The sequence below is a fragment of the Oncorhynchus tshawytscha genome, linkage group LG07 (genome assembly GCF_018296145.1).
Source record: "Oncorhynchus tshawytscha isolate Ot180627B linkage group LG07, Otsh_v2.0, whole genome shotgun sequence".
In the NCBI taxonomy this organism is placed as follows: domain Eukaryota; kingdom Metazoa; phylum Chordata; class Actinopteri; order Salmoniformes; family Salmonidae; genus Oncorhynchus; species Oncorhynchus tshawytscha.
In genome coordinates this window covers 31,240,653-31,529,010 of record NC_056435.1, presented here as the reverse complement: position 1 = coordinate 31,529,010, position 288,358 = coordinate 31,240,653, and the positions used below count along the sequence as shown (strand labels likewise).

The window sequence follows — 288,358 nt, the reverse complement described above, 5'->3', positions numbered from 1 at the left end:
CTGAGAGACCCCTGGATGTTTTCAATGACGCCCTCATTCCCTGCAATAAACACACATGGCTGCTGCGCAATGCCAGGACTTAGCAAATGTAAACCCTCTGTTTGTGGTGCTATTAGGAGCGCTTAATGTATCTGCTGACCTGGTGATGAATTACCATCTCTCCCTGAGGAGGGTTCAGTAATGAGATTGCTGAATCCTTTCTGTGGTTTAAACACTAATTCCAGTGAAATCAAGAACATGTCTGACGCAATAAATGATTCACATACCTACAGTACTCAGCATCGAATAGACATGATGGGCGACTAGAGATGACCAGACCCAACTGCCTTCCCCTATATGCCACTGGCTCCTATGTATTGTTACACTGCAAGTGAAGGTGGATTTGACAGAAACAGCCAGCGGAGCATGTTCTCTTCCACAGGATGAAATCTGTGAGTAAAGACTCTCCTCAGTAAATTACAGGCATGGCAAACCTCTTGATCAGGTTGAGAGGTCATCCTGTGATCTTCTGTAGGGGACATAGCTGATCAAGGATGGCTTGGAACTGTGGTGCCTCTAAACCCCACTGGTGGAAAACACATCCAGCTCAAATGTCATCCCACACAGACAGACAGAGATCCCAAGAGGGTCTGGATCCCAGGGGGGGTCTTCCCAGCCCAGCTCACCCAGTAGAGGTGTTAAACCACAGGTTCTATCTAGGGTTCCTGGGCTATAGGCTCCAGGTGAAAAACGAGTTAACCTACTAATGACTGGCAGTGCTGTGTGCCATAGCCAACACCATTGAACGCAGTTTAGTTATGAACTGTTTAATAAAGTATAGATGCTTCCCAATGGGACTACCTACAATTCCCCTGAGACTGTCACTTAAGTTCATTGATATGTTTGAAGTAAGTATCAATTCAGCTACCACCCAGTTATTAAGACATACATCACAGCTTGATTTTAGATCCAGATGGATTTCTGGTCTACCCTGAACCCCCATGCTTACTCCCTATATGCCCTATTGGCATTGTTATATCTTTATTTTATTTATTTATTTCACCTTTATTTAACCAGGTAGGAAAGTTGAGAAGTTCTCATTTGCAATTGCGACCTGGCCAAGATAAAGCAAAGCAGTTCGACACATACAACGACACAGAGTTACACATGGAGTAAAACAAACATACAGTCAATAATACAGTATAAACAAGTCTATATACGATGTGAGCAAATGAGGTGAGATAAGGGAGGTAAAGACAAAAAAAAGGTCATGGTGGCGAAGTAAATACAATATAGCAAGTAAAACACTGGAATGGTAGATTTGCAGTGGAAGAATGTGCAAAGAATAGAAATAAAATATATATATACACAAGAGGTTTTACAAGGCAGTTCTGCCCTCAGCATCAAACATGCCTAATGCACCAGAATTACTACATCTTCGGACAAATGAACATAAATCACTCTCCACTTACAAAAGCCGTGTTCATCCACAATTATAAAAATACTTTCCTTGTAACATCAATGTGCCCTCATTTGTAAAACATATTCCAACTATTGTCTTGTGAAAAAACTATGCAACCACAGTATAGTGTGAGGTAGTTCTGAGGACAATGTATGTACTGTATATATCACAGTTGTGCACATGTCAAATCATTAAATAGGCCACAGAAGGAATGCACCCAGAAACACGACTCACTTACTTCCAAGGGCGGATCCATTTCTATCTGTTCTCCTCGGGTCTATATTTACAGTGTGGATGGAGCAACTCTGCATGACAGGAGAAAAACGCCTCTCATTGGAAAAAACACAGCCTTTTCTCTAGAGAGAGATGTGTCCTCCTCCCAGGCTTGAGTAATTGTGTCTGATGTAGAGTAGGCCTATCCAGTGCTGACCGGAGCCAATAGTTAAGCATTCTGGCCTGGTTTTCATAAGTAGAGGTTCAGATTTGTTTTCTGCTTTGTGCTCCATGGCTGAAGGATTGGTCGTTCCACAGAGAACACCTCTCCCAGAACTCGACTCATGGCATCATCCCAGGACTGTGATGTCACTGGGGCACCATCATAGTTTAACTCATTGGCCAATCATTGGTCGCCAAACACAGACATTAGAGCACTCTGTGTTGGTTTTCTGGTCTAATTAAAATAAACAGGAGCCGATTCTCTGGGGTTTAAACTTCCAACATGCTTTATCTTTCTACAGCTTAGAGGAATCACACACAAGTGTCCAACCAACACAGACAGGTCATTTGGATGTGATTTATGCTGGAGTTCATCATTTTTTTCTGGCAAGCACTGGCTATGCCTCTGCCAAACCCAGAGAACCCAGTGTGACAATAACTAAACTATGTAGTAAACTGAAACCTTTTTATAATTCACACGATCTTGTTCTTTCATCCCCCTGTGATTTATTTAAAATGTTTTATTTGGCAGTGGTGTGTACATATTGCACGTCGTTTGACTTCACCAGTGAGACTCCAGTGAAACAGGGGACTCCGACACTGTGAGTGTCCTACAGCAACAGTAACTACAGTCACCTGAACTTGCAACTCTCTGCATAGAACCCACCTGAGTTTATTGGTTGGCTTGTAAACGTGCGGCGATAGGAAAATGACTCGGTGTGTGTGGGGGTAGGTAAGCACCAGCACACCAAGTAGAAAAGATGACAGGGCCATTTGCCATAATGATAAACATATGTAACAAATCTGATTGTCTAGTTACTCTTTAGCCCTGATAAATTAGTAATACAAAGTCTTTCCGCAGAACTTTCTGCAGAACTGTTGAAGTCTTAATTAATATTGACTATCACGCTTCAGGTAAGACCCAGATGCAGACAACGTCGAAGTAACAACAGTTGAATAATCGAACGGGAGCAGGAAAAAGACAGGTGAAGGACAGGCAGAGGTCGGTAATCCAGATAGGTGTGGCAACGGTACAGGACGGCAGGCAGGCTTAGGGTCAGGGCAGGTAGAATGGTCAACACCGGGTTTAACTCTGGACACATGAAAGGTAGGATGTATACGAAGGGTCCAGGACAACAGAAGATGAACAGCAGAGGGGTTCATGACTTTGGAGATGGGAAATGGGCCGATAAACTGAGGGATCTACCCAGAGGGGCGGATCCCGGGAGGACAAACATCTGGGCAGAACGTATGCCGACCTCTTCTTCCTGCTTAGGGAAGAGCTGGGAACACTCAAAGGGGGTAGACCTGTAGCAGAGCAGAGAAGGGTGTTGCGGGTGTATTCGACCAATACAAGCTGCTGGTGGGTTTGGCGGAGACCAGGCAGAGCTGAGTAGTCTCTATGGCCTGTTTGACTCGCTCCGACTGGCCGTTGGTGTCAGATCTCCCCAAGGAGATGTGGGTGTGGAGTCAGGCGCAGGAGAAACAAGTTCTGAAGAAAAGGGTGTTTTATTCAACCAGCTCAAAAAATAACAGGACACCTTGACTATAGCAGTAGCCACGAAATCCCACTCAGACACAGTCCAGAGAAAAACACCTGTTAAACATGAACTAATGAAAAGGAAACCCAAACTCACTGACAGTCAAACGAGAACAATCCTGCACAAAACCCCAAAGGAAATGTCAAGATAATACCTCCCCTAATTAACCAAAATGAAACCAGGTGAAAAACAAAACAGACATAACCAAAAGAAAAGGAAAAAGGATCCGTGGCAGCTAGTAGACCGGCGCCGACGACCGCTGAGCGCCGCCCGAACAGGGAGAGGAGCCACCTTCGGTGGAAGTCATGACAGTTGGACTGGGGGTGGAACCTGGAGGACGCAATGAGGGTGCAGAAAGCCTTCCAGAACTGGGACAAGAACTGAGGACCACCGGTCGGAGACCATGACCACTAGTAGTCCATGGATCTGCTGCAGACGTGCTGCACCATGAGATGGGCTGCCTCTTTGACAGAGGGTAGTTTGGGGAGAAGAATGAAGTGGGCGGCTTTGGAAAACAGATCCACCACGGACAGGGTGGCGGTGTTACCATCAGACGGGGGAAGACCCGTGACAAAGTCCAGGGAGATGTGAAACCAGGGATGGTGAGGGACAGGCAGAGGTTGAAGGAGACCAGCCGGAGCTTGACAAGAATGGCCTCAAGTTATGGGGTAGTAGTCGTGGGGCTATAGCAGCGTGACAGCGCATCCGGCTTGACATTCTTGGATTAGAAGTTGAACCATATGAACAGCAGGGCCCATCTAGCTTTCCTGGAATTGAGGCGCTTGGCGGTGCGGAGATACTCCAGGTTCTTGTGGTCGTTCCACATGATGAACGGGATGTTCCACCCCCTTCAGTCAGTGCCTCCATTCCTCCAACGCCATCTTCACTGCGAGAAGCTCACAATTCCCCACGTCATAGTTCTTCTTCGTGGCGTTGAGGCGATGGGAGAAGAAGGCACAGGGATGTAGCTTGAGGTTCAGGGCAGAACCCTGGGACAGGACAGTCCCCACTCTGACATCCGAAGCATCGGCCTCCACCACGAACTGACGGGATGGGTCAGGATGAACCAAGCTGGGAGCTATGGTGAAGTGATGATTGAGGTCCCGGAAAGCCCGGTCAGCAGCTGGAGACCACGTGAACGGAACCTTAGGTGAGGTGAGTGCTGACAGGGTAATGGGGAAGATGGGCGACACCTGGAGGGGGGTGGAGACAATCACAAAGACAGGTGAAACAGATCAGGGTGTGACAATTGAATAACACTGGAACCAAATTACCTTCAACAGCCTGGGAATTGGGGGTGACATCTCAATTAGGAGGTGAGAAAGAATGATTTTATTCCACACAGCAGCCTTACAGCCAAGGGCCCAGCACTCAGGCATTAGAAGACAGAGGTCTGGATAGTGACACAGAGCCCAGTACTCAGGCATTAGAAGATGGAGGTTTGGATAGTGACACAGAGCCCAATACTCAGGTTTAGAAGATGGAGGTCAGGATACTGACACAGAGCCCAGTACTCAGGTTTAGAAGACGGAAGTCTGGATAGTGACACAGAGCCCAGTACTAAGGCATTAGAAGACGGAGGTCAAGATAGTGACACAGAGCCCAGGACTCAGGTTTAGAAGACAGAGGTCTGGATAGTGACACAGAGCCCAGTACTGAGGCATTAGAAGACGGAGATCAAGATAGTGACAGAGAGCCCAGTACTCAGGTTTAGAACACGGAGGTCTGGATAGTGACACAGAGCCCAGTACTCAGGTTTAGAAGATGGAGGTCTGGATAGTGGCACAGAGCCCAGGACTCAGGTTTAGAAGACAGAGGTCTGGATAGTGACACAGAGCCCAGTACTGAGGCATTAGAAGACGGAGGTCAAGATAGTGACAGAGAGCCCAGTACTCAGGTTTAGAACACGGAGGTCTGGATAGTGACACAGAGCCCAGTACTCAGGTTTAGAAGATGGAGGTCTGGATAGTGGCACAGAGCCCAGGACTCAGGTTTAGAAGACAGAGGTCTGGATAGTGACACAGAGCCCAGTACTGAGGCATTAGAAGACAGAGGTCAGAATAGTGACACAGAGTCCACTCAGAGCAGATAAGGGAGCCGGAGATAACACAGAGAGAAACGATAATATCTCATAACAAAAGACTAAGAGAGAGATGGCCTTAGTTTGGTATGTTAAGCATGCTTTGCATTGTTATTCTCCACATTGGTACTGTGAAAGGGAGAGGCATGGTAACTGGATAATTTGGTATTTGGTAGACTCCCCCAACAGTGGCAGTCGGTGCCGTTTAAGATGAGGGAGGACAATATATATTTTTTCATGAGCATGGCCTTATTTCTATTACATCATATTGGATGACTGATATTTATATATTTTTTTAACCCAGCTCAATGTATCAATAGGTTTAGCCTACTACATGATACTCAAATTTGCCCAATACTCATCATGAAGTTGGTACAACCTAAACTATGAATGAAAACATAGAAGCACAAATGTTGAGTGAAAATGTTTAGGTGACCTACAGTGACACATGGACAAACAGTGACACATTCTTGCCTGCATCTGGTTGATCTAGGGTGTAATCATTAGTCCAACAATTGCAAACGAGAGTAGGTTATATAATATTTTTCAACAGAATCGGCGGAATGAATACTCCCTGATCACACGTAAACACAGTTCACTTCATAGCAGCCACATTGTATTCCTACTCGCATCTATGCACTCTCCTACTCTCACCTTTTCCCATCACTTCTGGACAATGCAAAACACATCAGCTGTATGTGACCAGGTGACAAAAAAACATATCATAACCGCTGCACACAGCCTACATCGTTGTCACCATATTAGCTCAACTAACGTCACATTCAATGTAGTTAATATAACTAACGCGTTAGGAAATATGTTGCAATCATGAAGTACAGTGTACAGTCAGTAAGCAGTTTAGCAGTTACACCGGCGGGCCCCGGCAATACATTTGTAAAACCAAATGCTTACCTTCACTTGGAAGAGTTTCAGTGTTGTGTTGGATAGTCATTGCCAGCTAGCTAACATAGCATCCCTCTGTTTGAGCTGGGTGTTTGAGTAGGCTAAACTAGTTAGCTGCATTTGCTAGCTAAGTAAGTGAAAGTGAAAGTAAAATATATATTTATGTATATTTGTATATATATATCTTGCTTTTCCTTGATTTTTGAAGAAATGAATTTGTTAAAAAATGTCAACTATTGTCTTTCTCTTGCTTTGAGTCAACTACTCACCACATGTTAGCTTCAACCTCTCACCACATGTTAGCTGCAGCTTTTGCTTTCAGTACTAGATTCATTCTCTGATCCTTTGATTGGGTTGAAAACATGTCAGTTCATGCTGCAAGAGCTCTGATAGGTTGGAGGACATCCTCTGGAGTGGGTGAGAACCATGAACCTCCTAGGTTTTGTACTGAGGTCAATATAACTAGAGGAGGATGGAAGCTAGCTGTCCTCTGGCTACACCATGGTGCTACCCTACAGAGTGCTGTTGAGGCTACTGTAGACCTTCATTGCAAAACAGTGTGTTTTAATACATTATTTGGTGATGTGAATATAGTTATAATAGTTTTATTTAAAACTGATAACTTTTTAAATGTTTCACAATTTACATTTGTATAGAACTCACTAAGGATGGTCCTCCCCTTCCTTATCAGAGTAACATCCACTGCACCACAACCATGAGAAACTAACTAGGCTGGTGTATCGGTCTCTCCTCCCCATACCCACCCACAAACACTAGCCTACCATCATCATGCCTGCATCTATTATTGCGTGCTTCTTGGTATGATGCCAGAAAAACAAACTGTCGGTACAGCTTACAGTTAGTTATGTGCAGTGAAGCAGGATAAGCAACATCAATACATTTATAGGAATCCTTCTATAAGGTGATATAAAAAACAAACATATTTTGATACAGTGCAGTGCTGCCAAACCCTATCTGGTAAAACATGTAATCACCTCAGTAACCACGACTACAATCCCTCTGCCTTCCTGTCTGGCAGTACATTTAAACTTTCACTTAAACTGACCCATCAGTCATCGTTCAACATTACCACAACAACATCCATTCTCAATCAGTGCCATAGGAGTGGACATGACAACTCTGACCTCGAGTGACGTGAGTAGCATAACCCATCAACTGAATGATTGGTGTGACTTCTGTTTTCACTGTTGTCCTTCTCTCTTCCACACTCACATACTAACTCACTGATTGACTCACAAACTCTCTTGGACACCTGTGCGTACACACACGCACGTGTGTGCGCACACACATGCATACATTCGTGCGCACACACACATGCATACACAGACGCACGCACGCACGCAAGCACACACACACACACACACACACACACACACACACACACAGCTTAGTCATCACACACACAGTCATGCTTAGCATAAAAGAGTGGGCGACTATAGACCCATAAGAGAGTAAAAGGTATATATTCCTGTGGTTTCCTGCTGTTGGTATTTGCATCACAAGCACCTTGACAACACAGGTGGTCTATTGACTGGGAAATGTAGGTAACACAAGACATCAGGAGATGATGTATAACTGACACCTTCACACAGAGATCTTTTCAAGTTTCTCTATGAGGAGATGCTAAGTGTAGCATTATATTCTTCAGTCAGCCTGCCCTGAGGGCAGGTCATCCAGGAGAGCTCTGGGGATCTGTCCGCTTACACTAAGAATGGAATGTAGTGTTTCTCCACATCTGATCTATTGTGTTGTCTACAGTGACCCTGCGACCTACTGACAAAGGGACTGCCCCTCTGTGTTGCCATCACTCTGGGCCAACTACTCTACTTACCCTTATGGAACATCATAGAGAGTCCACTTCTCCTTTGCCCTCGTGACACAACGTTTTATTTTTGGAAAGAAATTGTGTTTATGAGTAGGGTAATGAAAATAGTGTTGGCTATTTGTACAGATTAGCTCAATCGGCAAGTATTATTTGCATACATATGTCAGTTTGATCCCTGAATCTGAATGTAAACACCTGACATATCTTCAAAGTCCAAGCTAGAATCTTACTTCCCATACTTTCTAAAAGGAATCACGAACTTCTTGAAGTACTTGAAAACTTTGGACATGCCAGGCTTTGAGAGTGTGAGCTGAGGAGAAGCCATCGTTTGATCCGAACTGACAAGGAGCTTGGGGGGGAGAAAATGAATAAAGCACAATAAGATTCTCAAGTCTTTCCCTGTCTCTCTCTTGAGAATATGGGATAGCAAAAGGAATATCTAATCAAATGTTAAAACGGAGAGAAACAGATTGAACTTTAGGTTGTAAATTATTAAGGCATCAGTGTAATTTGAGTCTGTATCGGCTTGTGCGTATGGTGTCTGTGTGTCTGTGTGCGTGCGTGTGTGTTAAATGTGAATCTTGAATGCTGCTTCTCTCCAAAATGCTAGTTCACATGAAAGATGCTCCTAGAGTGTTGTGAAAACGAACACACCAGTGATGATCCCTTCAACTTCCTTAACGCCGTCGGTCAAAATATCACTCCTGCTAACAACACACGGTAAGAAGAAACAAAACCCAGTGGAAGATCAAACCAGTAAAAGACCTCATCTTGGTTTAACAGTACTACTGGGAATGGAGAACTGGCTAGTGGACTCTCATAAGGCATGACAGACAAAATGATGGGGAAAGGCAGGGCGTAGGGGTGTGTCTCAATGGAGACCATACCATGTGGGTGAGAGGGGACCCCAGTGAGAATTGTTTGTCTCGAATAAGTAAGTAAGCATCTACAGTAGTTCTGGGTGAAGCCAAAGGCAAGGCAGGGGGGTGTCCATTTCATGTGCTTGCTAACATTTCTTATACCTTGTATTAGCACTGCTGAGCTTAGCCCAGCTCTAACTCTGAAGTGTCCATAGCAACCGGTGATACTGTACACCACTGTTGGCTATCTACCACGACAACAGAGAATGGTGCCGCATGGAGCAGAGCCATAAACCTGCTTACGTTTTCATTTTTCATTTTAGAAGGACCATAATTACAGAAGCAAATTAGGGAATGATTGATTTGGAATGCTTGCTCTGCGTGGCCAAACTATTAGACTGCTGAGCTCTATTAGAAAGCAAATTTGAATTATTACCTGCCACCAAAATGGGAGACATGCTGTCCCTAAGGACCTTGGGATGCCGAGTCACTACAGAAGCCACTACATTCAGAGCCCAGAGTCCATCACATGATGCCAGAACGCACAGCAGTAAAATGTCTGGAGAGTCAATGTAATGATTGACATGGGAATTACATTCCTATTTTGGAACCTCTGGACTGACAAGCTACAATACACATGTAATCATAGCTGGCATCTCTCACTGAAGGTTAAGGGCTACTGTTAGAGAGAGTATTCATATTGTATGAATAAATCTGTTCATTGCAGATGCTCTCAAATAAATCATCTACACACAATTGAACTTTATATAAAAAGGTTAATGGTTTGTTATTAACATTACATGATATGTTCACTTACTGAATTGTGTTTTACTAGTCCAAAAAGAGCAATAACAAAAAACTACAAATTCACAGCAGAGGTAACCGATACAAAAAGAAAATCACACTTTTAGTACCTCAGCACAGCTCAGTGGAACTGTGGCTATACTCACTTCCTAATGGGAGATAATTCACGGTCTCTTGAGTTAAAGAGGTGATCTTTCTCTGCCTCAAACTGCCATTATTCATGGCCTGTCATCTTAGGAGCTGCCTAACACTCCCCTGACCATGAGCAGACATGTCTCAAAGGAGCCTGACTTTGTGTGTCTGTGTGTGTGTGTGTGTGTGTGTGTGTGTGTGTGTGTGTGTGTGTGTGTGTGTGTGTGTGTGTGTGTGTGTGTGTGTGTGTGTGTGTGTGTGTGTGTGTGTGTGTGAGAGAGAGAGATTAGGCACCTTAGATGGGTGCTGACTTGGATTCCGTTACAGCTTAGAAAACCTGTTGATATTAGAATGTACATAGTGCTGAACGTACTGTATGTGAAGTCCATTGAGTGTGGAGTACAGTTCATAGCAGTTGGGCCATTTTAAATGTTTGCCCTGAGTCACATCATTACATAAGAATGAATTACATAACGTTTGTTTTGGTGAATCATTAGCTCGGAAGACATTTTAAAATGCTAAGAAAGAGCTGAATGGATAATGAACATTCTTTCCTGAAGCCAAGTGCAAGTTTGGCATTAAAGATGAACAATGTTGTCTGGAAGAAAGGATAAAATGTGAACGTCAAAGCGAGTATCTACAGATCTACAGAATCGGAAACATCAGTAGACTATATAAAGGACGGGGCGCAGGGACCTCTGGCCACTCATTAGAATGTAGCACCTGTTCCCCAGAGCCATCGAGAATGGCAGTAGATGAGGGGTCAATCAACAACACAGCATTTGGCAGCATTAGAGGGTGACAGATAATCCCATCATTGTCCTGTATCAATGACCTGGCCACTGCTCCACGACAGAAAAGCACAGAGAGCTAGGGCCTGGAGATAGACCTGGTTGAGGTACTGTATTTCTGTGTCCCTTAGCAACTTTTAATCTACTCTGATATGACATCTCATTAGCTATCTGGTTAGAAGGTATTCAGGGCAGGTACAGGTGGGCAGGCTTGTTGGGTACGCTGAGTGACGTCCCCTTTCATCTCAGGCCAGACCTGCAGCCGTTCCCTTTTATGTGACCAGGTTACTGGCGAAAAGGGGCTCCCATTCTGGGGGATTGAACAGCAAGGCTCCAGTGACACCATATATTGTCTTTCTGTCTTGCCTGCCTCGCCCAGTCTGAGATTATAGGTGTTCTTCTACCACAGGGTATCATTGGCGAGGCTGTGGGAGAGAAATACGGAATTGATGTAGATTCCTAGTGTGTTTGCAATGCTTTCTGATGATATCAGTTATCTGAGCTGTGTGGCAACCTGGATTAAAAAGTATCAGTCACCTTTTCACTTTTCTTAAGTAATTATTTGTTGATAGGCATGATATCACCTCCGCTTGTCCCTGAAGGGACATAGCTGTGAAATCAGTGCGAAAGGTAATCTGTGCTAATTAATCGAATCATCTGATGGGTGACGACTCCATTAATTAAGGAAGTCCCTGCCAGGAATATGTCTCTATTAATAATAGGCTGTTTTTCCATATTGGTAAAATAAGTTTCCACAGAATTTCCCACCTCTCAGTGTCCAGTATCACATTTATTCTCTTACCTGGCAGAGATGCAGTACATTAAACCAGAGCTATGAGTTCCAAGACAGCTGTGGAAGGCTAAAAAAGATAAACCCTTTGTTTCCTCACATGCCTTGTGGCTTTGCCCAAAACAGAGGCATGGCCTCCAGCTCTATTGTGCTGCTCTATGGAAAGTAGCAGCACGCGGGCCCCGCCCACCTGAGGATCTCTCCTTTTCATCCATCTATTCCCTGTGTTTGAGGGGGGGAAAATCCACTTATTACTTAAAACCTTGCTGGATTGCTTGCTTTCATTTTACTATGGTGACTCTCGCGGCATTCGTTTTTTCCCCGTTAACGTTACGACCACGGAAACATTTGTAATGGTCTGTCAAACACACTCTGGTATTGGCTGAAATGGGCTTGATGGAATACAATGGCTTTCCATTGCCCCTATAAGAACGTCAACGCTTGGTTGCAGATCACACTTAGATCACATGAAAGAGAGGAAAAATAACTTTATTTTGGTGGGTGTTGATATTTTGTGCAATTAAAAAAACTAATAATTTAATACAGTTGAAATGTTTACAAAATAGAAATGAAAGCAATTTCCGAAAAGGGAACACTCGGATTATTATGTCTGATCTTGCAAACAATGTAAATTATATATAGATAGGTGTAATCTCGAGCCAAACATTTAGATTTTAAATCGCATAGGTATCCTTCTCTTGACACACTTGTTGAAGTATGCAAGAGAAGGTGAAAACAACATTTATGAATAATTCATGAGGCAGTCTAGACAGCACCGTTTTGATTGGAGGTTTTTGGTGATTGCAGCCCTGTTCCACCCCTTTATATTTATTTATTCATGTATGCAAATACACCTATACGCAAATGAGGTACATATACAGTCATTTTATTTATTTTATCACAAAGTATTAAAACAATAGCTGACACACAAATATACACTACCGTTCAAAAGTTTGTGGTCACTTAGAAATGTCCTTGTTTTCCATGAAAACATACATGAAATTAGTTGCAAAATGAATAGGAAATATAGACGTTGACAAGTTTATAATAATGATTTTTAATTGACCAAATTGAATTGTGTCCTTCAAACTTTGCTTTCGTCAAAGAATCCTTCATTTGCAGCAATTACAGCCTTGCTGCCCATTGGCATTCTAGTTGTCAATTTGCTGAGGTAATCTGAAGACATTTCACCCCATGCTTCCTGAAGCACCTCCCACAAGTTGGATTGGCCTGATGGGTACTTTTTATGTACCATACGGTCAAGCTGCTCCCACAACAGCTCAATAGGGTTGAGATCCGGTGACTATAATGGAGTGACAAGCACAGACATAATACCAGCTGACTGCTTCTTCCCTAAATAGTTCTTGCATAGTTTATAGCTGTGATTTGGGTCATTGTCCTGTTGTAGGAGGAAATTGGCTCCAATTAAGCTCCGTCCACAGGGTATGGCATGGCGTTGCAAAATGGAGTGACAGCCTTCCTTCTTCAATATCCCTTTACCCTGTATAGATCTCCCACTTTACCACCACCAAGGGACCCCCAGACCATCACATTGCCTCCACCATGCTTGACAGATGGCGTCAAGCATTTCTCCAGCATCTTTTCATTTTTTCTGCTTCTCACGAATGTTCTTCTTTGTGATCCGAACACCTTGAACTCAGATTCGTCTGTCCATAACACTTTTTTCCAATCTTCCTCTGTCCAGTGTCTGTGTTATTTTGTCCATCTTAATCTATTATTTTTATTGGCCAGTCTGAGATATGGCTTTTTCTTTGCAACCCTGCCTAGAAGGCCAGCATCCCAAAGTTGCCGCTTCACAGTTGACGTTGAGACTGGTGTTTTGCGGGTACTATTTAATGAAGCTGCCAGTTGAGGACTTGTGAGGCATCTGTTTCTCAAACTAGACACTCTAATGTACTTTTCATTTGCTCAGTTGTGCACCCGGGCCTTCCACTTCTGTTTCTATTCTGGTTAGAGCCAGTTTGCGCTAAGGGAGTAGTAGTACACAGCATTGTACGAGATCTTCAGTTTCTTGGCAATTTCTCTCATGGAATAGCCTTCATTTCTCAGAACAAGAATAGACTGACGAGTTTCAGAAGAAAGGTCTTTTCTGGCCATTTTGAGCCTGTAATTGAACCCAGAAATGCTGACGCTCCAGATACTCAACTAGCTTAAAGAAGGACCGTTTTATTACTTCTTTAATCAGAACAACACTTTTTAGCTGTGCTAGCATAATTGCAAAATGATTTTCGAATGATCAATTAGCCTTCTAAAATGATAGACTTGGATTAGCTAACACAAAGTGCCATTGGAACACAGGAGTGATGGTTGCTGATAATGGGCCTCTGTAGGCCTATGTAGATCTTTTTTTAATCAGCCGTTTCCAGCTACAAGAGTCATTTACAACATGAACAATTTCTACACTGTATTTCTGATCAATTTGATGTTATTTTAATGGACAAAAAAATTTGCTTTTCTTTCAAAAAGGACATTTCTAAGTGACCCCAAACGTAGTAATGGTGGTGTATGTAATAATTAAATCAGACCTTCTTGTTGAGTTTCCGATAACCTACCATTTATATAGGAGTGGTTAAAACATGCAAATAATGGTCCTCTGAGTATATCAAAAAATGTTTGCGTTAACTTTGACCGCCTTAATATACTGTATATTGAAACAGGATCCAAGTGCTGTATATAAAAATCCAAAAAAGTGGAGGCCTCTTAGACTTCAGTGTTGTGATGCAAATATTCGATCTAAATGCTTAGCACATAGATTTAAAAAGGTTTTGTCAGATCATTTTCATCCTAATCAGACAGTTTTTTTTACATGGACCGATACATTGGAGATAATATAAGACAAGTACTGGAAACAATAGAACACTATGAAAAATTGGGGAAACCTGGCCTGGTTTTCATAGCTGACTTTGAAAAGGCTTTTGATAAAGAACGACTGGGGTTTATAGAGTTGAAGTCGTAACTTTACGTACAACATAGCCAAATACATTTAAACTCAGTTTTCAATATTCCTGACATTTAATCCTAGTAAAAATCCCCTGTCTTTGGTCAGTTAGGATCACCACTTTACTTTAAGCATGTATAGTAGAGATAATGATTTAGTCCAGCTTTTATTTCTTCCATCACATTCCCAGTGGGTCAGAAGTTTACATACTGTACACTCAATTAGTATTTGGTAGCATTGCCTTTAAATTGTTTAACTTGGGTCAAACGTTTTGGGTAGCCTTCCACAAGCTTCCCACAATAAGTTGGGTGAATTTTGGCCCATTCCTCCTGACAGAGCTGGTGTAACTGAGTCAGGGTATTAGGCCTCCTTACTCGCACACACTTTTTCAGTTCTATAGGATTGAGGTCAGAGTTTGTGATGGCCACTCCAATACCTTGACTTGTTGCCCTTAGGCCATTTTGCCACAACTTTGGAAGTATGCTTGGGGTCATTGTCCATTTGGAAGACCCATTTGCGACCAAGCTTTAACTTCCTGACTGATGTTTTGAGATGTTGCTTCAATATATCCACGTAATTTTCCTCCCTCATGACGCCATCTATTTTGTAAAGTGCACCAGTCACCCTGCAGCAAAGCACCCCCACAACGTGATGCTGCCACCCCCGTGCTTCAAGGTTGGGATGGTGTTCTTCGACTTGCAAGCCTCCCCCTTTTTCCTCCTAACATTCCAATGATGGTCATTATGGCCAAACAGTTCTATTTTTGTTTCATCAGACCAGAGGACACTTCTCCAAAAAGTACGATCTTTGTCTCCATGTGCAATTGAAAACCGTAGTCTGGCTTTTTATGGCGGTTTTGGAACAGTAGCTTCTTCCTTGCTGAGCAGCCTTTCAGGTTATGTCGAGATAGGACTCGTTTTACTGTGGATATAGATACTTTTGTACCTGTTTCCTCCAGCATCTTCACAAGGTCCTTTGCTGTTGTTCTGGGATTGATTTTCCCTTTTCGCACCAAAGTACGTTCATCTCTAGGAGACAGAACGCATCTCCTTCCTGAGCAGTAGGACAGCCGCGTGGTCCCATGGTGTTTATACTGGTGTACTATTGTTTGTACAGATGAACGTGGTACCTTCAGGAGTTTGGAAATTGCTCTCAAGGATACACCAGACTTGTGGAGGTCTACAATTTGTCTTGGATGATTTGTTTTGATTTTCCCATGATGTCAAGCAAAGAGGCACTGAGTTGAAGGTAGGCCTTGAAATACATCCACATGTACACCTCCAATTGACTCAAATGATGTCAATTATCCTATCAGAAGCTTCTAAAGCCATGACATAATTTTCTGGAATTTTCCAAGCTGTTTAAAGGCACAGTCAACTTAGTGTATGTAAACTTCTGACCCACTGGAATTGTGATACAGTGAATTATAAATGAAATATTCTTTCTGTAAACAATTGTTGGAAAAAGCACTAGTGTCATGCACAAAGTAGATGTCCTAACCGACTTGCCAAAACTATAGTTTGTTTACAAGAAATTTGTGGAGTGGTTGAAAAACAAGTGTCTGTAAACTTCTGACTTCAACTGTATATATATTGGAGTGATTATAAGAAAATACTCCATTATTTGTCCGTGCCAATACAATGTTTTTTGTGATATACTATAATTCTCTCAATATATGATCGATAAAAAAATAGAAAACCTTTGGAGTATCTTCATCAATTGTCCAACTGTTGCATTTATCAGACTTGTAATTAGAACCTTTTAACAATTTAGAAGGCTGTTGCTAATAAAGGAGCACACGCATAGCCATCATGGAACAGGGGTTAGCCACGGCTGCTAAGTATGGTCGCTCTGGTGCCATGCCACACACACACACACACACACACACACACACACACACACACACACACACACACACACACACACACACACACACACACACACACACACACACACACACACACACACACACACACACACACACACACACACACACACACACACACACACACACACACACACATACCCTCACACCCACTGTGACATGCTTTCCCACGCCCTGGGACCACACTGGGCAGGCTCATTACAGTGCTTTGTCAGTCACTTAAAGCCAGAGGACAGCTGTGGGCCAGCAGCTCAGTCACACTCATGGCCGAGCCATATCCCAGCTACATGACTAATCACCAGGCCCCACACACCAACGAGGTGGCTATAAATAATGCCAGGGCCAGGCGTAAATGAAGTTACACCTCCACCTGTCAATTGGATGTGCAGATATTGATTGCTGTGCTTGTGTTTCCCCCTGTCAGCCACTGGATCCAAGGTCCCTGAGCCCAAACACTCTGGCCAGCCAGGCAGGCAGGCAGGCATTATTAGTAGAGCATCAGTCTCGCTCTGTCAGTCAGGGGCGTCAAACCAAACCACCAGAGAAGATGTGACCTCGCCACCCCTAGCTGTCTTGAGTGCTCCACATTAATGAACTGCTCTTAACAACGGCCTTGAGCTGTCCGTTGACCTGAGTGCCATCTTTTCAACCTCGAGAGTGATTCTAGCATTGACTAGATGACATTGATCAATGCAAATATGGGATATTCATTCAAACATTCATAAATACATTAATACGCCTGTGGGCACCAAATCATTATCATGCATAACATGCACTGATAAACAAAGTATATTACATCAGGTGCTTTTTAAAGAGGTATACCTCCTCATGACCCATTTTCAAGTTGACATTGACCCAGATGTGTCCCATTCTGAATGACTGACTCTGACAATGTGATACAAATAGGCAAAATACTTCACACATCCTTGTCACGCATCACCCAAGGGGCAGCAAGATTTTCAAAACAGTCTAAATGGAAACTCATTATTTGAATCATGTTATCACTAGCTGGCTTGCTTGGGCCTCCAGATATTGTAGCCCTTATTTGACATTGAAACGTTCCTGATTATTTTGCATACCTGAAGGATATGTTTTCCTGGAGCGCAGGACAACTTGTCTATTTTGGTTACTGTAGGACATTCTAAATAATAATGGACATCTTATATTAATAATGTCAGAGCCTTGGAAAGTTATGTGGAAGAGTCTATTCAACTGTAGAGGTCAACTCAAAGTGTGTCGCAAGTGTACACAATCCTTTGGACCATGGTTTGAGAATATTCCTCAATGTCTTGAAGACACACAGCTCGCCCCTCCCTGCTCCATCCCCTCTGGCCTTGTAATTACTTAGTCCTCCACATATTGATTGACTGGCCCTGCCCTTCAGACTTCAAAGGAGCGCATCTTTCACAAGTTACAACAATTATCCTAACAAGAAAGTGAAGTACAGCTGTTGCAATATCATTTGAACTAAATCCCTCGAAAAAAGGGTCAACTTCCTGAAGGACCGAAGGTTCACGGGGACGTAACCTGTTTCTCACGTTTTTTTTTTCTTTTGATATATCCAGTTGTTCACTTTTGACATGAGACCTATTGGAGGATAAAGGGACAGTTTAACAGTCAGTCAATTAAATCCAAACAGCCATTTAATCAAATGATCATCATCCTAATAATCTCTTTATTGAAAGCAGTAAAGATATACCACTAAACAGTGCTTTTCAAGTGGCTCCCCTGTAGCAGTGGAGCGAATAGCTGAATCCACATTCTAAGTTGTAAGCCCTCTGGTGAATGTGCCCTAGTCAAATCAAATCAAATTTATTTGTCACATACACATGGTTAGAAGATGTTAATGCGAGTGTAGCGAAATGCTTGTGCTTCTAGTTCCGACAATGCAGTAATAACCAACGAGTAATCTAGCTAACAATTCCAAAACTACTACCTTATACACATAAGTGTAAAGAGATAAAGAATATGTACATAAAGATATATGAATGAGTGATGGTACAGAGCGGCATAGGCAATATGCAGTAGATGGTATCGAGTACAGTATATACATATGAGATGAGTATGTAAACAAAGTGGCATAGTTTAAAGTGGCTAGTGATACATGTATTACATAAAGATGCAGTAGATGATATAGAGTACAGTATATATGTATACATATGAGATAAATAATGTAGGGTATGTAAACATTATATTAAGTAGCATTGTTTAAAGTGGCTAGTGATATATTTTACATCAATTTCCATCAATTCCCATTATTAAAGTGGCTGGAGTTGAGTCAGTGTGTTGGCAGCAGCCACTCAATGTTAGTGGTGGCTGTTTAACAGTCTGATGGCCTTGAGATAGAAGCTGTTTTTCAGTCTCTGCTTTGATGCACCTGTACTGACCTCGCCTTCTGGACGGTAGCGGGGTGAACAGGCAGTGGCTCGGGTGGTTGTTGTCCTTGATGATCTTTATGGCCTTCCTGTGACATCGGGTGGTGTAGGTGTCCTGGAGGGCAGGTAGTTTGCCCCCGGTGATGCGTTGTGCAGACCTCACTACCCTCTGGAGAGCCTTACGGTTGTGGGCGGAGCAGTTGCCGCACTGTACGAGGCGGTGATACAGCCCGACAGGATGCTCTCGATTGTGCATTTGTAGAAGTTTGGGAGTGCTTTTGGTGACAAGCCGAATTTCTTCAGCCTCCTGAAGTTGAAGAGGCGCTGCTGCGCCTTCTTCACGATGCTGTCTGTGTGGGTGGACCAATTCAGTTGAGATCCATTTCTGTTTTCAGACAGCACTATGGCCAATGCAGTTTAGAGTATAGAGGTGTTGTGACTGGTCAAAACATTCCTCACAGATTTTACTATGGGGACAGATTGGATAATGGGAAAGTGGAGTTTTTAAATAGTAGAGGGTTCATACATACAGTGCATGGTGGTAAGTGTAGGCCCATTGGCATGTATGACTATATATGGTCTTTATCCAAGAATATTATACCCCTGCATGTTTATGTTAGTGAAAATGAAGTGTGTCAGGCCCCATGCCCCACTGGAAACTGTGGTCACTACAAGGCCCTATAAATTCTCCTTCATTAAAGTTGCATTACCACCACCGTAACCGATATGGTCACACTAAGATATACTTCCATCGTCAGCCTCTCACACACAACTGTAGTAAAATGGTACTACAGCACAATGAATGTGAGGTAGTAAAACACGACTTGTGATATATTTGAGGAGGAAGCGTTCTGAGTGCACGCAGAGTGGAGGTCATGCCCTGTGACATCGCTCCAAAAACTCTCATCCAGAATTAGGCACTATGTGTTGAAAAGGACAGGAAACCACTTACTGCTTTCCCCAAATAGTTCAGAAATATTTAGCAATTCATCAGATCGTTGTTTATCTAAAACAATCCTAAACCTACTGTGCTTTCACTTATGACAGGCACATTACAGCACGGCTTAGTGAGGAGCTCATTCAAGTAGGGATGGTTACAGGATAATTAAAGGGACATTTCACTGCTGCTCCATTTCCCTATATACTGTACTCTATGTCCATTAATGTGTTATGAACATATCATAGGTGTCGTAAAAATGTTGAATTTCCTCACTACAGGCAATTATGAGCGTTTCTGCATCTGTCCTTTAGAAACGGGCCAGCAGAATGTTCTGGTTGTAAGCAAACCACAATATTCAGAATCCAGTGATTTCAGGACGTGGAGGACTTCCCCATGGAGGTATATTCAACAGATGTGAGAAATATCAAAATGTCTGTGTTTGTAGCCAGCACATTCAGCCAGAGGATTTTGAAACGGAAATGAAGTCTCAACTGATGGGGTTGCCATGTCATCGAATGTTGAAAAGTGATGCTATTCCATACATTTTTTCCCCTTCACTTCAAAGAGAAAGGCATCCAATCACTGCAGCAGAAAAGAGGACAAGCTGAGGTAAGGTAGCTAACATTTCCTAGCTAACAAGCTAGACAAAGGTCCCCCATGGAATGTTTCCTTGGGAACATCACACAACATTTCTTAGAACGTTCTCAGAACGCCAGTGGGGTAACATCGCACCGGGACCCTTAAGGGACCTAATGGGAACATCACCGAATGTCCCCAGGACGTCCCCTGTTTGCTGGGTATGTTGGTCATAAGTAGTAAAAAATCTTTCAAAGTCTTGGTTGTAAATTCACCTCCAACGCTTGTATTAGTGTCAAGCCCAATTCACACAGCATCATATAAAAACAAAGGGGATAGCATCTGTGGTAAAAACTCTGGCCTCGACAGAGCCAACTTAGGTGAAAGTCAGAGTATACTCACGCATTTAGCTCAAAGCTGGATTGATTTGTGAGTGTGCATTTGGGGGAATTTGGGGTTGTTCCTATAATCAAGTAGTTTCACAATTGTTGCCATGATGTTCTCATGCATGTAATTGATGTCGCTGATGTGTTGACAAAGGGAATTTACACCTTAGAAGATGTGAAATATGTTTATGGGTAGAGACTTACAGGGACAGTATGCTGTCCCACTGAAATCCCAATCATCAAGCACAGAAATTGCAAAATAGATATGATCCAAAGCGAGACACTCAAGTATCAACACTACAGTTATTGAGGAGAGGAGGACAACATCAAAACAGTGCTGGAGGAATGTATTTCTGCCTTAGCTTAGCACTCAGTGCTGTGTTTATTCTGCTTCTCTGTGTGACAGCATTCAGCATCAGTTTAGATGATGCAGAGCAGTGTCCACTGGCGCTCTCTTTAAAGCCAGCTTTAAGCAGAGTGAGAAGCTCCGTTATGTTTCACATTATCAGTGTATAATTTGACAAGGCTTTTAGTGGAGACATATGGTATCGGCCTATGCTGACAAAATAAATATATTGTCAGCTGACAATGATATGCTATTACGATAAATGTAGTTATTAACAAAATTTAATGAGTTAAATAAAGATTACTATGAGTTGGAATGACAGGACTTATCCACTAAAAGCCCTAGTAGCATATGGTCTTGAGGAGGACAGTGCGATAAATAATGAGACAGTAGATTACAGAGAAAAAGAATGATGGTAGATAGTGAGATAATTACAGGAAAGAGGCCACTGAATCAAAATGATACATAGGCAAGGAGACTTGATAACCCCTTGTTTCCCCAGAGGGCAGATGAGAGAAGTTACTTGGAATCGGGAGCACTATTATGTGCCTGTGTCTTCTCTTTTCTGTTTCAAGTAGAAGAAGTTCAGTTGTTTTACATTGTTTTACAAGAGTAATTTGATACTTGTAGTAAAACTCAGAATCGCAATTACACTTCCCGTCTAAATCCGGTTGATAGGAACGCATTTTATCCCTGCTTCCTAGAGGAATCAGAAACAGATGTACTGTATGAAAGTAGTCCTGTGGTGAAAAAAAACATGGATGAGTGACGATGTAATGCCTAAAACCCATAAATAAATACTTTGCGTTCAGATTCACCGAGGGTTGAACTGAAGAGGTACGGGACACTCAACAGGACAGGACTGACAACATTGTGTGATCAAGTGCAGAGGCCCAATCCCTCCAAGGCAACAGAAACTCAAAGGACCTTTATACAGTGAACTGCCAGGTCACGACGAGAGTTTAATGGAAAAACAAGCCAGCGGTACTACGGGTCTTGGGTTTGTATCCACAAAACGTCAGAACATTTGTTGTGAGTGAATAGAGACACTTCACTTCACTTCAAAATAAAAACGATACATCTTTTTAGGCATTAGAGTCCAAGCTAGTCAGATATTTAGAAGACCTCATGAGCTGTCCTAACCAGGTGTCTTGATAACCGAAAAATGCAGTGAATCAGTGGTTCCTGCGCCACGTGCAATTGCTTTGGAGTTGTTAAAATACTGTTTTGATATATATGATCAATGCAACAGACCCATGCAACAGTAGGCTCTCTTGTGCTTTTGACAAGGATTTCACATGAAACCTATTTCACATGATATGCCTAAATACTAGGCTAAAAAATGAACACGTTCTTCTTTCGATTATTAAATGACCTACATCATGTTATTTCAAGTTATCCCTTTGTGCGCAACATCACTTTGTTAAACAATGTGCCTACATTCGCATGCCTATAAGTTGGGCAATTGAAGGCATCTAGGACTTTGATTGTGTTAGATGAAAATGATAGACCTTTTAATCGTTGCATGCAAAGTTGTGTGCAACATTATTGGCAAGTGACTTAATGCCAACTGTGGCAAAGCGATTTAGAGTTGTTAAATGGGAGTGACGAGAGTGTAGATAAAATAGTAACATTGTAAAAAGTCCGCTTTTAAAAACCGTCAGAATTGGTTAATTTGGCATTCCTAACATGACACAAGGCAAGATCCAGATGCAGACACAGGAGGCAGATGGTTTGAGCTCTGGTATTAATGATAATCCAAGGGATAGACAAAAGACAGGTCAGGGACAGGCAAGCGTTCATAGCCAGTGCAGAGTCCAAAACAGTACAGGGCAGGCAGAGTGGTCAGGCAGGCGGGCTCAGAGTCAGGTCAAGCAAGGGTCAAAACCAGGAGGACGAGAAAAAAGAGAGACTGACGAAAAACAGGAGCCGAGAGAAAACCGCTGGGTGACTTGGCAAACAAGACGAACTGGCACAGACAGAAAACATAGGTATAAATACCCAGGGGATAAGTGGGGAAGATGGAACAGGTGAAGGACAGGTGAAACAGATCAGGGTGTGACAATTCGAACATATCAGGCGATAGTTAAAAGTAGGCAAAGTGATCGTGTCAGGTGAAAATGATATCAAATGTTGTACTCTTGCAAGATTTGATAAAGTCACATTAACCGTGGTTGTCTGAAACGTGCTATAGAGTTCACAGCTGGGTGATGCCTCATCGCAATTGGTTATTCCCCATAATTTGCAACAATTCCTTTGCGATACCTCAAACTGTCGTGATTACCAGATGAGATTAACTTTTATAAATTGATTTTACTCCTGGCCAGAGTTTGTATGGGCATTGTCTTAACATCATCCTAAAACCTACTCTGAGCTGGGAGTTTTGTTATTTTATTTTTTAAACAGGGTTTAACAGGATTCCTTTGAACTTTTCTGAGATGCTTTGTGGTTACGGGCCCCGATCTGGCATTTAGATGAGAGTGTTTTTGTCAACCTAGTTTCACTGGGGAATAACCATACATTCAGCACAGCAGGAGTTGAAAGGCCAGCATTTAACACTAGAGGCTGTTTCTGGTTTACATTCCCTCAAAATGGGGCGGCATATACTGGATATCACCATTTAAAACCCATTGACCTTTGACTCCAGTCCTTAGTGTTAACCCCATAGACCAGAGCTTGGCTGCTGTTAGTGTAAGCCATGGGAGTCAGAATGCACCATGACAGGGATTGGTCTCTGTTCCCCCGCCCCTCTAGTCCTGCTGCCTGCCTCCACTGGAGAGCTGTCATGCCCCAGGGTCTGGTTAATGCACACGCACACAGCCTGGCCTGCAAGCACCACACTGCACCTGCTCTTCACTTAAGTCTAAAGCAGGTTAATCAGACACATTCACATTAATTTCCTCAGAAAAACATCAGAGAGAGGGAGAGAGGGAGAGAGAGAGACCTACTGTAATGGTCTGGGCCTAAAACACACGAAAACAACACTAGAACACAAAGCTTTTATTATCTCATCCTGGAATATACAACGTCTGAGGTCATCTGCCGTTGCTCTAAAGAACAGGAACCCAGTCTTCATTAAATAAATTGGAAATACAGACATTGTCATCCTACAAGAAACATGATATAGAGCAGACCTTACCCACGCTATTAAATTTGTTAAAACAGGAACATTTTACATCTGCTTAGAAATGAATAAGGAATAAGGAACTTATCTCAGAGAAATATGTCCTCATGTGTGCTACCTAAATCCCCCCAATAGAATCCCCATACTTTTCTCTCCCAAATATGCCCACCTAGACACAACTATGACAAAAGAACCAACAGAAAAGGGTCACAACTCCTGCAGCTTTGTCGCACGCTGGGTCCGTACGTAGTCAATGGTAGGCTTCGAGGGGACTCCTATAGGAGGTACACCTACAGCTCATCCCTTGGCAGCAGTACTGTAGATTACTTTATCACTGACCTCAACCCAGAGTCTCTCAGAGCGTTCACAGTCATCCCACTAACATCCCTATCAAATCACAGGAAAATTACAGTCTACCTGAACAGAGCAATACTCAATGAGTGGCTTTTTACCAAATTACCGTACAACAGACCATGTAGTCACCCTGTACACCCTAATTGACAAACAAACACACCAAAACAAAGGCAAAGTCTTCTCATGCTTTGTTGACTTCAAAACATTTTTGGACTCAATTTGGCATGAGGGTCTGCTTTACAAATGAATGGAAAGTGGTGTTGGGGGAAAAACATTATAAAATCCATGTACACAAACAAAAAGTATGAGGTTAAAATGAGCAAAAAACACACTAATTTCATTCCACAGGGCCGTGGAGCGAGACAGGGATGCAGCTTAAGCCCCACTCTCTTCAACAGATATAGCAACGATTTGGCGAGGGCACCCGGCCTCACCCTACTAGAATCTAAAGTCAAAAATCTACTGATTGCTGATGATCTGGTGCTTCTGTCCCAAACCAAGGAGGGCCTACAGCAACACCTAGATGTTCTGCACAGATTCTGTTTGACCTGGGCCTTGACAGTAAATCTCGGTAAGACAAAAATAATGGTTTTCCAAAAAAGGTCCAGTTGCCAGGATTACAAATATAAATTCCATCTAGACACAGTTTCCCTAGAGCACACAAAAACCAATAGATACCTCAGCCTAAACATCAGTGCCACAGGTAACCTCCACAAAGCTGTGAACGATCTGAGAGACAAACCAAGAAGGGCCTTCTATGCCTTCAAAAGGAACATAAAATTTAACATACCAATTAGGATCTTGCAAAAATACTTCAATCAGTTATAGAACCCATTGCCCTTTATGGTTGTGAGGTCTGGGGTCTGCTCACCAACCAAGAATTCACAAAAAGGGAAAACACCAAATTGAGACTCTGCATGCAGAATTCTGCAAAAAAATATCCTCTGTGTACAATGTAAAACACCAAATAATGCATGCAGAGCTAATTATCAAAATCCAGAAAGAGATGATAAATTCTACAGTACAACCACCTAAAAGGGAACGATTCCCAAACCTTCCATAACAAACCAATCACCTACAGAGAGATGAACTTGTAGAAGAGTGCCCTAGGCAAGCTGGTCCTGGGGCTCTGTTCACAAACACAAAAAGACCCCCCAGAGCCCCAGGACAGCAACACAATTAGAGCCAACCAAATCATGAGAAAACAAAAATATAATTAACAAAAAAACTGAGCAAACCACAATGCTATGTGGCCCTAAACAGAGAGTACACAGTGGCAGAATACCTGACCACTGTGACTGACCCAAAATGAAAGAAAGCTTTGACTATGTACAGACTCAGTGAGCATAGCCTTGCTACTGATAAAGGTTGCCGTAGGCAGACCAGGCTCTCAAGAGAAGACTGGCTATATACACACTGCCCATAAAATGAGGTGGGAACTGAGCTGCACTTCCTAACCTTCTGCCCAATGTATGACCATATTAGAGACACATATTTCCCTCAGATTACACAGACACACAAATCATTTGAAAACAAATCCAATTTTGATAAACTCCCATGTATATTGGGTGAAATACCACAGTGTGCAATCACAGCAGCAAAATGTGTGACCTGTTTTGTTTATCCATTTCACTTGTATCACAATGTAAACAATGTTTCCCATGCCAATAAAGCCCCTTGAATTTAACTGAATTTAATTAAGAGAGAGAGAGAGAGAGAGAGAGAGAGAGAGAGAATTGAATGACAGCGAGAAGGAAAGAGAGGGACAGTGTGATGAAAGTTACACCCTCATTTTGCCCTCAGATATAAATACATAGGATTTCGTATGAGCCACCACTAAATAATGGATATTGCAATTATATAAGAATAAATCAATTGCAGTTCTCAAACAAATGGCAAAACTGGTGTGAAAAGCATGATGTCCTCTCTCGTTATTTGACCAAAGCGAGTGAGAAACTGGAAGGTCTAAGCGTTACCACTCAAACACTCAACAGGTTTCATCATGGTGGCCGTCTTAGCCCAACTCTACTTTCTTGTTAAATGGTGACTAACAGATCACCAGTCAGAGAGATGCTCGTGTTCTTTTTTTCTTCACTTCTAGGGGATTTCCCATAGTGCTTCCTTCCCTTCCTTTGGAGTCAGTCTGCCATGTAGAAATGTGAGCGGTGGGCGTTTTGGGGTACAGTCTCTTTAGAAGTGTCTTGATAAATGAGCTAAACTGTAGTCGCCCATCTTTAAACTGAAAAGACGGGAGATCCTATCTGAACCCAAACCTCCCTGCTTATCTCACAGGCGTGCACAGAAGGAAAAACAACAGCAAGCTTCAGCCGAGGCATGCAAGATCAACATATTTGTGAACTCTCCGCGTGCAATGTTCCGCTTCACACACTGTATGCTGTGGATAGGGGTTATGGTTTAAAATGCAGATGGTGGAGTTCACTAACGCTTTCCTCATGCTTCCCTGGTTTGGCTGTAATTCAACACAATCCTGTCTTTTATCGCAATGCTTTCAGTTCCATTTGACAAATAAGATAAAGATGTTAGAAATGGGACCTGCATTGGAGGACCAACAAGATTTCCAGCCCAATACAGAGTCTGGCAACAGCAGGTCCCTCTGCCTCTATTGCAATTCCTCTATGTTCTTCACGTGCTCTGAAGTCACATGGCCAGCAACGACTAGTCTCTATGTTCTTCACGTGCTCTGAAGTCACATGGCCAGCAACGACTAGTCTCTATGTTCTTCACGTGCTCTGAAATCACATGGCCAGCAACGACTAGTCTCTATGTTCTTCACATGCTCTGAAGTCACATGGCCAGCAACGACTAGTCTCTATGTTCTTCACGTGCTCTGAAGTCACATGGCCAGCAACGACTAGTCTCTATGTTCTTCACGTGCTCTGAAGTCACATGGCCAGCAACGACTAGTCTCTATGTTCTTCACGTGCTCTGAAGTCACATGGCCAGCAACGACTAGTCTCTATGTTCTTCACGTGCTCTGAAGTCACATGGCCAGCAACGACTAGTCTCTATGTTCTTCACGTGCTCTGAAGTCACATGGCCAGCAACGACTAGTCTCTATGTTCTTCACGTGCTCTGAAGTCACATGGCCAGCAACGACTAGTCTCTATGTTCTTCTATTTATTGGTTGTGATTTTTTATTTTTTATGAATTATGTCACCATGTGTGGCCATGAGAGAAGCCAACGGTACCGCAGGCCAAGCTGCGTTCTCCCTCAGAACCTCAGAATGACACCCAAATGAAACATAAGGGGAAAGATGACAGGTTGACTTGGCCAGTGTTGAGTCCAAAAACCTCACCACCCCTGACATCAAACATTAACCATGTACCAACCTCAGTAGAATAACAGAATCATTACTGCAATGCTGACAATCAAATTGGAGAGATGGATTAGCTTTAATGTCTTGTTGTATACTGTAATTACTAATATCATTATTAAAACTACAAAAACGTATGGTGCACATTTATGTTTTATAAGGATTTATAGTATATTAATAATGTTTTATTAATTTGGACATACATTCATTGTGACATTGCATTCTAGGCAATAAGTGAAGTTTCATGATTTATTTATTGGTACTGTTTGGCAAAGCAAAAAGCACAGGAAGCAATGCCAACAGTAAAACATTTCTAACATTCTCTACTTTCAGAAATATATAAATATCTACACATGACTGACACGTTAGTAATAATTTTAGATTTGTATGTATGCCAACTTCTATTTTTCAAACGAATCAATCACTTATTGATATTGGCAGCTAGAAGGGTCTTTATGGTAAGGCTTAATCAAAACATGCCCGTAACATGCCAGTTACAATTTTACTATGAAGTAGAGATGAAACAACTAGCCAAAGGTTAGTCATGACTATGTAGAATGCCAACAGACTGATACTTATGCAAAGGCACACTGAGTAACACAGACAGTTCTCTGATATACGTAAATTCAAGTTGAGGAACGGGTCTTTGCTAAGTCCAACACAAGTAACTATACTGAATCCACACTGAATGTCTTCGCTCTGTATCCCAGTTTATAAGCTAACTTCTCTGAAGGGCCTTCTTAGGATAGCATAGAGTGAGCCAATGCCATAATAAAACAAGCCAACTGTGGTCGACCTCAGTAACTGCTCAATATTACGAGCCAATGTAAAGTCATTTTGAATGTGTCTAATTGGCTAGGTGACATACAGTTATTCGGAAAGTATTCAGACCCCTTCACTTTTACCACATGTTATTACTTTACAGCCTTATTCTAAAATATATTAAATCATTCCCCCCCCATCAACAATCTACACACAATACCCCATAATGACAAAGCAAAAATAGGTTTTTAGACATTTTTGCAAATGTATTACAATTGTTTTTTATATATCACATTTACACAAGTATTCAGACCCTTTACTCAGTAGTTTTTTGAAGCACCTCTGGCAGCGATTCCAGCCACAAGTCTTCTTGGGTATGACACTACAAGCTTGGCACACATGTATTTGGGGAGTTTATCCCATTCCTCTCTGCAGATCCTCTCAAGCTCTGTCAGGTTGGATGGGGAGCATCGCTGCACAGCTATTTTCAGGTCTCTCCAGAGATGTTTGATCAGGTTCAAGTCAGGGCTCTGACTCGGCCACTCAATGACATTCAGAGACTTGTCCTGTTGGAAGGTGAACCTTCACCCCAGTGTGAGGTCTTGAGTGCTCTGGAGCAGGTTTTCATCAAGGATCTCTTTGTACTTTGCTATGTTAATCTTTCCCTTGATCCTGACTAGTCTCCCAGTTCCTGCCGCTGAAAAACATCCCCACAGCATGATGCTGCCACCACCATGCTTCACTCTAAGGGAATGTCCCAGGTTTCCTCCAGACATGACGCTTGGCATTCAGGCCACATAGTTCAGTCTTGGTTTCATCAGACCAGAGAATATTGTTTCTCAACTCTAAGCGGGAATTCATGTGCCTTTTACTGAGGAGAGGCTTCCGTCTGGCCAATCTACCATAAAGGCCTGATTGGTGGAGTTCTGCAGAGATGGTTGTCCTTCTGGAAGGTTCTCCCATCTCCACCGAGGAACTGGAGCTCTGTCATAGTGACCATTGGGTTCTTGGTCACCTCTCGTACCAAGGCCCTTCTCCCCTGATTGCTCAAGTTGGCCTAGCGGCAGGCACTAGGAAGAGTCTTGGTGGTTCCAAACTTTTTCCATTTAAGAATGATGGAGGCCACTGTGTTCTTGGGAACCTTGAATGATGCAGTCATTTGTTGGTACCCTTCCCCAGATCTGTGCCTTGACACAATCCTGTCTAGGAGCTCCTTTGATCTCATGGCTTGGTTTTTGCTCTGACGTGCACTGTCAACTGTGGGACCTTATATAAACAGGTGTGTGCCTTTCCAAATCATGTCCAATCAATTGAATTTACCACAGGTGGAATCCAATCAAGTTGTAGAAACATCTTAAGGATGATCAACGGAAACTGGATGCACCTGAGCTCAATTTCAAGTCTCATAGCAAAAGGTCTGAATACTTACGTAACTAAGAATTTCTGTTTTCTACTTTTAATAGATTTGCAAAAATGTCTAAAAACCTGTTTTTGCATTGTCATCATGGGGTATTGTGTGTAGATTAGTGAGGGGAAAAAATGATGTAATCAATTTTAGAATAAGGCTGTAACGTAACAAAATGTGGAAAGTCAAGGGGCCAGAATACTTTCCAAATGCACTGCACAAACACCTGGATCCATGGAGACACTGAGGTGTATGGGTAGGAGCAGTGGTAGACGTCCCTACAGTGAGTGATTATACAATGTGTCTGGAGCTGACCACCCCCAACCCTGGCTGGTGTCACACAGCTGTACATGGACCCAGGAGGATTGAGGCAGGAGCAGCAGTGCTGTATTTGGAGTGCTGTACTAACACAATGACCAGCTGTTTTGCGTCCCACTGCACATTGACTACCAGACATGCCGTGTCTGAGTTCCCAGCCCTTTCATGACCTCATAGGGAATCCGTCTTATATTTATCGTCCTTAATGTGTCATTACACACCCCTCATCTCACAAGAATGATGCTATGTCCGGGCCGAGGTGCTGAACTGGCTCAATGTACGGTGTGGGATCATTCGTAATATGACAGCTATTACATGGAATGGGATTCATGTGCATAATAAAACAACTTTGAATGTAACCTAGTAAAAACGTTCAGATCGTATGCTGTTAGTGTACTTGTGTGAGTGTCAAATCAAATCAAATCAAAGTTTATTTGTCACGGGCGCCGAATACAACAGGCCTTACAGTGAAATGCTTACGTACAGGCTCTAACTAATAGTGCAAAAAAGGTGTTAGGTGAACAATAGCTAAGTAAAGAAATAAAATAACAGTAAAAATACAGGCTGTGTGTGTGTGTGTGTGTGTGTGTGTGTGTGTGTGTGTGTGTGTGTGTGTGTGTGTGTGTGTGTGTGTGTGTGTGTGTGTGTGACAACGCTGCTCAGCTCCAGGATGCATCCCTTTGGTCTGTATTGCTCCTCCTATAAGTCTGTGTTGTAAGACAGCAGGGAAGGGCTCATCCCCAGTGCGTTGCGTGTCCCCAGGGTGGGAGGTATTTACACCCATCATGCCCTGCTTATTACCTGCATGTCTACTCTGTGGAGGGCTCTCAGACAGCCTTTTCATCCCTGCTGATAGCCTGCATTAGAAAGCGACAGCACTTCCATAATTTAAGCTTATCGCAATCATGCTACTAATTTTATAGTTGTCTCTCTTTGAGGGTAACCCGGCTCTCCATTTGTAAAGCCTTATCTCTCCATTTCAAAACAAAAGCTAGACATTTGTAAAACAATGCCTGGCAGAAGCAGGGAGAGGCTGCCCGTGGCTGTGGGTCGAGCTATCAGTTCTCTGCTCAAGTTCTCTGCACGGAATACCAAGTGGCTGTTGGGAAAGTCTGTTGTCCCATGGAGGGGAATAGGGGTATTTGAGTTAGATCTGCTTGATTGCTTGTGGGCTATGTCTACACTTCTTATGGCATTTTGGTCCAAGGGGCTTTGATGACTCTATGACGTTCTTCTGAAAGTATTTGTTATGCATGGACTCGTCTCACTATACATTGGCATGTCAATAAGCAATAAGACTGAAATGTATGATGTCTCACGTATTAGATCCTGATCTAATATCCTGATCCTGACCAAATATCCTGGAAATATACATTTCCTCTATTTTCAAAAGGTGATTGAAAACAGTGACATGTTCAGGGCTGGGATAATCTCTGGTTGTCCTCTGGAAAAAGAAACCTGCTTAGGCAGGGATCCATGTATGATCCTGCAACTATAAATGTCCTCTATTTTATTACCATGGAAATACCAAATTATATTTTCTAGATTATTCCTGGGTTCTCATTTTCTTTGCGATAGTGGACCAGTGAAGTGTGTAGTCCGTGTGGACCCCAGGCCTGTACATCCAGATCCAGGCAGACAGCAACACCCTGCATGTGTCTGGTGAGGGGACTGGAGCTTATCACCACTGTGGGAAAGCTGGGAGTCGGAGTCCTCAAAGAGATCCCATCTCATCTGCCTTTTGTTTAAATGGCTTTACAGCTTTATCGGTGCATGGGTTGGGTGGAGTGCCCCAACCACACAGACCTTCTGTCCAGATGGGTCACGCACAAGGTTTAGGCTTCACATGACCTTTGTTGGAAGTTCTGAATGTATAGCCGTCTTGTCCTTTGTGTCCCAGTGATTCTAACCACATTGCTGACCAGGACTGACAGGAGGTATGGCCAGACTTCAGCCTGGTTGCTGAAATGCAAACTTTTTTGCTCATATAGAGGAGCCCTCGGACTTGATTTGATCAACTGAAGATTGACTTAAGTCACATGCTTTTCTATAGACAGTATGCAAATCACCGGGTTCATAAAATCACACTTAACATGACTAATACATTTCCAACATGACTGTTAACTTTCTATCTGTTCTAATCTGGGCATCCTAGATGCCTGTTGCTTCTCCACACTCAAATGGATGTACATCATCTGTTAAAAGCCTGAATTGGATCAGGTATCCATGCAAAATCTGTGGGTTGTTTAACTGTGACTGGACCATGAGGTGAAAATAGAACCAGTAAATGTGATATAAGCTCTATCATGCGTTGTGGAGACATCACTCCTCACAGTAAGATTACTGATGAGGCGAAGGTTCTCTGCAGGGGAATATCACAGTGCTGACATGACTCTATGACCAAGTTTGCTAGCTGGGTGGCTATCAGCCTCTTGAGTTGCTGAAAAGAATCTGAAGCTTGATCCTGGAGATTACAACATAGCACAGCAACACATTTTTTTGTAGTTTTAAATGCCGTAGATCTACAAACACACAAAAGGGACTGAAAAAAAAACATACAGACTAATAAAGCAATGCAAATAAGTCTGTTTGGATGAATGTATCCACATTAATTCTTGCTAATCAAGTTATGGTTTATGGATCTGGAAGGGAGGTACTGTAGGAGGCCCTTCTTTTATTAACCACCCACATAAATAAAGCAAGTGTGTCTCACACTCATGACCCTGTCATAGATCACACCCTACCCGGACACACCGGTCTTAGAACAACAGGTCACACACACTGTTCTTCTGGGTCAATCCGTTTCATTTCTAAAGCCCAGTTGGGCAAAAACACTTGGGTCCACTTCATTGATCATTTGACTTACGACGGGCAGCTGCGATAACCCTGACCTGATAAATCTGGTTGTTCTCTGGAAAAAGCAACCCAGGGAAATTGTTTAGCTGCCCGTTCCCATCATTAATCAATGTGCTTAGGCAGGGCTCTGTGTATGATCTGACATGACATACCAAACACTCTCCCAGAGTTTACCCTCCCTATACTCGGCAGATCATTTCTAATCAATGTCAGTTTCCTAATAGACTGTCTCAGCACACTCCAGATGTGGGCACTGTCCTTTCTCCAACTGACAGCTAGCCAAGCTAACACCAGCTTTGTGGTAACCACTTCCTGGTTCGCAAAATAATCACAAAGTCAATGAGTTTAAAGGTATGACCTGTCACTGTGCATAATATAGGAGGTTTTTGTATGTTTCTCCCTCTTTGGTTCAATGAGAGATATTAACAGGTCATATGAAAGTTTCAAGAAAGCATTCCATGAACAGCCACAGAAAAATAGACTGACCTAGATCAGTTTCTGTTTTTAATTGCTAAACTATGCTTTGCCAGCCTCCCCCAGTTTGGCTTCAGTCAGTGCCACCCCAGTTATGTGCACAGTTATGAAACAGATTCCAAAGATCAGAAGTCAAGCTCTCAGTCACTTGTTTTAGTCTCCCATCCAATAAGGAGTAAAGAGGACAGACTTACTCATATGTATTTTCTTAATCAACTTACTGGTGTGCAACTCGGAGGCTCCTCCTGTATCTGGTTGCGCTAGATGTAATATATCCCTTATATCCCCATTTTCAACCCGCCATACTGAGAAAGAAACCGATGATCCCTTTACAACTTAACGCAGTGCTCCGCATCTGCCCGTAGGCCGTTACTGACAGGGTACCGCTCGTCCGGTGTACTGTAATGTGAGAGCTGGCGACTTGGCTCTGCTTGAAGTGCATCAGTGGCTGGCTATAACGGGCACTATCGCATCACTCCACAGAGGAGTACGTACAGGGAGAGACTGGGGAGACGCCGTGGAGGCCAGGGCGGCCGTGTGTGAAGGAGCAGCGGCCCACTGTCTGAAAGGCGATCAGGTTTCCCTACAACTTGTTGCCTGGTGCGAAATAAACGCTGGCATGTTGCGTGGAGACACCCGACACTCTGGCAGAAAGGGTCGCTCACCCAGAGTTCACTCTTAACCCTCCCTCTGAACCATAACTCCCCCCACCTTCAGAAGCTAGGCTTGTCCTGTGTGACCAGTCACTAGGGTACCTCATGCCCTCGTCAGCACCCTCCATCAGTAGAAAGACACATGGGGATGGTGGTACATCACTGCCCTGCTAACAAGTTTGTGAGAGCAGCATGGAAAAAAGGAATCGCTATCTGAAGCACAGTTGGGAGCGAAAGCAGTCAAAAAGCGAAGCAGTCAAAAAATATTCAACAAGTCCGTAAACAATTTCTAAGGAATATCTTCCTGCAGACGGTGAACACTAGTCAAACTATTGACTCTGCCCCCCTACAGTGCAGCTCAAGGCCTAAGCCAGACTGCACGCGGAGGGCCCCTATTCTGTCTTCATTCATAATCCCAAGGTTACTGGTTCCCCAATGTTTGCCTCCGCTTGATCAATACAGTCTCAGGGAGATCCCTGCACAGGGCAGCCAGCAACAACCTTAGAAACTGCCTGCTGAACAGCACAAAGGGAATTTATCAATAAAGAAGCACAACCGCAATCAATATCTCCAACCCCCTGCATGGTAAAGCAAAGGCAAGGCCTCGTAGTGAAGGCTATCATTGGGCACGCAGAGGGAAGAGTGGTACCAGCGGAGCTAATTAGAGAGATTCGTCGGCCATCTTGTTAGCCCACATCCAGCTGTGGGAATAGCACTAATGAGACATACCGTACCAACAAAGACAGGTTTTTACTGCAACAAAGAGGAGCACTACTACTCGCCCACATTTTATGTGTTCATATAATCATTCTCAGATGCATAATTAACGTGATTATTCCCCTCTGGTGCTGCGTATCGAACTACAAAAGCTGAAGCTGATCTGCTAGCAAGACTCAACATGCAAACACATGTTAAACATGTAGACGCCAAAACATTGCAGAGACTCGAGACTCCTCACATACAGTTGTGATGTACATGCATGTACCATAAATCTAGTTCTGATATAGTGCTCACTGAGGAACGGCTTGGAATAGTTCAGTCCCTTACTATGTAAGAGGCAATAGTGTTCGATATTTAAAAAAAAAAACTCCCCTGGAGTAGCTAGCTCCCTATAACTTCTCTCCCTTCCGTATTAGTTTCAGTAATGACGGTTGTCAGGGCAGATGGCGCTCATAGCATGTCTGTTTTATCTTCATTAGAGGCAAAGGGCTGCAAGCTCCGAGGCACACTTTGACCCTTCTCTCTAGGGGCACATCGCTCGACAGCGGGGCAGACCTAATGTCAAGCTGAGAGTTATTCCTCCTTTCATGCCTTTTTATGCCCCCTCTTCTTTCTCTCTGTCCGTTTGCTTTGCTCTGTTCATGCCCACTTGAGTGAAGTGCGATTCATTGAATTTTTTAGCAAAATTGTCAATGTTATTCCAGTCATATTGTTTTAAAATACCGTACATTTTATTCCTTGGATCAAATTGAATTAAGTCTGAGGAAGTTGTGTTTCCTGTAAAGACACAGAGCTCAGTGTAGTAAAAAGGGAGAACTCAGATGATAAAACATGACAGTATAAAACTGTCAGCTAGAGCCCGAAGCTTACAAGCACTCTCTACAAGTCCTGAGGTAGTGGACAAGCATTTTCTAACCACAAACCTTTTACTATTTTGTTCTAAGACTTGAACTATACGACCACCTTCTTCAGTGCTCTCTAAGCCACCTCCTCTAGTCCTCGCTTGTAGATTAAGATCGCCATGACTGTGCTTTCTAACTGAGGCCTCTGCGATTGAAAACACCAGCCTCCCTGGGTTTCATAGGCTCAGCCGGGTAAACATTTACAAATGTGCACTCAATAACATCTGCTGGGGTTGGTGCTCCGCAGCAATCTGTTCAGCGGGGAGATTAAGCACATCATGAACTCCTGGGAACATGTAAAGCGCTCAGGTTCCACTGACTCAGTGGGAGGCTTGGAGTGCCATGAGCAACTCGTCCCAGGTGTACGCTCTGGATGACGTAATGTAGCTGAATAAAACTCTGCAGAGCTCTTAAATTGTTTTGCTTAACGGATAGATTAGCGGCGATAGACACTCAAATCCAAGCATAATACAGCACAACCGCAGGAACCCACATGGTTTCCTATAGGGGAAATGGAGACGTGAATACTGTATATTCCCGGACTCACACAGTACAGCATAATGTTCACAAAGTACATGGGCGGTTACATTAAGGAACTACACCAAATCTCTGGCTGTACCAATATCTCAATCCCTTGGGAGGAAATGGGATTAACCAGGAAACTCATTGTGTAACAAAAGTGTTTTTATTGTACCACTGCTGATTTCTTAAAGGTGAAGAGACATGCAAATGGGAATCTGTCAAACCTGTCGAAATGATGGACGACCAATAGAAATATGTGGGCAGTAAATTCAGAGGAAATGGGGCATCTGTCAAACTTGTCAAATCAAATTCTAGTCAAATTGATCAAATCAAATGTTATTGGTCGCATACACATATTTGGCAGACGTTTTTGCAGGTGTCGCGAAATACTTGTAATTGTGGGTGTAGTAAAATGCTTGTTTAAATGATGTGTGACCAATAGAAAATATCTGGGCATATCTGGGCAGTAAGGTAAGAGCACTGGGCTTGGTTTGGACAGAAAAGGCAGGTTGACGTTTATTGTCACGAGTATTGTCCTGGAAAGATGTTCTCTTAGATAGGCCAACTGCAAAGTCAAAATTGGCTATATTGTAAAAATTAATGAAAACAAAAAATGTGCTTCTTGGTCATAATTTAAGGTTAGGGTTAGGCATTCGTGTTAGCACTGTGGTTAAGGTTTAAGGACTTTGTGGCTGTGCCAGCTAGGGATCACTCTGCAGAGCTGCTTCCAGAACAAAATCCATCACAAAAAACACTAACCCGCGCAGAAAAGGCTTCCACTCTCCACTGTGAGATATTTCGGTACAAGTAATCTACGCTTTTAATCATTGGATAATATGCCTTTAATAGATGTAAATATGTAAATGCAATGAAGTACATGAAGAACAAACAGTTATTTAATAACTATTTCACCACACGGTGATGCCACTGTATCAGGATACCGATAAATGCTGCCAAGGAGTCTCTAATCATACACAACTGCACGCAACTCAACATTTATTCCAGACATTTAAAAAAAATATATAATCTTCTATTTTGGCATTAACACGAGACAGGTGCACACTTCTCAAATGTAGGTTGCTGTTAGACTTGTTATACAAAGGCGAGGGACCAGAGCAGGTGTTGCAATGTTCATATCCAGAACCAAATGTCTCAGAACATCAGTGTCCTCAACGAGTAGTAAGAGATCCATGCACATCTGCCGTTCAGCATATCACCGTGCACGGCCCGGTCCCCCGACAGGTGTCAGTGCATGAATGGGAACGCCAACCCCTGCTAAACTTTCACACTAAAACCTCTTTCATACGCTTCCCTGGGAATCCCACTGTGTCCGTGTAAGGACTTATGTGAGCACAGCAGTGTCTGGTCCCTTGTTATGCCTTGATGGAGTGAACATATGGAAATGTTGAGAGGAAGAGAAGCAGTTAATCCTGACAACAGCCAGCCAAGACACCTGCCAGGACATAAGATGTGCCCGCCTTAACCGCCTTAACTCCTGCATGACCAGTCCCTTCCCAGTAGAATCTCTGGCTTGCGTGAGAGGACGTCAAAAAGCAACAAGCAGCTGTGCTATCCTCTTCTAAAGATCACATCCTCTCTTGGAACAAGCTTGCTATCAGTCAATCAATCAATCAATAAAACAAACGTGTTTCACCTGAACATTTTACATCAATAGTTGTCACAAAGTGCTTTACGGTAACCCGGCCTAGACCCTTCCACCCCAGACACATGCCTTCTACACATACTTTCGAGGATGCCGTCAGTTCTTTTGATTTATTTATCATTCTCATTTCCCCCCATAATCAAATTGGTTACGTTACATGTAAGGACACATGGCCTCTAAATACTTAGGTTCTAATACCCACCCTGTCCCAGAGGCCTGCAGAGGAATCGCCGTGTCCATAACAATGTTTGACAATCTGCCAGTGTGTTAAACTGAAACGGCCAAGGAGCTGTGCTGGAGTCAAGGAGTGTTACTGTGAGGACAATGGGTTATGTCATTATGTTACACCAAAACTCCAAAGCTGCGTGAACAACACACAGCAGAGACTGAGTCATTACTGAGCCCTAGCTGTGTGAGAGACAGGAAGAGAGAGACAGATTCATCTGGGAGTTCGGAGACTTCTCTCTGGGGGAGAGGAGAGATTCAGAGGGTAAACATCCCAGATGTTGCTGTCACTACATCCCACCCCCAAGTGGCCCCACCACTACCAAAATACACCATTGATTTGGTAATATAATATTATGGTGACTTGATTTGAAACGTTGATTTGTTGGTGAAAGGGAAAGGCTGTGCCTGAAAGAAAATGTGACGTACCTCAACTTAACATGTTAATAAGACAATACTGATATTTATAGTGCTCAGTTTCCGCTTTCTTCATCATTAGCATCATCATCATTGCGAAACAACAAGAAAGTTCCTCCTAGTCTAAACAACAAGGAGAGTGGATAGTAAGGAATGGTGAACAGGACTGATGGGATCAGTGCACAACCACACACTACAAGACATCATTATCATCCCGACTAACTCATAGGTCACATCAGGGAACCACACACTTCCTGCCCCTGGGTCTGTGTAATATCCAGGAGAGTGATGAGCAACACAGGACCAACAAGGAGGAAACCCTACCACTTTAAATACTAATTTCCCCTGGGTTACACATAACAGGGGGGATACAAGGGGAGAATAGGGGCAACTAATTCCAAGGTCTCCAACTCACCTCTACTCCTGGACAATGCACAGTAAAAACCTCCACACGACCTGATGGTTGAGCTCCTTTCCCACGGTGTAGAATCGGGGGCCCCTGCCCCAAAACCAAATAAAACAATGTGCAGGCCGGAGGTGTCCAGTGCGTTGCCCTCCATAAATAATGCCACTGTAAGTGAGCTGTGTGCCCTCCTGCAGCTGCTGCAGCCAGGGTTTATGAGATGTGGTGTGACATTGTACCCCAATTGAGCCATAATGAGCGCTCCCCCCTCTCCTTTTTTAATGGATCAGGTAAGGGTGGGAACACTTTGTCTTTATCGGGAAGCGATAAAGTGTTAAGTTACAGTGCCATTAAACTGATAGATGGGGATACCAACATGGACCACACCACTGCTGCCCAGCAAAAGAGTTTCAGTCAACCAACCTAAACTTGGACAGAGGGGAAAATATGATCATCAATACAGATGGTTCAGATTGAAGGGTTTGTACACTGGCTGGGGTAGGAAGGGCCTTCCAAGGAGATTCTCCATCTCAGGAGGCCACCACACAAAGTAGATGCAAGTGAACAGAAAATTATATAGTGTACATATATATATATATATATATACTTTTAAAAATGTTTTATTGTCACATACACTGGACAGGTGCAATGAAATGTGTTGTTTTACAGGGTCAGCCATAGTAGTACGGTTTACTGACCACAATGTTTACAGTACTGTATTAAACATCAGCTTGCATAAGACTAGAAAGCCTTACAAGCATTACGCATATGATAGAACTGAGTAGACGTAATTCTAAAAAGAATGAATTGCTCAAACAGTGAGTAATCTATAAAAGTCATTGTTAGCAGAGACTCAGGGGTAATGCTTGGGCGTGTGTGAGAGGTGAGGAAATGGTTGTACGGCCTTGTAAGCCAGCACACATTTTTATCAGGGCTGTGAGGTGGAACTTACACTGTCCCTTGGTTCCATAAAATTCACACAAGCAGTCTCCAACTGGGGGTATTGCATTACAGGGAACCCCATGAAAACAGGCTGGCTGTGCATTAACCAATGTCATATGTTTACTGAGCAATGGTCTGCACAGCACAGAGACGCGTTAAAACGCACTTCATGAGCCTGGCCCAGTGTTTTCTGGGTTATAGGGAGGCAGAGAGGACAGATCCTGATGTGGTTCTGAAAAGCCCTGTCTTGTCCCATTCAAAAGATAAAGGAGGCCTGTCAACAAAACGTCTTAATGATGTATTGGCATACTGTTGCTACTTGCAAACATGTTTTTCACAAGTGTTCAGTGTTGCCATGAGCAACCATGTCATTGTAGCATTGCTCATAACATTTATGAGATTCAAGTGCACATGGTTGGGTGGAGGAGGAGGAGGAGGAGGAGGAAATGCCTAATGACTTGCTGTTGACTCTAACAGCCATAGCTTTGTGGGGGGCAAAAGGCCACTGATCTGAATCACCCTCTGCTTTCTGTAGGACACAATGTAGAAATGTCACAGAATGGAAACCGTCCACTAATCATGCCCAAGATACACGATAGCTTTTCAAAAGAAACTGTTCGGCGTCTCGTCAAAGAACAGTAATTGTGCTGTCATTAAATGTTTTACAAATGGGCATGTCAGCAGCATATGGTATACAGGCACGTGTTTATGTGTTTCAAAATTATTGTTAGACCAATACCAGCTTGAATGCTTCATGAACAGTCCTAGATGTTAATGTTGGCTTGCAACGCGGAGGAATTTGTCAACAGAGAAGAGCATGCAGAACATATCAGAAAGGGTCTGTTCTGAATCAAAATGACTTTACAGTGTTGTGTCAAACTGAAAGAGGAAATCTTCACATTGACGAACAACAGACAAACCTTTGCTTTGATTAAGATAATGACATAGCTAAGATTGATTCACACAGTGCATGTTAATGTTGTGGTTTTAAACAGTCAAAGTTATTGGTATGCTATGGTTGCATTTGGAAAATGCAAAAGGGAGGTTTTTCGATGGTCAGAATAAATTGCCATGTTGGAATATGCTTTGTTGATTATAGTAAGGTGGGCTGGAGGTTATTCTGCTCACTTCACCTCTGGACCTTGAGCTCTTTCATTTACTCCTCAGCCCTGTTCCACTCATGCCTCCTCCTCTCAGGCCTGGAGCAGCCTGATGAGACCCAGATAGGAGCCAGTGCTACATCTCAGACAGGGGAACCTCACAACCATGCAGGCCTCTATTTGTCCATCAGCAACTCTGCTCTCTCTCCCCTCCATCAGGTACAGCCTATTTGTGATTCTATAACAAGAAAGTATGAGAGAGAGAGAGAGAGAGAGAGAGAGAGAGAGAGAGAGAGAGAGAGAGAATGAGAATATAGCCTTGCTATTGAGAGAGGCCGCCGTAGGCAGACCTGGCTCTCAAGTGAAGACAGGCTATATGCACACTGCCCATAAAATGAGGTGTAAACTGAGCCGCACTTCCTAACCTCCTGCTAAATGTATAATCATATGAGAGACACATATTTCCCTCAGATTACACAGTCCCACAAAGAATTCGAAAACAAATCCAGTTTTGATAAACTCCCATATCTATTGGGTGAAATACCACAGTGTCCCATCACAGCAGCAATATGTGTGACCTGTAGCCACACGAAAAGGGCAACCAGTGAAGAACAAACACCATTGCAAATACAACCCATATTTATGTTTATTTATTTTCCCTTTGGTACTTTAACTATTTGCACAGAGTTACAACACTGTACACCGCATTCGGAAAGTATTCAGACCCCTTGACTTTCTCCAAATTTAGCTGTTACAGCCTTATTCTAAAATTGATTAAATAGTTTTTTCCCTCATCAATCTACACACAATACCCTATAATGACAAAGCAAAAACAGGTTTTCAATTTGCACATTTAGTACAAATAAAAACGGAAATAATACATTTACATACAGTAAGTATTCAGACCCTTTACTCAGTACTTTGTTGAAGCACCTTTGACAGCGATCTTACGTATGATGGTACAAGCTTGGCACAACTGTATCTGGAGAGTTTCTCCCATTCTAATCTGCAGATCCACTCAAGCTCTGTCAGGTTGAATGGGAAGCATTGCTGCACAGCTATTTTCAGGTCTCTCCAGAGTAGTTCGATCAGGTTCAAGTCTGGGCTCTGGCTGGGCCACTCAAGGACATTAAGAGACGTGTCCCCAAGCCACTCCTACATTGTCTTGGCTGTGTGCTTAGGGTCGTTGTCCTGTTGGAAGCTCTGGATCAGGTTTTCATCAAGAATCTCTCTGTACTTTGCTCCATTCATCTTTCCCTGGATCCTGACTAGTCTCCCAGTCTCTGCCTCTGAAAAACATACCCACAGTATGATGCTGCCAACACCATGCTTCACCATAGGTATGGTGCCAGGTTTCCTCCAGACGTGAAGCTTGGTATTCAGGCCAAAGAGTTCAATCTTGGCTTCATCAGACCAGAGAATCTTGTTTCTCATGGTCTGAGTCTTTAGGTGGCCTCAAGAGGGCTGTCATGTGCTTTTTTACTGAGGAATGACTTCCGTCAGGCCAGTCTGCCATAAAGGCCTGATGTTCATCTGGAAGGTTCTCCCATCTCCACAGAGGAACTATGGAGCTCTGTCAGAGTGACCATCAGGTTCTTGGTCACCTCCCTGACCAAGGCCATTCTCTCCCGAATGCTCAGTTTGGCCAGGTCAGCCAGCTCTAGGAAGAGTCTTGGTGGTTCCAAACTTCTTCCATTTAAGAATGATGGAGGTCACTGTGTTCTTGGGACCTTCAATGATGCAGAAACGTTTTGGTACCCTTCCCCAGATCTGTGCCTCGACACAATCCTGTCTCGGAGCTCTACGGACAATTCCTTCGACCTCATGGCTTGGTTTTTGCTCTGACATGCACTGTCAACTGTGGGACCTTATATAGACAGGTGTGTGCCTTTCCAAATAATGTCCAATCAATTGAATTTACCACAGGTGGACTCCAATCAAGTTGTAGAAACATCTCAAGGATAATGGATGGAAATAGGATGCACCTGAGCTCAATTTCGAGTCTCATAGCAAAGGGTCTGAATACCTATGTAAATAAGGTATTTCTGTTTTTATTTTTAATACATTTGGAAATATTTCTAAAAACCTTTTGTCGCTTGTCATTATGGGGTATTGTGTGTAGATTGAGGAGGATTTTTTATTTATTTAATACATTTTAGAATAAGGCTGTAATGTAACAAAATGTGGAACAAGTCAAGGGGTCTGAAGACTTTCTGAATGAAGTGTGTGCTTCTACACCTGCATTGCTTGCTGTTTGGGGTTTTAGGCTGGGTTTCTGTACAGCACTTTGAGATATCAGCTGATGTACGAAGGGCAATGTAAATAAATTTAATTTGAAATGTCACTATTCCTTTGGATCTGTGTAACGTTTACTGTTCATTTTGTATTGTTTATTTCATTTCTGTTTATTATCTATTTCACTTGCTATGGCAACGTAAACATACAGTATGTTTCCCATGCCAATAATCACTTTGAATTGAATTGAATTGAGAGAGAGACAGAGAGACAGAGAGACAGAGAGACAGAGAGACAGAGAGACAGAGAGACAGACAGACAGACAGACAGACAGACAGACAGACAGACAGACAGACAGACAGACAGACAGACAGACAGACAGACAGAAAAAAAGTATATAGTCAGCATATTTAATAAAGGGATTCCATTCTCTAGTCACTGGAAGTTACCTGTCCTTTCACTGTGACTTCTCTATTCTCTGTATGCATAGTTTGCGCATCCAGTTTGGCAGGAACTGTGCTGCTTAGGTCAGGACTAGAGCGGGACAGCTTTGAAAGCCTCAACATGTAAATGTCCACACTGACAGGCTGGTAATCAAACACAAATTCCTCTCACCAAGTAGACCTCACACTTTGTTTCTTTCCCCTATAAGCATCGTTCTAGAAAAGTATCTGTTCCAGGTCAACCTTACAGAATGTTCTGCTGTGGAAGTGGAATTCTGATCTTCTATTGGACTCTTCTTCCTGTAACAGAATGTTTTGTGATGTTTATCATTGTCAGCAATGACCGTTTTGTTCTCCAGCGGAAAATGTCTCTCCCTCTTCAATTTCCCTCTCCTCTGCTGCGCCTCAGAGAGACGGATAAGTGGGCAGATGAATAAAGGGGTTTGTTCAGGGCAGGTGGTGTCATAAAGAGAGTCTATTTGTGTACCTGGTGGAGTGTGAGTGTGACGAAGTCAGACAGCTGAGATGCATACAGGTGGGGCTGAGGAGATGAAGTGTTCTGAGAACGCGTCCTGGTATTCCGTCGGGCCCAGCGGCCTTACAAGTGTTAACTAGTTTAAAAGTCTTACTCACATCGGCCACGGAGAGCGAGATCACAAAGTCATCCGGGACAGCACTGGCTCTCATACTCAGTTTTGTTTGCCTTGAAGCGAGCATAGAAGGCATTCAGCTCGTCTAGAAGATTTGCATCACTGGGCAACTCACAGCTGGGTTTCCCTTAGTAATCTGTAATAGTCTGCAAACTGTCAAATCCAACGATCGACAGAGCTGGTGTAGTAGGATTTTCTCTTAGTCCTATATTAACCTTTTCCATGTTTGATGGCTTGTCTGCATTAGTAGCAGGCTTACTTGTAAGTGTCCATGTCCGTGCCCCGTTCCTTGAAAGCGATAGCACTAGCCTTTAGCCTGGCACGGATACTGCCTGTAATCCATGGCTTTTGGTCAGGCTATGTACATACGGTCACTGGTATGATTGATGACGACGTCCTCAATGCACTTATTGATGAATCCCATGACTGTTGTAGTAAACTCCTCAATGTTACCAAATGAATCCCTGGAAATGTTCCAGTCTGTGCTAGCGAAGCAGTTTTGTAGCTTAGAATCCGCTCTGTTGGACCACTTTCATATTGAGCGCATCACTGGTACTTCCTATTTGAGTTTTTGCTTGAAAACAAGAAGATGGAGTCATGGTGATACACTCATCGATGTAATGATCGGACCAAGGTGCAGCACGGTAGGCTTACATCATAAACACCAAAAAAACAAGAAAGATAAACGACATGTAAAGTTTTCTAGCGCTAACACAGCATCTGTACAAAAAACAAGATCCCACAAACTAAGATGGAAAAAAGGCTGCCTAAGTATGATCCCCAATCAGAGACAATGATAGACAGCTGCCTCTGATTGGGAACCATACCCGGCCAACAAAGAAATAGACAACATAGATTGCCCACCCTAGTCACACCCTGACCTAACCGAATAGAGAATTAAAAGGATCTCTAAGGTAAGGCGTGACACATGGTCCGATTAGCCGAAGGGAGGGCAAGGGAGGGTCTTGTATGCATTTCTGTAGGCAGAGTAAAAGTGGTCCATAGTGTTAGCGCCTCTTGTGGCGCAGGAGACGTGTTGGAAAAAGTGGGGTAAAACGCATTTCAGTAGAAATGCTGCCTCTAGGTTTGGGTTTTGTTGTTTGTTTATGGTCCTGTACAGCTCATTGTGTGCCTGCATAGAGCCATTCTTGTTTTGTGGCGGGATGTAGACAGCAGTGATGATTACTGATGAAAACTCTCTTGGTAGATAAAAAGGTCTGTAATTTACCATGAGGTATTCTAGTTCAGGTGAGCAAAAGCTCACCAGTTGTCATTTACGAAGAGGCACATACCTCCTAGGTCACAACGAAGCATGGAGAAACCCTTGAGTTTTACATCCATATCCCCCGTCAGCCAAGTTTCTGAAAATAATATTACAGCTTTTCACATCCCGTTGTTAGGAAAATCTCAAACGGAGCTCATCCATCTTGTTCTCAAGTGACTGGACATTTGCCAATGTAACTGAGGGGAGTGCTGGGCGATTTTCTATGCGTCTGAGTCTAACAAGGCTTCCACTTCGTCACTTGTGGAGCTTGGGTAGCCTGAACAGTGGAGTAGGGTCCGGTGTAAATAAGGGAACAGCTGAGTCGGAGTTGAAGTAGGAGCCAAAATCTAGGTCGAATTCGAAGTTAGCAGCTGTCGTAGTTCAAAGGTACTTGGTGGTCTTAGGTGAAAAGGGTGTGAGATTCCAGTATAAAAAAGTAAGGATAAACTTGAAAAAGTCACAGAAAATAGCAAAGTTGGGTTGGATCATGTAAGATGTCGACAATCCCGTCAGCGGCATCTTTTCAAAGCATGTGAGTGGTTACTGACTGAGATGTACAGTCGTGGCCAAAAGTTTGAGAATGACACAAATATACATTTCACAAAGTCTGCTGCCTCAGTTTGTATGATGGCAATTTGCATATACTCCAGAATGTTATGAAGAGTGATCAGATGAATTGCAAAGTCCCTCTTTGCCATGCAAATGAACTGAATACCAAAAAAACATTTCCACTGCATTTCAGCCCTGCCACATAAGGCCAAGCTGACATCATGTCAGTGATTCTCTCGTTAACACAGGTGTGAGTGTTGACGAGGACAAGGTTGGAGATCACTCTGTCATGCTGATTGAGTTCATATAACAGACTGGAAGCTTCAAAAGGAGGGTGGTGCTTGGAATCATTGTTCTTCCTCTGTCAACCATGGTTACCTGCAAGGAAACACATGTGGCCATTATTGCTTTGCACAAAAAGGGCTTCACAGGCAAGGATATTGCAGCCAGTAAGATTGCACCTAAATCAACCATTTATCGGATCATCAAGAACTTAAAGGAGAGAGGTTCAATTGTTGTGAAGAAGGCTTCAGGCGCCCAAGAAAGTCCAGCAAGCGTCAGGACTGTCTCCTAAAGTTGATTCAGCTGCGGGATCGGGGCATCACCAGTACAGAGCTTGCTCAGGAATGGCGCAGTCAGGTGTGAGTGCATCTGCACGCACAGTGAGGCGAAGACTTTTGGAGGATGCGCTGGTGTCAAATAGGGCAGCAAAGAAGCCAATTCTCTCCAGGAAAAACATCAGGGACAGACTAATACTCTGCAAAAGGTTCAGGTATTGGACCGTTTGAGGACTGGGGTAAAGTCATTTTCTCTGATGAAACCCCTTTCCGATTTTTTGGTGCATCCGGAAAAAAGCTTGTCCGGAGAAGACAAGGTGAGCGCTACCATCAGTCCTGTGTCATGCCAACAGTAAAGCATCCTGAGACCATTCATGTGTGGGGTTGCTTCTCAGCCAAGGGAGTGGGCTCACTCAAATGTTTGCCTAAGAGCACAGCCATGAATAAAGAATGGTACCAACACATCCTCCGAGAGTAACTTCTCCCAACCATCCAGGAACAGTTTGGTGACGAACAATGCCTTTTCCAGCATGATTGAGCACCTTGCCATAAGGCCAAAGTGATAACAAAGTGGCTCAGGGAACAAAACATCAATATTTTGGGTCCATGGCCAGGAAACTTCCCAGACCTTAATCCCATTGAGAACTTGTGGTCAATCCTCAACAGGTGAACAAACAAAAACCCACATATTCTGACAAACTCCAAGCATTGATTATGCAAGAATGGGCTGCCATCAGTCAGGCTGTGGCCCAGAAGTTAACTGACAGCATGCCAGGGCGGAATGCAGAGATCTTGAAAAAGAAGGGTCAACACTGCAAATATTGACTCTTTGCATCTTCTTCATGTAATTGTCAATAAAAGCCTTTGACACTTATGAAATGCTTGTAATTATACTTCAGTATTCCATAGTAACATCTGACAAAAATATCTAAAGACACTGAAGCAGCAAACTTTGTGGAAATTAATATTTGTGTCATTCTCAAAACTTTTGGCCACGACTGTAGACTGGCCAGCAGCTCATCCCATCCTACTGATTCAAACCACCTCCCAGAGCCAGCAGAACAGAAAGGTAGTACACTGTTTTGGAGGAGCAGGCTTGCCAATCTGCTTGTTGGGAGCCAGCCATCTATCACCTATTCAGAACCAGGCAGAAAGAGCCTTACTCTCAGCCTCAAGTGAGATGGTCAAACTGAGCATAATAAGTATATTTGTACCGTTACATGCTATCAGACATTGCATTACATACTCACACGTATTGATACCCTCCTGGCTCAATCTCTGTGGTTCAGAGAAGAAGGCAAAGGGACCCTGGTTTGGGACCCCCTTAGAACCAGTAGGTAGATGTACCACATTGACTTGTCCAGGGAGGACTTAAGTGTCTGGGGTCAGGCTTCCCAGGAGCTCCAGCCTACCCATGCTGTACCTCAAGACTGTCAGTAAACCCTTTGTTCTCCCTGATGTCCCCAATGTGCATTGTCCTGCTAGGCAGACACCAACTACTCTGCTCTTCACAAAGTTACTTCTCTCTGGGAAGAGGCAGAAAAACAACAACCTCTGCTTCGTCTGCTGCTCTTTTTTTTCTCACCACATGAAGACACAGCAGCCCATCATGCCATATTGATGAAAGGTTCCACCCAGACGGCATATAGATTTTCTCTGGCTCCTTTGAAGACTATCAGAATCTCTTGTTTTTTCAGAGACCTAGCTATCAGTAATAGAGAAAGATGAAAACATATTTCCCCCCGTGAGATTTCCATAGAGATCAGAGATATGTGCACTATTTTTCTCTGACTGAGTTGTGCTTTATAACCCTGATACGCTTTCACATGGTGAGGATGTCTCTCGGTCTTGCAGAGGAATACTGCATAAAATGATCAAACAGTGCTGTTTCTACTCTGATAGGAGTCTTGCAGTGAGCTGTCCAGTTGTCCAAACTCTGAAGTCTGAGGGAAAGGAAAGAATCGTAATTGTTTTATATTCTCCTACCGAGACTGACTGACAGCATAGTTCTCTCTGTCTCATCCTTCATCTTTGGCCAAGAAGAATATGTCTCAGGTCTCAGACTGGGTTAGAAACACAGAAAGGAATGTGTTGGGAGATGTTATGGAGCAGTGCAGATTCTGTAAAAGTTCTTCAGCTTGCAAACACATTTAACTGTAAAATGTAATAGGCATAGCAACCTTTCCACCGCTTTACAACCTCTACTGTCTTCTCTCCTCTTCTCCTCTCCTCTCTCCCTACTTCTCTCTTGCTCGCTACTTCTCTCTCTCTCTCTCCATTATTCATCTTCTATCCCTTCTATTCTAAACATAAGATGAGGCAGTCACTCTCCAGCTTATAAACGTCACTCTCTGGTTAAGCATCTCTCGTGGCAGACCACATGTTTATACCCTCACAACAGTCCATACTTATCCAATTCAGAGGATTGGTCTCTGGAGTCAATAACTTATCTGCGATTCCCATAGCGGGCTGAGTAAGGAGTGTGGATACTCCCCTCCCTCTTCCCTCTGTGACCACCAGACTTCCAGGTCACTTAACCCCAACCACAGCTACACAAGCACTGGTCCACGCATGCACGCATGCACGCGCACACACACACACACACACACACACACACACACACACACACACACACACACACACACACACACACACACACACACACACACAGACACACAGACTGAGAGGCAGTGCCTCACCAGCAACTTTACCCCATCTTAGAGAGACTAAATGCATCAAGCGGAAAATGGTATTGCAGCCAAATTATTATGCAGGTAAATAAATAGAGACATTTTCACTCTTTCACCAGTACTCTTTTGTGCGTATTTTGTGTACGTCAAGAGGGACTAGAAAGATATTTTGCTTTTTCACAAAAATGTTCATATTGAGGACAACCACAGGGAGGTCAGGGACAAGCCAGAGCTGAATGTATGAATACATGGCACTTTACCAAATGATTATACAGTAAGAAGGCATATCAAAACAACAAAAATGTCCCAATTCCCACTTGCGTGTAAAGGCACAGAGTTATCAATCATTTATACTTTGCTGTCACTCTGGTGACAAGATCACTTGTGCTCCCTGCAGCTTCTGTCCCGGAGCACAGCGATCATAGACAGACACTCAGATATAATACTGCTTATAGTGAGCTCTTTCACAGAACAGTCCCATTAGGGACATACCGTACCGGGCAGGGAAGATGACTGTGTACTTGTCAGGTTGAGTCCCCCCTTAGCATCTATGGTGAAAGCTGAAAGGTTCCCTCACATCGACGTGCCAGACCTCCTCCACCCTGAGGGCTCTCATCTGGCCTCCACATGGGCTCTTAGTTCATCACTCTCTGCATGCTTGAATCCTGTTGTGATGCAACAGTACAGGCCAAGTTAGGCTCCACCCTACTTCGCCCCGTTGTGTGAAAGCTACTATATAAAATATGTGAGTCTTTTATATGATGCCAGTAATTGCTGACCATGCTGCCAAAGTCTGAGAATCCATATGAAACTCCCTATTTAGACAGACAAAGACAATATTCTGTGACCATCTCTGTTTAGTCTAGAACAGTGGTGTACTAAAAAGACATATGAAGGGGTTTGGCGAGGGGACCGACATGCATATTATAGATATTTGGGGGGGAGGAACATGGTGCTCAGTCTTGAATGGGTTTGTTGGCAGACCTGAAAAGCTTTTTCAGCTAGAAGCTTGTTCTCCTAGGGACTGGGGACTTTTATTGCAGATTCCTGTCAGCAGGTAAAGGTCAATACCCTGAACCCCCTGTTGCTGCAGTCTGGAGGCAAGAGACGGAAAGGCAATGAAACAGAGGGGTTTGTGGGTAGGAGACAGAGCACAGGCACGCAACTGTGACACAACACAGACACAGGGGAGAATCAGTGATCAACGAAAGGTATTTTCTCAAAATAAAGTCATACTTCAATCCACAAGGCCAGCAAAACAGTTCCACAACTTCATAGAGTAGGTGGGGCAAAATAACAAAAAAAATCTGATATAATCACCAAATGAAACAGTTTGACAAAGTCATAGATATTATTTTGTATTGTTAATTTGTTAATTTGAAAAGTATTTCACTGGTCTTCATTGACTGCTTGTGCTTTCAACCATCTGTGTGTGTGTGTGTGTGTGTGTGTGTGTGTGTGTGTGTGTGTGTGTGTGTGTGTGTGTGCTGTGTGTGCTTGTGTGTGTGTGTATGTGTATGTGTATGTGTATGTGTATGTGTATGTGTATGTGTATGTGTGTGTGTGTGTGTATGTGTATGTGTATGTGTATGTGTATGTGTGTGTGTGTGTGTGTGTGTGTGTGTGTGTGTGTGTGTGTGTGTGTGTGTGTGTGTGTGTGTGTGTGTGTGTGTGTGTGTGTGTGTGTGTGCGTGCGTGCGTGTGTGTGCGTGTCCTACACACTATGGGATCTTTTTTAATGGGCCCAACTTAATCATGCTTGGCACCAGTTCCTCAGTATGAGAGAAATCCAATATTTTCTCTGCTCTGAGTTTAAGGCTTAATAAAGTAAAATTGCACTGCATGGCCCTCCAGCCTAAAAAAGCCTTACTGAAAACAGTTCCTGTTCAATGCTCCACCCCAGAGTGTAATCACGGGTACAGGGGACAAATAAAGCCACATTTCATACACCAATAGCTACAACTACATCCATATGCTTGGTTCACAGCAGTACAGTGCTTTCAGAGTTGATATGCTCATCGGGCTCACTCCATGGTCCGTGAAAAAAGACTGTCTTCCCATAACAATCATTTAATAACATCATGAAATAGCATGCAAGGTGATGGGAAAACTATATACATGAAACCAAGCCGAGCAGAGTAAGATTTCAATGATAATTGCCTGGCATGGAAATCAGCTCTTACAATCAGTTCATCTCTGTTCCAGGCGAACTTCAGATGTTGCTAAGATGTTGTTTGGTGCCGAGTAGATATAATTATCTAAGCTGATCAAGTAAGAAAATAAGATTGATGTTTGGTCAATAATGTAAACAAATGATAAAATACTAATACATGGAAACAGCTGGTGTGATTGTCTGCAGAACATGGGTCCTTGACCTTTGGTGGTTATGTGACACATACTGAGTAAACAAAGGGAAGAGACAGACAGACACGCACGCACGCATAATTCAGTCAGAAGACACTGTCTTAATAGATCCGGCTCCTCTATCAACCCCACTCTGTAACAGAGTAGACTCCCATAAACCATAACCAAAATCAATACCATGGTTTCAGCTAATCTGGAAGGACGGCAACTCCAGGGAGAACTGACAAAACAAAAGAGGGCAATTCAATTTGATGTTAATAAGGTCATGGGAAGTGCATGCTGATTCATGGCATATCTTGTTCTAGTAAATACACCTTGGGAAATGTAGGCTATACTCCTTGGGAAATGTAGGCTATACTCCTTGGGAAATGTAGGCTATACTCCTTGGGAAATGTAGGCTATACTCCTTGGGAAATGTAGGCTATACTCCTTGGGAAATGTAGGCTATACTCCTTGGGAAATGTAGGCTATACTCCTTGGGAAATGTAGGCTATACTCCTTGGGAAATGTAGGCTATACTCCTTGGGAAATGTAGGCTATACTCCTTGGGAAATGTAGGCTTCAGCCATCCTGACCATGCTGGCGTCAAGAAGGAACCCATGGCTAAACCCACCAGGAGTTAGCTGAGAAATACAGATCAAACTTCAAAACACCCACACAAGGAATCAAGGAATTGGGTGGTCTCTCAAAAATGGGTCTGAAACCTTGAGTTTCCTGAGTTCCCATGTTATCAAGGAGTCCAGAGCACAGAGAGGTGACCAACAGTGCCAGGCTTCCATGAACTCAGGCGGCAGGATATGAGTGAGCATCACTGAGGAGAGGAAAGCCTGCTCCAGTTACTCCTCATGATTTATTTATACCTCGGCAGCTGTCCTGGTGCCTTATAGGGCCCACATGAACCCAGTCACAAACAAAGAGCCAACTACCTCTGTTCTGTAACATTACTCTGTGGTAATGAAAACACCCCATGCATTACCTCCAGATGAACAGGACAAGATGGGAGGGGCAGGTGGGTATCCAACCGGATCACATACTGGAACAGGAACAGGATACAGTATGGTGTATGTGCCCCAAGGTCAGATCACCCACGTTCCAACCACCAAGGTTGAAAACCTGATACAACTATTATTGTATTTATTTATTGGCCCATCTTCTTCTTCGGAGGAGGACAAATATAACTTTTTATAACAGATTTTTCTCTACATTCTACACACATTTCACATACATGGCAAATAAAATGTACACAGTAGTTACATAGCAAGAATATAGCTATTTGATATACTGTACATTACATCTGGATAAATAGTACTTAAACACATTATAGATCATGAGCTTTTAAACCCACCCCTCATCTATTCTCAGTCTATCCCACCTATCTCGGTAACTGTCCTCTTATGATTTCCCTGTACCATATATTTTTCACAACTGTGCTGTGATTTTTCACATACATTCACATGCATTCAATCATACATTCACATACATTCTGAACATAGTACCTACATATTGTAAGTTAAAGACGAATATGAGTTTATTTTTTCAGGGATTTAGCATTGTTATATTGTTGATTGATTGACTATGGCTTTCCAAATCAAATCTTGCTTAGGGCCCAACCAAATCTTGCTTAGGTCCCCCAAAAGGTTAGGTCCTGTTCTGTTATAAATTAATGCTGACCCTCACGACTTAGCTGAGAGTGCAGGTCCCTGTCCATGAGCCTCCCCTCTAACCCCCTGCATACATAGGCAGGCACACACAGGAAAACATGCGCAGGCGCACACGCACACATTACAGAGCCTCACAGCAAAGGGACAAACCGTAAAGGGCAGGCAGCTCTAGTACTCAGCATTATGGATACGCTAGCTAGTCAGGCCCTAGGGTCTACTTACTCTCCATGCTACCCTGTTCTGGTTACATCTCTCCCCATAGTGGCCTGTGGAGACAATAGGCTATTGTTGTCAATGTGCCCCTTGCTGGACCCTCAGCAGTCTCACAGCACCCCCCGTCCCCCGTCCCCCCCGTCTATTACTCATCTCCCTGACAACCCAGCTTCACTCCCAGGGCTGACAGGGCTGACAGGGCTGAGGCCCTGAGATCAACCCCTGGGGAATTTATGGTTAGCTGTATTGTGAGGGCACGTGCCTGTCCGAGTTGTTTATGTGGAAACTTTAGACAAGGGACTGAAGGTGGATCAACACGCAACCGTGTCACAACACCAGCCTTCTGTGAAACAGAAGTTGTTTTTCTGATTCGACAGGACAAAGAAAATCGCTGAAAAACTGACATTTATTCAGAGATCAGGCTGAGATGTGAAGGGTGCTACATAAAGAGATCATTGACAGGGGGAGGTGATGCTACTGACACTAATTAGTTAGGGAAGCTGCAGGATCAGGAGGGGTGGAGTGAAAGTCTACAGGATTTCAAAGGCGTACCTCTGAAAGTGGAGGCAAGGAGGACTGAGGGAAAGCACTGCTCCATTATAACTACTGAAGAGGGGTATTTTTGGAACTAATTCCTTTACTGTCCCACGTATCTCTGTTTTATGTACAATGTGACTTATGGGCATTTCTCTCTCTTTCTCTCTGAAATTGGCTCCATGGCTACTTAACCCTAATAGATCATTTAGAAAAATGCTTCTGTTCTGACACAATTACCTTGATACAGAGAGTAACTCCGAGCCACTTACAGATTCCCTTCCTCTCTCTCCTCTAGTGAGTGGCAGGCTGTGGAGGTTTATGGGATATGCTCCAGTACAGTGAAAATAAAATGAGAGTGTGGTCAACCTTCAATGAAGGATGTCTGGTGGGAGCATGTGAATTTCAGCAGTGGAAAAAAGATGGCTGACTGTACATGCACCTTTGGACTAATTAGACAAGTCCAAACCTTCAAATTTACACATTTCCCTGTTTTGCAATGATGGATTTCTTTCTCATGCAATCATTAGTCTGCTGACATGTTTTCAACTGCAAAGGCCTATCGACACGCTCAATATAGCTCATCGGAGCTCGGCCCTTATGCGAATGCATAAACAGCACTGATATTTTCATAACCCAGCCTCTGTGAGGTAAGAGTCTATAACGGACAGCCTGGGCGGCTTGGCTCAACGGTTCACAGTGATAGCACTCTCGACAGCTGCTGCCAGTACAGTATGACATCGGCCCCAGACCCTGGTATTCTGGCAGAAGGACAGAGCCAAAAATGGACTGAAATACTCTCTTTACTTTCCCCCCTCTAGCCCACCCTAGCTCCACCCTTAAGTGGTTGAGGAGTGCCAACTTGCGAGCATTATGGTAGTGCCAACCTGACCTTTGAACACTTTAGGTTGTCTGACCCTTGAACCCCTGCCAAAGACATGCTGATGGGAGACACAATTGATTGAGAGAGAGAGAGCGAGAGAGAGAGCGAGAGAGAGAGAGAGAGAGAGAGAGAGAGAAGGAAGGAAGGAAGGAAGGAAAATAGAGGGAGAAAGTACAAATAGAAAGAGAGAGGGCGACACACAGAGTATCTCCGTGAGCCCTGAGGCTGTGTAGTAGAATCATAGAGATGCGGCGTGAGTCATCATTCCTGTCATCTTCATCACCACAGCTAATGACATCCAGTCTGAATGAGAGGATGAGGATGATTCTAACGATGATATGAACAAGATCGTCTAGTAGGCTAACGGTTTGAATGATATACTGCTCATTACAGTGGCTCTGCTAAAGGAGAGAGTGTCAACCAACCAGAGCAACATGCCTCAGAATGAACATGCTTCTGTTGCGGTAGAGCGAGACTATAGAGAGAGATTTGCCTTCAATTCAAGCTCTCATTTCTTTCACAAAACAAATTCCGGTAACACCCATACAAAAAAAAACACATGATGACAGAAAGATTAAATGCTACTCTTGCTACTCTTTCAGCAGAAAGTGCAATCAGATGAATTGCTTATTAAAGAGGAGAATCCCTTTGAACTACAGAGGAAAAAGAAAAATATAAATAATCAAAACTGACATGCAGTTTAATGATGCAGTCAATTGCCTCGTTGATAATAAATAACACACACTATCCAGGTATCCTCCTATGGCCTCTAGTTAAGAGAAAAATCACTTTTGTAAACATACATTACTCACTAATATAGTTATAATTAGCTGTTATACAACATGAGAACAAGAGTTCATGAACTAAAAAAACAACAGCATTTATGAAATCATTTAGCTTTGAAAACCCCTGCCTGTACATTCTCCCAACCTGACTCCCTGGTGTGCATGTGTAGGCCTATTCATCACGCAACTGCACATCTTCCAAGGCGAAGGTGCCTGGCCGTCATTCTGCTTGGCTGTGACAGTTATCAGGCTGTCATTGTTGAATGTAAAGTGGATCACCTGTTGTCTCCTGGCCTGGCCTCCCAGTATGGTAATCCCACCCTGTTGCCACTAAAATGACTGAGAGTCCTGGAGGATGGGGCTGCAGAGCCACGGTGGTAGCTAGGGACAGACCGTGAGTGATAGGCCATAGGAACAGGTGGTGGTGACAGTAATCAGGCCCCATGCAGCACACTGTCAGTGTGTCCAGTGGGCACAGTGTTAACACATTTACAGCTTCCCTGGGCAACATTTGGCCCATTTGAGAACCTGTGTAAAAGCTTGTGGTGACAGGTCACCTTGGCAGAGGGTGGCAGTGGCAGTGCATTCTGCCAGGTTACATGAGACAGTTTGTGGACAGACACATGAAGACACGGCCTCAGTCTCAAGATGCCGTCGGGGAGAGAATGGTGACAGGTGGTTTGGTTTTTATTGTTGATGGTAATTATTTCTGCCCTTTGGCAGTGGACACTGTCATCATGGAGGTGTTCCATTATCACAAAACTAATTGTTTTGAATACAGAGCATTCAAATCAAAATCAAATCAAATATTTGTTACATGCGGCGAATACAACAGGTGTAGTAGACCTTAACGTGAAATGCTTTAAAAAATAAAAAAAAACATTATTTAACTAGGGAAGTCAGTTAAGAACAAATTATTATTTACAATGACGGCCTACCCCGGCCAAACCCTAAACCAGACGATGCTGGGCCAATTGTGCGCCGCCCTATGGTGCTTCCAATCATGGCTGGTAGTGATATAGCCTGGAATCTAACCAAGGTCTGTAGTGATGCCTCTAGCACTGAGATGCACTGCCTTAGACAGCTGTGCCACTCGGGAGCTCAAAATGCTTACTTATACTAAATATGTGACACTGAAATGCTACTGGTTTGAGACCAACTTTGTTCATTATGATCATGGCACAATGCTTTGAAAAATCTTTTAATATATGCATAAAACATAAAAGGTTCATTGACAACAAGACAAATGAAAACAGACACCTTCAAGCTCAAACACATAAAAGAGCCTCAGGCAAATGAATGAACCCTTTGATCCATTTCGGCAACATCTTAATAAAGCACATATTTGGGCTGCTTAAAGGGATACCTCCCCAGAGTCAGATGAACACGTGGATGCCATTGTTATGTCTCTGCATCCAGTATGAAGGAAGTTAGAGGTAGTTTTGCGTGCCTAGCGTTAGCACAATGACTGGAAGTCGATGGTATGTGCTAAACTTCCATTAATGCACCAACGCTAGTTAGAAATTGCCCTAGTGCTAGTTAGCAACTTCCTTCAAGCTGCATGCAGAGACATAACAATGGTATCCATGAGTTCATCTGACTCTGGGGAAGTAGATAAAGGGCCTCATTGCCAAAATCCTGAAGTGTCCCTTTAAACGTTGTTTCCCCTGGCAAAACTGTATCTTAGAATAGATCTGTATATGTAACCTATAGTCCTTTCAAAATCTCCAGTATCTATAAACATCTGAGTTTCTAAGATCATTAATTGAAACTCTCACATTACTGAATTCGATTGAGTACTAACACACATAATTCCATCCAGTTGAATTGATCCAGCAAAAATCTGCTAATTCAGGCAAAATAAACTCATCACATTAACATGACACATGATAATTATTTGTGAAGCGTACATAAGACAAGGCAGCAAAGGCAAAACCACCTTATAAAAGCTTCCTCTGCCACGGAAGTTCAACTTGATTCATCATCATCATCATCATCATCATCATCAGGAGGACTTGAGTTTCCATAGACAAAACTATCCAGATGATTTATTATTCTGTTGTGTCACTGGGGAGCCTCCAGCTCTTCGACATAGGAAAAACGACATTTGTGAGATACAAAGAGCTAATGTATAAAAGCTACAGCACTCGCCCTGCTAAAACTACACTGTTCTTTATTGTGCAATTCCTCTCTGGGGCAGAGTGGAGACATTTCTCTGCTGTCAACTCAAAATGGAGGTAATAGCTTTCTGAGCTTAATGGACTGGAGGGAGGGGAAGGTTTGCATTTTGCCCCCTGCCAGACTCCCACCACTGTCATACTACTGAGTGAAGTGATCCTTTCTGAAAGCAAAGAGGCAAATGAACTTTGAATGTCTTTGTAAGAAGTCAAGTACATAGGGCCTCCTGGGTGGCGCAGTGGTTAAAGGCGCTGTACTGCAGCGCAAGCTGTGCCACCAGAGACTCTGGGTTCGCGCCCAGGCTCTGTTGTAACCGGAGGTCTGTGGGGCGACGCACAATTGGTGTATCGTTGTCCGGGTTAGGGAGGGTTTGGCTGATAGGGCAGGCGGCTCTAGTACTCAGCATTATGGATACATACTCAAATACTCAAACTCACACAATAATAATAGTCGTTTATATAATTGTTTATACGATGAGAAAAATAAAGTAATGCACAGTTATATTTATCATAATCACTAAAGTAATATTCTTCTTAAGAAGCCCTTTTCATCGTGACTGGGTTTGGTTTGGTCCTCAACTAACTCTCAGACTTGATATCCATCTACCCCTGGGGCAATTCTCCTCTAATGACAGAGCTGCTTATTGTAGAATGGTCCAGTATATCAAAATGATGTGCAAAATATTGAACTGCCGAAGAGCGATATCATACATCAACAGGAGACATTAGTCTTCATAAGTTCAATTACGGAAACAATTACATGGTCACCCATGGCGCTATACTGCTATTGAAGATGGTTATATAACCAGCAGGCCCATGACCAACTGTCCACGTCTGTTACGGGTTTTCACCTGTACAAAGATACAATGGACTAAACCAGAGCACACAATCACTATTAGCCCAGCAAACAATTCAGACTTCCATACACAGCACAGCCAGAAATTAGAGCATAGTAGATGCATTAACTGTGTATTAACTGTGTATTATAGTGGGCCTATATTATAATAGGTTTAGCAACTGTCATAAGGACGTCAAGTCCCGGATCAGCTCAAAATCTATCAGTAGGAGCAGCAAGCACAGGAGCACAGGGACCCTACGGTCCAGCAGGCATCACTCAACTCTCAGCGAAATTAAAACAGCTATTCTGTTGTTGTTTTTTATGAAGGACCCAATGAACCTAAAAAAAGACAAAGTGTCATTCTTCACACTGTAATAACTCAGAAATAATCTACTCTGCCTGGAAAACAGAGCATCTTTCAAATATGAGCTGCACAGTCTCTCCCAGTGTACATACCTCTGCCCCATATACTTACACTTTCCCACTCTCAATCATCCTAGCTTCACCTCTAGCTTCACCTCTAGCTTCACCTCTACCCTGACATACATTCTCTGCCAAAGCAGAGCAGGAAGTTACAGTACCGGTATATGGAACAGTTTAATTCCCTATGATGTTTTGTGTGACATCTCCACTTTCCCCTTGAGATGATATCAGGATGTGGATAATTCCTTCTCTCTAGATCTTTCAGTGGCCCCAGGACCAGAGAGAGCCCTCATAAATCTCTCCTCTTCAGAGATGACACACTATTGAAAGCACACTGTCTGAATCAGGTTAGATGGGGCAGTAGGGTAGCCTAGTGGTTAGCCTAGTGGTTAGAGTGTTGGACTAGTAACCGGAAGGTTGCAAGTTCAAACCTCCGAGCTGACAAGGTATAAATCTGTTGTTCTGCCCCTGAACAGGCAGTTAACCCACTGTTCCTAGGCTGTCATTGAAAATAAGAATTTGTTCTTAACTGACTTGCCTGGTTAAATAAAGGTTAAAAATAAAAAGGAGGCAATGGTGCAGACGCAAACTCTGTCCTGGACTCAATCTCTCTCACAAATATAGTACATTGACATCCTGACTAACATATCAGTCTGACTGTATGTGAGATAGTGTTTTTGAACATTTACCAGGGTCTGCTTTGTGATGTGTCACAGGGGTACTGTACTGTATCCTCACCAAACTGGGCTGTATCTGGCAGAAGCTTCGTACAAGCAACTGGCAGAGACCAGACAACAATCTGAATCGGACTAATATAAGGAAGTGGGACTAACTCGAGTGTAACCATTCTGCCATAATGATTTAGGTGCCTTCGATGGAAGATGCTATTGCTGGAAAGCAATAACGAAGCATCTAAGAGGTCCACTTCGCAGCGCCTGATTTAACGATGCTCATCCATAATGGATATGTACTGTATGTACTACACAAGCCTTTTGAAGTCACCTGGCACAATGATTAACTGCACAGTGGATGTGTTTAAATGCAGGGATCCTTATGTTTATCTCTGCCAAGCCTGACTCATCCTCATTTACATGCGAGCAAAATTGCCACCTGAGCTTGATGATCTTAAAGGGATACTTCGGTATTTTGGCAATGAGGCCCTTTATTTACTTCCCCAGAGTCAGATGACCTCGTGTATACCATTTTTATGTCTCTGTGGCCAGTATGAAGGAAGTAAGAGGTGCCGCAATGTCTGGAAGTCTATGGGTATCTGCTAGCATGCTAATCCCCATAGACTTCCAGTCATTACTCCAATGCTAGTTAGCATTGGCTCCCAAAACTACCTTTAACTGCCTTCATACTGGAAACAGAGACATAAAAATGGTATCCACTAAGTAGATAAAGGGCCTCATTGACAAAATACTTGAAGTATCCCTTCAAGGCTAAGGTCATCATGGAACCTTCGTAAGAGCATCTTTAAATTTCCGACCCATTTCCCAAAACCGTCTTTATTAAAGTTGCACTTCATAACCTAAACGCCTGCCTCAGACCACTCATTGAACAGCTAAGTGCGGTGCTAGATCACGTTTGCCCTCCCATGTCACTTTACACACAGGAAATCTGTGTGTAAAGTATAAGTCCACCAAAAAAATAAACAAGTGAAGCAAGGATACCTTTCTTTTAAATGAAAACTAGAGATAACCAAATGATATTACAGCTAGATTATTAGGCTAAATATTAACATCACTTTCATGTTGCTACCATCTAGAAGGCGGAGACAGTTCGGCTTTGTCACGACTTCCGTTCAGGCGGCGTTCGGCGGTAGACGTCGCCGGTCTTCTAGCCATCATTGATCCACTTTTTATTTTCCATTTATTTTCCATTTGTTTTGTCCCACACACCTGGTTTCAATCCCAGCATTACATGTTGTGTATTTAACCCTCTGTTCCCCCCATGTCCTTGTCCGGTATTGTTTATTGTAAGTGCTTGTGCACATTATGTCTGGTGTGTGACTGGTTTTGTACCCATTGTATTGATTGTTTTGTTTGCGGTGATTTTTACTATTAAACTGCGCCGTTGTAACACAGTTTTTGCTCTCCTGTGCCTGACTTCTCTGCCGCCAGTACGCACCCCCTTACAGGCTTCATAATGTCTGTACACTCTCCATCGTATACTGTACATGTACAGTATATTTATATTCCAGATTCTGACATTGCTCGTTGTAATATTTATATATATATTTTTTTCATTTATTTTTATTTGTTTGGATTTGCGTTAAAATACTTAAAAGTACTACTTAAATAGTATGTACTTTACTATTGATATTTTTAACTACTTTTACTTTTATTCACTACATTCCTAAAGACAATAATGTACTTTTTACTCCATACATTTTCCCTGGCATCCAAAAGTACTTGTTATATTTATTTTGAATGTTTATCAAGACTGGAAAATGGTCAAATTGACACACTTATCAAGAGAACATCTCTGGTCTTTCCTACTGCCTCTGATCCGGGGGACTCACTAAACACACCTTTTGTTTGTAAATTATGTCTGAGGGTTAGAGTGTGCCCCTGGCTATCCGTAAACATATCAACAACAAAAAACAATTGTGCCATCTGATTGGCTTAATATAAGTCATTTGAAATGATTCATACTTTTACTTTTTATACTTGAGTATATTTTTGCGATTGCATTTACTTTTGATGGTTAAGTATATTTCAGTTCACTTTTACACAAGTAGTATTTTACTGACTCTCACTGTAGTGTCTTAGCTCATAATACTTATTTATAAAAGACTCTGAATACAAGGAATTGAACTGGAGCTTCACATTTACTAAAACGGGTTAGTACCAGAATAACATAGAACAACCTGCACATGACCAAGGGTGCTCCATTCTTAAAGGGGACATCAGTAATTAAGAGAACATAACACTCATTTTCTATTAAGGTATCTTTACTTTTACTCAAGTATGAAATTAGAGTACTTTTTCCAATACTGTTGCTCACAAGATAATTCCTTTTGTGTGCTGCAAATTAAATGGAATAACAAATATATTAGCAATTATGTTTTGTGTATCGCTTGTAATGACACCCTAAAAATAGAAGAGATCGTTTACTCTGGTCCAGTGAACTTTATCCAGTCTACCCCATGCATACCCACTGGGCACAGACGTCAATTCAACGTCTATTCCACATTGGTTCAACGTAATTTAATTAAAATGACGTGGAGACAACATATAGTCAACCAGTGTTTGCACAGTGGGTATGGACTAGGAAACTGAACAGAAAGTGAGACGGCTACAGTTGATAGGTCCTTACATTCCAGAGAACAGGATGTTTATTAATTATTCTGATTGGCAGCAGAACCTGTGGTGAGATCCACCGGTGATTATCTATCCTTATCTGATCCTCCTAAACCTGAATCAGAGACTGAGAGAAAGAGCTGTCCAATCACTTACCTCACTCACATTATTCTACCACATCAAACAAGCAAGGCATTCAGAGCATAAACTCTTCCTTTCTCATTCTCACACACACACACACACACACACACACACACACACACACACACACACACACACACACACACACACACACACACACACACACACAGTTTTTTTTTCTCTCTCTAATTCAGTAGAAATGAGGGAAGAGTACATTAGACCATGCAGTCAGTGTCAGTGTAAAAACAGTGCAACTATTTGTGAACATTAACACAGTTAAATGCAATAGGAAAAAAAAACATGTGCTGACTGTCTGTGGTTACAAAGAAGACAAAACACTTTCAATGTCAATGTCCCTGTCAGACAGTCGCACAAAAGCAAAACACAACAATGTGAAAGACAGAGTCCTCCAGTGGTCAATCATCAAAGTCTGAACAAGAAATTAACTCTGCCGGGGATTCATGGCAAGCTGTTACACGGCTCAGCCTTGGGGGAGACATTTCAAAAACTGCCACCCTCTTCTTCATCCATGAAGGTCTTGGCTCTCTGAAAATCAATCAAAGTTATTCCAAAGTGGTCTGAATAATATGCATGATCTCTGCTGTCATTGTAGCAGTGACTTTTAACTGGCATTTTCCTCTGCAAACACCTACAGTCGTGGCCAAAAGTTTTGAGAATGACACAAATATTAATTTCCACAAAATTTGCTGCTTCAGTGTCTTTAGATATTTTTGTCAGATTTACTATGGAATACTGAAGTATAATTACAAGCTTTTCGTAAGTGTCAAAGGCTTTTATTGACAATTACATGAAGTTGATGCAAAGAGTCAATATTTGCAGTCTCTCGGTCCCAGCTTTGATGCACCTGTACTGACCTCGCCTTCTGGATGGTAGCAGAGTGAACAGGCAGTGGCTTGGGTGATTGTTGACCTTGATGAACTTGTTGGCCTTCCTGTGACATTGAGTGCTGTATGTGTCCTGGAGGGCAGGTAGTTTGCCCCCAGTGATGCGTTGTGCAGACCGCCCCACCCTCTGGAGAGCCCTGTGGTTGTGGGCGGTGCAGTTGCCGTACCAGGCGGTGATACAGACCGACAGGATGCTCTGAATTCTGCATCTGTAAAAGTTTCTTCAGCCTCCTTTACCACACTGTCTGTGTGGGTGGACCATTTCAGTTTGTCCGTGATGTGTATGCCGTGGAACATGAAGCTTTCTACCTTTCCCATCAATGTGGATAGGGGGGTGCTCCCTCTGTTGTTTTCTGAAGTCCACGATCATCTCCTTTGTTTTGTTGACGTTGAGTGATAGGTTGTTTTCCTGACACCACACTCTGAGTGACCTCAACTCCTCCCTATAGCTTGTCTCGTCGTTGTTGGGGATCAAACTTACTACTGTTGTGTCGTCTGCAAACTTGATGATCGAGATGGAGTCGTGCATGGCCCAGCAGTCATGGGTGAACAGGGAGTACAGGAGGGGGCTTAGCACGCACCATTGTGGGGCCCCAGTGTTGAAGATCAGCAAAGTGGAGATGTTGTTTCATACCTTCACCATCTGGGGGCGGCCCGTCAGGAAGTCCAGGACCCAATCGCACAGGGCGGGGTTGAGACCCAGGGCCTCAAGCTTAACGATGAGCTTGGACGGTACTATGGTGTTGAATGCTGAGCTGTAGTCATTGAACAGCATTCCTACATAGGTATTCCTCTTGTCCAGATGGGATAGAGCAGTGTGATGGCGATTGCATCGTCTGTGGATCTATTGGGGCGGTATGCAAATTGCAGTGGGTCTAGGGTGACAGGTAAGGTGCAGGTGATATGATCCTTGACTAGTCTCTCAAAGCACTTCATGATGACAGAAGTGAGTGCTACGGGGCGATAGTCATTCAGAACAGTTACCTTTGCCTTCTTGGGTACATGAACAATGGTGGCCATCTTGAAGCATGTGGGGACAGCAGACTGAGATAGGGAGAGATTGAATATGTCCGTAAACACACCAGCCAGCTGGTCTGCGCATGCTATGAGGACGAAGCTAGGGATGCCATCTGGGCCGGCAGCCTTGCGAGGGTTAACACGTTTAAATGTCTTACTCACGTCGGCCAGGGAGAAGGAGATGGGTGGGGGGCGCAGTCCTTGGTAGCGGGCAGCGTCCTCAAAGCGGGCAAAGAAGGTACTTATTTTGTCTGGAAGCAAGACTTCGGTGTCCGTGACGTGGCTGGTTTTCTTTTTGCAGTTTGTGACTGCCTGTAAGACCCTGCCACATACAGTTGAATTTGGAACTTTACATAAACCTTTGCCAAATACATTTAACCACAATTCCTGACATTTAATCCTAGTAAAAATTCTCTGTTTTAGGTCAGTTAGGATCACCCCTTTATTTTAAGAATGCGAAATCTTAGAATAATGGCGGAGAGAACGATTTATTTCAGCTTTTATTTCTTTCATCACATGCCCAGAGTGTCAGAAGTTTACATACACTCAATTAGTATTTGGTAGCAATGCCTTTAAATGGTTTAACTTGGTTCAAATATTCCGGGTAACCTTCCACAAGCTTCCCAAAATAAGTTGGGTGAATTTTGGCCGATTTCTCCTGGTGAAGCTGAATCCGGTTTGTAGGCCTCCTTGCTCGCACAGGCTTTTTCAGTTCTTCCCACAAATTTTCTATGGGATTGAGGTCAGGGCTTTGGTTTGACCACTCCAATACCTTGACTTTGTTGTCCTTAATTAAGCCATTTTGCCACAACATTGGAAGTATGCTTGGGGCCATTGTCCATTTGGAAGACCCATTTGCGACCAAGCTTTAACTTCCTGCCTGATGTCGCTTCAATATATCCACATAATTTTCCGGCCTCATGAAGCCATCTATTTTGTGAAGTGCACCAGTCCCTCCTGCAGCAAATCCCCCCCCATAACATGATGCTGCTACCCCTGTGCTTCACGGTTGGGAAGGTGTTCTTCGGCTTGCAAGCCTCCCCCTTTTTCCTCCAAACATAACGATGGTCATTATGGCCAAACAGTTCCATTTTTGTTTCATCAGACCAGAGGACATTTCTCCAAAAAGTACGGTCTTTGTCCCCATGTGCAGTTGCAAACCGTAGTCTGTCTTTTTTTTATGGCGGTTTTGGAGCAGTGGCTTCTTCCTTGCTGAGTGGCCTTTCAGGTTATGTCGATATAGGACTCATTTTACTGTGGATATAGATACTTTTGAACCTGTTTCCTCCAGCACATTCACAATGTCCTTTGCTGATGTTCTGGGATTGATTTGTACTTTCGCACCAAAGTACGTTCATCTATAGGAGACGGAACGTGTCTCCTTCCTGAGCGGTAAGACAGCTGCGTGGTCCCATGGTGTTCATACTTGCGTACTATTGTTTGTACAGATTGACGTAGTACCTTCAGGCATTTGAAAACTGCTCCCAAGGATGAACCAGTCTTGTGGAGGTCTACAATTGTTTTCTGATGTCTTGGCTGATTTCTTTTGATTTTCCCATGATGTCAAGCAAAGAGGCACTGAGTTTGAAGGTAGGCCTTGAAATACATCCACAGGTACACCTACAATTGACTCAAATGATATCAATTAGCCTATCCGAAGCAAGTTGTTTAAAGGCACAGTCAACTTAGTGTATGTAACTTCTGACCTACTGGAAATGTGACACAGTGAATTATATGTGAAATAATATGTCTGTAAACGTTTGCTGGAAATATTACGTGTCTCATGCACAAAGTAGATGTCCTAACTGACTTGCCAAAACTATAGTTTGCTAACTTCTTGGTGACTGGGGGGCAGTATTGAGTAGCTTGGATGAATAAGTTGCCCAGAGTAAACTGCCTGCTACTCAGCCATAAAAGCTAGAATATGCATATAGTTAGTATATGTGTATATGTGGATAGAAAACACTCTGAAGTTTCTAAAACTGTTTGAATGATGTCTGTGAGTATAACAGAACTCATATGGCAGGCGAAAACCTGAGAAAAAATCCAACCAGGAAGTGGGAAATGTGAGGTTGGTGTTTTTCAACTTATTCCCTATTGACGATACAGTGAGATATTGGTCATGTTGCACTTCCTAAGGCTTCCACTAGATGTCAACAGTCTTTAGAACCTTGTTTGATGCTTCTACTGTGAGGTGGGGCGAATGAGAGGGGATTGAGCCAGGTGTCTGGCAGATTGCCACGAGCTTGTGACGCGCGATCATGTAAAAGTTAGCTTGCGTTCCATTGCTTTTCTACAGACAAAGGAATTCTCCGGTTGGAACAGTATTGAAGATTTATGTTAAAAACATCCTAAAGATTGATTCTATACTTAGTTTGACATGTTTCTACGACCTGTAATATAACCTTTTGGACTTTTCGTCCGACCTTTCGGCTGGACTTGCACGCACGTTTGGATTTGTTTACCAAACGCCCTAACAAAGGAAGATATTTGCACATAAATTATTAACTTTATCGAACAAATCAAACATTTATTGTGGAACTGGAATTCCTGGGAGTGCATTCTGATGAAGATCATCAAAGGTAAGTGAATATTTATAATGCTATTTCTGACTAATGTTGGCTACACAACATGGCGGATATCTCTTTGGCTGTTTTGGTCTCTGAGTGCCGTACTGCATGGTGTGCTTTTTCCTTAAAGTTGTTTTGAAATCTGACACAGCGGTTGCATTTTAAGGAGAAGTTTATCTAAAGTTCCATGTATAATAGTTGTATTTTTTATCAATGTTTATTACGAGTATTTCTGTCAATTGATGTGCCTCTCTGCAAAATCACTGCATGTTTGGAACTACTGAACATAACACGCCAATGTAAAATGAGATTTTTGGATATAAATATCCACTTTATCGAACAAAACATACATGTATTGTGTAACATGAAGTCCTATGAGTGTCATCTGATGAAGATCCTCAAAGGTTAGTGATTAATTTGTTAAAAATCTATATTTTTGCTTTTTGTGACTCCTCTCTTTGGCTGGAACAATGGCTGTGTTTTTCTATGACTTGGTGGTGACCTAACATAATCATTTTTGAAATTAGACACCGTGGCTGGATTAACGAGAATTTTATCTTTAAAATTGTAACGGCTCTCTTCTATCTCCTCCTCTGACGAAGAGGTAGAACAAGGATCGGACCAAAATGCAGCGTGATGATGATTCATGATATATTTTAATGAAGGAAAACCTATACATACAGAAACTACAAAACTAACGAAATGAAATAATGAAAACCGAAACAGCCTATCTGGTGAAATACAAAACACTAAGACAGGAACAATCACCCACAAACACACAGTGAAACCCAGGCTACCTAAATATGGTTCCCAATCAGAGACAACGAGAATCACCTGACTCTGATTGAGAACCTCAGGCAGCCATAGACTATGCTAGACACCCCTACTCAGCCACAATCCCAATACCTACTAAAACCCCCAATACCACAACACAACACAAAATAACCCCATGTCACACCCTGGCCTGACCAAATAATATATAAACACAAAATACTAAGACCAGGGCGTGACAGAACCTCCCCCCCCCCCAAGGTGCGGACTCCCGGCCGCACACTAAAACCCATAGGGGAGGGTCCGGGTGGGCGTCTGTCGACGGTGGCGGCTCCGGCTCGGGACGTGGACCCCACTCCAACCAAGTCTTAGTCCCCCTGTAACGCGCCCTTTGATTGGCGACCCTCGCCGCCGACCTAGGCCTAATAACCCTCACCAAGGACCCCACTGGATTGAGGGGCAGCTCGGGACTGAGGTAGAAGCTCGGGACTGAGGGGAAGCTCGGGACTGAGGGGCAGCTCGGGACTGAGGTAGAAGCTCGGGACTGAGGGGAAGCTCGGGACTGAGGGGAAGCTCGGGACTGAGGGGAAGCTCGGGACTGAGGGGAAGCTCAGCATAGAGGGGAAGCTCAGCATAGAGGGGAAGCTCAGCACTGAGAGGAAGCTCAGGCAGGTAGTTGGCTTTGGCAGATCCTGGCTGGCTGGCGGATCTGGAAGAGTCTGGTTGACTGGCAGATCTGGAAGAGTCTGGTTGACTGGCAGATCTGGAAGAGTCTGGTTGACTGGCAGATCTGGAAGAGTCTGGTTGACTGGCAGATCTGGAAGAGTCCGGTTGACTGGCAGATCTGGAAGAGTCTGGTTGACTGGCAGATCTGGAAGAGTCTGGTTGACTGGCAGATCTGGAAGAGTCTGGCTGACTGGCGGATCTAGCTGCTCTGGCTGCTCCATGCAGACTGGCAGCTCTGGCTGCTCCATGCAGACTGGCCTGCTCTGGCTGCTCCATGCAGACTGGCAGCTCTGGCTGCTCCATGCAGACTGGCAGCTCTGGCTGCTCTATGCAGACTGACAGCTCTGGCTGCTCTATGCAGACTGGCAGCTCCATGCAGACTGGCAGCTCTGGCTGCTCTATGCAGACTGGCAGCTCTATGCAGACTGGCAGCTCTGGCTGCTCCATGCAACCTGGCAACTCTGGCTGCTCCATGCAGACTGGCAGCTCTGGCTGCTCCATGCAGACTGGCAGCTCTGGCTGCTCCATGCAGACTGACAGCTCTGGCTGCTCCATGCAGACTGGCAGCTCTGGCTGTTCCATGCAGACTGGCAGCTCAGGCTGCGCTGAACAGGCAGGAGACTCCGGCAGCGCTGGAGAGAAGGAAGGCTCTGGCTGCGCTAAACAGGCGGGAGACTCCGGCAGCGCAGGAGAGGAGAAAGGCTCCGACAGCGCTGAACAGGCGGGAGACTCCGGCAGCGCTGGAGAGGCGAGGCGCACTGTAGGCCTGATGCGTGGTGCTGGCACTGGTGGAACTGGATAGAGAACACGCACAGGAAGCCTGGTGCGGGGAGCTGCCACCGGAGGACTGGTGTGTAGAGGTGGCTCTGGATAGACCGGACCGTGCAGGCGCACTGGAGCTCTTGAGCACCAAGCCTGCCCAACCTTACCTGGCTCGATGCCCACTCTAGCCCGGCCAATACGAAGAGCTGGTATGAACCGCACCGGGCTATGCACCCGCACTGGAAACACTGTGCGCTCCATAGCATAACACGGTGCCTGCCCGGTCTCTCTAGCCCCCCGGTAAGCACAGGGAGTTTGCGCAGGTCTCCTACCTGGCATAGCCATACTCCCTGTGAGACCCCCCCCAAGAAATTTTTGGGGCCGACTCTCAGGCTTCCATCCGCGTCGCCGTGCTGCCTCCTCATACCAGCGCCTCTCCGCTTTCGCCGCCTCCAGTTCTTCCTTGGGGCGGCGATATTCTCCAGGCTGAGCCCAGGGTCCTTTACCGTCCAGTTCCTCCTCCCATGTCCATTTCTCCAGGTGGTGCAACCTCTCCCACTGCAGCTGCTGCTGCTCCTGCTGCTGCTGTTGCCTGTTACCACGCCACTTGGTCCGGGTGTGGTGTGTGATTCTGTAACGGCTCTCTTCTATCTCCTCCTCTGACGAAGAGGTAGAACAAGGATCGGACCAAAATGCAGCGTGATGATGATTCATGATATATTTTAATGAAGGAAAACCTATACATACAGAAACTACAAAACTAACGAAATGAAATAATGAAAACCAAAACAGCCTATCTGGTGAAATACAAAACACTAAGACAGGAACAATCACCCACAAACACACAGTGAAACCCAGGCTACCTAAATATGGTTCCCAATCAGAGAACGAGAATCACCTGACTCTGATTGAGAACCTCAGGCAGCCATAGACTATGCTAGACACCCCTACTCAGCCACAATCCCAATACCTACTAAAACCCCCAATACCACAACACAACACAAAATAACCCCATGTCACACCCTGGCCTGACCAAATAATATATAAACACAAAATACTAAGACCAGGGCGTGACAAAAATGGTGTAAAATACTTGTATGCTTGAGGAATTTTAATTATGAGATTTTTGTTGTTTTGAATTTGGCGCCCTGCACTTTCACTGGCTGTTGGCGGGGTGGGACGCAACTGTCCCGAATATCCCAGAGAGGCTAACAAGAAATTTGTGGAGTGGTTGAAAAATTTGTTTTAATGCCTCCAACCCAAGTGTATGTTAACTTCCCGACTTCAACTGTATTTCTTGTGTCTGAGCCATTGAATTGCAACTCTAATGTGTCCCTATACTGACGTTTAGCTTGTTTGATTGCCTAACTACACTGTTTGTGTTCGGCCATATTCCCGGTCATCTTGCCGTGGTTAAATGCAGTGGTTCACACTTTCAGTTTTGCGCGAATACCGCCATCCATCCACGGTTTCTAGTTAGGGTAGGTTTTAATAGTCAGAGTGGGAACAACATCTCCTATGCACTTCCTTAGAAACTCACTCACTGAATCAGCGTATAAATCTAGATTATTCCCTGAACATGTCCCAGTCAGCGTGATCAAAACAATCTTGAAGCGGGGATTCCGATTGGTCAGACCAGCACTGAATGGTCCTAGGTACATCCTGCTTTGAGTTTCTGCCTATTGTAGGGGAGTTGCAAAATGTAGTCATGGTCAGATTTGCCGAAGGGAGAGCGGTGGATGGCCTTGTATGTGTCGCGGAAGATAGATTAGCAGCGATTCAGAGTATTGCCAGCTTGGGTACTACAATCAATACGCTGATAGAATTTAGTCAGCGTTGTTCTCAAATTTGCTTTGTTTAAATCGCCAGCTACAATAAATGCAGCCTCTGGATATATGGTTTCCAGTTGACATAGAATTCAGTGGTGTTCCTTGTTACAATTACACCATGAGTCGTTAATCATGAAACATACACCCCCGCCTTTCTTATTCCCTGAGAGATGTTTATTCCTGTCAGTGCGACACACAAAATCCCGATGGCTGGACCGACACAGAGAGCCATGTTTCCGTGAAGCAGAGTATGTTACAATTCTGGATGTCTCTCTGGAAGGCAACCCTAGCCCTAATTTTGTCTTCCTTGTTTTCTAGAGACTGGACATTAGCGAGTAAAATCCTTTTAAACGGTGGGTGGTGTGCGCACCTCCATCTACCTCTCCTGCAACTACGTTGTTTTGGGGCAGCTTCTGGATACAGTTTGAATGCCTTGGGTGGTTCGAACAAAGGATCCGCTTCGGGAAAGTTGTATTCCTGGTCGTAGTGCTGGTAGGTTGACATCGCTCTGATATCAAATAGTTCTTCCTAGCTGTATGTAATAACACTTACGATTTTCTGGACTAACAATGTAAATCAAATCAAATCAAATCAAATGTATTTATATAGCCCTTCGTACATCAGCTGATATCTCAAAGTGCTGTACAGAAACCCAGCCTAAAACGCCAAACAGCAAGCAATGCAGGTGTAGAAGCACGGTGGCTAGGAAAAACTCCTTGAAAGGCCAAAACCTAGGAAAAAACCTAGAGAGGAACCAGGCTATGTGGGGTGGCCAGTCCTCTTCTGGCTGTGCCGGGTGGAGATTAAAACAGAACATGGCCAAGATGTTCACATGTTCATAAATGACCAGCATGGTCGTATAATAATAAGGCAGAACAGTTGAAACTGGAGCAGCAGCACGGTCAGGTGGACTGGGGACAGCAAGGAGTCATCATGTCAGGTAGTCCCGGGGCATGGTCCCAGGGCCCAGGTCAGTTGAAACTGGAGCAGCAGCATGGTCAGGTGGACTGGGGACAGCAAGGAGTCATCATGTCAGGTAGTCCTGGGGCATGGTCCAAGGGCTCAGGTCCTCCGAGAGAGAGAGAGAGAGAGAGAGAAAGAGAGAATTAGAGAACGCACACTTAGATTCACACAGGACACCGAATAGGACAGGAGAGGTACTCCAGATATAACAAACTAACCCTAGCCCCCCGACACATAAACTACTGCAGCATAAATACTGGAGGCTGAGACAGGAGGGGTCAGGAGACACTGTGGCCCCATCCGAGGACACCCCCGGACAGGGCCAAACAGGAAGGATATAACCCCACCCACTTTGCCAAAGCACAGCCCCCACACCACTAGAGGGATATCTTCAACCATCAACTTACCATCCTGAGACAAGGCCGAGTATATCCCACAAAGATCTCCGCCACGGCACAACCCAAGGGGGGCACCAACCCAGACAGGATGACCACATCAGTGAATCAACCCACTCAGGTGACGCACCCCTTCCAGGGACGGCATGAGAGAGCCCCAGTAAGCCAGTGACTCAGCCCCTGTAATAGGGTTAGAGGCAGAGAATCCCAGTGGAAAGAAGGGAACCGGCCAGGCAGAGACAGCAAGGGTGGTTCGTTGCTCCAGAGCCTTTCCGTTCACCTTCCCACTCCTGGGCCAGACTACACTCAATCATATGACCCACTGAAGAGATGAGTCTTCAGTAAAGACTTAAAGGTTGAGACCGAGTTTGCGTCTCTGACATGGGTAGGCAGACCGTTCCATAAAAATGGAGCTCTATAGGAGAAAGCCCTGCCTCCAGCTGTTTGCTTAGAAATTCTAGGGACAATTAGGAGGCCTGCGTCTTGTGACCGTAGCGTACGTGTAGGTATGTACGCAGGACCAAATCAGAGAGATAGGTAGGAGCAAGCCCATGTAATGCTTTGTAGGTTAGCAGTAAAACCTTGAAATCAGCCCTTGCTTTGACAGGAAGCCAGTGTAGAGAGGCTAGCACTGGAGTAATATGATCAAATTTTTTGGTTCTAGTCAGGATTCTAGCAGCCGTATTTAGCACCAACTGAAGTTTATTTAGTGCTTTATCCGGGTAGCCGGAAAGTATAGCATTGCAGTAGTCTAACCTAGAAGTGACAAAAGCATGGGTTAATTTTTCTGCATCATTTTTGGACAGAAAGTTTCTGATTTTTGCAATATTTTACAATTACGTAGATGGAAAAAAGCTGTCCTTGAAATGGTCTTGATATGTTCTTCAAAAGAGAGATCAGGGTCCTGAGTAACGCCGAGATCCTTCACAGTTTTATTTGAGACGACTGTACAACCATTAAGATTAATTGTCAGATTCAACAGAAGATCTCTTTGTTTCTTGGGACCTAGAACAAGCATCTCTGTTTTGTCCGAGTTTAAAAGTAGAACGTTTGCAGCCATCCACTTCCTTATGTCTGAAACACATGCTTCTAGCAAGGGCAATTTTGGGGCAAAATGTAAGCAATAATACATAAAAAAATGCTGCATAGTTTCCAAAGGACTAGAAGTGAGGCGACCATCTCTGTCGGCGCCATCTTGTAGTATGTTTCAAGCAGACCCCAATAGTCCTTGTACTAAAGAACACCAAGGTAACCTGTATAAATGACTATTGCCGCGTAGCACTCCCATCCGTAGCTCAGATCAACACCATCATCCCAGACACCCTGGACTAGAGGTCGACCGATTAATCGGAATGGCCGATTAATTAGGGCCGATTTCAAGTTTTCATAACAATCGCAAGTCGGTATTTTGGGGCGCTGATTTGCCCTTTTTTTACACCTTTATTTAATCTTTATTTACCTAGGCAAGTCAGTTAAGAACACATTCTTATTTTCAATGACGGCCTTGGAACGGTGGGTTAACTGCCTCGTTCAGGGGCAGAAAGACAGATTTTCACCTTTTCAGCTCTGGGGATCCAATCTTGCAACCTTACAGTTAATTAGTCCAACGCAATAACGACCTGCCTCTCTCTCGTTGCACTCGACAAGGAGACTGCCTGTTACGCAAATGCAGTAAGCCAAGGTAAGTTGCTAGCTAGCATTAAACATATCTTATAAAAAACAATCAATCATAATCACTAGTTAACTACACATGGTTGATGATATTACTAGATATTATCTAGCTTGTCCTGTGTTGCATATAATCTGACTGACCATACAAGCATACAAGTATCTAAGTATCTGACTGAGCGGTGGTAGGCAGAAGCAGACGCGTAAACATTAATTCAAACAGCACTTTCGTGCGTTTTGCCAGCAGCTCTTCCTTGTGTGTCAAGCATTGCGCTGTTTATGACTTTAAACCTATCAACTCCCGAGATGAGGCTGGTGTGACCGAAGTGAAATGGCTGCCTAGTTAGCGCACGCCTAGTTAACTACGCTAACCACGCTAACTAATAGCGTTTCAAACTTCACTCGCTCTGAGCCTTGTGGAGTGGTTGTTTCCCTTGCTCTGAATGGGTAACGCTTCGATGTGGTGGCTGTTGTCGTTGTGTTGCTGGTTCGAGCCCAGGGAGGAGCGAGGAGAGGGACGGAAGCTATACTGTTACACTGGCAATACTAAAGTGCCTATAAGAACATCCAATAGTCCAATAGAAATACAAATGGTATAGAGGAAAATAGTCCTATAATAACTACAACCTAAAACTTCTTACCTGCTTTCATATGTTCTCATGTTCTGAGCAAGGAACTGAAACGTTAGCTTTCTTACATAGCACATATTGCACTTTTACGTTCTTCTCCAACACTTTGTTTTTGCATTATTTAAACCAAATTGAACATGTTTCATTATCTACTTGAGGCTAAATTGATTTTATTGATGTATTATATTAAGTTAAAATAAGTGTTCATTCAATATTGTTGTAATTGTCATTATTACAAATAAAACATGTTTTATTAAACCGGCCGATTAATCGGTATCGGCTTTTTTGGTCCTCCAATAATCGGTATCGGTATCAGGGTTGAAAAATCATAATCGGTCGACCTCTACCCTGGACCCACTCCAATTCGCATGCCCCAACAGATCTACAGATGATGCAGTCTCTATGGCACTCCACACATTCCCATTTGGACAAAAAGAACACCTACGTGAGAATGTTGTTCATTGACTACAGCTCAGCATTCAAAGCCATAGGGTCTTCCAAGCTCATCACTAAGCTAAGGACCCTGGGACTACATACCTCCCTCTGCAACTGGATCCTGGACTTCCTGACGGGACACCCCCATATGGTGACGGTAGAAAACAACACATCCTCCACGCTGACCCTCAACACGTGGGCCCCTCAGGGGTGCGTGCTTAGTCACCACCTGCAATCCCTGTATATCCATGACTGCATGGTCCCTGCATGGTCGCGCACAACACCAACACTATCATTAAATTTGCCAGTGGTAGGCCTAATCCCAGACAACAATTAGACAGCCTATTGGGAGGAGGTCAGAGACCTGGCAGTGCCAGGACAACAACCTCTCCCTCAACATCAGCAAGACAAAGGAGCAGACCATGAACTACAGGAAACGGAGGGCCAAGCATGCTCCCATTCAAGTCGACGGTGAGAGGGTTGAGAGCTTAAAGTTCCTTGGTGTCCACATATCTAAGGATCTATCATGGTCCAAACATACCAACATAGTCATGAAGAGGGCATTATAACACCTCTTCCACATTAGGAGGCTGAAAAGATTTTGCATGGGCCCTCAGATCCTCAAAAAGTTGCACCAGCTGCATCATTAAGAGTATCTTGACTGGCTGCATCACAGCCTGGTATGGCAGCTGCTTGGCGTTTGAACGCAAGGCTCTTCAGAGGGCAGTGTGGACGGCCCAGTACATCACTGGGGCTGAGCTCCCTGCCATCCAGGACCTCTATACCAGGCGGTGTCAGAGGAAGGCCCTAAATAGTTCCCCAAAAAACATTGACTCCAGCCACCCAAGTCACAAACTTTGCTCGCTGCTACCGCACAGCAAGAGGTACCGAGTCTGGAACCAAGAGAACCCTGACCAGATTTTGCCCCCAATAGTTAACCAAAAAGCTACCTGAATGATCTGCTTTGACCCTTTTTGCGCAACATTTTCTTGACTCTTCATTCCTACTGTTTACTATCTGTCACTTTATTCCTAGTTATATGTACATATATACCTCATTGTACCCCTCCCTGCACATCGACTCAGGACTGACACCCCAAGTTATTATTACTCATTGTGTATCTATAATTTCTCCTATTATTATGTGTTTTACTTTTCTATAATTCTATATTTTCTTTCTCTCTGCATTGTTGGTAAAGGCCTGTAAGTAAGCGTTTCACTGTTCGCCCACACCTGTTATATACGAAGCATGTGACAAATAAAACATGTGATTTTGATTGATTAATAAGAAAGACAATTAATCTACAGTCAAAGCTTGTCTGCTGTACCTACATCCACCATGTGTACCCCTACACATAGTCTGGAGCTGGTTACTAACACAACATGGCAACAGAGAGCTCCTAACAACAGGGAATCTAACTCCCCAGAGGTGAAGTAGTTTGAGACAATAAGGGTTCCCCAGGACGACAGGCAGGCAGGCCAAGGCCGTGGGTGGATGGTGTGGTGGAGTGACAGAACAGGACAGGACAGGGGGTGGACGAGGTGCCTGGGAACTCTGCTCCGAGAGGATGACAGCTCTATAAGTAGGCTCCTGATAAACTACTCAGGAGTGACAATCTCCGGGCACCAGCCAGCGCACCGTCCGTCCTGCTCAGATAAACCCAGACAGGCCATCCATCAGCCCAGATGAGAGCTGGACCCAATGGCCTGAATGGACAGCCTCAATGGTCAACCACTCCAGGAATGTATGGAACCTCTCACTCTCAAGAGGCAGTAGCAGGGGGAACAAAAATGGCAGCGCACTTTGAGGAGAATCACCCATGCAGATTAGTGGAGAGTGGGGGTGTGAGATGAACCCTGTTATGTTAAGAGGACAAAGAGGAGGAATGCTGTGTCTCCGGGTGAAGGCTGAGGATGAGGATTGACAATGGCAGAGCCACAACAGGTCTCCTGTGAAAGAGACCACCACCAGCGCAGACAGCAGACAAACCACATGTCGTAATGAGAATGTGATAAGCCCTGATAAAACTGTTATGGTCACACTAAACATTCCACAGGTCAAGCCTACGAAACGACAACAGGCAAAACCAATTTCACACATTTGCCCTGTGTTCATAAACGTATGATACCCTGCAACAGTGCTCATTCTGTAAATACTGTATCTCTGTTGTTGAAATGGGAAAGGCAGTAGGAACTGGTCTTAGGGAAGGGAAATACAACTGCTCTAAACAAATAATAACTTCCTTGTCTAGGTTTACTTAACATTTGCCCATTGGAGGGGCACTAATTTTTCAATAATAATTTTTGATGCTATCACCCTCTGGTTAGTTGGAGAGTGAGGTTCAGAGCAGAGGAGTGAATCATTTCCCTCTGTCAGATGGAGCAGTAGGATTATATCATTTATATTTCTAAGGGGGTAATTCAAATAATTCCTTGGTAAAATATCTCTATGCTTTGCATATTATCTATTGAATAATAGGCCTTCAATGTGCAATGTAAACTATGTATAATTGGAAATTAATTCATTTGTTGACTTTATGTTGTAGTCATATTGATATGTTTACAGTGCTTGGTTAATGTTTCTGACACTGTACAATACGGTGTGTTGGGAACTGCTGGTGCGTACAGTAACACTGTCCATCAGAGGTCCTGTAGCTGGCTTCTGCTCTGTGTCAATAGAGGACAGCACTTGGTTTACCCATTTATCCCCGGGGCTGGGGATAGAGAGCTGGGCCCTGTGTGGCCTGGCACTAGGTTCACACTCCTCCACAGAAATACATGTGTTGCCCTAAGGCTGTGTGTGCTTAATGCCTAGACAATGGAATTCCTGTCATGCTCCATCACGGTTACTGTAGCCATTCTATTGAAAGACACTTAGACCGTGCACACACACACCCGATAAACACTGACATCACCCTTGCTATGACAACCACTGGACAGGTCACATGTCTGCAGTACACAGTTCAGTGCATTCAGAAACTATTCAGACCCCTTGACTTTTCCACATCTTGTTACGTTACAGCCTAATTCTAAAATGAAACGTTTTCCCTCATCAATCTACACACAATACCCCATAATGAAAAAGCAAAAACAGGTTTTTAGAAATCCGAAATACCTTATTTACATACATTTTCAGACCCTATGCTATAAAACTCAAAAATGTGATCATCCTTGAGATGTTTCTACAATTTCATTGGAGTTCATCTGTGGTAAATTCAATTGATTGGACACAATTTGTAAAGGAGCACACCTGTCTATATAAAGATCACACAGTTGACAGTGCATGTCAGAGCAAAAAACAAGATATGAGGTCGAAGGAATTCGTCCTCAGAGCTCTGAAACAGGATTGTGTCTGCACAGATCTGGGAAAGGGTAGAAAAACCTTTTTGCAGCATTGAAGGTCCCCCCAAAAACGGTGGCCTCCATCATTCTTAAATGGAAGACATTTGGAACCACCAAGACTCTTCCTGGAGCTGACTGCCTGGCTAAACTGAACAATCGGGGGAGACGGCATTGGTCATTCTGACAGAACTCCAGAACCTTCCAGAAGGACAACCATCTCTGCAGCACTCCACCAATCAGGCCTTTTTAGTAGAGTGGCCAGACTGAAGCCACTCCTCATTAAAAAGAACATAACAGCCCACTTCGAGTTTGCCAAAAGGAACCTAAAGGACTCTCAGACCATGAGAAACAAGATTCTCTGGTCTGATGAAACCAAGATTGAACTCTTTGGCCTGAATGCCAAGGGTCACGTCTGGAGGAAACCTGGCACGATCCCTAAGGTAAATCATGGTGGTGGCAGTCTCATGCTGTGGGGATGTTTTTCAGAGGAAGGGACTGGGAAACTACTCAGGATTAAGGGAAAGATAAACGGAGCAAAGTACAGACCAATCCTTGATGGAAACCTGCTCTAGGGCGCTCAGGACCACAGACTGACCTCAGCCAAGACAACGCAGGAGTGGCTTCGGGACGAGTCTCTGAATGTCCTAGAGTGGCCCAGCCAGAGCCCGGACATGAACCCGATCAAACATCTCTGGAGAGACCTGAAAATAGCTGTGCAGCGACGCTCCACATCCAACCTGACAGAGTTTGAGAGGATATTAATAATTTTTGAGAGAAATAAGCTTTTTGTGCTTCTGGAACATTTCTGAGATCTCTTATATCAGCTCATGAAACATGGGACCGTCACTTTACATGTTGCATTTTTATTTTTGTTCAAAGAAACCACTACTAAAGGACATCAAAAAGAAGAAGAGACTTGCTTGGGCCAAGAAACACGAGCAATGGACATTAGACCAGTGGAAATCTATCCTTTGGCCTGATGTGCAAGCAACTGTTGAAAAATCATTCCTCATGAAGCTGGTTGAGAGAATGTCAAGAGTGTGCAAAGCTGTCATCAAAGCAAAGGGTGGCTACTTTTAAGAGTCTAAAATGTAAAACATATTTTGATTTGTTTAACACTTTTGTGGTTACTACCTGATTCCATGTGTGCTATTAAATAGTTTTGATGTATGTCTTCACTATTATTCTACAATGTAGAAAATTGTAAAAAATAAAGAAAAACTCTAGAATGAGTAGTGTCCAAACTTCTGACTGTTACTCTATATATACACACATACATACACACACATTTATATTCTGATGTTGCTGGTCCTAATATTTCTTTCCATTCTGTTACTATTTAGATTTGTGTGCATTGTTGTGCATTGTTAGGAAGACAAACCTTTGGCTACAGCTGCAATAACACCTGCTAAATGTGTGCATGCGACCAATATTGTTTTTTATTTATTTTATTTGATGTCAATCTTTACAGGTACAGTTACACAGCAAGACACATGTAAACCTTTGGGATGTAAGTAATCTGCAAAAATTACTTAGATTGTGTGTACAGCACACACTTTCATGTAGTAGAATATAATTTATCCTACATTTCAATTTATCCTACATTTCAATCTTGTTGAGGTAGTACTCTAATTATGCATTAACTGATGGAGGCAGTTGAATAGGCAATCCTTCACACAACACTATGACCACAGAATTAATGACTGGAAAGTGTGCTTTGGAAAAGTCTCAACTTAAACATGCCAAGGAAAAATTGCAGCTTGGAAACCTCTGCCATCACTTAAACGAATGGACCATTTAACCCACCCAAAACACGATGGAAAGCATGAATGTAAGTATGAGGTGAGGGGAAAAGAACACACTCCAGGAAACTCAATATCGGTATGTTTAGAAAAGCTATGAGTTCACTGTCACTGAACACACCTCTCTGCCTTTGGTCAGAGCCAGACACAATATGACAGATTAAACGACCAGTGTGTGTACTCAGCGGGAGACAGGTGCTTGAGACTGTCGCCAAAGTAGTATTTTCCTATGCCGCTGTGGTCTGAGAAATGGAGGACAAAGACATGAAAAACAGTTGTTTCCCATCTGAAAACCTACAACTACTCGTTATTGAAATTCACAGAAAGCACCCCTTGGGGAAAGTGTAGCTCATAGGAGCATCACTACAACAGGTTGGCTGATGCTGTTTCATTGATAGTGTTGCTGAGAATGTATTTTCTCCACTGGGAAATACAGTTTCAATGCCTAATTTCAATCAAGCAACTGCAGGTATCTGTGGTAACAACGACTACATGTGTAGTCAGCAAAGAGAAACATCTCTCTCTCAACATGAGAACACACATGCCTCATGATCGATTAATACATCACTTTTATCTGGATTTGTAATGACTATCTTGGCTAGACACACAATGTGACTTGTGGCTAAGTAGAATATACAGTACAGCATGTGTGTAATTCATGTCTCTTTGGGGGGATTCAGACCCGAGTTATGTGCGCATAAAATTGAATTTTATGCACTTTTCTCTCTACCTGTATTCTGACCTTGAATTTAACATGGGGAAAATGCATGGCGTCAAGCCAGGTATTTGTTTGGGGTGGAGATCACAGAAATGGAAGTATGGCAGATGTGTCTTTTCAATTTTTTATCTAACTAGGCATGTCAGTTAAGAACAAATTCTTATTTACAAATTCTTATCTACCCCTGCCAAACCCTAACCCGGACGATGCTGGGCCAATTGTGCAACCGCCCTATGAAACTCCAAATCACGGCTGGTTGTGATACAGCCTGGAATCAAACCAGGGTCTGTAGTGATGCCTCTAGCACTGAGATGCAGTGCCTTAGACTGCTGCGCCACTCTGGATCCCTACAGTGTCTACAGATACGCTGCATTCTGACCTTAACTTAAGTCCCTCATAATTACACCACCTTTACGCACGAGGAAACCATGAAAAAGCTTGAGCAACCTGTCGGTTCCAAGTGGAAAAACATATATTTTCTTGTTTCCCCCAAGTAACAACACCATTCTCCATGCACTGTCATTTATAAATTGATAAAAGCTAGGGAGTGAGTAAATCTGTTTAGATAAGGGGATTATAAACATAAATTACAATTGCTTTAGATCTATTTTACCTTATGATCGCTGGACACAAGTGTGAAATCAGTCATATGGCACAAAACTGTAAAGCATATCAGCATGACAGGTATTACGCCCCTTTCCCACAGTGAAGTAGGAAATTATATGCAAAATGCAAGGCAAAGCTGAGGAGAACGACAGTCGCACCAAATGTTTAATTATGTACGTTCCCAGACTTTTCCTGTTTCCTACAATTTCCTATTATGTTAAATATCATTAGCCACTAACGTAGCTAACCAATGCTTAATTTAAGCTGCATCCTGCTGGAACAGGATCCGGCACCTCTCCGTTTTGGACTGTTTTGTTCTGGAACCTATTTGGCAAGATCCGATAACTCTTGTGGCATGAAAATTCATTTACACTTTTTGCAATTAAAAAATTTGAAATAAAAGCAATCAAAGTTCATTTTAGTTGCCTCTTTGTAAATTTTTCTGACGCTACAAAAAAAAAGTCAGCCCGGGACAAATATCTTTACTGTGTGTTTATGGTTTGCACAACATTGTAACCTATGTTCGAGACGAACACGTGGCGGTGGCTGTGTGAGTATCTCTCACATAACTAGAATGAGATTCACTTTCTATGATCTCTCTCCCTCTCTGCTCTAATGGACATGAGCCTGCAACTCTCATCTCTCTAACGGTCCACTTCATCATTTATTCCCTTATAGAATCATAGCTGCAGCTGATAAATTTAAATACATTTACCAAAGTTATAGAATTACTGCAGTCTGTTTAAAAATAAATTAAATGATCCAGAATAGCCTACTACACCATGAGAAGCCCCCCTATAAATTAGCCTCAGAGGATCAAAAGCTTAATTTAAAAAAATGCCTAGCTGTGGAATAGCCTACAGTCTGGAACGCTTGGCAAATCTGTCAGGTGAAAAAACAGCATCCAGACAAAACAGGCCTTTCGCAATATTTCAAATATAATCGAGGGAAAACACAGGTTGGAAAGCAATGACTCGAGAAGAAAAGAGAAGACTCTATTCTGTAAGCTACCAAAATATTTGATCAACTTCCAAATATTGTTTTACAAAAGAGAGAGCGATAGGCTTTTGGCACGAGCGCATCGACGATCACCTGCAAATGAGTGAGTCAGTGAAAAAAAAAGCATTTTTTGAACTATAATTTCCTCCTCATATTGCAGCCTACAAGATGTGTCTCCTCACACCTAGGCTTAGGCTATTGATGGATTCAAGACAAGGTCATTTTTATGGACCTCAGATTCTCAGTTTGTCAATGTCAAAGTAGCATGCCATTTTGATCATTTGTGCGGCATTTAAAAAGATTCTGCCAAAGTCTCCAGAAAAATGACGTAGAATTGCATGAAATATTATCCCGGACCCTAGCCTACTAAAAATGTTCCCCATGTGTGCAACCTCTGTAAGTACCTCTACTCTACTGTTGTATGCCACTACAAAAATGTGATGATATGCATGCAATGCTTTATTATTGTTCAAAAATTTGTGGTCACTTAGAAATGTCCTTTTTAGTCCATTAAAATAGCATCAAATTGATCAGAGGCCCATTATCAGCAACCATCACTCCTGTGTTCCAATGGCACATTTTGTTAGCTAGTCCAAGTTAATTAGTTTAAAATCCTAATTGATCATTAGAAAACCCTTTTGCAATTATGTTGGCACAGCTGAAAACTGTGTGCTGATTAAAGAAGCAATAAAACTGGCCTTCTTTAGACTAGTTGAGTATCTGGAGCATCAGCATTGAGGGAGAGTTTGGTGTCCTTGTACCACATGGTCAGGTCTCTGACCTCCCTAATGATGGTATTGGAGTTGTGCCTGGCCGTGCAGTCATGATTGAACAGGGAGTACAGGAGGGACTGAGCACGCACCCATGAGGGGCCCCCGTGTTGAGTGGATGTGTTGTTACCTACCCTTACCACCTGGGAGCGGCCCATCAGGAAGTCCAGGATCCAGTTGAAGAGGGAGGTGTTTAGTCCCAGGGTCCTTAGCTTAGTGATGAGCTTTGAGGGCACTATGGTGTTGAACGCTGCACTGTAGTCAATTAATAGCATTCTCACATAGGTGTTCCTTTTGTCCAGGTGTGAAAGGGCAGTGTGGATTGCAGTACAGATCGCATCATCTGTGTATCTGTTGGGGAGGTATCCATATTGGAGTGGGTCTTGGGTTCCTGGGATAATGGTGTTGATGTGATCCATGACCAGCCTTTCAAACACTTCATGGCTACAGACATGAGTGCTATGGGTCGGTAGTCATTTAGGCAGGTTACCTTAGTGTTCTTGGGCACAGGGACTATGGTGGTCTGCTTGAAACATGTTGGTATTACAGACTCAGACAGGGAGAGGTTGAAAATGTCAGTGAAGGCACTTGCCAGTTGGTCAGCGCATGCTCGGAGTACAGATCCTGGTAATCCGTCTGATCCTGCAGCCTTGTGAATGTTGACCTCTTTAAAGGTCTTTGGCAGTTGAATTACATTGATTCAGTGCGCATATGGGACCCACACCAAGAGTTTGTTGCACACCTGCATATGGTAAAATCTTTATACCAAATACTGAGAAGTGCTTAAATTGAAACGATTAAAAAAGGCATAGATTTCCTAAGTCTGAATCGGACCCTTATAGCAGAGAGCAAGCTCTACAATAGCCAAAGGATGCGACCTGGCATGGAAGGCCATTGAAATAATTGGAATATAAGGTGATTTGGTTGGAGCTCACTAATGTTTACAACCACCTGACTGATGAGGCTGTGGAAAAATACTTGACTTATCGTGCTATAGCGACTCCTTGTGACGGGCCGGACGCCTGTATGCTGACCTCGGTCGTCAGGTGAACGATGTTTCCTCCGACACACTGGTGTGGCTGGCTTCCGGGTTAAGCAGGGGGGTGATAAGAAGCACGGTTTGGCAGGTCATGTTTCGGAGGATGCATGACCTGACCTTCTCCTCTCCCGTTGGGAGTTGCAGCGATGAGATAAGATCATAATATCACGAAATTGTGGAGAAAATGGGGGTAAAATTGCAACAACAACAACAAAAATGTTCATTTGAGAATTAGGCCTAATGAAACATTTACTACAAATGTTGGATTCTTCTGCTAATTGTGTCTAACAAAACAAGGCTTAGACCTAACTGTTTCTGAATGAGACAATAGGCTCTAAAATAATTTTGTGCTAAAGGGATGCATCATTGTTTGCACTACATTATTTTGGCACATCTTCTCACAGGCCTCCCTCTATTGTTAATTATTTTTCAACATTCCAGCCTCATCCCCACCATTTCTCCTGTCAGCTTATCTATTCACCAGCCCATTGTCACCCTGTAGTCACGGCGACTGGCAAAGAAAAAACGCATATGGCCATTTCAGATTCTTCTCACACGCTTACCTGATACAGCACCAAAACAATGACAGAGATTCCACAGCTTCTACAAGGAATGCTCAGAGCAGCAACTACTCTTATTGTAGTGGTCTACAGACATTTTTTTGGAATGTCTTGTCCACTTCAAAGTGGACTCCTTAGAGCCTAATATCAGTAAGAGTGGAAGTGGGAATGGGTCTGAGTGGTCAACTCAGCCAAGACAGAGAGAGATGGTGTGGGAAGGAAGGAGGGTGGAGAGAGCATCCCCAGTAAAGAATGTGGCTGCATTGCCAATGTGTGAATGGAAGATGACCTGAGCCGGGATGACTGACCTAATGGATACTGCTTTGACTAGCTGCACGCAAGCACGTGCTCACATACACACACACACACACACACACACACACACACACACACACACACACACACACACACACACACACACACACACACACACACACACACACACACACACACGATGACTGACTCATTATGTCATCAACATTCTTTATAGCAGGATAATGGAGCCAGTGGTTTATTTCCCCCTCCGGGGTTTCTTTGGACGATCTCCATCAGAAACACATACATCAAACATCTAGGGAAATTGGACGGTGAAATCAGAGCACTGAAGGTGCCTTGGCAGCCAACATAGGAGGAGATAGCAGCTAGGACCTGTAATTCAGGAGGTGTATTATAAAGCAAAACACTTTAAACATGAATTTACTGTGTGTGACTCATGATTTCCTCTGATCAAGAGATGGTCTCCAAGGAGCTCTAGTCAGAGTTGGACAACCTGATATTTGCATTTTTATTTGATAACTCTCTGGGTGGTTAGTTTGTGTTTATTTTCGTTTTCTATATGTGTAGGATGCAGAAAACGGATAACAAAAAAATAAGATTAACTCTCTTGGAATTAAGATTTTAAAAAATCAAATCAGCTATTCCAGAAAGGACACGAAAGTAAGTGTGGCACACATCCAAGATTGACCACATCAGACTTAGCAGACGACCACTCAGATTTCAGCAGTTGAGACATCCGTGACCCTGCATTATTATTCGGTCCAACACACCATGTATACACCAATGTTCAAAGAAGTACACTCCCTACATCACCTTTTCGTTAAATATACATAAATCCATGGTCCAATAAAATGGACTACAGTCAATTTGCTTTAAACGTAGACTCGCTGAGAAATACTCAATCTATATGTAAATATGAGGTACATTGGAGCTATGAAAAAGCAGGAAAATGCATTACCTTTCCCAGAGCCCCTGGAGCTAAAGTTATGAGTTTTAATGGAATTTGAGGGGCAGAGAGTCTCAGAAGCAGAGGAGGTGGAAGAGTAAATGCATGCACATAGGGAGATATCTGAAATAACTCTGGATAACAAAATGGCACTGAAAAGATTACACTTTTCTAAGTCCAAATGGAAGTATTGCATTTGGACATCTCAGCAGCTTTCTCACCATAATTGGTCAAAACAAAAAAAGGAAAATGCCATTCCAATGAAGAAATTCAGAGTCAGCTCTTTTGAATCTCAAACTATGTTTTCAGTTAGTCACTAATAATACATATCCTCCCATGTAAAACTAATGTAAGTCATGTATTAATTAGCCCATGCACTAGTCAGCACAGTGTTTCAAATAGGAACCACATTAGGCCTGTCTGTTGCACGGTGAATGTGCATGCAACCCTATGCCTTTTATGGGGTGTAGAGCAGTAAAGAGGATGTGTGTGTGCCATGCGGCTCCATGTTAATCATGTGGCATTCCTCACATAGCGATTAGCCCCAAATTACGGTCCATGTCGGGACATGAATGAGGTGTTTGCAGATGCCTGTCAGGGTTGGGATTTGAAACCTCTAATACCCCCAAAACTATAATTTAACAACTCTGGAACACATTATTTGCTACTCGTAAAACAGAGGCAATCCCTGCCTTTTGAATCCTGGCACAAATTACCTCATAATTAGAGCAGCCCCAAACAGAGATATAGTGCTTTTGAAAAGTATTCGGACCCCTTTACCTTTTTTAAATTTTGTTAAGTCACAGCCTTATTCTAAAATGGATTAAATACATTTTTTCCCTCATCAATCTACACACAATACCCCATAATGACAAGCTCAGGTGAATCATGTTTCCACGGATCATCCTTAACACAACTTGATTGGAGTCCACCTGTGGTAAATTCAATTGATTGGACATCATTTGGAAAGGCACACACCTGCCTATATAAGGTCCCACAGTTGACAGTGCATGTCAGAGCAAAAAACCAAGCCATGAGATCGAAGGAATTGTCCGTAGAGCACAGAGACAGGATTGTGTCGAAGCACAGATCTGGGGTAGGGTACCAAAAAATGTTTGCAGCATTGAAGGTCCCCAAGAATACAGTGGCCTCCATCATTCTTAAATGGGAGAAGTTTGGAACCACCAAAACTCTTCCTAGAGATGGCCGCCAGACCAAACAGAGCAATCGGGGGAGAAGGGTCTTGGTCAGGGAGGTGACCAAGAACCCAATGGTTACTCTGACAGAGCTCCAGAGTTCCTCTGTGGAGATGGGAGAACCTTCCAGAAGGACAACCATCTCTGCAGCACTCCACCAATCAGGCCTTTTTGGTAGAGTGGCCAGACGGAGGCCGCTCCTTAGTAAAAGGCACATGACAACCCGCTTGGAGTTTGCCAAAAAGCGACTAAAGACTCTCAGACCATGAGAAACAAGATTCCCTGGTCTGATGAAACCAAGTTTGAACTCTTTGGCCTGAATGTCAAGCATCACACCTGGAGGAAACCTGGCACCATCTCTACGGTGAAGCATGGTGGTGGGTGCATCATGCTGTGGGGATGTTTTTTAGCGGCAGGACTTCGAGACTAGTCAGCATTGAGGGAAAGAGGAACGAAACAAAGTACAGAGAGATCCTTGATGAAAAGCTGCTCCAGAGCACTCAGGACCTTAGACTGGGGTGATGGTTCACCTTCCAACAGGACAACAACCCTAAGCACACGGTCAAGACAACGCAGAACTGGCTTCGGAACATGTCTCTGAATGTTCTTGAGTGGCCCAGCCAAAGCCCGGACTTGTACCCAATCAAACATCTTTGGAGAGACCTGAAAATAGTTGTGCAGCAATGCTCCTCATCCAACCTGACAGAGCTTGAGAGGAGAGAAGAATTGGAGAAAATCCTACAAATACAGGTGTTCCAAGCTTCTAGTGTCATACCCAAGAAGACTTGAAGCTTTAATCGCTGCCAGCGGTGCTTCAACACAGTACTGAATAAAGGTCTGAATACTGATGTAAATGTGATATTTTAAAATATATTTTTTTACACATTTGCATAAATCTCTAAAAACCTGTTATTGCTTTGTCATTATGGGTGTATTGTGTGTAGATTGATGAGGGGAAAAGGATTGAATCCATTCTAGAATAAGGCTGTAACGTAACAAAATGTTGAAGGTCAACGGGCCTGAATACTTTCCGAATGCACTGTAGACTGATAACATTTCTGTCAAATGTAGCGAAGGTACGTACAGTGAGTAGCTAGCTAGTAGCTAGTAGCTAACTAGTTTCCCTTTCACAAAAGGAATTGTAGGAAAGAGCCAGCAACGTTTCTGGCCTATACGCTGCAGGGGCGTAGGCACCCAATCAGATTGAGCAAATTATTATTATTATTTCAGTTTTCATGCCCTACTTTTCAGTGTTACAAATGGGACATTTTTTGTCTTTTTACCTAAACACAGTAGGTGACTTGGGCAGGAGCTCACTGGAACTGAGTAACGGCACCTAAAATGTTCTTCGGCTTGATTTCCTGCACCTCCTATAGAACAACACAAAAGTATTGAGGAGTTCCTGCACCTATATATAAACGGTACCAGCACCTAAAATTTGTACTGGGCACTGGCCTAAACATACATACACCATCAGATAGAATTCAGAGCAAGCAGTAGGGAGGGGGTGGAAAAACGAAAAGGATATAGTGTATGTTGACAATAATTATATATTTTATTTGGCAGATGCCTTTCAGGAAACTCAAGGACATCTTACATCAAATCTAAATTAATTTAGGCCAATGTGATGAATTTGAATTATGCTTTATTATTTACTGGGAAATTTAAAAAAACTTTTTTTTTTAAATCAGCTTATCAATTTCTAAATAATGGGGTGTTCTGGCATGTGTCACTTCACACTGAGACCATGTGCAGTAAACAGTTGCTTTCGCTGTGTAGGCTAGACTACACAGTGTAAGCTACTCACCATTAGCTCGCTAGCTAAGACTCACTAGACAATTTGGCAAACAAAAACAATTACAATGGACAAACAAAGCTCAGTTACATTTTTTTAATGTAACTGAGTATAAAATAGGATGTTGGAGCATTTTGCAAGTTATTTGATATCAGTGAATTCACCATGGGCCTCCAGTCCCCCTCTGTATCAATCACTGATTGCATTGATCTAATGGAGGGCCTAAAAGACAGTTTCAGTACATTCAGAGACAACGATCAGCACTGTAATGCTGTTTTTAGTCAACACTTTTAGAACTTATGAAACACATTTCTCCACTTGGACTCAGACTCTTTCCCTCCCTCCGCTGAGACATGACCATCAGTCCAGTGAAATAACACAACAAGTCATTTCAATTTATGCTCCGATGTGCCTTGCAAGAAATAGGCTACAACAAACTGACCTATTACCAGTGTATCATATAGCCTAGCTTGAGACTTGAGTTTTAAAATATAAAGGGTTCAATGTTATAACAAAGGGAAAGCCTACATGGATAAAAAATCGGACCTCTCTTATTATATATAAGAATAGGCACATGCATAAAACAATATTTATTTCAGTCAATGTAAATAGCCTATAATTTTTGGAATTTCATTTAATTGGAAATACGACTTTTCACTGTTCTTCTACGCTCATGTACTATAGTTAGGCCCTATAGGCTATTGATTATTTAATTGATATCACACAATACATGGTAGGCAAACTTGATTTCTGACGCCCATTAGAGAATTGTACTCGGCTTGCATTTTGACTTGAAGTGATCTTGACTAAAAGGTTGATGACCACCGTTCTAGTCTATGTAGTCTGTGGCCTATTTTTATGTGTATAAGCTGTTAGGCTATAATTTAAGCTTCCTTTGATGTTCTTTAATATGCATTGTGTAACCTAATGCAAACCTGATCTACTTTGAATGGCATCCGAGCCAGTGATTAAAGGATCAGAACCTTTTTATTTCAATTTCCGCCTAAAATGACATACCCAAATCTAACTGCCTGTAGCTCAGGACCTGAAGCAAGGATATGCATATTATTGATACCATTTGAAAGGAAACACTTTGAACTTTGTGGAAATTTAAAATGAATGTAGTAGAATATAACACATTCGATCTGGTAAAAGATCATTCAAACAAAAACATTTTTTTTTCATCATCTATGAAATGCAAGAAAAAGGCCATAATGTATTATTGCAGTTTAGGCGCAATTTAGATTTTGGCCACTAGATGGCAGAAGTGTCTACAAAGTTTCAGATTGATCAAGCGAAGCGTTTCAATACTGGACAATATTCTGTATCAAGTCTGCCCAAATCTTCTTAATTGGTGAATTGATACATTTTCAAGTACATAACTACAGAGAACATACAAAATGATATGGTAATACAACATTTAAGTTTACACACTCCCAGGAATGTCATGCATGATGGATTCTTAGCGTATACACTAACTTTCACACATCTAGATGGCCGGGCTGGGTGAGTGTGGAACCAGACACAGCAGGGGATCAAACTGTAGAACCCAGATTTCATCAAACATTACTGAATGTAAGTACATTATTTACCTTCAGAGGTGAATGTATCAAACCAGTTGACGTGATAATAGCTACTGTAAATAGGACAGTGCAGTTAGATTAACAATAATTTAAGCTGTCTGCCCATATAAAACATGTCTATGTCCTGGGCAATATTCTTGTTACTTACATTGTCATGCTAATCACATTCGCGCACGTTAGCCTGGCCTCTTTGGACTCCCCTTCAGGCCAATGATGTGCCTTTTGAAAGTCAACATACTAACAGCCTAATACATTCATTTCACATATGCAATCGGAATAATAGTCATTTGGTCATGTTTATGAAGGTCTTAATTAAGTAACATAAGAAAATATATTTCAAAGAACACAATAGCATTTTCATTAGTTTACCGTATGTACCTGCAGGCTATAAGTACAAAATAAAAACACTAAAACCCCACAATTAAAGTGTTAAAATCCACCACAAAGATCATTCATTATTAGTTTGTTAAGGGCAGGTCTTTCATTCATGCATTTAAGAAAATGCATTTCAAAAGAACAGAATGGCATATTTTGAATTTAATTATATTAATGTATTTTGAGTGTTTTGCAAGTGCACACGGAGGGGGGGGGGGCATGTAATTATAAGAGTTGCTTGGCAAGGATAGATGATTTGGAAACTGCAGGATATGCTCTTTCTGATTCTATATAGACATCAAAACGTCTTACCTGCTTGTGATTGTAGAATAAATAGTTTTTAGGTGAACTTTTATTATATGTGTAACATTTTTTTCAATGTAGTTTAGGTGTAGTTTCGTTGGGTTTATCATCAGCTGCACAAGCCTGACGGGCAGGGGGAAAAAGCACATTTCCTCTTTAAAAAAAACTGCTTATAACACAAATTCTGTTTATTTAGGAAAAGTCAAGGACTGGGGTGGCATAACTTCAAAAATGTAATTAAAAAAGTGAATTAGTTTTGAGTAAATATGAAGCTCTCGGCTCTCCTAGTGTTAAATACAGTAGTTACGATTGTGGTCGCCTAGCCAACTATCTCCTGGTCCCTGAGCCAGTGAGTGGTTGCCACGTCTATTGTAATTATTAATGGTATACCAGGGCATTATGTTCTAGTCTAATAGTCCTATGTTTTATTATGTGTAGGTCTACAATACTATTTTGTCAGTAAAATCAAATCAAATTGTATTTGCAACTTACACGTGTTTAGCAGATGTTATTGTGGGTGTCACAAAATGCTTGTGTTTCTAGCTCCAATAGTGCAGTAATACCTAACAAGTAATATCTAACAATACATACAATCTAATGTAAAGGAATGCAATTAAGAATATATAAATATTTGGATGAGCAATGTCTGAGCGGCATAGACTACAGTTAAATAGGATGGAATACAGTATATGCATGCGATATGTGTAATGCAAAATATGTAAGCATTATTAAAGTGACTAGTGTTCCAATTATTAAAGTGGCCAATGATTTCAAGTCTATGTATATAGGGCAGCAGCCTCTACTGTGCTAGTGATGGCTATTTAACAGTCTGATGGCCTTGAGATAGAAGCTGTTCTTCAGTCTCTCGGTCCCAGCTTTGATGCACCTGTACTGACCTCGCCTTCTGATAGCGGGGGAACAGGCAGTGGCTTGGGTGGTTGTTGTCCTTGATGATCTTTTGGGCAGACCGCACCACTCTCTGGAGAGGCCTGCGTTTGCAAGCGGTGCAGTCACCATAACAGGCGGCGATTCATCCCAACAGTATGCTCCCAATTGTGCATTTGTAAAAGTTTGTGAAGGTTTTAGGTGCCACGCCAAATTTCTTCAGTCTCCTGAGGTTGAAGAGGCGCTGTTGTGCCTTCTTCACCACACTGTCTGTGTGGGTGGTCCATTTCAGTTTTTACGCCGAGGAACTTGAAGCTTTCCACCTTCCCACCTTCTCCACTGCGGTCCCGTCGATGTGGATAATCCGAAATGCGAAATCACATGTCATATGATTTGTTGTATGAGATCGATTACTGTAGGGTATAGGACAGGCTACGTTTTTATAATAATATTATGCCACTGATACACTTTTTTTCACAAAAACAACTATGAATCCTCCAGTCAACCCCCCATAAAATACTATGCCTGCAGGGAAAAACTGAGGGTTTTTCACACTGCGCATCACTTCTTCCAAAAAGTCACATTCTATGAATTTTGAAGATTGATTACTCTTGATCAGTAGTTCATCAGAGGAAAGGTTAACTAATTTTCTTGTTCATTGAACCACCCTCCTCAATGTATTTTCCTTTTAAGAAGTGACCTAAAAATGAACTTGTCATCAATTGTGAAGGTTGTAATGTTCCCCTCCCTAGGGAGGATTCCCTGCTGTCTCAGTGTGTTTTGGCTGTGTCAAACATGAGTCTGATGAAACATCCCACCCCCACTATTTGTCCAAATGAATTAAAAACATGACGAGTAGAGTCACACTGTTTCCATTACAGTGTGACACTGTTTCCATTTCCATTCCAGGTGACAGTGACAGTGAACATAAACCCTCAAACATAGTGTGGGGCCTCAAACTTGTCATTTCATAGAGATTCGATGGACTGCACTATGTAATGTGAGCGTTGTGCAATTTATAGTAAGCTAGATATTTGCAAGTAAGTACCCACAAAAACAGAGAGAGAGAGAGAGAGTAATATGTGTTCATGACAGATAAAGGGGAAAGTGATAGATGGATACTGTTGCTGTAAATGCTTCAGAGGGAAGAAGAGACCGAGAGGGGGAATTGTCTGATGGTTTGTCCTCACAATGGAGAATTCAGGTCCATGTGTTATCAAATTGAGACACCGTGTCTGTCTTGGTAAAATGAAATAAAAGCTTTCTCACTAATAAGACGAAGTGACGATTCACAGGGAATTTGAGCACTTAGGTTCGATTTGTGAGACTGACCTCTCCTTTTCACAGCGTTGCACAGACTTGGAGTGAAATGAATCACAAGGCAAAATAAAAAGCTGTCTCATGTGTCAAATTATATTGTACAGGGTACTTTGGGGAGAGGGAACTAAACTATGTCATGAGACAGCAGACTTAGGCAATAACAATTATTTCTACTGAAAAAGCTGACAATTTACAGACAGTATGTCACACCCTGATCTGTTTCACCTGTCTTTATGCTTGTCTCCACCCCCCACCAAGTGTCTCCCATCTCCCCTCATTATCCCATGGGTATTTATACCTGTGTTCTCTGTTTGTCTGTTGCCAATTTGTTTTGTTCGTCAAGCCTACCAGCGTTTTCCCCTTGCGCCTGTCTTTCTATAGTTCCTGTGTTCTAGTTTTCCCGGTTTTGACCATTCTGCCTGCCCTGACCCTGAGCCTGCCTGCCGTCCTGTACCTTGCCCCACCACACTGGATTATTGACCTCTGCCTGCCCTGACCCTGAGCCTGCCTGCCATCCTGTACCTTGCCCCACCACACTAGATTATTGACCCCTGCCTGCCCTGACCCTGACTGCCTGCCTGCCGTTCTGTACCTTTTGGACTCTGATCTGGATTACTGACCTCTGCCTGCCCTTGACCTGTCGTTTTGCCTGCCCCCTGATCTAGTAATACACTTTAGTTACATCAACACTGTCTGCATCTGGGTCTTCCCTAAAACGAGATACAGTAGACTTAACCCTGACATTCGCTGGTGTATGAATTGACCAAAGCATAAAATAAATAAAAATGTAACCTTTATTTAACCATTGACCAAAGCATCAATTTTTTTTTTTTTTAACCAGGCAAGTCAGTTAAGAACAAAGTCTTATTTTCTATGATGGCCTAGAAACAGTGGGTTAACTGCCTGTTCAGGGGCAGAATGACAGATTTGTATCTTGGGTTTGAACTTGCAACCTTCTGGTTACTAGTCCAACGCTCCAATGCTCTAACCACTAGGCTACCCTGCCGCCCTTGTCTCCTGGTTATGTTCTAAGCTTTTAGGCCAAGTTTACAATTCATAAAGGACAGGAGGTGTGACTCACTTCCCTCTTATCCAAAACATGTAGTGTAGTTAAACAAATATTCGCCTGTCTTATATAGATGAGGTTAAGTGAAAAAGCCTCTTAACCCTGCGTGTCTTCTCATTCAGAAGCATTGCATGATGAATTGCTCATGTTTTCTCATTATGTGGGGACATGAGAGCCATGGCAGGCAGCCCAATGCAGAGCTGATTTATACCAGGTCTGTTCTCTCGTTATAACAGAAGCCATCCGTCAGAGTTCTGCCCAATAACTACTATCTCTCCACTGGAACACATCGCCTGTGATAAAGTACCTGTAAACTCTGCCTGGTTCAGCCCACTTCTAGTCCTTCTAACCTAGAGACTTTTATCAATGGTTCCCTGCAGTTCAGGCGGTTTGTGGGCCTTTGCTGACGAAAAGGAACACATCATTTTCAACTGAACTTACCAATGGACGTCATTCACTGCGTTTGTTATAATCGTAAAGTTCATACACACACGTACCGTCGCAGGGAGTCACACACACACACACACACACACACACACGGACCTCGTCACCAAACACCTGAATCCATCCACACATTAAGTACTGCTCACACGTCCAATAAAACCCAGCAGCTGTTCATTAAAAAGCAGTATTTAAGAAATGAGATTAATTAAGGGAGGTCTGTTAACAGACTGGACTACTCTAGGCTTCTCTCTAAGGGGTCTGTATTTTACAGCTGTGAGAACAGGACTCACTTTATTACCTCCTAGTTTGCCCTGCAACCCATTGCACTTGTCCTCTTATCCCCATTATTAGCTCTGGCAGTTCATGTCATTAATCTACCAGTCAAAAGTGTTGATACACCTACTCATTCAAGGGTTTTTCTTTCAATTGACTATTTTCTACATTGTATAATAACAGTGAAGAGATCAAAACTATGAAATAACACATTTGGACTAATGTAGTTATCAAAAAAGTGTTGAACAAATCAAAATATATTTTATGTTTGAGATTCTTCAAAGTACTGTAGCAACCCTTCGCCTTGATGACAGCTTTGCACACTCTTGGCATTCTGTCAACCAGCTTCATGATGTAGTCACCTGGAATACATTTCAATTAACAGGTGTGCCTTGTTAAAAGTTAATTTGTTGTAACTCTGGAAGACCCAGAGTTTTTTATTTAAACTCCATTTAACTAGGCAAGTCAGTTAAGAAGAAATTCTTAATAGCAATTACGGCCTACCCCGGACGACGCTGGCCCATTGTGCGACGACCTACGGGACTCCCAATCACGGCCGGATGTGATACAGCCTGGAATCAAACCAGGGACTGTAAGTGATGCCTCTTGCACTGAGATGCAGTGCCTTAGACCACTGCGCCACTCAGGAGCCAGAGCCAGGAAATCTAGACAAATTACTCACCCACTGTATGAGTTACCTCTGCTGCAGAGGATACGTTCATTAGAGTTAGCAGCCTCATAAATTGCAGCCCAAATAAATGCTTCACAGAGTTCAAGTAACAGACACATCTTAACATTAACTGTTCATTAGACTGGTAGAAATCTGTCCTTTGGTCTGATGAGTACAAATGAGAGATTTTTGGTTCCAACTGCCGTGTCTTTGTGAGACACAGAGTAGGTGAACGGATGATCTCTGCATGTGTGGTTCCCACCATGAAACATGAAGGAGTGTGGGGTGGTTTGCTGGTGACACTGTCAGTGATAAATTTAGAAGGCACACTTAACCAGCATGGTTACCACAGCATTCTGAAGCAATACGTCATCCCATGTGGTTTGCGCTTAGTGGGACCATTATTTGTTTTTCAACAAGACAATGACCCAAAACATACCTCCAGGCTGTGTAAAGTGCTATTTGACCAAGAAGGAGAATGATGGAGTGCTGCATCAGATGACCTGGCCTCCACAATCCCCCGACCTCAACCCAATTGAGATGGTTAGGGGATGAGTTGGTCTGCAGAGTGAAGGAAAAGCAGCCAACAAGTGATCAGCATATGTGGGAACTCCTTCAAGACTGTTGGAAAAGCCTTCCTCATGAAGCTGGTTGAGAGAATGCCAAGCGTGTGTAAAGCTGTCATCACAGCAACTGTGGCTATTTCGAAGAATCTAAAATACACTTTTTTGGTTACTACATGATTCCATATGTTATTTCATAGTTTAGATGTCTTCACTATTATTCTACAATGTAGAAAATAGTAAAAAATAAAGAAAAATCATTGAATGAGTAGGTTTGTCCAAACTTTTGACTGGTACAATATGACAGTGATTTTCTGCCATGAAAAGCTGAAAGATGTTAACAGTACATTATGAACTCCACAGGTTACTCTAGCCTTTCATTGAAATAGGCAGCCACGTAACTGTCAGCTGAGACATGATGTTTAGCTTGTGTAGAGCCAATATGTGAGATTGCTTCACATTTCTGGGAGATCCTGATTTCAGCTTGTACTCCAAGGATGACTTTTCCACGAAAATTAACTAGGAATGGAGATATTGTACACCAGATATTATAAGCTTGGTGTGACGAGAGGGTCAGATGTTGGAGACATCTTGCCTGCTGTGGTAAGAAGCCACAGCTGGAATGCATTAAAACACTGAACACAAACTCTGCTTAAGACCTATGGAATTCAAGGTAAAACATGTTTTAGTAAGAAACACTTAACCTAAGACACCCAAGCTTCACTCATTGTGAGGTGAAAGCCCATGACATTTCTTTTTTATTTAACTAGGCAAGTCTGTTAAGAACAAGTTCTTATTTATCATGACAACCTACACCAGCCAAACCCAGACAACGGTATGCAAATTGTGCACCGCCCAATCACAGCTGGTTGTGATACATCCTGGAATCGAACCACGGTCTGTAGTGACATCTCTAATACTGAGATGCAGTGCCTTAGACCGCTGTGCCACTCAGGAGCTCTTAAGGCTCACCTTAAAATCAAAATGTGTCTGCTGTACCTACGGGAATAAATTTACCACAGAGCGCCTGTACGGTCTGTCTGACCAAGAAATAAACATTTGGATCTTTAAGAGATGGAGTGTTGAAAATGTAGGGATCATGCTGATAGCCATTAAAGGAATCAGGTTGTGTCGATTATCCAGTGTGATCCAGAGACCACAATACCAAGTTTTTCAACAAAATGTCCACTGTGGGATGAGTGATCATAGCCTTGAGGTTAGAGTGTTGTGCCAGTACCCAAAAGGTTGCTGGATCAAATCCCTGAGCTGACAAGGTAAAAAAAAAAAAAGTTGTTCTGCCCCTGAGCAAGGCAGTTAACCCAATGTTCCCTGGGTGCTGTGGATGTTGATTAAGGCAGCCCCCCGTACCTCTCTGATTCAGAGGGTATGGGTTAAATGCGGAAGACACATTTCAGCTGAAAGCCTTCAGTTGTACAACGGACTAGGTATCCCCCCTGTCATGTCAATCAAGATGGCCCACAGAAAGCATGAGATTCATCCAACAGGCTACTCCAAAACATTGTGCTGGGGGGATCCAAAATGTGTTGTGTGTAAAGAAGTTGAGGACTAAAAATGTTTCTTAGGCTTAAGAAAGAAGTTCAAGAGGAGGAGGAGAAAGTAGGCTATGGTGCCATGACTTGTTCCCTCTCCTGTCAGCGTCCACAGCACTTTGCTTCCATCGTGTGGACAGAAATCAAATGACCATCAACATCAGCAGAGCCTTCTATCTGCTAATGCTTCCACTGTGCAGAGAAGTAAATATAATTGGTATTTTTTTATTCAACAGTGACCGAAAAAGCTGCTTTACAAATCACAACTTCTTATTTACAAATGATGCGGTTGAATCTGTCGGGTTTTGCACACAAATGATGCTGTTGAATCTGTCGGGTTTTGCACACAAATGATGCTGTTGAATCTGTCGGGTTTTGCACACAAATGATGCTGTTGAATCTGTCGGGTTTTGCACACAAATGATGCTGTTGAATCTGTCGGGTTTTGCACACAAATGATGCTGTTGAATCTGTCGGGTTTTGCACACAAATGATGCTGTTGAATCTGTCGGGTTTTGCACACAAATGATGCTTTTGAATCTGTCGGGTTTTGCACACAAATGATGCTGTTGAATCTGTCGGGTTTTGCACACAAATGATGCTGTTGAATCTGTCGGGTTTTGCACACAAATGATGCTGTTGAATCTGTCGGGTTTTGCACACAAATGATGCTGTTGAATCTGTCGGGTTTTGCACACAAATGATGCTGTTGAATCTGTCGGGTTTTGTACACAAATGAAAAATTCACATGTTTGGCAAAGGGCAATGTCCTTCATTCCATACGGTGTCACTCGTCAAATGTCTTGGACAGCAAACAGATGAACAAAGAATGTGAGGTACTGAGGACACCCTCAAGCAAACTAGACGAGGTGCAGAGGACTTAGAACTGTGCAAGCAGAAAAGCAGTGGTTGTTTGGCATTAAGCTCTTCGCATTGATTTGGGTGCAGTGAATCATCTATTCATGTCTATTCAAGGGACAGAATAAAATCTATAGTTTGTCATATGGTCATGATTTGAGAACATTTCCAGAAATGGTTGTCTTTTCGCAGTTAGTAACTGATGATGACTCCTTAATATATCAGCATGTCAAACTAAGACAGGTGACATCTTGAGGCTTGCAGCATTTTCCTTGGATCAATAAGGCTTCACGAAATACATCATTATTCAAGCTAAAGCTTGGAGAAGATAAGGCATCCATATTAAACATTCAGTCTCAGACTACAGATGAGGGAGACTGATAGTGTTATTCTCCTCACAATGTCTATCTGCCATAATCTCCTCAACGAGTAACACTGGCTGGCTTTCTGATTAAATTAGATGACGCTCTGTGTGCTTGATATTCAAGATTAGGCTAACGCATGAGAGTGAGGCCCTCAAAAAAACCACTGAGAATATGTTCCTCCCGAAGAAAATGTTGAGGACTACTGTGTTTCTATCACTGACTAACACTTTCTCTTTCGCAATTTTCAAAATGTAAGCATATTTACAAAAGTGCATTAAATAACATGTGATTCTACAGAGTTCAATGGTGTCCCAAGACTAACACAAGTAAGTACATGACTTGGGTAAAAATCGATGTTTAGCATATCTGTATGTGTGACTATCATCCTCTGACATGGAAAGCTATTATTCTTCAGAAATTAAGAGATTTTGCAGAAGGCAATTAAATCTCTACAGCCCCTCTTAAGTTTGAGCTCATAGACTACAGCATTCCTCCACCGTCTTACTTTCCATTTGTCATGTAAACTGCAAGCCACTTTATGAAATGCATTATCATTTCCATTGACCAGCAAAACAATGAACTTACATAAGGGCATTCACACAAACAATGTGTTTTGGCAAAACCCATAAATTTACAATCAAACCGTATTAAGTTGACATACAATAGGGACAATGAACTGGACTAGATCCTGAATGAAGAGACAGGATTCCAATGCCTACAGGGTCAAACTGACATGATGGACTGTGAGGTCATGAGATTCCCTGAACCCTGTTTGTAGCGTTAAAACCAAAGGATGGACACAAACACGAAGAACGTCTCCACCGGAACAACGGGCATGATTAGCTAGTAGGGACTCCACTGTCCACCCTTACATCAAAGTATTGTGACAACTGAAAGACTAAGGAGTGGTTGGTGTTGTGGTAGTGGTGAACTGAAGACTACTGAAAACGGTGATCAGGGTGCAGAAGGGTTATGCAAGTAATGGTCCTTCTAAACCATGCTAAGATGAAAAGGCATTTAAAGGTCCATTGCAGCCGTTTTTATCTCAATATCAAATCATTTTTTGTGTAGCAATTAAGTACCTTAGTGATTGTTGTTAATTTAAATGGTCAAAAAGAGAAAAAAATAGCTTCTTAGAGAAGAGCAATTTCTCATGCAAGAATTTTGCCAGGACTGTCTGGGAGTGGCGAGGGGAAAACTGAAAACTAGCTGTTTTTTTTGTAAAGAGGTTTGGAACTCTCGTTTCTTATTGGTCTATTAACAAATATTCCACATGGTGATGTCACCAGGCAAGCCAAAACTCCCTCCAAAACAGACAAAAATTTCAATTTCAGACTTTTTCAAACAGCTCTTATACTAAAAGGGTATTATCATTATTTTCACAATTTCACAGTATTGTTCCAACCTCATAGTGTGTTTTTGACTACACTGGGCCTTTAAGGACCGGGCAGAGCATTTCTCTCTTCAACCCCACATCAACCAGCCGTCCCTAAAAGAAGCCCAAGATGAATGGTTAGCAAGTAATAGGCTAAACAAGTTCATTCCTGCAGACTTTATGGCCATTTCTTTCATCTAGGGAAGATTTTAATTACACTGTTAAGATCATCATTATCCAGTTAGTTTAGAGAATATGCTATGTGCAATAAACCTCTCTGCAACATACAAATTAAGGATATATACACTGAGTATACAAAATATTAAGAACACATGCAACTCAATATTAGGAAGGTGATCCTAGTGTTTGGTATACTCAGTGTAGGTTAACATGTCTGTTCTCATCATTTTGACCCATATCCCAAATTTCTCCTGAACTGAGGGAAACGGAGCATCTTACAACTTTTCGCTAAGTTGCTGATTGTCAGGCACACTGGGAAGGTCCCTCTTGTTGCCAAGCACTAGAACCTGAGGAGAGAGAAGAGAAGAGGAGTCAGTGTGTGTGTGTGGAGACTGAAAGCAGGCTTTATGACGATCTCTCTCCGTGACTCAGATTTCTCAGCAGATCCAATCCCACTAGGCTGCATTTCCCTGGTACTGCAGATGCATCACACCTTATGGACAGATAATCTATAATATCGCTATTACATAACCTTCTTTGTTTTGGGAAAAAGACAACCCCTATTTGGCATTCTATCAGAGATGGCAATGGAGGTGGCTTGTCCAAATATTGTCTTGTAAGTTAGCAAGCTGCTGGGTTGTGAACTGAAACGTAATAACATCTTGGCTGGGGTACAAATGAGCACTTAGTCCAATGCCACTCAGCCTGAGTCACTTAAACCATTAGTGGTTGTGATTGCTAATTAGGAGCGATGATTGAGGTGTCTGATTGGAGTAATTGGACCCTCCTGGGGGGGATGTATGGCATGGTTTAAGTTCAACCATGATGCGCTGAACATCAGGTCTTAAGAACTCAAAGAAGATTATAAAAGAGTGACAGTGACTGTCCACAGATTGGGATTGATATACCATATACCAACAGAATTGACTTACAGTGATGCCTTATAGCCAAGGCTTGTCTAACAGATTGTGTAGCTCATTCCTGGAGGCTTCTACCTTCTCGTGGTCTGTGGCGTCCACCATATAATTGGAGAAACAAGACAATGCTCAGACGCCGCTTTTTTCAAAATACTAAATCTAGATCCAACTGGACACAAACAATGTACAGAACTATACAAATCATTAAAGAAGAAAAGGCATTCAATACAATTGCATTTTCTCGATGATCATCAAAGTCATAGGGAATGTATCCTAAAAATAAAACAATATCTCCTGAACCCAGTGGGATTGCTCAAGTAGGTCATGAGGAGATTTACAGAAGGCTCCTTGAAGTGATATAGTTCACTTGCGCATTCACCCTCAATGGCACAATCCATGTCTCAAATGTCTAGAGGCGTAAAATTCCTTCTTTAGCCTGTCTCCTCACGTTCATCTATAGTAATTGAAGTGGATTTAACATGTTACATCAATAAGGGATCAGAGTTTTCAACTGGAATCACCTGGTCAGCCTATGTCATGGAAAGAGTAGGTGTTCTTAATGTTTTGTAGACTCAGTGTACTCATATTTAAAACGAAATCATAGTGCTCATGAGTGAGGTTCTCACTGAGGATATAGTTAAAGAAATAGGATGATCATGGTACACACTGAAGGTCGACGGTACCAAGGATCCTACTGGATGTGAAAAATATATCCATTGTCACTTGTTACATGGATGAAAACAGTAACGTGCACCAATGGCAACTACAAAATACTGTGATCACTTACAAACCTTGTATTTACCGAGTGAACAAAGGTTTGGCCTTGGCACAGAAAACATACTTCGTCAATGTTATGACGGCACTGGTGTCATGTCAGGTAAAAAGGGGAGCATGCAGAAAATATTGCAGGAAGTAAACAGAGAAGTGCCATTTGTTATTATTTAATGCCTGTGACTACCTACAAGTTCTTAAAGAAACCTACAGTGGCTACACTGTACACTGAAGAAACCTTCAAAAGGCTACTGGATCAAGGGTGGACCAGGCACCTGGCTACTGTGCCAGTGGTTGTTAAAAGTTATGACAGCATTGGCAAGTTCCTCTCTGGCATCGAATGCACACGTTCCTACAACACAGAAGTGAGACTAGAGGCTACATAGCTGCTGAAGGTCACCATGGTGCACAGTCTTCTCCATCTCCAAACAAATGACTCCAGGCACAAATAGGCAACAGAAGGCCAGCAGGACGGAAGAGAAGAGACAAGAGTGTAAAAAACTGTTCTTCAGCATGTTGGATGCTGTCATTGGTGAAATGTCAGAACGATTCAGCGAATGCAACACCCAACAAGTGGAGACCCTCTGTGCGTTGACCCAGACAGCCTTGGCTTTCTAAATGGAAAAATGGTGAAACCACTGCTGGGTCTAAGCAAAACAGATTTGGTGGAAGCTGAGTTTAGTGTTGCTCATCATTGTTTGCAGACTGAAATCGCTCGCTCTGACTCCAATGAGGACATATTGACCCCACTTGATATCCTGCAACGATTCTCTGGGCATCTCTCCTCTCTGCCAAACGTAGTTACTGCATTGAAATATGGACTGACTTTTGGGGCATCCACAGCCACATGCAAGAACTCATTTTCCACTTTGACAAACATGTTCAGTCAGCACAGAAGAAGCATGCTACACCCGAACAAAGCTCAACTAATCCAACTGGCATTTGAGGGGGAGCTTAAAATATGATTTGGGGGAGAATGGAATGATCGATTTACCCTGGAAATTCCACAGAACATCAAGGAAGCTGCAACGGTAAGATTGAAACAATCTAGCTGGTTGTTTTTTAAAATCTTTCTTTACTGTGTAGGGTTCTGTCCATGTTGCTGATAGAGGGCAGCAGAGATTTTGTGCCATTGAACCTGTCACTTCTTGGTCAAAAGCATTTGAACTTTTATGTTTATTGTGGTATAGTGTGTTATATGTAGACTTAAATATAATTTCAATGCAAGAACCCAAAGAACGCCCCTAGGTACAGTATAGCTACATATCAGTATGTTTCATCATAACCATAATAGAATGTATCTATTTATTTCTTGGTAGCCTCCTGGGAACTGTACATATTGGAAACATGTTTATGGTAGGCTGGCATTGCTTAATTGATTGTGTGGGTTCACAGAAATGTCATGTATTGTATAGGCGTATTTGTTTGGCAAGACAGCTGTGGCTGGCAGCATCTCACTGTAGTATGCTCTAGGCCATGTTTTGGGTATTTGGGCCTCCGTTCCCCTTTTATTTACTGCGTTAGTTTACTGTTAATGTAAAGAGCCTAAATATATAGTGCACAAAAATATAAACGCAACAACCAACCATTTCAAAGATTTTACAGAGTACCATCATTAGGCTCTAATCTATGGATTTCACATGACTGGGAATACAGACATGTATCTGTTGGTCACAGACACCTTCAAAAAAAGGTAGGGGCGTGGATAAGAAAACCAGTCTATAAAAACTATTGGTCGCAAATCCGGAGAAATTATGGACAATGTAAAAAACAGTTTGTCACTGAATCCTGAGAAGTTACAGACCATGTAAAAAAAACTGCTGGTCACTAAATCCGGCTATAAAGATTATGTAAAAATGGCTGGCTGGTATGCTCTCACCCATCTGAGTGGTGGGCAGTGAATGCCCTCACCCGCTGTATACTTCTAACTGATTGGTTTGGTTCTCTATAGTGCTGTCTGGTTAGAACATGATGTTGAGGCCCACCACTGTACTCTTGATTGTCACCACACACACACACACACACACACACACACACACACACACACACACACACACACACACACACACACACACACACACACACACACACACACACACACACAGACACAGACACAGACACACACACACACGCAGACACAGACACAGCTGTTTCCATTTGAAGCTGTTTATATGATTGTGGTAATCCAAATTACTTGGAATCTTACTGATGTGATTCTATAAGACAAAGATATGCACACATGTAAAACAGTATTAGTTATAACTATACAATATACATACAGTACCAGTCAAAGTTTGGGACACACCCTACTCACTTATTTTCTTTTTACCATTTTCTACATTGTAGTATAATAGTGAAGACATCAAAACTATGAAATAACACATATAGAATCATTTAGTAAGGAAAGAAATGTTAACCATCAAAAATCTATTTTATATTTCAGATTCTTCGAAGTAGCCACCCTTTGCCTTGGTGACAGCTTTGCACACGCTTGGCATTCTCTCAACCAGCTTCACCTGGAATGCTTTTCCAACAGTCTTGAAGGAGTTCCTACATATGCGGAGCACTTGTTGGCTGCTTTTCCTTCACTCTGCGGTCCAACTCATCCCAAACCATCCCAATTGGGTTGAGGTTGGGTGATTGTGGAGGCCAGGTCATCTGATGCAGCACTCCATCACTCTCCTTCTTGGTCAAATAGCTCTTACACAGCCTGGAGGGGTGTTGGGTCATTGTCCTGTTGACAAACAAATGATATTCCCAATAAGCACCCACCAGATTGGATGGCATATCGCTGCAGAATGCTGTGGTAGTCATACCAGTTGTGTGCCTTGAATTATAAATAAATCACAGACAGTGTCACCAGCAGAGCACACCCACCTTCATGCTTCACGGTGGGAACCACACATGCGGAAAGATCATCTGATCACCTACTCTGCCTCTCACAAAGACATGGTGGTTAGAACCAAAAATCTTGTTTATGCATTCATAAATCAAGTCCTTCCTTGAGTTGGGCTCTGGTATGTAACAACTGTTGAGCATCTGAGCTTATGGTTGATTATGGGGGAAAGGGGTTGAGTGTGTGTGTGTGTGTGTGTGTGTGTGTGTGTGTGTGTGTGTGTGTGTGTGTGTGTGTGTGTGTGTGTGTGTGTGTGTGTGTGTGTGTGTGTGTGTGTGTGTGTGTGTGTATCCCACATGTATCCCGCTGCTAGGGGGTAAGGATGTTAAGGACAATATAAGATTAATCACAATAATTGTTTGCTGAAATAATTATTGCTTGACAAAAATGTAATGCAATGGCAATCCTGGTTATAGCTAACAATCCTTTGCATGAACTGTCAACAATATTACACATATTCATTGTTAATGATGGAATTTAAGATCCGTGAGATTTTTGAATATATATCGTTTTTGAATATCTATATATAAAGAAAATTGATTGGAAATGTTTTTCGTTGTTGATCTGCTTCTGTTCTTCTTTTCAAAGGATGTGTCCTGGCCTCTCAGGGGGCCTAGGGATCCGATGGAACAGGGGTTGCCTGCTGGTCACTGGGATGACAACCCAACTTGGGATGGGGAGGGGCTTTAGTGGGTGGAATAGTGGAGAACAATTGGAGGGTCACTTAGTAGCAATGCAAATATCATGGTATATGGCTCAGGTGGTTGTTGTCCTTGATGATATTTTTGGCCTTCCTGTGACATCGGGTGCTGTAGGTGTCATGGAGGGCAGGTAGTTTTCCCCTGGTGATGTGTGGTGTTGTGTTGCAATGTGCTCTCAATTGTGCATCTGTAAAAGTTTGTCAGGGTTTTGGGTGACAAGCCAAATTTCTTCAACCTCCTGAGGTTGAAGAGGCGCTGTTGCACCTTCTTCACCACACTGTCTGTGTGGGTGGACCATTTCAGTTTGTCTGTGATGTGTACGCCGAGGAACATAGAACTTTCCACCTTCTCCACTGCTGTCCCTTCGATGTGGATAGTTGGTTGCTCCTTCTGCTGTTTCCTAGTCCACAATCATCTCTTTTGTTTTGTTGATGTTGAGTGAGAGGTTGTTTTCCTGACACCACACTCCGAGTGCCCTCACCTCCTCCCTGTAGGCTGTCTCGTCATTGTTGGTAATCAAGCCTACTACTGTTGTGTCATTTGCAAACTTGATGATCGAGTTTGAGGCATGCATGGCCCAGCAGTCATGAGTGAACAGGGGGTATAGGAGGGGGCTGAGCACGCACCCTTGTGGGGTTCCAGTGTTGAGGTCAGCGAAGTGGAGATATTGTTTCCTACCTTCACCACCTGGGGGCGGCCCATCAGAAAGTCCAGGACCCAATTGCACAGGGTGGGGTTGAGACCCAGGGCCTCCAACTTGATGATGAGCTTGGAGGGTACTATGGTGTTGAATGCTGAGCAGTAGTCAATGAACAGCATTCTTACATAGGCATTCCTCTTGTCCAGATGGGATAGGGAAGTGTGCAGTGTGATGGTGATTGCATCGTTTGTGGACCTGTTGGGGCGATATGCAAACTGAAGTGGGTCAAGTGTGACCGGCAAGGTGGAGCTGATATGATCATTGACTAGTCTCTCAAAGCACTTCATGATGACAGAAGTGAGTGCTACGGAGCGATAGTCATTTAGTTCAGTTATCTTGGCCTTCTTGGGTACAGGAACAATGGTGGCCATCATGAAGCATGTGGGGACAGCAGACTGGGATAGGGGGCAATTGAATATGTCCATTAAACACACCAGCCATCTGGTCTGCGCATGCTCTGAGGACACGGCTAGGGATGCCGTCTGGACCAGCAGCCTTGCGAGGGTTAACACATTTAAATGTTTCACTCACGTCAGCCACAGAAAAGGAGAGCGGGGTGGGGGGCACAGTCCTTGTTAGAGGGCCATGACAGTGGCACAGTATTATCCTCAAAACGGGCAAAGAAGGTTTTTAGTTTGTCTGGAAGCAATGACCGTGACGTGGCCGGTTTTCTTTTTGTAGTCCTCGATTTCCTGTAGATACTGCCACATACGTCTCATGTTTGAGCCGTTGAATTGTGACACTTTGCCCCTGTACTGGCTTTGCGGAGGGAATAACTACACTGTTAATATTCAGCCATATTCCCAGACATCTTTCCATGGTTGAATGCGGTGGTTCGCGCTTTCAGTTTTGTGTGAATTCTGCCAACCATCCACGGTTTCTGGTTAGGGTAGGTTTTAATAGTCACAGTGGGTACACCATTTTCAATGCACTTCCTTTAAAACTCACTCACCGAGTCAGCATGTAGATCGACGTTGTTCTCTGAGGCTGACTGCGTGATCAAAACAATCTTGAAGCTTGGATTCCAATTGGTCAGACCAGCGTTGAACGGTTCTAGTCACTCGTACATCCTGTTTGAGTTTCTGCCTATAAGACAGTAGGAGCAAGATGGTGTCATGGTCGGATTTGCCAAAGGGAGGGCGGGGGAGGGCTTTGTATGCATCGCGGAAGTTAGAGTAGCAGTGATCGAGTGTTTACCCCCGTGAGTACTGCAATCAATTTGCTGATAGAATTTAGGTAGCCTTGTTCTCAAAATTTGCTTTGTTAAAATCCCAATGCAACCTCAGGATATATGGTTTCCAGTTTACATAGAGTCCAGGGAAGTTCCTTGAGGGCCGTCGTGGTGTCTGCTTGAGGGGGAATGTGCACAGCTGTGATGATAACTGACGAATTCTCTTGGGAGGTAATATGGCGTCATTTGATTGTAAGGAATTCTAGGTCCGGTGATCATGATTACACCATGAGTCATTCATCATGAAGCATACACGTCCGCCCTTCCTCTTCCCAGAGAGGTGTTTATCTCTGTTGTCGCAATGGATGGAAAAGCCCGGTGGCTGAACTGATTCAGACAACATATCCTGAGAGAGCCATGTTTCCATGAAACAGAGGATGGTACAATCTCTGATGTCTCTCTGGAAGGCAACCCTTGCTCGAATTTCATCTACCTTGTTGTCGAAAGACTGGACATTGGCGAGTAGTATACTTGGGAGCAGTGGGCAATGTGCACGTCTATGTAGCCTGACCAGGAGGCCGCTCCGTCTGCCCCTTCTGCTGCGCCTTTGTTTTGGGTCGGCTTCTGGGATTAGATCCATTGTCCTGGGTGGTGGTCCAAACAGAGGATACGCTTCGGGAAAGTCGTAATCCTGGTTGTAATGTTGGTAAATTGACGTCGCTGTTATATCCAATAGTTCTTCCCGGCTGTATGTAATAAGACTTAAGATTTCCTGGGGTAACAATGTAACATGAAAAAACTAAATACTGCATAGATTCCTAAGGACGCGAAGCGAGGCGATCATCTCTGTCGGTGCCATTTTTTGATGTAATATATACTCTTTTAACTATAACCATTTTAAATTTGCATTAATTAACATGGTTTTTAATGAGAACCATAGGAATACAGTGGTAGCTATTCAAAAATGTCCAGCTCCTTGGCCAATTAAGCTGCAATACCAACTTTAAAACTTGAAATTCTCGGACACCTTTATGAATTATTTCAATTTGCATGAATTAGAATAACACCTCATGGATTAAATGCTACTGATAGAATTTAGGTAGCCTTGTTCTCAAATTTGCTTTGTTAAAATCCCAAGCTACTCTTTAACCATTAAACCAGCTACAAACATTAAAACAACTTAAGCATTTTCAAAACTTTATAAACTATAACAATTCAAATTAGCATATAATAACCGACCAACAGTAAAAGTAACTCTTGAACCGTTGTTCAGGCTGTTCAGGCTATCATATCTATCTATTAATCAACCATTCTTTCTATCTCCATAATTTTTCAACTATAACCAGTGACTACCATTACTACCATTACTACTGCAGAAGGGAGTCTGGGTCAATTACAGTTTTTCTCAGTCGCTTTGCAAAATAATAAGTGCATTTCTCAGAACAATTTGTACAAACTGCAATATACAATAGATATGTTTCTAAAGCTAGTCAGTCACTAAAAATCCTTAATACATCTCTCAAAAGTAAATATTCATGCCAATGATCATGTCAGTGTCATCAGAATGATAAGTCATTGAGTCATTGTTCACGAACAAGGTCGTCAAAATGTTTAGGCATGTTGTCAATGTAACTGTGTACTTTGTCAGTATTACCTGATGTAAACTTAGGCTACAGTTTGGATGACAGTTACTGTATTGAAAATGCACAAGGCTGCACTTCTATGGCTTATATCAATTTCAACAGTAATATTTACATATTACTGTATGTGGGTTATTGATTGAAAGAGACTGGACAACCCAAGGGGCACAAAAGAAAAAAAAAACGAAATTAGAAAGAAACACAGGAAACCACCCCTAAGGCACAACTTTGCCCGCAGACGTTCCTGACGTTTCTGTCTGTTGGCCCACATATTCTCATCCACATCACACCGGATATTTTCCCTTCCAACGCAACATGGAAAGAATCTTTTGGAATGCCTTATCCATCCTCTTCAGGCGTCTACTGTGATGTCCTCACATGCTGCATCCATTGCAGCCAGCAGGGTCATCTGTGTGTGTGGCTGACGATCGTACACCTTCCACCTCCATGCTGAAAATAACTCCTCAATTGGGTTAAGGAATGGTGAATAAGGTGGGAGGAATTATATGAGCATCCTCGGGTGGGTCACAAACCATTGCCTTATGATGTTTGATCGATGGAAACTCACATTATCACAAATGACCACATACTTTGGCAAATCCTCTCTAAACAGACCCCTCTCATCATCAGGGATGAGAGCCCTGTAGAGAGTCTCTAAAAAGAGTAGATGCTGGGTGTTGTATGGCCCTATAAGGGGGATATGGGTTAGGACACCATGCTCCGAAATAGCAGCACACATGGTGATATTTCCTCCCCGTTGGCCTGGCAAATCCACAGTAGCTCTGTGACCGATGATATTCCGACCCCGCCTTCTGCATTTGGTCAGGTTGAAGCCAGCCTCATCCACGTATACAAAGTTGTGAGAGGGTTCACTTGATTCCAACTCCATTATACGCTATATCCCAGAACACACAGTTGAATTTGTTTTGGTAAGGAAGAGTGACATTAAATGTACATATATTGCATGTTCCTTCCACAGCAATGGAAATGTGAGCAGTTTATGCTTACTGTACTATGTATCACTATAAAATGTTGCTGTAAAGTAGTTACATAGATATATGTTTTACCTGTACATACTGGTACCGTAGCTCCTTAACTCTGTCCTCATTCCTTTGGAACGGTACACGGTACAGCTGTTTCATACTCTTCTGGTTTCTATGCAGCATCCTGTCGATGGTTGAGATGCTAACCGTATGGATGTTTTCAAAGACATCGTTGTCTTCTATAATGGTCCTCTGTATTTCCCTGAGTCTCATGGCATTGTTTGCTCGTACCATGGTGCAAATATCCTCCTCCTGTTGAGGTGTGAAAAGGCGTCAACCCTGTTCGTTTCCTGGTCCATCCATTATTGGAAAATTGCAACTCTGTGTTGTGGTCTGTCTATATACAGTATGCTTGCCAATTGATTCTTCATGAGATGCACCTTTGAGCAATTTAGACAACTGGTTGATTGTTGGTTGAACTAACACTTTACATTCCTTCATGAGTGAGGGTCAATTTCACCTGCACGATTCATCAATTCACGTTTTTGTACAAAAGGTCTAATAGAAATGTGTAAAACTATGCTTGACAGTTTATGACAAATAGTTCAACAATTTAGCATGTAATGGCTTATGCAAGGAACTAATGCCTAGATGTTTTGAGGGGTAAGACTATTCAACAGAGAACCATCTACTATATTTTGATCAACCTGACATGAACAATTGATAATGTGGAAAAAAGCTGACACTTGTACATTATCAATTGCAATTTGTTCAAAGGAATAAGAAATTGCTTTAATGATGTGCACAAGTGACTAGATGATTTGGAATTTGTACAAGTAGTATCAAGAATTACACTTTTGATCTAAGAAATGCACCAAAACGACTGAGAAAAACTGTAAAGTCTCCAGAACTTCAAGAGAGGATCCTAAAATTCCACACCAATAACCATACAGGTTAGATTATAGGGCAAAGCAGTGGGGTAGTGTACCCTCCCCAGCATGACCTGTATCCCACATAGGGGAGGTATCAGGAAATATCCAATGTAGTTTAGTTTTTGATTTGTAATCTGTGTAAGATCTTGAATTGTATAAGACAATGTCTGGAGTTAATTGAGCAGGTGTGGATATACTGCAAGCTATCTTCCCAATCTGCTTTAGAAACGTCAGTGCCTAGCTCTTCCTCCCATTTTTCCTTAATGGCATCTGAAAAGCGTCATATAGATGGGATATCAGTTTTCCTGAGGTGGCACATTTTTATGCATCTGTCAAACATTGAAGGTTTAGCATTTCCAAATGTAGGAAGATGTTTTCTAACATAGTCTCTAATCTGTAGGTATCTGAAAAAGTTACTTCTGGGAAGATGATACAGTAAGTTTCCCTCAGCAAATCAAAGGAGGCAATGGTCCCTTCTATATAATATCTAGCAGCAAGACCAGTAAATTATATGGTTGCTAGGTAGATAGCTACTGTGTTCTATCTAACTCCAGACAGCTGTTCAGTTCGACATGCACAAGTGCAAAAAGTCTGTCAACGGGAAGTAGGCTACGAGCTGTCATATGACCATAACGTCTGCATCTCAATAATATCTACCTCAGAGGTCTCAATCTACATTTTTACTTCTTATACTATTGAGACTCAGACAATATTACACTTAGGTCTTATTTTTCCCCAGAAGATGGCGCACCATTACAGTGATTTATATATATTTTTTATCTGACTTCAAGGGTCAGGCATGTGAATGCTTTGAAATTCTCAGGGGTAGGCTACTGTCTGACCAGCCAGGGCCAGTGTAGTGTGGATAATTTGTCTTATAATACTTCAACAGAATGAAAACAATCATCCACACTACCCTTAACCTGGTTGGTCAGACAGTAGCCTAATTAAACGAGAGGCTCTAATGCTGTGTTCATAATGTGGTAATTTCAAGTTGTGATGTAGTAAATATCAGTTGGATACATTCAAATGCTTTGAAATAATGTTTTGTTGTTGCATTTAACTGATGAAAATGCTGTTATTGAGGTCATTTGTTTAGTAGGTGACTTCGGCGGTTGAGGAAGTCGGAGCTTGAGGATGATAGATGAGTTTCCCACTAGTAATTCCTAGTTCGAGGGGCTTTCAAGTGGATTTTTCCCAATCCTATGTGGTATTATAAGACAAAAATACTGACATTAGCCTATTAGGCAATATATGCACTTAGACCTACACAGTTTTAAAGCAATTTCTTAATTGCTACATCCATTTTTGGACTTGTAAGTTAAACAGGTAGCCTATTTCACAATTCAGATGGACAACTACAGTATATGTGCACTGTAAGGTCATGCTGCCAATACAGTTCGACAACAATTCTAATAGACAACAGCCTATAATGGGTAAAAACATTCATATAGATCAGGGGTAGGCTTTAAACCTGGGGTTCTGGGGGTACTCGCTATTTACACTCACTTTAGTATCTGACATAAGCTTTAATAAAAGAGAACCTGCCACGAGTCCCAGTGGTGGCAAGTGCCGCAGGCTGCTAGTAAGCTTTCTTGACTTGGACATTCATTTTGTCCAACACATGGGCTAACCTTTGTATAACTAGCTGAATAAGAGTTTAAAAAATATATATATACATTCTACCAAATATTTTCATTTAAAAATGTTGATTACTTCCTGCCATTATCATTCACCCAATGATAAGACAAGATGTGATTTTAAAAAACTGTAGGTTACAGGATTTGTGAGGTAAAGGCCTACAATAAGTATAGGCCTATTGGCTCTGTTGGTTGGCTCTTATTTTCTGATGAATAGGCTATATAAAATGTTATCAGGGAACTTTCACTGTAACTGATAAAACTTACAATCACTCAAAAATATTATTGAATATTAGCCTACAGATGTCTAATATGATGAAGCCCATCAATCCACAATTTTTTCTATCAATCTATCAATCAATCCACATGTTTAAAAAATGTCAGGTAGTCATAATATAATACCCTATGTGTCTGATATTGAATCTCTTAATAAAAAAGTAGTTTGTGTTGTTTGGAACATGATACTGTTTAGTTGTTTACAGCAAACTGCTTGAATTCATGTCCTCTTCATTTAGGTCTATACTGGCACTGCTGCCTTATGGGTGAGCTACTGTTATGTATGGATGTGTTGTTATGTTGAGAACAGTGGAGGCTCCTCAGAGGAGGAAGGGAAGGACCATCCTCCTCAGTGAATTTCATGAAAATAAAAATAGTAGAACATTAAAAAGGTTATCCTTTTTAGATAAAACTACACTAAATATATTCACATCACCAAATAATTTATTAAAATACACTGTTTTGCAATGAAGGTCTACAGTAGCTTCAACAGCACTCTTTAGGGTAGCACCATGTTGTAGCCGGAGGACAGCTAGCTTCCGTACTCTTCTGGGTAAATTGCCTTCAATACAAAATTATGACAACTTCCACATCAAAGAATCAGAGAATGATCTAGTACTGAAAGGATAAGCTACAGCTAGCTAGTATTGCAGTGCATAAAATGTGGTGAGTAGTTGACTCAAAGACAGAGAAAGACAATAGTTTAACAGTTTTTAACAAATTAATTTCTTCAAATATTAAGGAGAAGCAAGAGAGAGAGAGAGAGATATTTAGTATTTTTTTTAAACTTTCACTTACTTAGCTAGCAAATGCAGCTAGCTAGTTTAGCCTACTGAAACACCCGGCTCAAACAGAGGGATGCTATGTTACCTAGCTGCCTATGATGTGATCTTCCTGTCCGGGTTGGCACCCCCTTGGGGTGTCCTGTGGCGGAGATCATTGTGGGCTATACTTTATATGCCTTGTCTCAGGATGGTAATTTGGTGGCTGACGATATCCCTCTAGTGGTGTGGGGGCTGTGCTTTGGCAAAGTGGGTGGGGTTATATCCAGCCTGTTTGGCCCTGTCCGGGGTTATCGTCGGACGGGGCCACAGTGTCTCCCGACCCCTCCTGTCTCAGCCTCCAGTATTTATGCTGCAGTAGTTTATGTGTAGGGGGGCTAGGGTCAGTTTGTTATACCTGGATATCTGGAGTAATATCTGGAGTATTTCTCCTGTCTTATCCGGTGTCCTGTGTGAATTTAAGTATTCTCTCTCTAATTCTCTTTTTCTCTCTTTCTTTCTATCTTTCTTTCTTTCTCTCCCTCGGAGGACATGAGCCCGAGGACCAGGCCTCAGGACTACCTGGGCTGATGACTCCTTGCTGTCCCCAGTCCACCTGGCTGTGCTTCTGCTCCAGTTCCAACTGTTCTGCCTGCGGCTATGGAACCCTGACCTGTTCATGCTACCTGTCCCAGACCTGCTGTTTTCAACTCTCTAGAGACAGCAGGAGCGGGGGAGATACTCTGAATGATCGGTTGAGAAAAGCCAACTGACATTTACTTCTGAGGTGCTGACATGTTGTACCCTCGACAAACACTGTGATTGTTATTATTTGACCCTGCTGGTCATCTATGAACATTTGAACATCTTGGCCATGTTCTGTTATAATCTCCACCCGGGCACAGCCAGAAGACGGCTGGCCACCCCTCATAGCCTGGTTCCTCTCTAGGTTTCTTCCTAGGTTCTGGCCTTTCTAGGGAGTTTTTCCTAGCCACTGTGCTTCTACACCTGCATTGCTTGCTGTTTGGGGTTTTAGGCTGGGTTTCTGTACAGCACTTTGTGACATCAGCTGATGTAAGAAGGGCTTTATACATATACATTTGATTGATTGACTAACCAACACAAAAGCTGGAACTCTTCCAAGTCAAGGTAAGCTTTTGATTTTATTAATTTATTGCCACCGGGGTCCACTGGTGTAACTGCTAAACTGCTTACTGAACTGCTTACTGACTGTACACTAACGTTACTGCATGATTGTATTGGGTTTACTAACGTGTTTGTTCTATTAGCTATGTTGACTATGACGTTACTTTAGCTATTATGGTGACAAGGATGTAGGCTGTGTGTAGTGGTTATGGTTTGCTTTGGAAAGGCTTTTTCACCTGGTCACATACAGCTAATGCATTAAAGTCCACAAGCGAAAGGGAAAAGGTGAGAGGAGGAGAGCGCATAGATGTGAGAAGAAATACAACGTGGCTGCTATGAAAGTGAACATTGTTAACGTGTGATCAGTGGTGTATTCATTCCAACGATTCTATTGAAAAATGTTACTTAAATGGGAGCAAACGGAACGAAATAGGGATAAAAACATACCTGAATTTGTCCAATAGAAACTCTCATTTGCAACTGTTAGACAAATGATTACACCCTAGATGAGCTAAATGCAGGTAAGACTATGCAATGCGGTATTGAATGTGCCACTGTCTATCACCTTACATTTTTATTTCGACCTGTGTGCAACTACGTTGTAAACTTCCATTCATGGGTTAGATAGTAGCAACTTCCTGATGGGTATAGGGAAAATTCTAGTATCATGTAGCCTGGATCTATCAATGTTACATTGAACTGAGTGAATGGAGTATGAATAACAGTTATCCAATATGCTGTAATAGAAAAGGCCACGCTAATTAAAAAATGTTTTAATTGTCCTCCCTCATCTTATTGGCACTGACCGCCACTGGATGAGAAGCCAGTTTGGGTTGCTTTGTTGTGCAACATGCTAAAGTGTTCTACCAAGATTCCGACCCAAACACTTATTTCCACAGGGGAAAAAAACATCTTTATTAATATCTTTAAAAATGTATGTCAACAGTACTAGACAAAATATGTACAACAAGCAACCATCTGTTAGATCCTAAAATACAAATCCAAGTACCTCGTTCTATATAAAACTAACATTTTGCCTTAACGTTACATTCACTCTCCTCTCTTTGCCACAGACTCAATAATTAATACAAATACAGTTAGACATCCGCCATAATTGTTGTCTGCTATGAACAAGTAAAGGCAACAGCATAAACATAGATCAGGACAGAATTTGACCAGACGAGAAATTAATAATGAGCATGATGCAAATCAGGTCTTAGCACAATGCTATGTACACATTCTCTTGGCATACAGCAAAATGGCCAGCTAAAACTCTCTCCGTCTAGTCACAATGAAAATACACTCTGTAGGTCATGTATCAAAAATAGATATGTACAAGTAGTATAAACAAAATAATTACAAGACATCACCTCACAAGAACTACTTGCACGAATGGTAGTGAGTTACAAACTCAAAACTAAAATCACTTCTGTATTTACATCATGAGTGACGCAGATCAGGTCCGGTGACACCATCCTGACTTGTTTAAAGAATAAAAACCAATTTAGCTGCAAGGTACACTTGGTGGGTGAAGAGGGAGCAATGGATTTTGTGACTACCCTGGTCAACATAAACCAGAGACGTATTTGGTAGCATTCTAGTCTAAAGGACGGTCTGTTGCAGTTTCAGTTTCATCCTCCAGTGACAGGTTTACAACACGTAGAAACTCAAGCAGCATCTACAGGGGTTTCGTTACAAATCTTACATTCATTACAGACTGATGTGTGCAAAGGGCAGGTCCGAATGGCTGGGGGCTGTGCTGTCTGCGCATCACATTCTGGGTTTAACTCTGAGATTAAACAGGAGTGCAGAGAGACCATCCCCACGGTAAGTCTCACCTTCAAACCTTCATGTCCTTGTGTAGACCATCTCTTTACAGTTACTCTTTACAGTTGCAACAGGTCATATTTGAGCCTCTAAAGGGACTGAGCTTCAGTGCTGACTGGCTCCAAGGCTCCACTCAGTGTATGGGTGCTAGCTTGGAGGGCGGTGGCTACTGTGTTTGTGTGTAACAGTTGCTGTTTGCTCTCAAAGGGAGAATGTGGGCTGAGGGGTGAAACAGCTGCTTGCTGGTGCTCTTGTCTTTGTTTTCCCATTCCCTGGATGCCTTCCAGCAGGCAATTCATTCAATACCAAATATTCATAGAGCAGGGTGCAAACACAAAAGTGTATCAGTCTTTGGATTCCAAGTTCATGGGGGGGACTTGCTTTAAAGCTTGGAAGAGAGCTGGTGAATCCATAGGTGCCTGGTGGTGTGCCGGGGAACCTGGCCTGGGCGACATTACCAGGTTTTGGGGTAGTTTCTCTGGAGACAAGCTGGCTGCAGAACCACTCATGCCTGGATACAAAAGGGGCATGCCCCCTTGGTACCAGCACTTCTCCAGCATGGGCCATGCTGCAGCCATTTGGGGGATGAGGTAGAAGGGCATGCAGAGTGGGGTCTGGTGTTGGGAGAAGCTCATGTAGCTTCCGTGGCTGCTGACCACCTGTCCAGAGGAAGACTCATCCTCTGAGGAGTCAGCTCTTAACCTCTTGATCTGGGGCTCATCACCCTCCTGCTTGATGCCACCTCCTGCCATCCTCTCAGCCACATCATACTTGAGGTCCCCCTCCTTGCCGTAGCAGCTTGTGTGTTGGCCTTTGGGGTCCCGTTTCTCGTGTTCCCCTCCATAGCCACTGTCAGTGTCTGTGTCACTGCCACTCTGCTCCCCATGTCCGTGGGGGTATGTCCTTTGAATGACAGACACAAAGTTCTTGGCGTTACCCTCGTTGCCCTTAGGCGGATGACCAGCAGGCTTTTCCATGCTCTCGACGGGTTTGTGGGTAGACTCTTCTGGCTGGGGCCTGGGTGGACCCTGGAGCACCTCTGATGCTACTTTCTGGAGATGGCTGATCATGTGGGAGGGGATCAGGTGGTCTTTGCTGCTCTCCTGGTTAGCCAGGTACTGGAGGACCTCCTTAGCACAGACGTGGAAACCAAGGCGGAACATCTCCTCACTGTTCTCTGAGCTAACACTGCTCTGATCACCTGTGAGAAACAAAGTCATATCAGATATATTCAATAATACTACAGTTTTGGCAATGAAACCACCGTCTCGATGGTATGTCACTAACAAATAATACTGTTGATCGGGGGGAATAAGGTGTAGCCCATAATAAAATGAAACAGTGTGTCTCACGGTGTCAAACTTACTGATTTGCATGCCATTCTGTAATGCAATGATTTTCTGCTGCTGCTGATCCAGGAGAGTGCTCAGGGCTTTCACATGCTTCAGGGTGAGTTCCAACACCACAGCTTTCTCCAAATGGCCCAGAGTCTAAAACAGGAAAACCTTCCATAAGCATGTTGATCTTTCTTATGTAACACTTTCAGCAGCTGAACAAAGGACAAATGAAACCACAGAGGGGAAGGCAGGGAATCCGCACACACCAACATTCAAACACAATGCAATAAATATAACTTAAAAGCATAGTTGATCAATGTACTATTTATGTAATATGTATTGTTTTTAAAGGCTTTGTGTCAATATGCGTAGGCAGTTAAATGAATGAATTATAATTAGCCAAACTTTTCAGTATGATAATATGAACAATTATTGATATAATAATAATATGAATAATAATAATAAAACTAATTTACAAAAGACAACAGTAAACACGTCATCCCCCACACATGATGCAGATTTCAGTTAATTACTATAGCTCCCGCCTTGGGCCAATCAATCAGTGTAATTTTGTAAATGACCGAACTCTATGGCAAAGAGCATAATTCACCCACGTTTAGTCAACATCGGCCCCGTGCTGTCTAAGATATCGCGTTTAACGTACGATCGAACGAACGGACGGAGACAGACCCACAGTCCCCTCCCGATTTCACAGTGGGAGATAATTATGAGGGAGGAAAAAATCGAATAATAACTTTCCTTTGTCATATCAGGCTAAATGTTTGAATTAAATGTCAGACTTAATCAAGGCAATGATTTGACCAAACAAAGCAAACGTGAACCAGGTGGCGCTAGACCTTTTGCATTGCTATTACATAGTCAGTACACATGAAAGTCGTACTCACTGCGAGTTTGAGATGTTCTGGCAATAAATCCTTCAGTTGGGCAATGCATTCATTGATTCTGTCACGTCTTTTCTTCTCAATCAATCGGTGGGGTAACTTGTATGACTCCTGCGGGGAAACATGCATACATTTGTAAGTCAATATGTAACATATATTCAATATGGAATAAGAACGAATATACTACCAAATATGAACATGTTGTTTTGAACTAAATGAACAAAATGTTGAAAGTAAAGAACTGTAGCATACCTTACTGTCTTCCCCGCGCTTCAAACCCCGTCGGGGTTTGTACACGTACATTGGGAAATCCATTCTATAGGACAATGAGAATAAAATATTGATAAGAAATCATGCTTAAAGTTATTTATTTATTTACACAAGAATACCAGGTTGTTTTGCAATGTTATAATGCATAAATTACCAGCTGGTTCTGGGGACTTACCCTTGCATGTCTGCCATCTCCAGCAACTGGTGTTTTGCCATACAAGGGGGAGGTTGTGCACTTGTAATCCTCTCCATGTTGCGTCTTTATTAAATCCAAATATTGGTCTTCAAAAAATTCAACCCTAAAAATAGGTTTCTTCAAGATCTGTTTCAATAGTCAGCAAATATTGTAATTTAAGAAAGATATATTTTTCTTCTTCTTCTTGCTATTATTGTTATGTTCTTCTATTCAATAGTTAACACTTTTTCTATAAAGAATAATCTTTCAACAGGCTATTGCTTTGCAGACTGTCAATGTGATGGTGTCACTCTGAGATCCAAGCACAGCAATGGTTTAGAAGCTCTACTCCCTGATAAATGTGTGAGAGAGGGGTGGTTTGGTCTACGTGTTAAATAAACCCTGTGACGAGACAGTCTCTCGGTTGGATAGCTGACCTACCTCCATCACATGAGCCTCACGTGTTGGACGGCGCTTCCAACCCATCCCCTTTCTGTGCGATCTGCACGAGAATAGCCCTCCCTCTTATTCTAGCGGGCTGGGTTTATGCATCATTGGCTGTGTCACGTGTACCACCATGCTACAGCTACGCCACGAGACTTTAAAACAACTCGAGGCGGAACGTGCAAGTCGACCATGTTTACTAGATAGAGAGTAGGGCAGAATTCCTTCCATACACATTAAAGCCCAATCGATTTGTTCTTTATGAAGGCTACTGGCATGTTGTACATTCTGCCAACTGTACTTTCATGTACAACTTCCATATGCAGAATAATGACATAGGCCTATACACTAAGTGTACAAAACATTAGGATCAAGGTTCCTCTTTCCATTACATATACTGACCAGGTAAATCCAGGTTAAAGCTTTGATCCCTTATTGATGTCACTTTAAATCCATTTCAATCAGTGTAGATGAAACGGAGGAGACAGGTTAAAGAAGGATTTTTAAGCCTTGAGAGAATTGAGACAATGATTGTTTATGTGCACCACTCAGAGGGTGAATGGGCAAGACAACATATTTAAGTGCCTTTGAACAGGGTATGGTAGGTAGTAGGTGGTTTGTGTGTCAAGAACTGCAAGGCTGCTGTTTTTTTCATGCTCAACAGTTTCCGTGTGTATCACGAATGGTCCACCACCCAAAGGACATCCATCCGATTTGTCAAAACATTGTGAAGCATTGGAATCAACATGGGTCTGGAACGCTTTCGACCTTGTAGAGTCCATGCCCCGACGAATTAAGTCTGTTCTGAGGGCAAAAGGGGGTGCAACTCTATATTAGGAAGGTTTATAACTTATTATAGGACAGTGGGGAATTGGAAAGTGCATAGCCACAGGAAGTAGGGTTGCTGAGGCACCCCCTGATAATTAGAAATACAAATAAATAACAAATAAATACAAATATGTGAACTAGGCCTTTATTGTGACTGTATGAGTGAACAAAAATACTATATCTTTTTTGAACTTATTCTTTTTTTTAAATGTAAGGAAAGTAGGTCAGACCTTCTATGGCTAAATGTTATTACAATTGAGAAAACATCCACAGAAAGCAATTTGCAGGGAGGAACACACATTTCCATTCTGGTGTAGCCTATTCAATTTGTGTGAGTGTGAGTGTGAAACTAAAAATCTCTTTTGTTTACACTATTATGTTCAGTAGGTTTTCAATTGTAGGTTTAGATAAAGCCTACATACACGTAGGCCTATGGCCATGACAAAAATCCCCAATAAACTAAACCACCCAACCTAATAGTACAGTCAATAATGTATGTAGGCTATTACATAATAATACAATAATAAAACACCTAATGCCATGTGGGAGTAATTATTTGGTGGCACATTTCCTGTTTTATTTTCTCCACGCTGATCTATATTCTTGCATGTGCCAATAGGCTCAGAATTGACATGCTGTCCACACACTACCCATTTGCGTGTGCAGGTGCACCTGCGGAGGGATGAGTCTTGATGCTGTAGATCGGTTTGTTGTTTCCGGCTGCACCAAGGTGTCACGTTGAGCTCCTCATGGCCACTCGAACAGAGACCAGAGGTGATTTAAGATCGCTTGAATGTTTACTACGGTGTGGAACAGTCTGTACTGAACTGTTTTTTTTTTGTTCCACAAAAAGTTATTGAACAGAATGAGGTATGTTTGCTCCAGTTTGATGGGTGTGGCAAGGTATGGCTTGAAGCAATGAGTGACGTATTTAAAGAGCAGTGGCCATTCTGACAGCGTTTCCCAACCCACAACCTCACCGTTTTTTAACTGGTTGTTCAGTACAACATCTTTTCAATTCAATTGAATGTTCCAGATTGTAAAAACTTACAGAACGAAGCACTGATTCCTGCTGTCATTCTCTATGTCTCAGCTCTATAGTGTAAGTACTCATCAAAGATATAACCGTTTTAGCATGAACATTGCCATTGAGGGCTTCCACCATTTTAAAGTAGTCAAAGTAGTCAACTGAGTGAGGATTCCTATGGGTGGTAGCCTCAGTAGCACTGCCCATGCTGTCACAGATGCTATAATAGAGTACCACAGTATGAGTCATAATACCCATAAACCTAGCGGTCAAACAAGGAAATGGTTCCAATCTGTTTTCCACCATTCATTTCTCCCATAAGGGATTTTAGAAACACTAAAAAATAAGGGATGTTTCGTGTAGGCTTACCCTGGCGTGACGTTTTGATAACCATGTAAATCTCTCTAGGATAAGGTGACTTTTATCAATATATTTGCCTGTATTTGATTTGTATTTACCCCCCAAAAATTAAATGTTAATTAGCTGCTAATGATGATGATGTGGACGAGCCTGCCCAATTGAGGCAAAGGTAAGATTCTCTAGATTAACTATCAATTTTTATATTTGTATTTATTTTTTAGGTGGTAGATCAGCTTTAATATTGCGGATTGTAGCTTCTAATGTTAGCTACATTTAGTAATGAATAAATTAACATTTCTTTAAATTTACAAGTCCGTGAACTGTCTTGCGCAAGTTTTAAATTGACACAAAACCTGTTTAGCAAAGGTGTCAGATAGAGATGACATGCAGGAGCTTGCAGGGATTTGTAGTCTTGTTGATGTCTACTTTGATGCCAACTATCATTTTTGAATCTGAGAGTAAATAGAGCCGAATACATTACTAAAAGTCACCCTTGTCCGAGAGAAATTTACATGGTTATCAAAACGTCACACCAGGGTAAGCCCACATGAAACACAGGCCTTATTTTAAAGAGTTTCAAAAATTCACTATGGGGAAAAATGAATGGTGGAGAAACGATTGGGCCATTTCCCTGTTTGGTTTTATGGGTATTATGACACCTCTACGGTGGGGCTCTATGGCACGGATATAAAGATGAGTCCTCTATTTTTATGAGATGAGCGTGCCTGTCTGCCTAGTGGCCACACAGCATACACACTTACAGTATGTCCCCAGCAATGACAACATATTTTCATGGACGTTAATTGTAAATAGCCTAGTAGGCTTAAACTGTAAGATGTGCACATGTCTGGACGATATACAGTGCATTCAGAAAATATTATGAATTTTGTTACGCTACAGCCTAATTCTAAAATTGATTACATTGTTTTTTCCCCTCATCAATCTACACACAATACCAAATAATGACAGAGCAAAAACAGGTTTTTATAAATGTTTGCAAATTTATTACAAATAAAAAAACTTAAATATCACATAAATAAGTATTCAGACCCTTTACTCAATACTTTGTTGAAGGACCTTTGGCAGCAATTACAGCCTTGAGTCTTCTTTGGCATGACACTACAAGCTTGACACACCTGTATTTGGGGAGCTTGCCCTATACACCATCACACCTCCTCCTCCGTCCATCCATTCACCTACCGCGTCTCACAAAGACACGGCGGTTGGAACCAAAAATGTCAAATTTGGACTCATCAGACCGAAGGACAAATTTCCACCGGACTAATGTCCATTGCTTGTGTTTCTTGGCACAAGCTAGTCTCTTCTTCTTCTTAGTGTCTGTTAGTAGTGGTTTCATTGCAGCAATTCGACCATGAAGGTCTGATTCACGCAGTCTCGTCTGAACAGTTGATGTTGATATCTGTTACTTGAACTCTATGAAGCATTTATTTGGGCTGCAATTTCTGAGGTGCAGTTAACTCTAATGAACGTATCCTCTGCAGCAGAGGTAACTCCGGGTTTTCCTTTCCTGCGGCAGCCCTCATGAGAGCCAGTTTCATCATAGCGCTTGATGGTTTTTGCGACTGCACTTGAAGAAACTTTCTAAGTTCTTGAAATGTTCTGGATTGACTTACCTTCACGTCTTAAAGTAATGATGGGCTGTCGTTGCTCTATGCTTATTTGAGCTGTTCTTTCCATAATATGGACTTGGTCTTTCACCAAATAGGGCTATCTTCTGTATACCATCCCTACCTTGTCACAACACAACTGATTGGCTCAAATGCATTAAGAAGGAAGTACATTCCACAAATTTACTTTAAAGGAAATGAGTAGGTGTGACCAACCTTTTGACTGGTACTGTACGTCGAATTGACCTCTGTGCCCAGTGGGTTTCCAAGAGGTGTTGACTGTTCATGACTTGAAAATCTGAGACAAAGTTTCAATATTGCTGTCCATCAATGATTCCCAACCAAATTTATTGAGCTCGAGCGATGAAAAAAAGGATATATTTTGCCCTGAAAGTTGTGCAAAGTTGGAAGAATCTTATTCAAAATTATTCATAGCTGTAATAGCTGCCAAATGTGCTTCGACCAAGTAGGCTATTAACTCTGGGGTGTGAAGACATACGCAATCAAGACGTAGATCTAGAATTTTCTGTCATTTTTCTTTCACTTTGAAATAATGAAGTAGATCGATAGGAACAAAAAACACATTTGATCTATTTTAAGATAACATTTAAGAACATTTTTAGGCAGCAAACTGCAAGGAGTGTGTAAAGTTTCACTAAGCACTGTAAATATTGTAATAGACCATTGCCTATTTTAAATAGGCTGTTAGACTCCAAATTACAGACCTGTTCTGCTCCATTTTTCCCTATGTCAAACCTTCTCAACCAGGATACAGTGCATTTGGAAAGTATTCAGACCGCTTGACTTTTTCCACATTTTGTTACTTTACAGCCGTGTTCTAAAATGGATAAAATACATTCTTTCCCTTATCAATCTACACACAACACCCAATAATGACGAAGTGAAAACAGTTTTTTCGACATTTTTGCAAATGTATAAAATAAATACTATGCCTTATTTACATAACTATTCAGACCCTTTGCTATGAGATTCGAAATTGAGCTCAGGAGAATCCTGTTTCCGTTATTCATCCTTGATGTTTCTACAACTTGATTAGAGTCCACCTGTAGTAAATTAAATTGATGGGACATGATTTGGAAAGGCACACACCTGTTTATATAAGGTCCCAGAGTTGACAGTTCATGTCAGAGCAAAAACCAAGCCATGTGGTCGAAGGAATTGTCTGTAGAGATCCGAGATATGATTTTGTCCAGGCACAGATCAGGGAACGGTACCAAAACATTTTTGCAGCATTGAAGGTCCCCAAGAACACACTGGCCTCCATCATTCTTAAATGGAAGAAGTTTGGAACCAGCAAGACTCTTCCTAGAGCTGGACACCCTGCCAAACTGAGCAATCGGGGGAGAAGGGCCTTGGTCACTCTGACAGAGCTCTAGAGTTCCTCTGTGGAGATGGGAGAACCTTACAGAAGAACAACCATCTCTACAGCACTCCATCAATCAGGCCTTTATGGTAGAGTGGACAGACGGAAGCCACTCCTCAGTAAAATGCAAATGACAGCCCGCTTGGAGTTTGCCAAAAGGCACCTAAAGTACTCCCAGACCATGATAAGCAAGATTCTCTGGTCTATTGAAACCAAGATTGAACTCTTTGGCCTGAAAGCCAAGTGTCACGTCTGGAGGAACCCTGGCACCATCCCTACAGTTAAGCATGGTGGTGGCTGCATCATGCTGTGGGGATGTTTTTCAGTGGCAGGAACTGGGAGACCAGTAAGTATCGAGGGAAAGATGAACAGAGAAAAGTACAGAGAGATCCTTGATGAAAACCTTCTCTAGAGTGCTCATGTTCTCAGACTGGGGTGAAGGTTCCCCTTTCAACAGGTCAACAACTCTAAGCGCACAGCCAAGACAACGCAGGAGTGGCTTCGGGAAAAGTCTCTGAATGTACTTGAGTGGCTCAGCCAGAGCCCGGACTTGAACCCGATCGAATACATCTCTGGAGAGATCTGAAAATAGCTGTGCAGCAACACTCCCCATCCAACCCGACAGAGCTTGAGAGGATCTGCAGAGAAGAATGGGAGAAAATCCTACAAATACAGGTGTTCCAAGCTTGTAGTGTCATACCCAAGAAGACTCGAGGCTGTAATTGATGCCAAACGTGCTTCAACAAAGCATTGACAAAATGGTGTGAATACTTATATAAATGTGATATTTCCATTTTTTTTAAATACATTTGCAAACATTTCTAAAAACCTGTTTTTGCTTAGTCATAATGAACTATTGTGTTTAAATTGATTTAATCCATTTTAGAATGCGATTGTAACGTAACAAAATGGGGAAAAAGTCAAGGAGTCTGAATCCTTTCCCAAAGCACTGTAAATAAATATATAACCTATATAATTAGTCACAAGTTCAGTAACCCCTAGGTATGTGGGGAATCCTGCAGGGAAGTCCCCCAATTAAGCTAGAAGCACCGTTTTAATTCCAGCCAATTACACACACTCCTTTTGTGACTGAGGTTGGCTATTCTGTAAACTTGTTTATGTTCGAGTCTACAGACACGCACTAGTCCATTTATCTTTCATTTAACATGCTCCGTTTCTCTGAATAGCTACATTTCACCCAGCGAGGATGATTTGACTCTACAACACTTTCTCTTTTGATTTGTGCTCGTCTGTGCACCAGAGTGCCCGCATACAGATGCAGTTACAATTGACAATGTATATATATTTTTAAATTAAGAAAGAAAAAAAGGGAAAAACATTGTGTTCACACGTGTATTTGTTTGATTTACAACTGCACAGGACCAGAAGAAGAAAAAAAATCTAAACTGAAATTAATATTTTTCACAAAAATGGACAGGACTACATTATTCACAACTCTAATTAATTTGGTTGGAGGCAAGTGATTCTCGTTTATGTGTAAATTATCTCACCTGTGGTAAATTGCAGATGCCTACAGGGTTAAAAGTAACCATACAACCAGTTTAGAAAAAACAGAACATTCTGCTCCATTGACCTCCCTTGAAAACGTGCAAGGTTGCCAGTATTTGACTGGAACTGTATACTGTGTATAAATGCCTCAATATTTGTGACAATACTTACAAAGAGCTGAATACAAATTAAGTAATATTTTCTATAACAAAAGCAGACACTGTAGAAGTAGGTGAAAAAAATAGGGGGGAAATGATGTTACCTCTGACCTTTGCAGCTGAATTTTGCAATGGACTACAAAACTGGAATACAGCTTTCCTTCAACATTTGATACAAAGTAACTGATTATCAAGCTAAAGTCAATACCTCTTCAAGACACTGGCCAGATGTGTATATATGGACATATATTTACAAATTCAATAATGAGATCCACAATATTCATCTTAAAAATAAAGTAAATTGTGAAAAATTGAAGGCCGTTGAGCTCTCTGCTAACTACAAAGCTGACTTGCTAGTTGTCTAGAACATTTCAAAGTAGTTCCACCCACCGATAAAAACTAACCATGCAAATAAACCCATTACACTGCAACTTGAGGTTAAACAGAGTTCACTGCCTATACAGAATTGAGTCACTGTAAAATGTATAGAATGCCTATAGGCCTCATGAATTAAAAGCAGATTTAGGCAGCATCTGTGATTTATCTCAACCACAACCTTTCCTATATAGTAGCCCATTAGCCCACTGTGTAGTGACAAGATTCAATGGTGGATATAAAGGAGAATTACATACTGTATATTTTATTAAATAATTCTACATTATTTTACAATTCTGACAGTACTTAACTATTTTAAATTAGTCCTTTGAACATTCATTTCCAGTAACACCGCTTTAAATTCCATATTACCTTTCTGAAAACGTAGGTCCCTATACAACAACAATGGCTTAAGCGACAATGTAAAAAAACAAACAGAAATGAATTGAAAAAAGTATTAAACAGCAGAATTGAGAACTCAACAGGATGTGCTGAACGATAAAACAATAAAAAACACAATGACTAGTAAATCAGTAGCCAAATATACGTCTTAAAGGGACAAATGGCACACATGATAGGTGTATAATTAAAACATGACAAACCTGGACGATAGATGCTAATAATATTTAGTGCAATAAAATGTGGAAAGATTAACAAATCATGACAGCTTGGTCATATTTTAACATATTACATTTGTTTGGATGAAATGTCCTAACACCTCCTACTATCCCAGTTAAATAAGAAAGCGAATATCATAAAATAGTACAACAAGGTAGGACACATTCTTATTTGCAGAAAGGAAGCCGAAAACAAGACCTATACTTGCTCTCAGACAATACTATATCTCTATTAAGCGTATTAAATACTTTTTATGAAACATTCTGAAAGAAATAAAACAAGTAAAATCAGAAAGCCCAGAACAATGCATGTACCTGATCTGTCCAGCCAACTGCTATTCTACATGGAATAATTTCCATATGTGAAGTCTAACAACACGTCCCTATTTAATTTGAAGCAAAATAATAAAAAATAAAGCTCCCATTTGAAAATGTTTTCTGTCCCTATTAAATAAGGCATGACTTAAAGAACAACTTAAATTCATACACCAAGGTGTTTGCATATTTAAGTAGTGATATTGCACAAAATACAAAAATAAGACATTAAATACTGCTTGCTATACCAGTAGTATATACAAAAAGATGTTTCTTTCCATGTCTCTCAGTGTCATCTTCACATTGGACTACCTATTCCTGTGTCCGGTACAGCACTGCTGTATTTCAAGTTCACCCAGTAAAGGCCATGTAATGAGAATTCACTTTCGTTTCTACATAGAAAACATTTGGCACCAATCCCAAATGGCCTGGGAAAAAGATGGGGTGTCTGGGTGTGGTGAGTGTTCTTGTTTGAGTTATACCTTTGTGGGCTAACCTACACATCACAATTATATGACTAGCTATGTCAGTGTGTTCCCTACTGTTACGCTTCGCACTCACACTCGGTAGCTACAGTATGAAGGCGGGAGTGACCACTAAGTGAAGATTCTGCACTCTGTTCTCTATGCAAACACAAAGCAGGAGTAGAAGTGGGTCTTCCTGGGTCTTGTGGCTAGGTTGGGGGCATCCACAGCCTCACGCAGGTTGCTGGGGGTTGGCGTGTTGAGGATGCTGAGGATGGCCCAACAGTCCAATTCTCTGTTTCTGCTTCCTTTGCTCTGTCATCTAGAGGACAACACACGGGACAGGAGCTGGGTTATTTGCTCAACTCTAATTTTCTGTATCTGTACCTCAGGTGCTCTGTCACATCTACTGTCGGGTTAAAGGTTGTCGGTGTCTGACACCGACAACCAAATAAGCTGATGCTAAGTTTCTTTTTCAGATAAAGTTCTAAAAAACTGTCCGTGCCTGCAAATGCTGCACATCAACGAAGTGAAAGCTTTTGGGTTTAACGGGAGGGTTTCAGTGTTTCATCTGAAACGTATCCTTCTACCCTTTTAGAACGTCATCTCGTCTAACAACATGTACACCACAGTAAGCAAACAACCAGCAGTGAAACCCCAGTAAAATACATTTTTACTTTCAAGTCAGGCTCATGAGTAATAATGCAAGATGTTGGCTTTCATGGCACTAGGGACGACATCCGTTTTAAATAAACTGAAGTATTAAAACAAAACAAGTGTCCTAAAAAAAGATTTTGCAATCTTAATATTGCAAACATACAATGGCAAAGGCAATACAAATACCCTCACAAGCGCTGTTGGTCATGAGATGAGCGTTATAAAAGGAATTAATTATTAGATGTTGGGAAGTGCTAGAAAGAGCAGCATTAAAGTTTGTGAGAGTGCTGTGGGGGTGGCCACTGGTTAAACTCAGTTACAGTAGAATGTGACTCTTTATTTGTGCCACAGCAAACTAATTAAATCAATTTTCGTTGGAATTATGTAACAGATGGAGCTCTTGTCTGGGCCAGTTGTTTTTGAAACCATTTTCTTGTTTGTGCCACTTTTGAGTGCCATGGAGCATGCTTAAGACTCTTACAGGCAAGGGAGGGGACAGGAGGCACTGAAGGCAACTTCTGGGAAAATAAGACTGAAACAGTCCAATGTAAAAAAAAAAAAGCACCGTTTAGTCTGAATTTGTCTGTCAACTAAACTCCAAAAGTTAATTTTCATATTTTGGTCCATGTTTGTGTACGTGTGAAAAAAAACGTGCAAAAGCCAAGTAGACATCAACCAATTCAGATCCGAACATGTATTTATGGAGATATTTAGTAATGAATAATCAAGAGAAAAGGGTTTTTGTGTCCTCATCCAAACCTTTTAGCCACACAACAACCATTTCCTTCTGTCTGGGTCAGTGTCTAGATAACACCCACTTCCTCATAGACACGTCTAATTTTATTGATAGACCAAAATACTACTTTGTTTACAAGAAACAGTATGCAGAGTTCGATGAAATTATTTATGACCAGTAACATTTTCTTGAACCGAACACAACTAATAAAGGTTGTATAATTAAATGATAGTCATTGCCTATATGATCATTGTCATTATAATAATATTTTTGATATGTTAATGGAAAATAAAAGGTGTTAAGATCATCATTATCATCTTGCCAATTTACTGTAATCTGACCATGGGCATATAAAGTCTACCAGATTAATGTACATAAATATAATTACTGCATTTAAAGCTCTAGCTCTGACTAGGATGCCCACAATACAGTGTGAGCCAAGTCATTGTGGAACTAATCCTTGCTTTAATGACGTAAATCAGATCAGGTTGAAGGCCACATGAGCTGCAGCATTGTGCACTATGAGTCATTGCCTTCTGATTTTAGTAAGCTCTACACCTACAAGGCAAAGAGTTGCTATCAAACAGATCAAAGCTACACAAATGACATGGAAAAATATCGAAATAATGTAATATTTTCATAGCAATATCTATACAGACCACCATCTAGTCACAGGCAAAAGGGTCGACTCACCTGCTCCTTGAGCTCAGTCAGTTGTCCAGAGAGGTTGGAGACTAGCTTCATGGTAGACTCCAGTTTCTCCTGTAGGCTCCTGATTTCATTTTGCTCCCCGTCCGCATCGCTACAGACCAGAGACATGGCCCGCATCCGTGGAAACCAGTCAAGGTTGTGCTCCTGGTGACCAGAGGGAGAAGATATGTTATTTAAGCATGACTAGAACATTTGTTGGAGCACAATACATTTAAATTCTGGTCTCTAATCATGATTATAAAAGAATATATAGAAAATATTTGGTAACACTTTCGTAACACTTCCATACACTTTGAAAAAGTAAACATTGTAAAGTGTTAGCATATATTTAATGTACTGCCCAGAATTGATCAAATAACCTATCATTTAAACATCAATCAAATATCTTTACAATTTGTTTGCTCAGGGAAAAAAGGTATATTTTCATCACATTTTGTCATTCATTTAATGTATGCAGAACAAAAATATAAAACACAACATGCAACAATTTCAAAGATTTTACTGAGTTACAGTTCATATGAGGAAATCAGTCAATTGAAATAAATGCATTAGACAATAGTCTATGGATTTCACAAGACTGGGAATACAGATGTGCATCTGTTGTTCACATATACCTTTAAAAAATGTACCTCACATTAGGCCTCAGGATATTGTCACGGTATTTCTGTGCACTCAAATACCCATCGATAAAATGCAAGTGTGTCCGTTGTCTGTATGCCTGCCCATACCGAACCCCACCGCCACCATGGGGCACTCTGTTCACAAAATTGACTCAGCAAACCGCTCGCCCACATGACGCCATACGCGTGGTCTGCATTTGTGAGGCCGGTTGGACGTACTGCCAAATGATCTAAAATGACATTGGAGGCGGCTTATGGTAGAGAAATTAACATTCAATTCTCTGGCAACAGCTCTGGTGGACGTTCTTGCAGTCAGCATGCCAATTGCATGCTCCCTCAAATCTGTGGCATTGTGTTGGACATTTTAGAGTGGCCTTTTATTGTCCCCAGCACAAGGGGGACCTGTGTAATGATAATGCTGTTGAAACAGCTTGTTGATATGCCACACCTGTCAGGTGGATGGATTATGTTTACAAAGGAGAACTGTACACTAACAGGTATGTAACCAAATTTGTAAGAAATTGATGAGAAATTAGCTTTTTGTGCCTATGGAAAATTTGTGGGATCATTTCAGCTCATGAAACATGGGACCAACACCTTGCATTCATATTTTTGTTCAGTGTAATTACATTTCTGGTGAACACTTATTTCATCAAATTTCACCAATAACATGCTAACACCCTTTGATTTTCTTTGACAAAGCCTTACACATTAGGGTAAGTCAGAATGACATCAAATATATTAGCTAGCTACGGCTCCACTGGGCAAACAGATGCCTCTTTGACTTGTGTTTCTCTCAATCCCTCTTTGTCTGTCTGTCTGTCTGTCTGTCTGTCTGTCTGTCTGTCTGTCTGTCTGTCTGTCTGTCTGTCTGTCTGTCTGTCTGTCTGTCTGTCTGTCTGTCTGTCTGTCTGTCTGTCTGTCTGTCTGTCTGTCTGTCTGTCTGTCTTTGTGCACTTATCAAGCCTATAATAAAATGTAATAGAATTAATGTTGGGGACTTTCCATACCAGGGAGTTCAAACTTACCGAGACAACTTCCTTTAAAAAAATGATGATCTAATTATACAATAACACGGTCAGGTTGGATGTGTGAGGGCCGAATAGAGGAACATTTACTCAGACTTAACTAGCAATATAAGGCTGAGTTCCCCATTTCATTAATGTGGTATATTGTTGCATGCAAACTTCCTCTTCGGTGGCAATGTGGAGTTTAACACAACACACACCTAAAGTGACAAAATGAGAATTGGTTGAATTTTCCAAATGCCACCACTGATTAGTTTCACATCTAAATAGTTGAGGTAAGAAAAACGTCTCAAGTCATCCACAGTGATTTGTAACGACTCTTTGCCTCTTTTCTCATTTGTAAAACGTTTCCACGCTCCTCCTTGGTGTGTAGCCTACAGTACACATCAAAACACCACAGCTATCAATCAGTCAATACCTCTTAATTCATTTCTTATGCTAATCTGCTCTACCCGAGTGGAATCGCATGACTAAACTGATGGCTTCTAAAAATAGAAAAGGGAAAACATACTGTACAAGGCATGCCCAGCGCACCTAGTGCACAAACGTGTACGCGTGGAGAACACAGTAAGTGTGACGGCCAGTCACTTCAGAGCCTTGAGCCAGTGAAAGGGTCGCTGCGTTCATCCAGGCGAGCAGCAAAGGGCCACTCTGAGCACATTCTGTCACCCCTCCATCTCCTCCAGCACTTGGCCACTACATACCAATGTTATTGTGCACTGTTTGAACCTGCCCTCAAACAAACGGAGGCTGTGTGAATAGGTCTGTCTGGAAGTCCCATAAAAAAAATACACGTTGGTAGATGCACACCATTAAAAAATAGTCACTCCTTTAGCTACATGTACATGCATGTGCACTCCCAGACCCTACAAAATAGCATTACAGTTAGCTTAACTTCAGACCGAACAGTAGATTGTGTGATTGAACAGGAGCGTGCTGGGTAGCACCTGCACTGTCGCTGGTTGTGAGCACAGCTGCATGGCTGGAAAAGTCCCTGGGTTTCAGTGGTGTAGTCTGAGATGCGGGGGCGAGAGTGGCAGCTGCATGGGCCACAGGCTAGTCCTAGGTCAGACAAACAGCAGGACAGGGGAATCACACAGAGACTCATTCTGAGATGAGGAAAGAAGAGCTGTGTGCATGCTCAACCCCACACCCCCCTCGCAGCACAATGCTGCTTTCCCACATGTGATCATGTACATGCGTACTCTGTATTGGACATCTACCTACTATAATAGACTAGAAATGCACCGACACAGTATACTAGATTGCTCTGCTAGTGTATTGCTGAACGTAGAAACAAATCCTTCAAGAAAAAGAATGTATAGCTCAGACATAATGACATAAGTAAAATTGTGTCAACATTATTTGTCTGAAATCAATTTGTAATCAAAGTGCCAGGCTTAACTTGGATGAGAAAGGGGCAGATGCGTGCAGTACAGCAAGATTGATCATCCTGCCCTTTGCTGTCTGTGTCAAGAGTCAGTTTGACAGCCCAGCCCCCCAAAACCCCTTTTCCTTTCTCAGTGTTTACAAGTGAAAACACTTCCAGTAAGTCTCAGACCGATGTCACCGCTGACATTAAATTCATCTTCACAGTAGCTCAATGGAAATGACAGAAATTCATTTTCCATTATTAAAACCACAAGGGCCATGACAGAGAAACAGGATGCTGTGTGGTTTTGACAGCAACAGAAACGTCACAGGCAAGCCACAGGCCACCTGACATACTGACAACCCACCACATCTACTACTCTTCCACACAAATTAAAGAAACAGATCACATTTCAAAATAGACCAAACAAACAAATAGAAACAATGTGCAAAACACAATGGGAAAACTCCTTCTCACTCCCCTTCTTCTGAAATGCCTCTAAAGCATTCTCTTATCAATGCGATTCAAAGTTCAAATCACGATGTGGATGCATCTCGGAGCAGCGAGCATGGGCCGCAATAATAATGAGGGCAACAGATTCTGGCGTACCCAAGTCAAGCAATATAAATGTAAGCCTTCAACCCGACACTTCAGCCAAGGCTTTCTGCAATTGACGTCAGTCCCAGTCATTGTCAGACTTGTCTGACTTCTATCTACACCCCCTGATCTCTTAAATCCCCTCTGTGCATATGAGGTGTCTTCACCACTTCAGACAGCATCATCATGAGACACTGTCATGCTTGTTAGGGTAACCAGGAGAGAAAGAAGGGGAAATGTATCAATAGAACTATTATACAATATTAAGCCTATTACACCAACATAGGGAGCCTTTTCCCCTACCATGTCAAATGAAGAAGAAAGATCTCCTGTGTTGAGTTGTGACATCATAAGAGGATAACTAATGTGACCGATTCCTCCACTTCTCAGATTCTAAAAGCTCAAACATGTATTTTCTTTTATTAATCCATCCCCCTCTTCGGTGGTCAAAAATAACTTTCCTTTTTTACAGCTTTCTTGCGAACATATACACACATTTTGCAGATACATTTTACATGCAATGCATTCAGAAAGTATTCAGACCCCATTACTTTTTCCACATTTTGTTATGTTACAGCATTATTCTAAAATGTACTAAATTGTTTGTTTGTCTCATCAATCAGCCTTGTCTCAGGATGGTAAGTTGGTGGTTGAAGATATCCCTCTAGTGGTGTGGGGGCTGTGCTTTGGCAAAGTGGGTGGGGTTATATCCTTCCTGTTTGGCCCTGTCTGGGGGTGTCCTCGGATGGGGCCACAGTGTCTCCTGACCGCTCCTGTCTCAGCCTCCAGTATTTATGCTGCAGTAGTTAATGTGTCGGGGGGCTAGGGTCAGTTTGTTATATCTGGAGTACCTCTCCTGTCCTATTCGGTGTCCTGTGTGAATCTAAGTGTGCGTTCTCTAATTCTCTCTTTCTCTCTCTCTCTCTCTCTCGGAGGACCTGAGCCCTAGGACCATGCCCCAGGACTACCTGACATGATGACTCCTTGCTGTCCCCAGTCCACCTGACCGTGCTGCTGCTCCAGTTTCAACTGTTCTGCCTTATTATTATACGACCATGCTGGTCATTTATGATCTTTTGAACATCTTGGCCATGTTCTGTTATAATCTCCACCTGGCACAGCCAGAAGAGGTCTGGCCACCCCACATAGCCTGGTTCCTCTCTAGGTTTCTTCCTAGGTTTTGGCCTTTCTAGGGAGTTTTTCCTAGCCACCGTGCTTCTACACCTGCATTGCTTGCTGTTTGGGGTTTTAGGCTGGGTTTCTGTACAGCACTTTGAGATATCAGCTGATGTACGAAGGGCTATATAAATACATTTGATTTGATTTTGATTTGATTTGATCAATCTACATACAATACCGAATAATGAGTAAGCAAAAACAGGTTTTTAGATTTCTTCGCTAATTCATGTAAAATAAAGAACAGAAATATCACATTTACATAAGTATTTAGACCCTTTGCTATGAGACTTGAAAATGAGCTAAGGTGCATCCTGTTTCCATTGATCGTTCTTGAGATGTTTCTACAACTTGATTGGGGTCCACCTGTGGTCAATTCAACTGATTCTATATGATTTGTAAAGGTACACACCTGTCTATATAAATCCCACAGTTGACAGTGCATATCAGAGCATAAACCAAGCCATGAGGTGGAAGGAATTGTCCATAGAGCTCCAAGACAGGATTGTGTCGAGGCACAGATCTGGAGAAGGGTACCAAACTATTTCTGCAGCACTGAAGTTCCCCAAGAACATAGTGACCTCCATCATTTTTAAAATGGAAAACGTTTGGAATAAACAAGACTCTTCCTAAACCTGGTCGCCCGGCCAAACTGAGCAATTGGGGAAGAAGGGCCTTGGTCTGGGAGGTGACCAAGAACCCGATGGTCACTCTGACAGAATTCCAGAGTTCCTCTGTGGAGATGAGAGAACCTTCAGAAGGACAACCATCTCTGCAGCACTCCACCAATCCGACCAGTTTCCAGACAGAAGCCACTTCTCAGTTAAAAGACACATGACAGCTCGCTTGGAATTTGCCAAAAGTCACCTAAAGGACTCTCAGACCATGAGAAACAAGATTCTCTAGTCTGATGAAACCAATATTGAACTCTTTAGCCTGAATGCCAAGCATCATGTCTGGAGGAAACCTAGCATGGTGGTGACAGCAGCAGCATACTGTGGTGATGTTTTTCAGTGACAGGGACTGGGAGACTAGTCAGGATCAAGGGAAAGACGAAAAGAGCAAAGTACGAAGAGATTGATGAAAACCTGCTTGAGAGCGCTCAGGACCTCAGACTGGGGCAAAGGTTCACCTTCCAACAGGACAACGACACTAAACACACAGCCAAGGCAACGCAGGAGTGGCTTCGGGACAAGTCTCTGAATGTCCTTGAGTGGCTCAGCCAGAGCCCAGACTTTAACCCGATCAAACATCTCTGGAGAGACCTGAAAATAGCTGTGCAGTGATACTCCCCATCAAACCAGACAGAGCTTGGGAGGATGTGCAGAGGAGAATGGGAGAAACTACACAAATACAGTTGTGCCAAGCTTGTAGTGTCATACCCAAGAAGACTCTAAGCTGTAATCGCTGTCTCTGAGCTCTACGGACAATTCCTTAGATCTGATGGCTTGGTTTTTGCTCTGACATGCACTGTCAACTGTGGGACCTTATATAGACAGGTGTTTGCCGTTCCAAATCATGTCCAATCAATTGAATTTACCACAGCTGGACTCCAATCAAGTTGCAGAAACATCTCAAGGATGATCAATGGAAACAGGATGCACCTGAGCTCAATTTCGAGTCTCATAGCAAAGGGTCTGAATACTTGTGTTAAAAAAGCATTTAAAACATTTTTTTTAAATAAATGTGCAAATATGTCTAAAAAACTGTTTTCGCTTCGTCATTATGAGGTATTGTGTGAAGATTGATGAGGAACACCTTTTATTTAATCATTTTTAGAATAAGGCTAAACTAAACTGGCAGCTTCATTAAATAGTACCCGCAAAACACCAGCCTAGAAGACCAGAATCCCGGAGTCTCCTCTTCACTGTTGACGTTGAGACTGGTGTTTTGCGGGTACTATTTAATGAAGCTGCCAGTTGAGGACTTGTGAGACATTTGTTTCTCAAACTAGACACTCTAATACACTTGTCCTCTTGCTTAGTTGTGCACCGGGGCCTCCCACCCCTCTTTCTATTCTGGTTAGAGACCATTTGCGCTGTTCTGTGAAGCGAGTAGGACACAGCATTGTACGAGATCTTCAGTTTCTTGGCAATTTCTCTCAAGGAATAGCCTTCAATTCTCATAACAAAAATAGACTGACAAGTTTCGGAAGAAATGTCTTTGTTTCTGGCCATTTTGAGCCTGTAATCGAACCCAAAAATGCTGATGCTCCAGATACTCAACTAGTCTAAAGAAGGCCAGTTTTATTGCTTCTTTAATCCAGACAACAGTTTTCAGCTGTGCTAACATAATTGCAAAAGGGTTTTATAATGATCAATTAGCCTTTTAAAATTATAAACTTGGATTAGCTAACACACCGTGCCATTGGAACACAGGAGTGATGGTTGCTGATAATGGGTCTATGTAGATATTCCATTAAAAATCTGCCGTTTCCAGATACAATGGTCATTTACATCATTCACAATGTCTACACTGTATTTCTGATCAATTTAATGTTATTTTAATGGACAAAAATAATTTCCTTTCTTTCAGCATATATACACAGACACACATACATACAGTTGAAGTCGGAAGTTTACATACACTTAGGTCATTAAAACTTGTTTTTCAACCACTGCACAAATTTCTTGTTAACAAACTATAGCTTTGGCAAGTCGGTTAGGACATCCACTTTGTGCATGACACAAGTAATTTTTCCAACAATTGTTTACAGACAGATTATTTCACTTATAATTCACTGTATCACAATTCCAGTGAGTCAGAAGTTTACATACACTAAGTTGACTGTGGCTTTAAACAGCTTGGAGAATTCCAGAAAATGATGTCATGGCTTTAGAAGCTTCTGATTGGCTAATTGACATCATTTGAGTCAATTGGAGGTGTACCTGTGGATGCATTTCAAGGCCTACCTTCAAGGCCTACGCAGTGCCTCTTTGCTTGACATCATGGGAAAATCAAAATAAATCAGCCAAGACCAACAAAACATTTTTTTTTGTAGACATCCACAAGTCTGGTTAATTCTTAGGAGCAATTTCCAAACGCTTGAAGGTACCACGTTCATCTGTACAAACAATAGTACGCAAGTATAAACACCATGGGGCCACGCAGCCGTCATAACGCTCAGGAAGGAGACACGTTCTGTCTCCTAGAGATGAACGTACTTTGGTGTGAAAAGTGCAAATCAATTCCAGAACAACAGCAAAGTACCTTGTGAAGATGATGGAGGAAAGAGGTACAAAAGTATCTATCTACGGTTTTGCTACTGCACATGTGGACAAAGATTGTACTTTTTGGAGAAATGTCCTCTGGTCTGATGAAACAAAAATAGAATTGTTTGGCCATAATGGCCATCGTTATGTTTGTTGGAAAAAGGGGGAGGCTTGCAAGCCGAAGAACACCATCCCAACCGTGAAGCACAGGGGTGGCAGCATGTTGTGGGAGTGCTTTGCTGCAGGAGGGCCTGGTGCACTTCACAAAATAGAATGATTCATGAGGGAAATGTTGTGGATATAGTGAAGTAACATCTCAAGACATCAGTCAGGAAGTTAAAGTTTGGTCACAAATGGGTCTTCCAAATGGACAATGACTCCAAGCATACTTCCAAACTTGTGGAAAAATGGCTTAAGGACAACAAAGTCAAGGTATTGGAGTGGCCATCACAAAGGCCTGACCTCAATCCTATAGAAAATGTGTGGGCAGAACTGAAAAAGTGTGTGCGAGCAAGGAGACCTACAAACCTGAGTCAGTTACACCAGCTCTGTCAGGAAGAATGGGCCAAAATGTATTGTGGGAAGCTTGTGGAAGGATACCCAAAACATTTGACCCAAGTTAAACAATTTAAAGGCAATGCTACTAAATACTAATTGAGTGTATGTAAACTTCTGACCCACTGGGAATGTGAAGAAATAAAAGCTGAAATAAAGAATTCTCTCTACTATTATTCTGACATTTCAAATTCTTAAAAGAAAGTGGTGATCCTAACTGACCTAAAACATGGACATTTTACTAAGATTAAATGTCAGGAATTGTGAAAAACTGAGTTTAAATGTATTTGACTAAGGTGTATATAAACTTCCGACTTCAACTGTATACCCACACATATACACACATACAAGCTATTAACTTAGTTATTGGTAAAGGCTTTGATCCATTAATAGCCCAGAGCCTGCATGCAGACATGCATGAACCTCCTGATGCTGGAGAGCTAACATCTAAGCTGTGAATTCTCTAAACTCAGCTTCTTGCAATAAATTACCATGTCTGAGCTCTGCCGAGAGCCGTGCTGCAGACACCTAATTTAGCTCCCAACCCAGAGCAGGAGGCCCCACATGATCAAACATGTTGCATGAGTCCAGTTGTGGTTCACTGTTCGAGTTGACGGGTCAGTGGATTCTAACACACCATGTGCCCTCTCTCAAGCAGAGGTCACTTTAAATCCTCCTTTGGACCACAATGTGTCCCCGACAAGCTCTGTTTGGCTCAGTAGGGTCCAAGGCTAAGAGGGGGTTAGTTAATCCCAAATCAGATGACTCCTCATAAGACCTCGCAGCGCACCTCAAACCGAGAGACAGAACTGGGCCAAATAGTGCCTGAAAACTGTGTCAGAAGCCAACACCAGCACAACTGCATCAGGAAAGTTACCACTGTTGAAGAAGGGGCTTTCCTTTGACAGCTATAATTCTCCATGAAATCACTAAAAAAGCAATGGATAGCCTACTTACATTCAAGAACAGAATTTGAACAAAACTCATCGAGCAACAACATATTTTTAAACAATTCTAAAGACACCAGGCAATGAACTATCTCCTGTGGAGTTCTTCAGTCTAAATGCCAATGTATGTGTTCGAGATGCCTCCATGCCTTTGGAAGAGTAGGTAATCAGGTCTTCAGTGCAATAACCTCAGGCCTGGTTGGCATAGGAGACACAGCAGACATTGTGTAAGGGAGGGGTTTCCCACACTGTTCAGCAGCTATCACGAGGCTACCTCCTGGCAGTAACCAGACAGGGGCAATATCGATGGACCAGAGGGTGTAACACGGTAAAACAGGGTGGAGGATGACTTTTAAAAAGTCGACAATGTATTGGTGCTTGTGGTTTTCTATTTCTGAAGATTTTTTTAGATGTATTCTCACCACGGGACAGAGATATTTAACTGCATGCCAAAATGCCTTTCTTTATCTAGTATAGGAGCTGACCTGCATTCGCAGGAGACACATTTGATCAAAGCTCAGATATGTGAGCCTCTCTGATGAAGTCATGCAGAACTGCAAACTCCCTGTTCGAGATATATTTATGACCACATCCCTGCCTATTTTGATGTGTAAAATCAAGAATCTCATTCGTAATAAGCTGGCTGGTACTATGCGTAGTAGTCTAGTCATACCCTGATCATCTCAGCGACGTAGCTCTCTGGTCCTGTGTACTCTGTGGAGTCCTTCACCTTCACCAGCACTATGAAGAACAGGTAGTGCCACATGTTGTGCTCCACCTTGATGTGCTCTTCAAATGTCACTGTCTTGTTGTCAAACTTGTCCCTTTCCAGGCCTGCACGTGAGGAGACATACAAAAAACAAATGGTCAAATAAGAAGACACATGCATGGCAGTTACTGCATTCTTCATCTGTAAACAAACAATGCATGTGTGGCAATAATGGGTCAATCATTATGAGTCTGGTGATTGTCATGACCTTAGTTGGAATGACTGACTGCACAACAATAGCACGGGGAAGTTGCGTCATTGCAGAAAAGAACACAATGCATTTCAGAGAGAGAATAGAATAGGCCCAGGGACTTAACACTCAACAGGTTCTCAATGTCTCACATAAGCTAGTTTTTTTTACATTCCCCTTTGTCCTACGGGGCCACCTATACATACAATGTTTGCGCACATGACTGTAGGTCGCTTTCTGCATAAAAGCGTCTGCTAAATGGGTGGTTCAAAATATCCTTGGTATCTCAGATTGTTCTGGCAATTTTCACATAGGATCTTCATCTGGAGGAAGGATGTTTGAAAAGCTTTTTACATTTGCATCACAAACCACTTGGAGAAAATCCTTATGAAAGTGTACATTTTAGGCCCCTTTCAGACCTATACATGGCTCCTGTAAGACCCTATGATCTGTAAAACACACATGATACAGACAAAATCTTAGTGTCAATATACTCATCATAGTGTGCCCTAAAATATGCATTATGTTTCGTTTCTGATTTTTTTTTCACATTCATTTAATAAACATTAAAACATAATAATATCTCCAAACTACACTTTTAGATTTGTTAATTTTAAGACACAGTGTTCGATTTTAACAAACCTAAAGCAACGGTCAGTTTTAGGGCAGGCAGTAGTGCTATAGGTCTGGGGGTGTTTCAGAAATATTCTTGTCATTTTCAATGCTGGAATTATGAGTGCAATAGCTGGTGGTGGCACGAAAGGGCTCTGTTTTGATGAATAAATAAATGATAGGTGTGACGAGGGCTTGGCCACTCACTGGCCAAATCAATCAATTCACAGCTTAAATGTAACTTCATATTGATCATCCCCAGCACTACCCAAACATCAACATGTGTGCAAATGGTGCATTTCTATGTTTTGTAGTAAAAAAGATAAGAGGAAGATAAGTGTTTCCAATGACATTATCAACCAATTAGTAGACCATTAGTACGCAATGTCTACTCATAATTGGTTAAAATCACATGATGCACACCGATGATGTCATTGGAAACACGTTTCTTCTATCTCTTTTTACTACAAAACATCAAAACGCGCCATTTTCACATGACCCATTTCAGGAAGCTAGGCGTATGTCGCACATCACTACTTCACAGGAGAGGAATTTGAATGTCTTTGCAGAAATGCCCTCGGTGAACTTCCTGTGAACTTTCTTGTGCCTTAATAACAAACTTGTATTCCGTCTGTAAATAAAAATAAAATTGTTAAATTACGAGCGTATTTGGTTTAGCCACGGAAAAAGGCAGGAACCTTCCTGCTAGCCATGAATTGGCTGAGATAATGGATTGGCTGGACATGCCGGGAGATGACTTTGGATTGGTCTGCCATGTAGCGCGCTTCTGTCTATAACTTTAGCTGCTCAGTATGTGTTGATAATCCTTTCTACAACGGCTATCTTGAAAGATATAATGTTAGCCATCGAGAACTACAAAAGTTTTGGTACTTTTCTCAACAACATTGATGCCCTGAATTTAGCAGGTGCTATTGACAGATCAGTTGGAAAAAGTTGTGATGGGCTACTTTATGCACATGTCACAGTCAGTGTGAACCGGAGTGACTTGACACAACGCTGGCAAACAAGATGAAGCTACAAACACAATTAAGTTAAATGGTTCCCGTCTGATGTGAAGCGTTCATCCATGTATACGTGTAAGAGTCCAGCTACATTTTCAGAAATGATATGTTTCTAATTTTGGCAGAAAGTAATTTTCTTTGCAACTTAAAGCCTACTGTTCGCTAACTAGCAAACTTTAGCTTGCTGGCTCGCTAGCTAACGTTACGCTACGTGTATGATCGGTGTAGTACTATTGTTCGAATCAGAAACCATTTGCATTGCTAGTTATAGCCTAATGTTAGCTAGCTAAAATTGAACCTAGTTGGTTAGCTTTAGCTACCTGCAGATTCATACCACAGAAACTGTATGACAATACGTTTGTATTGGTAGCAGGGATTATTGGGATTATGCCGGTTCATTGTTTAGCGATGTCTAAATAAAAAACTCCACTTCGTCAGATGATTACAAGACCCATCAAGTTAGCCAGGTGTGTCTGGGGGTGATTACAGGCATCTATTGTATTTCATGAACATGTCTTGACATTTCTTTCACATGACCCATTCATTTAGACAAGTGTGTCTGGGTAAGCGTCATCTAATAATTCTAAAATATTTAAAAAATATATATTTTTTGGACACTTTCTGTTTTTGATATTGCTACTACGCAAATACACTACCGGTCAAAAGTTTTAGAACACCTACTCATTCAAGGGTTTTTCTTTATTTGTACTCTTTTCTACAATTGTAGAATAATAGTGAAGACATCAACACTATGAAATAACACATATGGAATCACGTAGTAACTAAAAAAGTGTGAAACAAAGATTCTTTAAATAGCCACACTTGATGACAGTTTGTACAATCTTGGAATTCTATCAGCTAGCTTTGCTTGGAATGCTTTTCCAACAGTCTTGGAGTGCCCACATATGCTGAGCACTTGTTGGCTGCGTTTTCCTTCACTCTGTGGTCCAAATCATCCCAAACATCTTATTTTGGTTGAAATAATCCACAGTCGGGGGATTGTGGAGGCCAGGTCATCTGATGCAACACTCCATCACTCTCCTTCTTGGTAAAATAGCGCTTACACAGCCTGGATGTGTGTGGGGTCATTGTCCTGTTGAAAAACAAATGATAGTCCCACTAAGCCCAAACCAGATGGGATGGCGTATCGCTGCAGAATGCTGTGGTAGCCATGCTGGTTAAGTATGCCTTGAATTCTAAATAAATCACAGACAGTGTCACCATTAAAGCACCCCCACACCATAACACCTCCTACTCCATACTTTACGGTGGGAAATACACATGCGGAGATCATCCGTTCACCCACACCGCGTCTCACAAAGACACGGTGGTTGGAACCAAAAATCTCACATTTGGACTCCAGACCAAAGGACACATTTTCACAGGTCTAATGTCCATTGCTCGTGTTTCTTGACCCAAGCAAGTCTCTTCTTCTTATTGGTGTCTTTTAGTAGTGGTTTCTTTGCAGCAATTCAACCATGAAGGACTGATTCACAGTCTCGTCTGAACAGTTGATATTGAGATGTGTCTGTTACTTGAACTCTGTGAAGCATTTATTTGGGCTGCGTATTATGAGGCTGATAACTTTAATGAATTTATCCTCTGCAGCAGAGGTAACTCTGGGTCTTCCATTCCTGTGGCAGCCTTCATGAGAGCCAGTTTCATCATAGCGCTTGATGGTTTTTGCGACTGCACTTTCAAAAACTTTCAAAGTTCTTGAAATTTTCCGTATTGACTGACCTTCATGTCTTAAAAGTAATGATGGACTGTTGTTTCTATTTGCTTATTTGCTCTGTCCTTGCCATAATATGGACTTGGTCTTTTACCACCCCTACCTTGTCACAACACAACTGATTGGCTCAAATGCATTAAGGAAATAAATTCCACAAATTAACTTTTAACAAGGCACACCTGTTAATTGAAATGCAGTCCAGGTGACTACCTCATGAAGCTAGTTGAGAGAATGGCAAGAGTGTGCAAAGCTGTCATCAAGGCAAAGGGTGGCTACTTTGAAGAATGTAAAATATATATTGATTTGTTTAACACTTTTTTGGTTACTACATAATTCCATGCATGTTAATTTCATAGTTTTGATGTCTACAATGTAGAAAATGGTAAAAATCCAGAAAAACCTTTGAATGAGTAGGTGTTCTAAAACTTTTGACCGGTCGTGTATATTTTCTTTTTTTATTTTTTTATTTTACCTTTATTTAACCAGGTAGGCAAGTTGAGAACAAGTTCTCATTTACAATTGCGACCTGGCCAAGATAAAGCAAAGCAGTTCGACAGATACAACGACACAGAGTTACACATGGAGTAAAACAAACATACAGTCAATAATACAGTATAAACAAGTCTATATACAATGTGAGCAAATGAGGTGAGAAGGGAGGTAAAGGCAAAAAAGGCCATGGTGGCAAAGTAAATACAATATAGCAAGTAAAACACTGGAATGGTAGTTTTGCAATGGAAGAATGTGCAAAGTAGAAATAAAAATAATGGGGTGCAAAGGAGCAAAATAAATAAATAAATAAAAATTAAATACAGTTGGGAAAGAGGTAGTTGTTTGGGCTAAATTATAGGTGGGCTATGTACAGGTGCAGTAATCTGTGAGCTGCTCTGACAGTTGGTGCTTAAAGCTAGTGAGGGAGATAAGTGTTTCCAGTTTCAGAGATTTTTGTAGTTCGTCCAGTCATTGGCAGCAGAGAACTGGAAGGAGAGGCGGCCAAAGAAAGAATTGGTTTTGGGGGTGACTAGAGAGATATACCTGCTGGAGCGTGTGCTACAGGTGGGAGATGCTATGGTGACCAGCGAGCTGAGATAAGGGGGGACTTTACCTAGCAGGGTCTTGTAGATGACACAGAGCCAGTGGGTTTGGGGACGAGTATGAAGCGAGGGCCAGCCAACGAGAGCGTACAGGTCGCAATGGTGGGTAGTATATGGGGCTTTGGTGACAAAACGGATTGCACTGTGATAGACTGCATCCAATTTGTTGAGTAGGGTATTGGAGGCTATTTTGTAAATGACATCGCCAAAGTCGAGGATTGGTAGGATGGTCAGTTTTACAAGGGTATGTTTGGCAGCATGAGTGAAGGATGCTTTGTTGCGAAATAGGAAGCCAATTCTAGATTTAACTTTGGATTGGAGATGTTTGATATGGGTCTGGAAGGAGAGTTTACAGTCTAACCAGACACCTAAGTATTTGTAGTTGTCCACGTATTCTAAGTCAGAGCCGTCCAGAGTAGTGATGTTGGACGGGCGGTTAGGTGCAGGCAGCGATCGGTTGAAGAGCATGCATTTAGTTTTACTTGTATTTAAGAGCAATTGGAGGCCACGGAAGGAGAGTTGTATGGCATTGAAGCTTGCCTGGAGGGTTGTTAACACAGTGTCCAAAGAAGGGCCGGAAGTATACAGAATGGTGTCGTCTGCGTAGAGGTGGATCAGAGACTCACCAGCAGCAAGAGCGACCTCATTGATGTATACAGAGAAGAGAGTCGGTCCAAGAATTGAACCCTGTGGCACCCCCATAGAGACTGCCAGAGGTCCGGACAGCAGACCCTCCGATTTGACACACTGAACTCTATCAGAGAAGTAGTTGGTGAACCAGGCGAGGCAATCATTTGAGAAACCAAGGCTGTCGAGTCTGCCGATGAGGATGTGGTGATTGACAGATTCGAAAGCCTTGGCCAGATCAATGAATACGGCTGCACAGTAATGTTTCTTATCGATGGCGGTTAAGATATCGTTTAGGACCTTGAGCGTGGCTGAGGTGCACCCATGACCAGCTCTGAAACCAGATTGCATAGCAGAGAAGGTATGGTGAGATTCGAAATGGTCGGTAATCTGTTTGTTGACTTGGCTTTCGAAGACCTTAGAAAGGCACGGTAGGATAGATATAGGTCTGTAGCAGTTTGGGTCAAGAGTGTCCCCCCTTTGAAGGGGGGGATGACCGCAGCTGCTTTCCAATCTTTGGGAATCTCAGATGACACGAAAGAGAGGTTGAACAGGCTAGTAATAGGGGTGGCAACAATTTCGGCAGATAATTTTAGAAAGAAAGGGTCCAGATTGTCTAGCCCGGCTGATTTGTAGGGGTCCAGATTTTGCAGCTCTTTCAGAACATCAGCTGAATGGATTTGGGAGAAGGAGAAATGGGGAAGGCTTGGGCGAGTTGCTGTTGGGGGTGCAGTGCTGTTGACCGGGGTAGGAGTAGCCAGGTGGAAAGCATGGCCAGCCGTAGAAAAAGGCTTATTGAAATTCTCAATTATGGTGGATTTATCAGTGGTGACAGTGTTTCCTATCTTCAGTGCAGTGGGCAGCTGGGAGGAGGTGTTCTTATTCTCCATGGACTTTACAGTGTCCCAGAACTTTTTTGAGTTAGTGTTGCAGGAAGCAAATTTCTGCTTGAAAAAGCTAGCCTTGGCTTTTCTAACTGTCTGTGTATAATGGTTTCTAGCTTCCCTAAACAGCTGCATATCACGGGGCTGTTCGATGCTAATGCAGAACGCCATAGGATGTTTTTGTGTTGGTTAAGGGCAGTCAGGTCTGGGGAGAACCAAGGGCTATATCTGTTCCTGGTTCTAAATTTCTTGAATGGGGCATGTTTATTTAAGATGGTTAGGAAGGCATTTTAAAAAAATATCCAGGCATCCTCTACTGACGGGATGAGATCAATATCCTTCCAGGATACCCCGGCCAGGTCGATTAGAAAGGCCTGCTCGCAGAAGTGTTTCAGGGAGCGTTTTACAGTGATGAGTGGAGGTCGTTTGACCGCTGACCCATTACAGATGCAGGCAATGAGGCAGTGATCGCTGAGATCTTGGTTGAAGACAGCAGAGGTGTATTTAGAGGGGAAGTCGGTTAGGATGATATCTATGAGGGTGCCCGTGTTTAAGGCTTTGGGGAGGTACCTGGTAGGTTCATTGATAATTTGTGTGAGATTGAGGGCATCAAGTTTAGATTGTAGGATGGCTGGGTGTTAAGCATGTTCCAGTTTAGGTCGCCTAGCAGCACGAACTCTGAAGATAGATGTGGGGCAATCAGTTCACATATGGTGTCCAGAGCACAGCTGGGGGCAGAGGGTGGTCTATAGCAGGCGGCAACGGTGAGAGACTTGTTTTTAGAGAGGTGGATTTTTAAAAGTAGAAGTTCAAATTGTTTGGGTACAGACCTGGATAGTAGGACAGAACTCTGCAGGCTATCTTTGCAGTAGATTGCAACACCGCCCCCTTTGGCAGTTCTATCTTGTCTGAAAATGTTGTAGTTTGGAATTAAAATTTCTGAATTTTGGTGGTCTTCCTAAGCCAGGATTCAGACACAGCTAGAACATCCGGGTTGGCAGAGTGTGCTAAAGCAGTGAATAGAACAAACTTAGGGAGGAGGCTTCTAATGTTAACATGCATGAAACCAAGGCTATTACGGTTACAGAAGTCGTCAAAAGAGAGCGCCTGGGGAATAGGAGTGGAGCTAGGCACTGCAGGGCCTGGATTCACCTCTACATCGCCAGAGGAACATAGGAGGAGTAGAATAAGGGTACGGCTAAAAGCTATGAGAATTGGTCGTCTAGAACGTCTGGGAACATAGACTAAAAGGAGGTTTCTGGGGCGGTAAAATAGCATCAAGGTATAATGTACAGACAAAGGTATGGTAGTATGTGAATACAGTGGAGGTAAACCTAGGTATTGAGTGATGAAGAGAGAGATATTGTCTCTAGAAACATCATTGAAACCAGGAGATGTCATTGCATGTGTGGGTGGTGGAACTAATAGGTTGGATAAGGTATAGTGAGCAGGACTAGAGGCTCTACAGTGAAATAAGCCAATAAACACTAACCAGAACAGCAATGGACAAGACATATTGACATTAAGGAGAGGCATGCTTAGTCGAGTGATCAAAAGGGTCCAGTGAGTGGAGGGGTTGGTTGGGGGTCACAGCGATTTAGACAGCTAGCCAGGCCATCGGTAGCAAGCTAGCATAGGATGGAGGTCTGTTGTTAGCCACCTCTTGCGTTCCGTCAGTAGATTAGTGGGGTTCCGTGTGGTAGAGGGGATTCATCCAAATCACACAACAACAACAAAAATAAAAACAATAGATATAGTTATAGAGGCCCAAGAAGAAAACATAATAATAATAAAAATAAATAAATTGTCCGATTGTCTATTCAGATAGCAGCCGGTAAGACAGCTAACGGTTAGCAGGCCGCAGATGGGCGTTCAGGTAACGTCGCGACGGAGGAGCCAGCCGGATCTCCTTCGGGTAGATAACGTCGGCAGTCCAGTTGTGAAGGCCCGGTGGGGCTCCGCGTAGGCAGTAAAACGGGTCCGGATAGGTGACTGCAGCCCAGGAGTGATTGATGGAACTCAGGAGTGATTGACAGAGCTGGCTAGCTCCGGAATAATTGATGTTTGCTCCGGAATCGACGAAGGCCGATAGTCACACGGATAGCAGCTAGCTAGATATGAGATCCGGGTATGAATGTCCAGAGAGCAGTCGAAATCCAGGGACATGGAGAGAAAACTTCACTGTTCTGTTTATACCTTCTGTATGTGACAAATACACTTACATTGTATTTTATATAGTGTGTGTTTACCAGAGATAGTAAAGTGAAGAACAACATGACCTGCACCAAAGTCAGTTTAGGATATAGGCCAAGTACTAGATAGTGTATTTTTACCTTGAGTTTCCTTATTGTACGCTCCTGCTTTTACCACTTTTAGTCTTGAAATCTTTGGTTGTTTACTACAATACTCACTCTGTGTAGAACATGGCCTCACATGTGAATCCTTAAAGAGATGGGTGGGGCCAAAGCTTAAGAGGGTGTGAAAGATGCTGAATGGGTGTAGACAAAGAAGAGCTCTCCAGTTGGCATACCAAAACATTCAATTGCCAATGTGGGGTTACAAGTTTATCAACTTTCGAAGCAGAATTACTTTTTCATTGTTTCTTAATTGTAGTGTATGATATACATTGGATAAAAACTATATAGCTTTTATCCAATGTAAAACAAAAACACTATTTCAAATTTTGCTACATAGGACCGAATCCAGGTGGTGAGTCACATTTGTTGATGTTGGGGTGGTGCTGGAGATGATGAATATGACGTTGAAAATGGTTTAAATGTCCATTTAATACTGTATGCTGTTGTCTCAAGTTATGTAGGTTGTTGACGATATTTGCATTGTCATCAACTCCAAATCGGCTTGGGGTATGGACTATTCTCTTCCTAGTCCATTGTGGATTGATACGGTTTATTAAATAGCATAGACTACAGTAACAAGTAACAGCAACAGTAAAACAAAATCATCCAGTGTTTGCTGAATGTATTCTTTTTTAATAATTGAAAACAAAAACTAAAATGTACCCCTTTTTCTCCCCAATTTTGTGGCATCCAATTGGTAGTTACAGCCTTGTCTCGTTGCTGCAACTCCCATACCGACGAAAGTCAAGAGCCGTGCATCCTCCTCTTGACACAATGCCCACTTAATCCGGAAGCCAGCCGCACCAATGTGTCGGAGGAAACACCGAACACCTGGCAACCATGTCAGTGTGCACTGCGCCTGGCCCACCACAGGAGTCGCTAGTACGCGATGGGACAAAGACATCCCTGCTGACCAAACCCTCCCCTCACCCAGACAATGCTGGGCCAATTGTGCGCCGCCCCATGGGTCTCCCAGTCGCGGTCGGCTGCGACAGAGCCTGGACTCGAACCCAGAATCTCTAGTGACACAACTAGCACTGCGATGCAATGTACAATAGCCTACATAGATACAAACAAAAAGTCCACTCGATATTTTGCTGCTCCCAAACTTGATCTTTTAATCAAGCTTAGGTGATTAAGATTTATTTCAAAGCAGTCTCAAGAGCCAAACCCTTTATCGATAGTCTTGACTACTTGGCGAAAGCATTTGGCAGGATGAATAAAAAATGCCTTCATTGAGAGGGGACGCTATGCTTGGTTTTTAATCAAATGAAAGAAACTGTTTCTATGTTGTTTCTAATGTTTGTTTCTATATACGAGGTTTACAACTCTTGTTGTTATGGGCACTGTGCATCACGGCTGGATTGGCTGCGCTTCCGCTGTCAAAAGCCATGCCATCACCAACCGTGTTACCTGCTAAAACCAGCTTTTGGTTGGTCTTAAATATCCCCACCAGTGCTGCCTGAAACGGGCACTTTGGCACACATTTGTAGGGACACATCTCAGGTATTTCCAACCCTCACACCTCAGAACAAGTGAGCTCATATAAAATGGGGAAATTACCAATCCTGGCACTAGGGAAATAGAAGAGGGTCAGCTTTAACAGGTCAATTGCAAATGAGTGTGTTTGACCATTGTGCTGGCTTAACGGCAGCCGAAAATAGAGCCCATATTGTTTGGAACAATATACTCTACAAGTACATGACATTTCCAGAGTGGTCTCTCTGCTAATTCTGAAGGTATGATCAATTTAGCGTTAGATGTTGTATGTTATGATCAATTATTGTTTGGCTGTGATTGGTTATCGACCTATAATGTCAATTTCTATGTATAAAATTAATCATATGATAAAAGTACCACTCTAGAAATATAACTTGTGTGAAGAGTATTTTGTTACAAACAATATGTCTAAAAATAAGCTAAATCAAAAAGGGTAGTTTTGAGATATTCATATTTTTTATGTTGAGTAATTGAATGTGAAAATTTGTATTTCAGAGTATAATGTACAGAGATGTTTTATGTCTGTATCATGTACCGTTCACAGATACTAGGGTCTTACAGGAGGCATGTATGTATAGGTCTAAAAAGGGCCTAAGATGCCCAATTTCATAATGATTTTCCCCCAAAAATGGTTTGTGATGCAAATGTAAAAAGCTTGTTAAGAGATACAAAAATATATGCTCTCCTCCCGCTGGCTTGGAATCATCCTATAGTAACACCAACCTGTTACAATCATGCTTGCAATATCTAACATGAGTGGAAAATGTTTTAAAATGGATAGGCTACAGTAACTAAAGCTGCAGTAATAGCTTGTATATGGTGATGTGATCCAGTACATTACCATTGCATTGCACAGCACACCAACATGGTCAAGAATCTGCATTGGCAACAGGAGGAAGTTACTCCTACACATCAGCCATGACTAACCATTCTGGTTCTGGGAAGAGAAGGCGTTCTGTTGTTTACACTGCTGAGATGAGCAAAACAGCCCCCATTCTGCCACAGGCCAGCTGTGAGGCATGCAACATTAACAGCCTCAGACAGGCTTAAAGTGCAGGTTGAGACCACTCATCTGCAATGTCTGTTCATCCTCCTCCAACGCTCGCTGCACTGCAAACCTTGTTCTGAAATTGCACTGCTTCCGACTCTTCAGACCACAACCACTAGTCATTCCAACCCAAGCTCAAAATGGTAGCTACCACCATGATAGCTTAGCAGACAGTCTCAGGCCGAGCGTCAGCCCACTGATCACTAGCATTGGACACAGGCCAGAAGAGCCAAGCCAAGTCCAGGTAGGGCCACTCACCGCAGATAAAGCATGTCGTCTTCAGGACTTCCTCTTTTTTTTGCTTTTCACTCCTGAGGTCGGCAAAGGTGTCGATGATGACTCCGAAGATGAGGTTGAGGACGATGATGATGACCAGGAAGAAGAAGAGCAGGTCATAGATCACCCTGCCAGCAAACAGAGGCTCCTACCAAAGACACAGAATACAGAAAAAAAACAGTTTGATAACACACATCTGACCATTACAAATAGTCAACTGTCAAAAACGACTGCGGCTAAGAAACACGACTACAGCAAAGTTGTCCCAATAATTGAGATTGTAATGAAGCTAAAATGTATTTGTTTCTTCCCAAGTCTGGAACTGTGGGACATGTAAATGTTTTGGTATTGTTAGGGCTGTGACGATTATGGAACGGTTACTTGTCATGCAAATGGTCACGGTTATTGTCATATTTGTCATTTTTGTTGAAAAATGTTTTGAACTTGTAATGCATCTTTGAAAACAAGCTACAAATACAACACAGCTTTGGTGACAACCTTGTCCCAAAAACGAATGGTTTTTACCGCTTGGAAGTTTTTGAAATTAAGCTTCTCCCCCCACCGTGCCATTCTGCTCGTAAAACAATGACCAACTTTACCCACTTCGTGTAAAAATAAAAAACTGCTATTGGGTAAACTAGTATATCCACTTCAATATAAAGTTGAATCCCCACTTCTTCTAAAATGAATGTAATAAGACAATTATTATTTTTAGTTCACGGTTATTGTCCATAATTGTCAGTAACAAAATTATAAGATAATTGTACCAGCCTTAGGTGTTGTGTTCAACATGGGCATTTGCGTACCTCTTTGGATGGCTTCCGCAGGACGTCCCCCACACCACCTCCACTCCTCAGGCCGTGACTCAAGACAGTGACAATACACATGAGTAGAGAGTCACATGACCGCTCCTTGTCCTCGATCACTACTGCCGACGGTTGGGTGGCTATGGCAGCTACAGAGGGACATCGAGGACATGTATTGCACATAGTATATCCACAACAAATCCACAAACCCTTTTAATCCACATCCTCTAACTCAAATCCACATTTCTCATATACAAGACCTCATAGCAAATTCTGCCTTGAGGAGAAAACAATAACTCGTCAATTAGGAAAATGTTGTGCAAACAAAACATCTCACTCAATAGAAACTTCCACTGCCTGTCTCATCCCAGCACAGGAACCACAGACAATACCGATCTGACCCTTCCAAACTGTTCTCACAAAACAACAAGTCACCAGACAAGCATCATTAATTTGGATGGTGGTGATGGTGGCAGTGGCCTCCATGAGGTTTTAACCCAGAATCCCCAGAGCCTGACAAGGTTCATACAAGGTTGTCTGAGCACATTAAGGCAGCATGTAGGTCGTCTTTGATTTGGGAGATTTTTCTAAAGAAGTCTTACAGGGTCCATTAGAATGCCTGGATCCCAACAAGCTGCCCCCTGCGCCCTCTCAGAGCGAACCCGTCAACCTACCCTGGGCCTGATGGCAATTAACCCCTGACCTCTTCTCCCCTTCTTCTGGATCCTGGTCCTCCAGCAGCAGACGCACACGGCATGGCTGAAGTCCCTGTGTGCTACCTTTTGGATATTGGCCCAGCACTCCTAACCGCTAGGCTACCTGCAATTTATCTATATGCCAACTGTGCACAATAATGCGTAATTTATCATAACCATTACAGATAACAAATCCTAATTGCAAAATGTCCTCACATATATTGAGAAAAAAAAGGTGCAATTTAAGATACATTTATTGAAACCGTAATATCAACTGTTTAAATTACACCGTGGAACACAATCTTCAAAAAGGCAGTAGCATCAGCCATGCCGCTTGCTTGTAGAAGCCTTATGTTAGGAATCAAAAGGACTACATAAAAGGTAGGTTAAGTAAGGGATCACGGCGCTTTACAGTGGCAAAAGTAGTGATGCGAGATTTCTGCTGCTTGGCCCCCTTCTTTGAATGTTTCTTTGTGCATATGATATCTCATGGAGCTAGTTGTGCTGTGATAGGAGAGCTTGATATTGCATAGTTTTCATTGCACATGGGTCAAATTTCATCAGTTTGATCAAAATACTTTGAAACCTCACACCATTTGGCGGCCATGCTGATAGTGCCCACTTCTCGCTATGTGCTTGAAACAACCCCCCCACAGCCAATCAGAAGCATTTTCCATCAAATATTTGCCATTTATATTTTTCAATTTTAAATATTTAAAAAATCTTAAATAAAGAAGTTGTAATGTGATAGTTAACCCCGCTCTATCTCAATGTAACACATTTAACTTTGACAAGAGTTATGAAATACATTTGACAAATAGTTCTACAATATTTGAAAAGAAAAACGATTTCTGGTTAAAGATGGAGTTTTGATGTCATCGGGTACTCATGCCCCTCCCTAAACCAGGCCTAATCTCATGACTGCCGGGCCGCACACATTTACGGCTCAGTGGAACTATGGGAAGCTTCTCCTCTGGAGGAGGGCAGACTTAGGGGTCTGTGAGGATGCAGAAGCCCGCGCACACACATTTTCCTTTCTCTTGAGCACATACCATCCACAACAGCTTCTGTGGAGCAGTTCTCCCCACTGTCCTTCCGACACACTTCTGCTGATAGGAACTCTCCCACCATACTGGCTCCACTCTCTGCCAAACAGGAAAACATAGGGTCAGGAGAAAATTTTGTGCCTTTTTTGGCTCAGCATTGTCTATTGCAAACGAGGGACCATATTAGGCCTTACAGACTTAATTTACAGCAGGAAACCTGGTGCAAGTTTTAAATGTGACAATCAGGGTGGGGAGGATAGACTGAGGAAGCCATTCTGTTTGGGAACTTTAAGTGACATAGGGAGTGCCTGCTCTTTGACCTTACCAAGTGTTTTATTAGGTATCCTGTCAATGTTAAGGAGAAAGTCATCCTGGAAGAAGATGTAGCCCACGATGGAGAAGAGGTAGACCAGGATGAGAGCCAGCACGGCTGTCAGCAGGATGGAGCGGCCATTACGGGTTACACTCTTGATCACATTCAGCAGCGTCTCCTCCCTGTACACCAGGTCAAAGAGCTGCAGGAGAGACAACAGAAGAACACAGCTTAGTGGGAAGCAGGGGGGCTGAGTGATTGAGTGAGTGAGTGAGTCCAGTTCTTACCAGCAGACTGTAGAAGAAGACATGGACGAAGACGCCCAGACTACAGATGATCAGGTAGAGGAGGTGGTAGAGGAACTCGACATCCATGATCATGGCCTTGTAGCCCCGCGTGAACGTCCCTCTGTTCCCCACGAAACTCATCAAGAAGATCATCTTATTGCCCACCTGAGGAACAGTGGAAAACATGGAGGGATTGAGCAACAACGTTGCCAGGTTAATTTAAAAGGTAAATACTGGCATGCAAAAACAAAGTAGGGATATTCAGAAACAACCAGGCATAGAAGACAAACACAACCAACTTAGAGAGACTGGCATAGATACAGGTCAACAAGAGGTGGACTTGAACACAGTGAAGTTGACATCGGTGACTTAAAAATATGTTGTGTAAAAGCATGAGTCATGCATCTATCCAACAGGTATTTATTCATTAGAAGACATGTCATTTAGTGTTTAGTTGGCCTGGTTGACAAGAGTGCCACAGCTCTGTGGAATCCCACAGTGACGCACTACACACCTCACCTCACATACGGGCGAGGTGAGGACACTGGACGGGGTGTTTGAGGGCACAGAGGCTACTGTAACCTAACGTGGCAGGCGTAAAAGCAAGGACCCAGTGACCAGAAACCCATCCAGTCACAGAGGCCCACACACTTGCAGACACACTTACGTTGAAGGCCCCCAGGAGGAAGAGGGTTGGCTCCAGGCCCACAGAGAAGATGAGGCGGAGGATGGTTGAGGCGATGAGGACCCGGACGCCGTGGGGCTGGGGCAGGATGATGACAATGGCCAGGGAAACCAGCATGGCGATCCACAGCAGAGCTGACAGGTGACCATCCAGGGTACCTGGAGAGAGGAGGTGGGAGAGGAGAGAGGCAAGAGTAGGGTTAAAAAGGAGGGAGGGGACGTGGATAGTGTTGTCCATGTAAGATGCCTACTATAATATACCTACAGTAACACATAGGTTTACTGTACTTTTAAAAGTAGATCCAGTTAAAGATCTGTTTACATTAAATGTTGATTCAAAAGAAAAAAGCAGCCAACACTACAAGCACTGGCTCATCCAACTGCTGTAATGATAGTATTAACGGGGCAAACAATAATATGTTCTTGGCCTCCAGTGAGGGATATCCCTCTGCAGTAATTTCACCTGTTGGACATGTTCAGACACATTCTTCTCCCCAGGGAAATGAGGCAGAGCTCTAAAGCGTTACAATACTAACAGTTACATAATACGGAAAGTGTGACATCAGATCGTTGTGGCTCAGTGAAGCTTTATAATGAGCTTACCTGGCACTAACTTGGTGGCTTAGTCCCAGCTCTGCTCTGTGCAACACAAGGACAAAGTCAGTCGAAGAACTGTTTGTTTGTTTGTTTGTTTGTTTGTTTGTTTGTTTGTGTGTGTGTGTGTGTGTGTGTGTGTGTGTGTGTGTGTGTGTGTGTGTGTGTGGGTGGGTGGGTGGGTGGGTGGGTGTGTGTGGGGTGTGTGTGTGTGTGTGTGTGTGTGTGTGTGTGTGTGTGTGTGTGTGTGTGTGTGTGTGTGTGTGTGTGTGGGTGTGTGTATACACATCTGTGCATGTGTGTGTGCGTGTGTTAAGCTGAAAACAAGGTCAGTCGTCTTTGCCGTATTCACTTCCAGGCCCCAGCCAGAGGCAAGTTTTGAGCTTCCTCCCACTCCCTCCCTGTCCGTGCCCCTCTCTTCTCCTCTCCTCTCCATGGAGAGATCACATGACAGGTGCTCGTTACATAACTGGGTCCGCTAAAAATACCACTGGCTCCTGAGAAATTCATGAGGGATGGTCTGGGAGGGATCCCAGGTCTGCCGGCTGACAGCACGCCAGGGAGCTAGACTCCGCCGCCACGGAGGGAGGAATGGACGTCACAGGCCTCCTCTCCAAACCCCATTCCTTTCTCTCCAAAAAGTCCAAAAGATTCCACTACCAGAGTAAAGCAGAATGAGAGCAGGATGCAGCCACTGCTCAACACCTCCTCTATACACATTGTCTGATATCTTGAAAGGACAAACAGGCAGGTCTGTGGGAACAGACTTCAAAGCAGATTCTCAGAGTGGACACGTGGTCAAAAGACAAGAGAGGAGTTTCATCTGTTAACATGGCTAAGTTAGGCCAAAGTACTCTCCCTCCCAACAGGCAGCTGCTATGCCAGCCATGCCACACTGACCCACCTCCATAAGAGTGGAGAGGCATGAAGCATACAGCTCAACCAGGTCCTCTCCAGACAAACACTTCCCTGGGAAGTCTTGAGCAGACTGGGACAAGCAGCGCACTATGGAATGACTGCTAGGCCTTTTCTGACTTGTTTTATAGGAGAGTGCATCAGCTGAGCTCTGGGCAAGGCTCACCACTGTAAATGCACAGGGCCTTTAGATAAACTAGCATTGTTTAAAGTCTACCAGGCCACTGAAGTTCACTTCTCTTTTACAAGCAGCTGGTTTGAACATTAACAACGAGCAGCATCAGAGCTGGCATACATCCGGAGAGACATTATTATGGACCAATTAACTGTATATGTGTTTAAGATTTACTACTGAGTAATAATGATTCGAGAGCTGAGCTTCTATGCACATGATGGCTGGCTACATCGTTAATTAATTTGTTTTTAAACCTTTTTTTAACTAGGCAAGTCAGTTAAGAACAAATTCTTATTTACAATGACGGCCTACCCCGGCCAGACCCTAGCCCGGACGATGCTGGGCCAATTGTGCGCCACCCTATGGGACTCCCAATCACAGTTGTGATACAGCCTGGAATCGAACCAGGGTCTGTAGTGACCCCTCTAGCACTGAAATGCAGTGCCTTAGACCGCTGCGCCACTCGGGAGCCCACAAAAGTTAAATTATGTTAAGCCGAAATCATATCCGCCCTCGCTGATGTCCTGAGCTGAACCCTACAGTCTGATGCTAATCTCTTTGAAGACACTGGAAACCACATGAATGTATTCTAGCTCTAAGCTAAAAGCGTTTTCACTTCTCTCTCTCTCTCTCTCTGAGGAAGTTCAAAACAAAAGGGACTGCGCCGCTTGACCCCAGACAGAACAATGTAAAGTTTATGCGAGTCACAATGTGGGTCTTCTCTCGGCAACTCTGCCCTGGAACAATAAAGGCCTTAATGACTGGGGCTGTGTTTTACACATCCCCACAGACTAACAGAGAGAGAGAGAGAGAGAGAGAGAGAGAGAGAGAGAGAGAGAGAGAGAGAGAGAGAGAGAGAGAGAGAGAGAGAGAGAGAGAGAGAGAGAGAGGCAGTTATGTGAAAATGTCTCTAAAATTATTCAATCCTTGACATTGCACAGGGGCAACAGTTTCCCCTTGCATACTGGCATACAGTGAAGGTAAAAGATAGGATTTAAAAGCTTGAAATCAATTCTAAGCCCCGCCTGGGCCAACTACAAGAGCAGCTCAATTATGCCATGTTCAACACCTAAGCCTAATGAGTGGCTATGCTCTTGCCTGACCATATGTTCCAAAATATATGTCAAATTTCACAGTCTGGGGCACAGTGAAATGCACTGATCCTATAAGATGGTAAGATCTCAATTGCATACTTCTCATGTCCTTTCTCCTCATCTCCTTCTCAAAACCCATTGGAGGAGAAGGTCAGAAGGCGTTCTCATCCAAGGGGTTTTGAGAAGGAGACAAAGAGAGAGGATGCAAGGATTATGCAATTGAGATCTTCTCATTGAGTATTACTTGTATTGTGTATTCATCGTTTTCTTTATCTTTATTTCCACAGATACAATGATGTTCAAGATCGGTATATACGACCTGTACTGTATATACGACCTGTATAAAATATCTGTATATAAGACCTGTATATAAGATATGTACTGTATATACGACCTGTATATAAGACCTGTACTGGTATATACGACCTGTAAATAACTGCATTCTTGTGTTTTTCTTTTTTTCTTCTGTCATATTTCATGTTTTATTTCTTATTTATACAACAGGTTGGTCTAATCCTGAATGCTGATTAGTTAAAAGCGCATTCCAGCCAGTGTCTATTTCACAAGATACCACAGGCTAAATCTATGACATTAAAATGCCTATTTACTCTGTTCCATCTGACTGCGCAATCAACTTTCTCATCAGCCCAAGCAGGGAAGTTATAAACCTGATCTCCACTATAAAAAGCATCTAGACATTATCTCACATTTCTTTTAGACTAACAATTAGTTTCTAACAGCAGAGATGTATTAAACCTTACTGTCTGTCTCTCTGACATTTGCAACATTGTTTCAATATTCAAATTCGATCTCCAACTGTCCCCTAGTAATGAACGTGTAGGGGTCGGGATTGAGTGATAGAGGGAGGCAGCCTTTCTCAGCCAGTCGAAATCATTAAATCAGCATAATTTTATGGATGAACACAAAGAAATGTCAATTGAAAAAAGGTAAAACAAAATGAAGTGTAGCTAGTTTGCAGTGTTTCCAGCTTCAGTTTGAAGTTATTGTGTTAGCTGTGTTGTTGGCTAGCTCCTTTGAACTACACTGTCCTAACGAGAGAGCACATTTTCTATGCCAGGCAAAATCGTGCCTCATTAGCTCATTGTTATGGATGTATCCAAATAAATGTCTCTAGAAAACAGCCAAATGCAGCAACTGTTGTTGTTCTGTCTGCACTGTTTGATGTGACTGTAAGTTAGCCGTAGTTGGCAAGCTAGCAAGCAAGGGATAAAAATGTTGCCAGCCAGTATAGAAATGGAACATTTAGAACGAATGACTTGGTCAAGTCCATAGATACAGAACAAAAAGACTTATCAATTGGGTTGCGTCTCTAGCAACCGAACCAATAGCACAAACAACCAGCCGGCTTGGGTAGCAACCCTAGATTTGTTTTGGGACTATATCTTGTGGAAGGATGATATAGTATGAATAAATTCATCTAAATAATGTTTTTATGAAAATATGTCAATAATTATTTTAATATGTTGGGCCGGTTTGCAGGCCCTCAACCATGTCTCGGTTTCGGGCATTATCCTACCCTCAAAACACTGGCTTCTCAGGCATTATCACTTAACTATATTACTACCTTTATTGCACATTATTGGGAAGGAGCTCGCAAGTTAAGCATTTTACTGTACTGGTTTACGCCTGCTGTGTTCTGCGCATGTGACAATAAAACTTGAAACTTGAGAGACAGATACATGGCAATGGATCCTGACTGAAGACTCGTCAGCATCAGAGTGAAGACAGGAGTCTGGTGACAGGTTAATTAAGTTAATGTGTGTGTGCGTGCGTGTGGGTGTGTGTTTAGCTTAAACCCCATATCAATAATCAGGCCAGGGCCTGATTCAGAGGACCTGACATTAATAAGTGATACCAGTGACACCTAAACCACAGGCATGAGACAGGAATCCAGCCTTGCATCACAGATCAGTGGTAAAGGTTACCTTCATAAATGTATGAAAGACATTGTCTTAAATATTCAAATAATTATCTCAAAGACATTGTGTGGAATAGGTAGCCACATAACCGTGATGCACTCATAATATAGCTTTACAAACACGCTTGCTTCAAACTGTTAGCTAAGTCATCCTGAGCATGACTAAATAAGCATAAATTACTGTTGAAATGTACAGTATTGTGAAATCACAATATTTTCAGAGAACAGTTTGAAAACAGTGGTGACCAAGTTTATGCTCAATTCACCTTCCCAAACAACTTGAGTTTGTGTGTAATGTGCGTTGTAATGTAGTTCCCTTGCTTTTCTGTGCTTGTCATTTGCTTCAATGTCCTGTTTGGTAAAAGTCACACTTGTAGAATTAAACAGAGAACACATACAGAAATCAGCCATCGTTTGGCACAGATACCCTGCAGATTATTTAGCTGAGTGAGAGAGAAGGGAGGGGAGAAGGGGGAGAGAACTTCACTGACCTCCGCGGATTCCTTCCAGAGGGTAGAAGAAGGCCACCAGCAGGTTCATGAGCACAGCCAGGTTGAAGGAGATGCTGCTCCAGAAGGACATGTTACGAGAACACCAGTATAGAATGGGCTGGGCTGGAGAAGGGACGAAGAGGACCAACACACTCGGTCAATACATAGTCATTGGGACCACCTCAACACCAGAAAACATTGCAATGCTACGACTACACCACCATCACAATACTGCTGCACTCGCCAAACTTAGACAAGATTCACAGAACACATCACAGGAGATGCACATACACGTACAGTATCTATAGTGCGTAAACACATTTGACAGAGCATTCATTGGAGGATTGTCCACTTACGCTCATTGAGATCATTCTGTTTAATGAAAAGCACTTTATAAATTATTAATATTATTATGCACAATGCAGAGGTTCTTAAAGGGATACTTCAGGAGTCAGGTGAACTCATGGATACCATTTGTAATGTCCCTGTATGCAGTTTTAAGGAAGTTACTAACAAGCGCTAACACAACTGCTAACCAAATGTTAGTGCAATGACTGGAAGTCTATAATATCTATTAGTAGATACCCATAGAACTTCCAGTCATTGCACTAACACTAGTTAGCATTTGCTCACAAAACTACCTCCAACTTCCTTCATACTGGGAACAGAGACAAACATTTTATCTACAAGTTTATCTGACTCTAGGGAAAATCCTGAAGTATCCCTTCAAAAATCACAATTGCATCTAGAGCTAAATCTCAAATATAAGACATACCACTAGGGGTTAGAATTTTGTCTAGTATGACATTTTTGAAAGAGGGGGGGCAATTTTGTATTTGGTTACAGTTGTAGGAAGGTTATTGTTAACTGGTACCCAAACATCATGGGTGATTGGGTGATTCACTTGTCAGTTTTTCTCGCAGCAAATAATACACCCCAGTGGCACGTCTTCACTTCACTGAAGTGTTTGCCTTTTCTGTGTCAGCTGAAGCATTCAACCCAGTAGGGCAGCATTTCTCAAACTCAGTCCTTGGGACCCCAAGGGGTACACATTTTGGTTTTTGCCCTTGCACTAGAGAGTTGATTCAAATAATCAAAGCGTGATGATGATAGTACTACATACAATGGTTACATAAGCTTACACACCAGAGCAGTGTTTCCATTTTCGTGTCTTTAGCCTGCTAGCCGCGGCCCGCTAGCTGTCTAGAGCATATAGGCTGTTAGCTGAATAGGTCCATCAGACAACTTCTTGGGCCACTATACCTATGTTGCCAATTGGACTGGTCCCCTTTACAACACAAAACCCTACTAATCCATCACGACTTGTCTACCGACGTAAACGCACGAGGCAGCGCCGCACGAGGAGGCTATAAACAGACTTCCCCCGTCGCGACGTCCCTCTGAGGCCCTTCTGCTAGCTTGCTTGCCCCGGCCCGCTAGCTGTCTGAATAGCCGTGTCTCCAACCAGCCTCACTACTCACTGGACCCTTATGATCACTCGGCTGCGCATGCCTCTCCTTAATGTCAATATGCCTTGTCCATTGCTGTTCTGGTTAGTGATTATTGTCTTATTTCACTGTAGAGCCTCTAGCCCTGCTCAATATACAGTACCTTAGCCAACCCTTTAGTTCCACCTCCCACAAATGCAATGACATCACCTGGTTTAAAGGATGTTTCTAGAGACAATATCTCTCTCATCATCAATCAATGCCTAGGCCTACCTCCACTGTATTCACATCCTACCATACCTTTGTCTGTACATTATGCCTTGAATCTATTCTATCGCTCCCAGAAACCTGCTCCTTTTACTCTTTGTTCTGGATGTACTAGACGACCAGTTCTTATAGTCTTTAGCCGTACCCTTATCCTACTCCTCCTCTGTTCCTCTGGTGATGTAGAGGTTAATCCAGGCCCTGCAGTGCCTAGCTCCACTCCTATTCCCCAGGTGCTCTCATTTGTTGACTTCTGTAACTATAAAAGCCTTGGTTTCATGCTAGTTAACATTAGAAGCCTCCTCCCTAAGTTTGTTTTATTCACTGCTTTAGCACACTCTGCCAACCCGGATGTCATAGCCGTGTCTGAATCCTGGCTTAGGAAGACCACCAAAATCCCTGAAATTTCCATCCCTAACTATAACATTTTCCGACAAGATAGAACTGCCAAAGGGGGCGGTGTTGCAATCTACTGCAGAGATAGCGTGCAGAGTTCTGTCTTTCTATCCAGGTCTGTACCCAAACAATTCGAGCTTCTACTTTTAAAAATCCACCTTTCCAGAAACAAGTCTCTCACTGTTGCCGCTTTCTATAGACCACCCTCTGCCCCCAGCTGTGCTCTGGACACCATATGTGAACTGATTGCCCCCCCATCTATCTTCAGAGCTCGTGCTGCTAGGTGATCTAAACTGGGACATGCTTAACACCCTGGCCATCCTACAATCTAAGCTTGATGCCCTCAATCTCACACAAATTATCAATGAACCTACCAGGTACAACCCCAAAGCTGTAAACACGGGCACCCTCATAGATATCATCCTAACCAACTTGCCATCCAAATACACCTCTGCTGTTTTCAACCAAGATCTCAGAGATCACTGCCTCATTGCCTGCATCCGTAATGGGTCTGCGGTCAAACGACCATCCCTCATCACTGTCAAACACTCCCTAAAACACTTCAGCGAGCAGGCCTTTCTAATCAACCTGGCCAGGAAGGATATTGACCTCATCCCATCAGTTGAGGATGCCTGTTTATTCTTCAAAAGTGCCTTCCTCACCATCTTAAATAAGCAGGCCCCATTCAAAAGAAATTGAACCAGGAATAGATATAGCCCTTGGTTCTCTCCAGACCTGACTGCCCTTGACCAGCACAAAAACATCCTGTGGCATTCTGCAATGGTATCGAATAGCCCCAATGATATGCAACTTTTCAGGGAAGTTAGGAACCAACATACACAGGTGGTTAGGAAAGCTAAGGCTAGCTTTTTCAAACAGAGGTTTACATCCTATAGCACAAACTCAAAAACGTTCTGGGGCACTGTAAAGTCCATGGAGAATAAGAGCACCTACTCCCAGCTGACCACTGCACTGAGGCTAGGAAACACTGTCACCACCGATATTTTATTTTAATTTTATTTCACCATAATTTAACCAGGTAGGCTAGTTGAGAACAAGATCTCATTTGCAACTGCGACCTGGCCAAGATAAAGCAAAGCAGTGTGACACAGACAACAACACAGAGTTGCACATGGAGTAAACAATGAATAAGTCAATAACACAATAAACAAGTCAATGACACAGTAGAAAAAATAAAGTCTATGTATAGTGTATGCAAAATCCACTATAATTGACAATTTCAATAAGCAATTTTCTAAGGCTGGCCAGGCTTTCCACCTGGCTACCCCTACCCGGTCAACAGCACTGCACACCCCACAGCAACTCGCCCAAGCCTCCCCATTTCTCCCTCACCCAAATCCAGATAGCTGATGTTCTGAAAGAGTTGCAAAATATGGACCCCTACAAATCAGCTGGGTTAGACAATCTGGACCCTCTCTTTATAAAATTATCTGCCGAAATTGTTGTAACCCCTATTACTAGCCTATTCAACCTCTCTTTCATATAGTCTGAGATTCCCAAAGATTGGAAAACAGCCGTGGTCATCCCCCTCTTCAAACATGGAGACACTCTAGACCCAAACTGCTACAAACCTATATCTATCCTACCCTGCCTTTCTAAGGTCTTCGAAAGTTAACAAACAGATTACCGAACATTTCGAATCCCACCGTACCTTCTCTGCTATGCAATCTGGTTTCAGAGCTGGTCATGGGTGCACCTCAGCCACGCTCAAGGTCCTAAACGATATCATAACCGCCATCGATAAGAGACAATACTGTGCAGCCGTATTCATCGACTTGGCCAAGGCTTTCAACTCTGTCAATCACCACATTCTTATCGGCAGACTCAACAGCCTTGGTTTCTCAAATGATTGCTTCGCCTGGTTCATCAACTACTTCTCTGATAGAGTTCAGTGTGTCAAATCGGAGGGCCTGTTGTCCGGACCTCTGGCAGTCTCTATGGGGGTGCCACAGGGTTCAATTCTCGGGCCGACTCTCTTCTCTGTATACATCAATGATGTCGCTCTTGCTGCTGGTGATTCTCTGATCCACCTCTATGCAGACAACACTATTCTGTATACTTCTGGCCCTTCTTTGGACACTGTGTTAACTAACCTCCAGACGAGCTTCAATGACATACAACTCTCCTTCCGTGTCCTCCAACTGCTCTTAAATGCAAGTAACACTAAATGCATGCTCTTCAACCGATCGCTGCCTGCAACTGCCCACCCGTCCAGCATCACTACTCTGGATGTCTCTGACTTAGAATATGTGGACAACTACAAATCCCTAGGTGTCTGGTTAGACTCTAAACTCTCCTTCCAGACTCACATTAAGCAGCTCCAATCCAAAATTAAATCTAGAATCGGCTTCCTATTCCACAACAAAGCATCCTTCACTCATGCTGCCAAATATACCCTCTTAAAAAACTGACCATCCTACAGATCTTCGACTTTGGCAATGTCATTTACAAAATAGCCTCCAACACTCTACTCAACAAATTGGATGCAGTCTATCACAGTGCCATCCGTTTTGTCACCAAAGCTCCATATACTACCCACCACTGCAACCTGTATGCTCTCGTTGCCTGGCCCTCACTTCATACTCGTCGCCAAACCCACTGGCTCCAGGTCATCTACAAGTCTCTGCTAGGTAATGCACCGTCTTATCTCAGCTCACTGGTCACCATAGCAGCACCCACCCATAGCACGCGCTACAGCAGGTATATCTTACTGGTCACCCCAAAAGCCAATTCCTCCTTTGGCCTCCTTTACTTCCAGTTCTCTGATGCCAATGACTGGAACGAACTGCAAAAATCACTGAAGCTGGAGACACATATCTCCTTCAATAGCTTTAACCTGTTGAGTGTAGGGGGCAGTATTTTGATGTTTGGATGAAAAAACGTACCCAAATTAAACTGCCTATTTCTCAGGCCCAGAAGCTAGAATATGCATATATATGGATATCAACCAGATTCCTTTCCCTATGGCTTCCACATGGTGTGAGTAGTCTTTAGACATAGTTTCAGCCATTTATTCTGGCAAAAGGGGCGAGAACAATCACATTGCGTCAGTGGATGGCTGGGTGCCAGTAGAGTGTTGCATGCACAACAGCTTGGAGCAGACATTTTCTCTCTCTCTCCTATTGAAAAAGCTACGGTCCGGTTGAAATATTATCGATTATTTATTGTAAAAACAACCTGAGGATTGATTATAAAAAATGTTTGACATGTTTCTACTAACTTTACGGATACTATTTGGAATTTTCGTCTGCCCCATCGTGACCGCTCGAGCCTGTGGATTTCTAAACAAAACGTGCAAACCAAATGGAGGAATTTTGGATATAAAAATAATCTTTATGGAACAAAAGGAACATTTATTGTGTAACTGGGAGTTTCGCGATTGCAAACATCCGAAGATCATCAAAGCTAAGCGATTCATTTTATTGCTTTTCTGACTTTCGTGACCAATCTACTTTGCTGCTAGCTGTTTGTAATGTTTTGTCTGCTGAGAGAAATGCCCTTACATAAACGCTTGGTTTTTCTTTAGCTGTAAAAAAATAAATACAAATCTGACACGCCAGGTGGATTAACAACAAGCTAAGCTGTGTTTTGCTATATTGCACTTGTGATTTCATGAAAATTAAATATTTTTAGTAATTTAATTTGAATTCGGCGCTCTGCAATTCAGCGGATGTTGACGAAATGATCCTGCTTATGGGATGGGTGCGCCAAGAGGTTTAAGCACCAGCTGTCAGAGCAGCTCACAGATCACTGCACCTGAACATAGCCCATCTGTAAATAGCCCATCCAACTACCTCATCCCCATACTGTATTTACCATTCATCTTCTGCACATCTACCATTCCAGTGTTTAATTGCTATATTGTAATTACTTCGCCACCATGGCCTATTTATTGCCTTACCTCCCTTATCTTACCTCATTTGCACATACTGTATATATACTTTTTCTACTGTATTATTGACTGTATGTTTGTTTATTCCACGTGCAACTCTGTGTAGTTTCATGTGTCGAACTGCTTTGCTTTATCTTGGCCAGGTCGCAGTTGTAAATGAGAACTTGGTCTCATCTAGCCTACCTGGTTAAATAAAGGTGAAATAAAATAAAAATGTATCCAACTGAAGGTTAATTCTACATTAAACAAGAATTATGTCCAGGCTAAGGTTCACAATCGGTTTATTTTTAAATAGATAAGGGTAGGGTCAGATAGGAAATTTGCAAGGTTCAAATACACACTAAACAACAAAGCAAAAACATAATTTAAATAATGGAAAGGGGGCTAAGCCAATTAGCAGGCTTATTTAGTGTACATAAATCCTATGGGGTGATTTTGGAGTGTGTTCAGTACTTGAACCAGGGATTTGAACATCCAACTTAGACACTCATGACCGCCAATCCCTTCCCCGGCCAACATAAGCAACGCTCGCCTCGCCTTCTGCCCACATGGTTTTTGATCAGAGGGTCGGACGGTTGCGCGGCGTCTGCTATTTTGGAGGCAGCTTCTTCATTTGAAAAGAGGAACGGAGGGTGGGGACTTTTATAAACAGTACAGGGCTCACAGAGTGACAGACAGGCAGGCAGAAACACGCTCCCATTGAGGAAACAAAGAGTGCAGTCATACAGCGTTCACAGCCTGAGAGGGGGGGTGGAAGAATCAGGAACTGTGTGTCAATAGGGAGACGCCCTACTGAATGTGTAACATGGGGGATGTTTTGTGGGTGGACTTGGGATGAGGGCATCAACAATCACACCATGAGTTATTGTAGGACTGTTTTTTTTTTTCTTCATTTTTTTAACCTCCCATGAGGCTTAGGGTGTTATACTGTTTGCAAACAGATTCTGAGAACGCTAATCTTATTCTCTAAGTGTCTAACTCTCTACCTTTACAAAAAATAATTTATTCTCCCAATCTATTGAATCACTCTCTGCCCCAGTCCCTCTCATGGCATCTGGTTTCCATTCATCAAGTAGGCCTAATCTGGTCCTGTCCTCCACCACACTCTCCAGCAGTCCTATAGATGGCTCATGACCTGATTGCTCTCAGTCTGTGCTGCCTGAACCCTTGTGGGCCTGGGGTCAGCAGTTGTGTCTGATGGTCTGCTGGATCCTGGACTGACTCTCCCTGGTCGAGACCCACCCAGACTGACCTCCAATCCCATTACATCCTATTCTCAGAGCAGCTCATCCTCTCGTCTAGCTATCTATTCACTCCCTATGAGACAGGGCCATGGCATGTACTCAGTCTAGTAAACAAATAAAATATATCCCATCTGATTGTGTGCGTGTGTGTTTCTGTGATAAGAAAGATGAATTCTCACCTGACATAAACAACAACCCATCATAAGTAACTGAATGTGAATGTATGGGCTGGGAACATAAACAAAAGTACAGTACTGTAGCTGTAGCTGTGGGGCGTGAACAGGAGTCAATCAAGAATTTCATAATTCTTTACGAGACGTTGCAGAAAGTCACACCCACATTCTCAACAATCCTCCCTCTGTCATGTAAACATTTCACTCCAACCTTACACTGTAAATATCTTAGCCTTTATCCACTTTATGTTAGGTGCTCTAACTTAACATACAACCTTTACATGCCCTCTCCCCTTCCTCCCTTCCATCCAAGGTTCAGGGTGGGTCTCTGGCCCATGGAGGGAGAACCCAACACAGCCTGGGTGGGTCTCCTGAAGGGTCTGGAGGGGTCAGGGAGGGCTGAGGGCATGTAAAGCAGGTACCTAGTATAGAGAAGTAGGGAGAGGGACGCACAGGGAACCGTGTTTGCGTTACCAGTGGTTGGCTCTTGAGTACCTCGCAGCTTCTTCTGCCAGTTCATCTCGTTGAAGAGGTCCTCAGAGCGCAGGAAGAAGTCGTTGATCTTGCTGCCCTGCTCATCGCGCTCCGTGGTATAGTACACCCGCAGCTTGGACTCGTTGGTGAGGAACTCACAGATGTTGGGCACGGGGAAGACTATCTGCTCCATGGTGCGATCCAGCCGCACAATCTGGACACAACCACATACAGCCAACGCTGCCTGTCACAGACATTCTCTCTCAGGGGGGGATGGGCAACTCTAGGTCCTGGACTAGGTAGGCCCCAAACTATTTGGTTAGATAGTGGCATGTTGGTTACTATTCTTCCCCTTGGAAAAATGGCTAAGACATATTTTAGTTACAGTAATGTTATACACCAGAAGAGGAGTAGAGAGTGTGTATAAGTGGCTGTGTATAAAAACACTTTGCAACGCTACACTAATTTCATAAGTTCTTCCAGGTTTGAGGTTTGTCAACAGACAGCATTCTTTCCCCTTGCTGAGCACACAGTGGAACAGGTGCAAACATAACAAAGCTGCTAGTCATTTTCATATGCTAACTAAATACTAACAGTTTGAAAAGCAGTCCAAGAAAAATAACATGACTGTCACATGAGTAGGGTAATAAAAAGTCAAAACATATTTATGACAAAATACATGTTGCAATCCACCATATTGAAAACAGGGGTAATAAAACAGAAAATGACATAGTAAAAACACAGTGGAAAAAAATTGAACTTTTCAGTGCAGGGAGAGGGCACCGGCAGGGGCAGAGCCACAATAGCTGACTCTCCTGAATCAGACTAAAATGACTGACCTCAATCTGAGCTGTGTGCTTGGCATAGAATTCCAGGGCTTCATCCCCCTCCCCATAGGTCTTCAACAAGGCCTGCAGCTCCTTGTTGTGGCGGGCCAACTGGAACAACATTGTATGAATGTACCAATGTCGTCAGGTGATGTACCACATTATAGTTGTGAATATTCATTGTACAGAAATAAGTCCAAATTGACGATCAGGGTTTTCTAAGTCACCAACTTCATGTTTTTGTGTCTATTTTTCTTAATTTTATCTGGCAGGTTGCATGGAACATGCTACGTGTGGGGACAGGTGACTAACACTGATCTCTGCCGTGTCTGACAGTACATGTGCTCCAAGTACAGGATGTAGACTCTGTTCAGCGTTCACCCACTAGCCAGCAGGGCATCATGCCTTGGGATCAACATTTTCATCTACATACAAGTGCTTTCGGAAAGTATTCAGACCCCTTCCCTTTTTCCACATTTTGTTACATTACAGCCTTATTATAACATTGATTAAATACACTGTAGCCTCCATCATTCTTAAATGGAAGAAGTTTGGAACCACCAAGACTCTTCATAGAGGGGGCCTCGTGAGTGGTGCAGCAGTCTAAGGCACTGCATTGCAGGGCTTGAGGCCTCACTACAGACCGGGTTCGATCCAAGGCTGTGTCACAGCCGGCCATGATTGGAAGACCCATGAGGCGGCACACAATTGGTCCAGCGTCGTCCGGGTTAGGGGAGAGTAGGCTGGCCGGGATTTCCTTGTCCCATCGCGACTCTAGCTACTCCTTGTGGCGAGCCGGGCGTCTGCAAGCTGACTTCGGTCACAAGCTGGATGGTGTTTCCTCCGAAACATTGGTGCTTCCGAGTTAAGCAGGCAGTGTGTCAAGAAGCAGTGCGGCTTGGCAGGGTCGTGTTTCGTGTTTCGGAGGACGCATGGCTCTTGACCTTCGCCTATGACGAGTCTATAGGGGAGTTGCAGCAATGGGACAAGACTAACTACCAATTGGATATCATGAAATTGTGAAGAAAAAGGGGTAAAAAATAATAAAATACTCTTCCTAGAGCTGGCCACCCAGCCAAACATTGCAATCGGAGGTGAAGGGCCTTGGTCAAGGTGATGACCAAGAACCCGATGGTCACTCTGACTGAGCTCTAGCATTCCTCTGTTGAGATGGGAGAACCTTCCAGAAGGACAACCATCTTTGCAGAACTCTACCAATCAGGCCTTTATGGTAGATTGGCCAGACCTCAGTAAAAGGCACATGACAGCCCGCTTGGAGTTCGCCAAAAGGCGACTAAAGACTCTCAGAACATGATAAACAAGATTCTCTGGTCTGATGAAACCAAGATTGAACTCTTTGGCCTGAATGCCAAGTGTCACATCTGGAGGAATCCTGGTACCATCCCTACGGTGAAGCATGGTGGTGGCAGCATCATTGGCAGGGACTGGGAGACTAGTCAGGATCGAGGGAAATATAAACAGAGCAACGTACAGAGAGATCCTTGATGAAAACCTGCTCCAGTGTACTCAGGACCTCAGGATGGGGTGAAGATTCACCTTCCAACAGGACAACAACCCTAAGCACACAGGCAAGACAAGGACAAGGAGTGGCTTTTGAACAAGTCTCTGAATGTCCTTGAGTGGCCAGCCAGAGCCTGGACTTAAACCCGATCGAACATCTCTGGAGACTTGAAAATAACTGTGCAGCAACGCTCCCCATCTAGCATGAAAGGCTCCCCAAATACAGGTGTGCCAAGCTTGTAGCGCCATACCCAAGAAGACTCAAGACTGTAATTGCTGCCAAAGGTGCTTCAACAAAGTACTGAGTAAAGGATCTGAATACTTAATCAAATGTAATATTTCAGTTTTTTATTTTTTTATAAATTTGCTCAAATTGGCCTGAAAAACTGTTTTTGCTTTGTCATTATGGGATATTTTGTGATAATTGATGATAATTAAAACAAAAAATCTATTTTAGAATAAGACTAATGTAACAAAATGTGGAAAATGTCAAGGGGTCTGAATACTTTCCGAATTAACTGTAACTGTCGGTGTTGTTCACCCACATAACTACATGAATAGACACAATCGTGTATAGAGCTGTATTGTGCCTCAGGGGGGTTAGGGTGGAAGCAAGGAGTAGTGCTCTGATGTAATTATGACTATAGGTTGTGTAGCTGTTACAGGGGTACTGTATGGGGATGGACAATTGCATGCAGCCAGTAAGTGATCTACAGTACCTGATGAGCCAGGATGTAGATGTTATGGCCCACGTTTTGTGGAGAGGCTGCATGCTCTTCCTCGCCATCTTCATCTTCCTCAGCAGGCTCATTTGGCTCCACCTCCCCCTGCATGTAGGCCTTTTTTATCACCTCCACCTGCACATGAACGTCACAAACCAGACCGTCAGATAACTTCGCCTTAACATTGTCCTCTGTGCTGTGCTGCATGTGCATCTTGCAACCAATACTGTATATGCCACTTACCAGTTCTTTGGGCCTCATGTTGTATAGTATCCTCTCTGCGTTCTCACTGTCGTGGCGACTCTCCATGATGGCCAAGAGGAGCTTGGATGCATTATTCTGGAACAGAAAGAGAGCAGTGCAATGGAGACAGAACATCAGGAGGATGGATAACATTCAGGTTGTCATGAGTGCTGAAGGTTAAAAAATGCATTGAAACAAAGATTTAAGCCTACTAGAAAGGCCTGGAGGGAAGCAAAAGTCATTCTGCTACATAAGAATAGTAATGCCCCCTTTACTGGCTCAAAAAGCCGACCAATCAGCCTGTTACCAACCCTTAGTAAACTTTGGGAAAAATTTAGTTTGACCAGATACAATGCTATTTTACAGTAAACAAATTGACAACAGACTTTAAGCACGCTTATAGGGAAGGACATTCAACAAGCACAGCACTTACACAAATGACTGATGATTGGGTGAGAGAAATTGTTGATTAAACGATTGTGGGGGCTGTTTTGTTAGACATCAGTGCGGCTTTTGACATTGATTATAGTCTGCTGCTGTAAAAACGTATGTGTTTTAAACCCCATGCTATATTGTGGATAAAGAGTTACCTGTCTAACAGAACACAGAGGGGGTTCTTTAATAGAAGCCTCTCCAAAATAATCCAGGTAGAATCAGGAATTCCCCAGGGTAGCTGTGTAGGCCCCTTACTTTTTTAAATCTTTATTAATGACATGCCACTGGCTTTGAGTAAAGCAGATGCGGATGACTGAACACTATACAGGTCAGCTACTACAGCGACTGACACGTCTGCAACATTTAACAAAGAGCTGCAGTTAGTTTCAGAATTGGTGGCAACAAATAAGTTAGTCCTAAATATTTCAAAAACTAAAATCTTGTAATAAATAATGTGGAAATTGAGCAGGTTGAGGTGACTAAACTGCTTGGAGTAACAGTGGATTGTAAACTGTCATGGTCAAAACATGTTGATACAACAGCAGCTAAGATGGGGAGAAGTCTGTGCATTATAAAGCGCTACTCTGTCTTTTTAACAGCACTATCAACAAGGCAGATCGTTCAGGCCCTAGTTTTGTCGCACCTGGACTACTGTTCAGTCAGGTCGTCACTTGCCACAAAGAGGGACATAGGAAAATTGCAATTGGCTCAGAACAGGACAGCACAGCTGGCCCTTGGATGTACACAGAAAACTAACATTAATAATATGCATGTCAATATCTCCTGGCTCAAAGTGGAGGAGAGATTGACTTCATCACTACTTGTATTTGTGAGAGGTATTGACATGTTGAATGAACCAAGCTGTCTGTTTGAACTACTTGCACACAGATCGGACACCCATGCATAGCCCACAAGACACGCCACCAGAGGTCCCTTCACAGTCCAGAACAGCCTATGGGAGGCGCACAGTACTACATATAGCCATGACTACATGGAACTCTATTCCACATCAAGTAACTCATGCAAACAGTAAAATTAGATTAAAAAAACAGATAAAAATACACTTTATGGATCAGCGGGGACTGTGAAGCAGCACAAACAGACACATGCATTCACACACACAATAACATACGCACTATACACACACAAATGGATTTTGTGTTTGAGATACTGTATGTGGTAGGGGCTTGGGGCACACACTTAATGTGTTGTGAAATCTGTTGTAAATGTATTGTAATGATTAAAAAATTGTATAACTGCCTTAATTACTTGATTAGAAATTACCTTGAAATTACCTTAATTACCTTGATTAATATGCCAAATGGATAATGAAGGAAAACATAACAGGGTGCAACATGACTACCAAACCGAGACAGGGTGTCCATACCTTAAGCTCCAGCACCAGGTCCATCCTCTTCTTGCCCAGGGGGTTGATGTCGTTGAGGATCAGAGCGATGATGATGTCGATACCGTTGCATTCATGAGTGGCGATGCAGTTCTGACAAAGAAACAGACAGGAAACTTTTTGCATTCCTCTCTGGGACTGATGTGACATTTACCAGAAAACAATATTACAAAAAGGGTTTTGTTTAGTCTGACATGATCCTGCAAGGAAAGCCTTCTCTTAGCATGCAGCTGTGTACTGGGACCTAGCTGGGCTTGTAAAGAGAATGTAAAAGCCAAGTAAAGAAAGCACTGCCAAATAAGACCAACCCTACAATTACTGAAATAGAACCATCAGTTATATGCAAACACTGGGTCATTTGACAACAATGTTTCATGATACTGCATGTGCACATATAAAACAAAGCTTTGATCTCGGTAAAATCGGTGTGTGTGTGTGTGTGTGTGTGTGTGTATGTGTGTATATGCCCACCTGGTTCTCATGGCAGGGTCCCTGGCAGTACTCTGTGAGGCTCTCTACTGTCTGGTTGATGAGACCTACGTTCTTCTCATTGATGTAGAGTCCCAGTAGCCCCAGGCCTCCCGTGGTGCTGCCACAGATACAGTCCAGGAACTGCAGTGTCTCACACACCAGATTATAGTTGTTCTTGTTGTTCTGACACCGTAGGAAGTTCTGGAGAGGAAGGTTACACACGACTCAAAGTTAGAAACACACTAATTCATATGGTCATTCTAAACATTGGCAATATGAACAATAAGCTCAGATCCCTCTATGAACAAATGGGTTTATTCCACTGAAACTCAAAAGTACTGTCTTTTGAGTATATTATTATCAGAAATGACCAATTATCAATGTTTCATGTGCTGTGTTAAAAAAGCTACCTGTTACGGTTGCTTTCTGCCTAAGAGTTTAATTCAATGGCTGGTTTATCTAATGATGAGACACATCTTTAATTCGTGAGTCTAAACATGTCAGTGTCGGTGGCTCAGGATCAATCCAGCCAGGCCATATAACTACACAACTGATGACGAGCTGCGGTGATTCAGCATCCAGCTATCTGTCAATCATGTGGAGCCTTGACCTTACTGCACAGAGGATGTTAATGGGGGAAGTTCACTGTCAGTCTGAGGTATTGGACGTCCCCATTTCCAAACACAATCGTCCTCATAGTGAAACCAGACCAAGCGCTACCAGATATGGAAACAGTTGCATCATGTTGTTCCAACGGATGTCTATTTTCACCATATGGTTTCATTTCTGTATAAAGATCTGGTGATGGAAATTTACCAGCACTGAAACGGTAAGTGTGCCATGGGGCCTGAGCAATCATCGCAGCCCCCCTTTAATAGCTAAATTGTGTAATGTAAACCAGAGTAGTGCCCCCTGGTGGTGTGGCTGACCAACCTGCAGCTCCCTGTTGTGGTTCTCACACAGCAGCTGCATGAGTCGCAGGATGGGCTGCATGATGGTGATAATGACACTCATCTCCCCTTCCTGGTCGTCTGGAGTGCTGGCGGGGCCCTGACCCTCAGCGGCAGCCAGATGCTCCTCGGCCTCAGCCTCACGCCGGTACCTTGTGAACGCCTTCTTAGTGACTGTGGAGGCCTCCGCCAGTTGCTCCTTGACCTCCTCCGTCACCACGGCAACCGCCACCGTAGACACCACTGCCACCTCCATCCCTGTAGAGAGAGGAACAGGAGAATTCAGAGACATACACACCGAAGGGCACCAGAGTACAACAGAGTAAGACATGGGAGAGTCTCACTGCACATTGCACACAGGAGCAGAGATGTAGCTGTCACAGAACGTGAGCTTCATCATTGGGTCCCAATTTGCACTGCAGTGTGAAACAGCTGTATGTGTTTGTGAATGACTGATGTATGATTTGTGCTGTGTTCTGAGTGCAGTAAATTCACTGGATTGACTGTCTCAGTAGACAGGAACAGGATGTTGTTCACACCAGGCCTGCTACCCTGACCTTTCTTTCCTTTAGCGGTGGGCGTGTCCTTGTCCGGGGGCTCCTCTTCTTTCTTTTTGCTGCCCAGATCGCTGGTGTTGACGGTCACAGTGGCCTTGATCTCCTGCTGGGCCAGCTTCATCCTCTCATAGAACACCTTGAAGAACATCTCCGACTTGTTTTCCCCCGTCAGGCGCATGAAGAAGGATTTCTGGAGACGGACAAGAAGAACAAGTAAATGCGGATGTAAGAGGTTCTGTTTGAGTTCATTCTGTGTTTATATGGGAAGTGGTAGTGAGAGGGATTCATAGTGAGGTATTATGATAATGTTGTCAGATAATCTACATGTTTCCCATTGTAAGCAATACAAGGTAGACAGCTCAAAGGTTGGGTATATTTGTTGTTCCGTTTGTTGGCAGTTTGACCACGTCTCTCCGTCTGTCTGTCTGTCTGCTATGCACCCAGAGGCTCTCTCTCGCTGAAGATCTGTTAAATAACCCTCAGCCCTCTGCCAAGGAAATAACCTGGAGTGCCTCCATGTGCTCACCTGTTTTCACACCATATGCTCCCTGCCCAAAGGGCACAACTCTACTGGCACTGTGCAGGGCAGGCTGCAATGTACACAAAGTCATACAGCAAACACAGCCAGGTACACAGCAATCACAGGAAGTTTGTCAACTCAAACAAAGGTGGCTTTAACCAAATTCAGCATCAAGTACTTTTCACCAGAACAAAACTCTTCAAGTGAAAGTCTAACACTGCAAAACCTATAAAAACAAATGTATTTTTTTGCACACTAATTTGACAACTTTTTCTTCCATGCATGGGACTTAGCTCTTTCCAGCTGCTATTATCCAGTCGCATTTTCCCTCCTTACATAAGGCTTGCAATCAGCTGAGTGGTTGAAGGGAGGGAGCCACTGCAAACAAACCTCAGCCCAAACACTGTTACATCAGATAACAAGGGGGGAAATGAAGGTAAAGAAGAGATGGAGTTTTTCCTAGCCACCGTGCTTCTACACCTGCATTGCTTACTGTTTGGGGTTTTAGGCTGGGTTTCTGTACAGCACTTTGAGATATCAGCTGATGTACGAAGGGCTATATAAATACATTTGATTTGATTTAGATGGAAAATCCTGCCCTACTTTTTGAGCACCCGAGTGGCACTGAAGTGTGTGCTTGGTCTGAGAGGGAAGAGGGAGGGAGGGGAGACCAGAGGTGGGCAGGAGTTATCGCATGAATTCTGGGGCAGTTTGAAAACCTCTTACATAACCAGCATTCTTTCCAGGTTGAGACTCAACTCATTGAAGTCCCTCTGTCTGAGATAATGGAACATACAGTATACAGAAGTTGAAGGAAAATCAGAAAATGTTATAGTAAAACTGTGCATGCCTTAAACAGTACTCATAGAATTCCACCAGTAACCATGACCCGAGAGTAAGCACAAAGTTCAGATTAAGTTACCTGAAGTAGTTTCTACCCCTTTAAAATAACTTTCTAATAAACAACAAAACTGTAAAAAGGAACACATGTGGTTAAGTCAATCTTGTTGACAAAACCACGGTCATTCATTGATAGTGATCAGAAATCAGCAGTGGTTATGTAAGCAGGCAAACATCCACCAAAACCTCCACCTCCATTACCATACAGAGGGGACAACCGCCAGAAAGCAACTTTATAACAACATTACCCAGTTCAAATGGGAAAACCCTCATGACTGTGACCATAAACAAGTAATTTCATCTCAAATCGCTTGGATGACAATAATTATGTCAACACCTGACTGCCTTATGACAATTTCCAAGAAAACAACAACAGCAGCAGCAGCAGGAATAGAGCTGGCTAAGGAAAAACCCTGTCAGGGCAACTTGGCTGTTGCTCTGTGGCTCTATCTGCACATATGTAGGAATTTGTCAGTTTGCTGACTAGTATTGCCTATCAGTTTCCAATTCTCTGCAACACTACTATCTTGAAAAGGTTTCTAAACATATCTTGGGAAAATAACACTATGGCATGGTCTGCAAAACAACATAATACAATGAAATCATCAACAGTCCATAATATTGGGTCGTCACTCAATTGTCAAATTCGGGTCCCCAAGCAAAACCAGCTGAGAACCACTGGTCTAGATTATTATTATTTAGTTTCTTCTTGAGTGGATGGTCAGGGGACCAGAACATAATTACAAATCAATTGTAGACCGCAAATTAACCGCAAGAAGCCCAAACAAATATATTGTTTGACTAAAACAATTATTTAAAACCTTGCTTACATTTGTATACAACCATGTCGTGTCTCTCTATCATGTGTGGGAATACTTGGGAAGAGACTTCTTAAATTAAAATCACGTGGATGTGATTTCCTGGTGTTTTTTTACAGTCTTTTATGTCAACACACATATATACATACATATATATATATATATATATATACACACACACATATATATATATTTTCTGGGGCTCTGAAAACTTTGTGGGCCACATAAAACCACCCGCCAGCCAGGAACCCTGGCCTAGGCATTAAGGTGCCATTTGCAGGTGATACTCAATAGCACTTGGACATTGCCAAGTGACATTTAATCCCCTCCCTCACACAACCACAGGACTGCAGCCCACCTTTAACCATATGCATGACAGATTTCAAACAAGGATACAGTTCATGTGTACAAAACATACCCATGGCACGAGGGCTGTGACCTTTCCTGCAGCAAGGAATGGGGAAAGAGTAGAACAATAACCTTTTCCTTTATCATCTGAAGCAGTGTGCAGCAGAGCCACACGCACGCACCTGTTGCATCTGCACTATGGCCCTCTAGAGTCTAATAACCAGCATGGCTGTGGTGGTAAGCTTATTTATCCCTGGGCATGCACCATCAACCTGGTGATTCATTCTTCCAGAAAACCACCAGCTTGTCCTCTGCAGCAGCTTAGATCCTGCCTGCAAGGCCCACTGGGTGCACTAAGCCCTCTGTATCAAAAGCCCCCCGAGGCCCCTGTCGACCCTGGCGCTCACCGTCACGTACAGTAGGCTGAGTCCCGCCCCCAGGTCTCTCGCCACATAAAACAAGGTCATTATGCATTCCTATCTTTCTCTTTTTTATTTTCCTCCTCTTCACTGCTGTCCCGGCTCTTGGCATCAACAAGGGGCAGTTATGTAAGCTCTATTTATATCGCTGGCTCCCTCGCTCCCTTGCCTCCTCTCCTGAAGCTTCAGTGAGCAACATGGCTGAGGCTGTAATCATTGCAGGGCAACGTACCGTACCCACCCAGCTGGTAACCACGGTGATCCGCTCTGGGAGAGGAGCGTGCTGGGAGGGAGAATGCTGTGGCACTTCACTTCACTCTGAGTTCTACAGAGACCCGGTCATATATGAGGATAGAAAAACAAACAAATCAACAAATCAACCAACCAACCAGTATCCAATCACAAACCCTGCCAGCCACTGCCATCAGCATGGTGGAACTGTAGGGGGGAGATAAGGAGTGCTTGGAACACTGTATGGTAGTAATAAGCAAGATCATTGATTACTAATAAGAGAACAGTGCGTGAGTACACTGTGAAAAGTCTCAGGAAGGGAAATCCTAATAATATTTATTAGCTAAAGTTTATGAGGTGGAGAAAATAGCCTGATTGCTGAAGAGTGTTTTAGCTCAAGGTAAAAAAAAAGAACAAAAAAATGAAGGGCAGCAGAAACTGGGTTTATTGGCTTTCAAGGAGGTTGCTGAAAAGAGAGTGAGTCCGAGCCGGTGGCAATAAATGAAGTTGCACTGCAGGCATCGGTGGACATCACCTTGCTGCGGCATGCCTATTGAGTAACAGCATTGACACCTGTTCCCCTCCATGACAGGGCAGGCCTGGGTTCACACAGGGAGATGGCCAGGTGGAGAAGCTGCCATAGTGGGCCTCTTCATCTGTTACATAAGACACACACAGTGTTTGCCCTATATTCCATTTAGCAATGACGGGCAGCCGCTGTTAAATAGTTGGTGCCACTCCCAAAAAATATGATTTATTTAAAACACATATTTTTATCAATTTTGTCCGGGACGAGCTTTTAAAAATATTTTGGCAATTAAGACATTTTTCTTCTTACCCAGAGTCAGATTAACTCATGGATAACAATTTTTTTCTGAATGCAGTTAAATGAAGTTGCTAACTAGTGTTACCGCAAAGAATGGAAGTCTATGGGAACAGCAAGCATAATAGCTGTTCCTGTATAATTACGCTAGTTAGCAATGGCTCACGAAGCTACCTTCAACTTCCTTCTAACTGCACACAGAGACATGCAAATGGTATTGATGAGTTCATCGGACTTTGGTTAAGTAGAAAAGTTGCCAAAATCTTGCACTATACCTTTAAGATCAGAGTGACAAGACACAACGTGTCACACTGAGTGTGTGACACTGAGTGTACAAAACATTGCTCTTTCCATGACAAAGATTAACCAGGTGAATCCAGGTGAAAGGTATGATCCCTTATTGATGTCACTTGTTAAATCCACTTCAAATCAGTGTAGATGAAAGGGAAGAGACTGGTTAAAGAAGGATTTTTAAGCCAGACAAAAGGGCTCTTTGAGGGCCAGACAAGTAATTCCACACCGATCTCAGCAAACCATTTCTGTATGGACCTCGCTTTGTGTATGGGGGCATTGTCATGCTGAAACAGGAAAGGGCCTTCGCCAAACTGTTGCCACAAAGTTGAACGCACAGAATAATCTATAATGTCATTGTATGCTGTAGGGTTAACATTTCCCTTCACTGTAACTAAGAGGTCTAGCCATAACCATGAAAAACAGCCCCAGAACATTATTCCTCCACCAAACTTGACAGTTGGCCCTATGCATTGGGGAAGGTCTGGCATCTGCCGAAACCCAGATTCGTCCGTCGGACTGCCAGATGGTTAAGAGTTATTCATCACTCCAGAGAACGCATTTCCACTGCTCCAGAGTCCAATGATGGCGAGCTTTACAGCACTCCAGCCGACACTTGGCATTGCACATGCTGATCTTAGGCTTGTGTGCTGCTGCTCGGCCATGGAAACAGATTTCATGAAGCTGCCAACGAACAGTTCTTGTGCTGATGTCCTTGCCTAACAGAGTTCCTCTGTGGAGGTGGGAGAACTTTCCAGAAGGACAACCATCTCCGCAGCACTCCACCAGTCAGGCCTTTATGGTAGAGTGGCCAGACGGAAGCCACTCTTCAGTAAAAGGCACATGACAGCCCGCTTGGAGTTTGCCAAAAGGCATCTAAAGGACTCTCAGACCATGAGAAACAAGATTCTCTGGTCTGATGAAACCAAGATTGAACCCTTTCGCCTGATTGCCAAGCGTCATATCTGGAGGAAACCTGGCACCATACCTAAGAGGAAGCATGGTGGTGGCAGGCTCATGCTGGCGGGATGTTTTTCAGCGGCAGGTACTGGAAGACTAGTCAGGAACGAGGCAAAGGTGAAACGGAGCAAAGTACAGAGAGATCCTTGATGAAAACTTGCTTTTCCTTCACTCTGCAGTCCAACTCATCCCAAACCATCTCAATTGGGTTGAGGTCGGGTGATTGTGGAGTTCAGGTCTTTAATCAAATATTATACCTGTATACCACCCCTACCTTGTCACAACACAACTGATTGGCTCAAAATCATTAAAACCTCTTTGGGAGGCTGCGAATTTTCGCAGCTTTTTGTTAAAAATCGCGCAACATTTCAGCGCCCTGCTACTCATTCCAGGAATATAGTATATGCATATGATTAGTATGTGTGGATAGAAAACACTCAGACGTTTCTAAAACTGTTTAAATCACGGCTGTGACTATAACAGAACGTCTGTTTCATCGAAAAGCGCAGGAAAATCTGATCACTGGAGATGGAAAAAAATATCCATGCGCCACTTCCATGAATTGTTAAAGGTGAACCGTAATATATGGGGCCGAGCTTGCAGTACCTACAGCTTCCACAGGATGTATAGAGTCTCCTCATTTGATTCTGATTTGATTCTTGGTAGATCCGACCAAAGGGAACCGATTCCCTCCGACCACCAACCCGAGGCATTGTCTTTCTTTTTTTCCGGACATTTTTCCACACGGCAGGCTATCGAATTTACATCGCCCCCTGATGATTTTTATAGCTTATTGACGTGTAGTAATACCTAAAGTTGCATTAGAAAGGTATTTCGAAGTGTTTTGTGAAAGTTTATCGTCGACTTTTTAACTTTTAAAAAATGACGTTACGTTATGAAACGCTATTTTTTCCGTTTATCACACAGTCTTCATAGATCGATATCTAGGCTATATATGGACCGATTTAATCCAAAAAAAGACCCAGTATTGATTATGGGACATCAAGGAGTGCCAAGAAAGAAGATGGTCAAAGGTAATGAATGTTTTATATTTTATTGTGCGGTTTGTGTAGCGCCGACTACGCTAATTATTTTTGTTTACATCCTCTACGGGTCTTTTGGGGTGTTACATGCTATCAGATAATAGCTTCTCATGCTTTCGCCGAAAAGCATTTTACAAATCTGACTCGGTGGCTAGATTCACAACGAGTGTAGCTTTAATTCAATACCTTGCTTGTGTGTTTTAATGAAAGTTTGAATTTTAACGAAAAACGATCAGTGACGCTCTAAAATATCCGCTGACTACCCGCTGATTTGATCCCCCGAGGGAACATCCTCCCTAAGAAGAGATTGAACCCTTTCGCCTGATTGCCAAGCGTCATATCTGGAGGAAACCTGGCACCATACCTAAGAGGAAGGATGGTGGTGGCAGGCTCATACTGGCGGGATGTTTTTCAGCGGCAGGTACTGGAAGACTAGTCAGGAACGAGGCAAAGGTGAAACGGAGCAAAGTACAGAGAGATCCTTGATGAAAACTTGCTTTTCCTTCACTCTGCAGTCCAACTCATCCCAAACCATCTCAATTGGGTTGAGGTCGGGTGATTGTGGAGTTCAGGTCTTTAATCAAATATTATACCTGTATACCACCCCTACCTTGTCACAACACAACTGATTGGCTCAAAATCATTAAGGAAATACACTTTTAACAAGGCACACCAGTTAATTGAAATGCATTCCAGGTGACTACCTCATGAAGCTGGTTGAGAGAATGCCAAGAGAATGCCAAGTGTGTGCCAGGTGTGTGCAAAGCTGTGCAAAGCTGTCATCAAGGCAAAGGGTGGCTACTTTGAAGAATATAAATGCAAAATACAAAATATATTTTGATTTGATTAACAATTTGATTAACAACTTTTTGGTTACTACATGATTCCATATGTGTAATTTCATGATTTTGATGTCTTCACTATTATTCTACAATGTAGAAAATAATAATTATGAAGAAAAACTCTTGAATGAGTAGGTGCCCAAACTTTTGACTGGTACTGTGTGTTATGTGTTATTTCAGTTTTTTTTGTTGTCTGTTTTTGCATTGTCACTACCGGGTATTGTGTGTAGATTGATGAGGGGAGGGGGGAAACAATGTAGAATAAGGCTGTAACGTAACAAAATGTGGAAAAAGTCAAGGGGTCTGAATACTAAGTAAATATTTAACAGTGTTGCGTGCTCTGTCAGAGATAGACTTAGTAGACAGGTGCGCAGTGACCAGACAGCCCTGTAAAATGATAGGTCAGTCAGAAAGCAGAGTTCAATCATTATACTGTGTAATTGTTCTTCTAATTACAGGCAACCAAACATATCCTCAGAATACAGTCCAGAAATGAGATCACACATCCTTTAGGCAATTAGTTAACCTCTTGAAGCTAGGGGGCACTATTTTTATGTTTGGAAAAATAACGTTCCCAAAGTAAACGGCCTATTTCTCAGGACCAGATGCTAGAATATGCATATAATTGACAGATTAGGATAGAAAACACAGTTCTGTTATACTCATTGTCTGTGAGTATAACAGAACTGATATTGCAGGCGAAACCCTGAGAAAAATCAAACCAGGAAGTGGCTTCTATTTTGAAAACTCTATGTTCCATAGCCTCCCTTTGCTCCATTTAAAGGGATATCAACCAGATTCCTTTTCCGATCGCTTCTTCAAGGTGTCAACAGTCTTCAGACATAGTTGCAGGCTTTTATTTAGAAGAAAGATAACATTGCGTCAGATGTTCACATGAGTTTTGCTCGCGCAACAGAGTTTGGACAGCTATTGTTTTTCCCTCTCCTACTGATAAAGACATTTGCGGTTGATATATTATCCATTATATATTTTAAAAACAACGTGAGGATTGATTCTAAAAAACGTTTGACATGTTTCTTTGGACATTACGGATATTATTTGGAATTTTCGTCTGCGTTGTCGTGATCGCTCTTTCCTGTGGATTTCTGAACATAACGCGCCAAACAAACAGAGTTATTTTGGACATAAAAATAATCTTTATGGAACAAAAGGAACATTTGTTGTGTAACTGGGAGTCTCGTGAGTGAAAACATCCGAAGATCATCAAAGGTAAACGATTAATTTGATTGCTTTTCTGATTTTCTTTACCAAGCTAACTGATGCTAAGTGTACTTAATTTTTTGTCAAGCAATCAATAAACTTACACAAACGCTTGGATTGCTTTCGCTGTAAAGCATAACTTCAAAATCTGACACGACAGGTGGATTAACAAAAGGCTAAGCTGTGTTTTGCAATATTGCACTTGTGATTTCACGAATATAAATATTTTTAGTAATATTATGTGAATGTGGCGCTCTGCTATTCAGCGGTTGTTGATGACAATTATCTCGCTAAAGGGATGGGTAAGCGTCAAAATTAAACCATCTGGTAGCATGCCCATGTATAGTAAATAAAATGACCCTTCATTCCTCATTCAGCCTGTAAGCAGAGCAGTTACAGGCTGACTGAGCAGTTACAGCCTCCTTAGCCTGTAAGCAAAGCAGTTACAGTATGTGGCTCTGACAGAATGACTCAAAATGAGATGTCAGTTTCCAGCCTCCCGTCTCTCTCTGACATTTCTATTAATACATTTCTCTAGAAGGGATGGGTTTTCTAATAAGTTATGTTTTTTATATCCCTCTCACAAGACAAAGATGGAAATAGAACCTAAAGCGGTTTGGAGTTTGAGCACTGATAATAACTGATAGTGAACCAGGAAGCTTGTTCAAGGCAATGTTCTATCATGCAAAGAACAAACAATTCAAGTTAAATTAAAGAGTCAAATACTGAACAATGACCTAATTTCAGGTTTTACAGAGGAGGAATGCAGTTTATCCCATGAAACATTACAATGATCTCACTATAGCCTGCAGGCTGTTCTGCCTACTGCCAGTGTAGTAGCCAATAGTGTGGGCATCAGTATGGGCCAGAAAGCCTTCCAGACAGAGCCAGCAGCTTTGCAATCTAATTGGCGCTTATCACTAATGTCTGACCTATTTGGATTTCAACAAAAACAAAAAAAATGTTTACCTTGATTTAACCAGGTTAGTCTCTTTGAGATACAAATCTATTTTTTTCAAGAGAGACCTGGATCAGTTCTGGAGCAGAGCCTTACATGGGACTATAAGTCTCTGGACTGATGTAGCCATAAATGATGGGCATGTCCATACTGCAAGGACCTGATGCCGGAGATGAGAAGCAGGTACGGGGAGTCAAACATTTATTCAGGAACAGACATAGAAAACAACAGGAACAGCGTCAGCACACGTGTAAACATGGACATATGACAAACAATCCCGAAGCAGGGAACAGAGCTAGAAAACAGACAGATATAGGGAAGGAAATGACACAAGTAATTGAGTCCACGTGTGTCCAATGAGCGCTGATGCGCGTGGTGGGGAAAGGCAGGTGTGCGTACTGAAGATGGCTTGAGTGAGTAATGTTGGGGAGTCTGGCACTGTCGAGCGCCATAAGGAGGAAGAGCAGGACCCTTCTTCCATGTTTGATTTGATATCCCAGGAGAAAGCCAGAGAAAGGCATCAAGGAGTTAAAACATAATCTCACAGAACGCTTCATGTTCACAAAATGGTGTGACTGACTACCCACAACATTTCTAAAAGGGGAGTCAAATGGATTACAAACAATGAAAGCCATAATTACAGCTGGGCCTGGAATCCCAATTACACAAGCCGTGTCAGTGACAGCCATCTTGTCAGAAATCAGAGTAAGCAGGAGCCTTCATAGGAAAGTCTTTCATTAGTATGGTGAGAACATAATCAGTGGGCATGTTAAGAGAGTTAATGTCCCCAGTGGTGTGAGCACACAGAGGAGAGGGATGCAGAGAACCTGGCCCCTTTCCCCCAGCATGGCTGGCACACACAGCTCAGTGCTGCAGCTCTGCTCCCAACGCTGCCTTCACTTTGGCACTTCATACGACCCCTCCCTCCTCCCTTCCCTCCCTCCCTCTTTCCCAAAGAAAATCCCGTTGGCCTGGCGACGGCCCCAGATTATCACAAAAACAAACAAACAAACTGCATGGATAAATCTGTGGCATGTTTTTGTCCTGCTTTTCATTTGGACAACAAGAGCCCTTCTGTCCTAGAAGAGGGGCAGCGGGCCCAGCATTATGCAACAGGAAGAAATGTGATGCGTCTGCTGATATGTTTTAGATTGACTCAGCACCATATGTGACCCCGCAACAAAGCTCACTTGTCCCCTGCAAAACAAGAAGGAAAAAAACAAACTGGCATTATGAAACAAGAAGCCCTGTTTGAAGTTGAGCAGGCTCCTTGGCTACAAAGCAGGAAGAATCACTTTCCCTGGCAGCTATCTGCAATGCTTTCCTGAAGGGAGGGCTTTTCCAAGGCCCCAGTGGGAGTGCAGGAAAGCATAATGGTGTTTAAGAGTGGGAGGAAATGAGATCATTGTGACAAAATTGTTCTATAAACGAATACGCTTTACCTAAAAAATAAAAAAGGCAGGCAGGAGGATCAGCGATTGATTCCCTTACGACAGAAGTATCACACTGAGTAATTGCAGTAATTCCCCTGCTCAACTCTCACACTCGCCCACACTGCAGTGAGAAACTCTTCAGAATTAACACTCTCGCATGGGGTTGGCAACCACCAAACACACACGACACAGATGACTTTGCAAACACTAACCCAAACTTCAAAAGAAAGCATTGCCACAAAGCCAAAAGGAAGACACGCCCATGGCACACACTGCTGGCTGCTCTTAGCACAATAGAAAGCCGTCTTAGGCCTCACTGTCCCCTATCTGAGATATCTACTGCAGCCCTTATCCTCCACATACAACACCCTTTCAGCCAGTCACATTCTGTTAAAGGTCCCCAAAGCCCACGTATCCCTGGGTCGCTTGTCTTTTCAGTTTGCTACAGCTAGCGACTGGAACGAGCTGCAACAAACACTCAATCTGGACAGTTTTATTTCAATCTCTTCATTCAAAGACTCAATAATGGACACTCTTACTGACAGTTGTGGCTGCTTTGCGTGATGTATTGTTGTCTCTACCTTCTTGCCCTTTGTGCTGTTGTCTGTGCCCAACATTGTTTGTACCCTGTTTTGTGTTGCTACCATGTTGTTGTCATGTTGTGTTGCTACCATGTTGTTGTCATGTCGTGTTGCTACCATGCTGCATTGTCATGTGTTGCTGCCATGCTGCGTTGTCAAGTGTTGCTGCCATGCTATGTTGTCATCTTAGGTCTTTCTTTATGTGGTGTTGTGTTGTCTCTCTTGTTGTGATGTGTGTTTTGTCCTATATTTTTATTTCATTTATTTGTATTTTTAATCCCTACCACCATCGCCGCAGGAGGCCTTTTGGTAGACTGTCATTGTAAATAAGAATTTGTACTTAACCGACTTGCCTAGTTAAATAAAGGTTAAATTATTTATTTATTTTTTAAAACGCCAAGTAACTGACTGGCGTTATCACTCCATAGATCTACATGAAAACACCTGCCTGGGTTTGCATGTTTGTATGTGGATCTGTGTGAGTCTAGCCAGTGGGATGGTGGAATACTACCTAGGGAATGGCTGTTCTACAGGTGTCTGCTCTGTCTGGAACATTGGGGCTCCCATGGCTGCTCCTCTTCCCTTGTTTTGACAGTACAGTGCTACCCAGTTAAAAGCCAAGTCTGAATGATTTGAGGCTCTCTGTATTAATAAGCCAGGGACATGCTGTGGTTATGTAACCTGAGAGTCATGTGAGTGCCTTTGAGTACACTGCCTGAGCTGTGTGAAGCCAAGCCAGGGTTCATCAGGTAGAACTACTATGCAAATACAAGCCCACGCACACACAAACGTGGGCGATAAGCAGGGAAATGTAATTGGCCTACAATCAGCAGCACACCCTCCCCCCACCATCCCCTGTTCCTCTCTCAATCTTGCTGTGAGGTTAGAGAAGTGAAGGACCGTGTTGCTATAGCAACCCCTGGCTGACTGGCTGAGAGGAGAGGAGGTGGTGACACCAAAGACAGTACATCATGAAGATAGGCTAAAACTACTCCTCCAATAAAAATCCCGATCACACTTGTAGGAGATGCCAATGCGAAGTTGGCTAGCTGAGCTCCTCCTTCGATATAAAGTTATTTTTTTATGAAAATGAAAACGTTCACTAGGTTAGAATAATAACATGTTCAACTACTTAAAACCTTGGCTCGAATCTAGATTGTACCTTATGGTTTAGAGAAAATGAAAAACTAAAGAAGAATCGTTCACTTTTCTCATTGACTTCTCAAACCCCAGACCCCAACCTGGTCTGTATGGTCTGTTTCGCAAGCGTTCCCGGAAGTCTCGGGTTGTTCTGCCTCTGGGTTTAGAAACTCTGTGGTGACACATTGGGGAGCTACTCAGAGCCTGGACCTCTCCCACCAGACAGATCATTAGTTCAAGCTCTGCCTCTACTTCCTGCTCTCCTCCTCTGGGCCCAGTCTCTTTCCCTCTACCGCCTCTCTAGCATTTTCTATTCATATTACATTATGCACGTGGCACGGGTTCATTCTCACCTGGATGACCGTGTTACCGCCCTCCAGCAGGGCGATGGCTAATAGGATGCTTTCCTGGAAGATACGATCGCTGGTGGCGTTCATGATGAGGTCAATTACCAGGTCGGATGCTCCCTCTTTATCCAGGCGGCACTGGACCTCATGCAGGGTCAGCTCCCCTTGGGCCGCGGCCGCCCCTGAACTCACCACTGGGAAGGGACAGAGAGAGAGGCAGAAAGAGAGGGACAAGGAGACAGGAAGAAAGAGAGGGACAGGGAGAGAAGGACAGGGAAAGAGGGACAGGAGGAGTGGGACAGGGAGAGAGGGACAGGGAGAGAGAGGCAGGGAGAAAGGTACAGTGAGAGAAGGGCAGTGAGAGTGAGACAGGAAGAGCGGGACAGGGAGAGAAGGCCAGGGAGAGATGGTCAGGGAGAGATGGCCAGGGAGAGAAGGGCAGTGAGAGCGAGACAGGGAGAGCGGGACAGGGAGAGAGGGACATGGAGAGAGGGCCAGGGAGAGAAGGGCAGGGAGAGCGAGACAGGGAGAGCGGGACAGGGAGAAAGGTACAGGGAGAGAGCCATCAAGAGCCTGAACAATGAGGAAGGACATACAGTATACAGGAGAACTTTGTCACTCTAAATGAGAGTAAAACTACTATTCCACCACTCAAATAGATTTTGGATTTATTTGGATCCCAATTAGCTGACGCCAATGGCGACAGCTTATCTTACTGGGGTCCCACACATAAAGAAAAAGACATTACAGACCAAATACTTTAGAATTGAATTACATCAAGATGATTGTCAAATGGGCAGAATGAATAGATCCATCTGTCTCTTTCCTCTTCATTGATTCACTGCATAATTTGCTTATTATATAATGTAATGAAATTAATTTTGATGGACAACTAAACCAAAGATGGGATGCCACAACTATAGTGATCATCATTCAGTCCCTTGAAAATAGCTGTATTTCCTGGCTAAGACTAGCTAGCCTCATCCAGTCATGATGACTTCTCCAGCCACACGAGGAAGTCGGCGTGTGATAATGTTACCCAGAGGGCCACTCTCTGGCTGTGGGAGCAGGTGTGTCCACACTCCACAAGACTTTCTAATCTAGAGCCCATCTCTCTGGTCGCCTGGCAACAGCACGTCCTGGCTCAGCCAGAGGAGAGGGCTCGTATGCTGAGGGACAGACCCCGGGTCCAAAGGCTTAATGGAGGACAGGGGCAGGCAGGCATAATTAAAATGGCGCTGCAATGAATAGCAGCCGTTTTACGGGCTCCTGACCTATTTTGTGTTTTTTTTACACTGATCTTAACTTTTGTTTTGGACATGATGACTCCACCATCTTTTCCTATGACCGAAAACTTCTGGAGATCAGAACAGCGATCATTAATCTTGATTTGGATGACAATTTCTATGTCAACGATTTGGCAGCTCTGGACGTTCTGCACTGGACGACTGTACACTGGACGACTGTACTCTCTACCGCACAGCAAGCGATACCGATGCACCGAGGCTGGAATCAACAGGACCCTGAACAGCTTCCAACCCCAAGTCAAGACTGCTAAATAGTGAACCAAATAGCTAGCCAGACTATCTGCATTGACCGTTTTTGCACTAACTCTTCTGAATCATCACATATGCTGCTGCTACTGTTTATTATCTATCCTGTTGCCCTCAATAACCTCGTACCCCTGCACATAGACTTGGTACTGGAACCCCATGTATATAGCCAAGTTATTGTTACCCATTGTGTATTTATTCCTCGTGTTATAATTTTTTCCTATCATTTTTCGATTTTTCTCTCTGCATTGTTGGGAAGGGCCCGTAAGTAAGTATTTCACTGTTAGTCTATACTTGTTGTTGACAAAGCATGCAACAAATTACATTCGATTTGAGGCAGGAGCGTGAACAGGAAGGAACTCATTCCTTTTCTCCAAGCATGGAGAAGAGACCAACCATGACTCATCACCCTGATTTGAAAACTTTAATACTCTGAGGTATTGAGATATTCAGCCAGTCCGTACCACCTTATCCAGAGAGACAGAGATACAGAGACGGACAGGTACCTGCTCGAGGTTTCCCTTCTGTTCCAGGGGGGACAGGACCATTGCTGAACGTCGTCACACTGTCTCTTCTGGCCCCAGGTTTGATGTTCCCATAGTAACGATTCACCAGAATCTGCCTCAGAGCTTCACCCTGGTGGAAAGAGGTGATGTCAGAGGATTGAGCCTAAATCGTCATCATGAGATAAGGACTCCCAACATCAGTGTTATCAGCTTAGAATACCTCAACTCTGATTGGGCCTGGCACCCTCATACAGTCAGTCTCAAGATATTAACCCTGCATTTTTAATCAGTGGAAACAGTGTGCTTCTTAGAAAATATTGTTTTCTTGCCTTTGTTTATAACCTTTGCTAGGTAAGAGGCAGAGCATGCTAAAAATCTGACCTCTGATCTCAACTGATTGAGCATCGCGCCTCATACAGTGTGTCTCAAAAGCAGTCTTCCAACTCATATACAGTACATATAATTTCCCTAATATTCCTCCTGAAACCCATTGACACCCACATCCAGTGGCCAGTTCGTTAGTGGGGGGCGGGGGGGTAACCCTGTGAGTAGGTGGGCATGCTGTGGAAGCAGAATGGCTGCAGGCCAGGTCAGGTGCATCAGTGCATCAGGACAGCCAGCTGTGGTGGGCCAGAGAGAGCAGGTTAGCGGACTCCGGAACAGAGAGGATCAGACCGTACTGGACTGTACCTACCCTTCTCTGGTCCTCCAGTTGCTTCTGGGGCTGGTTGGGATCAAGCTCCTAAGGGTGAGGTGAGTTAGCAGAAAGTAAATCAAAGAAAAGTCCAAAAAAGGAAAATTAGGGGAAAACAAAAACAAAACAAGAGAGGGGTGTTAATACTGTGCACATTAGTCACCTTCCTTACATGCAGGGAACTGAGCCAAATGATTTCATGCAGTTAACATAGGGAGGTGGGTGGTGTGTTGGGGTGGATGTGGGGTAGGAACATAATCATGCAAGGCTTCGTGAAAATAGTCTTAAGCACCGGTTAGAGAAGAAAATTAAATAACAAGGTGGCTTGCTGTTAGAAATAAAATAACATTCATTTACAACCATCCCATTAACTTCACATCTCATAACCACTTTAAACTTTTTTACGTTCACAACGCTAAAACAAGGCGTAAACTTTGCTGTTCAAACCTTTGATATTGGGTTATTTCAACCAACAAACTAGATGGCTCAGAGTGACTCCATTGTTACTTTGCAGTTGCAGCACAAATTAAACCATGTTAAATACACAAGGGAGCAACAGGCTGCAAGGGGCAGAAACGCAACTCAAACCATGAGAAAAAAAAACATTCCTTTCCAGATGACATAACAGAGTCAGTGCAGTGTACTAGTAGTGGTACTGACACAGTGTAAACCCATGTTCCCATCTGCCATGGAAAAACACCCAGCACGCTGCTCCAAAATCCGGCAGAAAGAAGGTAAGGAAACTGTTCTTCACTCAAAAACCTACAAAGGGATGGAGGGATGAATGGAGGGAGGGAAACGGGACATACAGTGAGGGAAAAAAAGTATTTGATCCCCTGCTGACTTTGTACGTTTGCCCACGGACAAAGATATGATCAGTCTATAATTTTAATGGTAGGTTTATTTGAACAGTAAGAGACAGAATAACAACAACAAAATCCAGAAAAACGCATGTCAAAAATGTTATAAATTGATTTGCATTTTAATGAGGGAAATACGTATTTGACCCCCTCTCAATCTGAAAGATTTCTGTCTCCCAGATGTCTTTTATACAGGTAACGAGCTGAGATTAGGAGCACACTCTAAAGAGAGTGCTCCTCATCTCTGCTTGTTACCTGTATAAAAGACACCTGTCCACAGAAGCAATCCATCAATCAGATTCCAAACTCTCCACCATGGCCAAGACCAAAGAGCTCTCCAAGGATGTCAGGGACAAGATTGTAGACCTACACAAGGCTGAAATGGGCTAAAAGACCATCGCCAAGCAGCTTGGTGAGAAGGTGACAACAGTTGGTGTGATTATTCTCAAATGGAAGAAACACAAAAGAACTGTCAATCTCCCTCGACCTGGGGCTCCATGCAATATCTCACCTCGTGGGGTTGCAATGATCATGAGAACGGTGAGGAATCAGCCCAGAACCACCCGGGAGGATCTTGTCAATGATCTCAAGGCAGCTGGGACCATAGTCACCAAGAAAACAATTGGTAACACACTACGCCATGAAGGACTGAAATGTTGCAGCGCCCGCAAGGTCCCCCTGCTCAAGAAAGCACATATACATGCCCGTCTGAAGTTTGCCAATGAACATATGAATGATTCAGAGTGCAACTGGGTGAAAGTGTTGTGGTCAGATGAGACCAAAATGGAGCTCTTTGGCATCAACTCAACTCGCCGTGTTTGGTGGAGGAGGAATGCTGCCTATGACCCCAAGAACACCATCCCCACCATCAAACATGGAGGTGGAAACATTATGCTTTGGGGGTGTTTTTATGCTAAGGGGACAGGACAACCTCACCGCATCAAAGGGATGATGGACGGGGCCATGTACCGTCAAATCTTGGGTGAGAACCTCCTTCCCTCAGCCAGGGCATTGAAAATGGGTCGTGGATGGATATTCCAGCATGACAATGACCCCAAATACACGGCCAAGGCAACAAAGGAGTGGCTCAAGAAGAAGCACATTAAGGTCCTGGAGTGGCCTAGCCAGTCTCCAGACCTTAATCCCATAGAAAATCTGTGAGGGGAGCTGAAGGTTCGTCAGCCTCAAAACCTTAATAACTTGGAGAAGATCTGCAAAGAGGAGTGACCTGGTGGCCAACTACAAGAAACATCTGACCTCTGTGATTGCCAACAAGGGTTTTGCCACCAAGTACTAAGTCCTGTTTTGCAGAGGGGTCAAATACTTATTTCCCTCATTAAAATGCAAATCAATTTATAACATTTTTGACATGCGTTTTTCTGGATTTTTTTGTTGTTATTCTGTCTCTCACTGTTCAAATAAACCTACCATTAAAATTATAGACTGATCATTTCTTTGTCAGTGGGCAAACGTGGGCAAACGTACAAAATCAGCAGGGGATCAAATACTTTTTTCCCTCACTGTACATGGGTCGGTTCACAGCATAATTAAAAATCCAGAAGGGGAAACATTTGCGTCTGTGTGTTATGGTGAGTGGGCACTGAAAAGGGAAAGGATTTGACTGTTTCCATCTTGATGAGCGGGGAGGATGGATGACTCAAATGATCTATATTCTACAATAACCCATATTAGAGTGCTAAGGCCCAGGCTGTGCTGAGGCCCAGGCAATATGGGTGTTGAACTCACATCTGCAGCAGGGACTTCAGGTTCAGCCGGCAGAGGGGCCAGCTGAATAGATAGACAGATAAGACAAATGGTCTGGGTTAGTCAAGGTCTGGGTTAGACCACAGTCCGTGGGCAAATTAACCTCAGGCAGCTCTCAGGTCACTTGCCTCACAGTGCAAACAGATCAATGCAAGGCCATGCCCGCTTCACCAAGGACCTCCTTGTATGTCTGGCTGGTTACAGTTGATCAGTTGGCCCATCATGTGCCCGACAGCAATAAAAGCGCATGACTCAAAGCCAGCCACGACGAAGGGGACAACAAACACACCCTTATCTGGCGTTTCTATGCTAAGTCTCTGCTGTTATTAGAGCACGTGTCTTGTGTTATATAATCAAACATCACTATTATACTCTCCCTGTGTTCATATGCCTGCATGGGGTTGCCCCTGCTTTCTCCCAGTTGCTTGCATAGCAAAATGAACACCTTGACGTAGGACAATGAATGGACTGTTTGGTTAATGTGAGCAGATTAGAAATTGCAGATCCTAAAATGAAGGCCAAGGGCTTTAAGGGACAAACCAGACTTGCAGATATGGCTTTTAGTGGCATGATGGTGCTACAAGTAGGCCTATTAGTGATACAGTGCATAATAATACAGGCAAATGGAAACAAAACATGTACGAATACATTTAAAAACCTAACACATTAGCTAATGCTGACTTGTTGATGTTGTTCATACTCAATGTTTGACAAAGTACCCCAAGAGAAAAGAGAGACATTTGATTTTCTGTGGGCTGACTGCTGAAATGAAATGCTTGCTTGAGCACCAATGTTAAAAAGGACTTTTAGGAAGAGAGAGACAGACTGACGGATGTGATACATTTAAATGGTGCAAAGTGAAAAGGCAGAGACAGATACACAGACAGACCACAGTGCCTCAGTAACGCAGTCATGCTGACTCTGAGTAATTGTGAGACTAGACAAGAATCTCCCCTTATCAGGCCCCTGTTTACGTAAAACATCCATTTGCACAGGAAAAAGGATGATGCATGCAAACAAGCCTCAAAAGGTTTTAACCCTGATTCACTTGTCAAATTCAATTAAAGCACAACATCATAAAGCTACTTTTCAATGGGTTTCCGATCCGTCAACATTTTCAGTGGTGGAGCATGACAATCATTATGGGCCTTATCTGCCTTGATTTGTCTTCCATGAGTCCCGGGGATCTGAACGTGGGGGTCGCCCATGCTTTTCCCATGGAACTGCTGGCATCAGCCCTGGACACAGCTAGACCCATGACCGCCAACATTGGTCCCACTTGTACGTTTTCTCAGACTGTATGACGTAAACTATATTGTGGTATAGTGGGCTGAATCACTGCTCCACAGGGCCAAACATAAGGTCATCTTAATGGAAGTTACAATCACATTTCAGCAGTGGAAAGATGAGACGACTCCCCCATGGAGTTTCCACTTGTCTCTGCACTTGTTTTCAGGGTGTGTCACATGGGTCTGTAGTCAGAATCGTACCACCCCTTCCTTCTCCTTATTATATAATCTGCCGGGCCTCTCTCCTAGTGACAGTGACTGTCATAGGCACCCCAGCACCCCCTCCCCCCACCCTCCTATCCCCTAGCATGGAAGATTACAGGTCAAAGAATAAATAGGCAGTGGGAGGGAGGGAGACATACAGGCTTTCAAGAAAGAGAGACAAACAGGAAGACAATCATAGGAGATAAAGGGGGATAAGGGTGGAGGACAGAGAGATTTATTTTGTTCTTGTCTGACACCATTACATCAGTGGCGGGCCTGAAACAGTTAACACTCCCTTGCCCGCCCCAGCGCCGCCAACACGAGGCGCTGCCAGTCTCTCAGTAAACAGCTCCGCCACACTTTTATTGCCAATTACTTCTGAAGGTCACATCAGTGGAGAGTGAATTTCAAGGGGGGGGGGGATATGCTAGCTCTTACATAACCGCTGCCTGAGAGCTGGCGGGAGCCCAAGTATCGTGCAGGACGAAGGCAGGCTGCAGGGACAGAGCTGCATGGCCAGCAAAAATGCCTATAGTTTTCCCTGTTGGAGGGGATCAGAGAAACAACCAAGGTTCCCTCAAATCGCCTCACACACATTGCAGCAGCTCTGAGTATAGCTGAGGACACGCAGGGAAACGCTGAGGCAGAGGACACCAGCACTGTGGGATGTAGAACGGCCATGAGAGGAGCGAACAGGGAGAGACTAAGAGGGAGGAAAAAGATTGGTAGAGAGATATAAATAGAGAGAGAGGGAGACAGAGAGTTTGCCAGGGATAATGAGACGATAGAGATCCACTGGCACGGGGACACACAGCGATGCGAGGGAGCAAGAGAGACACATGCGGACACAAACAGACCGTCGTGCCCTCTCCTGCATAGAAATCATCTCTATTGCGTAACCCCCCCCCCAGGTCAGCACACAACATATCGCCAACCTAAAGCCATATTATCTCTGCTTTCTGCTGACCCTATTACATTATCCCACCCACCCCCGACACAAACACGCACACCGACTCAGGGTACTACAGTACCCTATGCCTCTCAGATTAAAAGGAGAGTACTGTACTGCATGGCAGAGCTCTCCTGTAGCAGTGGGAAGCCACAGAGGAGCTGGCATACTGAGCAGCGCAGCAAGCTTAACACAGGGCTTACGGAACAGCTAACTGACAGACAGCTCAGTGCTGCTGCTGCTGTTTCTGCTGCAGAGGGGAAGTGTGGGCTTTGGATCAGCCTGGGGTATGGGACACTGCATCCCACAGTAGGGCGCTCCTAGGTCCATGCACGTGCTGGATGTATGGGTGGGGTGTGTGTGTGTGTGTGTGTGTGTGTGTGTGTGTGTGTGTGTGTGTGTGTGTGTGTGTGTGTGTGTGTGTGTGTGTGTGTGTGTGTGTGTGTGTGTGTGTGTGTGTGTGTGTGTGTGTGTGTAAAGTATGTGTGTACATTCTTCAGACAGTAAAACGGGGAGGGGGCGTTGAGGCAACAAAGAAGCAGTCTATCTGTTCACTCCCATTTTAGGAGGGAGCGTCAGGGATTGTTTTTGGGAGGGGAAGCAGCTGGGGATTTCCAACACTGGATACCACATGGACGGAGGGAAGGAGGAGTAGAGAGAGAGAGAAAATACACTCATGTGAGCATGTGATCTCCTGGCAGACATGCAGCTTAGAGTGTAGGCTCTCCAACAGCCACTCAGTCTGATATCTATGTTTACCTTTCCTTCTTATCTCTCCCTCTCTTGTTTTCTTTCCTTTTTTCAGAAATGAAGTTTCACACCCTAAAGTAACTCATTCCATTCTTGTGCTCATTTACAGTACAATAAATCAAGTGATTGAAGTTGTGAGTAGAAAATGTTGTTGTGACCAAAAAGTTAAACTACAGTAATACTGCAACTTATACTAAATGATATCTTCCAAAGGTAAAAAAAACAAACAAACAATAGAATCTATGGTTGAAAGCTGTGCTCTTATATGCCATACCCTCTCAATGTATGCTTTGGAATGGGGTGTACTGTAGTCTGGTGCTTTGCCATTGACAAGGGTAATATTAACTGTTGCGTAACATCCAGGAACTATAAACACTTCTAAGTAAGAAGTTAGACCCTCCCATATGGCACTGGTCCCAGCCTCTCTGAAAGTCCCTAAACAGACAGATACAGTACCAGATGAAAGGTTGAACAATTTAAAAAAAAGGATATCTCCACTGTCTTTAAGACAGACACAGAAACACAGACCTGAATGTACATATACAGTAGCAAGCACACCTGCACACACCAACCCCCTTACCCTCTATGGATGTTGGTATGCTCTGGTGACCGCCACTACATTTAAGGGATAGCTTCACGTGTATAAATACTCACACACCTGCTGTGGTAATGATGGTGAGGAATTTAGGGGGAACCACCCTGTCCCTCTGACCACCACCCAAAGAGAGTCTGGGTATGATCAACACCCCCCCCTGTGTGCACTGTTTCCAAAAATACCAGATTCCTAACATGCAATTCAAGTCTGAAAAAAACTGTATAAAGACCTGTGGATCTATGTACACAACGACCATAATTCAACTTCAAGCAGACGACTACAATCAGACCTGCGTTCAAATACATGGACTTCTGTATCTGGGCCGTTCCACCAATTGGATGCCTTTTGAGTAGTGTAACTTGGTAAAAATATATATATATGATTTCACCTCCTTTTTACATGTCCTAATGTGTATATGTTAACCTTAATTTAAAAAAAAGTGTTTTCCATCTCAAGAGGTTAAATAAAAATACTACTATAATAAGTGCCAGATAAAGTAACAGGGTTGACCGTAACTGGGTTGACAGTAACAGGGTTGACAATTTCATCCATAAATCCCCTTGTGTCAGGGTGAATGGAAGCTTGTTGCGTACAACAGGGAAAGGCAGTTGAACGCAAACTTTACAGAAAAAAAATATTGTTAAAACATTTGTAGCCTGTCTACTGGTTGATGTGTTCTGCTCGACCCCACTCACTTTTCCACCTCAAAACACCAGAGAATTGCTCAAAATAGTAGAACCAGCTCACCTGCTTCTACACTATGATTTGATTGTTAGATGTTGTGTTTCTTTTGTAAAAAAAATCATTTAAAAAAGTACAGAGTTTTCATCATATTAAAAGGAGAGTTCAGTTCATGTGACAGGGTTGACCATAAAATGAGAGACAGACGTAAAATGAATAACTAATCACATGAAATAAATAATCATCTTCAATATCTGAAGCTAAAGCAAGTTAAGTTAAAGCAACAAAATAACTAGGGCTTTACAATGATAGTGAAAACTTGGGAGACATTTTGGGGTTAAGTGGGTTAAAGTCCTAGAAGTCACAGAGGGTGCGCAGAGGGACATGTCAAAATGTAGAATTTTGGCACTTTAGCAAATCTTTATTCATATTAACTATCAGATTTATTGAATTCTCCATGTGGTCATTTAATATAAAAGGCTTTTAAATTGCAATAGTGGTGCGAAATTTCTACTTGAAATATCGAAGGGACGCAAAAGGCACAAACCATCTTGCATTTAAAATACTTTTTTTGGTGTATTTGAGTATTCTCAAACACACAGCCCAAAACAAGCACTTTTATTTGAAGTATTTGAATGGCTAATTGTAAAAACAAAATAGTCTGCCAAATTGTATTTGACAGTATTTTCAAATACTTGTTTGAAATACTATTTCCCGATACCTGGGTTAAATGCGTGGGAGTGAATTTGAGTCTGAGTATTTTGAACCCAGGTCTGACTACAATACAGACACATTGGAGTGTAGCAAGTTGGCAACACCAAAAAGTGCTTAGCATGCTAGTGGCACGGTAACACACACGGAAACAAGCAGCTACTCTGAAGTCAGCAGCACATAACAATACAGAAAAACCACCAGCACAGGCACATCTATCTACACCACACGACTAGTACGAGACAGAAACCGAACGAAAGAAGGAAAATGATCAACCTCAGCCACATCCATCTCATCATCAAAGGCAATGTGCTGGAAGAGAAGAGTATACAGGCAGAGTTAGTAGAGCTGGGTTAGGAGGAGGGGTGGCAGCTGAAAACAGACAAACAGTAGGTAAGAAACCCCACACCATGTCAGTCAGTCAGTTAGTAAAAACACACAGGTTACTGCATTTCAAAGCAATGGATTGCCCTCGCTCAACAGGACAGAAAGCAGAGTGAACCAAGGTCATTAATCAGAGATTAGTACAGAGAGTCATTTACAGCCCATACAGTAAATGCTGTATTAGTGTTAATGGTGTATTAGAGTTAAAGTTCAATTACAGCATGCTGGTGCTGTTAAAGTATACCGGAACTGTCCCCAATCACCAAAAATAGACAAGTCATTTTCAGATGGACACTAATCCATTGTGGTTTATGTGTGTGTCTGACTGTGCCAATAGGAAAAGCACTGAGGATACCATATATACACACCCTTGGCATCTTATTCCTGCAGAAGGGCAGCTGCTACTGTACGTTTTAAACCAAACCAAAAGACTCATCCCAACCAACACAGACATAATGTACTACCAGTATCATCTGGGGGAAGGCAGAGGGCAGCAGAGGAAAAGTTAACCTCCAGCTTTGCTGTTAACCTCTGACCTTTGCACTGACCTCTGTAAAGAGCTACAGAATACCAGGCCTCTTAGAAAGCACTCAGTTTCCGCTCATGATAAAACCCAGTGTAGAGAGAACAAGGGAAGTATTGTGAGATGGTGGTGAAGACGGCCATTTACCTTCTCCCCATAGCCACGGTCTTTGGTCATCATCTCCCTCAGAGTCTGCAGCACCTTGATACACAGCCGCTCCTCGTTCTCCTCCAGTAGCTGCTTTGTGTGTTTGATCAGCCTGGGCAGAGGACAGGGACAGGGACAGAGACAGGGACAGGAGGAGAGGTGTATCACACATACTGCACTGTACAGAACTGCACTCCCCTACCCCAAAAAACACTTCAGTGATAACAAACCCTGATTTCAGAGAGTCACCCCTATAGTATTTAAGCTTGAGTAATTAAGATATAATATTATGTTTGCTTGACATATCGTAATTGATTGGCTTAATTCATTATTGGTCATAAATGCTAGGGGTAGAGATTGACCTCACGTGGGCCTTAGAGGTGCTGTCAATCAAATCAGGTGCTGTGTGACTTGTATTCATTGATAGGAGTGTTTCAGTCCAAATGATCAATCATGTGTATGAACACTTCAATGAAAATCATTAGACCCAATTTCTTCCCGGCATACAAGCTTTCCTAAAGGTCCCATTGTATTCTACTGTACATATTACGGTTAGTACTGTACTGCATTACCTTTGCAATGTAAGTCATAGTTCTGAATCAGTGTGAACATGTGGTATCTCACGTGCTACTCCACACATTAATCCCCCCTGCCTGCGGCCCTTTACAGTAGGCTAACCCCTGAGCCGGCACCTGTTCAAAAAGCCCAGACGCCCGCCCTCATGCCCAGTAATCCAATCTCAGCCCTTATCAAACACAACAGACACAGGAATGGCCTGGCCCGTGTAAGGCAGGGAGGGAGGGAGCCCTGTGTGAGGGAGACAGAGCTCCAGTAGGTTCAGGGCAGGACACGTGAAAACAAAGCCCTGGGTCACTACAGTAGCATGTTTGGAGCAGCACGCCCTGATCAATGATGGATTCAGTTACTGTACACTTGTACAAGATAAGTGTCCCAACTCTAGTTACAGTACAGCAGGTACAGTATGAAAGAGCACAACGCATTCCTCAACACTGAGACAGTATCAGGAGACTGTGCAGACTTCCCAGTTAAACCACAGCTAGATCAATTTCTAGTGGCTAAAACCTCAGTTGGTTTACAACTGCTGTGGAAAACAATGTCGCAATTTCTAAGAAGATTGCAGACTGTGGTTTATCACTGGGCATGGCAAGAGGCACGTCCATTGTTAGTCAGCATGTCAAGGAGGTGGGTGGCTTGCAGTGGTTAGTGGGTACATGAGTCTTACTTGGAAATGAAGCCACCGCTTTCACACTTCCTGCGGGCATCTGTGTTCTCAGGAAAGAGTAGCTCTGGGCGATGCAGCACATCCACCAGGACAGATAGCTCAGCCTGGACCAAAGGACGCAGACGGTCCTCTAGAGCTGACACTATGTCCTTAAACACAGAGCAATGCAGAAGACAGGCATGGTTAGAGAGGTAACAGAACAGAAATAGGACACAGACAGGGCACAGGCACACTCAGGACATTGGCACACTGAGTGTTACACCAGTGGTAGGTCTAGATGAGGCCCAACCGAACTGTATGAGATGGGGGCCTGGATTCTAGCCCCTACATTTGAAGTCGTGACCAAACAAGATACAGGGAAGCTGACAAAACTGAAAAACACCATGGTGAACTTTGTGACCTTATTGTCTCAGACTGCACACTGGAAAAAAATGTATAAAAGCAGAAGTAGACCACGGTTTACCAAAAACCTCGAAAACAGACCAGCCCAATCCAACTCCCCTCACCCCGCTCTATAACCCCATGAGTCAGAGTCATGATAAACTCCATGGAAATAAGAAAACTGTTACAGTTGCGTCACACTGTGTGTTGATGTAGACATTGTCTTGTGTAGGTGGGAGGGAAGGCGGGAGGGGTTCTGGTAGAGTTACTGTATACAGTGTGATGGGTACAAAGAAATTGCAACACACACACTAGATTAGCTTTCTGGGGGATTACAGGTCATTCCTTACTAACGCAGTTCCATTAATTCTGTTTCTGGGAACTGGTCAATTCATCACAGCCATTTTCAATTATTGCCATAGTTTTACAAGACGATTTAAGTCAAAACTGAAACTAGGCCACTTAGGAATATTCAATGTTGTCTTGGTAAGCAACTCTAGTGAATATTTGGCTTTGTGTTTTAGGTTATTGTCCTGGTGAAAGGGGAATTTCAAATAAAATCAAATTTTATTTGTCACATGGCAGAATTACAACAGGTATTCCTTACTGTGAAATGCTTACTTACAAGCCCTTAACCAACAATGCAGTTCAAGAAATAGAGTTAAGAAAATATTTACTAAATAAACTAAAGTAACACAATAAAAAGTAGCACAAAATGACACACCAATAACGAGGCTATATACAGGGGGTACCGGTACCGAGTCAATGTGTGTGGGTACAGATTAGTTGAGGTAGTTTGTACATGTAGGTAGGGGTAAAGTAACTACGCATAGATAATAAACAACGAGTATCAGTAGTGTAAAAATAAAGGAGGGGGGGTCAATGTAAATAGCCCGGGGTGGCATTTGATTAATTGTTCAGCAGTATTATAGCTTATTAGAAGCTGTTAAGGAGCCTTTTGGACCTAGACTTGGCGCTCTGGTACCGCTTGCCGTGCGGTAGCAGAGAGAACAGTCTATGACCTGGGTGACTGGAGTCTTTGACAATTTTTTGTACCTTCCTCTGACACCGCCTAATATCTAGGTCCTTGATGGCAGGAAGCTTGGCCCCAGTGATGTACTGGGCCGTACATACTACCCTCTGTAGCACCTTACGGTCGGATGCCAAGCAGTTGCCATACCAGGCGGTGATGCAACTGGTTAGGATGCTCTCGATGGTGCAGCTGTAGACATTTTTGAGGATCTGGGGACCCATGCCAAATCTTTTCAGTCTCCTGAGGGGGAAAATGTGTTGTCGTGCTCTCTTGTGTTTGGACCATGTTGGTGATGTGGACACCAAGGAACTTGAAACTCTCGACAGGTTCCACTACAGCCCCATCGAAATTAATGGGGGTCTGTTCGGCCATCCATTTCCTGTAGTCCACAATCATCTCCTTTGTCTTGCTCACCCTGACGGAGAGGTTGTTGTCCTAGCACCACACTGCCAGGTCTCATCGTTGTCGGTGATCAGGCCTACCACTGTTGTGCCGTCAGCAAACTTAATGATGGTGTTGGAGTTGTGCCTGGCCACGCAGTCGTGGGTGAACAGGGAGTACAGGAGGGGACCAAGCATGCACCTGAGGGGCCCGGGTATTGAGGATCAGCGTGGCAGATATGTTGTTGCCTAACCTTACCACCTGGGGGCGGCCCTGCAGGAAGTCCAGGATCCAGTTGCAGAGGGAGGGGTTTAGTCCCAGGGTCCTTAGCTTAGTAATGAGCTTTGTGTGCACTATGGTGTTGAACACTGAGCTGTAGTCAATGAACAGCATTCTCACATACCGTAGGTGTTCCTTTTGTCCAGGTGAAAAAGGGCAGTGTAGAGTGCGATTGAGATTCCGTCATCTGTAGATCTGTTGGGGCAGTATGCAAATTGGTGTGGGTCTAGGGTTTCCAGGATGAAGGTGTTGATGTGAGCCATGACCAGCCTTTCAAAGCACTTCATGGCTACCGACGTCAGTGCTAGTCATTTAGGCAGGTTATCTTCGCATTCTTGGGCACAGGAACTATGGTGCTATAAACATGTGGGTATTACAGACTCGGTAAGGGAGACGTTGAAAATGTCAGTGAAGACACTTGCCAGTTGGTCCGCGCATGCTCTGAGTACATGCCCTGATAATCTGTCTGAATGGTCACCTGTTTAAAGGTCTTGCTTACATTGGCTACGGAGAGCATGATCACACAGTCGTCCGGGAACAGCTGGTGCTCTCATGCATGCTTCAGTGTTGCTTGCCTTGAAGCGAGCATAAAAGGCATTTAGCTCATCTGGTAGGCTCACGTCACTGTGCAGCTCACGGCTGAGTTTCCCTTTGTAGTCCGTAATAGTTTGCAAGCCCTGCCACATCTGACGAGTGACAGAGCTGGTGTAGTAGGAGTCAATCTTAGTCCTGTATTGACGCTTTGCTTGTTTGATAGTTCATCTGAGGCCATAGCGGGATTGTTATCCCAGTGTCTGCTGGAAAGCAGACAGAAACAGATTTTCTTCTAGGATTTTGTATGTGTCTAACTCCGTTTATTTTTATCCCAAAAAAAGGTCCCTCCTCCTTGCCGATGACAACCATACCTATAACATGATGCATCCACCACCATGCTTGAAAATATGAAGTGCGGTATGCTGTGATGTGTTGTTTTGGATTTGCCCCAAACATAACGTTTTGTATTTAGGACATGAAGTTAATTTCTTTGCCACATTTTTTGCACTATTACTTTAGTGCCTTATTTCAAACAGGATACATGTTTTGGAATATGTTTATTCTGTACAGGTTACCTTCTTTTCACTCTGTCATTTAGGTTAGTACTGTGGAGTAACTACAATTGTTGTTGATCCATCCTCAATTTTATCCTATCACATCCATTAAACTCTGTAACTGTTTTAAAGTCACCATTGGTGTGAGCAGTTTCCTTCCTATCCGGCAACTCAGTTATGAAGGACACTTGTATCTTTGTAGTGACTGGGTGTATTGATACACCTTCCAAAGTATAATTAATAACTTCACCATGCTCAAATGGATATTCAATGTCTGTTTGTTTTTTACCCATCTACCAATAGGTGCCCTTCTTTGCAAGGCATTGGAAAACTTCTCTGTTTTTTGTGGTTTAATCTGTGTTTGAAATGTACAGATAATTGTATGTGTAGGGTAAAGAGAGGTGGTATTCATCATGTTAAAAACTATTATTACACACAGAGTGACTCCATGCAAATTTTTGCGACTGAACTTTAGGCTTGCCATTACAAAGGGCTTGAATACATATTGACTCAAGACATTTCATCTTTTCATTTTTTATTCATTTGTAAAATGTTCTAAAAATATAATTCCACTTTGACATTATGGGATATTGTGTGTAGGCCAGTGACATACAATCTAAATGTAATCCATTTTAAATTGAGGCTGTAACATAACAAAATTTGGAAAAAGTCAAGGGGTGCGAATACTTTCTGAAGGCACTGTATTCCTGAATCCTCACCTGCAGCCTTTCTATGATGTTCCTGTAGCTAACGGACGCAGTGGCGTTGGAGTCCCTCCTGGGGGCGTTCTTGGCGGAGAGTCTCCAGCTCAAGATGGACTTGGTGACCACGTTGTTGGACTTGACAAACAGGTTGTTCACCTGGCTGTCCAGGTCCACTGGGATCGCGATGGCTCTGCTCTTGGCTGTGTGAAATGTAACAGTAGGACGCAAACTTAAGAGGGGTGCTCGTTTTTTTTTTACTTTTTGAAATATGTATTTTTTTCTTCTAGATGACAGATAAAATGAGCTCATTGGCTTGTGACTATAAAGAGATGTACTTCTCTGACTTTATCAAGACAGTGTTTGGGTAACAGGTGGAGGCCAATTGCAGGTATCTTACCCACGTCAGAGAGCACCTTGATACAGGCCTCAACGGAGGCCTTCTGAGTGGGGTTGAGCCAGTTGCAGTGGTATACCCTGAACACCCCCTGCAGGAGCTGTACAAACACCGGCTGACGAGTCTAAGAGAAAGCGCGCGAGAGAGAGAGAGACACACACAGAGACAGACAGACAGACAGACAGACAGACAGACAGACAGACAGACAGACAGACAGACAGACAGACAGACAGACAGACAGACAGACAGACAGACAGACAGACAGACAGACAGACAGACAGACAGACAGACAGATATAAGAGGAGAAAAGACATCAAAAGACAAGTCAGAAGCTGCACATTAAACAAAGCTAAAATCCCCAGCCGTGATCAACAAAGGCTTTTGTGGTTTATCACAGACCATATTTCTAGAACCCAGTTTCCCCAACGTGAGGGTGCCATCAGACACAAATTGAGTCATGTTCAGCAGGAAGAAATCAGAGAAAACCTTTGACACCGAGAAAGTATTACCTGAACGTTTATTTACGTTTCAAAGCGCTTTCTCCTGTTTGCCCGTACAATTCTCAAACCTTGAACAGTATGTACTGTAAAGGTGCTATAACATACAGTATGTAAGAGGGTCTAACACTTCTAGTATGCCTGTTGGTTATCACCAGAATCAGCTCAGGTCCCAACTACTACTAGACCAATGTCTAATACATACAGTATCACCGCTACCACCAGGACCAAACAACACCCTGTGAACCAGCTGCACACAAACCTACGGTACAACATACTGTATACCTCAGTTATCTTTCCCAGAATGCTTGCCTGTCATGGGAGAGAAGGGAATGGATATCATTATGGAGGTTCACATCAACTGGTGTATTGAGTCTAATGGGATGTGGGATAGTGGAGGAAATGGGTTGGAAAGGATGTGGAAATGACTATAAGAGAAACTAAACCTAAAACAATCTAAACAAAAACATAGTTCCTTACAGGAATTGGTATTACTAGACAACTCCAGGATGGATTGCAAAACCCTTAGAGTGAAGTGGACAAATCTTCTCCTCCACATGTCATACATCCCAACCATTTATAGTAGGCCACAGAGTGATTTACCATTCATTACATGACATTTGCAATTATATCCCAGCAAACACATCCCAGTTATCTTGTGAAAACAAGCCTAAAGATCTGGGAAGGAACTGAGGGGAGGATTCTAAAGCATTTGCACACGCCATCTGTAGAGAATTCTTGGAAGGTGCTGACTCAGTTCTGTGAAGACCGGTCATTGAGGAAACGTCTGGCTGCTCTATGACTGCTGGTAAGGAACACACCCAGGGGATGGAAAACCAATTACAATGGGACTTTTACTCATACTTACATACACCTGACGTGCCAGCTATTTGAAGCAAAATGTCATATATTACATGTTAACTGTCAGTGTAGAGCCTTTGGGGATAATGTTTCTTACACACAGACGAGGAAGGTAACACCGATCACTATCAACAGAACATGATTGATGACCAGATTTCTCCCAACAGCGTAGAATATCCACCATTCAACTGCTTTTATTTAGTGTTATATGTTACGGTGGTCATGGTTACCTGCAGACTGGTGCTCTGGTCAGAGAAGGGCGAGCTGAAGAAGGTGGTGACGATGCTCATGACGGTCTCTGTCACGTAACCCTCCAGAACCGTGTCTGCATGCTTCCTGTCACTGGTGTTGTTGCACACCTACAGACAGCAGACAACGGACAACCAAGGTCAACCTGACTCACTCACCAGACAGACGTGGGTAATGGGTGAGCATTCACTGGATCACATTTCCTGGATCCTCACAGGAAGGAGGATAAAATATTGTTACTCCACGCTGTGATCTCACAGTGCCTCTCAGCAGAACACTCCCAGGAGAACATATAAGGCTAACTTTATTTTTGAGAGTCTCCCTGTAGAATGCTCAGCAGACTATCAACCAGGTCTCAGTAACATGTCACCAGCATGCCTGTTGACTCACCATCAGATATGGAAGAGAGGTGATGTGTGTTTGTTTACCCTGCATATGTCCACCAGGAAGTTCTCAAAGAGCTTCCACATGTGGTTGCTGGTGTAGATCTCCTTCATCTCTACCTCTGTGTCCACGTAGCAATGGTTCAGGAAGTTGATGTAGGCTATCTTCACCTGGAGAAAAGGTTAAGAATGAACAACTTCATAGGTGCCTAAGTACATAATTATCCCAAGAGCCCAGAATGGTCATTTAACTTGCTGCAAGAAGCAAATGTTCAAATGAGTCACATGAATACAACATGTACACCAGGCTCTTTATCATTTCAGTAGACTACCAATGCATGCCTTTTAGCTCTTCTGTCAATCACTCACCTCAGGGATGCAGTCCTCATGGGTGACCACCCTCACTATGTCATCCAAAGGCAGCAGAGAGTTACACTTGATCTCAGTGTAGACGTTTTTTCCCTCGGTGCAGACAGCCAGCAGCTCTACCAGGTGGATGTGGTACCTCAGAGCGCTGTTCTCATCCATACGATCCCGCTCCGACCGCATCATCGTGACCAGGGTCTGGAAGGACGCACGGTCGTTGTAGAACACCAGGACGTCCTCGCCCGAGTTCACCAGCTGAGCAGGAGGAAGACAGAGACTGTAGTTATCAGATGCTGCTGACACATGATATAGATTTGAACAAATTTCTGTTTGGGTAGTATTACAGGTTTATATTGCTAAAATGCATGTGTTACATATGTGCACTGTAATTATGGTGTCCCACCTCAGCCATGACGGTGTCCTGACACTTCTTGATGAACTTGTTTTCGGCTTTGACAATGGTTTGAAGGAATTTGAGGTACTGGACATGGCGGCCATGCGTCTCGGTGCAGTGGATAAAGTGCTGCACCACGCGCTCGTTGATCTCACTGCACAGCTGGAAGTTATTCATGAAAACGTGCTGCATGGTGACTGCCTCCAGAATCTAAAGAGAAGGTGAAATAGAAGCATCAAACTAGAGGACTTATTGGTATGGGAAGGATGGAGTACCACTGGTTCCTCCCAGCCCTAACCCTTTCCCCAGGAAAGTCCACTCACCCCTGGGTTGAGGAATAGGTTGATGTGCTTATGCAGCAGGATCTGGTTCTGCTGGTTCCCTGCACAGAAGTTCTGGAGGAACTCATGAGCCAGCTTCATGATCTCCTGCATACGGACGTCCTCGCCCTGGAGTGTTCATCATAAGTACAGGCAGACACACATCCAAAGAGCTGCAGCTATCATTCAAACCTTCCACAAATTAAATGATTGACCAAGCTTATGTACTGTACAACTCTATGGCATAAATGCTCTAGTGTTTTCTTCATGCCTTTTTGGTCAGGATGTGTTGAGAGTATAGGTCTGGCTCATCATATTCTCCAGTACCTTCTCATAGGGGATCTGCAGTAGCTCCAGCACCACACTGTGGGCCCCCATGTTCCTCAATAGTCTCTGTTGCTGCTTCTTACTCTTCTTCCCCGATGCTCCCTCCTGGACACACAGCTTACTGAGCCGCAGCAGGATCTGAACACAGGGGAAGAGAGAAGGGGCTCAGAGACTGTCTGCCTTATACATCTCTAATGACTGACAACATCTTAAAAGAGTGAAGGCAATGACTCCTTACACCACCAACTCAGAGATGAGAGAAAATGAAGAAGATGGTACCTCCTTCATAACCCTGTAGTTGTAACTGCTGTTGCTTTCCTCCTTCTTTTTGTCAGAGCTGCCTGAATCCCCCTGCACATGGACATAGTTAGAATGAGAGCTTGTTCATATTCATGTGAAGCATTCCAAAAAAAAATCATTGAGATGTACAATAATCGTTGGGAAGTTTTGACCAAATACCTTCTTTTTATGGTCGGACTCTGAGGGTCCGTCCCCTCCGTCATCGTCCCCCTGCCTCTTGTACACCCACAGCTCCGACTTCTCCACGATGGAGCGCAGCTGGTCCAAGTCCGACTTGATCTGTTTGTAGTTGTCCACATCTTGACTGGTCACCAAGAGCTGGACCTAAGGGAAGAGGAAGCGCTATAACTCAGTTTAGACTTAAGTTTAATCTCCACAGCAAGCTAGGCCTTTAATTGCCTTGTAATCAAATGACTTTAATGCTTTTTCATATGATGCCTTTCTAACTAAAGATACGATTCTTGATGAGTGTGTGGAAAACTGATACAGTGGACCTGTGAGTTCTTGTGGCTGTGGCACCTGTGGGTTTGGTCGGAGGCCTACCTGTTTGAAAGCCATGAGGACTTCCTGTCTCTGGCTGAAGTGTCTGAAGAGCAGCTGGAGGGCCCCAGACACCAGGGGAGGGTAGTCATGCATGGTGAGGTGCAGTAGCACCCTCAGGAAGGTCCTCCCTCCATGGTCATCCAGGTCCAGAGGGGTGTTCTCCTCACTGCAGAGCAACACACCAGGCTCAGACACTGAGGACTGAGTATCCCAGTCTTAAAAACAGTCCTTTTACGGAGACTGACACTGCATTGCTTTAAAATGAGAGGGTTTACCTTCCTCCAAAGATTGCCTCTGCCTGCTCTTCTATGTTCTCAAAATCTAGAGCCCCTAACAAAACAAATGAAGCATTTACATTCTTGTGAAACCCGTTTGAAGGCTATACTTCACTTTAGAAACCATCGACTCCACAAATGAACTTGAAAAATATCTGAATATAAAAATGTAATACAAATACTAAAGGTGTAAGGACATGTGGCATCTGTTATGTCTGTAGTGTCTGTAGCTTGAGGGTAAAAGCAGTAAGAAAGAAAAGGCAAGGCTATGGTTCTCAGTATGCTGACCTGTCATATTATTTCCATCTTGACTAGCACTAGACGATGTATTATCACCCTGAGGGTTACTCTCATCAAACTCTCGCTTGAAGATGCAGAGCAGGCAGGAGATCCTGTAGTCCAGCCGCACATTCAGAATGAACTGGTGGGCAGGAACAGAGCACATCAGTTAGTTAAAACACCAGGCTTTGGAGCTCACCACTAAGAATAATCATACGGAGAGTAATAGGTCCTTCATCTAGATTTTGTACACATTTGTATATGATACTATGGGAAATCAAAGCCAAGATATTTGGAAACAACATCAGAAAATCTATATAAAAGACCAGATGACAGGGCAGATGTTACCTGCAGGATCTCGATGATCTTGAGCTTGGTGTCCATCACCATGATGTCCTCCCTCTCCGGCTCTGTTTGGGTCTTGACCACACCCTCCTCCGGCTGGTGGGTGGGGGTGATGGGGAGGAAGCCCCCCCCTCGAAGGACCACCTGGGTCATTAGCTCCCCCACCCCATGGATAGACTTCATCACATTACTGCCTGTGGGGACACACATACACACAAAAACACACACTCCTCAGAGTTGAACTGGGGTGCTTACTCACACACAACACATTAACCAAACCTAATTAACTCCCACATGATTCCTCATATAAGGAAAGGGTATTGAGAGCGAGAGAGTGCACCTCAATTACACTACATCAGTAACAGCCAATACCAATTGACAGACAAAAGAAGTCGGGTGTTCACCTTGTTTTTCCTCTCCCTTCTCCAGCTTGGTAATGGGGTAAATGGTGCTGACATGAACACAATCCAAGATGTTCAATAAGATCTTAGTCAGTCGCAGCAGGTCACTGAAGTTATAGAAGCCAAAGTAAATGAGGTTCCTTGCCAGGTTCACTACCTTTTAACAGAGAAAAGTGAAAATGGAAGTGAGATAATTCCCCATATTATACATTCTCTCTGGTTGACACTTTGTGATGTTTCCAGAGAAAACTACCTCGAAGGTGAGCTTGTTTTTCTCTCTGTCGTCGAAAGGGATGTTCTGAGACACCACAGACATCAGGTAGTTCTCCACAAACTCCATGGTCAGGCAGAACCTTTCCTTGATCTCATCTCTGGTGGTCCCATCATTGTCGTAGCTTAGAAAGTGAGAGAACATTCTTGTGTAAAGGCTCAGAGGTAGCCTATAGAGGAGCTCAGCTAATGCAGAATATCGCTGATAGGACCCTAATAACACGTTCAAAAACCCCACTCACTTGTCAATGGCGATCTTGGAGGGGATCTCGGACCAGAGGCGTGCGTACTTGACTGGCGTGACCTGTTCCTGGGGGTCGCGGTCCACGTGCATGTGCAGCATCATGCGGCAGAAGGATGCCCTAAGGTCATAGGGCAGGTCCTCGTCAGACATGCAGCGCAGGATCAGGTCCACGTCTAGCTGGCCAGAGATCTTATTGATGGCCAGGTACTGACGGTCCAGACACATCCGCGCAAACAGATTCAGCTGGTACCTGCAGGGGGAGAGGAGCATACTTTAACATCTGGTCGGGGTATTAGTCTGAAAGCAGGCTATGTACATAGACAATGAAACTGTCCCATATGCTTTTAGATACTGTACATTCAAACATGTCATTGCACCCATAATCCAACCTTAAATCCTTCTGAACCCTGTAAGGAGCTAAACCCCGACCTGTAGTAGCTGACCACCTCCTGGTCCTCCTTCTGGCCCTCCTTGGCGTCCTGGGCCAACTCTCTGACACTCTTGCTCCTGATCTCCTTGCAGTTGTCCCTCCAGAAGAGCCACACCTCCTCCTCGTCCTCCTCTGTCTCTATGGGATTCTCCCCCATTGTTACTGCCTCAATCTCAAAGCGCGACAGAACTAGCCTGGTCGGCGGCAAATAAAACAGACAGTCAACATAGTGCAAAGTAACTGCAGAAAACAATGAATACTGAAACACACGTCGGTCTTTGTTTCCATAATCAATAGCATTACTAATAACACTATATTGGAGCCAATCTAATTAGAAAGCATCAGTATAATGTTCAAGCACGCACACACCCACGCTCATGTTTTTAGTGGGGTTTACTTAGTCTCGATGAGGATGTCTGCGTTGGATGGGTCCAGCACGGCGTTACAGATGAGCTCCTGAGTCACTGGGATGGACTTGTTCATGGACACACACAGATCAGACAGGTAGTCCAGAAACCTGGAGATGAAGGTCAAAGAGAAGGGGATGGTCAACATACAACATACAGGTCAACATACAGGTCCAGCTGCCTAGGAGGAGGCATACACCACTGCACTGTGCTAAACTGAAGAACAGGGCTGCCGCACACAGAGCTACCGTAGACAACCTTGGCCGAAGACAAGAAGAAGTAGACCCGCTATGACCTCCGCAGAGTCATCAAACAAGCAAAAGGACAATATGGGAATAAGGTCGAATCATAATACACAGACGCCCGCCTCATGTGACAGGGGCTACATTCCATTACTGATAACAAAGGAAGACCCAACCCTGCCCAACGATGCCTCTCTAGCAGACAAACTCAATGCACGCTTTGACAACAACATTGAGCCGGGTGTGAGAATTCGGTGATCTCACTCTCTGAGGCCGACGTGAGAAGGGTCTTTAATCAGGTTAACACCCGCAGAGCCGCTGATGGTACTCCAGGTTGCGCTCTAGGGGCATGCGCAGAACAGCTGGTAAGCATATTCACAGTTATTTTCAACTTCTTCTTGCCCCAGTCTGTAATTCCCACGTTTCAAAATGACCACAATCCTTCCTGTTCCTAAGAATTCTAAGGCTTCATGCCACAATGACTAATGCCCTGTAGCACTCACTTCTGTAATCATGAAGTGCTTTGAGAGGCTGGTTATGGCACACATTAACTTCATCATCTCAGCCACCCTAGACCCACTCCAATTTGCATACCACCCCAACAGATCCATAGATGACGCAATCTCAATTTTTCCACACCGCCCTCATCAACCTAGATAAGAGGAATAACTATGTGAGATTGCTGTTCATTGACTACACACTATTGTCCCCTCCAAACTCGTCACCAAGCTTAGGACTTGGGTCTGAACACCTCCCTCTGCAACTGGAACCTGGTCTTCCTGATGGGCCGACCCCAGGTGGTAAGGGTAGGCAACATCTCCTCCGCCACGCTGACCCTTAACACAGGGGCCCCACAGGGGTGTGTGCTTAGTCCCCTCCTGTACTCCCTGTTCACCCACGAAAGTGTAGCCACGCATGATTCCAACACAATTATCAAGTTGACTGATAACACAACGGTGGTAGTCTTGATATTCTTGTGTTTTTTTTCTAATAATACATTGTTATTGATCCTTGCATTGTTGGGTTTTGAAAGGCATGTGAACTTAAAACTTGAAAACTACGGGGTCTACAACAGTGCACTAGCCAGTATCCACAGTACAGGCTCCCAGAGTAGGCTTATTCAGGCTCTATGACCTGCTACAGCCCTGTGCTGCTGGAAACAGAAGGCTCCAGTCCCGACACAGTCCCCCCTCCCAGCTCCATCAGACCCCAATAAAAGCCCCCTTTATCCAGACCCTTGGATCAGCATGGTTCTCATGTCGCCAGCAGCACAAGACTGGAGCTCGACAGCACTAATGACAGCAATTACCTCCAGTGCCAGGGTCCAAAACAATCCCATCCTCTGATACCCTCATGCATACATTTGAATACATCTACATCTACTACATTCCCTGGCTGGTGCTGTACAAACAAACTTCCCCCCACAGACAACCTTCTGAATCAGGCCCATGGCATGCCCCCATCCTATCACCCCGTCCTCTTGGTCTCACCTGGGCTCCCGGTTCTTCCTGACCAGGGTGACAAAGGTGTCGATCTCTGCGGCCGTGATGTGTTTTTCCAGAAGCTTGCGGTTGTTGTGGAGCAGGGCAGTTATCGTGTCCTCAGCCAGAACGTCGTAGCCTATCTGCTTCTGCATGAAGCGGAACTGCTTGGCTATGTACTCCTGTAGAGGGGGAGTCAGTGAGGGTCAGGACCATTCTAATGCACAACTAGCAGGTTAAGTATATTTAGCCTTTTAGCTAGCACATTTCTGCTGTGTGTCTGAGTTGATTGATGCAATCAACCAGTTCTGCCCACCGACCTGGTTCTTCCTGTAGTCTTGTTGGGAGTGTCGTAATACCCGGTAACAGAGCCTGCAGATGTGCCTGAAGGGGGCGTGGCGCTGGTCACCAAGCTCTTCCAATCGCAGCATAGGACCATCCCCACTGTCCGTGAACGGGGCTTGGAGAAGTTTGAAAATCTAAAGAGGGATATGGATTCCATATGTCATTTAAATTGTGACACTCAAATTGACAATGTGGAGAGGTCAACTTAACATTGACTCATTGTCATAAGTACCCCAAGCCCAAAGTAGATGATACTACCACGGAGTACAATGAGCTGTACCTGTTTGAGGATGTTCTGCTCCCTCATGAGTTTCTGTCTCTCTCTGTTGGGCTTGTTGACCATGATCTCCAGCACATCCTGGCCAGTGTTGGGGATGTCACACACGAAGAAGACCAGGTCCTCCAGAAGCTTAGTGACAAACCTGGAGACCAGAGAGACAGGGCCAGGGAGGAATGAATGGTTCCACCAGGAACCCAAATAACACCCACTCCTACAGCCAGGAGCCACAGACAATAGCTAAAAGAGAAAAACTATGGAATACCCAGTGGACCTTAAAATGGTGACACATCTCAACGTGAAAAATAATACTTTGACCAAATGTTAAAAGGCCAACAGCAATTTCTAAAATGACTTTCGACCTACCAGATATTTACAACAATGTTGTACAACATCTGTTTCAAACACACACTTTACCTCCTCTCATTCTGTGTTATAGTGCCCTTCTCCAGTTTCCCAGCAATGGATGCCAACACTTTACTGGCATCGTTGGCCAAGTCTAAGTCTCTGACTTCCGCTGGGGGGACAGGCACTATGGCAAAGGCCTCTTTGTCTTCCTTAACCGCTGATGTGCCAATCTAAAAGAACGATGTGTAAAACATACTTTGAATAAATAGATTTTAAGTCCGATCAAAGGTCACACACTAGTATCCTTCCCAGCCACTTACCCGTAACATGACAGGCTTCTCCTCCTCCTTGTCAATGGGGTTGTTGGTGCTGTGGACCCATGTGTTGGTGCAGAGGTGCCTGAGCCTCACAAAAGAGTTCCTGAGGGAACAGGACAGAGCAACTCAGAGGACCGCACCAACACAAAAAACAACAACAGTCCACTAAACTAATCAACCTCTCTATGATAATTCTACAAAGAGGTCTTTATATGCAAAATTATGTTTGTGGATAGTAATTCTTCAGGTGATTATTTTTTCCGGTGTCAACCTTACAGTAGCCTTGAAAAGTGAACTTTGTTTAAACATTTATATTGTTTGCAGAAGTATTTGGGATTACTAGGGAATACCAACCGTCTGTAATGCTCTTTCAAAATGCTGTCTTATTAAACCAAGCCCTGTGAGGACAGAATGGGACGCTCAATAACGTACGTCACTCAATTTCTCAGAATCTGCTCTTGATGCAAGAGCTCAATTGTAGACAACCGTGCATGGTGACTCTGCATGGATATAGATGGCTGAGTCAGGACAGGAGATTCTTCAAAGTAGCCACCTTTTGCCTTGATGACAGCTTTGTACACTCTTGGCATTCTCTCAACCAGCTTCATGAGGTAGTCCCCTGGAATGCATTTCACTTAACAGGTGTGCCTTGTTAATACTTAATTAGTGGATTTTTTTTCCTTCTTAACGTGTTTGAGCCAATCAGTTGTGTTGTGACAAGGTAGAATTGGTATACAGAAGATAGCCCTATTTGGTATAAGACCAAGTCCATATTATGGACTTACTTCATTACTTTACTAGAAGACATGAAGGTCAGTCAATCCAGAATATTTCAAGAACTTTGAAAGTGCATCAAGTGCTATGATGAAACTGTCTCTCATGAGGACCACCACAGGAAAGGAAGACCCAGAGTTACCTCTGCTGCAGAGGGTAAGTTCATTAGAGTTACTGACCTCAGAAATTGCATTTCAAAAAAATGCTTCACAGAGTTCAAGTAACAGACACATCTCAACATCAACTGTTCAGAAGAGACTGCGTGAATCAGGCTTTCATGGTTGATTTGCTGCAAAGAAACCACTACGAAAGGACACCCATAAAAAGAAGAGACTTGATTGGGCCAAGAAACACGAGCAATTGACATTAGAGTGGTGGAAATCTGTCCTTTGGTCTGATGAGTCCAAATTTGAGATTTTTGTTTCCAACCGCTGTGTCTTTGTGAGACGCAGAGAAGATGAACGGTTGATCTCTGCATGTGTGGTTCCCACCGTGAAACATGGAGGAGGAGGTGTGATGGTGTGGGGGTGCTTTGCTGGTGACACTGTCTGTGATTATTTAGAATTCAAGGCGCACTAACCAGCATGGCTACCACAGCATTCTGCAGCGATATGCCATCCCATCTGGTTTGCGCTTCGTGGGACTATCATTTGTTTTTCAACAGGACAATGACCCAACACACCTCCAGACTGTGTAAGGGCTATTTGACCAAGGAGGAGGAGAGTGATGGAGTGCTGCATCAGATGACCTGGCCTCCAGAATCACCCGACCTCAACCCAATTGAGATGGTTTGGGATGAGTTGGACCACAGGTTGAAGGAAAAGCAGCTAACAAGTGCTCATCATATGTGGAAACTCCTCCAAGGCTGTTGAAAAAGCATTCCAGGTGAAGCTGGTTGAGAGAATGACAACAGTGTGCAAATCTATCATCAAGGCAAAGGGTGGCTACTTTGATGAATCTCAAATATAACATTTATTTTGATTTGTTTAACCCTTTTTTGGTTCCTACATGATTCCATGTGTTATTTCATAGTTTTGATGTCGTCACTATTATTCTACAATGTAGAAAATAATAAAAATAAAGAAAAACCGTTGAATGAGTAGGTGTGTCCAAACTTTTGACTGGTCCTGTATATCAATTGGTTGTTCAAACCACCTAAAACCAACTTAGTTATTGATAATGGTAATAACGTTTAGAGTGGGCTCTCACCACTAGTGGGTGTGATGACTTTCTGTAACATCCTCAAACAAGATGTATGAAAATCTAGTTCCAAAATACAAATACTTTGATGTTTTGTGTGCCAAAACAGCAGTGTCAGCAAATCAGCGTCTTTGTTGTTCAACGCGATGTGCCATTTATAATGGCTGCTGTAGCTACTGCTACCTAGCATGAGGACAAAAAGGGCAGTTTTCTGGAGAAAAAAAATAGCAGTATTTCAATCTTCCCAATGTATCGGTTTGGATAAAGGTAACATTTGGAGTACAGAGGCATATCCCATCTCTATATATATATTTTTCTTTAACAAGGCAAGTCAGTTAAGAACAAATTCTTATTTACAATGTTTACATTGTAAACACAATTTAACCAACACCCATCTATTTTTGTGGCTAACTGGACCTACCAATTGGTTTTGAATTACTGAAACCAAACCATAAGAATTTAATAAAAAGTATTTTAATAAACATGAAAAAGGTGAACATAAGAGGCGCTCAAAATTTCGGATAGGCTACATGTCATATTAAACTGCATATAAACACTCTAAATAGGTCAGGAGGCAGACAGGGAGCCTAAAAAAGAAATGAATTATTTAGGCTATATTATTTCAATTATCTCAAGGCTATAGCCTACAAAGAAATACATTGTGAAGTATTTGCGAGTACGACCCACTAGTCTGGTAGGAGTCAGGGTCATTAGGCGCTCAGCATTTAAACAACATTTCATTGTGTTAACTCATTTTAGTCTATAAATTGCACATATAGCCCTGTGACTTACTTAGAATTAAATACAAATTAAATGAAAAAAATGCCTTATTAGACTCAGTCTACAGTGCCTTTGAATTCAGTTTTAGAAACAGCAGTTCGTCCAGACTCTGTGGCTTAAGGCTCATTCTGACGGTGCAGGGAGAGCAGACCAACAGCGGAAAATATCATCTCCACGCTTGCAGAGCCACTGGAGATGCTAAACACCTTTTTGGCCACTCTTACTAGGCTGATATACTGTACATACACTACCGGTCAAAAGATTTATAACTCATTCAAGGCTTTTCTTTATTTTTACTATTTTCTACATCGAAGAATAATAGTGAAGACATCAAAACTATGAATTTTTTAAAGATTTTGCCCTGTTTATCAAAGGTGTTGGAAAAAAACTACTGACTGGCTCACAAGTCCTCAACTGGCAGCTTCATTAAATAGTGCCCGCAAAACACCCGTCTCAACGTCAACAGTGAAGAAGCGACTCCGGGATGCTGGCCTTCTAGGCAGAGTTGCAAAGAAAAAGCCATATCTCAGACTGGCCAATAAAAATTAAATATTAAGATGGGCAAAAGAACACAGACACTGGACAGAGGAATTCTGCCTAGAAGGCAAGCATCCCGGAGTCTCCTCTTCACTGTTTATGTTGAGGCTGGTGTTTTGCGGGTACTATTTAATGAAGCTGCCAGTTGAGGACTTGTGAGGCATCTGTTTCTCAAACTAGACACTCTAATGAACTTGTCCTCTTGCTTAGTTGTGCACCGGGGCCTCCCACTCCTCTTTCTATTCTGGTAGAGCCAGTTTGCGCTGTTCTGAGAAGGGAGTAGTACACAGCATTGTACCAGATCTTCAGTTTCCTGGCAATTTCTCACATGGAATAGCCTTCAATTCTCAGAACAAAAATAGACTGACGAGTTTCAGAAGAAAGGTCTTTGTTTCTGGCCATTTTGAGCCTGTAATCGAACGCACAAATGCTGTTGCTCCAGATACTCAACTAGTCTAAAGAAGGCCAGGCCTAAAGGTTTTTAGGCAAAATAACCCAATCAAAATGGAAAGCTCCTTGAAAGTTGGAATATGACAGGCCTATTGGGCCAAAATCAATTATGGCATATTGTATAGATAAAATATAGCGGCACACAAGTAGACTACAAATGCATATTGGGCCGGGCATGCCCTGAGCTCGTGAAATTAACGCTACTGGAGCGCTATTGGAGCGAAATTGGCACAGGGGCAAGAAGGCCGACACTCCAGCCTTTGGGAATCTCGCTCCGTGCTCCAGTCAAATTGAGCACTCGCCGCTCCTCGCTCACATACTCTGGTGTCCACCTTCTCTGGCCGTAGGCACAGACAGTACACCAGACACTGGCTGTATTCTTGGCCTGGTTGCGTAATGACCCATTAGGCTAACAGGCTTACCTTTGTGTAGACCATCCACCATGCTCACTCTAGTGACTCATACCTAAAGCCCAGCCTGCCTACTCGTGTCCTGAAGAACATGGGTTATTTCAGGTAGGAAGGGAGGGGAGGAGGAGCCGAGAGGGAGGGTGCAGCCAATAGTAGCCAGAAGGCAAGCACGCACCTGACAACGTTACACAATACAGTCTTTGACACAACAGTGAGAGGCGCTGGCCTTATCTGATGTGATGCTGGTGACAGAAACAACCACACTATTGTTATTTTAGCAAACACCGCCATTGCACATGATACAGTCAATAAGGGTGAAGAAGAAGGAACACAGCAAAGGTAAATATAGACATATGGTATGTCAGAAATCTACGCCCTGTTGCGCACATGAGAGAGCTAGTCATTTTACTCACACTAGTGTGTGTGTGTGTGTGTGTGTGTGTGTGTGTGTGTGTGTGTGTGTGTGTGTGTGTGTGTGTGTGTGTGTCAGTCAATAGAGTTTCAGACACTTGTAGAATCTATGTTAAGGTGCATTGAAGCTGTTCTGGCTCGTGGTGGCCCAATGTCCTATTAAGACACTTTATGTTGAGAAAACATGTGGTTCGAGGCTGGGTTTCTATATAGCACTTTGTGACATCTGCTGATGTAAAAAGGGCTTTATAAATACATTGGATCGAGCACACCTTAATATCACGTTGTCTGATGTCCATATTTGCGGTAATATATGGACAGAACCTGATCATTCCCATGTATTTGGAAGTAGCTGTCTGAAAGAGCAGTTTACTTCATGAGAAATATGACGGTGTGTTTTCTGTGTGGGGGCAGATGGATGGTTATTCAACATCTGGCTTCTGTGTTTAGTTAGGGGACCGGGAGGTGGCTAGATCAAGACATGTTGCAACATCTTCTGGTTCTCCTGAACAAGCCTGCATTGCTGCAGTCTGCCTCATCACCATGGTTTCCTGCTTCAAACCATACCGGGACTTTCCTGACTATTATTAGATAGTAGAAAACAAACTGGACTCCCTCCTACAAACACGCACACACAGAAAGTGGAATGAATGGCCAATGTCCGGTATCACCTCGGCAAGGTCAGAGTTCTGACTGATTTTGAGAAAACACAACAGCACATTCTTGTGGTAGATGGTGAAACATCTTAGAACTAAGGATCACTTTGAAAACAAAAGTTCTAAAATTGAATAATGTGCACCACTGAGCTATGCTGTCCCGCAAACCTTCTATTCACATCAAAGAACAAACAACTGAACATTTCTTTAGCTATCCCACAATAGCCCTGAAATGGTCCACTCTCCTTGGTTTCTCAGACTAACTAGGCTGCATGATTAGACACGCCTGAGGTCCCTTCTCCATCTCTATGAAGATGCGTCACGGGTGGGTGCCCCATCCAGTCAACACGTGACTGTCAGCAGCAGCCTGTAACACGGCCCCTACAGGAGGAAATAGAGTCCTGCCCACTACTTACCCTTGACCCCAAGTAACCCTGGACCACTCCCTAATAACCTGACGGTACAGGTTCACGTGGGGATAACGTGGGGATAAAGAGGGCACCAGACAGATTTGCATCATGCGTCACCTGTGCTATTTAGACCAGGTTGTTTGAAGATGTGATGAAAGACAGATCACAGCGGCAAGTAGCCTAGTGGTTAGAGCGTTGGACTAGTAACCGAAAGGTTGTAAGATCAAATCCCCGAGCTGACGAGGTCAAAATCTGATGTTCTGAAAAAGGCAGTTAACCCACTGTTCTTAGGCCATCATTGAAAGTAAGAATTTGTTCTTAACTGACTTGCCTAGTTAAATAAAGGTACAATTTAAAAAAATATCAGGTGGAGGGGTGTGATATTTGACTGTGTACCTGGGCACTAGGGAGTCCCCACCTCTCAGGGTGGTAGGGTCCAGCTCAAAGATGGAGGAGATGTCCATGCCATCAGGAACAGACACCAGTTGGTACATGACCCTTTCCTGGGGGGTTCGCAAACGCGCTCTCAGGGCCTCATGGTCCGAGTCCAACTGGAGGTACAGTATAAAGAGGACACTGTTAGTTCATATTGAAGTCCCAACACAGCAGTCCAGTTCATCATTTCAATATTACTGTGACTGTGTGTGACACAAATGAGGAATGAAGATATGTTTCCTCTAATCTGTTTCTAGTTAAGACTTATGCATGGCATCAATAACTTAAATCAGTGCTATATCAATGGATCACATTAAGAAGTTAAAGCATTGCAACACTGTTCGGGTTACTGCCGTCAGAGATGTTCTAATTTCCAGCTTTACAGTACAGTAAGGCAAGTTAATCATTATTCTGATATTGGGATAATTGACTAACCTAACTCCCTCTTTTCCTCCATCCCCCAAGACAAATACACCAACCAACACATCTCTCCTTGAGTACTCATCAGTACCACTCAGATGAGGACTGAGCAAGAAGTTACGTTGAGATGGGAGTTACGCCAACTCAGAGACCTTTTCCAATTTTAGAAGAGCTAATGTGTTGTTGACGCATCCTGTCAAGTTGACTGATCTAAAGGCTAATTCAATTCAGAATGCATTTAGATGTATATGATATATAAATCTATAAATAAAAACATTTGCGGGATGTTCCCCAATGATGGAAGGAGCCCCCTCCCCCCAGTTTGGGAATCACTAATCTAGGCTAAGGGCTTATATAATAAGTGAGTTTTTATGAATGCAATTCAATAAGAAGGAAACTGAATCAAACTATGGAAAGACAGACAGACCCTGGATTCTACCCCAGAAGATCATATTTCTTTGGCATATTCCCTCCATAGCCACACTCCACACAGAGTAATAGATGGTGTTCTACTGCCATCTATGGCTGAGCTCCAGTACCATACACAGAGAATATGGTATGATGACATCAAGTGGAGATCTACTACAACTGCCAATGCCATTGAATTTGTAAACCTATTACAAGTGGACGCTCTCCTTTCAGAATATGCAGAAAAATCTTCAAAATGTGATGATAGAAAATGGTTTTCATAAGAACTACTCAAAACACACTACACACAAACAGTGGCTTGTATGGAGAGTTAAGAATTAAGGAAGTCAGCCCACGATTTAGTTTGAGTTCTCTTCAAGAGGGTGAATTCGCTATTAAATCGTGGTTAAAGAATCTCTAAATTCATCAATGAAGTATTTCAGAGGATGAAACACACCAGGACAGACACAGTACCTGGAAGTTAAAGGGAACAGAATCCACCACCTGGAAAGAAAAACAAGATCCAACACAGAGTTGAAAGTGTAGATCAGCGGTAGATAGGGCAAGTCAGAGCAAACACAGCTCAGACATGAAACACGGACATAGAGTAGTCTCTGGTTGACTTACTGAGGATCTGGGCTCAGGACATTCTTCCTTATAGTCGGGGTTCACCTGAAAAGATATCAGGAACCAGAATGGGATACTTAACTCCAACATGTGAGGAAGCAAGAGGCAATACATAGTCCTCTTATAAGTGAATAGAAAGTAGATCAGGTCCAATTTAATCAAGCCCCGTTGTTAAGACTTTCAGATCGCATGCTGAAGCACTGCAAGATGATGGTACACATTATAATCCCAGGTATTAATCAATTGAGCCATGCAAGTGGTTGGTTGGTAGACTATCATGTAATATGACTACAGTCAGGTGTGAGAGGACTCACCTCAGCAGCCAGGTATGATCCTGTTGCAAGGTGTTTGAACCGGAACAGGCTGTTCCAGTAGCCAGCTCCGCCCCGACAAGGGTCATGGTGGACCACCTGATAAATGAATGCAAAACCTGACAGCATGAGAAACAGCTGTCTGGACTGATAACACACGAGTAAAAACATCTTATAAGATGCAGGACGACCCACATGGTTTCACCTGGTTCTCTCCATCCCAGGGGCCTCATTTATCAATCATGTGTAGGCAAAAAAAACATGTGCGTAAACCAGGCATGGGAACATTTCCACGCAAAGTGTGAGATTTAAAAATGGGAACGCTTGCTTGAGAGTGTATGTAAATGTACACACAGCCATGACTATGTGTATGCACAGTGCCAAGTGGGGGAATGAGGGAACTGCTTGTCAAGAGTAACCTAGAGAATGGGGAAAATATATGTTGAAAATGTGTGAATTCAATAATTATTCGATTTCATTGTATTTCCATTGTGAATTCATGCAACACAGTATCTTAACAGGCTATATCATATACATACATATACAAAGCATGTGGACACCCCCTCAAATTAGTGGATTTGGTTATTTCAGCCACAACCGTTGCTGACAACTGTATAAAATTGAGCTCACAGCCATGCAATCTCCATAAACATTGGCAGTAGAAAGGCCTTATTGTAGAGCTCAGTGACTTTCAACGTGGCACCGTCATAGAATGTCACCTTTCCATCAAGTCAGTTCGTCAAAGTTCTGCCTCGTTAGAGCTGCCACAGACAACTTAAGTGATGTTATTGTGGAAACGTCTAGGAGCAACAACGGCTCAGCCGCAAAGTGGAATGCCACGCAAGCTCACAGAACGGGACCGCCGGTTGCTGAAGGTCGTAAACATTATCTGTCCTCGGTTGCAACTCACTACTGATTTCAAAACTGTCTCTGGAAGCCACGTCAGCATAATAACTGTTTGTCGGGAGCTTCATGAAATTAGTTTCGAGCAGCCGCACACAAGCTTAATGCCAAGCGTCGGCTGGAGTGGTGTAAAGCTCACCGCCATTGGACTCTGCAGCAGTGGAAACACATTCTCTGGAATGATGAATCTGGCAGTCCAACGGATTATTCTGGGTTTGGTGGATGCCAGGGGAACACTACCTGCCCAAATGCATAGTGCCCACTGTAAAGTTTGGTGGAGGAGGAATATTGGTCTGGGGCTGTTTTTCATGGTTCGGGCTAGGCCTCTAAGTTCCAGTGAAGGGAAATCTTAACGCTACAGTATACAATGAAATTCTAGACGATTCAGTGCTTCCAACTTTGTGGCAACAGTTTGGGGAAGGCCCTTTCAAGTTTCAGCATGGCAATGCCCCTGTGCACAAAGCGAGGTCCATATACAAATGGTTTGTCAAGATTGGTGTGGAAGAACTTGACTGGTCTGCACAGAGCCCTGACCTCAACCCCATCGAACACCTTCGGGATGAATTGGAGTGCCAACTGCGAGCCAGGCCTCATCGCCCAACATCAGTGCCCGACCTCACTATTGCTTGTGCCTAAATGGAAGCATGTCCCCACAGCAATGTTCCAACATGTAGTGGAAAGCCTTCCCAGAAGAGTGGAGGCTGTTATAGCAGCAAAGGGGGGACCAACTCCAAATATGCCCATGATTTTGGAATGAGATGTTCAACAAGCAGGTGACCACATACTCTTGGTCATGTAGTGTAATTTGACCACATCAGTGCATTTTGTTATGATAATAATCAATATAAAGTACAGTAATTATTCAATGAAAAGGCACGTGTGAAAGTGAAACCATTGTTGAAGTTAATGGGAAATTGAATGCGAGATAACTGATCTTGCTCTGTTTGACACAGGTTGCATTTCACAGAGAGCACATTTTTTTGTGACAGGTGGGACCTATTTACAGAAAGTACAGATTGGCATATCAGATATCGTTTTTTTGGCCACAGGCACACACCATCGCACAACAGTTTGCGGTCAAGAGGGGTTTCTTTGCGATTAATGGGTTCCCAGATACCAACGGAGCAATAAAAGCCCCATCCCAAAACGAGTTCAACTATGGAAAAGGCTTCAACTCAATTAATGTGCAGGTGATAGGTTATGTGACGCACAAAAGACGCTGCTGAATGTGGTGGCAAGGTGGCCAGGTGCAATTCATTCTGCACAACAGCAATGTTGGCCTCTACGCCTATAGGAGAGAGCTGTTGAGGATCGATGGCTTATTGGTGAGTGTTGCCTACTCATTTGAAGTATATTTGCCATTGATAAAGCAACTTGAATTATCCTAATGGGCTTCTCTGTTTGTTCAAATGTTTACTGGTCAAGCCACAACTGAGCGAGCCAAATAAAACCTTTTGGTTGTATTCAACCTCTGACACCAACACCTTTATTTCAGGTCTCGGAAAAGTTTTATGCTTCTTATCTTTTTTGGGTCGCACCATTGTACTGTATATCATGGTACGGCGTTGTATATTTCCCACAGGCTTTAAAGGGATGATTTTGACCATATATGGTTAATTAGGGGCGTTTCGCAATGCAAATAGACAAGGTTGTGCACGAGCACTGAGGCTGAGAACAATATTGGTTAATATCATTGGAGATCTCCTACCGGTGTGCCTATGATGGCGTATGATGGTTTGATAAATCACACTTTCTTTGCAAACGGACATTCTAAATTCTGTTTCTAAGTAGCATTTTAGAATAGTTTCACCGCAAAATTGATAAATTAGGCCCCAGGACTTATTCAGGGAAACTAGCTTTGGAACAACCTACAGAATGTCATGGCAATGCAAAGTTATCGTAAAAACCATATCCTTAAATATCAGTGTCATATGTGATTGTGTACCATGAATTTCACCATGTATCTAATATCTCATTGTCCTATGCTCACCTCCACTTCCCACAATGCCTTGCTGCTAGTGGCGGAGGTGGCGGACTGGCGTCCTGTAGTCCTGAGAAAGACGTACTCCTTCTTCTTGAAGTCGTCACATGTCAGGAACTTCTCCTGCTCTGCATGGAACAGCCGAACAACATCACCCTGGCAACACAAACACAGACACCAGTCAGTAAAATGAGGGCAGGAGAGCCATCTACCCTGTTTGTGTTATTGTGTCCAATACATTTCAATCAACTAATCAGAGTACCTACCCCTTTAAGAATAGTCTCCTTGTTGTCACTCCATTTCATGAACAAAACTACTTTCCAACTTGTGTTGCAGTTTACAGAGTTCACCTGAAAAACAAAATGATAAGCATGTGTGAGTTGTGTCAGGAAATACTTGGTATAATTCTCAGTTATACAGTTGGGATAGACTTTTATTCACATCATCAAGTTTGTTTAAAAAAAGGGACATCAAAACAAATGAGCCTGCACCTTTTTGTGCATGTGGGTTTGTACAGGCTTGCAGGAATGGAGAAGCTCAGTAAATATGCACTGTGTGTAGAAAACATTGGGAACATCTGCTCGTTCCATGACAGATTAGCCAGGTGAAGCCAGGTGAAAGCTATGATCCCTTATTGATGTCACTTGTTAAATCTACCTCCAACAGTGTAGATGATGGGGAGAAGACAGGCTAAAGAAGGATTTTTAAGCCTTGGACATGGATTGTGTATGTGTGCCATTCAGAGGGTAAATGGGCAAGACAAAAGATTTAAGTGCCTTTGAACAGAGTATGGTAGTAGGTGCTAGGAGCACCAGTTTGAGTGTCAAGAACTGTAACGCAGTAACCTTGTAGAGTCCACACCCTGACAAATTAAGGCTGTTCTGAGGGCAAAAGGGGGTGCAACTGTAATTTGTCTTTATGGCTGTTGAGCTTTAAGAATGGTGTATGTACTAGCATAAACAACCATCACTTCATTAATTCAAGACAATATGGCCGTTTTAGAATCCATTCTTCACATATAGCAAGGATGATTAGTACGCAACAAAAATAAAACAGGAACTAATGAATGCGTTTCCTCATCTTTGAGAGGACAGAATGAACAATAACAAAGCACAGTTCTCAGCATAGTTAAAACCTGCACTACTCAAGGAAGTGAAATGTGCAGGGACACCTTGGTTAATAAAACAATAGAGACTTTCCCAATATGGATTCTGTTCCACAAGATGAAACATGTACTCTACCTCATTGCATCCTGGGTTGTCGACCAGCTGATGGCTGCTGGCGTGAAGGGGCTGTCCAGCGTTCACAGGGTTAAGGACCACCTTGTCTCCAATCACCACCTAGACAGACCGGGGAGCAATCAATAGCATTATTATACACACACAGTATAATCAACTACACAGAATATCACGGCCACACATGCTCACACACAAACACACATGTACATACAGAGACATGGACACCGAGACACAACAAACAGAGAGACAGTCTGATTGTGTGTCATTGAGTATTTTACATGCACACTAATAATTCAATATTAAACTGATTATGGCAGTAGGCAGATTTTGCAATAGTCATATAAACACCTTACTCTGCATATCCTAATTGGCGTGAAGTCAAATTCTAAGTAAGCATACCCTGCTTTTCTGCGCATTATTTTGAAATTATTAGGACATGTAAACACCTTCAAAATCTGCGTTCCAGCTGTGTATTTTAGCTGCGCATGTAATCACACCAGCCGAGAGCCTCCTCCTTTTGCGCGAGTGAATTGAGTTCAGAACAACTGAATGTATGCATCTTAGAGGTAGTAGTTTTCACTTACCAACTTTATATGTCCCAACTCAGAATCAAATATGCTTCCCAAAAATAACATGTTCCCTGTGGTAGAACGTTAATATTGATCGCCGATTTCCTGCATTTTCAGAGTGCTTTCAGGTAGATGGATTTCCGATGCGTCCATGTAAAACAGGATTATTTAGGGAAATCGCTCTTCTTACAAAGCATGTAAACGTTTTAATCGAAACATTATATTAAATATGTATCCACAATAATCACTTTATTGTGTGCGTGTAACTGCCATCATTATCATACACTGCTCAAAAAAATAAAAGGAACACTTAAACAACACAATGTAACTCCAAGTCAATCACACTTCTGTGAAATCAAACTGTCCACTTAGGAAGCAACACTGATTGACAATACATTTCACATGCTGTTGTGCAAATGGAATAGACAACAGGTGGAAATTATAGGCAATTAGCAAGACACCCCCAATAAAGGAGTGGTTCTGCAGGTGGTGACCACTGACCACTTCTCAGTTCCTATGCTTCCTGGCTGATGTTTTGGTCACTTTTGAATGCTGGCGGTGCTTTCACTCTAGTGGTAGCATGAGACGGAGTCTACAACCCACACAAGTGGCTCAGGTAGTGCAGCTCATCCAGGATGGCACATTAATGCGAGCTGTGGCAAGAAGGTTTGCTGTGTCTGTCAGCGTAGTGTCCAGAGTATGGAGGCGCTACCAGGAGACAGGCCAGTACATCAGGAGACGTGGAGGAGGCCGTAGGAGGGCAACAACCCAGCAGCAAGACCGCTACCTCCACCTTTGTCAAGGAGGAGCAGGAGGAGCACTGCCAGAGCCCTGCAAAATGACCTCCAGCAAGCCACAAATGTGCATGTGTCTGCTCAAACGGTCAGAAACAGACTCCATGAGGGTGGTATGAGGGCCCGACGTCCACAGGTGGGGGTTGTGCTTACAGCCCAACACCGTTCAGGATGTTTGGCATTTGCCAGAGAACACCAAGATTGGCAAATTCGCCACTGGCGCCCTGTGCTCTTCACAGATGAAAGCAGGTTCAAACTGAGCACATGTGACAGACGTGACAGAGTCTGGAGACGCTGTGGAGAACGTTCTGCTGCCTGCAACATCCTCCAGCATGACCGGATTGGCGGTGGGTCAGTCATGGTGTAGGGTGGCATTTCTTTGGGGGGCCGCACAGCCCTCCATGTGCTCGCCAAAGGTATTCTGACTGCCATTGGGTACCGAGATGAGATCCTCAGACCCCTTGTGAGACCATATGCTGGTGCGGTTGGCCCTGGGTTCCTCCTAATGCAAGACAATGCTAGATCTCATGTGGCTGGAGTGTGTCAGCAGTTCCTGCAAGAGGAAAGCATTGATGCTATGGACTGGCCCGCCCGTTCACCAGACCTGAATCCAATTGAGCACACCTGGGACATCATGTCTTGCTCCATCCACCAATGCCACGTTGCACCACAGACTGTCCAGGAGTTGGCGGATGCTTTAGTCCAGGTCTGGGAGGAGATCCCTCAGGAGATCATCCGCCACCTCATCAGGAGCATGCCCAGGCGTTGTAGGGAGGTCATACAGGCAGGTGGAGGCCACACACACTACTGAGCCTCAATTTGACTTGTTTTAAGGACATTACATCAAAGATGGATCAGCCTGTAGTGTGGTTTTCCACTTTAATTTTGAGTGTGACTCCAAATCCAGACCTCCATGGGTTGATAAATTTGATTTCCATTGATAATTTTTGTGTGATTTTGTTGTCAGCACATTCAACTATGTAAAGAAAAAAGTATTTAATAAGAATATTTCATTCATTCAGATCTAGGATGTGTTATTTTAGTGTTCCCTTTATTTTTTTGAGCAGTGTATATATGATCATGTAGAAAACCACTGATAGCACTTGTACATACATCAGTGTTCTCCAGTGTGCTGATCTACAGAGGCCCCAGCAGAGCTGCTATACACTACAGCTCAGGCACACAGGGAGGGTTCAGATTAGTTTAGAGCAGAGGAAAGGAGCCCTTCAAGATAACCAGAAACTCTTGACTTCTGGTAACTGTTGATTGCACAATGAAAGAGAACAGCTGTCACGCCCTGACCTTAAATATCTCTGTTTTCTATATATTTTGGTTAGGTCAGGGTGTGACTAGGGTGGGTACTCTAGGTTTTTGTATGTCTAGTGTTTTTTGTATGTCTAGGGTTTTTGTATGTCTAGGGGTTTTGTATGTCTATGTTGGCCTGATATGGTTCCCAATCAGAGACAGCTGTTTATCGTTGTCTCTGATTGGGGATCATATTTAGGCAGTCCTTTTTCCCAATTTCTGGTGTGGGATCTTGACTATGTGTAGTTGCCTGTCAGCACGCTATTGTATAGCTTCACTTTCCGTTGGTTATTTTGTTAGTTTGTTCGGTGTTCATGATTTTAATAAAGAGAATGTACGCATACCACGCTGCGTCTCCTTCATACGACAAACGTGACAGAAGATCCCACCCAAAATGGACCAAGCAGCGTGTACAGGAGGAGTGGACTTGGGAGGAGATTCTGGAGGGAAAAGGACCCTGGACGCAGGCCGGGGAGTATCGCCGACCTAAGGAGGAGATAGAGGCAGTGAAAGCGGAACGGTGACGATACGAGGATATAGCTCAACGGAGCAGGCACGAGAGGCAACCCCAATATTTTTTTTGGGGGGGGCACATGGAGCGAACCGGAGCCAGTCAGGGAGTCGGATGAGGAGCTCGACGCAAGATTCCGGAGAGAGGTGCTAGCATTGAGAGCGCAGCAGAGCGGGCGTGCTGAGGTGCGTGTCATCAGCCCGGTGTCACCTGTACCGGTCCCACGCAGCAGGCCTCCAGTGCGCCTCCACAGTCCAGTACATCCTGTGCCTCCACTCCGCACTCGCCCTGAGGTGCATGTGATCAACCCGGTGCCACCTATACCGGTCCCACGCATCAGATCTCCAGTGCGCCTCCATAGTCCAGTACGTCCTGTGCCTCCTCTCCGCACTCGCACTGAGGTGCGTGTCATCAGCCCGGTGCCACCTGTACCGGACCCACGCATCAGGTCTCCAGTGGGCATCCACAGTCCAGTACGTCCTGTGCCTCTTCCCAGCACTCGCCCTGAGGTGCGTGTCATCAGCCTGGTGCCACCGGTACCGGTCCCACGCATCAGGCCTCCAGTGCACTCCACAGTCCGGAGCTTCCGGCGTCGGTTCCCAGTCCGGAGCTTCCGGCGACGGTTCCCAGTCCGGACCTCCCGGCGACAGGCCACAGTCCGGAACCTCCAATGACGAACTGCAGTCCAGATCCTCCAGCGGTGGTTCCCAGTTCTGAGCCGACAACGATCAGTGTAGGGAGTGGGGACTGCGTCCAGAACCGGAGCCGCCACCGAGGGTAGATGCCCACCCGGACCCTTCCCTATAGGTCCAGATTTGTGGCCGGGGGGTACTGTCATGCCCTGACCTTAGATATCTCTGTTTTCTATATATTTTTGTTAGGTCAGCATGTGACTAGGGTGGGTATGTTTTTGTATGTCTCAGGCTTTTTGTATGTCTAGGGTTTTTTGTATGTCTAGGGTTTTTTGTATGTCTAGGGTTTTTTGTATGTCTAGGGTTTTTGTATGTCTATTTTGGCCTGATATGGTTCCCAATCAGAGACAGCTGTTTATCGTTGTCTCTGATTGGGGATCATATTTAGGCAGGCCATTTTCCCACTATCTGGTGTGGGATCTTGACTATGTGTAGTTGCATGTCAGCACTCTATTGTATAGCTTCACACTTTGTTTGTTATTTTGTTATTTTGTTCGGTGTTCATTCTTTTAATAAAGAGAATGTACGCATACAACTCTGCGCCTTGGTCTCCTTCATATGATGAACGTGACAACAGCTGTGGTCTTATAACAGCCAGGTGAAATCCTGCTGCCGCACAAGATGTCCTGCACACAGGTCTGAGATGTCTGAGCACTACCACCGCATAATTAATTCCTGTCAACATCCACTATCCTCTTAATGTATATAACTAGTGCTTGGTGCTATCTAACATCAGGCAAATAATGATAACACATTGGTTGACTTGTTCACATCAGACCATGTTGGCTACCAAGCACTAGGTGGCCACAGTGGAGCATCTCATCAGCACAGGAATCATTCAGCCAGAAATACCCTAATGGCTAAAGCTAATGAACTTACCTAGGGTAGCCTACTTGCAATTGAACTAGTACACACCCTGAAGCCATCACAATGTCAAAATAGGTAATGATATATTAATGTATTCGTACAACTTGTCAATTATATACACCCCTGATTCTATTTATAAAGCAGGTAAGCTTAAGTAGCATCAGGCGATAACAGAGGTGTGCTGTCCAAGAGATCCCTGTGATAATGATTTTTGCTCTGGCCACTGATGCCAGGAGCTTTAAGAATCTTGTGTGCCAGACTCACCATGTGAACTTTCAGTGAGATCTTTACATGTTAAGCTCTTAATCACTCTTAATCTAGACGCCTACTGACAATACAACTTTGACCAGCTAGCCTGAATGTTAAAATGCTAGGCATATCCACCAATTAAGAAATTGAAACCTGAAGAGAACAATACCGATAGCTATGAATCAGAACAATCAATGAGCATCACGTCTTGCTCTTGAGAATAAAGGCTGTTGTCTAGGCTTTATCATTGTTCTATAGAGAGACATGACAAGACTTCCTATCTGACCTTTGACCCACACTACAGCCAACCCTGGGCTAGACACTCACACTGTCTCCCAGGGAGCGCAGTTTGTAGAAGGGCTGAATGTAAAACCAGGAGCCCTCGTTGCCTGCAGAGTCCAGCGTCACCCTCATAGCATTCTTCTCCAACAGGGCAGGGAGTCGCTTATTCACCGTCAGGTACTTATTACTTTTCAAGTGCAACAGCTGAAACAGTGGCAGACAACAGACACAGTTATAAACTCATACATGCATGTAAACATAATACATGTACAGATGCATGTCACAGTCTGAGTCTATCATGGAGTGTATCTACAAGGAAAGTTGGAGTTAGATATCAAATATTGGCACAGTGGCCATTCGTAGATATCCCCAAAGAAACATAAAGGTTTAAACACCGTTTCCCATGCTTGTTCAAAGAACCATAAACAATTAATGAACATGCACCTGTGGAATGGTCGTTAAGACACTAACAGCTTACAGACGATAGGCGATTAAGGTCACAGTTATGAAAACTTAGGACACTAAAGAGGCCTTTCTACTGACTCTGAAAAACAACAAAAGAAAGATGCCCAGGGTCCCTGCTCATCTGCATGAACGTGCCTTAGGCATGCTGCAAGGAGGCATGAGGACTGTAGATGTGGCCAGGGCAATAAATTGCAATGTCCGTACTGTGAGAGTCCTAAGACAGAGCTACAGGGTGACAGGACGGACAGCTGATCATTGCAGACTATGTGTAACAACACCTGCATAGGATCAGTGCATCCGAACATCACATCTGCAGGACAGGTACAGGATGGCAACAACAACTGCCAGAGTTACACCAGGAACGCACAGTCCATCCATCAGTGCTCAGACTGTCTGCAATAGGCTGAAAGAGGCTGGACTGAAGGCTTGTAGGCCTGTTGTAAGGTAGGTCCTCACCAGACATCACCGGCAACAGCGTCGCCTATGGGCACAAACCCACCATTGCCGGACCAGACAGGACTGGCAAAAGGTGCTCTTCACTGACGAGTTGCGATTTTGTCTCACCAGGGGTGATGGTCGGATTCACATTTATCGTCGAAGGAATCAGCGTTACACCGAGGCCTGTACTCTGGAATGAGATCGACTTATTTCTCTGCCATTATTTCTACTTTTGAACTCGGACAACTTGTTCTAGGTCCCAAAAAACAAAGAGATCTGTTGAATCTGACAATAAATCTTGATGGTTCTACAGTCGTCTCAAATAAAACTGTGAAGGACCTTACTCTGGACCCTGATCTCTCTTTTGACGAACATATTAAGACTGTTTCAAGGACAGCTTTTTTTCCATCTACGTAATATTGCAAAAATCAGAAACTTTCTGTCCAAAAATGATGCAGAAAAATTAATCCATGGTTTTGTTACTTCTAGGTTAGACAACTGTAATGCTCTACTTTCCGGCTACCCGGATAAAGCACTAAATATACTTCAGTTAGTGCTAAATACGGCTGCTAGAATCCTGACTAGAATCCAAAAATTTGATCATATTACTCCAGTGCTAGCCTCCCTACACTGGCTTCCTGTTAAGGCAAGGGCTTATTTCAAGGATTTACTGCTAACCTACAAAGCATTACATGGGCTTGCTCCTACCTATCTTTCTGATTTGGTCCTACACGTATGCTACAGTCACAAGACGCAGGCCTCCTAATTCTCCCTAGAATTTCTAAGCAAACAGCTGGAGGCAGGGCTTTCTCCAAAAGAGCTCAATTTTTATGGAATGGTCTGCCTACCCATGTGAGAGACGCAGACTCGGTCTCAATCTTTAAGTCTTTACTGAAGACTCATCTCTTCAGAAGGTCATATGATTGAGTGTTGTCTGGCCCAGGAGTGTGAAGGTGAATGGAAAGGCTCTGGAGCAACGAACCGCCCTTGCTGTCTCTGCCTGGCCGGTTCTCGTCTCTCCGCTGGGATTCTCTGCCTCTAACCCTATTACAGGGGCTGAGTCACTGGCTTACTGGTGCTCTTTCATGCCGTCCCTAGGAGGGGTGCGTCACTTGAGTGGGTTGATTCACTGATGTGATCTTCCTGTCTGGGTTGGCGCCCCCCGCCTTGTGATTATTATTATTTGACCATGCTGGTCATTTATGAACATTTGAACATCTTGGCCATGTTCTGTTATAATCTCCACCCGGCACAGCCAGAAGAGGAATGGCCACCCCTCATAGCCTGGTTCCTCTCTAGGTTTTGGCCTTTCTAGGGAGTTTTTCCTAGCCACCATGCTTCTACACCTGCACTGCTTGCGTTTGGGGTTTTAGGCTGGGTTTCTGTACAGCACTTTGAGATATCAGCTGATGTACGAAGGGCTAAATAAATACATTTGATTTGATTTGATTGGAGGTGGAGGGTCAGTCATGGTCTGGGGTAGTGTGTCACAGCATCATCGGACTGAGCTTATTGTCATTGCAGGCAATCTCATTGCTGTGCTTTTCAGGGAAGACATTCTCCTCCCTCATGTGGTACCCTTCATGCAGGTTCATCCTGACATAACCCTCCAGCATGACAATGTCACCAGTCATACTGCTCGTTCTGTGCGTGATTTCCTGCAAGACAGGAATGTCAGTGTCCTGCCATGGCCAGTGAAGAACCCAGATCTCAATCCCATTGAGCACGTCTGGGACCTGTTGGATTGGAGGGTGAGGGCTAGTGCCATTCCCCCCAGAAATGTCCGGGAACTTGCAGGTGCCTTGGTGGAAGAGCAGGGTAACATCTCACAGTAAGAACTGGCAAATCTGGTACAGTCCATGAGGAGGAGATGCACTGCAGTACTTAATGCAGCTGGTGGCCACACCAAATACTGACTGTTACTTTTGATTTTGACCCCCCCTTTTTTCAGAGACACATTATTCAATTTCTGTTAGTCACATGTCTGTGGAACTTGTTCAGTTTATGTCTCCGTTGTTGAATCTTGCTATGTTCATACAAATATTTACGCATGTTAAGTTTGCTGAAAATAAATACAGTTGACAGAGAAGAGGACGTTTATTTTTTGCTGAGTTTATTTCTCATGGACCTTCATTGCTCCATAATTTCAACCAATAAATAAATCAGGCATGTTTACTCTATTGACCTCAACCAGCCTCACCGCCTCAAACGGGTATTCTACATCTGCATTGCTTGCTGTTTGGGGTTTTAGGCTGGGTTTCTGTATAGCACTTTGTGACATCGGTTGATGTAAAAAGGGCTTTATAAATACATTTGATTGGTACTGTGAGACTAGACCTTAACCAACCTTTCTGATTGTGGTTGTTTGTTTTGAGGGAGAAAGCAGTGACTGAAAAAACTATTAGTTCAAAATGTCTCAGACAATTACAGATATATGCGTTTACAATGCATTCTGTCAAGTGTTGAGCTACCCACTTACTAGTGTAGTAGGACTGTGTTAAATATTAAACACTGGCAGAGGAGCACAGCTGTACCCTACTGCCCTCAATACCTTTCCTGTCATCACACCACTAAAACACATAAACCCCATAGGCCTACTGTACAACTTCCTCAAATACAGTTCTGAAAGCATGAGCACCATTTTTCAGGAGATAGCTGTCCTAAAATATTTGCAGGTGTTTTGCCTTTTTAGATGATAGATATCGCTAATACAATGGGTCTGTCACTTGTCAGGGCAGAGTTGAGTAAGTTGAGCCATTTTTACATTCGGCATCAATCCTTCAAGGAAAAATGTTTGTTCTTTCTAACAAAGATATCTACATATATTTCAGGATGTTGTGTATCCCCAACAAAAAATCTGAATTTATGTGAACATTATAGTTTTCAACACAATCGCTTTTTTGTATATTAATAATTTTAAGCATCTTTTAACACAGGCTTAACACCTAACTTTTAACATATTCCAGGCCCTGTTCTTACCTCATATCTCAGCTATAATGCCTTGCATTACACCTGGAAAGAAAACACTTCAATATGCTGAACTTCCATTGGCTCAACTTACCCCAAGGCAAACATTTAGACTATGTTAGCCCCCACAGCTACAACGATACACTTCCATGCTAGGTTTAGGAACTCATACTGAAGCTTATAGAGACCCCAACTGATGAATAGAAAATATAAATAAATATCTACTTTGGATTAGATACAAGCATCGTTAAACCTCTAACACAATGCATTAATTTGACTTGGTGAAAATACATTTTTGGGACCAAACTTGCTTTCCACTTTTTCCATGTGGTTTCTTCCTTCACAGACTCCACAAAATTACGACCTCTTCCTAAATATTTGATCAAATTACTGGTTTTCTGTATGGGCCCTCAACTTAACCCACTCTCCCCTACTATAGAGCACATCTACTTCTAGTGGCCGGTTTCCCTGTGACCTGATAATCTCACTTCTGTGTCGTAAACTTTCACTGGTCAAATATGCAGAGGATGATAAGGCCTGGATGATAATTGTCTGCATTAATGGAGAAGCTGTATTGCCTTTCTGCTCCAGGCTCTTCACTAACCTTAATGACACTGTCACGGTATGGCTATACCAAACTCAATCTCCTTGTTACCACGTTACCCTTACTCTTCCTGGTCATACCTGAATGACATTTCCGTATTGGATTACAGTTCCTAGCAGCTTTCGGTTCTCAGATTCATTCTGTTTCTTCTCCAGATCAGCAGCATGCTGAAACATAGGGATAAAATATTATGTCAGACAATACAATAGCCACAAACGAAAGAGAAAACTCAACAGACCGATTGTCGGTCTGCACAGTTCGGGGCCGGATGTTCGCTGTTCATTCGCTTGCTGTCTACGCTGTGTGTTTAAATGGGACCACCCACCGTTGGTGATTGCCGTCATTTTCACTTGTTTCTACATGTAGAATCGGTTTGCACTTGGTATGCAAATTACGGACAGTACTCTGTTCAGAGGTGCGAAGTACTCTTGGGCCAGAGACGCTCGACAATCCTACCGGTCTGTCCATGCCTTTAGATTTAGTGCTCCAAAAACACATTAAGAATAAGATGCAGTACTTTATGAAATACCGATCTGGCTTTATGGCGTGTAATAAAAGTGGAGAGTGTCTCACTTGTAATGATTTTCTCGACCTCAACAACTCGGCAACACATGCAGATTAGAAGCAGAAAGCAGAATGGGAAGCAGTTGTGTTAGAGAACAAATGAATAGAAACCAGTGGGATGAGGGTACTCACGTGGAGTTTGTTCAGTAGTACTGTGTCAGTGGTGCTGTTTCCCCCTGGTTTTGCTGCCTTCCAGAACTGTTTCTGTGCAGAGTACCTGTTCATGGGGCACAGCTTGAAAAGGCAGTCTGGAAAGAAGAACAGAGAAGGAGAGTCAGAGAAAAGATGTGCTGATTTATCATCAAATCCATAACATTGAGTGCATGATGAATAAAGTGGTGGGAATATTTACCAAAAGGGCATGGAGGAGTAATTGGTTGTCAGTATAACAACATGAATATCTCTAAATCATTACAACATGATGATGGTGAGTCCTGACAGAAAACCCTAGTTCCTCCTCCAGTCCCCGAGGCTGGCTACCGGCAAGGCACAATGGGGGACCTGATTATCTGTGACAGGTGTACAAAATTGCCGTTCCAGTGAGCGCCAAGCGCCACCACAAAACTTGTCCAACGAACGCCACAGTACAGGGATTAGCTGTCATGGGGATGCATGGTGGGGGAGAGGGAAGAGCGGGATGGATAAGCACAGGAGGAGGTGAAGAGAAGAGAGCCAGGGACAATAGGAGAGAGGGTTAGGTAAATGAGCGAGGGAGAGGAAGTGGGTTTATGGACTGAAGAAGACCATGTTAGGGGAATTAGGATAGGAGGACAGAATTGGGAGGAGTGTAAGCAAATGACACACAGTACGAAGGAAGGGTTGTGTTTTTTTTCTTTTTTTAACAACAGTTGGCAAACTGTGCAGGAAATGGCAGGATACAGTATGACACAACCCACAGTGCAAACATTGAGGAACAGACAGGAATCAACATAAAACAGGCCAATGAAATGCTTAAACAATGCTGCTTTAGATCAAATAAATGGAAGTTTACACAGCAGGCCCACTGTACAAAAATAATAAAACAAATAATATACTACTATATATAATACTTAGTACAGAATTCTCACAGTCACATTAAATACAGCATACTCTGCCAGACTGTGATGATCCAATGATAAAAGGGTCAACAGGTGACATTCTTCAAATACCATCGCCTTCTCCTTTCATCCATGTTATCACAGCTCTCTGAGAAGTGTATGAATACAATCAGAGACAGTCTATCACTGACATGAATGAGTTGTCCTAGCAGCGGGTAATATTTCCTAGAGAAACATACCTAAGTGTCAGACATGTCACCCAAGCAATTACTGTTGCAATGTACCAATCCCACATCAGAGAGGAAGAAGTGAGGTTTAAAACACTGGGTTAAAGCTCCATGGAAACCAGTCCTTTTAAATAGCTTAACAGGGCTATTAATACTCAACAGGGATCTTAGGATTTAGCCAGGTACACTTTCCCTCTGTTCAGTGCTCAGGCACGCGGAGTCTTGCATGGAGTCTCAGTCCTGTTGCTGTGGCTACCTGGAGGAGTGATGAGGCCTGTGAGAGGCTGGAGAGGTGGGGTGAAGACGAGTACACTGCTCCATCGCAAACCAACCTTGCCCCAAGCCCCATGAGGAAACTTAGGCAAATAAGGTTGAAACATGCTGATGCCATTGCACTTGGTCATGTCATCACTTGAGGTCATCGCTTGAATTGCCCTCAATAGACTCTGCTATAATTCAAATGCAAAGCCTGTAAAACACTGCGAGAGAACGCTATCCTCTCACTGTGCAGGGGGAACTGTAGCCATGGGTGATAGGACTTTCAGAACTGCACAAGAGCTCCATTGTTCTACATCCATATCCATTACTCACCAATCTCAGAGTAATTTCTCTGGAATCCCAATAACTCTGGAACTGAAATTTGCAATAGATGCCCACAATACACTAGATCTTGAGTTCCAGAAGGAACTTCTGACATTGCCTTTAACAAAGTAGTTCACTAACAGCACAGTATTCACTTCATGCATTCAATGTAGGCTGAATTTTTGTTCTGGGCCCAGTTTCCCAAAATCATTTTAAGGCTAAATTAATTTTTAGAACCTTCATAGCAGCACCACTAAATCTCCAAACTGTCTTTGAAATGGTTACAAACAAGCAAAGCATAAAAATATTAAAGAAAACAGATGACTGCAAATAAAATCTAAATACAGTATAGGCAACATAGGCCTATATACCTTTTTTAGATCATATTGAAATACATTTCATGTTCAATCAATTGAGTTCTATATTACTTATTGTATGCTACTGTCTGTAATTTTCCCCTCAATATATTTCATAATGTGTAACAACATGTGGGAAATGATGTGCCAAATCTGTGATTTAGTGCATCATTATAGGGTAAGCATTAGAATAAGTAGCAAAGTTTCCAGCTAGCCAAATAGGCAATAATATCTTTCTAAGAGCTGATCCGTCTCCAGTATTGTAGAATAATTCTAATGTTAAGGTAAGATTTGAATGAAGAAAAGCTGATCCAAGATCAGCGCTACATGTCTTTCGATCCTATCAGTATCAACACATGCTCCAACAACTCACTTATTGAAAGTTCTCCCTATGTGATGTGAGTTGTTTGGCCGTTATAAGAACGATGCATCTTTAAAATGAACTGTGACGTCACATCTCTGCGTTGCCTCCGTGCTGCTTGTTGCTACCTGCCAAACTTATTTTTTTAAACTTTTAATAACCGTTTAATTAAAGTTATGCATTTAACCCATTTACCAACATTTAACTTTTTTCCTCGCTGAACTTCATAAAAAAAAAATTCTACTTTTTCCACCCATGACGCTTTATCTAGACATGTTTCTACAGGATCTCCACCAGCCGAAAAGCTAAGTAGTAACATTAACTCTATGCCATATAATTTCAGTCGCTGTACTCATAATCTACAGGAGAGCTATCGCCTCAAGGTGAGGACAGCCAAGTTGCAAGCCCAGCTTCATATGCAAGGGCAATTTAAGTGTAGGAAAGGATGAAACAGCATTTCTCACCAGTAAGGACAGGTAGTAGTATAAATCCCCCCCGACCCGCACAGTCCCCGCAGCTGGACAATTTTTTCAAGGCTTCTGGTAAGAAATGCTGTTGGCATGCTTAACCGGTGTCGCTAATTCAGACAACATAAACTTTTAAACAGGTTCTCCCCATTAAGCAACGAGTCAGAGTCAGATGCCGAGCCTTCTAAGGTCTCTCCTCCACCCGTTACAATGGGGTCTGAGCCACCGAAGCCTCCTACCATTAGCTCTGACAAATTTAAAATCCTCGTCATTGACTACTCCATTACCCGCAATATTAGATTTAAAAATAATAATCCAGCGATCAAACACTGTTTACCAGGGGGCAGGGCTACAGACGTAAAGGCTAATCTGAAGAGGGTGCTGGCTAAGGCTAAAACTGGCGAATGTAGAAAGTATAGGGATATTGATATCCATAGTTACTGTTTATGGGCCTCCTGAGCCGTATACAGCATTCGTCACTGAGTTCCCTGAATTCCTATTGGACCTTGTAGTCATGGCAGAAAATATTCACATTTTTGGTGACTTCAATATCCACATGGAAAAGTCCACAGACCCACTCCGAAAGGCTTTCGGCTCAGTTTATTTTGGTCATCGACTCAGTTGGTTTTGTCCAACATGTCTCCAGACCCACGCATTGCCACAGTCATACCCTAGATCTAATTAAGGTCCTGTGTAACAAGTATTGTGGATCTAAATGTTTTCCTCATAATCCTGGACTATCGGACCACCATCTTATTACATTTCCAATCGCAACATATAATCTGATCAGACCCCAACCAAGGATCATCAAAAGCCGCGCTATAAATTCTCGGACAACCCAAAGATTCCTAGATGTCCTTCTAGACCCCCTCCACCTACCCAAGGACATCAGAGTATAAAAATCAGTTACCACCTAATTGGGGATCTAAATTTAACCTTTCGTAATACCCTAGATGCAGTCTCACCCCTAAAAACAAAAAACATTTGTCACAAGAAATGAGCTCCCTGGTATACAGAAAATACTACGTTTCCAGAAAATTGGAACGGAAAGACAGAACCATAAAATAGCTTGGAAAGCCAGTACCGTACAATATTAAAGAGCCCTCAATGCTGCTCGATCAGCCTATTTTTCCAACCTAATTGAGGAGGAGGAGAATTTATTTTTCGATACTGTCGCAAAACTAAGTAAAAATCGGCATTCCCCAAGAGAGGATGGCTTTCACTTCAGCAGTGATGAATTAAACTCTGACAAATAATTTGTACAACCATTTCGCTACACTCGCATTAACATCTGCTAACCATGTGTATGTGACCAGTACATTTTGATTTACTTTGTACGTTTCGTTGTTCCTCAAGGTTCCGTTTTAGAACCACTATTGTTTTCACTATATATTCTACCTCTTGGTGATGTCATTCGGAAGCACAATGTCAACATTGCCTACCCTGAAAGCATGTGTTTCAGACATAAGGAAGTGGATTGCGACAAATGTTTTGACTTTTAAACTCAAACAAAACAGAGATGCTAGTTCTAGGTCCCAAGAAACAAAGAGATCTGCTGTTGGATCTGACAATTAATCTTGATGGTTGTACAGTCGTCTCAAATAAAACTGTGAAGGACCACTGCATTACTCTGGACCCTGATCTCTCTTTTGACGAACATATCATGAATACTTCAAGGGCAGCTTTTTTCCATCTTCGTAAAGTCATTACTGAAGACTCATCTCTTCAGTAGGTCCAATGATTAAGTGTAGTCTGGCCCAGGGGTGCGAAGGTGAACGACAAGGCACTGGAGCAACAAACCGCCCTTGCAGTCTCTGCCTGGCCGGCTCCCCTCACTCCACTGGGATTATCTGCCTCTGACCATATTACGGGGGCTGAGTCACTGGCTTACTAGTGCTCACTCGTGCTCTTCCATGCCGTCCCTAGGAGGTGTGCGTGAATTGAATAGGTTGAGTCACTGACGTGATCTTCCTGTCCGGTTTTGCGCCCCCTCTGGTTCATGCGGTGTCGGAGATGTTTGTGGGCTATACTCCGCCTTGTCTCAGGGTAGTATGCTCCCCTCTAATTCTGCCTCTCTCCCTGCCCTCCCTCAGGACCTGAGCTCTAGGACCATGCCTCAAGACTAATTGGCCTGATGATTCCTGGCTGTCCACAGTCAACCTGGTCTCCACCCGGCACAGTTAGAAAAGGACTGGCCACCCCTCAGAGCCTGGTTCCTCTCTAGGTTTCTTCCTAAGCTCCTGCCTTTCTAGGGAGTTTTTCCTAGCCACCGTTCTACATCTGCATTGGTTGCTTTTTGGGGTTTTAGGCTGGGTTTCTGTTTAAGCACTTTATGACACCTGCTGATGTAAAAAGGGCTTTATAAATACATTTGATTTAAAACACTCGCCCATAGCTATCGGGAAACCAGGCCCAGAGCTAGTATGGCAGGTAACAAACTGCTGCTTAACAGGCGTTTATTTCGTGTTTTGGAGAAATGACAGCTTCAAAAGTTCTTAAGCACTCCAGGAACAACTGTACTTTGGAAAAAGACTATTTCCCAATTTTATTAAGTGACTGGCTTCAATATAATATTACTGAGCCTGCAAGCGCATTGAAAAAAACTAGCTAGCCAGCTAAAACTGGTACAGCTAGCTAGCTAACTAATGGTATCTGCTGAATCAGACTTTCATCTTTCCACATTTGTTTGGACACCTGTAGGTCATCAGACTTAAAAAACAACATCAGTAGGCCTATACCTAGCGGTCTTTAAGTGTTTTGTATATTTTCGCTAAACTAAAGTTCAGTTATTTCTTTAAATCAAATCAAATCAAATTTTATTTGTCACATACACATGGTTAGCAGATGTTAATGCGAGCGTAGCGAAATGCTTGTGCTTCTAGTTCCGACAATGCGGTAATAACCAATGAGTAATCTAACCTAACAATTCCACAACTACTACCTTATACACACACGTGTAAAATGATAAAGAATATGTACATAAAGATATATGAATGAGTGATGGTACAGAATGGCATAAGCAAGATGCAGTAGATAGTATCGAGTACAGTATATACATATGAGATGAGTAATGTAGGGTATGTAAACATAAAAGTGGCATAGTTTAAAGTGGCAAGTGATACATGTATTACATAAAGATGGCAAGATGCAGTAGATGATATACAGTACAGTATATACATATACAGATGAGATGAGTTATGTAGGGCAAGATGCAGTAGATGACACACAGTACAGTATATACATATGAGATGAGCAATGTAGGGTATGTAAACATTATATTAAGTGGCATTGTTTAAAGTGGCTAGTGATAAATTTTTTACATCAATTTCCATTATTAAAGTGAGCTGGAGTTGAGTCAGTATGTTGGCAGCAGCCACTCAATGTTAGTGGTGGCTGTTTAACAGTCTGATGGCCTTTAGATAGAAGCTGTTTTTCAGTCTCTCGGTCCCAGCTTTAATGCACCTGTACTGACCTCTCCTTCTGGATGATAGCGGTGTGAACAGGCAGTGGCTCGAGTGGTTGTTGTCCTTGATGATCTTTATGGCCTTCCTGTGACATCGGGTGGTGTAGGTGTCCTAGAGGGCAGGTAGTTTGCCCCAGTGATGCGTTGTGAAGACCTCATTACCCTCTGGAGAGCCTTGCGGTTGTGGGCGGAGCAGTTGCCGTACCAGGCGGTGATACAGCCCGACAGGATGCTCTCGATTGTGCATCTGTAAAAGTTTGTGAGTGCTTTTGGTGACAAGCCGAATTTCTTCAGCCTCCTGAGGTTGAAGAGGCGCTGCTGCGCCTTCTTCACAACGCTGTCTGTGTGGGTGGACCAATTCAGTTTGTCCGTGATGTGTATGCCAAGGAACTTAAAACTTACTACCCTCTCCACGACTGTCCCGTCGATGTGGATAGGGGGGTGCTCCCTCTGCTGTTTCCTGAAGTCCACGATCATCTCCTTTGTTTTGTTGACATTGAGTGTGAAATTATTTTCTTGACACCACACTCCGAGGGACCTCACCTCCTCCTTGTAGGCCGTCTCGTCATTGTTGGTAATCAAGCCTACTACTGTAGTGTCATCCGCAAACTTGATGATTGAGTTGGAGTCGTGCATGGCCATGCAGTCGTGGGTGAACAGGGAGGACAGGAGCGGGCTCAGAACGCACCCGTCACTTAATTTAGGTAGAACAAACTGAATGGAACTGTCAAGCAGCCGTGCAGCGAGTGTGTGAGTGACCAGCTGCCTGCAAAGTGGGGTGCCCATTTTCTCAGGCGCATGATGAATTGATTGAAGCAGTGTACTGTTAGGTAGCATGCCTTCATGTGGAGAACCTATAGAATGCGGAATCACATTTTTGTTCATGACATGTCAGATATAGAGCAGGGCTTTGCTTATAAATTCACAAGATAATGCCCCTGATATTTTGCTATTTCAAAAAGAGATATGGTACATTGAGTTAACTTCCATAAACATGGCTATCTCATTCCACTGGCCAATGATGACAGTTTCAAGAAGGATGAGCTCACTCTACAAACACTAGGACTGTCCTTCTCAAATACTCAGCAAAAAACAAAACGTCTCTTTTTCAGGACACTGTCTTTCAAAGAAAATTTGTAAAAATCCAAGTAACTTCACAGATCTTTATTTTAAAGGGTTAAAACACTGTTTCCCATGCTTGTTCAATGAACCATAAACAATTAATGAACATGCACCTGTGGAACGGTCGTTAAGACACTAACAGCTTACAGACAGTAGGCAATTAAGGTCACAGTTATGAAAACTTAGGACACTAAAGAGGCCTCTCTACTGACTCTGAAAAACAACAAAAGAAAGATGCCCAGAGTCCCTGCTCATCTGCGTGAACGTGCCTTAGGCATGCTGCAAGAAGACATGAGGACTGCAGATGTGGCCAGGGCAATAAATTGCAATATCCTTACTGTGAGACGCCTAAGACAGCACTACAGGGAGACAGGATGGACAGCTGATTGTCCTCACAGTGGCAGACCACGTGTGACAACACCTGCACAGGATCGGTACATCTGAACATCACACCGGCGGCACAGGTACAGGATGGGAACAACAACTGCCAAAGTTACACCAGGAACGCACAATCCCTCCATCAGTGCTCAGACTGTCCGCAATAGGCTGAGAGAGGCTGGACTGAGAGCTTGTAGGCCTGTGTAAGACAGGTCCTCACCAGACATCACCGGCAACAATGTCGCCTATGGGCACAAGCCCACCGTCACTGAACCAGACAGGACTCGCAAAGGTGCTCTTCACTGACGAATCGCGGTGGGGTGATGGTGATTTGGTCGGGGGTGATGGTCGGATTTTTGTTTATCGTTGAATGAATGAGCATTACACCGAGGCCTGTACTCTGGAGCGGGATTGATTTGGTGTTGGAGGGTCAGTCATGGTCTGGGGTGGTGTGTCACAGCATCATCGGACTGAGCTTGTTGTCATTGCAGGCAATCTCAAGGCTGTACGTTACAGGGAAGACATCCTCCTCCCTCATGTGGTACCCTTCCTGCAGGCTCATCCTGACATGACCCTCCAGCATGACAATGTCACGAGCAATACTGCTCGTTCTGTGCGTGATTTCCTGCAAGACAGGAATGTCAGTGTTCTGCCATGGCCAGAAAAGAGCCCGGATCTCAATCCCATTGAGCACATCTGGGACCTGTTGGATCGGAAGGTGAGGGCTAGGGCCATTCACCCCAGAAATGTCCGGGAACTTGCAGGTGCCTTGGTGGAAGAGCGGGGTAACATCTCACAGCAAGAACTGGCAAATCTGGTACAGTCCATGAAGAGGAGATGCACTGCAGTACTTAATGCAGCTGGTGGCCACACCAGATACCGACTGTTACTTTTGATATTGACCCTAATATTTATGCATGTTAAGTTTTCTGAAAATAAATGCAGTTGACAGTGAGAGGACGTTTATTTTTTTGCTGAGTATAGTATCACAGTTGAGTATTGATCAATCTCCAACCAAGCACAGAATGCTGCTCCCTGAGTGAGTGTGTTTCTGTATGTCAGAGATGTAAGGTCTGGTTTGGTTCCAGGAAATCAGCATATGGTTTTCCTTCTGTACTGTGGCATGAACACACTTTGCACTTGTCTTGCATCTAATCAAACACCATGATGTATTATTATAATACAAAAGCACAAGACAGGGCTGGAAAAGTCAAGGGGGGTTAACCTGTGCAGGACCTTGTGCTCTATTTCTGACTATGAGAAAAAATATTAACATTTACGACAGATGTTTAGCAGGGAGGGCAGGATCAAGACAACTAAAAAGTTCATAGGTAGCCTAGTCTCTAATTAAGTGCATCTGAGATTTGCTCTCTTTCCTAAAAGCAGAATTCTTCCTTCCTCTTCATTTTTCGCCAGTTAGACAACATTGCCAAATAAGGCAGGGAGGTCAGTGGGAAAAGAAGCTGGAGATAGGAATGGACCCTGCTGCCAATGTCTACCAATACTCAGTATACAGTATAACCGCCCTACAGTATAACCGCCCAATACAACATCAGTCCAGATAACTTTAGTCACTCCCATTGCTGCAACTAAGGTTCATCCATTCAAGCCTAGATGACTAAATAAACGAATGTCCAGTAGTGCTCATGTCTACTATAGCTATTTGGGGAACCGAAAAAACAGTTGTGCAAACCACAACAAAAACAGCTCACCATCTTGACAATGCAAGCCATTTAGCAGAAACACAATTCCGAAATGTGGCTAAAGACGTCATGTAGGACTATTCTCAATCAAAAATGAGAATGATAAGGCCAGAAAATAAACAACAGCGGCACGAAAACATACAGTTGAAGTCGGAAGTTTACATACACTAAGGTTGGAGTCATTAAAACTCGTTTTTCAACCAGTCCACAAATGTGCTGTTAACAAACTATAGTGTGGGCAAGTCGGTTTGGGTATCTACTTTGTGCATGACACAAGTAATTTTCCAAAAATTGTTTACAGACAGATTATTTCACTTATAATTCACTGTATCACAATTCCAGTGGGTCAGAAGCTTACATACACTAAGTTGACTGTGCCTTTAAACAGCTTGGAAAATTCAAAGAAATTATGTCATGGCTTTAGAAGCTTCTGATAGGCTAATTGACATAATTTGAGTCAATTGGAGGTGTTCCTGTGGATGTATTTCAAGGCCTACCTTCAAACTCAGTGCCTCTTTGCTTGACATCATGGGAAAATCAAAAGAAATCAGCCAAGACCTCAGAAAAAAAATTGTAGACCTCCACAAGTCTGGTTCATCCTGGGGAGCAATTTCCAAATGTCTGAAGGTACCACGTTCATCTGTACAAAAAATAGTACGCAAGGATAAACACCATGTGACCATGTAGCCGTCATACCGCTCAGGAAGGAGACTCGTTCTGTCTTCTAGAGATGAACTTACTTTGGTAAGAAAAGTGCAAATCAATCCCAGAATAACAGCAAAGGACATTGTGAAGATGCTGGAGGAAGAGGTACAAAAGTATCTACATCCACAGTAAAACAAGTCCTATATCGACATAACCTGAAAGGCCACTCAGCAAGGAAGAAGCCACTGCTCCAAAACCGCCATAAAAAAGTCAGACTATGGTTTTCAACTGCACATGGGGACAAAGATCGTACTTTTTGGAAAAATGTCCTCTGGTCTGATGAAACCAAAATAGAACTGTTTCGCCACAATGACTATCGTTATGTTTGGAGGAAAAAGGGGGAGGCTTGCAAACCGAAGAACACCATCCCAACCGTGAAGCACAGGGGTGGCAGCATCATGTTGTGGGACTGCTTTGCTGCAGGAAGGACTGGTACACTTCACAAAATTGATGGCTTCATGAGAAAGGAAAATTATGTGGATATATTGAAGCAACATCTCAAAACATCAGTCAGGAAGTTAAAGCTTGGTCGCAAATGGGTCTTCCAAATGGACAATGGTCCCAAGCATACTTCAAAGTTGTGGCAAAATGGCTTAAGGACAACACATTCAAGGTATTGGAGTGGCCACCACAAAGCCGTGACCTCAATCCTATAGAAGATTTGTGGGCCGAACTGAAAAAGCTTGTGCAAGCAAGGTGACCTACAAACCTGACTCAGTTACACCAGCTCTGTCAGGAGGAATGGGCCAAAATTCACCCAATTCATTGTGGGAAGCTTCTGGAAGGCTACCCAAAACGTTTGACCCAAGTTAAACAATTTAAAGGCAATGCTACCAAATACTAATTGAGTGTATGTAAACGTCTGACACTCTGGGATTGTGATTAAAGAAATAAAAGCTGAAATAAATAATTCTCTCTATTATTCTGACATTTCACATTCTTAAAATAAAGTGGTGATCCTAACTGACCTAAGACAGGGAATTTTTACTAGGATTAAATGTCAGGAATTGTGAAAAATTTAGTTTAAATGTATTTGGCTAAGGTATGTAAACTTCTGACTTCAACTGTATAGTAAGACTCTACAAAGACAACTAAAACGTACTCTGCTACTAGCTATTGATTCCTCTTTTATCTCAATACTAAGCAGTGACATATCTGGGTGAGTCCTGTTAGAGGCCTGAAACCTGATGCATGGATGGTTCAATCTCTAGCAGGAGTCTGGACAGCTGCTTCAGAGGCAGGAATTGACACTGTCCATCAAATTATCTTGAGCTCCTGCACTAAAAAAACACAAAAACATCCATACGGCAAAACATACAACTGACATCAAACTAACCAGAGGCAATACATTGACTCTTTACCATCTTCCATTGTGCTACAGCGCAGGTGATCTTCGATATCCGGATGAAGAGTGCAATATAGAGGGTATTCGGAAAGTATTCAGACCTCTTAACTTTCACATTTTGTTAAGTTTTTCCCCTCAATCTACCCGCAGTAGTCCATAATGACGAAGGAAAAAGTGTTTTTTAGCAACATTTTGAAAATAAGAAAATTAAATATCACATTTACATAAGTATTCAGACCCCTTACTCAGTACTTTGTTGAAGTACCTTTGGCATCGATTATAGCCTCCAGTCTTCTTAGGTATGACACTACAAGCTTGGCACACCTGTATTTGGAGAGTTTCTCCCATTCTTCTCTGCAGATCCTCTCAAGCTCTTTCAGGTTCGATGGGGAGTGTCGCTGCATAGTTATTTTCAGGTCTCTCCAGAGATGTTAGATCAGGTTTGAGCTATGGCTGGGTCACTCAAGGACATTCAGAGATTGTTCCTGAAGCAACTCCTGCGTTGTCTTGGCTGTGTGCTTAGGATTGTTGTCCTGTTGGAAGGTGAACCTTTGCCCCAGTCTGAGGTCCTGAGCGCTCTGGAGCAGATTTTCATAAAGGATCCCTCTGTACTTTGCTCCGTTCACCTTTCCCTCGATCCTGACTAGACTCCCAGTCCCTGCCGCTGAAAAACAACACCACAGCATAATGCTGCCACCACCATGCTTCACCGTAGGGATGGTGCCAGGTTTCCTCCAGATGTGACACATGGCATTCAGACCAAAGAGTTACATTTTTGTTTCATCAGACCAGAGAATTTTGTTTCTCATGGTCTGAGAGTCCTTTAGGTGCCTTTTTGCAATCGCCAAGCGGTCTGTCGTGCCTTTTACTGAGGAGTAGTTTCCGTCTGGCCAGTCTACCATAAAGGCCTGATTGGTGGAGCGCTTCAGAGATGGTTGTCCTTCTGGAAGCCTCTCATCTCTACAGAGGAACTTTGGAGCTCTGTCAGAGTGACCATCAGGTTCATGGTCACCTCCCTGTCCAAGGCCCTTCTCCCCCGACTGCTCAGTCTGGCTGAGGGGCCAGCTCTAGGAAGAAGCCACTGTGTTCATGGGGACCAAAGCTCCAGAAATGTTTTAGTAACCTTCCCCAGATCTGTGCATCGACACAATCCTGTCTCGGGGGTCAAACGACAATTCCTCTGACCTCATGGCTTAGTTTTTTCTCTGACATGCACTGTCAACTGTGGGACCTTATAAGGACAGGTGTGTGCCTTTCCAAATCATGTCCAATCAATTCAATTTACAACAGGTGGACTCAAATCAAGTTTTAGAAACATCAAGTATGATCAATAGAAACAGGATGCACCTTAGCTAATTTTTGAGTCTCATAACAAAGGGTCTGAATACTTATGTAGATAAGGTATTTATTTTTATTTTGAATACATTTGCAAAAAAAAATGTATTACGGGGTGTCATTACGGGGTGCTATCTATAGATTTATGAGGTAAACATTTTTTAAATCCATTTTAGAATAAGGTTGTAACGTACCAAATTTTAGAAAAAGTCATGGGGTTTGCATACTTTACAAATGCACTGTACAAGAGTAGCTGTGGTGTGTTTCATTACACACCACCTCTTAATTTTGTCACCATTGAACCTGAAGGTTGACATAAACTGTGACTCGCTTCAGGAAACTAAGCATATGTCGAGCATCACTACTTTACAGGAGAGGCATTTCAACGTAGACACATCGGTACGTGTAGGTAATAATGCCGAGGGAGTCAAAAAGAGAACACACAGAAGAAGGCTTTGTATAAAATACCTGTCTCTGGATTATATCTTCAAACTAAGGGTAACCATGTCATCCATGACAGAAAGGGAGAAGCGTTCATCCCATGTATACGGGTAAGAGAGTCTAGCTTGCTACATTTTCAGATACTATAAGTTTCTAATTTTGTCAGAAAGGCATTTTCATTGTAAGTTAACGCGTACTGTTAGCTAACTAGCTAACGTTAGCTGGCTTGCTCGCTAGCTAACGTTACGTGTATGATCTGTGTAGTAATATTATTTGTATCTCAGAGACATTTGCATTGCTAGTTATAGCCTGATGTTAGCTAGCTAGCTAACATTGAACCTAGCTAGTTGGTTAGCTTTAGCTACCAGCAGATTCATGAAGGATAGGAACATTATGAGTTGGGATTATGAATCATTGTTCAGCTAGCTAGCTCCATGTCCAAACAAAAGACTCCACTATGCAAGTAACCATTTCACTGTACCATTTATACTTTCTGTAATTATCCTGTGCATGTGACAAATAAACTTTGATATAGTGTGTGTTTACCAGAGACGGTAATGTGAAGAGCATTACCGTTGTCGGCTATATATGGTCATTATTTGAATTGACTAGCCAGCTAATTCAACGTTATCTAGCTAGCTAACAAGCTAGAAACGAACCAAAACATTGTTTAAAAGTTGCTTTTAGTTGCCTGGTTTGCTAGATCGACATTTTTAAACGAATGGGTTTCGGACCACCAGGCTGTTGATGTCATGCAGCCTGTCGTTTTTGTGTTTATACATGTTCATAGCGACAATGACAAGTTTGATGTCGGACAACAATAGAATGTTCACTGCGACAACTATCCTCAGACATGTCGATAGACGCAGTATAAACCAGCCTTTAGTCTTGAAATCTTTGTCTGTTTAGTACACTACCGTACTCACTCTATATAGCACATGGCCTCACATGTGAATCCTTAAAGAGATGGGTGGGGCTAAAGCTTAAGAGGCTGTGAACGATGCTGAATGGGTGTAGACAAAGAAGAGCACTCTAGTGTGTGTACCAAAACAATTCAAGGGCCATTTTCTCAAAAGTGGCGATACAAGTTTATCACTTTCAAAGCAGAATTACTTTCCCATTGTTACTCAACACTAGTATATGATATACCCTTTTCTCGCTCTGAATCTCGACATTTATCCAATGTAAAAAACACAATTTCAAATCATTTTGCTACATAAGACCAAACTGAGCTGGTCAGTCACAAATAGAGAGTGATTTGTGTGACAATGACACGGATGTGCTATATAAAGTAAAGCGGGGCTCATAATTTTCAGGAATAAAAAGGTCAATTAAATTTACATGACCTTGATTCGAGTAAATGTAACTCACATTGGCCATCACGTCAATTCACTCAAAAAATAATTTACTAAAGGTCTGCTCTGGAGGCCTGCCAAGGCCTTGTGCTCAATTGAAAAGGGCTCCATTAGAGACCGAGACAGTATGCAACCAGCGCCTCCAGGAGCCCATCAGCAGGAGTCTCACAACCACTCCCAGATGGCCCTCCCTGCTGATGCCAGAATCATTCTGCTGCACTGACCTTGAGATGCAGGGAGGCTTCTACTGTAAACACTCCAGGTGCTTTACTGTCTGACACATCACTGATCAGTCTTAAAGTCCCAATAACATCTAGCCTGTATGGTTTTGAGTTAGTGGGGGGGAAGTAACAGTCCGAGAATAAGTCTGAGAATAAAGCTCAAAACAGAACATTGGTATAATTTCCAACCAATCATACAAATTCATAGCTTCTCCAAAATAACCTAATGTAGTTTTCATCAAAGTGCTATAAATGAGAGTGTAGTCTATTATCTTATTATGTAGGCTGCCAGTATCCTATAAATTATGAAATTCAGCATTTGCATTACGCACAAGCCTATGTGTTCAACATGAGCTAAAAAAGAGCAATTTTGTAGCATAACTTCATCCACCGTTGAAATCTCCATCTGGGAAAGGTCAATATGCCATTTCTATGGCAATAGGATTGACACAGTGCCAGTTCAAACAGCCATGGCAATTTATGATGAACCCCACGAGTCCCAATGTACTTTCACTTCACTAATCACAGTAATTTTTCAGAGTCCTCCGACTATTTGATGTTGTTGAATGACTAAACCTATACATTGGATTTGATATGTTAAAGCAATAATAAGTGAATTCCGGAATGTCCAAGTATTAAATGTGGTAGGGTTTAAAACAGCAGTGCCATCAAAATACACTCGTAGATGTATCAACTTGTTTTATTTCAGGACAGTGTTGTTGTTCATGAATTAAGATGCCTCTGAAGATATGAAGCTCTAGTTCCAGTGAAAGCAAAGTTAACTAAATAACAAACAAACATTTTTTTGCTGCTGCCTCAGCCTATCAAAGTCAAAATCCCAATAACAGCAAGCTGGGAATAAGGGTTTGCATTGGAACCAAGACACCATGGGTTGCTTTTGGCTATCACAAATGGGAAACAAAACCACCAAACAGTTTGCGACTTCACAGACAACATTACTGAGAGCAACACTCAGGCAAAACCAAACCCTGGAAACACATTGGAGTCTAACACCCAGTTGGATGCATCATCCGCACTACTGCATCAATCTATATTAACTGAGCGCTCGCTCACCTGTTGATGGAAATGTGGAAATGAACAGTGAAGTCTATCGGACCTGTCATGAAAGATGTATGAAGATCAATCTGATCTAATGCAAGAACCCCTGGGCTGTGTTCATTAATGTCAAACATTGATCAAAAGCATGACTCATAACTTGTAGTAGAAGAATCACGAATGCCTTGAGAAACTGCCAGAAAATAGTACATTTTACTCACACACAATCCTGTTTCAGACTTCTAGACAGTCTCTGAACACTTAGCTCTGAGAGATGTCCTAGCGTAATCCACACTGCTTACATTTGCAGGAAATGGACTTCATCTGGCTAGTTCTACACGTCAGCCTCAATAACTATAAGAAACATGGCACTCCGCCATCAATCGCTTTACAGAATGTTTTACAGTCCAAAGACATTTGATACATTTGCACAAAGCTTAATTCTTAAATGCTGCCACTGCCAGATAAAATAATATAGATTAAACTTCTCATTAGGTTTTAGTGGTGAAAGAACAAAGGGCATCAGAGTTAAACACACTTTCCCATCAGAGTTAACACAGGGTACAGGCCTCTCACTAGGTGACACATTGTGGTGTACTAACTGTACTGTAATGTAGCCTAGTGCCACATTTCAGTCAGGGGCTGAGGGGTGGCAGGTGAACGCAAGGTTAATTATCTTCATTACAGCTTAATTTACACAAAGACACCAGTTCACATTTCATAACAAAGGAGCAGGGGTCACATCTCCATCTCTCAAAATACCTTTTATATCTCCTCAGTGTCAACTACTGCTGATCTAATGGTTACACGGAGCTCAAACCACTTGGTTAAACATACAGTACTTAGTTATAATTCCCATGTAATGATGATGGCCTCAGAGAAGAGAATCTAAACAGCTTTTTCCAGCTGACATCATGTCCAGTGTAATGTTATCAGAGAACAGGGGACACTCACTTTTACCAGCAAGTCACCTGTGCAACTAGAGTGAAAAAAAACCTCTAGATCACCTTTACTCCACGCACAGAAACACATACAAAGCTCTCCATTTGGCAGATTTGACCATAACTATCATCCTGAATCCTACTTACAACCAAAAACTCAAACTGGAAGTACCAGTGCTCAATACGGAAGTTGTCAGAAAACTCAAATATAAAGTACCAGTGCTCAATACAGAAGTGGTCTGACGAAGCAGATTATACACTACAGGACTGTTTCGATAGCACAGACTGGAATATGTTCCTGGATTCATCCTATAATATTGAGGAGTTTACCACATCAGTCACCGGCTTCATGAATAAGCGCATCGATGAAGTCGTCCCCACATTGACCTTACATACATATCCCAACCAGAAGCCATGGATTACAGGCAACATCCACACAGAACTAAAGGTAGGAGCTGCTGTGTTCAAGGAGCGGGAAACTAATCCGGACGATTATAAGGAATCCCGCTATGAAGTCTGATGACCCATCAAACAGTCAAAACATCAATACAGGACAAAGATCGTATCCTACTGTGCCGGCTCTGACGCTCAGCATATTTTGCAGGGCTTGCAAACTATCACGGATTACACAGGGAAACCCAGACGTGAGCTGCACAGTGACGCGAGCCTACCAGACGAGTTAAATTCCTTCTATACTCACTTTGGGGCAAGCAACACTGAACTATGCATGAGAGCACCAGCTGTTTCAGGGGACTATCTGATCTCACTCTCTGTACCCAACATGAGTAAGACCTTTAAACAGGTTAACATTCACAAGGGCGCGGGACCAGACGGATTACCAGGACGTGTACCCAAAATATGCGCTGACGAGCTGGCAACATTTTCATCTTCTCCTTGACCCAGTCTGTAATACCTATGTTTAAAGCAGACCATCATAGTGTGTCCAAGATCACCAAAATACCCTGTTTAAATTACTATTGCCCTGTAGCACATCTGTAGCCATGAAATGCTTTGAAAGGCTGGTCATGGCTAACATTAACAACACCCTCCAAGACACCCTGGACCCACTCCAATTCGCATGTTGCCCCAACAGATCCACTCCAACTATTGCACTCCACACTGGACAAGAGGAACACCTACTGTGAGAATGCTGTTCATTGACTATTGCAGCATCCAATACCAAAGCTCATCACTAAGCTCAGGACCCTGGGACTAAACACCTCCCTCTGCAACTGGATCCTGAACTTCCTGACAGGCCATCCCCAGGTGGTGAGGATAGGCAACAACACATTCATCATGCTGACCCTAAACACGGGGACCCCTCTGGGGTGCGTGCTTTATCCCATCCTATACTCCCTGTTCACCCATGACTGTGTGGCCACGGACAACTCCAACACCATCATTAGGTTTGCTTAAGACACAAGGTTGGTTGGCCTGAGCACCGATGATGATGAGACAGCATATAAGGAGGTCAGTGACCTGGCAGTGTGGTGCCAGGAGCTGATCGTGGACTACAGGAATGGGGCCGAGGACGCCCCCATCCACTTCAACAGGGCTGTAATGGAGGGGGCAGAGAGGTCCAAGTTCCTCAGTGTCCACATCACTAAAGAATGATCATGGTCCACGGAATTGATTTGACAACATCCGGTGAAATGGCAGAGCGCCAAATTCAAATTAAATTATTAGAAATATTTAACTTCCATACAATCACAAGTGCAATACACCAAATTAAAGCTTTACTTCTTGTTAATCTAGCCACCGTGTCAGATTTCAAAAAGGCTTTACGGCGACAGCAAACCATGATATTATCTGAGGACAGCACCCCATCAAACAAACACGGACAATCATATTTCAACCCACCAGGCGCGAATAATACATTATGGCCTTTCTCTTGCATTTCAAAGATGATGGTAAAATTTTTCAAAGATGATGGTACACAAAAAAATACAAAATAACTGCTTTTTTATTCTTGAATAATCTTTAACCAGATCTATTGTGTTATATTCTACTACATTCCTTTCACATTTCCATAAACTTCAAAGTGTTTAATTTCAAATGGTACCAAGAATATGCATATCCTTGCTTCAGGGCCTGAGCTACAGGCAATTAGATTTGGTATGTCATTTTAGGCTAAAATTGGGGGAAAAAAGGGGCTTAAGAGGTCAAATAGCTACCTGAACTATCAGCATCAACCCTTTTTGCACTAACTCTTTTGATTCATCACATATGTTGCTTCTACTGTTTAAATTCTATCCTGTTGCCTATTCACTTCATCCCAAGTTATTGTTACTCATTGTATATTTATTGCCTGTGTTAATATTTTGCTATTATAAAATTCTAAAAAAAATCTCTGCATTGTTGGGAAAGGCCCGTAAGTAAGCATTTCACTGTTAGTTTACACCTGTTGTTTACAAAGCATGTGACAAATAAAAGTATTATTTGATTTGGACTGACAGAGCAAGCTATAGTGAAAAAAGGTCACATGAAGCGATGCCTTAACTCCTTGCTGATTGTTTGAGCAAACAATATTGGTTGAGTGCTTGCACTTGAACAGCAGACTGAACAGAGTGATGGTCCTTACCTCGAAATTTCTTGGGTGGGTTGTTAAGGTCGCCTGTGTCTGGCTGTACCACACAGCGGTCATCCACAAGCCTGGGGACAGGAGGAGCAATGACAGCTGTCAAACACTCAGAATATTAATCTCTCTGACTGCACATCCATCTAGCCTCCAAAAACAGACAAACAATAACATCAGCTACAATTTTCCTCCTCAGCAGTGGATGCTACTGCTGCACGTGCATACACAGTACAAATAATGATGTTGAGTCGCTCAATACTTTAAAGAGATCTTTTAAATACTTTAAAGGAAATTTGAAGATGAAACAATAACAAAGCTGGGCACCCCACCGCTGTTTTGGGAAAAGGCTGAGGGATGGGACAGGAGAAATGTTACCACATTGAAATTCTTAAGACAGAGCTATGGATGCTGAGTTGACTTTTATTTCAGTATACATGGCAGCTAAAAGCTGAATTGCATACACACCAAGAAATCAAAGTGAACCAATAAATGTCTTAGGTAGCTAATCCAGCAAGTTCAGGCGTCTGATGGATGGGTCATGGAGGGTTGTTCAAGCACTTTGGATCATGAACGGAGCAGCGTAGAGGAAACATCGATGGAGGAGGAAGCATCTCAGTCACAGCCAGGTGCTTAAAGACAGATAGGGCCGCAGCCTCAGCAGCGCACCTCGCCATGCCCAACAGCCACTCCGTGCTCAAACAGCACCACCATTAGTGCAGCACCCACTTGAGTGATGCCACTGCTGCCACTGGCGCACAGGCTCATCAATATTTGGTAACAAAAGCAAGGATTGACTGGAGGCTAGGACTGACCATCCATGGACTGATCATGCATGACATTAAAATGACAGTTTGAACCATGTTTTAAGGCTATATAGTGTTTGTTTAGGCCTACATTTACATTGTTTACAAACATTGGAGTAAAACAAGCTTGTATTTTGGGGTTCTGCTGGGGTATATTCTTTAAGAATCAATGGGTATACATAATTTAGAATTGCAAAAAATGGATATAGCAACTGCAGATTGCCCCTTCAGTCTCCATCTTCATTATTACACCCGTCTCTTTCACTCCTAAGCATGACTGTCATTTTGATCCAGGCTATCCTGCATGTGTCACCAATCAGCATCACAATGCATAATACCACTACTTCATTGTATCAACAAAAGGAATATTGGTCAAGAATTGTAGAGGGCAGATTGCTGTGGGAGATGCCCATCAAACTCAGTATGCCCAATTTTGGCTAAGCAGAGCAGAGGCATCCAGCTGCCCTCTCTGGAGGCTGCACATTGAGAGAACCTATAAGGACATAAAGGCCTGAGACCAAACTGCCTAAACAGTGGATGTGAGCTGTGTATCACCCGCTACCCGCTGTAGGGGCATTCACAGCAATTCTAAGCCAGTCTGCTCACTCAGACCTAAGCCAAACCTTCTGAGCTAAAAATAAACAGAGCAAGAACAGCTTCGGCAGAGATTCCTGGCTTAAATGTATATATATATTTGAGGGGTTATTATGAAAATAAATATTTGGTTTGGGAGAAGCTGGTGAAATATCAAAAGGATTGGGGCTTTGCCTGTGAATAAAACTTTTAGGGTGTTAAAACTTGCGGTTTCAAAAGCATTTTTCCCCCTCATTATTACAAATAATAGTTCTTAATACACGCCTATTCACACTTAACTCCTAAACATCTAAAACCATTGTGCCTTATGAACCAACACAGCTGAATTAATATTGGAGGCACTGGGAATCTGAACACCTGAACATCTGGGATTGGCATTTCTCGAACACTCTCTGTTTGATTCCTATGTTGGTGCAGCAATGCAAGAATCAGAATTAGGCCTGTTATTGATCCTCGTTCTTGGAGAATTCTGCTGAAGCATTTACACTATTAGGATCTAGCATTTTAATAACATTTGTTGCTCTCATACCTGTGTAGTTACACTGTAATTACACTAGTCACAACATTGTATTGACATGTTACATGGGCTAATATTTTGTAACTAATAATAATGACGAAGTTGGGTGCTTTTTCTTTATTACACAAGAGGCATATACTACCTGGGAAATAGCAAGACACGCTCAACTCCCTTATTTTGCAATTACAATGCACTTAGTAAAATAATATGTAACTACAACGTTACTGTAGTAATTAGTGTAACTACACTGTTATAAGACCCATGAAAATCCTTTTCATAATAGCTCAGTCAGATTTACTACTGGCTGCAAAACACAGGATGCTTAGCAGGTAGTCTGAAATATAAATATGACACCTCCATGGGGTTCTGGATCCAGTCCAGGCAGCATTTTCCTATTATAGCCCATGCAGTGTGTAGGCTATGTATCGTACTGTAGGACATTCTTATGTTTAGATTTTAAAAAATACACTGTAAGCATCTCCCCAAGGGGAATGAATGGGGTTACGATAGTTGTACTTGTTTTACATATCAAATTACTAATATTTTGTCCATGTATCACATGGATGAACTGCATTGTGCCGATAATGGAAAGATTCAGGCCTATCTGCATTAATGACTCCTGCAAGATGTCATTCAACTGGATTTGTATGCAGAGATCGTTTTGATTGCTCGTCCTGATACTTTGTGCAAATTCTTTGGGGACCTTCTGGATTATGTGTGTATTGTTTTGTACTGCTTGGGATGGCTGCACTGCTGCAGCCAGAAACAAAAGCATTCCGTTGCACCTGTGATAACATCTGCAAATCTGTGTATGCAGCCAATAAACTTTGATTTGAGCCTGTAAAGAAGTGTAATGGCGGATATGTAAAATCACCAGAGGGCTTCAGTCTTGCTTTGTGTTCCAGGATGCAGCCAGCCAAGGAAAGATTATAGGCCCTGGTACAGTAGCAAACAGAACAGTCCTCTCTAAATCAGCTGCAGACCAGGTGGCTCATTATACAGCTGTCTCTCAGTGGTCAGTATGATACACAGAGACAACCAACAACATCACAGCCTCCTGTACACTGCCTGCTGTTGCTTTATAAAAAAAAAAGTGATTACCAGTGCAACGTTGGCAACTTGACAAACAAGCACTGTCAAGTAGGGCATTGACAGTCATGGGATTTTGGAAGACAGTAATTGACCAGCCAAATGACCGCGGTTAACGTAAGAACCATTTTTAGACCCAGATGTTCTCCTCTCCTCCGCTCCTGACCATGTGAGCTGCCATAGAAATAGAATGAATAGAACAGGCGTCCCCATTCAAGTCAATGGTGGCATAATGGGTGGACATTGCGAGAGTACCGGAATTGTCTCACGTCAGACAGGATCACTAAAAATAAGTTATTTATTCAACTCTAAATGTGCATGGAAATGTGCTAGCTAGTGTCTGCATGCTGGCTGAACCAGTCTCAAATCAATCCATATGAAAACGGCAGTTCACACATTCAATGCTTAATGCACCCTCTAGCTAGCTAGCGTAGTGAAATTCTATCTAATAGCACAAATTAGCTTTCCTGATAAGGCAGTTTGTTTTGCCATGATTAATGTGCAGAGTTCTGCAGCACAGCTGACCGCTCTAGCTGATACATTATCGTGTTGGCCAAATGTTACAAAGTAGCAAGTAAGATACATGCTGATTTCTAAGAATAGTCCCAAAACTGTGTCAACGGTGTCATCATACAAGTTCATCAACAAGCTTGCAAACTAGCAGAGGTGGAAAAAGTACCCAGAGTAAAAGTAAATATACCTTATTAGAAAATAACTCAAGTAAAAGTGAAAGTTGCCCAGTACAATACTACTTGAGTAAAAGTTTTAAAGTATTTGGTTTTAAATATACTTAAGAATCAAAAGTAAAAGTGTAAATCATTTCAAATTCCTTATATTAGGCACCATTTTTTTGTTTTTAAAATCTACGGATAGCCAGGGGCACGCTCCAACATAGCCAGGGGCACGCTCCAACATAGCCAGGGGCACGCTCCAACATAGCCAGGGGTACGCTCCAACATAGCCAGGGGTACGCTCCAACATAGCCAGGGGCACGCTCCAACATTGCCAGGGGCACGCTCCAACATAATTTACAAACAAAGCATGTGTTTAGTGAGTCTGCCAGATCAGAGGATGACCAGGGATTTTCTCTTGATAAGTGTGTGAATTAGACAATTTTCCTTTCCTGCTTGGCATTCAAAATGTAACGGGTGTAAAGTACTTAAGTAAAAATACTTAAGTAGTTTTTTGGGGTATCTGTACTTTACTTTTTATATTTTTGACAACTTTTACTTCACTACATTCCTAAAGAATTTGTGTACTTTTCACTCCATAAAGTTTCACTGACACCCAAACTGCAAACTAGCTACCATAATGGCTATTCAAACAAGCTAGCACTGGGCTGCTAGCTGGGGCAAGTTTGATCAGCTGATCGCACATGGTTTGCCATTGTAGCCAGTGCATCATAGCTACGGATAGCAGAGTGATTTTTTGATGGAGTGACCATCTAGCTATGCGCTTCCCGATCCTCTCATGACCACGGCTGTCCATCTGCAGGATTCTTCAAGAAGCTTTCAAAACAGACTTGATCTAGCTACTGTTGTAGCCTATACTTATTTTTGAACAACTTGTTTATTTTGCTTAACAAGTGCTTTGAGATTCTGTCTAATGAAAAGCACTATAAAAGTTTAATAAATTACTATAATTTTCAGAATTAAAAACAGATTAACAAAAAAAAATGGCAGATGAGCAAAATCGTGATTTTTAGACATGAGTTCCACGTTTGGTTAGACAGATGGCTTCTGGCAACTGTGTGTCGCAAAGCAGGAAGTAAAATACGTGCTGTGATTTGTTGATTCAACTTAACTGACATTACAAAAATTATATTCCATTGCATGAGCCACATCAGTTAACATAATTTAAATGTATATTCTACATTATCATGGAAATTATTGCATCACAATACCAGGCAGCCATTGCGAGTGTACCCATGGCTAAAAGGTGCTGTGAAAGATGCAAGTTTGTGTTCTCGGAAGTAGCCTATGGCAACTACTCGTCTCCTCCATTGCAAAACTACTGAATCTTAGGAGTCAATTCCTAGCTTGACACCCGGAAATGGGAGTCGACGGGCAAGGAATCAAGGAATCTATCCTTTTGGTTTCAACTCCCCACCACTAGTGTCTAGGCAACTAAGACGTGTTTGCTACAACACCTTGCTGGTTTGAGCAAGGAGCAAGAAGGCTTCATTATGCTGTTAAGAGTCAATATTACGGCAGAAACGGACTCAGGGGCCAGATAGTGATGAGGTATGATTAAAACTGCTAAACGAGGAGGCTAAGAGTAGAAAGGGCAATACAGATGCCAACAAAATGGCAGGAGCAGAAAATGGAGGAGGAACAGGCTGAAATAATTTATAACCTTCCAGAAGTGTTGTCAAGTCCATCAGCCTTTTGTGAATCCAGTCACGGTTCAGTCAATGATCTCCCTCAACCCTCACTTTGGCCTTGATGAAAGTTGAGGTGCAAAAATGCTCTCTGATTCTCTTTGATAAATGGGTATCAGCACTTAGAGGAAGAACTGAAGTTTACATTTTATCAATTTTACAGTTCATTGCATAAGCTCTCAATATTTAAATTCAAACACAGGAAGCAAAATAATTGAAGCCACTTAGGCCCATCATTTCAGGGTTTACTAATGGTACAACTTGGGAGAAAGAGGAGAGCCAACACATCCCATAAACCTCCCACAATATGACATCACCTGCATCGTGTCCCATTGACACAATCCCATTCAGTATAACATGTTTCTCATTCAACCCCATCCCTCTCTTCCCTGACACTCATCTTTCCTATGGTTTTCCCTTTTTCCTTCATCTCACTCTCTTATTTGCTAATAACACCCTCACTTCTCTTTTTCCCCATTTCCACTGCTATCCTGCATCAGCTGGACTCCAAAAGTACGTGACCACTCTCTGCCTCTCACAGTCCAGTTCCAAACACTCTCTGCCTTGCCATTTATCAAAGTGTGTTCTAAGGGCATAGAACAGTATCACCTCAATGACAATAATTCTGCAATCTTGCTGTTCTTATTATACACTTCACCACCACGATGTTTCTTCCATAAGAATGGAATTAGCACGGATTTATTCTGCTAATAACATTGGGGGAGCAAACATGATTAAACTTGTGAAGTAAAAGCCATGACTCAGACTAAGCAATTAACTATAAATCCCTCCATTATTCTACGTTATCACCTTGGCTGCAGATCCAGCTGTCTCCCTGGCTTCAAACACCAATAAGGTTCATATTTCCACTGGTACCTGGATCTGTCTGTGTATTTGCATGCGTACATGTACTGTACTGTGACAGACATGAGTCTATGGGCATGCATCTATTCAATTAAAGATAATGTTTTTCATGAATATCAGTGGGGTTTCAATGAGAATTCAAGTTGAGAGGGATGGGATTCATACGCAGCTGTAAAACAGTAGGCAGACAGACATACCCTAAAGTGCTGATAAATCCACTGGTGGAGCCCTCCGCATAGAGGGAGCAGATGTCGCCTATGTGGAGGAAACTGGACATCTTGTCCGACATGTTGCCTCAACCAGGACCGTGCCTGGAAAAGATGGAACAGACAAGAGTTAGCATGACAAATAAACCACACAGATGTACAGTCATTTACACTGATAAATACTGCATATTTAATTGTATATTATGTATTAAATAACCTATACCGCTATTACCGTGTAATTACAACATTGCTACTATAGTAACTACTGTGTAGTTACATAGGTATAATGGCAACATAAGGTAAAGTGTTGCAAAACATGTGTGCGAATGGATATGTATTGGATTTGTACAGTGTGGAGAATGGGAAGTAAAGCTTTGCTATTGTATGCCAAGATATGGCCCATGTTTACATATTAAACAATCAAACAAACAGTTTGGTGAATGCTGTGTGTATTTGTGTGTCGACATAGGCGAACGAAGGGTGTCAACTAGAGGTCGACAGAGAAATGGGTATGGCTGATTAATTTGGGCCGATTTCAAGTTTTCATAATAATCGGAAATCAGTATTTTTGGGCCGATTTTTTTTATTTTTTATACTTTTATTTAACTAGACAAGTCGGTTAAGAACACATTCTTATTTTCAATGATGGCCTAGGAATGGTGGGTTTAACTGCCTTGTTCAGGGGCAGAACGACAGATTTTCACCTTGTCAGCTCGGGCGATCCACTCTTGCAACCTTACAGTTAACTAGTCCAACGCAATAACGACCTGCCCCTCTCTCGTTGCACTCCACAAGGAGACTGCCTGTTACGCGAATGCAGTAAGCCAAGGTAAGTTGCTAGCTAGCATTAAACTTATCTTATAAAAACAATCAATCATAATCACTAGTTAACTACACATGGTTGATGATATTACTGGATATTATCTAGCGTGTCCTGCGTTACATATAATCTGACTGAGCATACAAGTATCTAAGTATCTGACTGAGCGGTGGTAGGCAGAAGCAGGCGCGTAAACATTCATTCAAACAGCACTTTCGTGCGTTTTCCCAGCAGCTCTTCGTTGTGCGTCAAGCATTGCGCTGTTTATGACTTCAAGCCTATCAACTCCCGAGATGAGGCTGGTCTAACCGAAGTGAAATGGCTAGCTAGTTAGCGCGCGCTAATAGCGTTTCAAACGTCACTCGCTCTGAGCCTTCTAGTAGTTGTTCCCCTTGCTCTGCATGGGAAACGCTGCTTCGATGGTGGCTGTTGTCATTGTGTTGCTGGTTCGAGCCCAGGGAGGAGTGAGGAGAGGGACGGAAGCTACTGTATACTGTTACACCGGCAATACTAAAGTGCCTCTAAGAACATCCAATAGTCAAAGGTTAATGAAATACAAATGGTATAGAGGGGAATAGTCCTATAATTCCTATAATAACTACAACCTAAAACTTCTTACCTGGGAATATTGAAGACTCATGTTAAAAGGAACCACAGGCTTTCATATGTTCTCATGTTCTGAGCAAGGAACTGAAACGTTAGCTTTCTTACATAGCACATATTGCACTTTTACTTTCTTCTCCAACACTTTGTTTTTGCATTATTTAAACCAAATTGAACATGTTTCATTATTTACTTGAGGCTAAATTGATTTTATTGATCTATTATATTAAGTTAAAATAAGTGTTCATTCAGTATTGTTGTAATTGTTATTATTACAAATAAATAAATAAAAATCGTCGGATTAATCGGTATCGGCTTTTTTGGTCCTTCAATAATCGGTATAGGCGTTGAAAAATCAGAATCAGTCGACCTCTAGTGTCAACACAGCCAAATCTCTCACACACAATACAGTACAGAGCAAGAATTGAATAAGGGTCGTTCCATTTGAATTCAATCACTTTCTGACTGCACCCCATTTGATTCCAGCAAAACCTTCCATAATTGATTGCCCATGGTAGACGTGGTCAGAAAGTAACCTTTTGGACCTGAATGCCAAAGCATTCAGGAGATGGAGGTGCTCAAAGTTGACCCTAACATGAGACCTCAATGTCTACATCACTGAAAAATATAAATGGTTGAGATGTATATTATTTGAAAGCTCACAAAAAGGGTTGGTAAATTTCATAATTTCTATATTAAAAAAATATATTTTACGTCAATTACTCAAAACACGTGAATAACGATATTGTTCATGTTCATATACACTGAGTGGACAAAACAAAAAGGAACATATTCCTAATATTGAGTTTCACCCCCTTTTGCCCTCTGAACAGTCTCAATTTGTAGGGCATGGACACTACAAGGTGTCGAAAGCATTCCACAGGGATGTTGGCCCATGTTGACTCCAATGCTTCCAACAGTTGTGTCAAGTTGGCTGGATGTCCTTTGGATGGTGGACCATTCTTGACACACGATAAACTGATGAGTGTGAAAATCCCAGCAGCGTTGCAGTTCTTAACACACACAAATTGGGGCGCCTGGCACCTACCAACATACCCCGTTCAAAACAAATTAAATAGTGTCTTTCCCATTCACCCTCTGAATGGCACACGTACACAATCCATGCCTCAATTGTCTCAAAGCTTAAAAATCCTTATTTAACCTGTATCCTCCCCTTCTACACGGATTGAAGTGGATTTAACAGATGACATCAATACGGGATCATAGCTTTCATCTGGAAGAATCTGGTCACTCAATGTCATGGAAAGAGCAGGTGTCTTTAATGTTTTGTACGCTCAGTGTATGTAGATCAGACTCGATTTTACATCGTCTGAGGTGTTTGTGATGTGCACACCATCGGTTGAGACAAAGTATACTATTGAATACAGGGTGGGTGTCATGTGGCTTATAACTGTACTAAAATCCAAATACAATTAAAATTTAAACTTTCAAGTGCTACCACAAAGCAGGTTGGAGCTCCACACATGATAGAATGTTGACTTGAGTGGGAATATCTATTGTTTTAAATTAAACTGTCAATCTTCCATAGGAAACCTATTGAAATCATAGAAATATAGATAATAGAACAGATATTCCTATGGAAGTCAGCCATCTTTCTGGTAGTAATTGGAAGTTGCAATTTCAATTCAATTTAAATTTAAATAGAGTACCAGCTAAATTGCAGTGGTCTGAAGGGATAGGTCCATTCTCAGAATTCTGTTTCTATGATTGAAATGACACGCACCCTGTATTCAAGAGCATGCATGGCTGGCACAACACAAACACCTCAGATGATGTAAAATAGGGTCTAAGCTACAACATGTGAAAATGAGATGAATTTGAGTTTACAATTTTTTTTAAATATTTGACGTGATGAAGACTTGGATGTCTCATTGTGGGGTAGGGTATGTAAAATGGGTCAACTTTAGGTGCCTCTATCTCCTGATTGTTTGGGTATTCTGGTCCAAAATGTAACTTTCAGACCACTTCTACCATGGGCAAACATGTTTGTAAGGTTTCGTTCAAATCAAAAGAGGTGCAGTCAAAAAGTGATTGAAATCATTATGGAAACAGTGTGTACCAATGAATGCGGCCCTGAGAAAAACTGGTCAGAGCACAGGGCCAAAGTCACTGCATACTGATTGCAGTGACACTGTACCACTTCTGTTGAGAACCTCTGACTGACAGTTAAGAATTCAATGCTACATTCAAATTAACAAACCTGAACAGAAAAACTTATTGGATTAAATGCATTAATAGGTGACATTTGTTATACTATGCACTACAAGACACCATATAACCTCTGAACTAGAGCTGGTGTAATCTAAATTGTCTTTGCTTTCATTATCTGTTTAACATTTACATATCCCTGGGCTTTTGCATGGGACGATAGTCCATTACAGTAGTAATTTAGGACAGAGGTCCTCTTGTACATCACATTTGTTTTAGGTCACTTTTTTTTTAGGACTTGATCATAAATTGTTTCAAATGATAGTGTTCAACAACCAACACAGCTCATGCAGATAGCTGCGAAGTGAGTGATAGCCCACAGAGGCTATATGAATGAAAACTCAAAGAAAATATAACCCTACATTCACAAGCACACTCATCTTTATGGAACACATTGACAAACCTACAACTCTAAATCCCAGAAGTGTCCAAATGGAAATGTCTGTAGACCTATCCATTAGTAATAATAATTACTGTCCAAATCCCCAGTGAAAAACACTTGTTTGTAAACAGGCAGCGCACCTCGTCATCAACATCCCCAATTTAAACCTCATCCAAACAGACGCAAATACTATAGCCACCTACAATGTGGCAATAGGTCTATCTGACTCCATCAGAAACAACCATCTCACAATTATATTTTACTGTTACATGGCTTGTTTATCTACGCTGTCATTGATGTAGGTAGGCAACAATTGCTTGAGATAGGCTTCTGAATCATCAGGATGAAACAAAATGAATCAATACAGATAAAAAGTTAGACTAATCCTACATTTATTCTAACACTAATCCCAAACATTAGATTTGTTTGACAATGACTATATTGATACATTGTAATTACAATGTTGGGCTACGTTGCCAGTCTTTGCCTGCTTGCTAGGATACATGGTTACATCCTGAGTGAAGCTGTCAAATGCAACGGAGTCGCATAAACCACACATTTACCGCTTGGTTACATTGTGTCAGTATTGCCCACAGCTGCCATGTCACTTTGAGTCTAAAACACTCTGAAATTTTGACGTCTTAAATTTCAGGTTTAATCCTACTATACAGGCCCATTTTGGTGAACTTGAAATGCAATGCAATAAAAACGGTAGGAAGCCGTAGCCTACTAACGTTATGTCGAGGTAGGCTAGCTACAACTTATGGGTTAGCCGTACTGTACTTCCTTGACAATTGACGTTTGATGAGGATGCTCCTCGCAAAACTAAGCTACAGGATGAGGATGTGCATAGGATTTTACCTTCACAAAAGGAAGAATGCGACGAAAATAGAAGAGATTCAGGAAGGATCAGCAAACGTGAATTTCTACTGCGCTGTCCTCGTTTAATTCCATGATACCCGGCTGACACTCCAGTGAGAACACCACGTCTCTGACAGCTGAATTTGTCCTCAGCGGCAATCCCCTTCTTACCTCCTCCACATGCACTTTGAAGAAACGCCCCTTTCGCTATATATATATATATATATATACTGTATATATATTTGGACACACCTACTCATTCATTTTTCTTTTTTTTTAACACTGAAAACATCAAAACCATAAAACAACACATATGGAATCATGTCGTAACCAAAAAAGTGTTAAACAAATCAAAATATATTTTAGATGTTAGATTCTTCAAAGTAGCCGCCCATTGCCTTTATGACAGCTTTGCACACTGTTGGCATTCTCTCAACCAGCTTCACCTGGAATGCTTTTCCAACAGTCTTGAAGGAGTTCCCACATATGCTGAGCAGTTGTTGGCTGCTTTTCCTTCACTCTGCGGTCCAACTCATCCCAATCCATCTTAATTGGGTTGAGGTAGGTTGATTGTGGAGGCCAGGTCATCTGATGCAGCACTCCATCACTCATTCTTGGTCAAATAGCCCTTACACAGCCTGTACAGTAGGTGTGTTGGTTCATTGTCCTGTTAAAAAACAAATTATATTCCCACCAAGCATAAACCAGATGGGATGGCATGCTTAGGTAGCCATACTGGTTAAAACCTCTTAGGACTAGGCCCCTTTTTTTTCAATTTCCGCCTGACTGATGTGCCCAAAGTAAACTGACTGTTGCTCAGGCCCTGAAGCCAGGATATGCATATAACTGGAAAGAAAAAACTTTGAAGTTTGTAGAAATGTTAAAATAATGTAGGAGACTATAACACAATAGATATGGTAGAAGAAAATCCAAAGAAAAACCAATCAGAATTTTTTGGGGGAGAGACTATGCTCTTACAATGGAAAGTATAGGGGTATACTTAATTGTAGCTCCCGGGATGCAATTCCTATGGCTTCCACAGGGTGTTAGCAGTCTATGTTCAAAGTTTCAGGCTTGTAACTTCCAAAACAAATAAGAAATATTAGTTTTAGTACAGGGACACATTCTTGGAAATTTGTGTTTGGGCGCGCCATGAAGACAAGATGTACCTGCTAAAATTGGTTTCCTATTGAACATACTTCTTTCCATAAGAAATATTATAGTTTGATTACATTTTAGGGTATCTGAGGAGTAAATAGAAATATATTTTGACTTGTTGAAACAAAGTCTAGGGGTAGATTTTCGGATGAATTTTCTCTGCATTTAAAAAAAGAGGATTAACCAAATCGATGGCAATAAATAAACAGACTTTTTGGGATATAAAGAAGGATTTTATCTAACAAAACGACACTACATGTTTTAGCTGGGACCCTTTGGATGACAAATCAGAGGAAGATTTTTTTTAAAGTAAATTAATATTTAATAGCTATTTGTGAATTTCTGAAACCTGTGCCGGTGGAAAAATATTTTGATGTGGGGCGCCGTCCTCAGACAATCGCGTGGCATGTTTTCTATGTAATAGCTACTGTAAATCAGACAGTGCAGTTAGATTAAGAATGTAAGCTTTCAACCAATATAAAACTCTTCTATGTACCTAAATGTTTAATATCCATAATTTTTATGATTATTTATTGAATTGCGCGCCTTCCAATTTCACCGGAAGTTGTCCCGCTAGGGGGACGCCAATCCCTGAGAGGTTTTAAGTGTGCCTTGAATTCTAAATAAATCACAGACAGTGTCACCAGCAAAGCACCCCCACAGCATCACACCTCCTCCTCCATGCTTCACAGTGGGAACTACACATGCGGAGATCATCCGTTCACCTACTCTGCGTGCCATAAAGACACAGTGGTTGGAAACAAAAATCTAAAATTCAGATTTCCACCGGTCTAATGTCCATTGCTCGTGTTTCTTAGCCCAAGCAAGTATCATCTTCTTATTGGTGTCCTTTAGTAGTGGTTTCTTTGCAGCAATTCAACCATGAAGGCCTGATTCATGCAGTCTCCTCTGAAAAGTTGATGTTGAGATGTGTCTGTTACTTGAACTTTATTTGGGCTGCAATTTCTGAGGCTGGTAACACTAATGAACTTATCCTCTGCAGCAGCGGTAACTCTGGGTCTTCCTTTCCCGTGGCAGTCCTCATGAGAGCCAGTTTCACCATAGCTCTTAATAGTTTTTGCGACTGCACTTGAAGAAACTTTCAAAGTTCTTGAAATGTTCTGTATTGACTGACCTTCATGTCTTAAAGTAATGATGGACTGTTGTTTCTCTTTGCTTATTTGAGCTGTTCCATAACATGTACTTGGTCTTTTACCAAATAGGGCTATCTTCTGTATACCAACCCTCCCTTGTCACAACACAACTGTTTGGCTCAAACGCATTAAGAAATAAGACAAATTCCACAAATTAACTTTCAACAAGGCACACCTGTGAAATGCGTTCCAGGTGACTACCTCATGAAGCTGGTTGAGAGAATGCCAAGAGTGTGCAAAACTTTCTTCAAGGCAAAGAGTGGCTACTTTCAAGAATCTGAAATATAAAATATTTTAATTTGCTTAACACTTTTTTGGTTACTACATGATTACATATGTGTTGTTTCATAGTTTTGATGTCTACACTAGTATTCTGCAATGTAGAAAAAAGTAAAAATAAAGAAAAACCATGGAATGAGTAGGTGTGTCCAAACTTTTGACTGGTAGTGTATATATAGTGCAGCAGTTGTGTTTGGGGAATATTGTTCCAATGAGAAAACTGTTCTTATGCACCACTGACCTATTCCTTTCCAGTCTATGGCACTGGGAGCCATTAAATGATATTGATGTTGAAGTTCATGATATGCCAATAAAGATAGACTTATGTTTAGAGCTGTTTTATAATTGCTGTGTTGATAATTTTTTTGCTTGAAAGTGTATTAGGCCTACTATTATAAACTTTGACACTATGAATAACTTTGTAGGCTAAAGTGTGTCATTATGGATGAACAATTAATTTAAAGTGCAGTCTCTATTTGGGAGTGATTTGTCCAAAACATTTTAACCAAATGTTTCATGTGAGGTGACAGTACAGAATGTCACCTTTTGTTACGTTCGTTGTAACGAGGAGACCAAGGTGCAGCGTGATGTGAATACATTCTTCTTTAATAAAAGGAAGAACACTAAACAAACTATACAAAACAATAAAACAAACATGAAGCTATAAACAACTAGTGCTGACATGCAACTATACATAGACAATAACCCACGAAATACCCAAGGAATATGGCTACGTAAATATGGTCCCCAATCAGAGACAACGATAAACAGCTGCCTCTGATTGAGAACCAATATAGGCAACCATAGGCATAAAAACACCTAGACTAAGACAACCCCATAAACATACAAAAACCCTAGACAGGCCAAAAACACATATATCACCCTTGTCACACCCTGACCTAACCAAAATAATAAAGAAAACAAAGAATACTAAGGTCAGAGGAGCATGACATCTTTATTTCAGGGTATATTCACACATTTATTGTTAACGTTTAAAAATGATATTACTATATGTATCTAGTCCCCCTATTTGAAGAAGTTTTATTTTTTATTTCAAGAAATTATATGATGTTTACATACACCTAGGTTGTAGTCATTTAATCTCATTTTTCAACCACTCCACAAATTTCTTGTTAACAAACTACAGTTTTGGCAAGTTGGTTAGGACATCTACTTTGTGCATGACACAAGTAATTTTTCCAACAATTGTATACAGACAGATTATTTCACTTATATTTCACTTATATTTCACTTATGTGCCTTTAAACAGCTTGGAAAATTCCATGCAGTTTATGAATTGCTTTAGAAGCTTCTGATAGGCTAATTGACATCATTTGAGTCAATTGGAGGTGTACCTGTGGATGTATTTCAAAGCCTACCTTCAAACTCAGTGACTCTTTGCTTGACATTGTTGGAAAATCAAAAGAAATCAGCCAAGACCTCAGAAAATGTTTTGTAGACCTCCACAAGTCTGGTTCATCCTTGGAGCAATTTCCAAACGCCTGAAGGTACCACATTAATCTGTACAAACAATAGTAAGCAAGTATAAACACCATGGGACCACGCAGCCGTCATACCGCTCAGGAAGGAGACGTGTTCTGTCTCCTAGAGATTAACATACTTTGGTGCGAAAAGTGCAAATGAATCCCAGAACAAAAGCAAAGGAAGTTGTGAAGATGCTGTATGAAACAGGTACAAAAGCATCTATTTCCACAGTAAAACAAGACCTATATTGAAACCTGAAAGTCCGCGCAGCAAGGAAGAAGCCACTGCTTCAAACCCCCATAAGAAAAGCCAGACTACGGTTTGCAACTGCATCATACTTTTTGGAGAAATGTCCTCTGGTCTGATGAAACAAAAATATAACTTTTTAGCCATAATGACCATCGTTATGTTTGTTGGAAAAAGGGGGAGGCTTGCAAGCCGAAGAACACCATCCCAACCGTGAAGCACGGGGGTGGCAGCATCATGTTGTGGGGGTGATTTGCTGCAGGAAGGACTGGCGCACTTCACAAAATAGATGGCATCATGAGAAAGGAAAATTATGTGGATATATTGAAGCAACATCTCAAGACATTAGTTAGGAAGTTAAAGCTTGGTTGCAAATGGGTCTTCCAAATGGACAATGACCCCAAGCATACTACCAAAGTTGTGGTAAAATGGCCTAAGGACAACAAAGTCAAGGTATTGGATCACAAAGCCCTGACCTCAATCCTATAGAAAATGTATGGGTCTGCAAGCAAGGAGGCCTACAAACCTGACTCAGTTACAACAACTCTGCCAGGAGGAATGGGCCAAAGCTTGTGGGAAGCTCGTGGATAGGCTCCCTGAAACATTTGACCCAAGTTAAACAATTTAAAGGCAATGGTACCAAATACTAATTGAGTGTATGTAAACCTCTAACCCACTGGGAATGTGATGAAATAAATAAAATATTAAATAAATCATTCTCTCTACTATTACTCTAACATTTCACATTCTTAAAATAATGTGATGATCCTAACTGACCTAAAACAGGGAATTTTTACTAGGATTAAATGTCAGGAATTGTGAAAACTGAGGTTAAATGTTTTTGGCTATGGTGTATGTAAACTTACGACCTCAACTGTAAGTAATTTGGACAAATTCACTTATAGTGTATTAAAGTACTTAAAAGTTCAGCATTTGTTCCCATATTCCTAGCATGCAATGAATGCATCATGCTTGTGACTCTACAAACTTGTTGGATCCTTTTGCAGTTTGTATTGGTTGTGTTTCGGATTATGTTTTTCCCAGCAGGACCTGAATGGTGAATAATGTATCTTGTCATTTATGATTCACTTTTTTTTTTAATGAATATGTATCTGAACACTAAAACATGAATGTGGATGCTACCATAACTATTAATAATCATGAAGAAATCGTGAATAATGATAAGTAAGAAAGTTACAAAGGTCATACACCCCCCAAAAATGCTACATTCTCATGATTGGTAATGGTAAGTGACTAGCCATCTTCAAATGGGGGGACTACATACATAAAGTGCTTTCATTTCTAAATAGTAAAACAGATATGTATGAAAATACCCTCAAATAAAAGTTTACCTTCTGCACTGTCGCCTCATCACATTTGATCTGAAATTCTAAATCCTGCAGTACATAGCCAACTGTACAAATTTTAACTTTACTGTCCTTATAGATATGAAAGGTATGTGGGTGTACAGCATCAGAATAAATAGCATCAGAATAGCAACAGAAAAATAGCTTAAAAACTGTTCCTGAACTAGCTCATCGTCACGCCCTGGCCTTAGTATTTTGTGTTTCTTTATTATTGTGGTTAGGCCAGGGTTTGTCATGGGTGATTATGTGTTTTTTTCTTGTCTAGTGGTTTTGTAGATTGATGGGGTTGTGTGTAGTATAGTATTCTAGGTAAGTCTATGGTTGCCTAGAGTGGTTCTCAATCAGAGGCAGGTGTTTATCGTTGTCTCTGATTGGGAACCATATTTAGGCAGCCATATTCTTTGGGTATTTCGTGGGTGATTGTTCCTGTCTCTGTGTTTGTTGAACCAGTTAGGACTGGTGTCGGTTTTCACGTTACGTTTTTGTAAATTAGAATATGTGGACATCTATAAGTACCTAGGTGTCTGGCTAGACTGTAAACTCTCCTTCCAGACTCATATCAAACATCTCCAATCTAAAATCAAATCTAGAGTCGGCTTTCTATTCCGCAACAAAGCCTCCTTCACTCACGCCGCCAAACTTACCCTAGTAAAACTGACTATCCTACCGATCCTTGACTTCGGCGATGTCATCTACAAAATAGCTTCCAATGCTCTACTCAGCAAACTGGATGCAGTTTATCACAGTGCCATCCGTTTTGTTACTAAAGCACCTTATACCACCCACCACTGCGACCTGTATGCTCTAGTCGGCCCTCGCTACATAATCGTCGCCAGACCCACTGGCTCCAGGTCATCTACAAGTCCATGCTAGGTAAAGCTCCGCCTTATCTCAGTTCACTGGTCCCGATGCAACACCCACCCTTAGCACGCGCTACAGCAGGTGTATCTCACTGATCATCCCTAATGCCAACACCTCATTTGGCCACCTTTCGTTCCAGTTCTCTGCTGCCTGTGACTGGAACGAATTGCAAAAATCGCTGAAGTTGGAGACTTTTATCTCCTTCACCAACTTCAAACATCTGCTATCTGAGCAGCTAACTGATCGCTGCAGCTGTACATAGTCTATCGGTAAATAGCCCACCCAATTTTACCTACCTCTTCCCCATACTGTTTATATTTATTTACTTTTCTGCTCTTTTGCACACCAATATCTCTACATGTACATGACCATCTGATCATTTATCACTCCAGTGTTAATCTGCAAAATTGTAATTATTCGCCTACCTCCTCATGCCTTTTGCACACAATGTATATACTCTCTTTTTTTCTTTTTTTTCTACTGTGTTAGTGACTTGTTAATTGTTTACTCCATGTGTAACTCTGTGGTGTTGTCTGTTCACACTGCTATGCTTTATCTTGACCAGGTCGCAGTTGCAAATGAGAACTTGTTCTCAACTAGCCTACCTGGTTAAATAAAGGTGAAATAAAAAAATTATAATAAATAAATAAATTGTTCGTACTTTCATATTTCATTAAAGATGTTTATGAATAACCACGCTGCATTTTGGTCCTCCTCTCTTTCACCAGAAGAAAACCGTAACACTCATAAGCTAGTGTAGTAATGGACAAAACAGCTGACATGGGCCTACATGTCACATGACATTGCTTTTACCATGCACATGATGACGATGGAGGATAAAATCCCTGAGATTTAATGATGTTTTTATAGGATATAACTGTGTATAATAGGTTGGTTGCCATGTTCAAAACAGAAATGTCCAAAACATACACTCTCCCTTATAGTGAGGCCTCATGCTGTGCATGTCGGTCTTGGAAGGGAAATGAGAGAAGCCCAGCGTTTGTGTGGACAACCTGCTGTCAAAAACACCACTGTCACAAACTCTTCAATCAATTAGATTTTCTGAATAGGATTCAACCGGGTCAGACACCTCAACAATTTACCGGGGTCAGACACCTCAACAATTGAGGCTGCATGGTTTATTTCCTCTAGGCTGTTGTTCACACAGGAAAATATCATTATTCCTAGCCGTGGATGGAATATCCTGAAGCCGCAACTGTATTGTACACATGCTGCAACTTAGAGAGCCTCTAGTGTTCTGAAGTGATCCCTCAGCTGAGGTGGACAATGAACATCAACAACCAAAGGCATGAATGTACATTTGGTTATGGTATACTAATTTAGTTTCTGTCCTCTCTGTCTCTCAACTAGCGAATAAACTCTGTCTTTGATTTCAAGTTTTGTAGCTCTGACCTGGTGTGAGTGATCTACTTTATTTTCATTTGCCCCATTAAAATCTTGTCTTTCCATTTTTTTTCCTGCTGGAGTTGGAACACAGACTCGTCAATGTACTCCGGATTAAACATGAAAAAACATTGAAGCCACTAAAACACTTCCCAGATGAATTGAATAAATTGAAGTGATCCCCTGACTGTTTCAAGACCCCACTTAAGCAACTGTTGATTTTCCAATAAAAATAACTTTAAGATCACTTAATAAACAGTAAATACCACTTTTTGAGATTGTTTTACCTCCCACTGGAATTCAGTAGCCCACAAAAAGTATATGTTGAAACGCTTTTAATATTGTCCATCAAGTTTTCTTAGTATGGATGTCTTAACGATAAGGTGCATTAGTTATTTATGTCAGCATTTTGACATATAATTAGATATCACACCACTTAAGTCCATTTTCTCATCTGGCCTGTGATATTTCCATTACTATATTATTACCATGTATTTAAGCACAAACACACCCGCACATGCATGTATGCACTCCTGCATGCACGCACACACACATGCGTACACACACGCACGGCTCAGTATCTTCAAATCTTGTTCATAGAGCATGTTAATTTGAAAACTGCAGGTTCTAAAGGGATAATGATTCAGGTTCAGCATCTGTGAGAGTGTATCTGTTACCCTATGAGAGCTGTTCCCTCAGGTATCTCCCTTTCCCTTTCCCACATTCACCCACCTCACAGTCCGCTTTCGCTTATTTCTCAATAAGGAGGCCTTTGAGATGTAAACGTTTGCAGATCGATACAATGTCTAAACGTTTTAGCGGATGCTTTGAAGATCATTTAAACCCTTTGTGGTACACCTTACTGTAGTGTCAGTTTGATCAGTGTGACTCATGTATTAATGGTGTTTTACCTCCACCAAATTCATTTGGAGTGTCATGCAACACGTCTCTTTGATACAGTTGAAGGCATGATAAGAGTAATAGTCCTGAAGGGACTGCGGTCTCCGTGCACTGCAGGTTGTACTCAAGTTGCTACACTGCATAATAAAAATGTATTAGTCATTGCAGAAATACTCAATGTTGGTCACACTTGGTCCACCTATTATCCTTCCCCCTATAGTATTTCTCATGACCATTTAAAATCATACAGGAGTTGGACGTGATCCCCATGTGAGAGCTTAGTCTGTCAACAATAATACTCAGTGCCTACAATGGATTACATCCCTGTGTAAAATCCCTTACACCACTATGTTTTCCAATATGCATTTTCTCTTCCTTCCCTACCAGTATCCGGAGTCCAGAAGTCAATGACGTTTGACAAAAATCATCATGAGTTGTCAGTTAGGTATACTGAGTACCATCTGGGTTTCACTTCATATTCTTCTATGCCTACATTACCAAACTGAGTGGCTGAGTGGGACTTTCATAAATTGCTATTGTCCCTATGTCAATAGAGTTTGATTTATTCCTGGCAAGTGTACCTTAGTTATTGAGAGGTTCCCTTCATTCTTAAAAGTCTGAGCCGTGAGTGAGTCAATCTAACCACTACTGTAATTGCTTTTCAATCTTAAATCAAACCTTTTCCCGGAGGTTTCAGCTTTGACTTATTTAGGATTGCAAATTCCCACAGAAATGGCAAACATCTATAAAGTATGTGATGTGCCTTCACTTTAAAAGGCTGGGGAAGAACTGGATTGGTGGTGCGATCTACCAATTTAACTAATTGGGTGTGTTAATGTCACGGCCATCTTCCTGGAAGGAAGAAGTGGACCAAAGCGCAGCGTGGTGAGCGTACATTACTTTATTTCTAATGCCGCCAACAAAACAATAAACAATCCAAAACGACCGTGAAGCTTAAGAGGGCTATAGTGCCACTAACAAAGTCAACTTCCCACAAAGACAGGTGGGAAAAAGGCTACCTAAGTATGGTTCTCAATCAGAGACAACAATAGACAGCTGTCCCTGATTGAGAACCCTACCCGGCCAAAACATAGAAATACAAATAATAGAATATAGAATACGCAACCCAACTCACACCCTGACCAAACCAAAATAGAGACAATAACAGTATCTCTAAGGTCAGGGCGTGACAGTTAATTGTTTTGGCAACATTTTAGTATCTGTTCCAACTCTGCTATATCTCTGCCTAAACACTTTTTCAGACAAATGAGCACTCTGATTTCTAAATTTTTATGGAAAGGGAAGCCCCCCCCACCCAGAGTTAAACTCAATACTTTGTGCAGACCATACTCAAAGGGTGGTCTTTCTGTGCAAGATTTTAGGATTTATTACTGGGCATCGCAACTGAAGGCAATATGGGTGTAGCAGGACACCAGTACTGATCCACTGGCTTGGAGGCATTTAGTAGCTCCATAAATAAGTACAGCCTCGAGTCTTCTTGCGTATGATGCTACAAGCTTTGCACACCTGTATTTGGGGAGTTTCTCCAAATATTCTCTGCAGATCCTCTCAAGCTCTGCCAGGTTGGATGAGGAGCGTCGCTGCACAGCTATTTTCAGGTCTCTCCAGAGATGTTTGATCATGTTCAAGTCTGGGCTCTGGCTGGGCCACTCAAGGACATTCAGAGACTTGTCCCCAAGCCACTCCTGCATTGTCTTGACTGTGTGCTTAGGGTTGTTGTCTTATTGGAAGGTGAACCTTCGCCCCAGTCTGAGGTCCTGAGTGCTCTGGAGTAGGTGTTCATCAAGGATGTCTCTGTACTTTGCTCCGATCATCTTTCCATCGATCCTGACTAGTCTCCCAGTCCCTGCTGCTGAAAATCCTCCCTACAGTATGATTCTGCCACCACCATGCTTCACCGTAGGGATGGTGCCAGGTTTCCTCCAGACGTGACACTTGGCATTCAGGCCAAAGAGTTCAATCTTGGTTTCATCAGACCAGAGAATATAATTTCTCATGGTCTGAGAGTCCTTTAGGTGCCTTTTGGCAAACTCCAAACGGGCTGTCATGTGCCTTGTACTGAGTGGCAGGATGCACCTGAGCTTAATTTCGAGTCTCGTAGGGTCTGAAAACTTGTGTAAATAAGGAATTTCTACCAAATAAAAACCAAATATCAACATTTAAAGTAGGTGTATCTAATCCTTGGATAGTTTCATCTGATTCACTGGCTTAGTCCTGTTCTTTAGTTGTCAAAAGGTTAATTCAAAGTGTTGTCCACACAACCAAATATCAACATTTAAAGGAGATGTACAGTATTTTTTGTGCAGCAGACTTAGTCTTTTTTTAATTCCAGTTTGTCTACAAATGAATAATTGATATATCTCCATCTCAACCAAAAATCTAAATGAAAGAATAGGACTAGTTTATTTAGTCCTATACTTTAACTTCTATTTTTCTTCGAGATGGAGACGTGAATCCAAAATATTAATGATTAATTAACTTACATTTGAAATCAACCAAAGTTTGAAACCCTTGGACTATATTTGTTGTTTATTTTTAGTTGCACCCTGGGTTGAATTGAAACAATAGTTGTAAGCCTAAATAGTATCATTGATGATACATGTATGTGACTTATATGTTCAGTTTAACCTTCCCTTTGGAATGACTTCGATAGCAACACTGAATCTATTTAGATATTACAAAATCTCTCAACAATCATTCTCACAATAGCACATTGGTAGTAGTCAGTGACAAATATCAAAGCTAAGCAGAGCTTGGTTAAAACACTGAATGGGAGACCAAATGGATATTGCTAATGTAGATTGATCAACACTCCAGTAGGAGATACTGCCCAGCCTACTGTTTTTGTTTTCTGATAGTGGATATAACGTTGAAGATCTGACGTTGTTTCAAAGGCACAAATTCAACATATTTTATACAAGGTTTGTCTATGTTGAAAATTGGTTACCATGATGATATAATTCTGTGGTTGAAATTTCACCCTGAAAACAACAGGATCTCTACACCAGGCAGTGTCAGAGGAAGACCCCACAAATGGTCAGACTCCAGTCACCCTAGTCATATAGACTGTTCTCTCTGCTACCGCACGGTAAGCGGTACCGAAATGACAAGTCTAGGTCCAAAAGTCTCCTTAGGAGCTTCTACCCTCAAGCCATAAACTGAACAGTTAATCAATGACTACCTGGGTTATTTGCATTGACCCCCCATTTTTTTTAGCGCTACTGCCACTCACTGTTTAATATTTATGCATAGTCACTTTACCCCTACCTACATGTACATATTACCTAAATTATCTCAACTAACCTATACCCCTGCACATTGACTCAGTACCGGTACCCCTTGTATATAGCCTCATTGTTATTTTAATGTTTTTTTTTTTTTCTATATTTCTTTTTACTGTAGTTTATTTAGTAAATATTTTCTTAACTCTTATTTTTCTTAAAACTGCATTGTTGGTTAAGGGCTTGTAAGTGAGCATTTCACGGTCTACACCTTTTGTATTCGACGCATGTGACAAATACAATTGGATTTGATTTGATTTGATTTGGATGCATTTTTGCAAATCCAATGTGATTTCCACGTCACAATACGTTGACAAATTATGTTGAAACAATGTTGTATTCAACCAGTTTGTGCCCAGTAGGGAGGCTTATTCTTCCCACAGTAGGCCTACACGTCTAAACAAAATTGTCAGGGATTTCCTCCTCTTCTTCCGAAGAGGAGAGGCGAAAAGGATCAGAGGACCAATATGCAGCGTGGTAAGTGTCCATGGTTATTTTAATATGTAAATGTACACATGAACACTACAAAACAATAAACATGGAAAAACCTAAACAGTCCTATCTGGTGCAAAACACAGAGACAGGAACAATCACCCACAAACACACAGTGACACCCAGGCTACCTAAGTATGATTCTCAATCAGAGACAACTAATGACACCTGCCTCTGATTGAGAACCATACTAGGCCGAAACATAGAAATACCCAAATCATAGAAAAACAAACATAGACTGCCCACCCAACTCACGCCCTGACCATACTAAATAATGACAAAACAAAGGAAATAAAGGTCAGAACGTGACAGAAATCAACTAATTGAGACCTTTAACAAACTGCGGGTCATAGACAGGGAGCCGAGCGATTGCGATGACATAAACACTGACAGTCTGGCTTGTGGTGGATATGGCCTTTGGGACTTTGGGACATGTGTCTGTTTCTGATAGCATTTCTGTTCCTTTCTGTTCTCACAAAAACTACAATGCAAATCTTCTTCATGCACAGAATGTTAAACAGAGAGTAGGTTAACAAAATGTATTGCCCATGCGTGGGTGTGTGTTTCAGAGATTTGAGTGAATGTGCAATCTGCTAAATGATTCAAATGTAAAATATAAATGTTGTGTGTGTGTGTGTGTATGTGTGTGTGTGTCTTTACGGTTTCAAAACCAGTGTGTGTGTCTGACTGTTCCGGCCTGACGCCATTCCTCTGCCAATGTTGTGTGGGTGTAACCATAGATGGTTTTCTTGATTCACAAGCCATGTCAGAGTTTCAGGGTTGCTATTTCTGTGTGGGCCCAGTCTTTAATCTTATCTTAGTATTGATACAAAAATTATGATAGCGGGGGAAAACTCAATTACAACCAAAGAAACAAAGACAATCTGGAATTGTCTGTGCAGCTAATGCTTGCATTATGAATATAGTGCCTTCAGAAAGTATTCAATCACACCCCTTGACTTTTCCACATTTTGTTGTGCTACAGCCTGAATTTAAAATAGATACAATTTTGATTTTGTGTCACTGGCCTACACAATATTTCCCCATAATGTCAAAGTGGAGTTATGTTTCAAGAAATGTTAACAAATGAATTAAAAATGAAAAGCTGAAATGTCTTGAGTCAACACCTGTTCAACCTCTTTGTTCTGGCAAGCCTAAATAAGTTCAGGAGTAAAAATGTGCTTAACAAGTCACATAATAAGTTGCATGGACTCACTCTATGTGCGATAATAGTGTATAGAGCTATTTGTGTTAGTCAGAATATGGGCAACAGGACGGTTATATAGTAGTCTGATAAGCCCAACATATTTTCGACCTATATTCCAGAAGTTCCGATCAAATGCTTTTATTGCGTCCATCACTACAGGCTCCTGTTTACCCTCCACGCAATACATCATATTTAATCATCTCGTAATATTGTCTGACAACGATCGGTTTCGTACCAAGCCTGTCTGATCTATATTAACCAGGCCTGATAACACCCCATCGAGTCTATGTGCTATGAGTTTAGCAATAATTGTATAGTCTGTATTAAGTAGGGATATGGGCCTATAGGAGCTGCATTGGGTGGGGTCTTTCCTTAGCTTAGGCAATATAGTATTGAGGGATAGCGCTAGAGTGTCTGGTAGCTTGCTTGTCACTATAGCATGGCTGAACATATTACAGAGTGGCTCAATTAACTTGGGAAGGAAAGCCCTGTAAAATGCAATGGAAAATCCATCCAGCCCAGGTGCCCCCCCCACACACACACACACACACACACACACACACACACACAATGCTAAAAGGGCCTCCCGAATTTCATCAGATGTAATTACCTCTTCCAGATTATCTCTGTCCTCATTAGTCAAGGACTTTAATGTTAATCTATCCAGAAACCCCTGCATCACTTCTGACAAACCTCCTTCAGACATGTAGGTTCTCGTAAATAATCTTGAACGTCAAGTTCACATCATCAGAGCTCAAGACTACAACAGTACTAGGCAATGTAATTGAATCTGTCTCTCTTTGCTTCCTTCCTTTTTATTAGCCAGCCAAGTAACTGCCTGCCTTATCCCATGTTCGTAATAGTTCTTTTTAAGTCTAGTTAGTGCATTTTATGGTTCACGGGTCATTAAGGTGTTGTATTCAAGCTGTTTCAAGCTGTCCGTTTTTGTTTTGTTAGGTCCTCAAATTTTTATTTATTTCATTTTCAAGAAATTTGCAACATTTTCGAAATACATGTTTTCACTTCGTCATTATGGGGTATTGTGTGTAGATGAGTGAGAAAAATAATACATTTAATACATTTTGAATTCAGGCTGTAACAAAACAAAATGGAATAAGTCAAGGGGTATGAATACTTTCTGAAGACAATGTAAGTAATAATAAGGTCCCACAGTTGACAGTGCATGCCAGAGCAAAACAAAGCCTTGAGATCGAAGGAATTCCGAGACAGGATTTTTATTGAGGCACAGATCTGGGGAAGGGTACCAACACATTTCTACAGCATTGAAGGTCCCTACGAACAGTGTCTTCTATCGTTTTTAAATGGAAGAAGTTTGGAACCACAAAGACTTCCTGAGCAATCTGGGGAAAAGGGCCTTGGTCAAGGAGGTGACCAAGAAACCGATGGTCACTCTGACCGAGCTCTAGAGTTCTTCTGTGGAAATGGGAGAACCTACCAGAAGGACAACCATCTCAGCAGCACTCCACTAATTAGGCCTTTATGGTAGAGTGGCCAGACAGATGCCACTCCTCAGTAAAAAGCACATGACAGCCTGCTTGGAGTTTGCCAAAAGGCACCTAAAGTACTCTCAGACCATGAGAAACAAGATTCTCTGGTCTGATGAAACCAATAACTCTTTGGCCTGAATGCCAAGCATCACATCTGGAGGAAACCTGGCACCATCCCTACGGTGAAGCATGGTGGCAGCATCATGCTGTGGGGATGTATTTCAGCGGCAGGGACTGGGCGACTAGTAAGGATTGAGGGAAAGATGGACAGAGAACAGTACAGAGAGATCCTTGATTAAAAACCTGCTCCAGAGTGCTCAGGACCTCAGACTGTGGGCGAAGGTTCACCTTCCAACAGGACAACAACTCTAAGCACACAGCCAAGACAACGCAGGAGTGGCTTCAGGACAAGTCTCAATGTCCTTGAGTGGCCCATTCAGAGCCCGGACTTGAACCTGATCGAACATCTCTGGAGAAACCTGTAAAACATCTCTGCAAAAAAACGATAAAGCCTTGCGTTCCTTTTTCTTACATTTTTTTCACGCTGTTGGCAGTAGGTGCATTTGATTCAGCAGAATTAGCGCCGTGAAGCCAAAGTGTTCCTATTTTGAACCATTTAATGTGTCTGAAGGTAGAACTCCACCTACCCGGCAGGCCCAGAAAGCAAATCAAGCGCACCTATAGGCCTACCGCTGGCCAATCAGATAGCTCAGATCGTGTCTATACAGTTTCCTCGAGCCACAGACTTTTAAAAAGAAACCTCAAACGCACAGCAAAGTTGATACTGTGAGATTTAAACACTTTTAAAACCATGACTAGAGACTCAACGACATACAGCAAGAAAAGTCTGTGTCCCCAACGAAAGTGAGCGGAGGGACGGTGAGTTGCGTGAAAGGCAGCCTCACCACTGCTCCCTCCCCTCAGACTGACCACCATCGGAAAGCTTGGCATTGCGCATGGTGATCTTAGGCTTGTGTGTGGCTGCTTGGTCATGGAAACCCATTTCATGAAGCTCCCAACGAACAATTTTTGTGCTAACGTTGCTTCCAGAGGCAGTTTGGAACTCGGTAGACAAATTATTTTTTACTCGCTATATGCTTCAGTACTCGGTGGTCCAGTTCTATGAGATTGTGTGGTGGCATCCTATGACGGTGCCATCTTGAAAGTCACTGAGCTTTCTATTAAAGCCTTTCGACTGCTGATGTTTGTCTATGGAGATTGCATGGCTGTGTGCTCGAATTTATACTTAGTCAGCAATGGGTGTGGCTGAAATAGCCGAATCCACTAATTTGAAGTGGTGTCCACATACTTGTGTATTTATAGTGTATTACAAGTCTTATATCAGATTTTTGAGTTATCAGTTATAATGTATTAAGCCTATAGCCCATTGCACAAACCCCCAGAACTGTTTTAATTGGTTTATGTGCCTAAGCTTATAATTTTTAAGCCATGTTTAAAAAACTAAATTGAGTGGTATTGCATTTTGACTCAGAAAGTGATCTTGACTCATAAAAGGTTGGTGACCACTGTTTAACAGTAAGCTACTGTACAGGAAAGCTGGGTCAAGTGTTCTGTTTCTCATTTCAAGGTAAGTAACCAGCTATATCTTTTCCATCTGTAGGATCAGATCCCAGTGAGACAGAGGAAGAACAGTCATGGCTGGTTGGTTTATTTATCTCAGAAGTACCCCACTCTACTCTAAGCCTTGCCTGCATGGGAGTACTGAGCACTCTCATAGCAACTTCCTCTCCTCCCTGTCCTCTCTTCATTTGCATCCCATCAACCAAGCCGGAAATGTAAAAATAAATGCCAGATTAGGTAGAATGCACCCATTGATAAAATCTGATGTTTCAAATGCTGTTGGCCAGTGTGTTTTAGGACAGCAGCCTGCGGACAGACAGGTTTCTGGGTTTTGAATTTAGTTCCATGCAGATGCGAGAGACAGAAACAGGACAAAAGTTGCTATGAAGAAGTTGGGAGAAAAAATATATATATAATTTATGTTAAGAAAATGTAGGATGAATACTTGAATACAATTTTTTTCATGCCCAAAAGATTCAACATATGGTTGCTTTTAAAATGTCATGTTCTCATGAAGATCACTGCCCTCTCCTCTCTTCAAAGTACATGCCTAGGGTTATTTTATCTCATTTTTGTATTTATTTGGTTCAGTTTCATTTGGGTCCTGCTGTCAAAAGAACAGGAACTGGTGCTGTGCCCTACAGGGTAGAGTTCTTCCTCACTAAAAATAAAATACAATTATGCCATTATAATGGCCTTGCAATCCCCTATGGAAATGTGCTTATTAAACCAGCTACAGAGACATTCTAATTAGGCCTAGTGGTTGGTGCTATTACTTCTATT

The 288,358-nt window shown here is 42.7% G+C and overlaps 2 protein-coding genes across 10 annotated transcripts; both read right to left on the bottom strand.

Annotated features, from left to right (window-relative positions):
• Positions 1 to 116,925: 116,925 nt before the first annotated feature.
• bhlhe40 (basic helix-loop-helix family, member e40) lies at positions 116,926 to 120,927 on the bottom strand. The gene is made up of 5 exons (XM_024426853.2): positions 120,551 to 120,927; positions 120,358 to 120,421; positions 120,109 to 120,216; positions 119,233 to 119,356; positions 116,926 to 119,067 (listed from the first exon to the last, which is right to left on the bottom strand). The coding sequence occupies exons 1-5, from the start codon at positions 120,625 to 120,627 to the stop codon at positions 118,211 to 118,213; spliced, it is 1,230 nt and encodes a 409-aa protein (XP_024282621.1). The 5' UTR covers positions 120,628 to 120,927; the 3' UTR covers positions 116,926 to 118,210.
• A 7,580-nt stretch (positions 120,928 to 128,507) lies between these two features.
• Positions 128,508 to 270,770, bottom strand: itpr1b (inositol 1,4,5-trisphosphate receptor, type 1b). 9 transcript variants are annotated; one of them, XM_024426847.2, is made up of 62 exons: positions 270,632 to 270,770; positions 265,728 to 265,841; positions 259,287 to 259,357; positions 239,743 to 239,858; positions 239,127 to 239,213; positions 234,618 to 234,776; positions 229,307 to 229,405; positions 228,332 to 228,415; positions 228,075 to 228,221; positions 225,185 to 225,280; positions 224,871 to 224,915; positions 224,718 to 224,747; positions 223,377 to 223,531; positions 217,356 to 217,455; positions 217,105 to 217,265; positions 216,691 to 216,832; positions 216,386 to 216,544; positions 216,075 to 216,247; positions 214,333 to 214,452; positions 213,935 to 214,129; positions 213,504 to 213,755; positions 213,245 to 213,386; positions 212,995 to 213,148; positions 212,594 to 212,784; positions 212,255 to 212,387; positions 211,967 to 212,021; positions 211,692 to 211,857; positions 211,308 to 211,472; positions 211,128 to 211,199; positions 210,849 to 210,986; positions 210,525 to 210,650; positions 210,211 to 210,411; positions 209,811 to 210,062; positions 209,487 to 209,612; positions 209,040 to 209,168; positions 207,455 to 207,575; positions 207,073 to 207,257; positions 203,192 to 203,340; positions 201,949 to 202,060; positions 201,171 to 201,206; positions 195,698 to 195,739; positions 193,092 to 193,139; positions 192,398 to 192,527; positions 190,345 to 190,532; positions 177,464 to 177,653; positions 176,890 to 177,164; positions 175,957 to 176,157; positions 175,468 to 175,578; positions 173,646 to 173,741; positions 173,400 to 173,537; positions 171,172 to 171,270; positions 170,312 to 170,546; positions 162,421 to 162,543; positions 157,196 to 157,371; positions 156,529 to 156,693; positions 156,254 to 156,443; positions 155,935 to 156,027; positions 154,188 to 154,336; positions 153,364 to 153,529; positions 141,944 to 142,104; positions 131,746 to 131,907; positions 128,508 to 129,981 (listed from the first exon to the last, which is right to left on the bottom strand). In XM_024426847.2, the coding sequence occupies exons 2-62, from the start codon at positions 265,817 to 265,819 to the stop codon at positions 129,892 to 129,894; spliced, it is 8,364 nt and encodes a 2,787-aa protein (XP_024282615.1). In that variant the 5' UTR covers positions 265,820 to 265,841; positions 270,632 to 270,770; the 3' UTR covers positions 128,508 to 129,891. The 9 variants fall into 9 exon arrangements, with proteins under 9 accessions (XP_024282615.1, XP_024282618.1, XP_042180222.1 ...); XM_024426850.2 differs by having other exon boundaries at positions 170,333 to 170,546; XM_042324288.1 differs by having other exon boundaries at positions 170,354 to 170,546.
• Between the last annotated feature and the right edge of the window lie 17,588 nt (positions 270,771 to 288,358).

What these genes read in the sequence shown, in the direction of transcription:
- bhlhe40 (XM_024426853.2), bottom strand. Translation starts at nt 120,627, where the DNA reads ATGGAGAGGATTACAAGTGCACAACCTCCCCCTTGTATGGCAAAACAC. An exon ending in GAGATGGCAGACATGCAAGG is followed by an intron (nt 120,422 to 120,550) that starts GTAAGTCCCCAG and finishes ATTGTCCTATAG; the next exon opens with AATGGATTTCCCAATGTACG. An exon ending in AGCGCGGGGAAGACAGTAAG is followed by an intron (nt 120,217 to 120,357) that starts GTATGCTACAGT and finishes GTTTCCCCGCAG; the next exon opens with GAGTCATACAAGTTACCCCA.
- itpr1b (XM_024426847.2), bottom strand. Translation starts at nt 265,819, where the DNA reads ATGTCGGACAAGATGTCCAGTTTCCTCCACATAGGCGACATCTGCTCC. An exon ending in AGATCATCGAGATCCTGCAG is followed by an intron (nt 212,388 to 212,593) that starts GTAACATCTGCC and finishes CCTGCCCACCAG; the next exon opens with TTCATTCTGAATGTGCGGCT. An exon ending in AGCGGTGGCTTCATTTCCAA is followed by an intron (nt 202,061 to 203,191) that starts GTAAGACTCATG and finishes TCCTCTGCCCAG; the next exon opens with GCTGATCAAACACACAAAGC.